Source organism: Sarcophilus harrisii, chromosome 2, assembly GCF_902635505.1.
Source record: "Sarcophilus harrisii chromosome 2, mSarHar1.11, whole genome shotgun sequence".
NCBI classification, from domain to species: domain Eukaryota; kingdom Metazoa; phylum Chordata; class Mammalia; order Dasyuromorphia; family Dasyuridae; genus Sarcophilus; species Sarcophilus harrisii.
Genome location: NC_045427.1, coordinates 284,494,070 through 284,782,427, shown reverse-complemented (window position 1 = coordinate 284,782,427; position 288,358 = coordinate 284,494,070). Strand labels below are relative to the sequence as shown.

The following is a 288,358-nucleotide window of genomic DNA, read 5'->3' as shown; positions in this document are numbered from 1 at the left end:
TATAAGGGAATTTCCAAATTTTCAAAAATGGAAGTAGCATATGTGTGAATGAAAGAAAGATTAAAAGTATTACCTTATTTGTGGTTGAGGTGGAGTAAGACAGTAGCTCATGAAAAGTGAGTATATTGAATAAATATGTTGAAGTATTAGGGAAAGAATTGGGGAGGAGAAAAAAATTGGAAGCCAGGCTTCAAATTCATTGAGAAAGGAAGAAAAGTGACTAGGATTGTGTAGAAAACAGTTACAAAGATTTTAATTGGGTGGTGGATATAAAAAGTATAACCTCAAAGGAAAAGTTCCTTCATGGAAGTGGGGGGAGAACCTAGAACTGGCAATGGGAGCAAGTATCCAACACCCTCTCTTCAACTAGTGAGCTAAGGAGAATGAGTGAAGGTGCAACAGATACTAGAAAGAATTGTCAAGGGAGGTTAGGTCAAGGAAGAAGCCAGGTTTCAGTAAGAGCTAGTAGATCGAAGTAGCGGGGTAGAATAGATTTATAATGAAGATTTGTGATGAAATTGCTTCCTGTGGAACAGGCATTTCGGAGGACAAGGTGCAAGAGCTGATGGAGTTAGAATGAAACTTTAGGGTGGAAGGGTTGGAGGGATGGGAGTAAGATAGTGGGTGTGGAATAGAGTTTGAATAATGATCTATAGAAATTCAGAATCGCTGGGACATGAAGATAATGATTAAGTGTGAAAATGTTCAACACTGAGTGGAAAACATCACTCTTCTAGCCTCAAAAGACTAGTGAATAGGAGATGAGAGGTTTGAAGTTTAAGAAATTCCTTTTCTTTGCCCATTTAAACTACGTGGTAGAAATCAATTAAAATCCAAATTTATTTAGATAAGTCACTTTCTACCTTCAAAAAGTATTTAGTATTATTTCCATGATAGTAAGTCAAATCAGTAAGTATTTTTTAAATGCATATTACATTATAGGCATTGTACTAATACAAATAAAAAGGAAGGAATACAAAGGAAGGCAAAAACCAAACCAATGTAAACAAATTAAAAAGTCTCTGTCTCAAGGAACTCACAGTGTGAAGGGGAAAAATATGCAAACTATAAACAAATAAAATATATCTAGGATAAATTGAAGATAGCTTTCTTGTAAAAGTTGGATTTTTAGCTGAGACTTGAAAGAAGCCAGGTGGTAGACCTGAGGGAGAAAATTCCAGGCATGAGATGGCAGCCAATAAAAATGTATAAAGAAAGGAGATGGGATTGTGTATGTGAGGCAGAGCAAGGAGACTAACGTCATTATATTGTTGATTACACATATGAGAGTAAGTTGCAAGAACTTCTACAAAGCATTCTCAAAGAAAGTGCTATAACCATACTTAGCTGAAATGCAAAAATATTACTTAACCTAATGTTGGACTGTATCAATGGAATCTTTAATGCCTACCCTTATAAGTTAAGAAAAAGTGAACATCTATCTCTAAAATGTTTACTTATTAAAAATAACATATACATAGTATAATAATCTGGTACTAAAAGCAATCCACCAAAAATTTCTCAAATCATCTTCTTCAGAAACCCATAAAAACTTATTTTCTATTCATAAATATATCAATAATTTAAAATATATATACAATACTCACTTCATCAGCAAGGAACTCCTTACTTAGACCAAAATCTGTCAGTACTACATGGCCATTATTATCAAGTAGAATATTCTCCAGTTTAATGTCACGGTATATAATGCCCAACTGTAGAAGGGGGGAAGCAAATAAGCATTTATTTAAAACAACAATTTCTTTAAGTAACAATAAAAATTCTTAAATGTCATTTAAAAAAATCATGTCATTCCACATCCTCAAGAATCCACAGTAGTTTCCTATCACTAGTCAGAATGATTCAAAGTTCTTAGGAAAGTCTATCATGATAGTCCTCTATCAGTTTCCTTTTATCTAATGTAATTTCTCAGTATTTCATATTGTTTTATTTCAATCTAGTAAGGTCAATGTTCTTACTTTATCATCTTACAACATATTTGCCCCTGCTTTAATGTATTTGCTCCCCATCTGGAAAAAACTCCACTCACTTTCAAGTGAGATCTTCCTTGAATATACTCTTCTAAGAAGCCTTTCCTGATTAAGTAGCCCACAAAATTCATTTTTTAACTTAATGTTTCACACCATTTATATATGATTTGTACCACATTTATCTGTAAATCACAGCTCCTTTAAGTTTTTCCTGTATGTTTTCTGACAGTTTTAGTTAGTCCTTAGAGTTTAAACAGCTAAAAAAAAATTAATTTAATATTTTATAACAATTTCATTCTGTGTACAATCACTGATCAAAAAAATAAATAACTGCCTCATCTCTTCCAGAAGCTATATTATTGCCAGTTCAGTTTCTCAGTATTGTCTGACATTCCAGCTTAAGATGAATTCTTGATAAAATAAATGTTCTAAACAAAGAAAATGTATTTTTTTTTTTTACCAATATCAAGGCTATGAAATTTTTGATAACAAATTTAAATATAGGAAATACAAGACAATTGTTTCCAATAAGCCACCTTTTTTGCTTGATAATGTATGATATTTATCAATCAATTTGATTTATATGCCTAAGTCCTAGAATGCCATTCAAAGAAAAAGTATGGCACTTAAAGATAACTGAGAGAGAAATAAAATATATATACTTTAATATTAGAATGAGATAAAAATTTCTAGATTATCTAATTATTTTACTGAACACTAGAAAATGCACTTAGTGATAAGCATCATCTCCCTTCTATTCCTCCCCAAATGTCTGTTTGGGACTAGGGAATTCAAAAACAACACAACAGAGAAAAGGGCTTTTCTCCCATGATGGATTTATATCTTTTCATATATAAATTATTTACCCTAGAGTCCAATGATATATATAATTCTTTATTTGCTTAGACCTAAGGACTAGAAATACTTTATATTCAATATTTAAAATTTAGAATCATGTTGATTTGGTAATCACTTAGCAATCATCTTTGCATACATGGCATTTATTAGACACTCTAAGAGGCAGCTAGGTAGATCAAAGGATAGAATGCTAGACCTGGATTCAGCAAGACCTGAGCTCAAATCTGTCCTCAGATACTACTTAGCTGTATGACCCATGGAGAAAGGAAGAAGAGGGAGAGAAACAGGAAGGGAGAGAGGGAGAAAGGGAGAGGGAAGAAGGGAGACAGAGGGAGAGGGAGGGAAAGAGAGAGGGAGAAAATGAACAGATTTGTTTGTATATTGTTATCACCTATTAGAATTTGAACTCTTTGAAAGTAGGAACCTTGTTTTAAGCTTTTTTCTTTTGCATACCTAGAACTTAGTATCTGGTACATAGTAAGAGCTTAATGATACTTAATGCTTTTGCTGCTATTGCTGTTTATTGATGATGATATTTATTATCATGTGATATTCAAAAGAGGTTTACAGATGTTTAATGTTATATTTTTGTCTTCCTGTCTCTTCAAATGTCTCAATTTTGCCTAATTATGAATTGGTCAGTCAAAAATCACTTATTAAGCTTTTACTATGTGTCAGATAGTAAGTACTGAAGATAAAAAGAAAGGTAAAATATAGTCTTTGACCTCAAGGGGCTCATATTCTAATGGGGGAGACATATGCCATGTGTGTGCATATTTGTGTGTGTGTATATATGCAAAGGGAAGGTACTCAGAGGAAAAGCAGAGGATATAAAATAAAAAGGCTGTTACAGATTGTGGGACATGACTTGAGACTTATATTAAGTCAGAGAAGGCAGAAGGTAAAGGTAAGGAGGGAAGAATCTTCTGAGTGAATAAAAAGCATAGAATCCAGATAGGGAGCGTTTTGTGCAAGGAATAGTGAGAACAATGACAGTGGATTGTAGAATACATGAATAGAGAATAATAGGATGGAAAGGAAGGAAGAAACCAATTTATGAAGAGCTTTAAATATCAAACAAAACAGTAAATATTTGAATTATATGGTTGGACCTGCACTTTAGGAAAATCAATTTGGCAACTGAGGGAAGTATGAATTGGAATGGGGAGAAAATTAAGACAAAGGAGATCAATGAGTAGGCTTTATACTAATCCAGGGATGAGGTGATAACAGCCTGTACCAATATGGTAGTTGTATAAGTGATAAAAATAGTACAGAACATATAGAAGAGAAGTCACCAAGGCAAAAATGATAAGACTTAGCAATAGAGAGAAATTGGGTAACAAGTGCAAGAAAGAAGTATAAGATAACATCAATGTTGCAAACCTGAGGGACTGGGAGGATGACAATATCCTTAACAATTAAAAGGAAATAATAATTTATTAAGTGACTACTATGTATAAGGCATATGTATATGTATGTGTGATATATATACACAAATAACACTTATACAAATATGTACATAAATATACAAACACAATCTTGTACCTGTAATTTTACCCATAATTTTCCAGGACAACCTACTGATTATAGACTACATATTACTGAACACATTAAATGAAATTATAGTCTGAGCAGACTTTTTGGTCACATAATTGATTTTGACTACAAGCTCCTCAGTAACACCTGAATGACATTGTTTCTCACTGATAAAGATAGTAGAGTCATTATTGTAAGTATATATTTATATATTTTTTCTTTCATAAAGTGAATTAATTTTTTTCATGTTAAGTAGTAAATACTAAATTCTAATATATTTCAAAAGGTGATTTCATTGTGGTTTACAGAAAACAAAAGATCATAATTTGTGTTTCTGCACTTGAAGCATTTGACATTTCTTTTAATTGGCTCCTGAGTCTAATTCTGTTAGTATATGGCAGTGTCTTAAAATTATAAGCAAGGAGAATAGAATTAAGCACTACTATAAAATGGACAGTCTTAATATTCATGTTTTTATGTGGCAAGTTTTATTTTTAACTTATGCCTCTCATAAATTATGCTGTTTATTCTTATAGGTAGATCTTTTGATAATTTTAATACATCCTGTTACAACTAAGGTCCTTTAATAATATAATTCCCACATATGATACCAATTCAATAGGTCACAAACACTTCTTAAATCCAAATCAGAAATATGAATATTGTAACTAAAATTTCTTAAATCTAGATAAATAATATTTTAAAAACATAAAAAAGACCTTTTTCCAATTTTTGCAGCATGAATTACAAAGCTGTGAGCAAATCTTGAATATTTTGTTTTAATAGCTGAGATTAATTTACATAGAGGTGGGAAAAGGAAACAAAAAAAGGTTCAAACACTAAAAAAGTAGATGGAAACAGAGGAAATGAAAATAGGGGATTCTCAACCAATAAGAAAAAAGGAATTCTTATTCCTTAGACCAATTAGTGTTTGTTCAGATATAAAAGGTTCAGTTTGGAAAATACACAATAGGAATTATGGTTCTATATTAAATAGGATGTTTTCTATGGTAAACTTCTTGTATTCTTTACTGAAAAATAAAAACCTATAGTGCTATTCTTTTTTTTCAATTTCGATTGAGGTAGGGAGGGAAAGGAGGTAGAAGTTAAAAAAAAACCATTGTTTTTAGCTCCTTAGTAAAATAGAAAATATAATGTCCAGGTTAGCTCTCGGGAGGACCTCAGGATCAGAGTCCGGATCAATCAAAGTCCTTGATCTTTAGGGGGAGAAGTGGAGGCAGGCAACCTGCCATGCAGCTTGCCAAAGATGTATCCTGGCATCTGGAGTCCAGAATCTCCAGTCTCTTTCCTCCTTGTCCTACAGCCATGTGACCCTGACCTCTCTCCCTCAGCCCTCCAATCCTTGCCCATGATTATCTTACTACCAAACATTCAGTAAGCACCAATCATGAGGAGAGCCATCATATTACCATATCAACTAAGTATATGCTTATAGAGTCATTATCTCACATCCAAAAAATAATCAGCCTTAAGTGCTCTGCTATCTGATTCAATCACACCTTTTCAGAGTTTCAGCCCTCTACATCTCTCGCTTTCTTTTGTTTTAGAACACAGGTAGTCACGCCACCCCTGACTTCTCAGGGAGGTGAGAACCCCAAAAGGAGGTGATCACACCCTCCCTGACTTCTCAGGAAAGGAGGTGAAAACACCAAAAAGAAGGTAATCACGTCCCCCGTCCCTGCAACTTCTCAGGAAGGGAGATGAAAAGCACCAAAGGGAAATGGGGAGTCAAGCCAGATATTGTTAGTGGATTTCTGGGCTGAAGGGTATTACTAGAAACAGATATGCACAAACCCATCAGCTTGGGAGGTATTACACAAGCACATAGCAATAAAGTACAGGCTAGCAATGATGACTCTCCCCACAGCTGATACAGGCTCAATGTGGTGTAACAAACATGAATTGTAAATGCAAGTAGTGATATAACAAACAATATAAATCAACATGGAGGTGTAAAAGATTTTTAGAAGTCCTAGAAGGAGGGTATGTAAACAACAATCACACATACGCCTCCTTCAGCAGCCAAGAGATAGTCCAAAACCAATCTATTGTCCATTGCTTCACGTGTCAGGGAATCCAATGATTCCCCCCAAGTTTTTGAAGTCCTACAACAGTGTCTTATGTGTCAGGGAATCCAATGATTTCTGCAGATTTTGAAGTCCTACAACAGTCTTATCATGTCTCAGGGAATGCAATGATTCCTGAGGATTTTGAAGTTCTGCATCAGTTTCATTTCACAATTTCTGATGTCCATGAATCAGTTGCCATAACTTCAATGCTCTCTCAGTGGTGAGCACAATCAGTACTGGAACCACTTGATGTTTCTTGGATCTTCTCCTTCGTTTCAAGGGTCTGCTCCATCTCTCTCCAATGGACAAGGTGAATATGGCTCTTTAGCACCCAGCTGATTCCTTCTCCATCTGTAGAGATACAAGCAAACCCTCTCCCCCAAGCAGTTAACCTATCTGGTTCCTTCCATTCACCACTTTCTGGGTCTCTCCACATCACCTGGCAATTATCTAAAGATAGTGGAGCTGCTTGCACTGGACACTGCCCTTTTAGTGGGTTATAAAACTTGTTTGCTGGAGCCAGTGCATCTTTATCAAAAATCAATAAGTTAATTGTATAAAGAGCTAAATTTAGAAGTTCTCTAGGGTTACCTGTGGCTCCCCCTTTCTTTTGTTTTTGGAGGAGTATCCTGTAGTCTGTTTCTCCTCTCTACTAATCCTTGTGGATTAAAAGGTATGCCAGTAGTGTGCACAAAAGTGTGCAAAATGTTTAGAAGTATATGCAGGTCCATTATCTGTTTTTATTGTTTTTGGCACACCTATAATTGCAAATGCTTATATAAGGAATTCAGTGACCACTCGGGCTGTCTCTTTTGCTGCTTGTATTGCAAAAGTAAATCCTGAAAAGGTATCTACCACAACATGGATAAAAGACAGACGACCAAAAGATTTATAATGAGCCACATCCATTTGCCAAATTTCATTGGGTCTCAAACCATGAGGGTTCTTCCCTGGAGGGAGTGTAAGAGCATGGAAAGGAAAGCAAGTTGTACGGGCTTTTACTATGCTCTTAGCTTCCTCTTTTGTTATCCCAAATTGCAAACATAAAGCTTGAGCAGCCTGATGATATTTAGAATGAGATTGTTGGGCTGCCTGAAATAAAGGCATATTGGCTAACATGGTTAGAAGATAATCTACTTTTGAATTACTATCAAAAATAGGACCTGGAAGTCCACTATGAGAGTGGACATGCAAGATATAAATCTTACCTGGATGCTTTCTCACTTGCTCTTGAAATTCCTTAAAGAGCTGATAGATATTAGAAGTTACAAATTTTACTTTGGGCTGTGGCAATTCTTTGTATCACACCTACCAAATAGGCTGAATCAGATATTATATTTACATCTCCTGGATAATAAGTAAGAGGTAGAATGACTGCATACAATTCATTCTGCTGAGTGGACTGAAAAGGAGTTCTGACTACTCTCTTTATAGCTAAGTCACGAGAGTATACAACACAAATATTATGTTTGGATGCATTTGTAAATATAGTTGGTCCTTTAAGAGGAACCTAAGAAACCTTTTCTTCAAGAATCCATGACAATTATGTAATAGGCAGGTTATCTTTAATGGAGACCCATGTGTAAAATTTGGAGCTGTGGCCAATAAAATTTGCCACTCTGGGATGGTTTCACAGCACACATTAATTTGTGCCTTGGTATAAAAGGTGTATATCTTGTCAGGCCTTATCCCAGATAATTGTACTACTCACTTAATAGCCTTTTTTTTTTTTTTTAATAACTTTTTATTGACAGAACCCATACCAGGGTAATTTTTTACAACATTATCCCTTGCACTCACTTCTGTTCCGATTTTTCCCCTCCCTCCCTCCACCCCCTCCCCCAGATGCAAGCAGTCCTATACATGTTAAATAGGTAACAGTAGATCTTGAATACAATATGTGTGCAGAACAGAACAGTTCTCTTGTTGCTCAGGGAGAATTGGATTTAGGAGGTATAAATAACCTGGGAAAAAGAACAAAAATGCAAGCTTACTTAATAGCCTTTAACAAAATTCTAGCCACAAGCACTGGGTAAGGAGTAAGGCTTTGTTCTGGTTGTGCTGGGAGGTTCACCCACTCTATCACACCATCTCTTTGATGAAGGACTGCTGAGTGCCTCTTTTGTAGCAAAAATTGCTATTTCCAAAGGTTTTGAGTGACTCTTTCAACCACATTGGATAAAGCCAGTTCAATTTCTCTCAAAGACTCTTGAGCTTCTTTTTTAAGCTGGCGTGGTGAGTTTAAAGCACTGTCTCCCCTTAAAATGTCATATAATGGTTGCAATTGATAGGTAGCCAAATCTAACACTGGATGCATCCATTGGATATCTCCTATCAATTTCTGAAAGTCATTTAAGGTCTCTGTTCTTAAGGAAAGTTTTTGTACTGTAAGCAACTTAGGGTATACTTCATATCCTAAATATTGAAAAAGAGCATGTATTTGAATTTTTTTCTGGAGCTATATGCAATTTGTAGTTCCTTAGTATTTCTATGGTCTTTTGTAGATATGCTTTTAACATTTGCTCCTCAGGTGCATATCTCATATATCATCCATGTAATGCAACAACATAACTTTTAAAAATGCTTTTCTTACTGGAGTAAAAGCAGCAGCAACATACATTTGATACATACTAGGGCTATTTTTCATTCCCTGTGGCAAAACTCTCCATTCATATCTTTTATAAGCCATATCTTTTATAAGTCTCAGCTAAGTTAACGCTGGTCACTAAAAAGGCAAATCTTTTCCTATCCTCCTTATCTAGAGTGATAGAATAGAAACAATCCTAGAGGCATTCTCTAGGAAACTGAGTAGGAGATGGAAGTCCAGGCTGAAGAGTTCCCATAGTTTCCATCTGTACATTTACTTTTCTTAAATCAGTCAACATCCTCCATTTTTCAGATTTCTTTTTTTACAACAAATACAAGGGAATTCCAAGGACTTAGAGAAGGTTGTAAGTGTTCTTGGTCAAGTTGTCCTATACTAGATCTAATATGGCCTGAATTTTTTTCACTAGCTAAGGGCCACTCTTCTATCCACACTTGTGTACCAGTTTTCCATTGAATAGGAACAGGTGAGAGTGTCAGCAGGCCTTTGACAGCAGCCCTGCCTAAAAAACCGAAGTACTCAAGTGTAATCCTAACTGTTGTAAGATGTCTCTTCCCCACAGATTGATAGGGATTTTTTCAACTATAAAAAGAATAAAAACTCCTGTTTCACCTTCAAATGTCCATCTCATAGAGGCAGCACTAACTTCAGCTGCTATTGATCCTCCTATGCCAGATATATAGATGTCTGCCTTAATCTTTGGCCAGTGACTGGGCTAGTTGGCACCTCTAATGACTGTATGATATACCTTCCTGTGTCTACAAATCCTTCTCATGGTATGCCATTTATATAGATAGTGAGCATAGGATGGTTATCTGTAATTGTTGCAGTTTAGAATATTCCTGGATTCTGTTGCTTGGAGTCAGAATCTGAGCAGCTATCACCAGATTGCCTATTAGGAGTCTGCATCAGTAAACCTGATGCTACTACTTCTGGTTAATAAGTCACGCATTGTCTACCTGTCTTAGTGACTGGGATATTATCTACACATTCCTTAGTTTCCCACCTCAGTGTATGGATGAACACTGTTTTGTAAGTACTCTCAGGAGGTGAAATGGTCAAGCCTTCTGTGCCTGGAAGTAAGGGATCCATAGGCTGGAGAGAAACAGATTTCACCTCTCCAGGGGGCATCTCAGTAGCCCCTGCTGTCTACAGCTCTGTTCTCCCCAATTGTAATCACTTTCTCCCATCAGGTTGCTTCCTGGCTGATTGATTATGTAATCCCTTTCTCCATCAGATTGCTTCTTGGCTGACTGGTCATGTCTGAGTACTGAACTTTTAAAGACTCTCTGGGTGTAGCATGGGCTGCCATCATGCCCCAAGTATTTTTTGTTTTGGGCCCTGGGGCTGGGCCCCTCATCCCATTTCCCTGAATCACTCTACCTTCTGAGGCCCAGTGGAAGCCTCTGTTGCATTTTAGACATGGGGTTTTGGGTCTTGTTCTCTCACCTTGTCTTCTCGCTCTATCTCTATGCCAACACTGAGCTTTCAAATGCCCCACTTTACCACACTGAAAGCATTGATGAGTCTCTGTGGAAGTCCCTTGACAAAAGGGAACCTGTTTTCCCATGTTCAGATCTTGGGAAGTCTGCATCATAGCCTGGCTATAAAAAATATTTGTGCCCACTGTGGCACAGCATCTTATGATCTCCTCTAAAGGACCATCCTTGCGTAGTCCCAGTATAATTCTTCTATAAACCTCATCAGCATTTTCTTTAGCAAATTGCCTTATCATAATTTCTGTTACTGCATTTTCACCAATAGTCCATATGACAGCTGTCTGCAAATGTCCCACAAAATCAGCAAAGGGTTCGTTTGGACCTTGCTCTATTTTTGAAGACTTCTGCTCTGTCTTGCTTTCCTGGGTGGAAGCCCCATGATAGCAGCCAAAGCAATTTGCTCATATGCTGTTATGGGGTAATTAATCTGTGCTGAAGTGTCTGCATAAGGACCTAAACCTTCTAGTTGATGAAAGGTGACTGGTATATTAACTCCAGATTGCCTATTTCATTGGATTTTTATCCTTCAGAGTTCACTATATTTACAAAGCTACAACAAGTTTTGTCTAGGTTCTAAACATGTCCTTGCTATAGATTTGCAATCAGTAGGGGTTAAAATTTCATAAACCAAATTCTCTAATAACATCTTAACATAAAATGATGTAGACCCATAAAGAGTGGAAGCCTTTTTCAGGTCTTTGATTATTTCTAGATCAAAAAGAGTGTATATTCTTTTTTCTTGACCTGAAGAGTTAAGCTGTTAAATCACAAGATAAGTTTTTATTCTCAAATCAGTTGTATTTTGCCCTTCCTCTTTGGCTTTAAGTAGTGCCTTTTGTAATAGAGTCATGGGGGAGTTGCTAGTGGTATCACTGTCCTTCCCACTCCTCCTCCCTCTACCCAGGAAGGTGAAGTTGATGGGGGAGGGTCAAGAGCCTGCTCAGGCACAGGCAGAGGTGAAGCTGAACTGTGAGAGTCAGAATCACCATACCCTTTAAATTTACTCAACTCCCCATGCTTTTCAGCCAATTTTTCATCATCCTCTCTCTTCTCTTCCTCCTTCTCCTCAAGCTTCCTTGTCTGGCTATTCTCCTTAAAACTTTTTTTTTTTTTTTTTTTTTTTTTTTTTTTTAGAAATTGTGGTATTCTTTAAGGACAAATGTATTATGCTGTATATATAGAATGTTTCCTGTTTCCTTAGAAATTGAATCAGGACCATTATCATTGTAATATTCACTTAGTTGCTCTCCTACTAGTTTCCAATTATCTGCCTCTATTTCATCTTCCTTGGAGAACCAAGGGGACATGCATTCTAATATTTCTAAGAGTTCATCAATCTGCTCCTAAGTTATAAGCAAACCTTACCTCTTTATTAACCTAAGTACGCCTTCTATAGAGCTCCTTTGGGATGGGGGTGAGTGGAGGTAGGTGAGGTAGGCTCTTTTCCTAGTATTTGCCCCATTTAACCCCTTAACAAAGTTTCCTGCTTGTCTATTTTAATACTCATCCTATTTTCTGGTCACAAGGACGTCTTCACTGAAATTAGGGTTCTTTGTCCATGTTATCACCAATATATAATATCCAAGCTAGCTCTCTGGAGGGCCTCAGGATCAGTCAGAGTCCAGATCAATCAAAATCCTTGATCTTCAGGGGGAGAAGTGAAGGAAGCAGGCAAGTTGCCATGTGGCTTGCCAAAGATGTATCCTGGATTCTGGAGTCTGGAGTCTCCAGCCTCTCTCTTCTTTGTCCTGCAGCCAAGTGACTCTGATCTCTCTCTCTCAGCCCTCCAATCCTTGCCTACAATTACCTCACCACTAAACATTCAGTAAATGTCAATCATGAGGAGAGCCATCACATTTCCATAATATCTAAGTATATGGTTATAGAGCCATTATCTCACATCTAATAGATAATTAGCCTTAAGAGCTCTGCTGTCTGATTCAAGCACACCTTTTCAGAGTTTCAGCCCTCTACAAGAAAAGTTACTTGGAACATACTTCTTAATTTTGTGCAGAGGTTATACACCAGGAAAGAGAATGCAATTAATGAAACCAGAAATACTCTAAGAAATACACTCAACCTATGTGTCTAAACATAGAAACAATATAAGGGTTACCTTGAAAAAGAAGTTAGGGAAGTTAAGTAGCTTGCTTACCTTATGGAGATGTTCAAGGGCGAGCACAATTTCCCCAATGTATATCTGTACTTCATTTTCCGTGAAACGTTCTCTTTGAGAAAGATGAGTAAAAAGTTCTCCACCATTTATGTAATCTAAAAACAAAATATATGTATTTTTTTGAACTCATGATCAAAAAGTAAAGGGAATGTTCCTTTTTTGTTACTCTTAAGGACACTGTAGAAACGGTACTTGCTTATTCCTACATTTCAATTTTTTTTATATTTGAAATTACTATGCTGTAAGCATATTCATACAACAAAGTAAATCTGAATAACTTAAATGGGAAGCTTTGATAAGAATTACTACCCCTACGGCAGAAAATAGTATTTGTCAAATAAGTAGGGATCAACTTTTTTTTAATTAGACATTTCAATTTGAACTATTAAGTAAAACTACATACGTTTATTTTTATATTTTCCCTAGTAAATTTATTTATTTTTAAAATATATTACTTTATGACTCATGTTGGAAGAGAAAAATCAGAGCAAAAGGGAAAAAACTTTTGAGAGATAAAATGAGAGAGATAAAAAGAAAAACAGGGAAAAGAAGTGAACATAGCATGTGTTGATTTACATTCAGTCTCCTTAGTTCTTCTTTTCTGGATTCAGATGGCATTTTCTGTCCAAAACCTGTTGAAATTGCTTTGAATCACTGAGCCACCAAGTCTGTTACAGCTGATCATCACACATTCTTACTGTTATTGTGTAAGATGTGTTCTGGGTTCTGCCTGTTTTGCTCAGCCTCAGTTCATATAAATCTTTCCAAGTTTTTCTAAAATCAGCTTGTTCATCATTTTTTATAGAACAATAATATTGCATTATCTTCATATAACACAACTTGCACAGGCATTCCCCAATTGATGGGCATCTCTATTCATTTTCCAATTCTTTGCTACCACAAAAAGACCTGCTATAAACATTTTTTCACATGTAGATCCTTTTCCCTACTTTATGATTTCCTTGGTACATAGGCCCAGTAATGGTACTGCTGGGTCAAAGGGTATGCACAGTTTAATACCCTTTGGACATAGTTCCATATTGCTCTCCAGAATGATCACATTCCACCAACAATGCATTTGTGTTTCAGTTTTCCCACTTCCCCTCCAACCCTTATCATTATCTTTTTCTGTCTTCACCAATCTGAGAGTTATGCGGTAGAACCGCAAAGTTGTCCTAATTTTCATTTCTCTAATCAACAGTGATTGAGCATTTTTTCATATGACTACAGATGGCTTTAATTTTGTTATTTGAAAATTCTCTATTCATATCCTTTGAAAATATTTATAAATGACAGGCTGGTATGGTGGACAGTAAACTGATCTTAGAGTCAGAAAGATAAGGATTCAAACCTCACTTCTCAAACACACTGGCTGTGTTGACCCCGAGCAAGTTATTCAACCTTCAAGCCACAGGCAACTAAGACTATTCTTTGAAAGAAGGTGTCAACTTGTACTGATAGAGGAGTTCCTTCAATGAGATCCAGGAAAACAAACAAAAAAAAATCCTATGAGCTCACATTTATTAATATTATTCCCCAAAGGACATAAAAATGCACTGTAGTTAATGTGCAGAAGCGCAAAGCTCACTGAAGAGTACAAAAATATCATTACAATAATGATAAGAAGATACTGTTTCTTCTTGAATGACAGTAGTCATGGTATTGTTTTTAATAATCCTTAAACTGATTTTTCCTTCCTTCCCTCCCTCCTTCTCCTTCCTCTTTTCTTTTTCTTTCAAAACATATATATATGTAATTATCTATTCATATATAAACATATTTAGCTATTTAGTTACTTCAGGGTCTTAGTGCAGTTTTAACCTCTAAAAGTATGTTTTTTTGTTTGTTTTTTTTTAAGGAACACCCTATATGTGTGCACACATATATATTCCACAGAAGGAATTAAGGACATATTATATAATCAATAAAGAAAATAGGTTTCTCTGGAAGAGGACCAGTTACTTAGTTCAGAAAAGTTACTCTGTAACAGCATTTTTATAGAGCAGTAGTTTGCCTGAAATTGCTAGATTTAGTTTCACCTCTAGTGTTCCCTTGGATCATATCACAAGGCAAAAATGTAATGAAGTAAAAGCATCCTTCCACTCCACTCAATGTCCCCTATCCCCACACCCTAATAAAACACTAGAGTAAAAAGAAATAAGCCAGTTTGTTTTCAAAGATAAAGAAAATTAGACATAAAATGCATTTATTCTCCCACAACTTCCTGCCAGGCATAGGGAATCTGGCATAATGAACAAAGGACTGTCCTTGGATTTTTGAAGGCCTGAATTTAAGCCATACAGCTGAAACAAATAGGCTCCATGTCGTTGTCTGGTGAGTCACCTAGCTTCTCAATATATTGGCAAATTCTATAAATTGCATTTCCTGCCTTGTATTCCTATACCAAGGAACAGATCCAGACCAAGAATAATCCCAAGCTCCTAATGCCCTCAATACACCTAAAAACAATGTAGTATTTCTGAATAAATGACATCCAAAATGAGGCATTAGTGATTTGTAAAAATTTATAAAAAAATAACTAAAATAAATATTTGGAATATAATACAATTTAAATTTTCTTTTTTAAGAAGTCTAGTTAGAAAACAGTCAGCAATAAGTAGTTACAAAACTTTTCATGTAAAAATATACATATTAGTGTTTCTGCTACATGGTTTAATATGATATATACTTCCACATTCTGGATAAAGACAAGAATAAGATTTCACAACTAAGAGAGAACTTAAAGATCAACAAATTCTTTGCATTTTACAGATGAAAAAAACAAAAACAAACTCAAGACCTAGAGAGATAGACAACTTGTTCAACAGACAGGTCATTGTTGTCAATGACAGAAGTAGGATCAGAACCATGTCTTTCAGAACACCTTAAATAGTATAGAATGTTTTGTTCTTTAAATGTTTATTGAGGTTTTTTCCTAGTAACAAATTTATTAGGAAAAAAATTTACTGAAACAGGTTTTTTTTTTATTTTATATTTCAATTGGAAACTACTTTATATTTTGAAGATAGTCATTTTTTAAAACTTTTTCAGTTCTATTGCCATATAATTGGGCACAATAGTTTCCAATAATTTTCTTTATTTCCTCTTCATTTTTAAGGAAATGCCTACTTTTCACTTTTAAGTTATGGTAATTTGGCTTTCCTCTCTCTCTTCGGGGAAATTAAATTAGATAATATTTTATTGATTTTGTTAGTCTTATAATAACACAAACTTTAAATCATTCATCAGAACTATCTTTTTGTTTTCAATTTTAACTATTTCCTCTGATTTTTAAAATTTAGACTTTTATTCTAGAAGGTTGTTGGCTTTCTCATTTTTACATTACATGTTAAATAATCTTTTCTCTATTTTTAGATAATTTTCTTCCAAGATTTCATTTATTAACAAAAATTCTAGTGTGTTATCTCACTATTACCCTTCTTCCTATAATTATCTGTTTCAATGATTTGTTCTTTGATCTAACTTAATATAATCAAAATTATCTATTCTGTAATCAATAATGATCTCTAGGTCTTCTTTGGTCACAAATTCCTTCCTCCTCCATAGGTCTGAGAGGTATACTATCCTATCTTCTTCTAATTTATTTATAATCTAATTCTTTATGTCTAGGTCATGAATCCATTTCGACCTTATCTTGGTGTACGGTGTTAAGTGTGGGTCAATGCCAAGTTTCTGCCATACTAGTTTCCAATTTTCCCAGCCGTTTTTGTCAAATAATGAATTCTTATGCCCAAAGCTAGAGTCTTTGGGTTTGTCAAACATTAGATTGTTAAAGTTATTGACTATTTTTTCCTGTAAACTTAACCTATTCCACTGATCAACTGTTCTATTTCTTAGCCAGTACCAAATGGTTTTGATGACTGCTGCTTTATAATATAGTTTTAGATCTGGTACAGTTAGGCTACCTTCATTTGATTTTTTTTTTTATTAGTTCCCTTGAAATTCTTGACCTTTGTTCTTTCAGATGAATTTTGTTGTTATTTTTTCTAGGTCAGTAAAATAGTTTCTTTGGAGTTTGATTGATATAGCACTAAATAAATAGATTAGTTTAGGAAGTATTGTCATCTTTATTATATATGCTTGACCTATCCAAGAGCACTTGATATTTTTTCCAATTATTTAAATCTGACTTTATTTGTATGGAAAGTATTTTGTAGTTTTGCTCATATAGTTCCTGACTTTCCCTTGGCAGATAGATTCCCAAATATTTTATACTACTGACAATTATTTTAAATGGAATTTCTCTTTGTATCTCTTGCTGTTGGATTTGTTAGTGATGTATAAAAATGTTGATGATTTATGTAGATTTATTTTGTATCCTGCAACTTTGCTAAAATTGTGGATTATTTCTAATAGCCTTTTGGTACATTCTCTGGAGTTCTCTAAGTATACCATCATATCATCTGCAAAAAGTTATAATTTATTTTACTCATTATCTATTCTAATTCCTTTAATCTCTTTTTCATCTCTTATTAATAGGCATCCTTTCAATTTCCAACTAGGATACTCCACAAAAAGAGCTGCTATTGTTCTGTACAAATATGATTTTACTTTAAAAAAAACTCTTTGGGATATACAACCTAGCAGTGGTATTGTTAGATCAGAGGTAAGCACAGTTTTATAGCCTATTGCATAATTCCAAATTTTCTCCAGAATAATTGGATCAGTTCACAACACCAATCATGCATTAGTATTTCAGTTTCTCCACATTTCTTCTAACATTTATCATTTTATTTTCTGTCATATTAGATTTGATAGATATGAGATGGTACCTCAGAGTTGCCTTAATTTATATTTTTTCTAACCAATAGTAGACAACTGAATTTTTCTTTCTTTTTTTTTTTAAGAATAAAATCATACTTTATTATGTATAGGGACTGGCATAAAAGGTTTTTAAAACTAGCTCTTTATGCACAAAATTAAATTACAATTGAGACTTTCTAAAGATTTTTGAGAAAGAAAGCTCTTGATGAATGGTTAGACTTGGTTCTTGGGAAGATTCTTTTGGAAGTTAAATAAGAAATCAATTAGTAAGAGAAGAATATGGGGAAAAGGAAACTAATTAGGAGCCTGTAAATATAAAATGGTAAGAGTCTTGCAGGTCCTCCTAACTTCAGGGCTGGTGTTCTATCCACTGTACCATATAGCTGCCCCTGTACTGACTATTCTTACAGCTATTTAAGCTGTTCTTTATTTCTTTAAGGAGTACTTTGTAACTGAACCTATTGCAATGAATCTTTCAATCATTTGATTCAAAGTGTGCTTTGGTAAGTCAATTCTCAGATATTATATGTATTTTGTTATTTAGTGTGGGATTTTCCTTTCTATTATTGCTTTTTGTGTTTTGCATTTTTTTGTGGAAATATGGTTTATTTTTGAAGGTTTATTTTTCAGACCATAATCTGGCTGAAACAATTATCTTAATTAGGATCTTTGCTGATTCCCTAGCATTTTTCAACTAAATGTTATCAATAAATAGGGATATTTGTCCTTTCTGTACCTATTTTTATGCCTCTAATTTCATTCTCTTGTCATTGCTATTTGCTAGCTATAAAGGAAATAATAGTAAGTAGAGTGGGTATCCTTGCTTCACTTCTATATTTATTGGAAAAAAATTCTAGAGTATCCCTATTTCAAATGATGTTTTAGATGCTTTTTATGATATTAAAAAAGTCCCTATGTGTCAATATTTTACAAGGATTTTTTGCATAAGAATGCTATATTTTGTCAAAGGCTTTTTCTACATCTATTGAGATAGGGATGTAGTTATGCATATTTTGATTTTTAATGCTTAATTGTGTTGATTTTTAAAAAAAACAATGAATTACCATTGCATCTCTGGTATGAGTCCTACTTGGTCATAATGGATGATTTTTTTGGATAAATCGCTGTAGTCTATTTGATAGGGTTTTGTTTAAAATTTTTAAGTCAATGTCCATTAGTGATATTGACCTACAGCTTTCTATCTTTGTTTAGTTTTTTTTTTATACTACTATTCTTCTAAGGTGTCTATCACTTCTTAATATTTGTATTCTAAAGCTACTGTTCTCTTTTTTTATCTCTTCGATGAAACTGGTCATTGCACATTCCTATTTTTATATTTTGTCTATTATTTTTATTATATAGGCCATAAACTCAGCCCTCAAAATTTGCATTTCTATTTTGAACAACTCTGGAATAGTATTCAGGTTTCATGTTTTCCTCATATTCCATAGACTCTTCTATTTCAAACAGTGTTGGATTATTTTCCTTTGTTTTGTAATATTTATTGAGAGATGCCTGAACTCATTTACTAGACCTAAAGACCCTCCCTTTTGTTAATGTTTTCTCTGTTGATTTATCCATTTATGTACAAGATCTTTAAATTTTCTTCTTTCTAAGATAATTTGATAATTTGTTTTCTCTCCCTTCTTCTGTTATTTTCCCTCTATTTAATATATCTTCTCTGATGATAGTTTTATTAGAGGCTGGATCTTGAAGTATCTCAGCTTCTTACTACTCCAGGAGATGCATGATTCATCAGTCTAGATTTCTGCTCCTAAACTGATTTTTGGATAGTCAGAACTGATGATGAGAATTCGTCCATAAATTAAAAGGAGTGCTTCACAGCACCTCTCAGACATAGATCCTGTTTTGATAATCTGTCCTACTTCCTGTTTCTTAGTTCTCTGGCGCAGCACATGTAGTTCAGAGAGCTCATATTGGTGCTCTTAGATTGTCCACTCTGGTTCTAGCTGTTCAGAGTTTTTTCTTACTGGTGCTATGAGGTTGCAGTCTCCAAAAGTCTTCAAAAGAAGGCTTTTGCTCCCCAAAACATATGGCATGGCAAACTTTCATAAACCTAAGTTAGGACTTCAAAGTACTTGGAAAGTGGGAAGGGTAAGGGATATGAGTTTGGATTTTGTTGGCCCATGTTTTCAATCCTTTAGTCTAATAGTGTATCCTTGATGCTGATAATGTAGGAGATTGGGAAGGGTACTGAGAGGGAAGTTGGGTCATCTTAAGGGTCAATGAGCATGAGTTCATGGTTATTTTGAACTCTTCTTTTGGATCTGGGTGTCAAAGTGCTTTTCTCTTTGACACATAGTTTATGTTTTGCAGAGGTCTGAGTGATTGTGGGATAAAAAAAATGTCTAGCTCCCTATCTTGTAACTCAGGAGGCCTGAAAGTATTTTATCATTAAAAAAAAAAAAAAAAAAAAAAGCTTTTCTAGTACGGAGGTGTTTTGTTCTTTAAATGATACAATTTGGTTGTAAATCCATTTGGACCTGGGTTTTTCCTTTGGGAGTTCATTGACAACTTGTTCAATTTCTTTTTTTTTTTTCCTGAGAATAAGTTAAATCGTTAATTTATTATTATGTTAACCTGAACATTTTATATTTTTGTAAATATTCTTACATTTTATGTAGATTGCCAGTTTTACTGGTATATAGTTGGGCAAAACAGTTTCTAACAATTTCTTTTTACTCTTGATTGTGATTTAATTTTTCCTCCATTTTGCTATAATTTGGTTTCTTAAAAATCAAATTACCTAATAGTTTATCTACTTTATTGTTTTCCTCTTTTAAAAAAACTACTTTTAGGTCAATTTTTTTAAGCTTTTGATTTTGTTAATCTCTGTCCAATAATACTTCTTTTTTCCTATACTTACTTGTAGAGGTTTTTATACTTTAACATATGGTTAATTTTTGTATAAGTGCCAAGCACAGTTGATAAATATAAATATAATACTCCTTTTTCTTCCCATCTAATAATCTCCAGAGGTCTATTATAACTAACTTTTCTGAAATTTTATTCAGGTCAATTCCTTTTTTTGATTAATTTTATTTAGGTCTGAGAAAGCCAGTCCTGGTGTTCTAGTTTTTGTACAATCTACTTCTGCTCTACTATTCCTTTTTATTTTATTATTTTTAACTCACTCAAAACTCAATCTCAGGTTCTTATTCTTTGTTTCTTTTTTCTTATCCCAGATCTATATTCCTTACAGAATTAGTTTAACATCCTTCTCCCATATCTTCCTGTTGAATGCAATATATTTCTATAACTATGTATGTGTGTGTGTGTGTGTGTGTATGTGTGTGTCTGTGTGTGAAGAAGTGTGTATTCTTCACTCCTTTGAATAGTTTATATGAGAGTGAGGTTCAAGTGTCCTGTGATTCCCCTGTTCACTTCCTCATTGTTTGTATTGTCTTCTATTCAGGCACCTCAATTATGAGAGATAATTCTTTCATTCTTCTTTTCTTTCCTCCCCTACTGCATTGTTTTTAGTTCATTACTGATTGCTTACTCATATTTATCTTGTGTTTCTTTTGACTTTTACATTTATATTTAAAGTTTCTACCTCACGCTGGCGTTTTCATTAAGAATGCTTAAAAGTTCTCTGTTTTATTAAAAATCCATTTTACCCTACAGAATTTTATTTTATTTTGCTGGGTACATTATTTTTGGTTGTAAACCAAAAGTTATCTTTTGCCTTCTAGAATACCATTTTCCAAACTCACTCTCTTTTTGTGATGACTGCTAAATATTGTATTATATTGATTATGGCTCCTTGGTCCTTGAATCTCTTCTTTCTGGAAGCTTACAAGATTATTTCTTTGGTTCAAAGACAGATTTGGACTGTAATGTTTCTGGAAATTTTTATTTGGGAACTTCTTTTAGGAGGTGACTGATGAATTTCTTCTTTTTGTACTTTGCCCTCTTTTAAAGACAGTTTTCTTTTATGATTTTTACAAACATAATGCCCAGCTACTTCTTTTTTCATGGATTTCAAATTGTCCATTGATTTTTTTCATCTATTTTATTTTTTATTTTTTTTATTTTTTGACAGTTGCAAATCCTTTTGTTCCAACTTTTTCCCTTTTTCCTCCCACCAATTCCCCAAGATGGCAGGTTGACCAACACATGTTAAATATGTTAAAGTATAAGTTAAATAAAATATATGTATATGTACAAACAGTTATTTTGCTGTATAAAAAGAGTCGGACTTTGAAATAGTGTACAATTAGCCTGTGAAGGAAATCAAAAATGCAGGTGGACAAAAATAGAGGGATTGAGAATTCTATGTAGTGGTTCATAGTCATCTTCCAGAGTTCTTTCACTGGGTGTAGCTGGTTCAATTCATCACTGCTCTATTGGAGCTTATTTGGTTCATCTCATTGTTGGAGATGGCCACATCCATCAGAACTGGTCATCATCTAGTATTGTTGTTGAAGTATATAATGATCTCCTGGTCCTGCTCATTTCACTCAGCATCAGTTCGTATAGGTCTCTCCAGGCCTTTCTGAAATCATCCTGTTGGCCATTTCTTACCAAACAATACTATTCCATAATATTCATATACCACAATTTATTCAGCCATTCTCCAATTGATGGGCTTCCTCTCAGTTTCCAGTTTCTGGACACTACAAAGAGGGCTGCCAGGAACATTCTTGCACATATAGGTCCTTTTCCCTTTTTAAAAATCTCTTTGTGATATAAGCCCATTAGTAACACTGCTGGGTCAAAGGGTGTCCAATGATTTTTAAACTATTCCCTGATCTGTTTGTAGGTCAGTTGTTTTTGACATGAGATTCCTTATATTTTCTTCAATTTATTTCAGTATTTTGATTTTATTTTCATATTTCTCACAGAACTATTAACTTCTATTTGGTTCTATTTTCAGAAAGTTTGCTTTTGTGTAGGGTTTTATGCCTCTTCTGCCAACATGTTATTTTTCTTTCCATTTTTTTCCTTTATAACTCTCATTTCCAATTTCTTCCTCTATTGCTCTCATTTCACTTATAAAAATCACCTTAAACTTTCTTTTCTTTAAAGTTTTCATGCCTATCTTCTAGAAATTCTAGTTGAATGTGTTTCCAACCTTTAAAGCTTTCATCATAGATCTTTCTGGGTCATTTTCTTCTGGGTTTGTATCTTAAGCAAACTTGTCATGATAACTCATGAAGGTAAAATTTTTATTTTGCTAATCTTTTGGACAACTTCCTGACCACTGATTATGCTAGGGCTGGGTTCTCTGTACATCTAAAGAGAATGCTTGTGCTGAGTTTTTGTCCTTTTGGGTCTTGTTATTTCTTGTTTTGTTTTGAGGACTTTTTTTTGGTGGCTATTTGTGATGACCACATTAGCACCCTGGATACTTTAGAATCAGCCAGAGTCAGGATCAGCAAAAGTCCTTAATCTTTATTCTTTGTGGACATGAACAGAATGGCAATAAGAAGTGAGAGGAATCGTGACAGGAATCTGCCAGGAGTGATTCTGGCTTTCTCCCTCCACCCTCTAAATCCTCCACCCAATCTCCTACACAACAGATCAAGCCTGCCCAGAGTAGTGGGCAGGGCCATTCTTTCTCCAAGCATATGCTAATAGAGTATTGTCCAATTGGTAATTAGCCTTAAGTGCTCAGACCTGGGTGCATCAACTCAGTTTCAGCCCATTGCAGCTATTGTCATATATTTCAGGAACAGTTTACACTGGGAATCTGCAAGTTTTTAGGGCTTCTAAAGTAGTTTGATCTAGGCTAAAGTCTGAGCACTGTCTTTATAGTCTGAACTTTTAAGGTTCCTGACTCAGATTGGGTCTGAACAACATAATTGCGGACTAGCCCTACAATGGAGTTCCAGGAGACTGCTGGCAAAGTGAAAAGCTTTCCTGGTTCACAGTGACAGAACTGTAAACTCCCATATGGCCTGGATTCATGCATTTAGTTATTCCACTACCAGATTCATAGTCAGAGCCAAACAATGGCTACTTCCTTATGAAACCATTGCTCTTCACTAAGTAAGTTCTCAGAGCTTAGGACCAACACAGCTGTTAAACCAGGAATGTCTCTCTTGGGCACAAGTCCCTTTCCCAAAGGGACTTAGTTTGAGAACTAAGTACTGAATGATAAATCTGCTAGCTGGTTTCAGCATCATGCACAAAGGAGGTCCCTCTGTGATCTCGTATTTCTGTTGTAAGAAGTAGTACTCAGCTCTCTGAGTTCCTGTGCTAGAATGTTCCAAAAAGTCATACTTAGCTAGACCCCATTTCCACTGAATGTAGATTTCTCTGTCATATCCTAACACAGGCAGCAAAAACTACTCTGATTTTTTCCCCTTAGATTTCCAAATTAGGACTCAGACAACTTTATTTTCTTATATCTTTTTGGAGAAGTTATAGGAGATGGCTTGGTTGTAATTTTTCCTATTCTTTCTCATATCAATACATTATTCTTTTAAAAATCATACCTAAGTACTTATAGGTGTTTGGAGAATTGAATGAGATATTGGATCAAATGCAATGCTTTAAAAGCTAGATAAATTTTATCAAACTATCCTCATCTCAGGGCCAAGAGATCATTATATACTTCAACAACAATACTATATGATGACCAGTTCTGATGGACCTGGCCATCCTCAGCAATGAGATGAACCAAATCAGTTCCAATGGAACAGTAATGAACTGAACCAGCTATGCCCAGCGAAAGAACTCTGGGAGATGACTAAGAACCATTACATTGAATTCCCAATCCCTATATTTTTGCACACCTGCATTTTGGATTTCCTTCATAGGCTAATTGTACAACATTTCAGAGTCTGATTCTTTTTGTACAGCAAAATAACAGTTTGGTCATGTATACTTATTGTGTATCTAATTTATATTTTAATATATTTAACATCTACTGGTCATCCTGCTATCTGGGGGAGGAGGTGGGGAGAAGAAGGGGAAAAATTGGAACAAGAGATTTGGCAATTGTCAATGCTGTAAAGTTACCCATACATATAACCTGTAAATAAAAGGCTATTAAATAAAAAAAAAAAAAAAATTAAGATTTAAAAAAAAAGTCAATGTTGAAAAAAAAAAAAACAAACTATCCTCATCTACCAGTTTAGCGCCCTGCTTTAAAAAAAAAAAAAAAAAAAAAGGAATTAAGTATTCTCTGATATTGGTGAAAACAAGCAGGCTTTGTCACTTCTTTCTTTTCTGCATATTTATCAGCAGTTTTTAATGATCCATTCTAGAATTTCCCTAGAATCTAAGTCAGGTTCACTGACCTATGGTTTCTCCTTTCTTTGAAAACCAAGACATCTGCCCTTCCCCAAATTTAAAAAAAAAAAAAAAAATCTGTCTGTTTTCTACACGCTTTAAAGTGGTTCTTCAGTTCGTTTAGTACTTGGAATGTGGTTCATCTGGGTCAGATGATTTGAAAAAATCTAGAACAATGAAGTGCTCTCTTATTTTTGCACTTATCTTGGGTATCCACCATGGAGTTAGAAGACCATTTTTCAAATCCTACCTTTGATACTTATTGTCTTTGTTCTTTGTGAAGAATTATTGTTCTAGTCTTTGTATTTATATTTCTAATGCCTAGAACAGAACCTGCTACAGCATAGGGATATAATGCTAAATGACTAATTTGTGACATTAGACAAATTATTTAATCTCTTTGTGCCTCAGTTTCCTAATCTATGAGAGATCAGACTAGATGGCATCTGAGGTTCCATCCAGCTCTAGATCCTATCTAAGCCATTTCTGTTCCATTATTTTATCACACTTCCATATTTATCGAATTATCTGGAAAAAGGAAGCAGCACAGCTAAATGTTGCTGGATTAACAGAATATTGATTTACCTATGGTATATATAAAACCAAAAAAATTTCAAGAATAAATTTTTGCCAGGTATCTTAAGTCTTCAGTGATAATGTACTAAAGAGCAGATAGCTATTTCCATGCACATACAATAAATTTGTTCCACACCTCCAGTATTGTGGTACAGGTCACTGTTTTATAATCAAAATCCCTTAAGTACAGTTGTTCAAAGGGATTCAAATATACCAAAGTGTATTATTATACAACACATATCTTTCTGATTAGGATATTGTGGGAGACTTTCAAATATCTTTTTAAAATTAAGTAAACTCGACAAGCTTTTATTAAGCACAGGGGAAAGACCTGAAGTACACAAATAACAATGTTCTGGAAAAGTATGGAGAAAAATCCAAATAAAGTAAATTTAAGAAGTAAAACATCACTTTTATCTGGAGTAATCCAAGAATGCTTCATGGAGGGAATATCATTTGAGATGAATATTGAGATGAGAGAAAAGCAAGGATTTAAAGAGATGGACATTATTAAGGGTAGTGAGGAAATGGGGCTAGAAAGAGAAGGGAAAATAAGGGGATAATTTACATCAAACTTAGAGAACGATGTGAACAATGTAGATTGGAAAGAGCTGAATGAACAGAGGACAAAGTAAAGTGTAGAATATGAGCAATGGATGGGAAACTAAATAAGGGTTTATGAACTGAAAGGGTATTGAGCAAAAAGAGGTTGCTAATGCAGACATAATATTGTCACATGGTTTATCTAGATTTTTAAAAAAGCATTTGGTAGGCTATACAATAGAACAATTAAGTAGATGGAAATTTTAAAATAAAAGAGGGCAATTTTCAATTATTCACTAACAACTGTCTAAACTAATATAGCCCTATATGAGTTTTGAATTCATGGAATCCAACTTCTCCAGGTTTTAACATCAGTAAGAAGATAAAGAGCTATATTCAAATACTAGCCTTATGATAGAGACTGTACTTGAAAGAGGTGAAGGCACTGACAAGAAAAGATATATCAGTTATTTGTATGTTGTCTTCCCCAATAAAATGTGAATTCTTTTAGAGAAAAGACCATGTTTATGCCTTTCTTTGTATCCCCAGTGTTTAGCACACTACCTGGAGGACAGTAAATGTCTGACAAAAGTTGTTAACTAGTAGTCAGAAGGATCTCCTATCAAATTTAAGTGACAGAGAACCCAGAACTACTGACCCCTTTCTCAGTCTATAGAGCAACTCTCAGTTTTTTCTCCAATGGAAGAGTTAGTAAGGACTTTTTATGTTTAGGAATTAACCAGTATTCTGGACTTACTGGCAGAAAACATCAAAGCAAAAAAGCATTAACCCCTTCTTTGGTCAACTACCAAAATCAAATTACTTTAGACTCGAGAGGAATAAAACTAGTAATACTGTGTTTTTTCAAGTTTCTTTAAAATATTTTAGTACTTTAATTTTCTTTTGAAAGCAACATACTGGATTTTAAATCTACAGCACTACAATGCCAAGTTTTCTTGAGTTCTCTTTAAATAAACATTTTTTCTCTTATTTACCAAGAATATTCAATTCCAAAGAGATATCAATTCTTTTAATATGCTATGTTATTATGCTACTGGGGATGTAATTTTACATTTCATTTCAAGATGGCCTAATTTTATAACTATTTCATTTTTTAAATGATACAACTTTTCTGTATAAACTATACCTAGCTAATGTGTGTGTTTGAGGGGGTGATGGTTAGAGAAGACTTATTCTTTACAAGTTCATTCTGAAATAACTGTGGAAACTTGACCAGAATGTCTTCACAAACTTATTGATTTCTCCAAACCCCAGAGAACACATCTGAACTTAGAACTAAGATCTTTGTAAGGAGGTAGTATGTTCTGATTACAAAGTCTCATTCTTATACCTCATTATGTATGACGTGTAGTAAATCTGAGTTCTCAAAGATCAAAATTTAAGTTTTAGGAGGATATATCATGATAGAAACAGTCTAAATTTATCTTCTAAGAACTAAGTCAGCTAAAAGTGGAGAGGCACACATCATTAGTATGCTGACCACTTGGTGCTCAATTTTTTTTTTCCCACAGCAACTCATCCATGAAAAAAAAAAGAAAAAATAATCCTCATTTTTGTGCAGTAATTTTCTGTTTCTGCTTTCACAGTATCAGAGTGGCAGGAAGATAGGTAGAAATTGTTAAGAACCATACAGTTTTTAGACTTAGTAAATTTTAATTTGACTACCTCTATTCTGAGAGCTTTCTCCAATATTTCTGGACATATTTCTGGAAATGCTAAATCATAACAATAACCTTTGACATTCTTGCTATAAAGAAGACCTGAAGAAAGAAATAAGTTGCAGCTAAATGAAAAGATGATTCATAGGTACTTCTGGGAGAAGCACAGAAAGAAGTTAGTAGAGTAGGTTTTATCATTTACTCAAAGTCAACAAAAAATTAATTAATGGGATATTTGGTCATCAGGTAATGCAGTTCTAATAATAAGATTTTTTAAAAGACCACCATAAAAATAACTGTATTATGTACATGAGTACCAGTGACTGAAGATGAAATGATTGAGAAATTTTAAAAAAGAACTTTAAGAAACAGAACATATTAAATCAATATATACTTTGACACTTGGTGACTTCAATATAAAAGTAGCAAAAAATAAAGATGGGAAAGCATGCTTCAGGAAAAAGTATAGAGAAAAAACAAAAACTTGTAGATTATAGGTAAGCTTCTCACACTTACATATATATATATATACATATATATATATGTATATATATATATATATATATATATATATATTTAAAATTAGTGTATGCTAAACATGGCAAGCAGCAAATAATTCTGCAAAGAGCAAAAAGGATTATGTTAAAAGACAGGAAAGACTTGTTATTGATGTGGGAGTTATCCTTGAATATGCTGTTTATGCTGTGGAAGAGGAAGGAATTTATGACCAAAGAAGAACTTGAGATCATTACTGATCACAAAATAGAAAATTTTGATTATACCAAAATGAAAAGTTTTTGTACAAACAAAACTAATGCAGACAAGATTAGAAGGGAAGCAATAAACTGGGAAAATATTTTTACAATCAAAAGTTCTGATAAAGGACTCATTTCCAAAATATATAGAGAATTAATTCTAATTTATAAGAAATCAAGCCATTCTCCAATTGATAAATGGTCAAAGGATATGAACAGACAATTCTCAGATGAAGAAATTGAAACTATTTCTAGCCATATGAAAAGATGCTCTAAGTCATTATTCATCAGAGAAATGCAAATTAAGACAACTCTGAGATACCACCACACACCTGTCAGACTGGCTAGAATGACAGGGAAATATAATGCGGAATATTGGAAGGGATGTGGGAAAACAGGAACACTGATACATTGTTAGTGGAATTGTGAATACATCCAACCATTCTGGAGAGCAATTTGGAACTATGCTCAAAAAGTTATCAAACTGTGCACAGCCTTTGATCCAGCAGTGTTACTACTAGGATTATATCCCAAAGAGATCATAAAGAAAGAAAAGGGACCTGTATGTGCGCGAATGTTTGTGGCAGCCCTCTTTGTAGTGGCCAGAAACTGGAAACTGAGGGATGCCCATCGATTACAGAATGACTGAATAAATTGTGGTATATGAATATTATGGAATATTATTGTTTGGTAAGAAATGACCAACAGGATGATTTCAGAAAGGCCTGGAGAGACTTTACACGAACTGATACTGAGTGAAACGAGCAGGGCCAGGAGATCATTATATACTTCAACAACAATACTATATGATGACCAATTCTGATGGACCTGGCCATCCTCAGCAATGAGATGAACCAAATCAGTTCAAATGGAGCAGTAATAAACTGAACCAGCTACGCCCAATGAAAGAACTCTGGGAGATGACTAAGAACTATTACATTGAATTCCTAATCCCTATATTTTTGCCCACCTGCATTTTGGATTTCCTTCACAGGCTAATTGTACAATATTTCAGAGTCCGATTCTTTTTGTACAGCAAAATAATTGTTAAGACATGTATGCTTATATTGTATTTAATTTATACTTTAGCATATTTAACATGTATTGATCATCCTGCCATCTGGGGGAGGGTTTGAGGGAAGGAGGGGAAAAAATTGGAACAAGAGATTTGGCAATTGTCAATGCTGTAAAGTTACCCGTACATATAACCTGTAAAGGCCTGGAGAGACTTACACGAACTGATGCTGAGTGAAATGAGCAGGACCAGGAGATCATTATATACTTCAACAACAATACTATATGATGACCAGTTCTGATGGACCAGGCCATCCTCAGCAACGAGATCAACTAAATCATTTCCAATGGAGCAGTAATGAACTGAACCAGCTATGCCTAGAAAAAGAACTCTGGGAGATGACTAAAAACCATTACATTGAATTCCCAATCCCTATATTTATGCACACCTGCATTTTTGATTTCCTTCACAAGCTATTGTACAATATTTCAGAGTCTGATTCTTTTTGTACAGCAAAATAACGTTTTGGTCATGTATACTTATTGTGTATCTAATTTATATTTTAATATATTTAACATCTACTGGTCATCCTGCCATCTAGGGGAGGGGGTGGGGGGGTAAGAGGTGAAAAATTGGAACAAGAGGTTTGGCAATTGTTAATGCTCTAAAGTTACCCATGCATATATCCTGTAAATAAAAGGCTATTAAAACAAACAAACAAACAAACAAAAAACATATAACCTGTAAAAAAAGGCTATTAAAAAAAAAAAGAATATGCTATCTATATACAGTGTAAAGTTACTGATGTATTTCAGTTAAAAATTAGAAAAAAAGGGGGGGGGGGAGGTTACCTAAGAAATAAAAATGAGAAAAAGATATTCTGTATAATTCAAATAACTTAAACATAAAAATAGGAAATGAAAAAGAGAAAATACATCCACACAGACTAGAATGTTAATTGACATATTTAAGCAATATAAATTAACTGCCATCACAAGATACCAAAAAATATCTCAGTCAACAAACATTCAACCTATATACCAAACAGAAAGGGAAGACTGCTGAAAGTAAACTCATTTGAAAAATCTTATGTAGAAGAGTGCTAGATGAAGATAAGCAGAATTGTCTTACAAAGCAGAAACATTGAAAAGTAAAAAAAGTTTTAAAAAAGCTTGACAAATTTTCAAACTAAAAAAAATCATCAAAAGTGAACTCAAGGATGAAAATGGAAAAACTACTACAAAGGAAAAATAGAAAAATTTTGCAAAAATCATTATAACAATACTCTTTTCTACATCAAAAGAAAGAGTAACTGCTGCATCAGAGTCTTGGATTGGAATATAGAAAAGGTATAAATAGTTCTTAAGAAGACAAAGATGAGAAAAACAAGCTACTAGGACCAAATATATATAAAGATTTTGCTGGGGTGACAAAATTGTGGAGGCATTGAAGAGGCATTCAATATGTGAAAGAAGACACAAAAGGCATGTATAATAAATTCAGATATTATTAAGAAAAAGGGAGAAATTATCAATAACCATCTATATGTCTAATTTTATTTTTTCCCAAATTTATTTTATTTGAAGAAACAGAAAAAGAAAAAAGAAAAACTAACAAGCAATATAAAACAAAATGAAACAAAACAAAACAAAAGAGAACATTATCATGTACCCAGCAGAACATCAGGGAGGATTCAAAATATATGACAACAAATACCAATTTAAGAAAGTATGTATATTAGTAGAGGAAATTATATTCATGAGTGTCCATCTTTTCTTTACTTCCATGTAAACTGTTCTTTTGTTCTCTGCCTTGCACCTTATTTCTTTATTCTTTTCTCCTGTTTCATTCCCCTTACCACACCCAAGCAAGCTACAGTTAAGAAAGGATATTTATATATACGTATGTAGATATATACATATACACACCCACAGCCACCTAGCCTAGATACAAACATGTCTTTCCTATTGCTGCTGACTCATTAAATTCTGCTTCATAGCCTGGTTAATTATTACTTAACCTCCCCCCACTCATGGATTCCCCTCCCTTGTCTTCTTCAATCATGCTTTGTTTCCCCATCTGCCCATCCTTCCCTCCTTATTTCTTTATAGATTTTGGAGGGTGCTATAACCTTCATAGTATATGATTAATGTTGCCTACTGAACCCAGTCCTGATGTGAGTAGGTTTTCAGAACTCCGAGCCCTCCTCTTTCCTCTAATGCCTCTGTGTCTGTTCTTTCTCTGCATCTCATTTATATAATAACAATTACTATTTTTATTTTTCCTTTTGACCTTGCCTATTGTTGAAGGAAATCTTAAACGTAGTATACATTTCCCATGTAAAAAAACATAAACAATTTGTCCATATTTAAATTCTGTCCATGCTGAGTTCCTTAAAATTGTTCTTTGATTGGCTCTTATGTTAAATTTTCTGTTAAGTTTGGGTTTAGTTGATAGAAAGTTCTGAAAATCTGCAAGTTGGTTGAATGTCCATTTTTTCTCATAGAAAACTGTAGATAATTTTGTTGGCTATGATCTTTTTGGCCACAGGCCTAGTTCTTTTGTTTGTCTGTAGATATGATTCCAAGACCTGTGGTCTATTATTATAACTGCTGACAAATCTTGTACAATTCTAAATGTAGCTCCAGTATATTTGAAAATTTTTTTCTTGTTGTAAAATTTTCTCTTTGATTTGGGGGTTTCAAAATTTGACAATAATATTCCTATGTGTTTTCCACAAAGGATCTCTTTGTATTTCTACTTTCTCTTCATGTTCTACCCTCCAGGACAATTTTCTAGGATTATTTTCTACATTATTGTGTCAAAGTTCTCTTTTTGGTCACAACTTTCTGGCAGTCCAATTATTCTTATATTTTCTCTTCTTGATCTGTTCTCCAGATCTGTTGTTTTTATTATGAGATATTTCACATTCTGTTCTATTTTCTCATTCTTTATAATGTTTTGTTACTTCTTCGTCTTTCAAAGCTTCACTGGCTTCCTCTTGCCCAATTCTAATTTTTAAAGAATTACTTTCACCTTTAAGACTCCTTTTCTAATTGGTTAACTTTTTTTCCCCATAATTTTCTTGTTTTTCTTGAATGGTTTTTCCTCAGTGTCGTTCATATGATTTTTGAATTCTTCTTTGCGTTTTTTAATTAAATTCTCTCTGGGTAGGGAGCCATTTCATGTTACTCTTTGGGGTAAAAGCTTTTTTTTTGTCGTTTTTTTTAAACTAAAGTGTCCTCTGAAGATGAATCAAAGTCTTCCCTGTTCCCACACTATGTTTCAATGGTGGAGTTCTTTTTTCTTTGCCAATTCATTTTTTAAAAAATAAGATGTATTCATGTAAGCCCTTGTAATTGTGGGGTAGGGGGATGATGCTTTAAGCTTCCCTTCAGCTTTCCACTCTCACCAGGATCCCCAAAACAAAAGCTCCACCCTTCTACAAGTGCCCATAGCCAGGAGTGTCTCTGCCTCACTGACTCTGCACTCAAGAAGTGCTGGCTCCTTCTCACCCAAGACTATGTCTAGCAGCACAACTGGGCCTGGTGTTCCCAATCAGTTGAGGTTCACTCTTCCCAGATTCAAATATCCACTTGACAAATAGTCCCTGAGGTGAAAGTATTTATGGGTCTTGCCAAGGCTTCAACCACACTCAGTTAACCCAAGGGATCCCCACTGGAATTTTCTGAAGAGTTAGCTTGGAAGTGTTTGAACTTCAGACAGGTTAATCCCAGCCCAGGGTCTTTCTTCAGATCTTGTTGAATTGTATCAGGAGTTCCCCTGTTCTGCCTTAAGTCATCTTGGTTTTTCACCAGTCTATGTTCACTCTGATTCATCTATACACAAATCAAATGAACTTTATCAAGGAGATTACTGGAGAATAAAAATTTTCATGTTATACTTAATAAAAAAACATATATTTACTATTTATTATTTTATGGCTCACTGATAATAAAAACATCAAGTGAGACTTCAAATAGGAAAGTGTATTCACCAAAGTTCATCATTATAAGGACAAAATCTGGAAGAGAATTCAAATAAAAGAAAAGAACCTGTTAAAGTCTTCCATATGCTCCTATTTGAGAATGAATGACATTATATTGATCAAATCAAACTCCAGAACACTGCACAGTTTTGGGAAGAGATTTGTGAATTACTCTCAAAGGAGTGCTTTTCTTTAAACCCACAAAGGAAATTCCAAGTGCATGAAAAATATTTATTATCCTGATTTCAATATGTCTTAGGATGAATAATTTATAGAGTTTGTCCATCAGTATGTGTATCTGGGACAGACTATCAAGAGAGACAAGTTGAACCCTAAGTTGAATAGAAGCAATAAGGAGGATTGCCTTAAGGAAATTAGAAAATTCTTATGATGATCCCTTAGCTTCCCATGAAAATAAAGGCCCACCTTTTGAGTAATTTTATTAGTCCTGCTATAGGGTCCAAGCCATGGAATACAATTGTCTCTGATGAACTAAAATTGAAAATCATACAAAGTGCAATGGAAAGCAGCATGGTAAATGCAAATATGATGCATTATAGCATTAGTGAGAAATTCTGAAGAACATGAGTAAAAGATGTAATCAAGAAATATTAAAGATAGGAAAAAGAGATGGGTTGGTCTTATAGCAAGAATGAGGAATCAAAGGTGGACAATCCGTATGCTCTGGTAACACCTTTAAAATGTCAAAACAAAGTAAGGAAGGTCTCCAATATGGATAGATATGGACAAAAATTTCTCAAGATGGGCAGACATGGAAGAAATGAAATCTGCACACTTATAAGATTATAACTCCCTAATGGGTGAGATCACAAATCCTTTCAAGTAAAAATATTTACTCATTTTCAGTAAGATTATGTATATTTTTCTAAGAGCTAGTGTAGTCTAATTTGGTTAAGAATATTTCAAAGTCAGATGGTTGGGAATTTGTTGGCTATTCAATGTACGCATCTACATCCTTTATTGACACTGATAAAAATATCTCTGCAACTTAGTAATTATACTGGAATATAATTAATAAATTGTAACAAAATAAGTCTATCATTATTTCAGAGCTATCTTAAATTGCTCACACTTTTTACAATATTTCTCTGCTCTTCTCCACTGTTTATTCTGTTCAATACTGAAGAAGCTGATACAGTGGGGATATTGACTATGGTAAGCTCTAAGATATCACAGAAAATTAGAGGAATTATTTTTTTCTGGGTTATTTTCCTGGAGTCAGGAGAATGGGAGTTCAAATCCAGCTTCAGACACTTGACCTGACAAGTCACTTAATCTTGACTGGCTTGCAAAAACCAAACCAAAACAAAACAAAACAAAAAAAGAGCAGACAAATATTAGTAAAAAGTCCTTCGTGATATCTGGTTTTTTGTTCTTTTTAATTATTCAATTTGTTCAATTCAAGCATATATTTAAACTTCCAGGTGGCAAGAATTGTGCTGGTGAGGATGATTCAAAGGTAAAAAGTAATCCCTTTTTCTTCAAAACTTAGAAAACTAAAGAGGGAGAATTAAGACCTGCATATAGGGTAGGCATTAAACAAAGTAGAATATAAGTATAAGATAAAGGCAAAAGAGAGGACAAAGTACTTGATGAAATTTGAGGAGAAAGAGATCACTTTTCACAAGGGACAGGAATATAGGTGACATGAGAATCAAGGAAGTTTATCTGGAGATAGTAGCACTAAAAGGGAAATTGAAGGAAAAGAAGAATTTCAACAAAAATATGGAAGAATTGTATTCCAGGCATGGTAGACTATAGGCAAAATTATACAGAAGTAGGAGAGAGCAGAATGGAATCAGGGATCACATAAGAATTCAGCTTGGCTAAAGAATAGTAATGATTGAAGTAGTGAAGGGAATAAAATGAACTACATAGGAGGGTACTAGATTGTAAAACAGACAGAATAATAAATTTATCTTAGAGGCATTAGGAAACCCTGAAGGTTTCTGAGCATGGAACCAATATCGTCAAATCTATATATTTATATAGCATTTTCTCTCCCAGCTACTACAACAAGGCCTGGCTCATCTATGGAACTGAATAAATATTTTCTGTTTGACTAACTGGTTTTCATGGATGTTTAAATACATAGCAATTCTATTAACTAAATAATATTTTTTATTGTTCAGTCATTTTTCAATCATGTCTGACTCTTCATGAGCCTATTTGGAGTTTTCTTGGCAAAGATAATGATTTGCAATTTCCTTCTTTAGCTCATTTTACAGATGAGGAAACTGAGGCAAACAAGATAAGTGACTTGCCCAAGTTATATAATTAGTAAGCCCAAATTTGAACTTAGAAAGATAAATCTTTCTGACTCCAGGCCTAGCACTCTCTCCACTGTGCCACCTACCTGCTCCAGCTAAATAACACAGCTCCTCTTAAATTAAGAGAAAATGTTCAACCTTTGATTCACTTATGGCTATAATACAACTAAGGATATGTTAATGTTCCTTTCATTCTCCCTTATCTTTTTTTTTTTTTTTTTTTGGAGAGGGAGCAGAGAGATAATCAAACTTCCCAAGGATTTGGCCTTTATTTTGGTCTGTTCTATAGTTATGATTTCATTGATACAGAGACTTCCTGGTGGGGAAACTTTGTCTACCAAATCAGATCGGCAACTGTTGCATGTATTTCCCTGAGGTCACACAGCCACTATATATCAGAAATGGGACTTGAGCTCAGGTATTCCTAACTCAAAGACTGGATCACTGCCTCTTTTGACCTTTTTACTGCAATTTATCAATATCTCATTTTTCAGAATTTCCCTTCTTCTCCTTCTCTCTCTCTCTACCTCTTGTCAAATTTCTAATTGTTAAAGATTTCCCTATTTTTCATTGCATTTTGACCAAAACAGAGGCATCATGATTTAGCAGGAAAAAATATTGCAATTGGAGTTAGCAATCTGGCTCTAAACTTGCTACAAAACAATTTTGAATGTGCTTCATTTCACCTCTTTTGGTATCAATTTATAATGTGTGCAATGATTAGTTTGGATCACCATTCAATATTTAGGGTCCTTTCCAGCTCTGAACATTCTATGAAGGCCCTATTTGGAAGAAGAAAAGGAATTAAGATAGGCATAAAAAAGAACAAATTATAAATTTCCTTTATTCCTGCAGAAATGTCTCACTTATCTTTAACACCCACCCATTTCTCTGCTTATTTCTACCTACACACTCCCTCCCTCGCATCCACCTAAATCTTTCTGTTATTCCCTCGTGTTCTTCTCCTGCAACCTTTTTTTATGATGTTTTTTAATACCATGCCTTAAGCTGATCTTTCTAATAGTCACCTTGTAAAAAAATGTATCTGAGCTACAGAAAAGGTAGTTTCAAAGCATTATCTGTATACTTTAAAAATTAAGCTTCTTTAACCACTTTAAGCACTGGTTTTGCCTTTGTTTTGAGAAACTGTCTCCTAGAAAATATTATGAATTTTTATAACACTGTAATGATCTTAGCAAGTGTCTTTAATATTATAATAATTTAGCTTAAATTACTACTACCAAATGAGGCTTTAATGTCTTAAAACTTAGTTGCTTTTTAACTCACATGGAGAAGATGACTCATGACTGAACTTTCTAAAAGGCTGGGGTGGCATTCATTACTGAGACTATTCATTGGCAATACCTTTGTGATTTGTTTCTTTAGCATGATAAATTCCACTGATTAATCTGACAGTTTATATAGTCTTATTTCTCCTGTTATTTTAAATAGAGACAATCACCACTAACAAAGAACAAATAATATTAAAAAAATTTCCTAACCCAAGTTATTTCCATGTGGAATTCTCTCTCACATGACAGTTGAAGTGAACAATAATGCATTTAAACTAGATCAGAGCGTTTACACGTCATTTTTATTGTAGCAATCAAAAGTTGTACAAAAGTATATAAAAGATCTATCTATATGCTATAAAATCTGGGATTTGAAAGGAATATGTAAAAACTACACTAATAAGGAAAACTGATAGCTCTACTACATTGTCTCAACAATTTAAATGAAATCAAAGATTCATTTACAGATAAACAAATCCTACTAGTGTATTCTAAGAATCAGCCAAAAAGGTAGTGATTTTTCTCTTTGATTAGTATCATCACATATTATTAAACAAATCATAAGTAAGACAATAGAAACTATTATCATTAATTTTATCTTGAAGAAAATAATTTACAATTAGGAATATTTCCTTCTTATAGAAAGTTCGGAAAAGTCTAAAATTGATCACTCAAATAAAAGAATCATTTGGAGCTGAATAGCTTAGAAATACTACTAATGTAAATTAGGGCTGGAAACATAAGCACATATAATTAAAGTGAGTTTTTTCAGTGTTTTTTTTTTTTTAAAGAATCAAGTAGCTAGTATGTAGGACCACTGCTAATGTGGATTTTAGAGTTTTTATGCAAATAAATTTTGCCACAAAAATAACTTGTATAATAATCTTGCTTTCCCAGTTTCTGGAAAATGTTCCTCATTCTTAAATTTCCAAATCTGATTTCAACATAAGAAAAATAAACAGTAACCATGCATATATATCCATTCAAAAACATACAAATTTAAAAAGAAGGGAAAACAGAATATTGACAAGATGTGCTCTTTCCAACTATTTTGGCATAGGGAATTGTGTGTGTGTGTGTGTGTGTGTGTGTGTGTGTGTGTGTATGTGTGTATGTGTGTGTGTGTATTTGAAACCAATTTTGGACAACTAAAGGGCCAGGAAAACTTAAAAATCTAAGAAAACAAAATTATTACAAGTGATAAAACTCAGTTTTATCATTAAACAGTTGCTTTTTATTTTTATGTTTTAAACTAGTTTGGCAGACAGGTAGCTCAGCGAGTAGGACAATAGACTAGGAGCCAGGAAGACTTGAGTTCAGAATCAGCCTCAAAATAGCTAGCTATGTGACCCTGATAAGTCACTTAAATAATGTCTGCCTAATTTTTTTTTCCTCCATCTCTAAAAGTTTTTTTTGACTCAGATCTGATGTTGAGCCATTGAGCCATCCAGCTGCTAAACTAGGTTAAAAGAAAAAAGTAAAAAGCAATTGAATTTAGGGAGAATTTTATGTGTGTAGGGTGTGTGTAGGGTGTGTGTGTGTGTGTGTGTGTGTGTGTGTGTGTATGTGTGTGTGTGTGTGTGTGTGTGTGTGTGTGTATATGTGTGTTTTTCTAGACAGATATATATATATATATATATATACACATCAATCTGGATTCTGAATCCATTCCTTCCCTACTAGGAGGTTTGGAACATGCTTCATCATTGATCCTCCGAAATAATCAATAGTTATCAAATTTATTAGAGTTTTCATAGCCTTTCTATATTATCTGGTTGTTTTTTGTTTTACAATTTTGTTGGTTTTGTAGCATATGGTATAGTATAAATTATTTTGCTTCTGCTCAATTTGCTATGCATTAGCTTATAAAAGTCCATGTCTTTTAGAAATTGCTTATGTACTCACTTTTTATTGCACATTGGTATTCTTTTAAATTCATAAAAAAACAATTTATTTAGCCATTCCTCCATTATTGAGCAAATGTATTTCTGTTTCTTCATGCCACTTTCTTCTTCTCCTCCTCCTCCATCTCGTCCTCCTCCTACTTCTTCTTTCTTTCTTTTTTTTTTGGCAGAGGCAATTGGAATTAAGTGACTTGCCCAGGGTCACACAGCTAGGAAGTGTTAAGTGTCTTAGACCGGATTTGAACTCAGGTCTCTTGACTTCAGGGCTGGTGCTCTATCTACTGCATCATCTAGCTGCTCCCTTCATGCCACTTCTTTAGGAAAAATCATTGTCAACAATATGATGCAGCCTACTTACATCCACTATGTGTCCTTTCAATGCCCTTTGGATCATTTGCATTTCTGAATTTTCAGAAACTGTATCATGTGACTCATATCCAGGTGAAGTAGTGTTTAAAAATTGATTTTGCAGTACTGAATAGGTTAGGATCATGGAAATTGAAATTTGATGTAACTTTCCTGGTATTATGGAATTCTGGTCTCAGCTCATTATCCTGTCAAAGATATATGTACTAATGGATTAGATCAATAAGATTATCATCCAGTTGAATATAATAACTTTTAAAATATTAATTCTTTATCTATTTGGCTTTTCCTGGGTGAATTTTGAATGACCATGCATCTTCCTAAGATGTCTGTGTAGTGTACCAAGGTTCAGTGTAAGGAAAATAATATCATCTATAAACAGGAGTATCTGCATAATCTTATGTGTAAAGGAATTCCATTTAAATTTTGGAGCAGGACATCCTCAATGCCATAGGTAGTCAGTGTTGGCAAATAAATCTTTCTGTTTTATACTCTGCAGCTATTGCCTCTCAGAAGATTAGTGAAAAAAGTTCCCAATGTGGTTACATCTATCATGCACACTTTATGATTTTGATATATATATATATATCTTTGGGCTTATTTACAGGGAAACTAAGACTTGATTTTTACCCATCAAACTGAATAACTTTAGGAAGATTCCTGGACTAAGAATGATGAAAATTAAATTCTAGTCCTCACTTTGACATAAACTAATTCTGGGACATTAGGCAAATCACTTTACTTTTCAAAGCCTTAATTCTCTTAACTATAAAACGAGAGGTTTATATTAGAAGATTTCTACTAGCTCTAAAATTTTGTAATCAATGTGAAATAAAAGTCTTTTATGTCTTAAAATATGTAACAGTTGTACTGTGCTTAATAACTACAATCAACTAAAATCCAACAAAGAATTCTAAAATATATATGTATTTTAGAAAAAGAGTAATAGTGTGTGTCTGTGAGGTAAAAGGAAGGTAGAGCCTAAGAGGAAAGGATAAAGAGAGAAGAAAAGGGTTAACAGGGAGGGGGGGGGAAGATACCCATGGTATACAGTTTTTCAGTGAAAGGAGTTAAGTATTCTCTAGAAGTAGAGGTCAAAGTTTATATTCACTTGGCTGCCAGTGGATGTTATGACTTTACCCCTTATTAATAGTTGTATGCTAAATTCATACTTTGACATGCCTCATGCTAAAAGTAAATAATGAAAGTACTTTCTAGGCTATCAGTTGTAATAAGAAATGATAACTCAGAGAACAGTGGTTTGATATCCTTAACTATCTATTTTATAATTTTTATCTGAGATAACAAATTGTTTGCATTTCCTTGTTCTAGTGACCCTCATTGATGATGGGAATTCAAGGGCAGATTTTAGAAGTAAAACCTATAAAACCTATTGAAAAAGCAGTATTTATTTATGTCTTTTGCTGTATTCTTCAGATATTAAGTAGGATGTATATATGCACTGTAGGAATAAAAGCTTAAAGCTTGCTTTGCTACTCTATAAGTTCTAAAGCAATCCTGACCATATCTATAGATAAAGGTATATTTTTAACAATTCATAATAATTATAACAATAGTTCATATTTACTTAAGGCTTTATAGTTTATAAAATATATATCTCATCCGGAATTATAAAAACTTGTGAGGTAATTAAGGATAAATAATATTTGCCCCATTTCATAAATATTTAGCTTGCCCAAGATCACCCAGAAATAGAGAGTTAAATATATTGGTTTATTGCTGTCCAGGGGAGGAGGTAGGAGGAAGGTGGGAAAAAAATTGAGAACACAAGATTTTGTAAAGGTAAATGTTGAAAATTATCCATTTTGAAAAGTATACATTTTTAAGATACAAAATTTTAATAAAAAAAAAAATAGTGATTTAGTGACCAAAGTGGGTCTTAAATCTTTTATGTGACTCTAAATTATGCTTCTTCCAGATAAAATATCAGATGGCTAGCAAATCATCTAAATATTGTCACTTTTCAGATCAGAAGCTGTGTTCTAGATAAGGAAATCAAGGAACAGGAAAGGGAAGGACAGAGACCAGACCTGTAATTTCATTAATATAAAGAATTTCATACTGATGAAATTCCTTTTACCTATGCAGGTAATTTATAATTTTACAGAGTTGTCTAGATCACTTTGAGGTTAAATGATTTGTACAAGTCATAGGTAAGTATGCATCAGAAAAATTTCTGGCTTTGAGATCAATTCTTTATCCACTATATCCATGTTGCTTTTTAAAAAATCAATAATCTTATTCTTCCCAAATTTTTAACTTCTGCTACCTATAAAAGTCACCTTTTAAAAATGCCACAGATCAATAAATCACTACAATTATGCTTTTTTTTCAGCTTAGAAAGTCACATACTCAAAATCCTAAAGAATTATTGTGCTCCATGTTTAATCTATATCAGATTGCTTGCTGTCTTGGGAAGGTGGGAGAGGAATGAGAGAGAGAAAAATTTGGAATACAAGGTTTTACAAAGGTGAATTCTGAACATTACTTTTGCATATATTTGGAAAAATAAAATACTATTTACAAAAGAGTAACAGTGCTCAAGAGAGACTCGCCAAGAAGACAGCAATGAATGATAAAGGGTCAACAAAATTTCTTCTAATTCAAACTTATAAAGTTACTTTACACTTCACTAAATGACACCAAAAATTTACAAAGTGTTTTCTGAAAAGAAAGAAAATGTTGTTTCCATAGGAAGGTTGAAACTGCTAATACTCACCTAGAATGAGATGCAGCTTTGTCTCTGTCTGGAAAGCGTAATGCAATGTAACCAAAAAGGGTGATAACCTAATGTGCTCCAGCACCTGCCGTTCTGTCTTTGTGTGCTCTGCTGTCTTGGCTTTCTGAACAATTGTGGCTTTCTTCAGAACTTTCATAGCATACAGCTTTCCAGCATCATGACCACTTATTTTACGAACCAGGAATACTTTTCCATAGGCTGAAATCAAGGAGAGGTAAAATGGAAATAAAAATTCAACATAAAATATAAGTCAATTGCTGGGAAAATACAATCATTATCATATATGTATTCTTTATAGATGTGTCAAAAATTAATTTCAATACTTTTTGGAACAAAGTTCTTTAATAACTTCCTTCAACCAGACAATGGATCTGTTTCTAACTAGAATTTTCAGTGTTAACACATTTAGCTACAGTTGACAGGAAGCGTTAATGCTGGCACTCTTCTTTGTTATTCTCACCAATTTTAGCTAGAGGAAAACAGCCACAGTTGTTATGATGAACTAACCACAACTCATTCCTGAAACTTGGACACTTTAGAATCCCATAAAATCTCAAGGCATCTCTATATATCACCAGTAAAGAACAGATGGTGAAATATATGACCTTCTGAAGAAGTTACATATACTGGAGACGTTACCAAATATTACTGATCTTGATTTAACATTATGAGGAATAGCCTGTGAGTAAATCACTCAATTCAGGATCATATATACATAAATAACCTTTGTCCTCTTTTAATGAGGACAATGAGCTCTCTTTAAAAAGAAAGCAGAAGATGTAAAGGAATAGGAAATATATATCTATATATATTTCATTCTGTTATCTTTCTTCTTTTTTTATCATTAGTACTGGTATAATATTTATGGAATTTCTGCATTCAAATAATTACTAAATGATTTTTCATAAAACTAAGAATATTATAAGAAATATTAATAATATATAGGGAATATTCTGAGAAATTGGGAAAAAAGTTAATGAAAGGTTGGCATTTTACTTGGCCAAAATATTATTACTGACTTTGTACATAAGACAAGTATAAGTTGAAATATTCAAAAATTACAAGTGAATTAGAAAAATGAAAAGCATAAAAATCAATATCTTGATCCCAATTGATGAAAAAAAATGTATTTATAAACATTATCCAAAAGTGTCATAATGAAGTTAAGAATATATCACAATGTAATAGAATACATGTTCAATATCCAGTAGGGTGATTTAGAAATGTAATAACAAATATGACATATAGAGAGTATAAGACTAATATTAAATTTTGTGGAATAAATTAAATTATTCATCACGTAGACTCTCAGATATTACTGCATAAACCCTATAGATATCGTGACCTAATGCTGGCCTGGCAGCTATTTCTTTTAAAGTTCTTATGTTTATTGGAGATCTAATGAACATATATACAAAAAGTATAAAGTGATAAAAAGTAAGACCAGTAGAACCAGAATTGTATATATGTGACTGAAACTGATAAAGAAAACATAGCTAAAGATAGTAGAACTTCAGTCTTATACTGGGTAAGAGAGCACATTCTTTTTTGTTTACTGTTAATTTGAGTTTCTTATTAAATACCAATATTATAAAAATTTTTATTGTTTACCTGTTTATTTGTCCTTATTGGTAAAAATCAAATTTATGACAATTTTTTTAAATTTTAGAAAAAAATGTGTGTCATTGGCTGATTCCTTTTCCAGTTATATGTGAAAGAAAGTATGCTATAGTATGCTATAGGACTAAAAGAATAGGAAGGGGTATGAAAAGCATCAAAAGTAATGACAGTGCATTTCATATTTGATCCTAGGGTAAAGGAAAGCAGTGAGATGATTCATTATTGAAGAAGGAATGATGTAGTCATACCTGTATTTAGGAAGATTAGTTTAACACATAAAAGGATGAACTGGAATAGGGAGAGAGTTGAAGCAGGGAGATCAATTAGAAGGACTACTGTGGTCCAAATGTGAGATAATGAGGTGGCAGTGCCAGAAGAAAGGAGGTGTGTGAGAGATGTTATGAAGATATAAGATATGAAAAGATGAGAGAAACTGATAAGTTGAGGATGAAGGAAAAGTATAAATTGTAGAAATCCTTCTCAAGTAGTTTAGCAACAAAAGAGAGAGACAAACACCAGTAGCTAATGAGGAAAGACAGGTCAATTGAGAGGTTTTTGAGTATGGGGGAGCTATGGGCATATTAGACACTAGGGAAGTAGTCAACAGACAGGAAGACATTGAAGATTAATGAGAGATTAGGAATGACAGAAAGGACATGAAATGCAACAGGGATCACTTACACATGCAGACACAGGAGTTTGCCTTGGGAAAGAGAAGGAATACTTCCACTTCATCTAAGACAAGGGTGAAAGGGGATAGGTCTTCATATTAAGGAAGATATCTCAGAGCAGTATGAATTTGAAGAGAAAGAAAAAAAAAATGGAAGAAGAATAAGTAGTTTAGAAGAGAAAGCAGTAAACCAGGGGTTCTCAAACTGCGGCCCGCTGGGCTATGGCAAAATCAGACCGGAAGTGACGTTCGAGGTAAACTCGCATTAGCAACGCACACTTCCGGCACTGGGCTGAGGCAGCGGAGACAGATTGTGAGGCGATACTGAGGTGAAGTGAGTTCCCAGGCCAGGGTATGTGGTGTGGGGAAGGGAGAGAGATGCAGAAGACGAAGAACTGATGGCCCGTGGCCTTGTAACAGTAATGGCAGCCACTACAACAGACAGGCGATGTTCAGTGCACGCTGCACATGTCACGGCCGCTGCAGGGGGAATTCACTGCAGCAGTGAAGGTCAGAAGTGGGAGCATGGAGAGCGGGAGAGAGAGTGTGGGAAACAGGCATCACAGTGCAGAGGCAGCTTGGAGGAAGTTGGGCATTGTAGTCTGTATGTCTCTGTGGGGGCAAAGTTATTTCTGGTATATTATTTTTTTAGTGCTGTATATATATATATATATATATATATATATATATATATATATATATATATATATGTATTTTACTAATAACAATTTGGAATCCCTAGGAAATAATGATGTCAAGAAAAAGAAAAATTGACTCGGAGTGTAGGATATTCAAAGAACAGTGGACTTATGATTACTTTTTCATGCAGTACAAGGAAAGAGCTGTATGTCTGATATGCCAGACACTATATTCTGTGTTCAAAGAATATAATTTGCATCGACACTATGAAACTCAACATAAAGATAAATATGATTGTTTGGTTAGAGAAGTAAGAAAAGATATAATATTAAAACTGAAAAATACATTGACAACTCAGCAAAATACTTTTGTGAAGCAGAATCAACTAAATATTTCATCACTGTGAGCAAGTTTTTAAGTTGCCAAGCTAATAGCACACACCGGCAGACCATTTGTGGAGGGAGAATTTGTTAAAGAATGACTTCTTTCTGTTGCCAAAGAGATGTTGCCGATTTATTTAGTACAGTGAGTCTTTCAGTACCTACAATTACATGGAAGATTGAAGAAATGGGAGACAAACTGCATCAGCATTTACAAAACTCCATAAAAAAAATTTCATATTTTTCCTTGGCACTCGACAAAAGCAATGATGTTCGTGATTCTGCACAACTTCTAATTTTTATTTGTGGGACAAATTATTATTTTGAAGTCATAGAAGAGCTTGCTACACTGCAAAGCATCAAAGGAACAACTACAGGAGAGGATATCTATGAAAAGGTTTGCCAAATTATGAATGGTTTGGAGCTGGACTGGGCTAAATTAGCCAGCATGACAACTGATGGTGCTCCTAGCATGGTGGGGTCTAAGAAAGGAGTAATTGCTCTCATTAACCAAGAGATGGACAAACATAACACCAACAAGCGCTGTGTAGTAAATCACTGAAGTGAGACTCTGTTATGAAAATTGTGGTATCTTGTGTTAACTTCATTAGAGCTAATGCACTAAATCACAGACAATTTTAGAAATTTCTGTCTGAGCTAAATGTTGAGTATGAAGATGTTCTATATCACGCAGAAGTCCATTGGCTGAGTCAAGGGAGAGTTTTGCAACGTTTCTATGACTTACTTCCACAGATTACAACTTTTCTGCTTTCAAAAAACAAAAGTACCAGAGCTCAATGATGCAAAATGGAAATGGCACCTTGCCTTTCTGACAGATCTAACAGAGCTACTAAACAATTTCAATATGCAACTTCAAGGAAAGGGGAAGCTCATCTGTGATATGCAATCACATGTCAAAGCATTTGAAGTAAAATTAGACCTCCTCATCAAACAAGTGAAAGAGGAAAACTTCTGCCATCTCCCCACAACTCAAAATCTGTTAGCGGAAAAACCGCTGATTGCATTCCCAAAGAAAACATGTGTGGATTCACTGGAAAAATTGCAAAAGGAGTTCCAATTTAGATTTTAAAGAACTTCATCTTCATGAACAAGACGTACAGCTTTTCCATAACCCATTTTCTATTGACACTGAAAATGTGGATACAATTTACCAAATGGAACTGGATGAACTGCAGAATTGTGACTCTCTGAAAGACGCATTCAAGTCAAGCAGCCTTCATAATTTCTATGCATCTCTCCCCTCTGAGACACATCCTCATATCAGGACCCATGCACTCAAAATGGCAATCATCTTTGGCAGCACTTATGTCTGTGAACAGACTTTTTCTAGAATGAAACATTTGAAATCTCCAACCAGATCAGGACTAACGGATGCACACTTGCATTACTTATTACGACTAGGAGTGACAAATATGGAACCAGACATTGACCATCTCATTAGCCAAAAGCAGGCCCATAGTTCCCATTGAAATACTGGTAAGTTTGTTGATTTAACTTTACTTAATTTTAAATATTGTATTTTTTCCTGTTTTGTTTCTTCACTTCAAAATAAGATATATGCAGTGTGCATAGGAATTTGTTCATAGTTTTTGTTTTTACTTTAGTCCGGCTCTCCAACAGTCTGAGGGAAAGTGAACTGTCCCCCTATTTAAAAGTTTGAGGACCCCCCGTTGTAAACCTTTCCTCATGTTCTCACTAGCTGCATTCTCTCTTTGACTCCACCATCATCTTATTCCCCTTCCTCTCTAGTTCCTTCTCCACTGGAAAAGGTCATCACAGGAAACTCAGTATCATGGAAATTGATCAGCTTTGGCCTTCCTATCTCATCAGTATACTCTGCTGTCTCTACCCCTTCAACTGATGGGCTGGGAGGCAGAGAAAAAAAATTCCTCCCAATGCCTCCATTTAAAGTTGTCAGCCAGGCAGACAACTTCTTTTCCCATGAACTAAATAAGCTCTTTAGATTTAACTGCACTACCATCACCCTGATACAGTATACCTGCCATTTCCCCCTCCCCTTTCACAATTTCCTTTTGTGTGTTATCTTTCCTCATTAAATTATAAGCTCCTTAAGGGCTAGGACCAAATTTTTCTTTATTTTATGAGTGCTTTGCACAGTGCTTAACACACAGTAGGTAGTTTAATAAATGTTTATCGGAATTTCTGAAATGTGAATGGGAACCCACAAAGGAATCTCTGAAAACTAGTGTAAATCAAATAAAAACCTAAATTTTCCAAGTGAGAGAAAGAAATACCAGTATAGAATTAAGACTAAAAAAATAAAGAATTCTAACATATACAATATAAAAAATAAGTTGACCTAAAGTTTTAGAAGATATAATTTAAGAACTATTGGACTTCCTGAAAAACATTCACTTGAAGTTTCAAAAACCAAATAAAACTGACTAGATTTTTTTAGAAACAGAAGGTAATGATAACAGAAGCAGCCAGGCTAAAAACAGGAATGTTCTATTATGGAAGGGAAGGAGAGAAAGAATTTACTAATTTTCATAATTAATGTATGTGAGACTACAAAATATAGAGGATGTGTGGGGGAGAGGGGGTCAAGAGTGGGTACCAGATGAATTTAATTCTTATCTGAAATGAGCAAAGGAGTGAACATACACAGTAACAGATGTTATAGATATATATTAAACTCAATAAGGAAACAAAAGGTAAAAAAGAGGGAAGTGTTGGAGAGGAAAGAGTTGCAAATAACACAGAGTTCATAATCTTGAAGGGAAGACTAAAAACAAAAGAAAGGAAGAAAAGAGAAAAAGAAAGGGAAGGAAAGCAAAGCAAAGAAAAAAGTCTCCATATAGCCATTAAATGTGAATTAAATCCAGATATATGTGATATAACATTTTCAATTGTTTTTAATTATTATTTTAATAATTATTTTCATTATCCCATATCCTCATAAATATTACAAGCTACTATTTTACCAATTTTATTAGTTCAACATTAATTGCCTATTACATCAAAGGGAAAAAAAAATATTCCCTTAGTAGTTTTCATTCTATTTGGTGAGAAGGGGGAATAAGCTTTATTAAGTGCCTACTCTATGCTGGGCACTATGCTAAGTAAGTGTTTTACAAATATGATCTTATTTGATCAGAAAAAAGAACAAGCATAAAAAGAATAAATTAAAGATAATTTAGGAGAAAGCACTGACAAGTGGGTTTTAAATGCCAGAAATTTAAATTTTATTATATAATCAACATAAGAGTCCCATAAGATTCTTGAGCAGGAGAGTGGCATTGCGAGAATTCAAAGCCTCAGGTTTGCAACCAAAATCTTCTGCTTGACTCTTTACTGTTTTTTATTTAGCATATCCAATTGGTGACCAGATTTTGAAGACTCAACATCTATATCTCACATACAATTATTTCTCTAGGCACATCAGCACCACAATTGAGGCCTTATTACCTCTCATACATATTTCTGAAGTTGGGCCCTGATTAGTCTTTTCCCCCTCTACTTTATTTTCCATATAACTACTAATATGACATTCCTAAAACATTACATAAATCATACTCAATTGGCTCCAGTGATTCCTAATTGCCTTTAGGATCAAAAATAAATATATCTGTCTGGAATTTGAAGTTTTTCAAAATATGGCTCCAATTTTCCAGCTATGTTATATATCCCTTCTAACTTTGGTCGAGGCAACTTGGTCTTTCACTTACCTTTCCCTTTTTCCTTATCTTTTTAAATTACTAATTTCTTCCAAAGCTCAGCTTTGAGTACCACTTTCTATAAAGAGAGATCCCCCTCTCTTCTAGATGTTAGTGGCTTCCCCTAATATTCCTTTGTTTTTATTTTGTATGTTTTCTGTACCTACTTAAATACACAAGTGCTGTTTACCCCAATAGAATGTACAGTCCTTGCACATATGAGTTATTTCACTTTTGACTATACCTGGATATCTAGTATAACACTAAGGAACATAGTAGACACAATAAATTTTTGTTGATTACTGGTCAGACACAGTGAATAGTCTCAAGTTTCTTTCCTTTTTTTTTTTTTTTGGCGCTGAGGCAATTGGAGTTAAGTAACTTGCCCAGGGTCACACAGCTAGGAAGTGTTATGTTAAGTATTTGAAGCCAGATTTAAACTCAGATCCTCCTGACTTCAGGGATGGTGGTCTATCAACTATGACACCTAGCTGCCCCCATGATCTTGAGTTTCTTAGTGAACTAGAAGGCAAAGTTTTTTGCTGAGAAGGAAAGGAAAATGGAGTGGTTTAAGTGAACTGAGAAGAGAAAATTTGGAATAGGTGCTGCAGGAAGTATGATAAGAGCACAGGATCATACATTTAGATCTGGAAGTTATATCAGAGATCATTTGGTTCAAATTTTTCATTTAATAAATGAGGAAACTTAAATTCAGGAGATTAAGTCATTTTTCCAAGGTCAAAGAGGTATTAAGTTATATAAAATTTTAATGACAGTAAACATGTTTCTAGAACTTGCAAAATTGTTTTAAAACAATAGAATCAAAGATTTCATAAACTTTGCAATTTACAGGTTGCAAATGCCCAAACTTTAAAATGTTTTATTTGATTAATTCCTAATTAAAATTATTAATTTAAATAAAAATTTGGTTTAATTAATTATTCAAAACAAATATAAAACAACATTTCTATAATCCAAGCTTGAATAGCCTGCTTTAGAAATCCTTCAGAATGTCTGATATTTTGGCAGAACTACTGGCAGAAAAATATTAAGAACAAGACCAGAATCAAGAACCAAGTGCATGTTGAGACAAGTTCACAGTCTAAACATAAGATAGAAAGCAAAAAACTAAAGTACTAAAAAGGATTAAACAACAATAACAATGACAACAAAAGAGGCACTCAAGCTTTGTGTACCATATCCTGTGTTGCTATTATTATTTTTTTTTTTAGTAGCATTGGACAGTGATCAGATCACACAATAAAAATAACACGTTTTGGTAGGTGGGGGGCAAGTTATCTACAGAGGATCCAAAGAATGAATCAGAATAGCCATAACATCCATTCCTGGCCATAGGAGAGGGCCAGCAAGAACAGACAGTTAAGGTAAGAGGCTTTCGAAAAGTGCTACATAACTGTTGCAGGAGTTGTGAATTGATCTAACCATTCTGGGAGAGCAATTTAGAACTATGTTCAAAGGGCTATAAAATATCCATATCCTTTGATCTAGCTGTGTCTCTACATGTACAAAAATATTTGTAGCAGACCTTTTTACAAAGACAAGAAACTGGAAATTGAATGGATGTCTATCAGTTGGGAAATGATTCAATAAGTTATGGTAGATAAATGTAATGGAATATATCGTTCTGTAAGAAAAGATGAGCAGACTGATTTCAGAAAAGCCTGGAAAGACCTACATGAACTGATGCTAAGCGAAGTGAATGAATCCAGGAGAACACAGCAACAATAAAATTAAGTGATGATCAACTGTGATGGACTTGGCTCTTTTCAACAATGAGGTGATTTAAAAGAATTCCAATAGACTTATATTGGAAAGAGCCATCTGCATCTAGAGAGAAAACTGTAGAGACTAAATGTGGATCAAAGCATAATATTTTCACCTTTTTTGGTGATATTATTTCTTTGTTTGTTTTTTTTTTTTTCTCCTCATGGTTTTTTTCCCTTTTTGAGCTGATTTTTCTTGTACAACATGACAAATATGGAAAACTGTTTAGAAGAATTGCACATGTTTAATTTATAAGGGATTGCTTGCTATAGAGGAGAGGGGAAAGGAAAAGAGAAAGAAAAAGCTAGAACACAAGGTTTTGCAAAGATGAATATTGAAAATTATCTTTGTATTAGGAAAAAATTTAAAAAACTATTTATATATATGAAAACAAAATACCTCCTCTAAAAAATAACTTCAATAATTTAAAAAGTGCTGTTAAAAATCTGATACTCTTTATATATCAAATAAGATTAAAATTTAATTTCCTTCATGACCCTTGAGAGTCCTCTCAAGGAGAAAGAAAAGTATCATATATATAATATATATATATGCACACAAAATGCTATATTAAGAATAAATACATGCCAGCTTCAATGTATGAGTCATAAAAATCAAAGAACTGGGATACAAGAGAAAAGTAATATAAAAAATGAAGAAAATGGTAGAAGAGCAAGCACCAGATGAACTTCACTTATCTGAAATACATAAGAAAGCACTGAAAACAATTATTTTAGAAATATATTTACCACAGCAATGAAATAAAGAAGAATGGATATAGAGGTTGAGGGAGGTTAATAGGGAAGAAACACTCATAAAATAAATATCTTGATCCTAAAGTAGGGGAAAAGAAAAGTAAATAAAACTGAAGGGCGTGTCCATCAATTGGGGAATACATGAATAAGTTAGGAGATGTGAATCTAATAGAATATTAAGTCACATGAATGACAAAAAATATTACCGAGGAAGGATCTTAGGTAGTATGAATTAATGTAAAGTGAAAAGACCAGAATCAGGAAGATAATTTATATAAGGATAAAAAAGTTATAAAGAAAAACAACTTTGAAAGAGTCTTAACTCTCACCAATGCAGTGACCATATCTCTAGAAAATCTATAATGAAGCACATAACCTACCTAGTAGAGAGATCAGGAAGGCAAGATCTAGAAAGAATCATATATTTTTGTATACGGCAACTTACTGTACGAATTTGCTTTGCTCAACTGTGTTATTATAAAGGTTTTCTTTTCTTTCTCTCTTTCTCTTTCTCTTTAGTAGACAGAGGAAAAGTTAGCAATACTGATAAAAACAACAAAAGAAGGCCACTGACATTAAAAATTCACAGAAGAGAATATAAAGATTAGAAACAACGATAAGCAAGACATTTTTAAAAGTAACATATGGAAATTATTATATGCCTTAAAAATAAACAATATGAAATGGAAATTCACCATTTTCTTTCCATGTTATACTATGTATAAGTGCTCTTTTTTTGGATATTTAAGGTAAAAACATTTTTTTAAACCTTATAGTTTTGTGTACATGCTTTAAATATTCCTCATTATCCCTGAAATTCCTATACTTAAAAAATTTAGATTAAAAAAACTATACACATTGAGATCCAGGAAAACTGTCCTACAACAATACTCCATATTTCATGTCTCCATCTATGCCTTTGCACTGGTCATCTGCCATGACACCTTCCTTAATGAATATTTCTCTCCCTTCAAGACTCAAGGTTAAGCACAATCTATCTACCCTCATCCCCAACAATTGCCAGTACCCTCTTTAAAGATTATTTTGTATTTATTTGCATTTATTTATATTTATTCTACATATACTTTTATATGTATTTCTTGCTCCTCTGTTTCAGTGTAAGCTTCTTTACAGCAGGAATTATTTCTTTTTTTTTTTATATTGATAGTCCCAGTGACTAGCAAAGTCTCTGGCATATATTAGAAACTTCATAAATATCTATTCATTGATAACTTTGTTATAAGTGTAATGAATGAAAAATAATTATGAATAAATATTATTCTGAAAATGCAACCTAAAATCTTACCTCCTGTTCCTAGAACCTTCAGAAGTTCAAAATTTTCAATTCCCACTTTCTCCGTGTGTCCTGTTAAATTAGCTAAAAAAAAAATAAATAAATAAGTTAAAAATATCGATTTAGCAAATTGAATATCTAATACTATCAGATATCAAAAGTCTGCTAACATAAATATACAAAAATATTTGTAAAATAAAATAAATTTACTTTTACCTGGTATCTTTTAAATATTTTTAAAATGTCATTTTAACATAGGGGCTAGTACAAAAATAAGATAATGTACCATGATCCTATATTCATAGGATTAGCAGCAGTTTTACTACTAATACGCTGTGCAACTTAATTTGTATCGCTTAAGTTAATTATGGCACGTCACTCATGGGGTTTTCTTTCTTTATTTGGAAAATGATGCCAGAATTGGACTATGTAATCTCTAAGATGCTTTTCATTTTTAAAATTCTATGAAAATAGGTACTAAAGAATATTTTTAAAAATAAGCTATATGTACTCACAAAAATTATTCTTTTGCATAAATCCTTTTAAAATATTCATCATGCTGATGTTTCTAATTGAGGCATGGCTTTGAGGAGGCGTTAAACTCTGTTAATACTTAAGTATTATATTGGTTTCTCAAAGACGTTTGCATTATATGCGACCAGTTTTCAAAATATTTTAGGGTCGACATCTCTAGCACAATAGGGCATGAAGCTGTGGTTAGAGCCACAAATCTCTGAACATTGGCCAAAATAAACTCCAGGGCGAGTGGAGGTTAGAGTGGCTTGATTTAATCGTCCAGGGACAGCATCTGCTTTTAGCCCTAGAGAAGGTACTGCTCATGCGTGAAGTACATCCTCTGATGAAATTAACATTCGAATTGGAAGTTCTATAGGAAGAACTACTCGATTGTCAACCTCTATCACAGATTGCTCAAAAGTTTCCTATGACTATTAATAATTATTTTCATAAAAATTTGAGCCTAAGATGTTAAAATATTCTCAAAATTGTGTATTTCAAGATAAACTAGTTCTTAAGTTCCATGTAGTTCAACTAATATATGCTCGTGAAGCAAAAAATAAGTACTATTTATAGAGAATGCATTATGTGCAGACCACTTAGTTCCTGGTCTAGGGATTTATAGGATCATAGATTTAAAACTGAATAAAGACCTCAGAGGTTACTGGACATCAAGATAATTCTAAAATGAGGGCTAGAGTAATCATAATTCTGTTTTAAAAAACACTACCACCCTTTATGTTTCCAAGTCTAAAGCATTTTTTTAAACTACCAGTTAGCTCACACAAATTAATGAGAAGTATATTTTTTGTATCTGAAGCTCCATTCTAAAATAAGTCTAAAGCATTTTTTAAACTACCAGTGAGCTCACACAAATTAATGAGCAGTATATTTTTTGTATCTGAAGTTCCATTCTAAAATAATGACATCCATTTCTAACTAAATTTGTTTAGTCATTTTAGTGACTTTTTGACTGTGAATTCATTCTGGATTTTTTTTCTTTTTTTTTCTCAATAATGTTTTCTTTTTCCAAATACATGTAAAAATAGTTTTCAACATTTATTTATGTAAGACTTTGTGTTCCAAACTCTTCTTCCTCCTTTCCTTACTTCCCCTCTCCTCAAGATATCAAGCAATCTGATAAATGTGTACAATGATTTTAAACAATCAAGAAAAATCAGACTAAAAGGAAAAAAACCATGAGAAAGAAAAGGTGAAAATAGTATGTTTCCATCCACATTCAGTGACCATAGTTCTCTCTCTGAATGTGGACAGCATTTTCCATCCCAAATATATTAGAATTGTTTTGGATCACTGCATTGCTGGGAAGAGGTGATCATTATATAATTTTGCTGTTACTGTGTACAACATTCTTCTGGTTTTGCTCACTTCATTCCAGCATCAGTTCATGTAAGTCTTTTCAGGCTTTTCTGAAACCAGCATGCTCATTATTTCTTATAGAATGATAATATTCCAGTACATTCATATAACTTATTCAGCCATTGTCCAATTGAAGGGCATTCATTCAATTTCCAGTTTCTTGCCACTGCAAAAAAGGGCTTCTATAAACATCCGTGAATGTGGGTCCTTTTTCTTTTAAGATCTTTTTGGAATACAAGCCCAGTAGAGACAATGTTGGATCAAAGGGTATGCACAGTTTGAGAGCCCTTTGGGCACAGTTCCAAGTTGCTCTCTAGAATGGTTGGATCAGTTCACAATTCCACCAAGAATGTATTAGTGCCCCAGTTTTTCCACATCCCCTCCAACATTGATCATTATCTTTTCCTGTCATCTTAGCCAATCTGAGAGGTGTAAAGTACACATCTCTAATCATTTGAGGTTTTCTTTGGTAAAGATACTGAGTGACTTGCCATTTTATTCTCTGGTTCAATTTACATATGTGGAAATTGAGGCCAACAGGGTTAAATGATTTGCCTAGAGTCACATAGTAAGTGTCTGAGGCTAGATTCGAACTCAGAAAGATGGGTCTTCTTAAATGCAGGCCTTATACTCTATCTAGTGTATTACTGCATTGTGCTTTCCTAAATAATCTATATTATCTATTATGTCTAAAAATATAAATTAAAACATATTTAGGGACATCTGTTTACACATGACAAAGATTAATATTCACTTTTTTTCCTCCAATACCAATATTTTAATCATGGAATGGGAACTAACAAATACAAATTTCTAAAATTATTTGTGTACCCTAAAATTACCCATAACTCCTCAATCCCTGGACCTGACTTATCTTGGAGAATGGAAGTAAACTTTCCATTATAATGTAAACAACTAATACTTTTTAAATTAATAATAATGATGTCCATAAAATGGTTTTTAACCATAAAGTTCAGTGAAAACATGGACTACTTTTTAGTATATAATGGGTTATTCACATATTTTATAATTATTTACTATCACAATGAAGTGATTCTGTATGATTTTTAAATAATATGTAGTCCAAAGGCCATTGGTCACCTAAAAAGGTCTTCCTGATGGCCTCTGGATTGGCCTCTCATCCTGTTTATGGTATAGTTATATATCTTTGTTTATAACAGGAATTAATAACTTCCTCTCTGTTTCTTTGGTTCAGACCTATGATTTCATTGGTGTAGGGAATTTGGAGAAGAGACTGCCATAATTTAGGCTGACTGGCAACAGTTCTACAACGTAAGCACTGTTTAGGGGCACTGAGAAGTTAAGGAGCTTGTCCAGCATCACGAAGTCAGTACATCAGAAATAGCACTTGAACCCAGTTTTTCCTGGTTCTGACACCTGACAGCAAAGCTGTTTCTCTCATTTTCATATGATATTAAAAAACCCTCTATTTCATTAGATTTGCATCAAAAGTAGTAATATTCATTCTTTAAATTGTTTAAATTTTAATTTTGCTTTGTGGAGATAGAAATTACAGTGGATACAGGCAGATAGTCTTTTGTCTTGTTAAAAAATTAATAGACTGGGGCAGCTGGGTGGCACAGTGGATAGAGCACCAGCCCTGAAGTCAGGAGGACTTGAGTTCAAATCTGACTTCAAATACTTAACATTTCCTGGCTGTGTGACCCTGAGCAAGTTACTTAACCTCATTTGCCTCAGCAAAAAAGAAAAAGAAACAAAAAGAATTGGAAAATCATTTGGTCTACAGAAAAATGGATGCCACACTAAAAAGTTAACTAAAATAACCACTAGATATAGCAATTTAACTGATAGGGGGAAGGGGGCAGAGGTATAAATAGATGTAATTTTAATTTACATGGTGTTGGATTTCTAGGTAAGATAGCAATTAAAAATCTCAGGTCTCCTGAAGGTAGAGTCATGAAATGAATAGTGCCAAACAAAACTGATTTCATCTTTAGAAAATGAATATAAAGAGGAAGACAAAAGGGATTAAAAGAAGAGGGAAAAAAGCATAAGAACCAAGATCAAAGGCTGAACTAGTGAAAAGAGCAAGAGCTAAGGAATGGAAGAAAGCCTTTTCAATTATAAGAAAAAATTCTGCAAGCTACCAGACAAAAATTATTCAGGATTACCCAGGATTTGACAGCTTCTATAATAAAGTATCTGAGGGCCTAGAATACCATATTCCAGAAGGCAAAATTGGACCAAGACTTTTCAGATGCCCTATATAATGGGTCTCTGTTGCTTTTCAAAGGGAACAAAAAGCAGCATTCATATTTTTCATCTGCCCAGGTCACCTTCAGACACAAAAAATGCCAACTGTATTTGGGTATAAAAATAAATTCAAACAAATGAAGAAAATTAGAAATGTTAAATATATTCTTTGTCAATCCCACTACAATAAATATTATACTCAATTTAGAGTATTTGTAGAAAGAATTAAAATTTAAACAGATTAAATAATTTCATCTTAAAAATGAGAGGGTTAAATTACATACACATAACTATATACATACATATAAATATACACACACATATACACATATATCTGTAGTCTTAAATTACTGAAATGTTTTAGGTGTCCATGATAACATACAATGGTAACTAGAAAACTCTAGACAGCCAACAACAAAATATTAAACTGTGGTAATTAATTACTTCAGAAAATTTGTAAAAATAAATTTTATGTAGACATAAAATATATTCACAAAAAATCTGCATATAGATATTACCACTCATACCTATGAAGAACATATGGAAATAACAATGGCAAATATATTAGCTATATTGGTATCAACAAAGACATGTACACCTCAGTTTCTTATTTTTTTGCCACCACATACAAAAAAAAAGCTATTATAAATATTTTTGTATACATGGGTCCTTTACTTTTTAATTTCTTTGGGGGTATAAACCTAGTGGCAGTATTACTGGGTCAAAAATGCATAGTTTAATAGTTTGGGGAACACAGTTCAAATTACTTTTCATAATGATTGGACTAGTTTATAGTTCTACCAATAGTGGTTTAGTGTTTTCCCTTAGCCCTCCATGTAGTAATTTTCTATATTTGTAAATATTAGCAAGCTGATTTTTTTTCTTTGGTCAATTAGTTATGTCTGACATTTTGTGACCCCATTTTGGGTTTTCTTGACAAAAATACTAGTATGATTTTCAATTTCCTTCTCCAGCTCATTTTACAGATGAGGAAATTGAGGCAAACAGAGCTAAATAACTTGTCTAGGGTTACAAAGCTAGAAAGCTGAGCCTGGATTTGAACTCAGGTCCTCCTGACTCTAAGCAGCTAGGAGTCTGTAAGAGTGGGAATTTCCCTTTGGTAATATTGGGTGAGTCCTCCACCAAAGAGCACAGGATACTGTGAACCAAGGAACTTAAGGTAGTTGGCTCTAAAAACTAATCTAGTGTCCCAGAAGATAGTCCTTAGGAAGCAAGGATTGTTGGCCTAGACAATATCTTTGGAGTTTGCAGTCCCAGGAGATGGGGTGCTTAATAAGTCCTGAAAAGAATAGAGTGGGAAGGATCTTATCAGATGTTACTGATTATCAAGACTGCTGTCCATAGGTTGAGAAAGGAATGGACTTATTATGCTAGGATTAAAGGACCTGTGGAAGAACCTCAAGAATGGATTGTTAAAGACAATTTATAACTTCTAAAATTGATTTTGCAGTTAGGAATGTTTTGGCGGGAGGCAAAATTAATTGCACTTAGAGAAATTTTAACAATATTGGTGTTGTACCTTTTATTTATATTCCAGAAAAATTTATAGGGCCTCCTCAATTAGATGAAGTTAAAGTAACATTTTTTAGGATGAAGAAATTATTAATGCTAATTCTGATAGGGTAAATTTAAAGCAAAATTAGGACAGTATATTCTGTTTTCTATGTGAATTTTAATTGGTTGTACTGAATTATCTTAAAGCTGTTCTCATTGTTTAGGGGGATTCAGAGAACAGTGGTCTATGTCTTTGTCCCTTTGAATACGGTTAAAACCTGAACATGTTTTGCTATAGATTGGTTATTGAGCATCTAGAAGTAAAGTTATTTGTGTAATATTCAATTTAAAACCATCTACTTAGATATGAAGATAAGCTGTGAACTTTCTAGAATGAATCTCTTACAATTATCAATGTAAGATGATAGTCAATATTTATTTAGGATATGTGATTCTTGAGAACTAAATTCACCTGAAACTTTGATTAATGAGACTTTCTATTGGAGATAAAATCTCTTGGGACTATAGCTAATTTGGAGTTTTGAATTCAGGTATGATTTTCTGATGGATCATCAAGTCAGTAACCCACTGCCACAAGCTATTCAGAGAAATGTGATCCTGAATTGTTACAGGTGGAGATTAGTATCAGGGCAAGAGTTGGGAAAATAAACTTGGCCTTTGCTTAAGATGGGATCTTTCTGACTCAGTTTCCAAGTGGTGTTCCTTTGAATAAGAATTCACATGATTATTCTTGAGTCTGGCTATAAAGTGGAATTGTTACTACAAGATTGCTTATCAACTGTGAAACAGAACTAAGGATGCTTTATCCTGTCATGTATGGGCTCTCAGGCTAAGGGCTGAAGGACCAGTTTTGATATTATTATAATCATGTCCCTGCTTTTTCCTCTTATAATAAAGAGAAAGTGGCCAGTAGAAACCATGATCATAATTCAAGTATGTTAAGATCTTACAGTTTTCAATCTGAAAATATGTAGTCATTATATCCTAAATAAGTAGGTGAGTATTTGGACTAGTCATTTATCTGTTGCTAGATGCATGTGCCTATTATTTTTAACATTTTTATTGTTTCTGACTTTTGTGATAGACATCTTTATTTGTGAAGGATTACCTACTCCAATTACTGGAGATGCAAATGGTAGGGGTGATAGATGGCCCCCAAATGGAAGTTGGGGATACAGAATCCCAATTTATATGATGAATAGATTCATTAGACTCCAGGTTGTGGTCAAAATAATTACTAACCAGATGACAAAAGCACTGGATTTGTTAGCAGACCAGACCACTCTGACTAAAGAGCAGTACTCCAGAAGAGATTGATGTTAGAATACTTGTTGACTAAAGAAGGTGAAGTTTGGGGAAAATTAAGTCTATCCACTTGCTGTATGAAAATCAATGATGATGGACAAGTAATGAAGGAAATCACCAAAGACATCAGAAAATGGGTCTATGCCCCATTCCAGATCTGATTCTTACCATTTAATACCTCTTGGTAGTCTTGATCTGGAGGCAGATGGAGGAAACGGGTTCTTGGTTCCTGCTGATAGCTTTAAGTAGAGTAATACTACTTCCTATCTGCCTTCCCTGGATGATACAGATGGATAAGGGTAGTACAGACATCACTAGCCAGGATGGTTTTAAAGACTGAACAACCTGGAAGGGGAGGTCCAGTTGAATTTAAGAGTATTAAAAAGATAAGGATGGATCTCAGTAGAGCAAGGGTTAAGGTCTATATAATCCTGTTTTTGCAGCTTGTGCTTTTTATTCCTCTACTGATGATATCTTGTCTGTTGAGAATTGCCCATTCTTGTGGGATTGTAATAAATCTTTTTTGCTTTTTTAATCTTGAGAGTCTCTGACTTTAATTTGGATAAAGGTCACTGCCCCACAAAAAGGTAATGAATCATCATTATAGTTCATTGAGTAAGGTAATGCTACAATGAAACCCAGACTCTAGGAAAGTCCTTTTAAGGTAATGTGTGCCAATGTGTGCCAAAGCATGTAAAAGATTACATTGTTTAGAAGACTGATTGGGGTGAGGATAAAAGAGAAATTAATGAAAAAATTTAAATAAAAAGTAATAAAGACCTGAATTAGGGTGGTGGCTATACTGGAAGGAGAAATTTGTAGGAGATACTGTGATGAGAAACAAGAATTGACACCTAAAAGGATATTTAAGGTGAGTGAGAATGAAGAAATAAGTATGACACCAAAACTTGCAAATCTAGGATCACTGGAAGGATGGTTAGATTCTTGATAACAAAAGGGAATTTTGGAAGATAAATGGGTTTGAAGGAGTAAATAATAAATTTTGTCTTAGAAATGTTGAAATTGAGATGTCTATAGAAATATAGTTCAACATGTCCAATGGATAATTGGTGATATATGGTCTTACATGTAAATCAGAATGCATCTATAATTAACAGTCTGACAGATTAGATTGATTCTGAAATTAAAACACAGAAAAGAGATAATAATGGGATAGTGAACAAAAGGCCATTCTTGGAGTCGCGAAGACTTCAACTCAAGTCCCAGTCTCTGACACACAACAGTTGCATGACACTAATCAAGTCTCTAAAATTGAGTACATAACTCTCTAGAACTAAAAATTACAAGTGATCTTCACCAGTGACAGGTCCTTACCCAATCATAGGCCCCTTGATCAATGAAATCACAGGTCCAGAACAAAAAAAAAAAAAAAATGTTTTTAATTTTTAAAAGCCATTATTGGCAAGGCAAAGGTGTTATAGGTGTTCAAGAAAAATCACACATTTAATAAAGGTTCAAAATTTTAAATAGAATACATGAAAAAATCAAAAGTAACATTCTGAGTATCAAATTGAGCTTAATGTGAAAAAAATAAAGTTTTGTTTTTCCTAAGGCACTAGCTTCATTTTTTCACCTGAAAAATCTACTGTTACCTCTACACTTATTTTGAGAATGTAGTTGTTCTTCTTTTTTATTTTTTAAATACGTTACATTGCCAGTTTGGTTTTTATTATCACAAACAAAGTTTTTTATGATAACTTGTTTTTTCTGGCTGCAAACTTTTTGACAAGGTCATAGAATCTAAAAGTTAGAAGCAAAGTGAGAAATCATAGTTTGCCCTCTAGCTAAGTAACTACACTATATAAACACTATATTAACAAGTAGCATTATAGCTATTGCTTTTCTATTAAGAAAAAACCTCAATATTACTTATAGTGACCTATTTTATCTTTGGCTAGATCCAACTGTTCAAAAGCTGTTCCAAATATTTAGTACAATTTGACTTCCCAGAAATTCTACACTTCTCTGTAAGGTTAAGTTAAACAAGTGCAAGCCCTCTTCCATACAAGCTCTTAAATATTTGAAAATAAATGTCATCTCAACTCTGAGATACTACTACACACCTCACAGATTGGCTAAGAAAAAGATAATGATGAATGTTGGGGAGGATGTGGGAAAACTGGGACACTGATACATTGTTGGTAGAACTGTGAATGGATCCAACCATTCTGGAGAGCAACTTGGAACGATACTCAAAAAGTTATCAAACTTGTGCATATCCTTTGATCCAGCAGTGTTTCTACTGGGATTAAAGAGATCTGAAAGGAGGGAAAGGGACCCACATGTGCAAAAATGTTTGTGGCAGCCATTTTTGTAGTGACTAGAAACTGGAAACTGAGTGGATGCCCATCAATTGGAGAATGGCTGAGTAAATTGTGGTATATGAATGTTATGGAATATTATTGTTCTGTAAGAAATGACCAACAGGATGATTTCAGAGAGGCCTGGAGAGACTTCTATGAACTGATGCTAAGTAAAATGAGTAAAACCAGGAGATCATTATACACTTCAACAACAATACTATATGATGACTAATTCTGATGGACATGGCTCTCTTCAACAAGGAGATGATCCAAATGAGTTCCAATTGTTCAGTAATGAAGAAAAACAGCTACACTCAGTGAAAGAATTATGGGAAATGAATGTGGACCACAACATAGCATTTCCACTCCTGTTATTGTCTGCTTGAATTTTTTTTCTTCTCAGGTTATTTTTACCTTCTTTCTAAATCCGATTTTTCTTGTGCAGCAAGACAACTGTATAAATATGTATACATATATTATATTTAACATATACTTTAACATATTTAACATGTATTAGATTACCTATCATCTGGGGGGAAGGGGGAGGGGAAAAGTTGGAACAGAAGGTTTTGCAAGAGTCAGTGTTGAAAAATTACCTATGCATATGCTTTTTAAATAAAAAGCTATAATAATAATAATAATAATAACCAAGTGCCTGACACATAGTAAGCATGTCATAAATGCTTTTTAGGGAAAAATAAAAAGATATGTTGATGATGGAAAAAAAGAAAATAAATGTCATTTCCCAGCTTCTTCTCAACTTCCCCACCATTCTACTTTTATTCAGGCTAAATATTCCTAATTACTTTAATCAATTCCTTTTTTATGACATAATCTCAAGGTTCCATCATTATGATTGACTTCCTCTAGATAGTCAATGTGCTTCCTAAACTTAGGCAGCCAGACCTGAAAACAATACTCCTTATGTAGTCTGATCAAGGTTGAAGATAGTAGAACTATCTTTTTATTCTTGGATCCTATGCTTCTCTTACTCAGCTTGAGATCTGTCCAATATTATTGTCCAATAATAGTTTTCCCAACTTATCTTGTGAAATTGATGTTTTGAACCCACATAAGACTTTACATTTATCTTAAGATAAAAAAGATGAAAATCACAACATTCTCAGGTTTCTAATATGATTCACTACCTTAAGTGTTCATTGTGGACATTCTATACCTTTATTTAATAATTTATAAAAATGTTATGCAGCACAAGGCCAAGAAAATGTGCTGTGGCATTTACTAGACAATTTCTTCCAAACATACATTAAATCATTAATGCCTAAATAGGCATGTGGAGCTCTGCTATTCAACTAGTTCTGAATTACCTAACTGGATTATCTTCTTATTCATATCTCTTAATTACAGTTTTCCTGTCCAGACTTGCAGAGGGAAAATATCTAGAAGACTAGGTTCACTTTGTACCTGTTTCCTCCAAATTTTCTATCCACTAGGATTACATGAAAGGGACTATCAAATGCATTACTATTGATAAAAAGCTCAGTATATCTTGAAAGTGAAAAGAACATAGTACAGTCTTGTACTACCCTCCCCATTTTTCCCAATATGAATCATATTCTCTTCACTGATATGTATCCTATCAACAAAGAACTTTAGGTTTTAGAGAAAAAGAAAAGGAAGGGAACAAGTACACTGTAAGGATTCACAGCTACTCAAGAAATAGGAACAACCACCACCATTGTTCCCCTTGTCCTTCCTCACCTCAAATAATAATTATAGAAACCTCCCCCTCCAAGATTAAGTTAGTAAGGTCAATACCTACACTTTCTTAGAATAGCACCTATGGTTTTGTCATCATTCCTCCCATTTATTTAGGTATCAAGTTTGCACAAAAATGGCTCACTTCCAAAATTACAGGACTTGAGCATTCAACTTATATTATAAAATAATGCTAGGAAGCCAGACTAAAATTCTTTAATGCTATTCAGTTACTGTTTTACTTAGTAATTTACTGGAAACCAAGACGAGTTCACAGTTTCCTAAAAACATCTATTTTCCAAGGAAAAGGTTTTTCAAAAAAAGAAAAATAGCATCACATTGTTACTATAAGGTCTGTATGTGAAACAACACTCATTAAGCAAATAGGGAAGAGTAAAGTAAAGAAAGGGTTAAGTATAATATACATTCAAAGGTATAGCATAGTAGGTCCCCAATATATAAAGAATTTGGACAGTATTTTAATATGTATACATTGCCTCCTCCAAAAGAATATAAGTTTCTTGAACAGGGACTATTTTATTTACTTCATTAGATCCCTAGTACCTAACATAGTGCTTGACATAGTAAGTTCTTAATAAATGTTTCTTGATTGACATTAAGCACCTTATCCCTAGACCACTAAGGCAAAAACACTTCTTGTAATGTTCTCTCTAAAATGTAATGTTCTCTGTTGAGGTTTTCTTGGGGTCTCTGGGAGCAGCCTTCGTTTAAGTTCAGTGTAATCACTACAAGTGCAGCTAGGTATTAAAGTCCTTTATTATCTCTTTCAAAGTTCCATCTCCTTCACTTGGGGCTTCGCTAATTTTCTTAGAGGTCTTCCGGAGTCTTGGTTTCAGTGGGGAAACAAAGGAGGAGAGCCTGCCACCAAGGTGTTGTGAGATGGGATAAATCTGCCTGAGTCCAAGGGCTTGTGCTCTAGTCTTCAACCTCCAGCCTTCTGTCTACTTCAATCTCCCTGGCTGAGGCTTCTAGCTTATATGCTACACACTGAGTACAAACCAATCATTATATCACTAGGAAACCATTATTTGTTGTAGGATTTAATCAATGCTAAACTAGATTTAACCATTGTCTCCTCAATTCCACTTAGTATCTTATTTCAAGTTCTGGCCCATAATATCTCCTTGTAGGATTAAATCAATCATACTGAACCATGCTAAATTAGATAACTATTCTCTCTATCAATTCCACTAACTTAGTACCTTGTAGGAATCCTTTGTTTCAAGTTCAGAGTTCTGGCCCATAACAACTACTATTTCTCAAAACATAAATAACCTAAAAACCTTCAGTTACAAACTCTTTGCCATGAAGTGGAACATTTACAACTTTCTTTCTGAAGGTTCAACATGTTCAGTTATATGATTAATATTAAGCATGGATTAAAGAGGCATTAGAAATAAGTTCTCTTAAAAATTTAATTCCCTTTATATGAATAATACATTTGTTGCAAATACTTGGAAAAGAATCACAATGGATCTTGATTTAATACATTGTATTTCCATAGGGAAAAAACACTCATTTTCTTAGAAATTATTTTAGTAAATATAAGATAAGCTAAGTACAAGAATTTAATAAGCAAAATAATTCAAATCAACAAATGTTAAGTGCCCATTATGTGCAAGGTATTGTTTTAGGTATTAATGATACAAAGATGAAAATTCTATAGCTATTTTCCTCAAGCTGCTTGTAATTGAATTGAATTAAAAAATCAGACAGATACACAAATAACTATAATACCACTTAGAAAAAGGGAAAAGAAAGACTTTTTAGAATAAGTGGTACCTGAAAGGATCTTCATGAAGACTTAAGATAGGAGGGGGGGAAGAGTCTATTCCTGCTATGAGAAACAACATTCACAAGCAGAAAAGAGCACAATGAAAAGGAAACAGCAAGCAAAACAGTTTAGCTGACTGATGTATTGGTTATATAAAGAAAAGCACTGAGAAATTTACCCTGAATACAAGGGTAAGGTATTTCAATAGGTAGGGAAAACAGAGAATACTGAGAATTAATAGCATTAAAGGACAAATTCTTCAATTAACAAGCATTATTAAGCCCTTGCTATACAAAAGGATAACACCAAGCACCATGGAATACAATGGAATTTCCAAGAGTAAATAGTGGAAAGAAAAGTATTTAGAGACCTAAGGACAGATGGAAGAAGAGGAAAATTAGAGAATAAAACATTAAACTAGTGGTGAACAGTAAAGTATAGCTGATATCTCAAGCTATAAATCTGCAGACAGAACAAGAATTAACTAGTTAATCCCTGGGCTATAATTGATGTCTCAGATTGTTTTTGCAGATTTTAGCTAGTTATATGACTTGTTCCCATTCTAAGTAAATTATGGCAATAAAATTGAACTAGAAATGTCAACACAAAAACGGCAAAAACAAAAAACCAATCCATTGTCTTTAAAGAGCTTTTATTCTAATGGAACAGATTACATGAAAATAACTATGAACAGATACACACACACACACACACACACACACACATTCTCTCTCTCTCTCTCTCTCTCTCTCTCTCTCTCTCTCTCTCTATTTGAGAAAGGATTTGAAAGATAGAAGGTCTTGAGGTAAGTCAAGGAAATGAAGAATCAAGAGTGGTAGAGTACTTCAGGCATGAGGGACAACTAATGAAAAGGTACAGAAACAGAAGATAGAACATCTTGTTTAAAGAACTGCAAGTTGGCCAATGTTGCTGGATCATACAATGAATGGAGGGAGTAAAATATAAGACATAAGACAACGGGGATCAATTAAAAATCCAATGCAATACTTTAGGCCAGCTGTCATACTCAAATAAAAACAGATCCTGTTGCCTTAGATTGACTTAGAAAACCACTAATTAATATCATCTAGGCTGACCTGTATTTTTATTTTGTCAAACATTTCTCAATTATACTTTAATCTGGCAGGGCAAAAGTTGCTTGCCCAGGGTGAGTCTGATACCCTTGCTCTAGACAAGAAGTGATGAGGGCCTCAATATGGAGATCAAGGGGAGAGGCAAGAAGAAAAGACAAGAGATTGATGGTGTTCTAGTGGCAGTCAGAAAGTTGTGGAAATCCCCTTTTGGTTGATGCAGGCCCTTCGTGAAAGAATTCACGAACCAGAAGAGTTTTAGTTGGCAAAATGAAAGGTTATTGTTGGATGAGAAGTCAGTTTTGCTAGAAAAACTGACTACTTCAGTGACAAAGTCCTATTAGGGAAATGGAAGCTGGCACTGAGAAGAGAATGGCTTCTCAGCAGGCAGGGTCCTTGTAACTATACCAAAGAGGCAGAGCATGCTACTTTTGACCTGCAAAGAAATGAGTAAACAGAAACCTATTATATGAGCAGATCTTGGCAGGGGCTGGGGCAGTTTGAGCTGATCAGACCAGGATCTCCTAAATGAAATTGCTTTGAAGCCTTTTTCATCCTGAATTTGAATGGAATTCTGGCTATCAATGGAGGTGATTTGCCTTAGAAATGGCCCACCCAGGAGGATATGCTCTCAGACTCTTGGGAGTATGGGGGGGGGGGGGGGGACAGAATTTCAGAGTGCTAATCTTATAGATCAAAAGGAAATAATTTCATACCTCCATCAAAATGATGTGGAAATTCAACAGATTGGATATGTAGGAAGAAAGTGAGGAATTAGGGATGATACTGAGGTTCCAGACTTGTTACACTGAGAAGATAACAGAAACTTCAACAGTAATAAGTGATTTTGAAGATGGAGAGACTTGATGGGAAAGATAATTAATTTTATTTTGAATGTGAAATACCTATGGCATGGCACAATGGAGAGTGTGTGGACTTGACATCAGGAAAACTTGAGTACAAATCTTATACCAGATGCTGAGTGACTTTGGGCAAGTGCTTTAACCTCTTTCAGCCTTAGTTTCCTCATTTGAAAATTGGGGACAAGAACAACAGCTATTGTTACTAAGATAAAACATACTGCATAAGAATTATTATATACAGTTAGTAGGACTTTTAATTGAAGATGCTCTCATAGACTCTTGGGAGTATGGGGGGGAGGAGACAGAATTTCAAAGTGCTAATCTTATAGATCAAAAGGAAATAGTTTCATACCCCCAGAAAAATGATGTGGAAATTCAACAGACTGGATATGTAGGGTTCTTAAAAACTAAGACAAAGGAGCCCAACCCCTAACAGTTCCAACCCCATGCTGGAAAGGTATCCAACAATGGATTATGTACATACATAATCCATTGTTGGATACCTTTCCAAGAAAAAATTAGCTCAGTTCTAAGACTATAATTATTAGATACCTTTCTACCAGTTGTTTTTTTTTTTTTTTTCAGGAACAAAAACTTGTAATGATCACCTCCTGAGGCATAAAGCAATTTCATTCCATATTAGTTGAGGGAGTACTCAGACCTATTCAATTCAACATATTTATTTACTAAGCAACTTATTAATTAAGCAATTTGCCAGACTACAGTTACCTATTAGGCAATTCAAATGACATGTTTCAGAAACATCTTAAATTCAACACATTCAAAACTTTACTCCCAAACTCTTCTTTCTTCCTAACTTCCCTATTTCTGTTCAAAGTATAACCTCCTTTCCAAAGTCTTTCCAACTTAGCATTATTTCCTCACCTCACATATCCAACCAGTTTCTATATAGAAATATTTCCATTTCTATTTCTAAAATATCTCTTCCATTTCTAGAATAAAAAGTGAATTCTTTTTTAAGTTTTTTTTTTTAATTAAAGCTTTTTATTTATAAAGCATATGCATGGGTAATTTCTCCAACATTGATCCTTGCAAAAGCTTTTGCTCCAAATTTTCCCCTCCTTCCCCGTATCCCTTCCCCTAGAATCAGGTAGTCCAACACATGTTAAATATGTTGAAATACATGTTAGATCCTATACACACACACACACACACACACACATACACACATATTAATACAGTTATCTTGTGGCACAAGAAAAATCAGATCAAGGAGGAAGAAAAAAAAACTGAGAAAGAAAACAAAATGCAAGCAAATAACAGAAAGAGTAAGAATTCTATGTTGTTGTCCACACTCAGTTCCCACAGTCCTCTCTCTGGTGTAGATGGCTCTCTTCATTACTGAACAACGGGAACTGGTTTGAATCATGTCATTGTTGAAGAGAGACATGTCCATCAGAACTGGTCATCATATAGTGTTGGTGTTCTTTTTCCAAAACACAGCCAGGTGATAAAAGTTCAGATCTTTTATTGTGTCCTTCAATATAGCCCGGTTAGCTCAGAGACCTATCTCTCTGCTTGAGCTCTTGCAGCTTTGTCCTTGGCTTCTGCCTCTGCTTTCTTCGGCCTCCAGCCAGCACCAAGTTGGAAGATGCAATGAATCTCTTGCCTTGAAGATAGGGCTTGTGGGCTTCCTCCCAGAGTGCTCTGTCTCCGGCCCCAGTCAATGTTCCCAAGAAACTCTCTCAAGCTCTAAGAGCTTCCTGTATATATATGATCTCCCAAAGGTTAACTCCTCCTTCTGGAGAGAGAGGGATTCTGGGTTATCTCCCAGAGTGCTCTCTGGCCCTAAGGGAGGTGTGAATTCGGATATCTCATACTAAGCCATACTAAGCCCTGAAATCTCCCAAACATGTGAACTCCATTGAGTACATAGATACTTATGAGCTCTCTAAAGGTGTGAACACAAGCATCATTTCTATCAGTTGTACTTAGTACCTTGTTTCAAGTTCTGGCCCAAAATATCTCCTTCTAAGATCAAAACAATCATATTGAACCATGCTAAATTAGATAATTATTGTCTCTATCAACTCTAATGGCTTAACACTTTGTAAAGATTCCAACAATATAGTCCTGTTGTTGCCAGGTATAATGATCTCCTGGTTTTGCTCATTTCACTTAGCATCAATTAATGTAGGTCTCTCCAAGTCTCTCTGAAATCATCCTGCTGCTCGTTTCTTTTTTTTTTTTATTTTTTTTTATTTTTTTTTAATAGCCTTTTATTTACAGGATATATACATGGGTAACTTTACAGCATTAACAATTGCCAAACCTCTTGTTCCAATTTTCCACCGCTTACCCCCCCCACCCCCTCCCCTAGATGGCAGGATGACCAGTAGATGTTAAATATATTAAAATATAAATTAGATACACAATAAGTATACCTGACCAAAACGTTATTTTGCTGTAGAAAAAGAATCAGACTCTGAAATATTGTACAATTAGCTTGTGAAGGAAATCAAAAATGCAGGTGGGCATAAATATAGGGATTGGGAATTCAATGTAATGGTTTTTAGTCATCTCCCAGAGTTCTTTTTCTGGGCATAGCTAGTTCAGTTCATTACTGCTCCATTAGAAATGATTTGGTTGATCTCGTTGCTGAGGATGGCCTGATCCATCAGAACTGGTCATCAATATAGTATTGTTGTTGAAGTATATAATGATCTCCTGGTCCTGCTCATTTCACTCAGCATCAGTTCGTGTAAGTCTCTCCAGGCCTTTCTGAAATCATCCTGTTGGTCATTTCTTACAGAACAGTAATATTCCATAATTTTCATATACCACAATTTATTCAGCCATTCTCCAACTGATGGACATCCATTCAGTTTCCAGTTTCTAGCCACTACAAAAAGGGCTGCCACAAAACATTCGTGCACATACAGGTCCCTTTCCCTTCTTTATAATCTCTTTGGGATTATAATCCCAGTAGTAACACTGCTGGATCAAAGGGTATGCACAGTTTGATAACTTTTTGCTGCTGCTCGTTTCTTACATAACAATTAGTATTCCATAGCATTCATCTACCATAATTTATTCAGCCATTCAGTTTCCAGTTTCTTGCCATTACAAAGAGGACTGCCACAAAGATTTTTGTACATATGGGTCTCTTTCCCTCCTTTAAGATCTCTTTAAATCCCAGTCGAAACACTGCTGGATCAAAAGGTATGCACAATTTGATAACTTTTTGAGCATAGTTCTAAATTGTCCTCCAGAATGGTTGGATCTGTTCATAGTTCTACCACTGATGTATCAGTGTCCCAATTTTCCCACATCCCCTCCAACATTCGTCATTATCTTTTCCTGTTATTTTAGCCAATCTGACAGGTGTGTAGTGTTATCTCAGAGTTGCCTTAATCTGATCAATTGTGATTGGGAGTACCTTTTCATGTAGCTATAAATAATTTCAATTTCTTCATCTGAAAATTGTCTGTTCGTATTCTTTCGCCATTTATCAATTAGAGAATGGCTTGAACTATTATAAATTTGAGTCAATTTTCTATAGTTAGAAATGAGGCCTTTATTAGATCCTTTGGATGTAAAAATGTTTTCTCAGTTTATTGCTCCCCTTCTAATCTTGTCTACATTAGTTTTGTTTGTACAAAAACTTTTTAACTTAATATAATCAAAATTATCTATCTTGTGATCAATAATGATCTCTAGTTCTTCTTTGGTCACAAATTCCTTCCTCCTCCATAGGTCTGAGAAGTAAACTATCCCATGTTCTTCTAATCTGTTTATAATATTCTTTATATCTAAATCATGAACCCATTTCGACTTTATCTTCATATACTGTGTTAGATGGATCTATACCTACTTTCTGCCATACTAGTTTCCAATTTTCCTAGCAGTTTTTGTCAAATAGTGAATTCTTATCCCAAAAGCTGGAGTCTTTGGATTTGTCAAACATTAGATTGTTATAGTTATTGACTATTTTGTCCTGTGAACCTAACTTATTCTATTGATCAACTAGTCTATTTCTTAACCAGTACCAAATGGCTGTGATGACTACTGCTTTATTATATAGTTTTGGATCTGGTACAGCTAGGCCACCTAATTTTTTTTCCCATTAGTTCCCTTGAAATTCTTGACCTTTTGTTCTTTCAGATGAATTTTGTCATTTTTTCTAAGTCAGTAAAATAGTTTCTTGGGAGTTTGATTGGTATAGCACTAAATAAATAGATTAGTTTAGGAAGTATTGTCATCTTTATTATATATGCTTGACCTATCCAAGTGCACTTGATATTTTTCCAATTATTTAAATATGACTTTATTTGTATGGAAAGTATTTTGTAATTTTGCTCATATAGTTCCTGACTTTCACTTAGCAGATAGATTCCCAAATATTTTATACTACTGACAATTATTTTAAATGGAATTTCTCTTTGTATCTCTTGCTGTTGGGTTTGTTAGTAATGTATAAAAATGTTGATGATTTATGTAGATTTATTTTGTATCCTGCAACTTTGCTAAAGTTGTGGATTATTTCTAATAGCTTTTTGGTACATTCTCTGGAGGTCTCTAAGTATACCATCATATCATCTACAACAAGTGATAATTTGGTTTCCTCATTATCTACTCTAATTCCTTTAATCTCTTTTTCATCTCTTATTGCCAAAGCTAGCATTTCTAATACAATATTGAATATATTGGTGATAGTGGGCAACCTTGTTTCACCTCTGATCTTACTGGGAATGGTTCTAGTTTATCTTCATTACATATGATACTTGCTGATGGTTTCAAATAGATGCTCCTGACTTTTAAGGAAAAGTCCATTTATTCCTATATTCTCTAATGTTTTTATTAGGAATGGGTGTTGGATTTTATCAAATGCTTTTTTTGCATCTATTGAGTATGGTTTTTGTTAATTTGATTATTGATATAGTCAATTATGCCAATATTGATATAGTCAATTTTAGTTTTCCTAATATTGAACCATTCTTGCATTCCTAGTATAAATTCTACTTGGTCATGGTGTATAATCTTGGGGATGATTTTTTATAACCTCTCTGCTAAAATTTTATTTAGGATTTTTGCATCAATACTCATTAGGGAGATTGGTCTATAATTTTCTTTCTCTGTTTTCATCCTACCTGGTTTAGAAATCGGTATTATGTCTATGGCATAAAAGGAATTTGGTAGGAATCTTTCATTCCCTATTTTCTCAAATAGTTTATATAGTATTAGAGTTAATTGTTCTTTAAATATTTGGTAGAATTCACATGTAAATCCATCTAGTCCTGGGGATTTTTTCTTAGGGAGCTGATTAATAGCTTGTTCTATTTCTTTTTCTGAAATGGGACTATTTAAGTAATTTATTTCCTCTTCTGTTAATTTGGGCAATCTATATTTTTGTAGGTGTTCTTCCATTTCACTTAGGTTGTCAAATTTGTTGGCATAAAGTTGGGCAAAATAACTCCTAATAATTGCTCTAGTTTCTTCTTCATTGGTGGATAGTTCTCCCTTTTCATTTTTGAGACTAACAATTTGATTTTCCTCTTTCCTTTTTCTAATCAAATTAACTAAAGGTTTATCTATGTTGTTGAAACTATATATTGCTAAAGCTAAAGGGTACAATAGATAATGAGGCAATATCAATATTAAACATGTGCACTAAGTGGTATAGCATCTAAATTCTTAAAAGAGAAGTTAAGAGGGTTGCAAGAAGAAATAGACAGCAAAACTATAATAGTGGGAGATCTCAACCTTGCTCTCTTAGAACTAGATAAATCAAACCACAAAATAAATAAGAAAGAAGTTAAAGAGTTAAACTAGAAAAAAAAAAACTAGAAAAACTAGATATGATAGATCTTTGGAGAAAATTGAATGGAGACAGAAAGGAGTACATTTTCTTCTCAGCAGTTCATGGAACCTATGCAAAAACTGACCATATATTAGGACACAAAGACCTCAAAATCAAATGCATAAAGGCAGAATTAGTAAATGCATAAAATATGAATTCTTTTGTTGAGTTTTTAAAGCTCTAAATAATGTGGCCCCAATCTATCTTTTCAGATTCAATGGACATTAACTCTCTCTCTTAAACTCTACACACCTGTTAAACTGGCCTCTCAGTCTCTCAAACTTCTATTAATAGGTTGTCTACCACATTTGGAACACATTCTTCCTTAGTTCTAGTGTTTTGAGAAGTTGTTCTCTTCTTTTAAGACATGGCTTAAGCATCACTTTCTATATCACTCTAATTGCTAGTCCTTACTTCCAAATACCATGTATTTAATAGATGTGTATTTAATTATTTTGATATATTTCTGTGATTATACACTACTATATATTATCATTTTTCTGTGATATATTTATGCAATATATATATTAATTATATTATATTATATAAATATATTATACATATATATTAACTAAAATGTTAAGATACTTAAAAATAGGGAGTTTCACTTTTTGTTTTTCTATTCTCAGTTACTAAACATGGTGCCCGGCACACAGGAGGCTCTTGAATATTTGTAGACTGATTGATAATTTGCTATGTACCATGCATATAAAGATAAAAATAAAAACTGTTCTAGTCCAAAGGAATTTATGTTCTATTAGATCTGTATGAGCAAAGGTACAAATTCATGGAAACCTATATAATAGAATAGTTAATTGCATGATCAAAATTTAAGACTTACAGGAGGCTCACTCAGAAATTAGATGTTCACACTTCTGCCTCTTATTATTTACCAAGTCTTTCTTTAGTTTAAATAGTTTATGGGCAGGATTATGGAAAGATGGTGGAGAAGGTCAATAAATTTTAAACTCTCCAGACTGTCCCCACAAACAGAACAAATTCGTGCTTCAGGGCAAACATGGACTGGTAAAAAATCAAGAAGACTTGGGGTAGAACAGGGGTAGAACCCAAGAATATCTGGAGAAAGGCCCTAGGCCGGGGATTAACCAGTATGAAGAGCAAACATCTCCAGACTAGCTCAACAGAAGCACTAAGGGGAGAATTCTAGGATTAGTTGGGTTTGACTGAAGCCTCAATAGGAACCACAGAAACTTTGCTGAGAGGTCAGGGATCTGAGTCTGGGAAGAGTGATGGAACCTCAGCTGATTAAGAATGCCACAGAAGTTCCTGGTGTGCTACAAAGAAGCAGCCCTATGGGAGAAGGAACCAGCATTCCAGATGAGTGCACAAGCAGTAGGGCAGGGATGCTGCTGGCTGTGGGCACTTATAGGAGGGTGGAGCTCTTGTTTTGCAGTTCCAGTCAGAGGAGAGAGCTGAAGTGAAGCTAGAAGCACCATCCCACCACCTCAATATGTAGAGATGCTTATACTAATATTTCTCATTTAAAAAAAAAAAAAGATGAACTGGCAAAAAAGAAATAACCAACCACAGAACCTTCTTATGGGAATAGGGAAGACTGGGGCTTATCTTCAGAGAAAGACACTGAAGTAAAAGAAATTTCTTCTATCCCAAAGAAGAATGTTAAATTGCTCCCTGCTTAGAGAGAATTTATAGAAGAATGGGGGAAAAAAGAATTTTAAAATCAAATGAGAGACATCAAGCAAAATCTCAAATAAACAAATAAATCAAAAAGCAGGTAAATAAATAAATAAATAAAAACATCCAAGAAAATTCGAAGATTATGAAAAAAAGTTAACCAACTAAAAAAGGAGATACAGAGTCTTAAAAACAAAAATAACCCTTTAAAAATTAGAATTGGGCAAGGAAAAGCCAGTGAAGTTATGAGACAAGAAATAATAAAACAGAATGTGAAACATCTTATGAGGAAAACAACAGATCAGGAGAACAAATCAAGAAGAGAATATATAAGAATAATTGGACTAACTGAAAGCTGGAACCTAATTCTATCAAGTTTGACAGAATAACGCAAAAAAAAAAAAATCCAAGAAAATTGTCCTGAGTGATTGAACATGAAGAGAAAATAGAAATAAGAAAAATCCACTGATCACAATCTCAAAGAGATCCTTTGTGGAAAATGCACAGGAATATTATTGCCAAATTTCAAATCCCCCAGAGCAAAGAGAAAATTATGCAAGAAAGAAGAAAAAAATTGCACAGGAGTTAGCAGCAGCCATAATAAAAAAATCAAAACAACTCAGTCTGCAGTCAAAATTATCCATAATATCGAATGGAAAAAAATGGACATTTGATGGAGTTGTACATTTTTAGGACTTTATTTCAACCAACTTAAACTCAATAGAAAATTTAATGTATGAGACCCAATATCAAAGATTGATTTCAAGGAACTTAACCTGAATAAATTGTTTATATTTTTACATGGAAATGTATATCATATGTTTAAGACTGACATCTGCAATTGGCTAGCTCAAAAGAAAGATTGGGAAGAGTTAAGGTAAAAATAGTAATAATATTATACAAATGAGGTGCAGAGTAAGAGTAGGCCCAGAGACAGGGAGGAAAAGGGCTCATGGTTCTGAAAACCCACTCATAATCGGAATGGGTTTAATAGGCAACACTACATATCTACCATGAAGGGTATAGCATCCTCCAAAATAAGAAGGGAGGGATGAGTGGAGGGGAAAGCAAATGGGAGAAGACAAGTGAAAGATCTATAGGTAGGGGAAAGTAAAGAATAGGAAAGCAAGTTAAGGAGCAGAATCAAAGCAAAGAGTTAGTAAAGATAGGAAAGATATGTATGGCTGTATGGGGGGGTGGGCAGAGAAGTATGTTATGTATGTATGTGTGTGTGTGTGTGTGTATATATATATATATATATATATATATATATATATATATATATTTATGTATACATAAATATATCCCTGCTTAACTATAGCCTGCTTGGGGAAAGGAGAGGAAATGAAAGGGGAAAAAAAAATAATAAAAGAAAAGAAATGGGCAGCAGAGAACCAAAAAAAAACTACAAGGAAATAAAAATGGACACTCATGAATATAATGTTTTCTACTATTATATATCCTTTCTTGAATTGATAATTTATTGTTATATATTTTGAATCCTCCTGGATGTTCTGCTGGATACATGACAATGTTCCATTTTATTTTGTTTTCTTTTTCTGTTTTTTTTTTAATAAAATACTTTTTTTTAAAAAGAAAAAAATTAATTTATCAATATTTCAGGAAAAAGTTTACAACTTTAAATTTGCTGTTCCAGATCCCAGAGGAAAAAATATGTGAGAAAAATTCCATTCTGCAGTCTAATACTACAGATAATTCAGTGGGAAAATATTCTACCTCAAATTTTCTAATTATGTAAACATTTTATTCATTTGTTATGAAATGATGGAGGTATTCATGAAAGGCAGTGTGGTATAAATGAATAATAAGTGGATTAAGAGGTAAGAGATTTAGATTCTAATTATACCCAAAAAACTAAAGAGGTGAGATCTTGAAAAAACATCAACTTACCTCTCTGCATTTCAATTGCATCATCAGAAAAATGAAAGGTTTGGACTAGATGATCTTCAAAGTCCTTTCCTACTCTAGTATTCTGTGATTTTGTGACATATTAACTTTTTTTGTCCCATAGATGTTTCTGAAAATGAAACATCCTACAAATAATCCAGCCACAGAATTTAGGAACAGATAGTTTTGAGATGAGTCAATGTACCTCCATTTCTAAGCTGCAGAGTACAAGAGCAGTTAAATGATCTGCTCCAGATCATAAAGTAGTAAATGACATTGCTGTGACCTAAATCCAGCTTGCATTTATTTAATGTGTAAAGATTTACAAAATGCATTCCTCCCAAAAATCTTTTGAAATAAATATTGCAAGAATTATCATTCCCATTTTATAGATGAGGTAGTCAAGGCTTGGAGAAGTTAAATGACTTGCCCTGAATTACATAGTACTGACAGACACAAACCCAATTCTAACATCAGGACTAGAGCTCTTTCTACTGTGCCATGCTGCCCTTAAGTTTTGAAGTACACATTAGTAGTATGTGTGTTTTTTATAAACTTATGAGAAAAAACACTTGAATAATGTGGCTTCCAAATTTTAGGTAGTAACATGTCCTCCTTTTTCAAACAAAATACTTGGCTCCATATAATTTTACAAAATAACATATACAATTAATGTTAAAAGCACATGGTTTATTCAAATAAAATTAATATCATAATTTTATTACAAAGTTTTAAACAGTCAACAAAATACCAAAGTATTAGAAATTTTTCCCCTTTGTAATAGCAACAACAGAAAATCCCATTTCACACAAATAAGTCGTTACAAAAATCATGAGATTTCTGTTATTTTGATAAACCAGGTAATTCTTTATTTACCTGTGGTGAAATGGAAATGTTCAAGCTTAAATGCTTCATTCAACCTAACATTAGAAGTTAAGTCTATAAATCACTTTTGATCAGACTCATCAATACCAAATGACAATATTTATCCTTGGTAAATGAGTTTCTTATCTATTCACATTTAGAAACTCCTAGGCCTTCAAAAGTAAAAGTGAAAACTGCTATTGCAGGCCATTTAAGTAAATAACAGACATTTCTTTAAATTTATTTTTGCAAGGCAAATTTTTAAAAATCAAAAGACAAATAAAATGTTAAATTAATTTGTTATCCAAAGCTTTTAACTTTTTCAGAAATACAATTATGTGTATTGCTTTACTTACTACTTAGTTTTTCAAAATTATGCAACAAACTTCATCTTTACCATCACCCACCAAAAAAATGGCAATTTCTATTTTTAGCACAAATATCCTTTGATAGGAGAAAGCATATTTGAAAATGCTAGACAAATGCTCTGAGCTTTGCCTCCTCTCTGTCACACAATTTTTCTAAGATCCTTTCTTATAACGGATTTTTTTTTAATAAAGCTGACTACTATTATAATACAACTTGGAAAAATATATGTAACTCCTTACTCACATTTCTTTATATAAGTGACTGTTAGACATGCAAATATCCAGACTGTATGAAAAGTATATTGTTATCTAGTGTTTGTAAACATGTGTTTAGTTCTGACATTAAAAAGTTCCATTGATACACTTTATTTATATTATATAATTTTCACCAAATTTAAATAACACTGCTATCAATAAATTTATAAATAAATCTTCACAAATGTGTGCACATAATTAAGTGACTGTCTTTTAAATGATATCTACAGTTAGTCTGTTTGCAATTCAGGTATTAGAACACAAAGAGCACAGGCTCTGGAGTCCAAAGACTTGGATCCACATTCCTCCTCTGACCTTTAATACTTGAGTATAACCCATAATCTTGTTAGGCCTCAATTTCTTCATCTATAAAGTGAGAGGATTGCATTGGATACACTCTGAATTACTAAGATCTGGAATCTTTATTTTTCTAAACATTCATCTTATTTATTTTTTAAATTTAAATTTTTATTTTATTTTTAATGTTTTTATTTAAAACAAATTAAAAAAAAAACAGAAAAAGAAAAAAGAAAACAAAACAGCAACAAAAAAAAAGCACCAAACTTATCATGTGCCCAGCAGAACATTGGGAAGGATTCAAAATATGTAAGAATAAATTTCCATTCCATAAAAGCATATGTAATAATAGAAAATATTGTATTAATAACTGTCCATCTTTTCTTTATTGCTTTGGAGATTTTCTTTTGTTCTCTGCTGTGCACTTTTTATTTTACTCTTTTTTCCTCCTTTCCTCTCCCCAACCTCCTCCAAGCAGGCTGTAGTTAAGCATAGATATATTTATGTGTATGTGTGTGTTTAATACACATATATAATAGACATGTGTATATTACATATACACACATATATGTATGTATATATGTATGTATTTGTTCCCTCTTTAACCCATTCCCTTTGTGAGTAGGTTTTCATAACTACTAGCCCTCCTCCCCCATCTAATTCCTCTGTGTTGATTCTTGCTATCACACTTATTTATATAGTATTAATTACTATTTTCACCTTTTTCTAGATGGTTTTCCTTTTAAGAATCCTAATGTACATGAACAGACAATTTTCAGATGAAGAAACTGAAACCATTTCTAGTCATGAAAAGGTGGTCCCTGCATTTTTGATTTCCTTCACAAACTAATTGTACACTATTTCAAACTCCGATTCTTTTTGTACAGCAAAATAACTGTTTGGACATGTATACATATGTTGTATTTAACTTATACTTTAACATATTTAACATGTATTGGTCAACCTGACATCTGGGGGAAGGGGTGGGAGGAAGAAGGGGAAAAGTTGGAACAAAAGGTTTGGCAGCTGTCAATGCTGTAAAATTACCCATGCATATAACTTGTAAATAACAATTTTTCTACTCAGCTCTGATCTTTTTATCACAAATGATTGAAAATCCTCTATTTCATTGAATTCCTCCTTTCCCCTAAAGGATTATATTCAGTTTTGCTGGGTCAGTGATTCTTGGCTGTGAGTCTAGATCCATTACTCTCCAAAATATTATATTCTAAGCCCTCTAGGCCTTTAATGTAGAAGCTGCTAAATCTTGTGTTATTCTGACTGTGGCTCCACTATACTTGAATTGTTTCTTTCTAGTTGCAACATTTTTCTTCTTGACCTGGGAATTCCAGAATTTGGCTATAATTTATCTGGAAGTTTTCATTTTGGAATCTCTTTCAGGAGGTGATTGGTGGATTCTTTCAATTTCTATTTTACCCTCTGAATTTGTAATATCAGGTCAGTTTTTCTTGATAATTTCTTAAAAGATGATGTCCCGGCTCTCTTTTTTTTTTTTCATCATGACTTTTAGGTAGACCAATAATTTTAAAATTATCTATCCTGAGATTTGGACTTAAGAAGGATGATGTTATCCATTTTTAGAGAAACCATGGACAAACAAATGTATACAATATACATGTGTATATATATATATATATGACTATATATCCATATATATTATACAAATATATATATATATATATACTTATATACATATGCATGTGTATATATGGATGTACATACACACACATAAACACATACACACACATATATCTGCACTTAACTGTTGTCTACTTGGGGACGGGATGAGGGAAAGGGAATAAAAGGAATGAAGAGTACATAGCAGAAAACAAAAGAAAACCTAAAAAAAAGCAAAGAAAAGATGGACAATTCTGAATACAATGTATAGTGTTTATTATATATGCTTTCTTGAAATGGAAATATATTGTTTCATATTTTGAATGTTCTCAATATGTTCTACTGTGCACATGACAATTTTTTTCCTTTTCAGTTTTTCTTTATCTACTTTGCATTTCAGTTGTAAGTAAATGAATACATTAAAAAAAGAAAAACAAATAAGATAATAAATTGTCTCTCTTGGATCTATTTTCCAAGTCAGTTGTTTTTCCAATGAGATAGTTCATATTTTTTCTTATTTCTTTTGTTATTTTGGTTTTTCTTTATTGTATCTTTTTTTCCCATGCAGTCTTTAGCTTCCATTTGCTCCATTCTAATTTTTAAGGAATTATTTTCCTCTGAGCTTTTGTACCCCCTTTCCCAATTAGTGAATTTTGCTTTTCAAGTATTCTCATGAACTTTTTGTATTTCCTTTTACAACTTTCTCAACTCTTTTCCCAATTTTCCTCATCTCTCTTACTTGATTTTCAAAATCCCTTTTGAGCTCTTCCATGGTCTAAGCCCAATTTTTATTTTTCTTGAAGGCTTTGGATGTAGGAACTTTGACTTTGTTATTTTCTTCTGAGTGCTGTGTTTTGATCATCCTTGTAACCATAGTAACTTTCGATGGTCAAAAACTTTTTTGTTGTCTACTCATTTTTAAAACCTTTGAATTCCACATTCTTTCCCTTATCCCTACTTCTAAACCTCATTAAGAAACTTTTAATTTTAAAGTAAGGTTCTGTTTCCAGGGTGGAGAATGCACTGTGCCAAGCTTCAGGGATTTTGTGCAATTGTTTTAAGAAATCCTTCTAGGAACCTGATCACAAATAGTCTTTTTCTGCATTGGAATGGTCAAGAGTGTCCCTTCCCCACTATAACTATAAGATCTAGAATGCTAAAGCAACAGAGTCCTGCTTTGCTGGTCCTGGGGCTGGGGTTGCACTGAGATTGTGCACTGGATTCCCACCTGTTACCATAAATCTTTTCTGCTGCCCTTCTGTAGAGGGCCATAGATAGTGGGGAAACTCTGGTAAGGTATAAGACCCTTGAGCCCAGAGAGAACCTGCTGACAAGGTTTGATTTGGCTCCCCTTTTCCTTTGGTGCTCTCACCCTTCTTGAGAAGGCAAAGAGGACGTGACCACCTGTGTTTTATTTGAAGCAAGGGATTCTTACAGTAAGAGGCATTTACATATCAATGGCAAGATGCTTATAGTTAATTTTTCTGCAGTGTTCTGTGGTGATGTAATGCTACTATAATTAGCACATGCTCAGTGTGCTATAGTGATGTAATCATGCTAAGGTATTTAAGGGTTGAGAGGACTTAAAAGTAAAAGGACTCCATCTCTGACCAGCCTCAAACTACTTTTGCGGAGGGATTGGAGCCTCTTATTGGCTTTCCACTATGTAATCAAAGGTGTTGCCAGTTTTTCAATTATGTTGGGTTGGCCTGGTCTAGTCCTTTTTGCTGTGCAGGTAGCTAGAGTTTGGGGCTCCCAATTTGTCTTCCACAGTTGAGATGAAGGTTTCACAGCTGGTCTGCCAAGCCAGTGCCCACCAAGCTAGGATAGAAGGACTTCAACTGCTAGTCTCTGCTGTGGCTTAGAGCTGAACGAGATGAGGTGAAATCTCTCAGGACAGTTGTAAAAACTGAGTAAGGCTTTATTTACTTCAGAATTGGAGTGGGCCTGAAGGTCCTTGAGCATTAACTCAACGGCAGACTTAAGTCCCCTTCCTGCTATCTTCCCATGACATCATTTTCTCCCTACTTCAATCAAATATGGGAATTATGTACTTATAGGTCAAGTTAGTTTCTTGGGTAGTTCCTGCCTTTAAAATGTAAGACCCTCAACCAATAAGGATGATGGTCAGTGGTGGGAGGGTTGTTTGTGTTAGGAACTATTTAAAGTATAAAACCTGTCCCAGAAGGTGGTTCTTCCCTTTGATTGCCTGCTAGAAGGGTGGGGTACCCAATTCTCATGAAAATGTACAACAAATTTTTGCTTTGCTCCTAGAGATCTCTCCAGCTTTTTATTAAATGGAGACCCCTCACCATTCTGAGTCACACAGAGCCTTCCTCTACATTCCCTGCAGGCAGGGCCACATTCCCTTTTTACCAAAATGAGACAGACTTTTCTTGAAGTCCTTCCAAAATATCTTAAAATGGAAAATTATTTCACTCTGAATTTTTGTGGGTTCTGTCATTCTAGAATTTATTTAGAGATTTGATTTACTGTGGTTTCCAAGGGAAATTGGGAAGAGCTTAAGCAACTTCCTGGCTTTTCTCCGCCATCTTGGCTCTACCCCACTCTGGATAGCATTTCTTGTGCAGAATATCTGCACAGTGGGAATTTTTTTTAACCACTGAAGATACCAGAAAAATATTGTACTTGTACTTTTCAAGACTGGTGAATATTTTACTATACAAACTATGGTTATTGTTTTAAAATTTTAAAAGTTGTGCATTTTAAAAATATAATTGTATTTGGCAAATATTTTTCAGACCTAATTTACTGACCATGATATTTTCCTTTACATTAATTTCTGCTAATAACCTGATTCTGATTGGCATTTCCTATCTTCATTACAAACTATCTCTGACCAGATTCTTTCAGTGGGTATAGTAATATTATAGTTTTCCATTGCTCAAGTTAGAACTTGCCCTTAGGTTGAGGTTACTTTAATCAGCAAATGTAAAAATACTTATTCACCTAAAGTAGAATGAATATGTCAAATAACAACAATAACAACAGCTTGCTTTCATGTAGTGCTTTAAGGTTTGCAAAGTGCTTTACAAATATTTCCATTTTATGCTTACAACTACCCTGGAAAGTAGGTGCTGTTGTTATACAGAATAAGAAACTGTGACCAGCAGAGGTTAAGTGATTTGCCAGTATGACACAGCAAGTGCCTGAAGGAAAGACAGGAACTCAGGTCTTTCTTGATTTCAGGTAACATAGGTGAACCTAAGCTGTTTATCTTTACTTCTTTGGGGAGACAATATGCAATACTGGAAATAACAGTGGATTTGGAATTTCTTGATGTGAATCCTGAATCTGCTATCTCTGAGCCAATTGTCTACACTTTATGGAAAAGAAATTTCCTCAGTTATAAAGTGACTGAGTTAGTCTAAATAACCTCTGAGGTCATTTTTTATCTCTTATGAAATATCTCTCTTAAATCTTTGAAAAATCCCAAGATAGTAAAAGCTGGATAAACAAAAGAAAACATTTTTTTTCCTACCTATACCCTCTCCATAAAAGGAAGCTTTTTTTTTTTCTGACAGAAAGGATAGCAGATAGCACCCATCATGTTTTTAAGAGATACAATCTTACACATAGAACAACACTAATTTGACTAAACTGATAGAACTTATTTATTCTCTAACAGAAAATGTGAGATCGAAACATAACATTGAGGATAAGTGAACTCAATAAAGAGAAAATGCTTTCACACCAATATCAAATGAAACTATAAGTAGTAAAGATCTCTTTTTTGGTCTTTGTGCAGGAAAATATCCATGTTAATGTTTATCAAATTCATGATAATTATTAAGAAGAGATTTTTAAAAATATATCAAATGAATTTCTAAATTGTTTGTATTTATCACAGAAGTATTTCATGGCTTTTTTAAAATACATGGATCCTATCTCTTTTCAAAAATTGCTTAAGTTTTTTTATCTTATTACAATACAAAAATCAAACCTAAAAGTTAAGACTTAAACTATAGGCATGTAATAGAGTAATTAGGTAAATTAAATACACTATGTCAAATCTAAAGAACAAATAACATTCTTAAATACATAAATATGTACAGTTAAAGTATCATTACACAAATTGCCTATTTCATCTGGTTTCATAACCATAAAGACATGAAATGTACAAAAACAGAAAAAAAAAACAACTCAGAATTCTTCAAAAAAAAATTTTTTTAAAGATAATATGTTCCAAATAAACAAAACAATAGAAATGATGAAAGTCTTCCTCCTTTTAAAATTCTATAACCATCAACAATCAGATGCCTCTCTTTATTCTGGGTCCTTGCAGAGATTTATACCCAGGGCTTTTTTCACATTATCATATGCAAAATGCTGACAAGTTTTGTTTCCTGGAGTTCATCTTCTGAATAATCACCTACATATGTGAATCAGTCAAGGATAGCTTCAACATGGCAAAATAATGAGTATAATCTAAAGCATTGTAGTTTTGAAACTACAACAGGGATCTAAACATTAAAAAATTAATGCAATATCAAATTCTAAACATCAAAAGTTTGCAATACTAATGCCTAATGCTGTGCCTTGCCTATTTGCTTAACAAATGTATATTGTCTGACTAAAAAGTGAGCAATTTTATTTTAAAAGTCCCCTGTATTATGAAAAACAAATTTACTATATACTTTTCTTTCAACATGGGGCAATTCAATTTTACTATTTTAGACACTTTTAGGCAATTCACTCTTTTAGACATAAGGAAACTGATGCTTAGAGGTGAAATACCCAAGATCACACAAGCTTTAAGTGGTTAAGTCAGAAAGGCATATTCTCCCCATTCCCAGTCTAATGTGTCACACTAAAGCAGGTGGCTCTTAGAATGCAATATTAGAAATTTAAGAGAAATATAATCTTTAAATATAATTTTTCTTAATTTTTTTTTTTTTTTACTTTAATGACCTGGATCCTGGGGAATGTAAAAAAAAAAAAAAAAAAAAAAAAAAATCCTTTATAAAGCAAAATAGCCATCACTGAAAATATCTGATTTATATTTGAATTTTTCATGCATTGAAATAAAAAGAAAAAGAGACATCCTTATTTTCAAACACTTTATTCTAAAACTAGTTACAGAAAAGCAGAGATGTGACATCTTCAGGACACTAAAAAGCAAAATTACTATCTAGCATAAGTACACATGAAACCAATCACCTGATTGCAAAACCTATAGAATTGTGAATTAAAGAGTACTTTGTAATGTACATAGTTGGAATTTTATCTACATAAAAGGTAAGGCAAAGTAGGGAATGAGTTTTTAATACAGCAGTAAAGGAAGTTCCATTAAAAATTCAATTGCATACTTAACTTCCTCATTTAAAAACTGTATTTTACAAGGCCTTTTCACAGCCAAGTGAAATAGGAAAAAATCATGATTCAATCCAATATTCTGGAGTTAAGATTATCCAATAATATAAGAAACCTGATATATAAATGTAGAATTCAAATTTTAAAATTTTAACAAAAATGAAAAAATTTAAATATAAATATATATAATTAAATTTTTTAAAGTTCTTCAACTTATAAGACGAGGAGAAATGACCTTTAATCCTTTTGATGAAAACTTAATTACTATTCAAAAATCAAATTTACTTAATACTACTGGAAGAAAGCTAAATAAAACATAGAATTAGTATAGCTCACTAAGACTCACCAAAAAATTCAAATTGATTCAGAGCAGATGATGCAAATACCAATTAAATGCAAATCTTGTAAAAATATATTCATCTTTAAGGAACTGGTCACAATTATTTTTATTCAGCATGCTTTTCTCCCTCAAAACTCTAACCTAGGAATATGTGGTTAGCATTTCATTTACTGGAACTAACCTAATCATTAAAGTTATAAAATAACTTTTCTCATAAAACCTTGCCTTTTACTTGACTTTTTAAAATATAAACTTCTTGAACTAATTTAGATACAGTCAGAAGGTGAAAATTATGTGGTATGAGAGAAAAAAAATACCTTTTCCAAGTTTTTGAAAAATTTCATCAAAATTTTTTGTGTGGTTCTCTTTTCTCTATAAATCCACTTATGTGACATGCTCTCAATGAGGTCTTCATTCCAAGCCCAGAGTCAAGAACAAATTCCTTATTCTGCAGGACTGGGAAAAAAGAATGATTTCAATTTTAGTTAGGTTGAGTTTTAAGTACAAGTGGGGCATCTGAATGATAGTATTCACAGACAATTGAAAATAGTATTTGAAGCTTGGGGAAAATATTGAAACCCAACCCTGAAATATAATCATGAAAGTGATAGCTGAAACTGTGGTGGGGACAGAACTCACCAATTTCGAAGTATAGAGAAGGAAGACTAACAATGGGATCAAACTAGAAGATAATATACTACATGCAATTATTAGGACTCCAACCTAACCTATTCAGATAAAGTACTGAAGTTGAAAAACAGGAAGTGGGGGGAAGAGGGGGAGAGAAAAACACATTGGGTAAGAAATTATGAAAATCTATTTCAAAGTAAAATAATCACCATAACAGGGAGGCCAAGGACCCCAAAACTGCTTCAGCCTGAAAATACATGTTAAGCAGAGAGGTATATGTCAGTCAACAGAAACTCTGGTTTAGAACATGAATATGTTTACAGAGTTCTATAGAAGGATAATAAAAATAACAAAGAATATCACCTAACAAAATAATGAAAAATAGTAGAAAATAAGTCTACAAGAATTGGTTCTATCTAAGCCAGACTATGCCAAGAATGCATGATGAAACTGGAAAATGTGTAGTAAGAAAAAATAAAACAAATTTAATTGTAAGGCTATTTTCATTATTGATCATAGGGGAATACACATTTTAACTCTAAAACCTTAGAATCTAATTGTACTTAAGAAAATTATGTCAGGTAGAACACACTTGGACTAGATCAAGCACAGAGCAAATATGTGCAGGCAGCAATGAAATCTTTAACGTATGAATTTTCAAATTACGTGAAAGAGAAGAATACATTGTAATGAGAATATCATTGGTATAAAAAACAAATAGATTTGGGGCAAAACGACCTGGTGACCTATCATCATCACCACAAAATAACAAGACATCAATTATTGTAAAATAAGAAACCAAAGGAAAAGGATAACAATGTATCACAAGGAAAACCTGACAAAGATACTATAAAGAAAAAAATAAAGTTAAAAGCCAAAAATAAATTTAATACAATGAATGAATGTTATAGAATAAAAGAAAGTGATGCAAATGCCCCAGGGACAGGGATATAAAGGAGCTGTGGTTTCTTTGATAAAGGGACCAGCCAGGTGAAGAAACCTGCTAGCTAATTTATAATCTTTGAAAGCTGTATAAAATATTTGCCCTAGCTCACTTAGCTAGTGTATGTCAGAAGAAGGGCTTGAATCCAGGTCTTCTGGACTTTAGGGTAAATTCTCAGTCCACTATCCCAGTCTTCCAGAGAGGGAAAATACTGCAATGGCAACTAGGCCCTCAGAAATTATAATGGAACAAGAATTTCCAAAATGTTTTAGAGCAAAGCTGTCAAACTTCAAGTTAGTCAGCTGAGGAAGAACTATATAAAATGTAACTGGGAAATGTTTAACAAAATTAAAACACAATACAATACAAATAATGTTAATTTATGCTTTTATAAGTCAATATGCTCCCCCAGGATCTCTTTCTATTTGAGTTTCTATTTGCCAATGGTTTAGATGATCAATTAAAATCCATGTATGAAGGTACCCAGGCAACTGAGGCTGGTGGATTCTTGGAGTTTAGGAGTTCTGAGCTCATGTAGATTAAACTGATTAAGTCTCTGTTTTAAGTCCACCATTATTAATATGATGAATCCTCAGGAGCAAGATCCTACCCAAGTTGTCCAGGGAAAGATGAAACAGGCCCAGATCAGAAATAGCAATTCAAGGCTTCTATGTTGGTCAGAGTGAGACCAGTTATGAAAATTGCCTTATTCTTCTAGCCTGGGCAAAATAACAAGTGCCAGTTTCTTTAAAAAAAAGAAAAGAAAAGAAGCAATAAGAAAGAAAAAGGAGAACAGATATTTGAGATCTCAAAAAATAATTGAAATATACAAATAAAAACAATAGCTCAAAGAACATAGTTAAAGATTTCTTTAAAACTGAATTGTGTGTGGGGGTGGGGGAAGAATGACATAAGAAACTGAACTATATAGAGATAGAAGAAAAATATGAAAAAAAGTTATTTAGCAAGGATGGAAAGAAAATGTGAATTTTCTTTAAGCCAGAGAAACTGATCTTGAAGACAAAGTATGGTGAACAAATCTGAGAATTATTGCTCTTCCAGAAAAATGCAATGAAATGAAAAGTCTAAATAGATTACTTCAGGAAATCATACAATAAAACTGTCCCAAAGTGTAGGGAACAAAGGGAAAAGGGCAGCTTTATAGTATTCATAGATTCTAGACTGAAACTCTATGTTCAACTCTCCTTGAAATAGACTCAAGTCCCAAAATTCCAAAGTTAAAACAACAAATCTTCCAAGCACCAAGATCTACTACTTATCTTGTTGGGGTGTAGGTTAGTAAAACTGAAAGGTTTTTTTTCCCCTTAATCTAGTTTTTCCCTAAAAGGATGATGAAACTGTCATCCTGATTTAATTGATTCATGGGGCTAGCATCAATGTTTGCCTAAGGCTGATATGCCAATTTTTTTTTTAATTGCACTCCTAATATATGTATACTTACTTACTTTTAAAATAACATACATGTACTATTCTCCTAATAATATGCCCATTATAAAACACAAAAATATGAGTTAAAAATTAGAAGGTGGCTATATGGAAGCTTAATAAGAACAATGTGACTGAATATGTTTCATTATTTTAAAAAATCTTTATTTAACATTTTGTGATTCAATGATGTGTAAGTTTGATTCTGAGGTTAGTTTATTTCAGTGACTTACTTTATTGGCTATCTTAGTTGGGAGAAAAAAAGAGCTCACAAAGAAATATTGACCAAAATGGAAGAAGCTCATTGTTGGCTTGATTTAATAAATCATAGTATTTATTATTTTTAATTCCACCCACCAGTTATGTGAATTTTTAAATTTAAATTCAACTAGTAAATTTCCTTCTTCCCCAATATTCTTGCAAACTAATTGGAAGGTGTTAAATTTTTATATTTTTAGCAAATAATTTGAAAATCCACTGAAACCATTTAGACTTTAATTTAACAGATTAGAAAATTCTATTTCCAAGTTTTTTCCTCAAGTATGAATATATGAGAATTCTGTTAAGTAGCACACATTCTCTCTTCTGTAGATTACTTTAAGGATTCAGGAAGGAAGAATGACCAATAGTGTCAAAAGCTTTTATTAGAGAGGACAAGAAGCATGAAGAAAAAGAAATGGCCATCACATTTGGCAATTAAGAAATCACTGGAAACTTTGAAAGCAGTTTCAATTGAGTAGTCAAGGATAATAAAGAGGATGAGAATTTGGGAGACTAGGATGCTGATATCTTTGGTGGAAACAGTGAAGTTATGGAAAAGGGCAGATTTGACAAAAAAGGTAATATAATAAGATTTGCAATGCAAATTGTAACTATGCTATTCACTCTTTTGTGCTGTAAAATGAAGTGTATATAAGGTGTGTGTGTGTGTGCACATATGCCCATATATGTTTGGAAGTGGGGGGTATCTTACAAGATATGGTAAAGGAGCATGGAGAAGGCAGAATGTAATTTTGCCTTCATACCATCTAGAAGTACCTCAGTGAGTGCCTTAACACAGTGCTTGGTACATAGTGGGCTCTAATGAATGTTTATTGACTGGCTGACTGACTGGTTACTGCTCTGAGAAGTCTCTATCTAGAATAGCCACAGGAAACCAATGGTATGAAGAAGTAGATTGCAGGATATTGAGTAAAAAAGAATGAAAGGGGTACTAAAATTATGTTGGAGACAAGTGCCTGATTAGCTAACAAGGCAAGAGCCAAATGTGATCCACTTTTTAAAAAAATAGCTTTTTATTTTTCAAAATACATGCAAAGATAGTTTTCGACATTCACCCCTGCAAAACTTTGTTTACCAATTTTTTCTTCCTTTCTCCCTTAGACAACAAGTAATCCAATATTAAACATGTGCAATTCTTTTAAACATATTTTCATATTTATCATGTTGCAGAAGAAAAATGTGATCCATTTTCCTATCATTCAACTGGCTAACACACAATTTTTGGTATTATGCCATAGACTCCTTTTGGAGACTCTGGAGACTTTTTAATGCAAAAAAAGTCAAAATGCATAAGTTGTTGGCATTCCTCAAGCTTAATAGTCTTCCAACTGCCAGATAAGTTAACATATTCTTTTGAGAAGGTATAGCACTATGGTAAATATCAAGACAGAGGGAACTGAAGCCAGTGAATTAATGTTATGTTTTTGCTAAATACTTTTTGAAAACTATTTTTGAGTCAATTGAAATAAGGGGGGCACAGCTAAATGACACAGTGGAGAAAGTTCCAACCCTGAAGTGGGAGGATGTGAGTTAAAATCTGGCCTCAGACATATGTCCTAACTGTGTGACCCAGGGCAAGTCACTTAATCCCAATTGCCTCAATCTGCCTAAATAGATAGATAGATAAAGAAAAGTAATAAAGAAGATAAGTATCTCATTTCATTTCAATTAACCTGAACCAAAGGAAAATCTGAGTTGGCTTAACTAAGAACAGCAATCAAAATAAGTCCAAAAGATTTAGTGCTGACTTGAGAGAAATATTTTAATATAAGAGAATTTGATTAAAGAAAACTCACATTTAATAATTATAACCACCAAACACTTTCCATGAAATAAATACTGTTTAAATCAAAGAAAAATCAGTGAAATCAGTATAAGTTGAAGAAAATAACAAACTGATAGCCCTAATCGATATAGATTTTTGTAAATGCATAATGTTCCTATGAAACCTTATAATCATAATACAAAAATAGTAATAAATAAACTTAAATTATGGCCAAGCAATACTATCTTAAATAACAAGTGATTGCAAGTACAAACCTGAGAAACAAAAAAATTTACTTTTTTTTTTTTTTTTTTTTTTTGCTGAGACAATTGGGGTTAACTAACTTGCCCAGAGTCACACAGCTAGGAAGTATTAAGTGTCTGAAGCCAGATTTGAACTCAAGTCCTCCTGACTTCAAGGCTGGTGCTCTACCCATTGCAACACCTAACTGCCTCCAAAATTTACCATTTTAAAGAAAATTATGACAATAAAACAATGCACTAAAATATATGAAATATAATCAAATAATTTTCAGGGAAAACTTCTCTTTCTGAAAACATATAAATAAAAAAGAATAAAGACAACAAAATATAGTGAATAGAAAATTATCAATCTGGTTCTCGAAGACCTGGACTTTGGTTTAAGTCTTGACATTGATATGCACTGGCTAAGAGACCATAAGTACAAGTCATTTCATTTCTCAGAGTCACCAGGTAATTTATATTTAGTTCTTAAAAGAATTTTTCCCCAATTATCTGTAAAGATAGTTTCCAACATTAATTTTTTATAAGATTTTGAGTTCCAAATTTTTCTCCTTCCCTCTCCTCAGAGGGCAAGCAATCTGATTATGGCTTCTATATGTACAATCATGTTAAACATATTTCCACATTAGTCATGTTGTTTGAAAGAAGAAACAGAACAAAAAGGGGAAACCACAAACAAATAAACAATAAAACAACAAAAAAGTGAAAATAGTATGCTTTAGTCTATATTTAGACTCCATGGTTCTTTCTCTAAATGTAGATAGCACTTTGCATGCTGAAAAGAGCTAAGTCTCGCAGTTAATCATCACATAATCTTATACTGTGCTCAATGTTCTCCTAGTTCTAGTCCCCTCATTCAGTGCCAATTCATGTAAGTCTTGCCAGTTTTTCTGAAATATGCCTGCTCATCATTTCTTATACTACAATAGTATATCATTCCTTTCTTATATCACAATTTGTTCAATCATTCCCAACTGATAGGTATTTCTTCAATTTCCTTTTCTTTAAGGCAGCTTTTAAATAATAAGTCATAGAATGGTCATCTGTCTGTTTTCAGTAAGAGTTTCAGTATAGGCAATGTGGAAAATGTTATATTTATGTCTTTTTATATCATTCATTCCTATCCCCAGACATTAAAAAAAGAGAAGTAAAAGGTTTCCAATGTGTTAGTTTGGTTCTTTGTGGATGATAAAGCTATTTTATTAAAAAAAAAAAAAACACATTCAAGTATTGTACAGGATGGAAAGTCATAGAATGCCTATACTAATAAAATTGTAAATTTGTCAAAGAATCAAATACATATATAAAAAGACATTTATTACTTAAAGATTTTACTCATTAGAAGTTTATGATTTAAAAGTAAAAATACAATAACACCTAGTTCTATCATTTCCAAATTTAAAATATATATCTTAAAAATGAACATCTTTAATTTTACAGAGAAAGTGTCATTATCTGTGGCAAATGTTACAAGTATCTTTTAACAATTTCACCAATTAGACTAGAATACAATGTATCCTCTTTTGCCTTTAACCATTCATAGACACTATCCATTTTCAATCTTATAAACACACATGCAAATAATCTTCAAAATTTTCCCCAAATTATGCCAGAAGGGCTTTAAACTATGCATATCCTTTGGTCCAGCAATGCCACACTACTGGGTCTATATCCCAAAGAGATGATAATAGATGGAAAAGGACCCACAGGTGCAAAAATGTTTGTAGCAGTTCTTTTTGTGGTGGCAAAGAATATTTATATATTTATATTTATGTCACAATCAGATTGCTTGCTGTCTTAAGGACAGGGGAAGGAAGGGAGAATGGTAGAAAAAAAAATTGGAACTCAAAATCTTGTAAAAATGAATGTTAAAAACTATCTTTATTGTAACGTCCGGACTAGCTCCCTGGAGGGCCTCAGAATCAGTCAGAGTCAGGATTACTCAAAGTTCTTGGTCTTTAGAGAGAAGTGAAGGAAGCAAGCAAGCTGCCATATAGGTTGCCAAAGATGTATCCTGGATTCTGGAGTCCGTAGCCTCCAAACTGTCTCCTCCTCATCCTGCAGCCAAGTGGCTCTGACTTCTCTCCCCCAGCCCTCCAATCTTTGCCTACGATTATCTTACCACCAAAACATTCAGCAAGCACCAATGGTGAGGAGAGCCATCCCATCACCATCTCATCTAAATATGTATATAGAGCCATTATCTCGCATCGAATAGGTAATTAGCCTTAAGTGTTCTGCTGTCTGATTCAACTTTTTAAAGTTTCAGCCCTCTACACTTTACATGCAATTAAAAAAAATAAAATACCAGTGGGAGGGGAAAAGATAACATCCCCAAAATTGTACATTAAATTAGCTACCAAATGAAATTCCAAAAATGGTACCCTCTGATTTATGCATCAAATATCCAAAGATATAGAATCACAAAAAAACAAATTTGCTTTTATTATTTTATTTTAAGTATATTTCATTTTTCTGCGTTTTAAGGTTAAGTAATATAAAGAAAGAGGAACTTAGGATCCTTGAGAGAAAAAATTCAAGCTCAGAAGAAAACTGTATGGCTATTAGAATAAAGAAATAATCTTAGCTATCTCAAAGGATCTATCATTGAGAGAAATTTTAGATATTAACTACTCCAACTTAGTCATTTTGTGGGTGAGAAAACTAAGGCCTCCACAGAAATTTAATGATTTGTCTCAGGACATAAATATAGGAGTCAGCAGCAGACCCAGAATTCAAACACAGTTACTCTGACTCTAAATCTAGGGCTCTTTCTATTTTTTCACATTATATTTAAAATGTGATTTTTATTCTAGTTCACAGATTCTTATATCCATTCTTATCTCTTCCCTCACACAGTCAAAACTCTCAATACCTTTTGCCTAAACTACTGCAACAGCATTCTAATTAGTTTCCCTACTATTAGTCTCTTCCTTCTCCAATCTTACATCTGTTCATACAACAATGATATTCCTAAACCACAGATCTGACCACATTACTCTCCTGCTCAAGAAACTATTGCCTTTGGAATTAAATACAAACTGTGCTATGGAACATTGAAAGTCTTTCATAATCAGGCCCTGGTCTTTTTTCCAATAAACATTAAGTGCCTACTATGCACCAGGAACTGTGCTAAACTGAAGATGTAATTAAAAAGGATAGTCCTAGCTCTCAAGGAATTTATAATCTAAAGAGAGAAACAACACACAAAAAGAGGCAGGAAAGGTGGAGAGAAAGGAGATATCAGGGAGCATATAGCATAGGGCATATTGTTCTATGTAGTTGAATCCAGGCAGAGCAGAAGATACAAAGTTCTCTAAAGGATTCCATTGGGAGGAATTTGTCCATTCTTTCTAGGCCTTCAAACAGAAAAGAGGGAAGGTTGAGGGTGTCAACCAAGGCTTGAATTAGCAGAATAGTGAGTTGTTTAGAAGGGATCAACTTATCTTGGGAGGGGCTTCATGATGTATGGAGCTGAAACCAGACAGGTCAACAGATGTAAAGTGGAGGCTTTCTAAGTTTAATTGCCCATCACTGTCTTGCACAAATCTATATTGCAGATAATGTGGTCTAAATGTTATTCTCCATACAGGGCATTTCAAGCCTATGTCAATGTGTTTCTGTAAGTTGTTCCCCCTATTTGAAATGCACCTACTTCTCACCTTGGAAAATCCCTAATTTCCGTTACAGCATAGCTCAAGTGTTATTTCCTATGTTAGAAGCCTATCTTAGTTCCCACAGTTTTTAATGTTATCTCTTCAGGAACTTATTCTGCATATGTCTGATATTTACTTCTCTGTGTACTTGCTGATTCTCTCAAAAAGAATGTAAGCTCTAGGAGGGCAGTTAGTTTCTTTTTTTTTTTTCTTTTTACCTAGAGTCTAATATACAATAAACATTTAAATATATGCTTGCTGAATAATTATTAAAGGAATGGGAAGGAAAAGTATGGTGCAGAGGAAAGACGGATTTTGAGACAAAGAATTCAAGTTATTGTTCTTGTCATTTAGTAACTGTGTCTTTGAGCAACTCATTTAATCTCTGTGGACCCCAACTTCCTCATCTATAAAATAAGATAACTTTAGATAGCCTCTAAGGTTTCTATTAGTTCTAAAATTAAAGATTTTTCTAAATTAAAAGCTCAAGTCAATAAAATTTTATTAAGCATTTACTATGTTCCAGGCATTCAGAGATAAAAATTAAAGCAGTTCTTGTCCTTGTAACATTTTAGTGAGGGAAGGCAACATAAAAAGAAGTAAGACAATAAACAACACACACACATAACACAAAAAAATTTCACCAGGAAGCGAAGTACCAACAATGGAGGGAGGAGGATATTAGGAAAGGCTTTTCTTACTGGAGGAAGCCCTTGAGCTGGGTTCCAAGAACTAGATGTGAAGGTGGAGAACATTTCAGGAATGGAGGACTTGTGTCTTTGAGAAAAGGTTGAGACACAGAATACCATGTAAAGGAAAACACAAAAATAGGCCAGTTTGGTTAAAATACGTACTAAATGAAGAGAAGTGCTATGAAAACAATATGAAAAGACAAATTACTGTCAGTGAAAAGTTTTAAACGCCACCCCAGTTGATTCTGGAGACAATATGGAACTATTAAAGCTTTTCAAGTTGAACAGGGAAATGATGTAGTTCAGATATAACAATTATATGGAAGATGGATTACTGTTTTGAGTCTGGAGGCAAAGAGATTAGAAGGCTCCAATACTTTCTCTCATAAAGGTCCCTTTTCCTTTTTCTTTTAATTAAATAGTATTTTATTTTTTCAATCACATGTAAAGACAGTTTTTAACATGTATTTTTGTAAGATTTTGATTTCCAATTTTTTCTTCCCTCCCTCATTTGTCCCCCTTCCTCAAGACAGTAAACAATGTGATATAAGTTATACATGTACAATCAGTTAAACATATTTCCTTATTTGTCATATTATAGAAGAAATAAAAGGAAAAACCATGAGAAAGAAAAAGCAAGCAAATAAATAGACAAAAAAGGTGAAATAGTATGCTTTGATCCACATTCAGCCACCATAGTTCTTTCTTTGGATGCAGATAATATTTTCCATCCCGAGTTAAAAGTCTCATTTTCAAGATATTCCAAAGAACTGATTCAAATTTATAAGTCATATAAGTCCCCCAAGTCATAAATAGTCAAAAGATATGTACACAAAATTTTCAAAGGATTACATTCCTGTAAACAAGTCATATGAGAAAAAAAAAGTCTCAAATTACTAATAATTAGAGCAATGAAAAGTAAAGATTCTTTGAGGTTACAATTTATACCCATCAGATTGGCAAAGATGACCCAAAACAGGCATAATGATATGGGTGAAACTATAATGAATGGGTGAAACTATAAATTGGTTCACTCACTGTGGAAAGCAATTTGGAACTATGAACAAAAAAAAAAAATTAATAAAATGTGCATAGTTTTTGACAAAGTGAAACCTCTAATAAGTTTATACCTCGAAGTAATGAAAAAAAGACTCAAATGTATAGAAATATTTCTAGTAGCTTTTTTTTATAATGACAAAGAACTAGAAACTAAGGATATGCCCAGCAACTGCAAAATGGCTGAGTAAAATATGGTGTATGAATGTAGTGTAATAATACTGTACTATAAGAAATGACAAAAGGGTTAGATTGGATTCAGAAAAATCTAGGAAGATGAAGACCAATGAAGAATAAAGCTAGCAGAATCAGGAGACAAACAACTTTGAAAGAGTCTATCTTTCAACTCAACTGTGATTCCAGATGAATTATGTAATAATGAACTATAAAAATGAACTACCCACCTACTGACAGAGAGATAACAGTTAAGACTCAGAATGTCATGTATACTGGACATGGACAGTGTGGAAATTTGCAGCAACTGACTATATTTATTTGCCAAAGGTCTTATTTTTTTTTATTTTTTCTTTTAAATTGAAATAGAAGTAGGAAGGAGAGAAAATAAATGTTTTAATTTTTTTCTTTTAATAGTCTTCAGTGACTCCTCCTACTATCTCTCCCCTCAAAAAAGAAACTCATGGTAATTCAGTTAAGTGGTAATAAGGGATTACAACTGATAAATTGTAGAAACTGATTAAATTTGAGGCCTAGATAGACACTGAAAAGTTTAACATTGCCCTGAGGTTACGAGCCTGGGCAGCTAGAAGAGTTAGATAGAAACATGGAAGCTGAGAAGAAAAGTGGGTCTAGAGGAAACAATGAGTTCTAGCAGTCAAGAGGGTAAAGTACCAGAAAGAAATAGTCAAGTTCTACCTCATAAATCATCCAAAAAGATATTAGTCTGGTGCATTTTATATCACACCAAGACCTGAATGAGAAATTCGAGGGGGAAAAAAGTCAGCATGAATTGTTTTTTCAAACCAGGTCAGCAAAGTAGATAGACATACAGGTCCACTGACACAGAGTGTAAGAATTGCCAACAATGGTAGTGAGAGGCATTTCAATACAGGGAAAAACTGCATCAGGGCAAGAAGAGGTCCCAGTCCAGACAGAGATGCCTAAACTTGTTCAGGGAACAGGAAGAGATGCCAACTTACAGCTCTGTCACTCATATGATGGCTGGATATGGATGGATGGTATCATGTACATAGTCAATAATTGAATCTATGGGAACTATTGAGATGACAGACATCATAGAAGATGAAGAGGGCCCAGGGCAGAGTTCTAATATATATTTGTACAAATAAGAGAGGAAGTAGAAGATGAACCACCAAAGAAGACTGAAAAGAATTAACACAAATAGGAAGAAAACTAGGAGAGAGCAATGCTATGAAAATGCAAGATTTTATAAAGAGGTAAGGGAATCTACTTCCTTTTATATAAACACATACTGGTAATAATCATCTCTCTCACTCAACATTTTTTAGGGTTCACTCACCTCACTGGCAAGTCAAATCTCTAGAGTGTAAGTTATTATTTCTAGGATTCTAAGGGTAATCTTATAAAGTGGCTATCATTGTAAATACTAATGCACAAGTTCCCCACCAGGGTACTTAACCTTAATTAGCCAGTTGACTCTATTAGTTCTTTAATAAAGTCATTCATTCAAATGGCATGGCAAAGAGATAAATTACAAAGCAGAGTTCACCAGGGGTTCACTCTTCCATAAAGATACACAGAACCCAAAAGGGGGTGGAATGGACACTAATTTTAAGTATAATGGTAGGGAGGTAGGGGATTTTGTTCAGTCATTTTTCAGTTGCATAAGACTCTGTGATCACATTTGGGGTTTTCTTGACAAAGATACTGGAGTGGTTTGTTATTTCCTTATAAAACTCATCCCTAACTAAGATGAGGAAACTGAAACAAATGAGGTTAAATGACTTGCCCAGGATCAGACAGCTAGTAAATAACTAAAACCAGATTTGAACTCAGGAAGATAAGTCTTCCTGACCCCAGGCCTAGCACTCTATCTAATGTGCTACCTAGCTGCTCCAACATAGGGACACATGGCCCAAAAGAACTTAAGTTTTAAACTACAGAGAGTTGATGAACTTGGAATCCTCACAAAGTACACTTTAAGAGTGTCTACTTTTCAGCTGAGTTGGCTGTTAGACATGGTTTTGTTAGACATGGTGTCTCCATTACAGGAGTGGCTCAGTTGTGCTTATTCTTTCTAAAATTAATTGTAATAGTGAAAAGAGCCAATCTGCTGTCCAGCTGGATGGTACTGCTGTTCACTAGTCTCTACTGTTTCTGGACTAGAGAAGTTGATCTGCTGGTCTCTTGGGCTCCCTCTTCAGCAGATAATTGCAGTCTTCCCCCCCCCCCCCCCCCCCAGTTTCAACTGACTGCTCTGGGAGGCAGAACATGGTATGGCTTTTTTTTCCCCTCAAGTACTTAGAATAATGCCTGGCATGTTCAAGGCACTTAATAAATACTTGTTTCTGATTCATTTCACTCCCATTTGTTGTGTCCTATTCTTTGTGACCTCATTTGAGATTTTCTTGGCAAAGATACTGGAGTGATTTGCCATTTCCTTCTTCAGCTCATTTTACAGAAAAGTAAACTGAAGCAAACAGGGTTCAGTGACTTGTCCACAGCTTACAGTGTCTGAGGACAATTTGACTCCAAACTCAGTGCTCTATCTGCATTACCTAGCTGCCCTTTCCCTCCCATAGCACCTAATACATTGTGCTCAGTACCAAGTAAAGGATCATGAAATGTAAACAAATACCATACCATTGACATATCTACATTAAAGAGGGCAGGGTCCACATTTAACTGAATTACTCTAGTGAAGCCAGAGTACCTTTCTGTGTCATGAGCCCCTTTGGGCATCTGGTAAATTTCAATTATAGGAAAGTGAAAATAGGTAATTTTTTTCTCTACTATCCAAGTTCTCTCCTCCCCTGAAATCTATCCATGAATCTATTGGAATCTAAGAACTCCTGCTGTAGAATCTTTTACAATACCATAGACTAAAGATGAATAATTCTTGGATGTTAGATTTCAGTAGTGGGTTTTTTTTTAAACTACATTATCTGACCAGTTGTCTTTTCAACCAGAACCCAAGATGAATGCTCATTTCCTTTCACAGTTAATAGAATTAATGAGTTCGTTATAATTTACACTATCAGTCTACAATGTAAAATTGGGGTAATGATTCATATGCTGCTAGTAAGGCAAAAAAGAAGTAGTCTTCATTTTCTACAAAATTAACATTGCAAAAAAGAAAACTGAGCAATTTCTTGAATAACACTAAATGAGTTATTCTTTAGTCATCTGGCAGAAAACTCTTTGCTGACTTTTGCCATGGTAAATATCTAATAATCTTACTCAAGTAACATTTGCAGCATACCATCTCTGTTTCATATAAAATATTGAAGGATTAAAATATTGAAAGATAAAATCGATATACTTTTTTAAAACTACAGTAGCTTTTTTGAAATACCATTTGTATTCATACAATGGAACTGATAAATACACTATTCATATGTTAAAACTGATTAATAAATAGAACAAGAATTAAGATTAAATATAGGTTCACATTAAAACTCAAAAGATCAGCGTAATTAATTCAAGAAACATCCTAATCTAATAGTGACTACCAAAAATTGCAATGAAAAATAACATAATTGGACTTCAATGGAAATTAGGTGATGAAAATGAAAAATATATAGGCATCATTCTGTTACTACACCTAGTAGTAAGTGGAATACTGACCCAAACACCTTGAACAAAGTGTCATAAAAGGAATAAGAAACTAACCAACAGGAAGATAAAGCTAACTCTCTGACCTGTTGGAAAAAATTGAAATAATATGCTTATATTGTTTATTGTGATCTGTCAAAAACCTATAGCATAGCTTCTGCAGCTATATAAAAAACAGCCCAGTGTGCCAGATGGAGAACTCCATAGGCACAATAAACACTCAAAAAACTCAATAAACACCACTAATAAATATCCTAATAAAAATTACTGGTCACAATTATTTTGTGTTTCTACAATCTGAATAGAGATTTAACTTTGAACTCATAAATCCAAACTGCCTCTATTTTAATAATTGTTCCACTCCAGTGTTTCTAAAAATGGAGATTCTCGTCAGCTAAGAAAATCCAGAAGCCAGGACAAATCCTAGAGTAATCACTGCCATATATAAGTTTTAAACAAGAAGCTTAATGGCATCTATCTTGAATTGCTTTACACAGCTTTTATAATTTACAGAAGCTTAAAAGTCTTAATGAAATACTCAAAATCTAAATATAGGGTTTTATTTTAATCATAAACAAAATCAGGTCACTCCTAGATACTAGTGTTTCTCTGCCTTATTAAAATTAGGGGGAGGAGGAGGAAGGAAAGAGTACCCATCTTCGATTCCGTGGACCACACTACCTCGTGGTAGTTAACCACAAACACCCACGAACTGTTTTTGAAGAGCCGCACTAAAATGTTACGCGACAATTTAACTGTAGTTATTTTTTTAACAAGTCCCTTTCACCCCAGAAAAGATACTATGAAATAAAGTGTCACCAGAGAGTGAATATTATAAGGAGCTCCAACACATGCTCTCAACTACGGAAAACAAACATGCAGAAAGAGCGGAAGATAAGACATTTAAGACACTTTGAGGGCGTTTTAACCAGAGAATGCTCCCCAAAACTTCCACCAACGCACCTGATCCCAAATCCCCACAGCCCCTCCCCAAGCAAATTTTTGCAGCCTTCGACCCCATTCTCCGCTCCTCCACCAATCTCCTGCGGGGCTCCGCCCTAGGCCCCGCCCCTCTGGCATCCCCCGCCCCCTCTCCTCCTCTCTCCTCCTACTCCTCCCGACCGGCTCTCCGAACCCGCCGGGGCTCTCTCTATCCCTTTGCTGCCCTCCCCCTCCCCGCCCCGCCCGGACCGAATGGTCGCCCTCCGAGCTGTGCTGCATAGCTCTGCTCCGCCGCCTCTGCCTCCCTCCCCCTCTCTTTCTCCTTCTCTCCTCCCGGCCCAGTGTCGCGCGGCACCTCATTCCCCCTGCCGCCCCACAACAAGAGCCCCCGCCCCCCTTGCCTCCCCACTGCGCCCGAGCCGGCTGAGGGCGGGGTCACTCACCGGTTCGCAGCTCGTGTTTGACAGTTAAGAGCTGGTCCCCTGCGTCCGCGCTGGTCCCCGCAGCGATGGCGATGGTGCTGACACCGCCACCGCCGTCGCTGCAGCTACTGCTGCCGCCGCCACCCTCCTCCATTTTCTCTTTCTCGATCTCACGGGGACGTTTACGTGGGGAAGCTCGGGTGACACGGAACGCTCAGAAAGCTGACAGCTCCGGCAGACTTCGCGTGTCAGCTCCAGAACTCGAACGGAGAGACCGGGCTCTTCCCGCTCTGTCCCTTCGACTCCCTCCTCTGCCTCCTCCCCCTACCGAGGGCTCTACGAGTACGGCGCAACCAAACTCATCCCGTCCCCTCCGCCTCCTCCCTCAAAACCCAGTCTTCAGCTTCTTTCTCCCCTCCCCCTCAGCCAGCAAGGTAGGGAAGCCATTGGAACCACGTCGCCCATTGGACTCAGGGCGCGCGCGTCCGCCAAGGCGAGCCCGCATTGGACCATCACATCAGACGCCCCGCCCTGCTCCTCCAATTGTTGTTCCTTCGCGGGGAGGCGAAGGAGGGAGGGGCTCTGCCACTTGGATAAACTAGCAGCGAGATTCCGCCCCATTCTCGACCCAGCCTCCTTTCCCCTGGTGCGCAGGCGTACCTACCTCTGCCCATCATCCCTCCCAGGCCACACCTCTCCACTTCCCGCACCAGGTTCTGTTAGTAAACATTCTCTCGGACTGCAATCTCGAGGTGTTCGGGTTTTGTGATTGGTCTTCTCCTAGGGAGGGGCGGTGAAAACTGATTGGAAGGTATGATCTGTCAATCATTATAAGGCGGGAAGGACTCTCAAAAAACCCAGCATCTCTGGTCCATGTGTGTGTCCTTTTAGCATAAAGTATCAAGTTCATATCCCCTAACTTCACTGCTGGAAGATGTTTCAGTGCTGAAAAATGATAACTTCTTTTAAAGCAAACAAAGGGAAAAAGATTAAGCAGTGTAAACGAATTAGCTTTGGTTGTTATAGCTAGAAACAATTGATCTTTTTTTTTTTTTTTTTCACCTTTAAAAGAGGTATTTTTATTATAGTAACTTTTTATTGGCAGAATCCATGCCAGGGTAATTTTTTTTATAACATTATCCCTTGCACTCACTTCTGTTCCGATTTTTCCCTCCCACCCTCCACCCCCTCCCCTAGATGGCAAGCAGTCCTATATATGTTGAATATGTCCTAGTATATCCTAGATACAATGTATGTGTGCAGATCCAAACAGTTGTCTTGTTGCACAGGAAGAATTGGATTCAGAAGGTAAAAATAACCCGGGAAGAAAAAACAAAATGCAAACAGTTTACATTCATTTCCTAGTGTTCTTTCTTTTTGCTGTAGCTGCTTCTGTCCATCATTGATCAATTGAAACTGAATTAGGTCTCTTTATCAAAGAAATCCACTTCCATCAGATTACATCTTCATACAGTATAGTTGTTGACGTATATAATGATCTCTTGGTTCTGCTCATTTCACTTAGCATCAGTTCATGTAATTCTCTCCAAGCCTCTCTGTATTCATCCTGCTGGTCATTTCTTACAGAACATTAATATTCCATAATATTCATATACCACAATTTATTCAGCCATTCTCCAACTGATGGGCATCCACTCAGTTTCCAGCTTCTAGCCACTACAAACAGGGCTGCCACAAACATTTTGGCACATACTGGTCCCTTTCCCTTCTTTAGTATCTCCTTGGGGTATAAGCCCAGTAGAAACACTGCTGGATCAAAGGGTATGCACAGTTTGATAACTTTTGGGGCATAATTCCAGATTGCTCTGCAGAATGGTTGGATTCGTTCACAACTCCACCAACAATGTATCAGTGTCCCAGTTTTCCCGCATCTCCTCCAACAATCATCATTATTTTTTCCTGCCATCTCAGCCAATCTGACAGGTATGTAGTGGTATCTCAGAGTTGTCTTAATTTGCATTTCTCTGATTAATAATTATTTGGAACACTCTTTCATATGAGTGGTAACAATTTCAATTTCATCATCTGAAAATTGTCTGTTCATATCCTTTGACCATTTGTCAATTGGAGAATTGGAAACAACTAATCTTTGACCTGAAGTCAACTCAAAAATTGACTAAATTGACAACAGACTAAAAGAGAATAATATGAATACTAAAAAAAAGTTAAGTATATACCCATCTTTTGTGAGTTTATTCAGAATCACTAACTTTCTGGCTGAAATCCAAGATTTGTGCATATGTTCAAATTGATCCAAAGAACACTTTGACTATATAAAATATTAGGAATTTTATATTTTATTTCACTATATGCTTATTTCTACTGCTTTAGGTAGGAGATATGACTTACACTAAAGCTCACAAATAAGTAATTTAGTAGACAAAAACCCAAATTGTACAAAGAAGTAGCACACAAAGTTGTTTAACAAGTCACCTCATATATGTGACCCAATCCAGAATGCTATCTATTTTGTAACTTACAGTTTTGTCTCTTTTGGTCTATCAGTGCTGGTTCCTATGTGGCTAAAGTTTGATTTCTCTTCATTGCCCAAAGAGAAGTGACAGGGTTCATATATTCCAGTAGGATATGTATTAAATTAAGTTTTTATATAATGACTTTTCACTAATATATTAACAAGAGGCTCTTAAGTATTTGAAAACAATGAAAATAAAAAGAATTAATAAAAATTTTAAAAATTAAGTTTGGGGCCCCAAAATTGGAAACATCATTGGAAGTTAGTACACAATTGGTTAGATAAGAAAGACTCCAAAGAGCTGGTATCAAAAAAGCAATTCTCATTGTCAATGTTCCAAAATTCCTTAAGATATTGACAAATTAAGTGCCTAAAACGCTTTAAGTGGACTAGTTTCTCTTCTCAGGAAACCTTAATTTTATTTGGAAAGAGATAAAGGTAACAAACTATAGAAACTTATCTCATAGCCTACTGATCAAGTAAACATGAAAATTATAGAACATCAGATGACTATCAAACACTACATACATGTTTGGTCATCTCTGCTTCTTCTTGGTCACTCTGCCCCAGCCCTCCCATTCCCATATCCAATCAGTTGTCAACCCATTTCCTAACTAAGTGCCTTGCACATAATAAGTAAACAAATGTGAGAATCAAAGGAGACAGTTTATTTAAAATTATTTAGGTAGAACTTAAAGTATTTCATGGCAGTTATTATTTGTTGAATGAATGAACATTATTGCTTAATGATTATAGAATGGATTGTAGAGCAGTCAAAGTTTCTGTCTATGAGATTTGAATCCATTTATCTGTCTCATTTCAGAAATGTCACTCAATTATACTTACACTAAATCACCATCAATGATGATATTGGATACAACATTCTAACAGTTCCACTGGCAAGACCTGTTTTAAAGATGGACTCTTAACTCGTTGCTATAAGGGAAATTGAAGTGAAACAACTAAGCCAGTGAGCAGAACAAATGGATGAAACCACTGTAAAGCCCAGCTTCAAATAATATGGCAGATTAGATGGAATGCTAGAAGAAAATGGGTAGTGGTTATTAGGAAGATTAGGATAGGTTTCATATAGGAAGTGGCATTTGTGTTAATCTTTAAAGAAAACTAGGAATTCTCTGAAACAGAGATGGGTAGGGAGAAGGGAGGCAATCCAAGTTTGGGAGACTTCTGGGGTAAAGACAGATCCATATGGAAATATTATGCCTGATAAATAGAAAGCAGGCAATTTTCTCTGGAACATAATGTGCATGAAGAACAATGACATGGAATAATCCTCAAAGTAAGGCTCAAGCCAGATTGTGAAAGGTTTTAAACGCCAAACAAAATAATTTCCTTTTTGTACTTGGGGCAAGAGAGAGCCACCAAAATTTCTTGAACAAGAGAGCAATGTGATAAGAATTTTGATTTAGGATTATCAGTTTAACAGCTGTTGAAGAATGAATTGTTGAATTGAAAGAATGAGGGTCAGAAGACAAATTAGAAAGTTATTGTAATAGCCCTGGAGAATAGTTATATGAGATTAAACTAGGTTGTGGCTACATGAGTGGAGAGAAAGGAACCTATGTGAAATCTAATGTGAAAGAAAAATTAACAAGACTTGGTAAGTTGGATGTGAGGGGGTGAAGATGAGGGAAGAATCTGGGATAAAGTCTGTGTTTGCATACCTATGTGACTAAAAATATGGTGATACCTTCCAAAGAAATAGAGAAGTTAGAAGGATGTGTTTTGGGGTCACAGTATTGAATTCTCCTTTGGACTTCTCAAATTTGAGATAAATTAATTTAAAATTATTTACTAACTGCTATGCAAGGCATTGTAGATATAAATACAAACAAGTTGGGCAGTCTCAGGCCTCAAGAAGCCTCTATTCTAATGGGGGAAAACATCATAAAGGGAAGTTAGAAATAGAATAAGATTGAATATGGCCAAGAAGTAGAAAGATGGCCTGGATTCTAGAAGACAAAGTGAAAGTTCTATTCAAATAGACCAGAATCCCAGAGACAAGAGTCCAAGCCCTGGTGAATGGGAATAAGTGGATAGGGTGGTCAGAGTGCAAGTGACATGATTTGTCAAACAAAATGAATCTACATAAGGAACCATAAGCAAAAATGTATATTTCTTCATCTTGGGAACATGATCTCTCTATCAAGAGATGTTTCATCATAGGTCCAGCAAAGTCATAGTTGATCATTGCTTTGATCAGTTGTTTTTCTTGACCATGATGTTGTCCCATTATAAACTATTCTTCTGGATTGATTCATTTCACTTTGCTTTAGTTCCCACTGCCCAGGATATTTTGAAATCATCTCTTGTCCTTTCTTATGGCTCAATAATATTCCATTATGTTCATGTACTATATTTCTTCAATTGTTTACTGATTGTCTAAGGGTCCATGTAAGAACTCCCTTTAGATTTTCTGTTCTTCTAAAACTCCTTTGTCCATTTTAGATAAGAGTGAAGTTGATTTGGAACTCCCTCCCTCCAACTATTTCTATATATTTGTATATTCTTCTCACATACTCCAATTATGAGAAATAGCAAATTTCACTTTTTTCTTCTTCCTTTCTATCCTGTGTTCCTCCTTTTACCTTTCCTTCTCTTTTTTCTCTTCAAACCCTCAGAAAAGAAACAACTTACCCCCAGGACCTCTGGTTTTGTTATTTAACTTCCTCAATTCTATTTGAAGACATTAGTGTTCTAAAGGAACATTTGTTCTTCTTTCTCTATTAGAATGTTAGTTATAGATCACCATACGATTCTTCCTAATTGCTAAACTAAATTTATATTCTATGTTTCTCTGGACTCTTGTATTTGTATTTTACAATTCATACTCAACTCTGGCATTTATATAAGGAATGCTTGAAATTCCACTGTTCCATCAAAGACTGATTTTTATCCTTGTAGAATGATGCTCAGTTTTCCATTGTACATTGCTCTTGGTTGTAAACTAATATGTTTTGCCTTTTAGAATATTGTATTCAAAACCTTTCTTTGTATGTTTTATTTACATTTTTTTTACATCAAGATTTATTAAGAAAATCGGTCTATAGTTTTCTTCCTCTGATTGTCCTCTTCTTGTTTTAGGCATTAAAACAATATTTGCTATTGAAGGAATTTGGTAGGTATTTCTTTACCTATTTTTGTTGGAATATATCTGAGTCTGGATATTGTTTTTTCCTTAGGAAGCTCATTTATATCTTGTTCAATTTCTCTTTTGAAGATATGGTTATTTAAATATTCTATTCCCTCTTCTGTTCATCTGGGCAATATTCATCCATGTCATTTAGAGTGACAGTTTTATTAGCATTTAGTGAGGCAAAATATCCTAATAATAGCTCTAATTTCTTCTTCATTGGCTGTGCATTCATGCTTTTCATGTTTAAGATTGGTAATTTGGTTTTCTTTCTTTTAAAAAATTAAGTAAGCCAATGATTTAGCTGTTCTATAGTGTTTTTTATAAAACTAGTTCCTAGTTTTATTTGTTCATTTTTTAACATAATTTTATTAACATTCCCTTTGATTTTTAGGATTTTTGATTTGACTTGCTACTGGGGAATTTTAATTTGTTCTTTTTCTAGTTTTTTTTTTTTTAAGTTTAATTCATTGGTTTGTTATTTTTGTCTTTTATTTACATAAGCATTTAGAGTTTTAAATTTTCCCCTTAAACATGGCTTTGGTTGCATCCTACAAATTTTGGTATCTTGTCTCATTGTTATCATTTTCATTAATGAAATTATTGATTGTTTCTATGAGTTGTTCTTTAATCCACTCATTCTTTAGAATTAGATTATTTAGTTTCTCATTACTATTTAATCTGTGCATCAAAGGCCCTTTATTAAATGTAATTTTAATGCATTTAATATTATCATTTTGAATATTTCTACTTTTCTACATTTGTTCATAAGATCTTTTGTGCCCTAATACCAAGTCAGTTTTTGTGAAGTTGCCATACACAGCTGAGAATTTTCTCCAGAGATTTATCACATCTATCTAATTTCTGAAATTCTACTCATTACTTTAACTTCTTTCTTGTTTATTTTAAGGCTAAATTTATCTAGACCTGAAAGAGATATCCCTAACTAATATAGTTTTATTATCTCTCTCCTTCTAGAAGTTATTTAACTTTTCCTTAAAAAATTTGGATGTTATGCCATTTGGTGCATTTCTTTTCAGTACTGATATTACTTCATTGTCTATGACAAAGTTTTTTTAAACATGGGTCATGGCCCCTTATGGGGTCATATAACTGAATGTGAGGGTCACAAAATTATGATTTATTATAAGTAAATGTTTGATTTGTATACCTATATACCCAGGGTCATAAAAAAATTCCTCAGATGAAAAGGGGTCATGAGTAGAAAAAGTTTAAGAAATCTTAATCTTTGGTACCTTTTAATAAAATGTAGTTTCCCTGAATATTTTTTTAAAATTTGATCTATTCTTGCTCTTGCAAAATATGTTTGCTTTTGTTTGCAGTCATGATTCCTACCTGGACTTTTTTTTTTTTTTTTTTTTTACTACAGTTAAAGCATAATAGATTCTGCTCCAGGCCCTTAAAAATCTGTGTGTATAAACAACATATTGTTAGATTCTGGTTTCCAATCTATTCTGCTATTCACTTCCATTTTATGGATGAATCCATCCAATTTACATTCATAGTGATAACTGTTAATTGTGTATTTTCCTCTAAACTATTGTCTTTTATTTATCATTCTCTTTTTTGTTAACCCTGCCCCCTCCTCAAAAATATATTTAGCTTTTCATCACAGCCTGATTTTAATCTATCCTCCTTTTAATCTCTCTTCTTCCCCTTAGTTTCTTACATTTCTACTTCCTTGTGGTTACGATAAGATGAATTTCTATACCCAACTTTATGTTTATTTCCCTCTTTGAAGCAGTTCATATGAAATTGAAGCTCAAGCATTGTTAATGCCTCCTCTTCATTTTCCTCTCCATTGTAAAAACTCTTCCTTGTACGTCTTTTTTTATGTGAGATAATTTTCCCCATTTGAGTTTTAAAATCTCTCTCTCTCTCTCTCTCTCTCTCTCTCTCTCTCTCTCTCTCTCTCTCTCTCTCTCTTAAAAACTCTTGTTGGACATATAGCTTCTCTGCATTTTTCTCTGAGGCTTTGCTTGTTGATGTTTTCAGATCATTGTCTTCTTCAGAGTTTGTTTTCAGCTTCCTTTTGTCCATAAAAGTTTTTTATGGTAATGCTTTTTGCATTTTCCCCACCTGTTTCTTGACCTTGGACTTTATGTTACAATTGAGTTATGCTCATCTCTGGGGAAAAGGGTGTGAGGATGGTCTGGTCTGTGGTCAGATCTGGAACAATGTAGATTTTCAGTGCTTCTAAGGTGGTGTGATCTTAGGATAGTTCTGGTCACTATATTTATAGTCTGCACTATAGCCCTTATCCAGATAGGGTCTCTGTCCCTTTGTGACAGACTTCTTTTTTTCTGGAACTATGATTGAATAAAGGAGCTACCAAGTGTTACCTAGTCCTGTGCATAATGCTAGTACAGGGAGCCTTTGTCACCTTACTATCCTTAAGTGCTGAGTACTCTTGATGTTTCTGCTGCTGCTGCTGCTTCCCCCATGAATGTTGCCACCGTCAACATGCTGGATTCAGACAGCTCCCACCCCAATATCTTCAGATTGACCTCTTTCTTTCAGTCCTTCTAATCAGTACTGAATGGACAACTAGGATGACCCAATAGATGGACTGTAGGACCTGAAGTCAGGAAGACTCATCTTCCAGTTCAAATATGGATTCAGACACTTACTATTTAGCCCTGGGCAAGTTCCTTACTTGTATTTGTCTCAATGTTTCATCTATAAAATGAGAAAAAAAAAAATATATATATATATAAAATTCGTGCTGAAAAAGAAAATGTCAAACCACTCCAGTACCTTTGCCAAGAAAACCCCAAATGGGGTCACGAAGAGTCAGAAATGACTGACATGATTCAACAACAATGATGTCCTAGTCCTTGACTAGAAAAAAGAGAGCGATTATGCCTTTTTTTTTGTTTTCTCAGAATTTTATTGGAGGCATTTTTTAAAAAGTTATTTTAGAGAATTAAGTTGGGAGAATTCAGCAAAAATGCTTAATTTCTCATGCCATCTTTGCTCTACCACCTCCTTTTCATTTTTAATAGAAGCTGACAAGTTTTGTATGATATTGACTGTTCCTTGACCTGGTTCATCGCTTCTGTAAACACACACACACACACACACACACACACAACTGTAGCATTTTTTCTAAACTGAATTCTCTCTTTTTTCTTGAATACTCTCTCTTCTCTAGGTTTTCACAGTTCTTCTTTCTCTTGGTATTCTTCCTGACTACATGACCATTTCTTAGTATTGTTTTTTTTTTTTTTCTGGATTCACATTATATCTACTAACAAAGGATATTGTCCATTATCAATTAGATTTTGGACTTCTCTTCTTTCCCTGTATTATTATTTTGCTTAATGATCTCATCTGCTTTCATACATTCAATTATCATGTCTATGTAGATAATTCTCAGATAAAAAGGACAACATCTCTAATTTATACCCCCTTCTGCCCTTATTACCTCAGACTTAGGCTGTTGCAGTAACTTGCTAGTTGTTTCCTTGCCTCATCTGTTTCCATTCAAATCCATCTTCAATTCACCTTCCAGAGTGATCTTCCTAAAGCTCAGATCAGATTAATTCCCTAATCAGTAAACTCTAGCAGTTCTCTATCACTTCCAAGATCAAATAAAATATCTATTTTTTTTTTTTTACTTTTAAAAGACCTTCACAGACTAATCCCTTTCTACTTTTCCAGACTTCTTATTGATTATTCTCTCCATTGATTCTCTGATCTCTTTGCTGTTCCTCACATATAGCACTCCACTTTCAGATATGGTGACTTTTCACTGACTTTCCCCGAAACTAGAATGAAATCCCGTCCTTGGACTCCTCAGTTGTTTTCCTTCAAAATTGAGCTTAAATCCCTTTACAAAAAGTCTTTCTTGTCCTGACCCTCATCTCTTACTGCTAATTCCTTTTCTCTGAGATTATTTCTAGTTTACCTTGCATATATATATATATATATATATATATATATTTATTTATTTATCATAGTCCATAGTTGTTTTCATGTTGTCTCCCCAGTTGGAATGTTAACTTTAAGCGCATTTTGTTTTGTTTTGTTTTACTTTTCTTTGTATCTTTAATGGGTTGTTGTGTGTGTGTATGTGTTTTTTTTTTTTTAATTAGGTAAAAGAGACCATTCTCTGCCTTAATTCTTACCTAACCTTAATCACTGAATGGTCATTGCCTCAGTCAAACTGAGACTTATCAAAGACCTTAGCTTAAAAAGGTTAACATCTTCCACTGAATACAGAATCATCTCCAGTCATCCTGATCTATTTCTTGCTACTAGACTCAGATGGCTGTGGAAGAGAAATTGAGACTCATGACTTTGCACAGTCCTTACTCACTTAAATCCAATTCACTTGCATGTCATGCTATCACCTCCCTGATGTTATGGTCTTCTTTGAGAACAAAACTGCAACAATAGCAACAGTGCTTAGCACAATACTTACCACACACACTATGATTGACTGGCATGAAAAGTGTGGATTTTGGCTGTTAACACTCTTGAGACTTTTCCTTTTAAAGTTCCTTTTAGGAGATATAGATGTGTTCTTTCTGTCTTCACTTTGCCTTCTCAAATTAACATTTAATAAACATTTATTAAGTGCCTATTATATGTCTCTAGTTCTAATGGTTTTCATTTATGATTTTTAAAAATATAGTAAAATACTATTAAAAATAGTAAAAAATATAGTAAAAAAAATTTTTTAATATCATGGTTTTAAAGAACTATAGTGATTCTCAAGTTATCTCTCCTTGATCTGTTTCCCAGGTAAGAGTTTTTGTTTTTTTTTTTTCAAATATCCTTCATTTTTTCTATTTTTCAGTATTTTGATTTTGTTCTAATATTTTTGTCTCATAGAGTCATGGGTTTCTGCTGGCATAATCCAGTTTTCAGGTATTCTATTTTTAAATAAGATTTGCTACTTTCTCTTCTAAACTCCTCATTCTTCTATCATTTTGTTTCTTCGGGGCTTTTTATTTCATTAAAAAAAAAAAAACCTTTTACTTCATTTCTTTTAAGTATTCTTAAGTATGTAGGAAATATAAAGTATTCTAAGTATTTGTGGAAAATCCAATTTTCCCTTTGTATCTTTACCTGCAGGTTTTTTAAAGTTAGATGATCTTTTTTTGGTTACTGTTTTCAAGTTACTTAAATCTCTGATTTTAGATCCTGATTTGAGATTTTGTGCTAGGGACAAAGTTCACTCTTTGATGCACTTTTGGGTAGGGTAGTTACCCTTATATATATTTACTCTTGGTCTTCAGGATTCATGTGCTGACCTCTCTCGCTTGTGGGGTTAGGTTCTCTTGGATCTTTGAAATACAGACTTCAGGACCTACTTTGATGTCTCAGGATAGCACTGTTAGAGATCTCAGAGCCAACTTGGCCTTGATTTTTCTGATGTAAGGCACCATAGTAAAAACTGCTGGCTTCTGCTGTCTGGGACTTCCAATATCGCCAAAAACTTTGCAATCTATACATTATCAATTTCTGGTCATGTTGATTGACTTTTTGGTTCAGTTCTATGGTGGAAATTGTTACTTATCTTGATCTTATCTTATTGGATTTCTCAATTATTCAGTTTGGTTCAATTTCAGTATTTTGATGGAGTAAATGTGAGAGAGTCAGGCAGTCTGTTTCTAATGCAAGCACCCATCTTGGCAGAAAATATCATAAGGCTATTTAGTTTATCCAGTTCACTGCTTTTTTTGGGGGGGGGGGGAGGAAGGAAACATTAATCAATAAACAATAGCACAAAATCTGTTTTTTACAATTCATTATGAGATGGTAAATATATGATACCTGGTTGATTATCACTTGAGAAAGCTTAATTATTTCCTACCATTACCATCATCAAGGATGCTCTCAGTTCATGTATAGATGACTCTGATAAAGATTTTATCTAGTTAAAAGAGTAAGCACACTGGTCAAAGTTATTGGTTATTTCTTGATCACCTCTTTCAAGAATCAATAAGGCCAAAATTTTTTCTATGCCTTTGATATCTTCCTTCCTTTTCATACATTATAAATTTGTTCCTTATTCCCCTTACAAATCTCTTCTCTATAGACTTAATTCAATCCAGCTGTTTTATCTATCTTTATTCTTTTTAGCACCATTTCTCCTCCCTCTGTAAACACCTCAGGGACCATAATGAAAGGTCCAAATGCTCTACTCTAATTTTTGCAGACTTTCCATTTTTTTTCTGTTTGTGTTCCTCTTTTTATTTTCGTCCTTGAATGCTCTTGGGATAATTTTGCTTAGTTGAATCTCACACTAAACTTTTTTTAGACAATTTTTTTGCTTCTCTATGCTTTATGAGACAATACAGCTGTAATTGTTCATCAGTGTTCTTCATATGATTTCACAAATGAGTTTATATTCTAACCTGCCTTTGGAAGCCATCTCTCCCCATTTGGCAAGTAAGTCAAATATTTATTGGCACTTTCTGGACTCTTGATCTTCTTGTTGTAGGAAGAGATTTATATTAGCTAAACTTCTGTATATAACTATTTGATATTTATTTTCCATTTTGTAGTGTTGATGATTTATTTAAATAGTCCAGGATAGAGCTATTTTCAATTGTGTGTATGTCATATCTTGTCCTAGTGATTATGCTTTCTTTTGTTTTTTGTTAATTTTGTTCTTTGCCTTGACAAGTTCATAGTTTAACACTATAAATCCCATTTCAATAACACATCTTTTTCCCATTTGTTAAAAGGGATCTATTTCTCTTTTTTCTTACAGCATTGTTTGTTGCTTGCTATGTCCAGATCTTACTAGCTATTTTCTTAAAGAGTATTCATGATTTAAAGGCATTAAACTTCTATGTAGTTTTCTTCTTTTACTTCTTTCTCTTGAACTACCATGTATTTGCACATACTTATTTTTCCCCCAGTTTCCACTGAAATCATTTTGTGTCAGTTTATGTTGATTTAGTTTTGAAGGTCTTATAGAATTCCTCATAGAGCTTTTCATGCAACTCATGGTATTGCATATGCTTTAATTATTTTCATGGAAGAAAATGAGGCATAGGATGCTAAGAATCTCAGTTTTAATTGTGTGTATATATACTGACTCTTAGTACTCTAAATATGAGATCCTTATTTAGTGACCACCAAGAGGACTGATTCTTAGAGGAGCTATATCATATTTGCCTTGATACTCTTGTATAAGGTATTAGAAGCTAAATGGAAAGATGGGTCATAGACTCTTAGGTTAAAAAAAAGGAATTTGTACAATTGGTTTTATCATTCATACAAAGGCAACAAAAAACAAAATTTCATGGACTATCTTTTTTTATTGCTTGTTTATTTTTTCTGAGGCAATTGGAGTTAAATGGCTTGCCCAAGATCACACAGCTAGTAAGTGTTAATTGCCTGAGGTCAAATTTGAACTCAGGTCCCCCTGACTTCTGGGCTGGTACTTTATCCACTGTGCCACCTCACTGCCCTATCTGGTTGTTTTTTTTTTTTTTTTATTGCCCTACTTTTTTTCCCCCCCCCAAAAAAAGGCAGTTGTGTTTTTTTTTTCACATTAAAGGATTTGGGATTAGGAAATTCTTTTGGAAGTCCATTGTTAGGAAGACTACAAGTATTTTAAAAATTGACCACCCAAAGGCATATTGTTCCACTGTTAGGAAGACTACAAGTAGTTTAAAAGCTGACTATTCAAAGGCAAACTCTGGAGAAAATCATTGTGAACTGGAGTGCTATGGGATGAAATCTGACAGTGAATAAAGTCATGCCTGGAGAGGAGAAGCTAAACCCAGATAATCTAATTCTTGCCCTTACGGGGATTACAGAAGACAGTTGATCAAAAAAGAAAAAGGATTTTGGAAAATTGGAGAAAGTTGGTACTAGGCCAGAAGAGGTTAGCTGTACTTCAATATTTCTAGGTATGGTCATACCAGGACCATTTAGTCCTATGATTTTGATTTGGTGGCCTTGGTCATTTGGCCTCTTGTTGCAAGCTGAAATAGTATCCTCTTGAAATCATGTCAAATCACTTCCCTTGAATTGGGTTTACAAAAGTCAATGCAAGAACATTGCTTGCAACACACTCATAAATATTCCAACTTTGTAGGAATCCAATTTCCAGGTTGAGTGAAATGGGAAACTGAGGATTTCTCAGAATAATCACTTGATAATTCCAGATTTAGCACTAAGGATCTGTTAATCATTAGGTTCGGAGAAGAAGAACAAAGACTTTCCTAGAGAAAATATCTAAGAGATAACTGCTTAGAGAAGAATCTGACTATTTAATGGCCTGGAGAGATTCCATTAGTCTGCAAACTGGCTAGTCTCTGTTGATTGAGAAAAGCTTGAGGTAAAACCAAGTCTCCCTAAACTATTTTAATTGATTGTTAACCTTAGAAACAGAACAGACTGTTTCTTTCTTTTGAAACAAGCCTTGTATAACCAAGACCCTCTTGCCCCAAAAGCCCACCTATATTCCAGAGACAAATAAAGAAATAAAGGTTGAGTTTGCCAATGATTTTAGGAGGATTAACAGGAATGGATGGGTGAATAGTTTCTGTAATTTTTTTTTCTCTCACTAACCATTTAAATTCTCTCACAGCCTTTGTGAGACCAGCCCTCCTCCCTCTGGGACTCCAGTGAGAGGATTGTCCGTTTCTCTGAGATTCTAATAAAGCTTCTGTTCTTCATTTTGAAATATCTTTGAGTATTTTTGAATTGGTGTTTGCTATCCCACAGAAGATCATCTTATGGGAGGCTCAACAAGCCACTAAGAGTTCAAACGAAATAACAAGGTAGAAGTAGCAGAATATATTCCTTGAGGTTAGCAACCATCACTTTTGTATTTATATTCATAGTACCTGAAATATAGTTATCGATGTTATTGTTCAGTCTTTTCAGTGTCTTCATCAATCCATGACCCCATTTGGGGTTTTCTTGGAAAAGGATACTGTAGTGGTTTGCCATTTCCTTCTCCAGTTAATTTTATGGATGAGGAAACTGAGGCAAACGGATTAGTTTCTTGTCCAGGGTCACAACTAGTACGTGTCTGAGGCCAGATTTTAAGTCATTAAGATGAGTCTTTTTGCCTCCATGCTGGTCACCTAACTGAAATATAGTAGACCTTTAGTAAATGCTTCTAAATTAATTGATTTGTTGATGGATTGAACAGACTTGATTGCTTTGAGCAACTTAGATCTTTCTGACTAAACTTTATACAGAGGATGGGAGAACTTTCAGTGATAAGCTCTATTGAGACTTCTATTACAATGGTAAAGCCCACAGGAAAAAGAGTATAGAAAGTATTCTGATATCACTGAGAATATCTTGGAAAGAACTTTGAAGAATAGCTCTTTGCATAAATTTAATCTTCAAAGAACATGAAGGTAGGGCCAATTGGGTGGCAGTAGATGGAGTACCTGCATTGGAATCAGGAGTACCTCAATTTAAATGTGGCCTCAGGGACTTACTAGCTGTGTGACTCCAGGCAAATAATTTCACCTGGTTTGCTCCAAAAAAAAAAAAAAAAAAAAAAAAGATGATTCAATAAGAGCTGGCACTATATATATGGTAGAGATAACTGGAAAATATTGTATATCTTTAGTTGAGATATAATGCAGGGTAGTGGGAAAGCTCTAAACTTGGAGCCTCGGGCTCCACTTTACCTTCTGGCATTTACTAGTTGTGTGATCTTAGCTAAATCATTTAACTTCTCTCAGTATTAGTTTTCTTATCTGTCTATGGGGATAATATGGGGATAATAATGTTAGCAATACTTACCCTACCAGGGTTGGTATGAGGATCAAATAAGGTAGGATTTCTTAACCTTTTTTTTTTTTTTTTTTTTTTTTTTTTAGAGTCATAGACCTGTAGTAGGACCACTGTTTCCCAGACTCCCACATGGAGAGGCTTTACTTAAAAAAACAAAGCTACCTCAGAACTTCATTTGCTTCCTAGATTGGCCTGGCTTCCCTGAATAGATTTCTTTATCCACTTCCTCTCTGCCCCAACCAACATGGGGTAGGCCTACAACAAAGTTGCCCCTGGGACTTGATTGCTTCTAGCTTCCTTGATGCAACTTCCCCTTTATCTAAGGGGACAAAAAGTCTCAGTTCTATGGATCAAGATCCTTCAGACTTTTTTTTTTAATGGCGTTTTATTTACAAAAATATGCATGGGTAATTTTTCAGCATTGACAATTGCAAAACATTTTGTTCCAATTTTTCCCCTCCTTCCCCCAGATGGCAGGTTGACCAATACATATTAAATATGTTGACATATAAGTTAAATACAATATATGTATACATGTCCATACAGTTATTTTGCTGTACAAAAATATCGAACTTTGAAATAGTGTACAATTAGCCTGTGAGGGAAATCAAAAATGCAGGTGGACAAAAATAGAGGGATTGGGAATTCTTTGTAATGATTCATAGTCATCTCCCAGAGTTCTTTTGCTGGGTGTAACTGGTTCAATTCATTACTGCTCTATTGGAACTGATTTGGTTTATCTCATTGTTGAAGAAGGCCAAGTCCATCAGAATTGAACTAGATCCTTCAAATGGCCAAGTCCATCAGAATTGAACTAGATCCTTCAGATCTTGTAGGATTTCTGAAACCTACACCAGTCACCTTACTGCTATCCAAATAGAGATGAGGCAGAGGGGAGGAAGAGAGAGAAGATGTTCATAGTATCTAAGCATCACAGTCTATTTGTTATGTATCTTTGCTGTGAGGCCTAAGTAAAGCTCATCTTCAATGACTTGTCCCAACCTCTAACCTGAAATTAGAAGGTCGATGTTAAGAGACAAGCCTTCAATTGGACCCCTTTGGCAACCCCATCTTAAATTAATTTTTTTAAAGGCATAAGGATTATAAAGGAAACCAATTACATTGAAATAGTTATCAATGCATTTTTCATAAAATAAGTTCACAGATGCCAGATTAGGTATACCTGAAATAAGGTCATATCTACAAACCATTATTTGCTTGCTTTTTTCCCTTAACTTCCCCATTATTCTTCCAATCAATCAGGTTCAGAACCATACAGTTATCTTTGACTCTCTCTTTTCTACTCAACCATATCCAATCAGTTGCCAAGTTTTATTCAGTCCATTTGCACAACACCTCTTATATTCCTGTATTTGTTTCCCATATGGCCACATCCCAATTTCAGGTCACTATAACCTTTTGCCTGAACCATTGCAATTGTCTCTGTCCAAATTCATTTTGCTACCAGCTACTTCCTTCTCCAATCCATGTCTCCCTTATATTAAAATGTTATTCTTTTTTCTCCTTTTAAAAATAAATTCTACTGGTTTTTTTGTCTTTATGTTACCATATATTCCCCCCCCCAATACTACAAAGGAATCATTATAACAAAGAATTTTATAAAAAGTGGAAAAAGAAGTCCAGTAGTTAGTCCAAATTAGCCAACACATCAAAAAAGCCTGGCCTTACCTTCAGTGTTCCATACTTATTGTCTCCTTGCACAGAAGGGAGTGGAAGTGCCTTTTGACATCTATTCTTTGGGGCTAAATTAGGTCATTATAATTTCAAAGCATTCAATTTCTATTGTTTTATTGTTGCTTTTCTTTCCATTTACCTTGTTGAAGTCCTTGCATTTTCCTGGTTTCATTTATTGTACACTACATTGGCTCATATAAGTTTTTCTTTGCTTCTTTACATTCATCATATTTCAGTGATGAAATTCCATTAATGGATACACCACAACTTGTTTGGCCATTCTCCAGTTGGTAAGCATTGTTAGAAGTATGCTACAAAGATAAAAAGGACTCAGAAATATATGAAGTAAGTTGGTGTATTTATGGTTCTTGAAAGAAACAGGTAATTCACCTGGGCAGTGGTAATAGCTGAATAAGTTATGGTATATGAATGTTATGGAATATTATTGCTTTATAAGAAACCATCAGCAGAATTTCAGAAAGGACTGGCGAGACTTATGTAACAGATACTAACTGAATTGAATAGAACCAAAAGAACATTGTAACAGCAGCAACAAGATTATTTGATGATCAACTGTGATGGACTTGGCTCTTTTCAACAAGGAGGTGATTCAGGCCAATTGCAGTAGACTTGTGATGGAAAGACAGCCATCTGTGTCCAGAGAGAGACTGTGGGGACTGAATGTGGATCACAACATAGTATTTTCACCTTTGTTGTTGTTATTTGCTTACTTCTTGTTTTCTTTCTCATTTTCTTTCCTTTTTGATCTGATCTGTCTTGTTTAGCATGATAATTTGGAAAGAAGTGCACATGTTTAACCTATATAGGAGTACTTGGTGTTCTCTAATGGAAGGGGGATAGGAGGAAGGAAGGAAGAAAAATTTGGAACACAAAGTTTTGCAAGGGCGGATGCTGAAAACTATCTTTGCATGTATTTTGAAAATAAAAAATGCAGTTGATTATCTTATAATCTTAGTGCTGCTATGTACAATGTTCTTTTGGTTCTACTCACTCCATTTAGCATCAGTTCATATAAGTCTCTCCAGGGCTTTCTGAAATCAGCCTGCTGATCATTTCTTATAGAACAATAATATTCCATTACATTCATACACCATAACTTATTCAGCCATTCCCCAGTTGAGGAGCATTCACTTTGTTTCCACTGGAGACACTGCTGGGTCACAGGATATACACAGTTTGATAGCCCTTTGGGCAAAGTTCCAAATTGCTCTCCAGAATGGATGGATCACTTCATGACTCCCCCAACAATGTATTAATGTCCCAGTTTTCTTACATCTCCTCCAGTATTTATCATTATCTTTTCCTGTCATTTTAGCCAATCTGAGAGTTGTGCAATGATACCTCGGAGTTGTCTTAATTTATATTTCTCTAATCAATAGTGATTTAGAGCATTTTTCATAAAGCCACTAGAAGTGGCTTTAATTTCTTCATCTGGAAATTGTTTGTTTATATCCTGTTATGGGCCAGAACTTGAAACAAGGTGTTAACTCACTAGAGTTGATAGAAACAATGCTTATGTTTACACCTTTGAGAATTCACACATTAGCTCACAAGTTTGGGAGATTCACAAGTTTACACCTCCCACAATCCCACTCTCTCAGAGGAGGAGTCAACCTTTGGGCTCACACCTTTAAGAGATCATATATAAGAAGCTCTTAGAGTCAGTGAAGGAGACTTGAAGAGATTGAGAAAGCAGGAGTCAGTTGAGGAGATTGAGAAGCTAGAAACTGCAGTCGGGCAGAACTGGGGATTTGGAAGAGGAGAGGCTGAAGCAGGCAGAAGCAGAGGCAAAGGACTAGCAACAAGAGCTGTTGGAACCAAAGAAAGCTTACTGGGCTATTTTGGAAGAGACAATAAAAGACTATACTGTAATCCCTGGCTACATTTGAGGTGATTATTGATGTGAACCTAAATTAAAGCTGCCTCCAGAAGCTCCCCGAGAAACCTGCTCCCAGAGAACCATCATATTTTAGAAAAAAGAAGAACACTCAATATCCCATGACCATCTCACAATTAGAGAATGGTGTGTATTCTTATAAATTTGAGTCAATTCTCTATATAATTTAGAAATGAGGTCTTTATCAGAGGCCTTGGATGTAAAATTTCTCTCCCAGTTTTTTGCTTCCTTCTAATCTTGGCTGCATATAAAACCTTTTTAATTTAATGTAATCAAAATTATCCATTTTGCATTTCAAAATGTTCTATAGTTTTGGCCACAAATTCCTTCCTTCTCCACAGATCTGAGAGCTAAACTATCCCTTGTTCTCCTTATTTGCTTATAGCATCATTCTTTCTGTCTAAATCATGAACCCATTTTGACCTTATCTTGGTATAGAGTGTTAAGTGTTAGTCAGTGTCTAGTTTCTCCCATACTATTTTCCAAAATTGCCCGCAATTTTTGTTAAATAGGGAGTTCTTATATTAGAAACTGGGTCTTTGTTTTATCATAGATTACTATAGTCATTGACTAACTGTATTTTGTCTTGTGGATCTAACCTATTCTACCAGTGCGTATTCTTAAACACAGGTATAATTCTTTGTTCAAGAAACTTCATGGGCTCCTGTTAAAATGCTTACAAAGTGTTAACTCACTGGAATTGATAGAAACAATGCTTATGTAATTGGTTCACACCTTTGGAGTTTTCTCCCCAATGTATTTTATTTATTTGTTTGTTGGCTTGCTTGTTTGCTCATTTCTTTCTTCATTTATTCATTCATTTATTTTATGAATTTTTAATTACATGCAAAAATATTTGACATTCATTTAAAAATATTCAAATTAAGCATTTTAAAATATTGAGGTGAGAGATTTGACACATGAAACATGTAAAATCAAGAAAAACATATATATTAGTCATGTTGCAAAAGAAGACAAATCAAAACAAGAGGAAAAAAGTTTTAAAAATATGCTTTGATCTGCATTCGGATTCCATCAGCTATTTTTCTGGAAGTAGATATCATTTTCCATCATAAATTCTTTGGAATTTTTTGGATCATTGTATTGATCGGAATAGCTAAGTCATTCATAGGTAATTATCTTTACAATATTGCTATTACTCTGTACAATGAGCTCCTGGCTTTATTCCCTTTATTTTCTATCAGTTTATATGTTTTTTCAGGTTTTCCTGAAATCATTTCTTATAGCACAATAGTATTCCATCACAATCACATTTTACAACTTGTTCAGATATTCCACAGTTGATAGGCATTTCTTTGCCACCATAAAAAGTTTCCTGTTTTCCCTCTAATTTTGGCAAAATCAATTTTCTTTGTGCAAAATCTTTTTAATTTAATGTAATCACAATTATCTATTTCATACCCCTGTTGTTCTCTTTTTCTTGTTTGGTTATAAATTCTTCCCTTATCCATAGATCTGATAACATTTTCCATATTTCCCTAATTTTCTTATCATTTCTTCTTTTTTTGTCTAAATCATATGCCCATTTTGACATTTTTGGCACATAATATGAGTCGATACCTAGTTTCTGTCAAAGTGTTTTTCAGTTTTCCCAGCAACATTTGTCAAATAATGAGTTTTCATCCTAAAACCTTGGATTTTTTTGTTTATCACATATACTAGATTACTAAGGTCATTTACTACTAGTCCTTCACTTCACTTCTTAGTCAGTACCAGATTGTTTTGACGATTACCACTTTATAGTATCAGTTTGAAATCTGATGGCTAGGCCATCTTCCTTCACGGTTTGTTTGTTTTTTCAATGATTTCCTTGCTATTCTTGACTTTGTGTTTTTTAGATGACTTTTATTATTTCTCTAGCTCTATAAAATATTTTTTCATAGTTTAGTATGATACTGAATAAATAAATTAATTTAGGTAGAATTGTGATCTTTATTATATTGTCTTAATCTACGCTTGAACAATTAATATTTCTCCAATTGTTTAGATTTAACTTTATTTTTTGTTTTGTTTTGTAATTGTATTCATATAGTTCCTGGGTTTGTCATGGAAGGTAAATTCCCAGATATATGTAATTTGCAGATATCTTAAATAGAATTTCTCATTCCATCTCTTTCTTCAGGACTTTTTGTCCTAATGATTTATGTGGATTTATTTTATATTGTGCAACTTTGCTAAAGTTATTAATTCTTTCCTCTATTTTTAGCTGATTCTCTAGGATTCTCTAAGTATACCATCATATCATCATCTCCAAAGATTCCTCACGGTCTATTCTAATTACTTCAATTTCTTTTTCTTTTCTTGTTGCTATAGTTAGCACTTCCAGTGCACAAGTAGTGATACTAGGCATCCATCATTATCAGATGCTTCACATTTGATCTTATTGGGAAGTCTTCTAGCTTTTCCCCATTTACAGATAATGCTTTCTGTTAGTTTTAGATAAATACTACTTATCATTTTAAGGAAATCTCCATTTATTCCTATGCCTTCAAGTGTTTTTTAATAGAAGTGAGTGTTATATTTTGTCAAAAGCTCCTCCTGAATTTACTGATATAATCATATGATTTTTGTTGTTTTTTTCTTGATATAGTCATTTGTTTTATATACATATACCCACACCTCACACATACACACCTTAATACCGAAGCAGCCCTGCATTCCTAGTACAAATCCCACCTGATTATAATCTTTGATTTTTGAGATATGTTCCTGTAATTTCCTTGATTCTGCTTTATGAAAAAATTTTTGTATCAATAGTCATTAGAGAAATTGGTCTTCCTTTTTTTCAATATCAGCACCATATGTGTCATAAAAGAAATTTGTTGAGACTCCTTCTTTGCATATTTCCCCAAATAGTTTATATAGAATTAGAATTAACTATTCTTTAAAATTCTGATAAAATTCATTTATGAATACATCTGGTCCTGGGAATTTTTTCTTAGAGAGTTCATGTATGGCTTATTCAATTTCTTTTTCTAAGGTAGGATTATTTTAGTATTCTATTTTTTCTTCTATTAGTCTGGGTAACATATTTTTGTAAATATAGATTATAAAATTTATTGGCATATACTTGGGCAAAATTAGCTCTTAATAATTGTATTAATTTCATTTTCATTGATTGTGAATTCACCCTTTTTATTTTTGATACTGGCAATTTGGTTTTCTTCTTCTTTTTAGTCAATTTAACTGATGGCTCATCTATTTTATTGTTTTATTTCTTATAACACCAGCTCCTATTCTGATTTTTCTACCTCTATTTTATTATTTTTTCAATTTTATTAATTTCTCATTTAATTTTCAAGATTTACATTTTGTTTCTTGAATGGGAATTTTAATTTATTCTTTTCTAGTTTTTTTTAATTACATACCTAATTTCTTCATCTGTTCTTTCTCTATTTTATTTATGTAAGCATTTAGACACATAAATTGTCCCCTGAGCATGGCTTTGGTTATATCCTATGAATTTTGGTATGTTGTCTCATTGTTATTCTCTTTAATGAAATTATTGTTTCTATGATTTGTTCTTTGAACCATTCATTCTTTAGGATTAGATTAGTTTCCAATTAATTTTTAATCTATATCAAATATAATTTTTATTGCATTGTGGTCTAAAAAGGATGTACATAATATTTCTGCTTTTCTGCATTTGGTTGTGATGATTTATGCCCTAATATGAGGTCAATTTTGTCATGTACAACTGAGAAAAGTGTATTCCTTTTTTTGTTATTGTTTCCATTCAGTTTTGTTTTTTTTTTTTTATAGAGGTCTAGCCTATCTAACTTTTCTAAAATTCTTTTCATCTCCTTAATTTCTTTCTTGCTTATTTTATGGTTAGATATCTATCTCTGAGACAGGAAAGTCAAGCTCCCCTACTAATATATTTTTACAGTCTATTTCCTTTTACAACTCATTTAACTTTTTCTTTAAGAGTTTAGATGCTACATGATTAACTTATATTGGATTACTTGCTAATTAGGGGGAAGGGAGAGGTAGGAATAGAGGGAGAAAAATATGGAATATAAGGTTTTGTAAGAGTGAATGCTGAAAACTATCTTTGGATATATTTTGAAAAATAAAAAAACTATTACTAAAAAGAATTTAGATGGTATACAATTTGGCAAATATATGTTTAGTATTGATATTACTTTATTGTCCATGGCATCATTTAGCAAAATGTAGTTTTTCCACTTATCTCTTTTAATTAGGTCTATTTTTTGTTTTTTCTTTATCTGAGACCATTTCTAGCCCTGCTTTTTTTTTTTAAACCATAGCTGAGGATAATAGATTCTGCTCCAGCCTCCTTATTTTTTATACTATTTATGTGTCTGTTTCAAATATATTTTTTTGTAAACAACACATTGTTGTGTTCTGGTTTTTAATTTATTCTTCTAGCTGCTTCTGTTTTATGGGTGAGTTCATCCCATTCACATTCACAGTTATGATTAGTAGCTATTTATTTCCCTCCATCCTAATTTTTCCTTGTTTATGATTTTCTCTCTTTCTTTTTATCTTGTTCTTCCTCAAAAGTCTATTCTGCTTTTTACTACCACCTCCTTTAATCCATCCTCTCTTCTGTGTCCATCCCCTTTCTTCTAGTCTTCCCTTCCTACTTTCTGTGGGCTAAAATAAATTTCTATATTCAAAAGTGTTTGTTATTTCCTCTTTAAGTGAATTCTCTTGAGAGTAATAAAATTTGATTTTTTTATAGCTTTCTTCCCCTTTTGGGTTGATTTTCTCTATAGCATTTTTAAGACATAGGATTCCACCTATCCTTTCTCTGAACCCTTTGATAGATGTACATCTGTACCGGCCTCTCTGCAGCATTTTATACTATTGACCATCTTCTCCCAGATCTTTTCTTTAGTAGTTTTAATAGCTTTAAACAGCATTAAGACTTTTGGGATACTTTGAATACGGTTGGTGTAAATAGGCTATAGGACATTACCAACAATAGCATACAGAATAACTGGAAGAAAATTCTATGCCCAAAAGTTCTCCCTTCTCAACTCCAATTCCTGGTTTCCCTGGCTTCTTTCAAATTTCAACTAAAGTCTCATCCTCCCAGAGATCCCCAAACTACGGCCCTCAGGCCACATGCAGCAGCTGAGGACGATTATCCCCCTCACCCAGGGCTATGAAGTTTCTTTATATAAAGGCCCACAAAAAAAAAAAAAAGTTTTTGTTTTTACTATAGTCTGGCCCTCCAACAGTCTGAGGAACAGTGAACTGGCCCCCTATTTAAAAAGTTTGAGGACCCATAAGAATACTTTCCCAAACTCTCAATTCTACTGCTTTCCCTCTTTTAATTATTTCCTATCTTTTCTGTATATAATTTCTTTGTACATATTTGTCTTCTTTTTGTCTCCTTTATTATTTTTTGAGCTCCTTGAGGGTAGGGAGTATCTTTTGCATTTTTTAGTAACTACAACACTTTGCATAGTGCATGGTACACAGTAGGCACTTAAATGTTTATTAACTGACAAATAGAATAAAAGGAAGGTCTTCTGCATATTGTGTATATCCTTTATGGAGAATTTATAGGCAGGTAGGATAAGAATCACAGTAAATATATAGATGAGTTATAATTTTGTCAAGGGAATGAAATAAGCACCTATAATGTGCCAGGCACTGTATTAAACACTTTGCATAGATTATCTCATTTGATCCTAAGAACATTCTTGTAAATAAATGCCCTTATCCCCATTTTACAATTGAAGCAACTGAAGTGAATAGGGGTTGAGTGATTTGCACAAGGTCACATTTGAACTCAGATCTTTCTGCCTTCATGGTCCTACAGGCAATATCCATTGCACCACTTATTTGCCTACATTCAAAAAATCATGAATTCGTTGAAGTATCAAAGCAGTTCTAGCTCTGAATATAGTATCTCGAATGGCAAAAAGTTTGTTGAATTATTGTGTGTACCCCAAGGAAAAATCTTTGAAGAATAAAAGATCAGTCAAAGAGTAGTGAAGAGTTATGTGACATGTATAAATAGGCTGCAGCATGTCACCCATAGTAAAGTGCATGAAATATGTAATGAAAAAGAGAAAAGGAGTGGATCAAAAATGAAACAAGAACAAGAAGGAACAGATGGATAGCCAGCATGATGCACCTACAGTATCTTTGTAATATTGAGACCTAGGCACTATATAAATGAAACTGATGATGACAATATATCTTGTCTCCCCTACAGGAAGAAACTCCTTGAGGCAAGGAACTATATCTAGTTTTTTTCTAGCCCCCATAGTGCCTAGTACAGTGCTGGGTATGTGATACATGCAACAAAATGGAAACACTGTTTTCAACATTCACCTGAACATTTTTCTTTTGCTCTCATTATATTTTAGTATATTTGTGGACTTGGTCTAGCACTGGACTTGACTCAGTAAAAATTCTAGTATTCCCTCTCTCTGTTTTTTGATTCCAGTTCAAGGCAGGCAGGCATTGAAGATGTGTTGCAAAGCCGATTGTTGGTCATGAAGGTAAAAGGAGGGGGCAGCTTGAACCTATAAACCAATTGTAGAGGAGGAGGCAGAGGCAGAGAGTTTAATTCAGGATAGGTGTGACTGCAACTAATGAGTCACCCTGCTTTTGCTGACCTCTGAGAGCAGAACTAAGACAGACTTAATTTTTTTAGTTCTGTGTCCTGCAGGAAACCAAGGATTAAGTGCCTCACATTGCTTATTTTGAGCTGTTGAATTTGGAGGCATAAACTATCTCCAGCTGTCCATTAACTACTCAAACATATTTATCAGCACAGCAACCCAAGATAGTTTCTTTTTCAAAAAATTATTAAATTTTCTTTTTCTGTTACAAAGGTTTTGTTTTTCTTTTTTCCCCCAAGCTAGTTTTTTTTTTTTTTAATAATTCTTTTCTCACATCTGCACTTTGCCCAGATAAGATAAAAAATGTAAGAAATGGTTCTTTTGGAGAAGGCCAATTAATTTTGCCCCTAAAGCTGACCATTTATATCAATTGATTATTTCTTCTTCTCAGCAGTCATGCTGTTATTATTCAATCTATCTTTTCCTTCTAGAACTGCTTGATGGAACAGCATTATCTAGAAGTTATTTCTAAGAAATTAATCAAACTCTACTAAAACATGTTAAAGGAAGTGGTGGATCTGGTCAGGAAATAGATATTTCATGGTGGGGTGGGGCTAAAAAGGACAGACCCAAAAGGCATATAAAAGTTGTGGCTTTGTTACTGGTCTCATATATGTATATATTTATACAATATGTTTGTAATATAAAATATGCATAATATAAATGTCTGCTTCATTATAAATACATATATCATATAATTAGCATCTAATAACATAAATGTAGCCAGCAACATATATATAATAAAACTAGCCAGCAAATATATTATATATATAACATACATATTCACATAAACATATAATTCATGTATGTGTGTACATGTCTCTCTGTGTATGTGTATGCATTTATGTACAATCAGGCAGGAGGAAGAAAGTAACCTTGTTCCTAGGGCTTAATTTTGTTCTTATGATTTTTTCCCTTTTCAGTCATTTGCATGAAAAATCAATATTCTGTGTGTGTGTGTATGTGTGTTTGCCTGTCTCTCTGTCTCTCTCTGTCTCCATATATGTGGATATCAAATAGCCAGAGACATATACAGCTACTCAGCAAATGTATGCTATGTGTGTATAATATATGTGTATTTAGTTTGTGTGTCTATACACATGGCAAGAATGCAACCAAGCAGGAAGAAGACAATAACCTCATTCCTAGGGCTTAGGTTTCTTCTTGTGCCTTTTCTCCTTCCCATTCTTTGCATGGAAAATCAAAATAAATTTAGAGTTGAAGAAATATGGTGGCAAAAGGTTTGAATCCAGAGAGCCCTAGGAAATTTTTTGGAAGCAAGGACTCTAAATTCATGATCAACATGTGCAAATTAGCAGTTGGACAGTAAGCAAGAAGCTATGAGGAATTTCTAACCTTAAGTCAGAGTGAAGAGGCTGTAGTAGATTGAGATCAGGTCTGTCTCAAGACAACTGTTGGTTATGATACTAGGCAACTTGCTTGAACTTTTCAGTTGCCTCAGATAACTCATTAGAAGTGTAAGTTGCAATATAGTTTCATATGCACATGAAATAAAAGATCCAGGCTCTACCAAACAGAAACCAGAGTGAGTCCTGATAGAAACTAAAATAGATTTAATCCTACAGGCACCCGTTAGCTAGGACTGATCTATATTCCAAAAAATCTCAAAAATCATCTATATAGTCAAGTAGTTCAAAAGAAAGATATTTTTACAGAATATCTCATCACTGGGTATGTGAGGAAGGACTCCACTTTTTAAAAGAGTCACATCAAGAGGCGTTTGAACTTCAAGCCAAAATGAGGCACAAAGCTGTATCCATTATTCCTCTTAGGAAGGTGGAGGTATCTCAGTTAAAGACTATTTGAAGTCAGGATCTGGGAGCAAAGAGAATTTCTAAAACCTTGTGCCCAGTCCTACTAGAAGTCTTTCCCGGGAGCATCTGGCAATGACCTCAAGACCAATGGAACACCATCAGTGGCCACATGAGGCCAGCAGAGAACAACTGACCAAGTCTACATGCCATATGTCATATAGAAACTATACCCTATCCAGAAGGGCTTATATAAAGATCATGAGGATAAGGACATTATCAGAATAACTTATGGCACCATAACATCAAGGATATGAATTAGCTCATGCTATACATGTTCTATCACATGTTTTTTTCCTATGTGTATGTAAGTAACACACATGTGTTACTTATCTAAGTTCATTCTTTCTCCTATGGAAGAATATGAGAAACCTTGTTTGAGTCCTAGCAATATTAAGAAACAATATCTATGGTCTTAAAAAAAAAAAAAAACTTTTCAGACTTCCCTAGGTAAAACTGACATAGGCTGAGAATAAAAGGATTTTCTCAGGAAAATAGATCAAAGTTGGTAATCAAAACTTTGATTAATGATTACCTTATTCATCCTTAAAGTGTTTGACCTAAGTCTCCTCCTTGCCTTAAACCTCTTCCCACTGTAATTTATTTTCCACACAACTGCTAGTTGTCAATTGTCAACCAGTCAATTAATCTGTCAACAAGCATTTATTAAGTGCTTACTATGTACCAGGAGCTGCACTAAGTACTAAGGATACAAAGAAAGACAAAAGCATAGTCTATGTTTTCAATGAGCCCATTTTCTTTTTTTCCTTTAATACTATTTTTATTATATGTAAAAATAGTTTTCAACATTCTTTTTTGTAAAATTTTGAGTTCCAGATCTTTTTTTCTCCCTCCCTTTTTTACTTCCTTCTTCCCCAAGACAGCAAGCAATCTGATATAGATTATACATGTACAATCTTTTTTTTTAAAAACAAATTTCCATATGAGTCATATTGAGAAAGAAAAATCAGAACAAAAGGGAAAAAATAGTATGCTTTGTTCCACATTCAGTCTCCATAGCTCTCTCTCTGGACACAGATGGCATTTTTTCCATCCCAAATCTATTGAAATTGTCTTGGATCACTACATTGCTGAGAAGAGCTAAGTCTATCATGATTCATCATCATACAATTTTGCTGTTACTGTGTACATGTTCTACTGGTTCTGCTAATTTCACTCAACATTAGTTCATGTAAGTCTTTCCAAAAGGCTTTTCGAAATCAGCCTGCTCACCATTTCTTATAGAATAATAATATTTCACTACATTCATATACCATAACTTATTCAGTCATTCACCAAATGATGGACATCTACTCAATTTTGAGTTCCTTGCTACAACAAAGAGAGCACATGTGGATCCTTTCCCCTTTTTTAATAATCTCTTTGGGATATAGACCTAGTAATGGTATTGCTGGATCAAAGAGTATGCACAGTTTTATAGCCCTTTGGGTATAGTTCCAAATTGCTCCCCAGAATAATTGGATCAGTTCACCACTCCATTAACAATGTATTAGTCTTCAAATTTTCTCACATTCTTTCCAACATATATCCTTTTTCTCCTCTGTCATATTAGTCAATCTGAGAGGTGTGAGGTGGTACCTCAGAATTGCTTTAATTTGTATTTCTCTAATCAATAGTGATTTAGAGCATGTTTTCATGTAACTATAGATGATTTAATTTTGTCATCTGAAAATTGTCCATATCCTTTGATCATTTATCAATTGGGAAATGACTTGTATTCTATATATTTTAGAAATGGGCCTTTATCTGAAACACTGGTTATAAAAATTGTTTCCCAAATTTCTGCTTCCCTTCTAATCTTGGCTATTTTGGGGTTTTTTTTTTTTTTGAATGTACAAAAAAATCTTAATTTAAAGTACTCAAACTTAACCATTCTGCATCATTAGTTCAATTATCAATAACATTAGTTCAATATCTCCTATTTGGTCATAAATTTCTCCTTTCTCCAAAGATCTGACAAATAAACTATGCCTTGCTCTCCTAATTTGCTTATAGTATCACCTTTTATGTCTAAATCATGAACTTATTTCAACTTTATCTTGGTATAAGGTATGAGATGTTGGTCTATGCTTAGTCTGACACACTATTTTCTAGTTTTTCCAGTAATTTTTGTCAAATAGCAAGTTGTTATCCCAGAAGCTGGAGTTTTGGATTCTATCAAAAAGGAGATTATTATAGTCATTAACTATTGTGTTGTGTGCACCTAACCTATTTCACCAATCCACCACACTATTTTTTAGCCAGTGCCAGATAGTTTTGATGACTACTACTTTATAATACATTTTTAAGTCTGGTATGGCTAAGTTACTTTCCTTTGCATTTTTTTCTTAATTTCTCTTGATATTCTTGAATTTTTGTTTTTCCAAATTAATTTTGTTATTATTTTTCCTATCTTTATAAATTTTTTTTGGCAATTTGATTGGTATAGCATTGAATAAATAAACTAATTTAGGTAGAATTGTCATTTTTTGCCTCTAAAACACTATTGAATAGAGAAATGCAAATTAAAACAACTCTGAGGTACCACTTCACATCTCTCAGATTGGCTGAGATGACAGGAAAAGATAATAATAAAGGATGTAGGATGTAAGGGATGTAGGAAAACTGGGACATTATATTGTTGATGGAGTTGTGAACTGATCAACTATTCTGGAGAGCAATTTAGACCTATGCCCAAAGCTATAAACTATACATACCCTTTAATCCAGCAGTATCTCTACTGGGCCTGTATTCCAAAGGAATCATTAAAAAGGGAAAAGGATTCACATGTGCAAAAATGTTTGTAGCAGCTCTTTTTGTAGTAGCAAGGAATTGAAAGCTCAGTTGAGGAATGGTTAAAGAAGTTATATGAATGATATAGAATAACGATCAGCAGATCTTTCACAAAGAGAAGATTTAATTTAGTTCCAATTGATCAATGATGGACAGAATCAGCTACACCCAGAGAAAAAACACTGGGAAATGAGTGTAATCTGTTTGCATTTTTGTTTTTCTTCCCAGGTTATTTTTACCTTCTGAATCCAATTCTTCTTGTGCAACAAGAGAACTGTATGGTTCTGCACACATATATTGTATCTAGGATATACTATAACATATTTAACATGTATAAGACTGCCTGCCATCTAGGGGAGGGGATGGAGGGAGGGAAGGGAAAAGTCAGAACAGAAGTGAGTGCAAGGGATAATGTTGTAAAAAATTACCCATGCATATTCTGTCAATAAAAAGTTATAATAATAATAATAGAAATGATCAGCAGGCTAATTTGGAGACACTTATACGAACTGATGCTAAGTGAAGTAAGTAGAATCAAGAGAAAATGTACACAGTAACAACAACATTATGGGATGATCAACTGTGATTGACTTGGTTCTTTTCAACAATGAGGTGATTCAAAAAAAATCCCAAAAGACTTGTGATAGAAAGAGTCATCTGCATCCAGAGAGAGAACTATGAAGACTAAATGTGGATCAAAGTATAGTATTTTCACCTTTTTTTTGGTGAATTTTTTTGCTTGTATTTTTTTCTCTTTCTTGTGTTTCTTTTCCCTTTTTGATCTGATTTTTCTTGTACTAGTTGATGAATATGGAAATATTTAGAAGAATTGCACATATTTAACCTATACTGGATTGCTTGTTGCCTAGGGGATATGAGGGAAGGAAGGAAGAAAACATTGGAAAACAGTTTTTCAGGGGTCAATGTTGAAAACTATCTTTGCATATATGTTGAAAAATAAAAGGCTATTATTATATAAAAAGAATTGCCATTTTTATTATATTAGTTGGGCTTATTCATGAGTGATTGATGCCTTTCCAATTGTTTAAATCTAACTTTATTTGTGTGAAAAGTGTTTTGTAATTGCATTCATGTAGTTCCTGGGTTTGTCTTGGCTGGTAGACTCCCAACATTTTATATTGTCTACCCTTACTTTAAGTGGAATTTCTCTTTCTATCTCTTGCTGCTGTCCTTAATTAGAAACACTGATGATTTATGTGGATTTATTTTATCTCCTGCAACTGTGCTAAAGTTGTTAATTGTTTCAAGTGGTTTTTTAGTTGATTCTCTAGACTCTCTAGATATACTATCATAAGAGATCCTGCTTTCTAATAAGAGAGATAGCATTCAAGTTACTATGTGTATATATATATATATATATATATATATATATATATATATGCTGATAAATGGTGATACCTATGAGACAGATAGATGACTGATGTATAGATTGATTAATAGATAAAACCACACAGAAAGTAATCTTAAAAGGAAAGTACTAATAAGGAGAAGGAGGAAGAAGGAACCAGGAAAGATATATAATGGATTATTCTCCTAAGTTCTTACCTACATGATGTAAATCTACACTGTGTTTTAATTCACCAATTACCTGTGAGCACCTAGTCTCTTTAATCAGTGTGTCAGAAGGTATTAAGAATACAGAGATGAGTGACTTTAAGAAACTCCCATATGAACACACCCAATGAAGATCCCCCAAATATCTGTAAATAAGTTCTAGGGGGCTGCCCGAGGTATACAGTGGTTGAATGTTTTACCTAGAGTCATAGTCATCATAAATGTAAGAGGTGGAATTTGAAGTCAGGTCTTTATAACTCCTAGGCCAACTTCTTTCACTAGATATGCTGTCTATAGGGACTTGAATTATAATAAAAGGTAGAATGCAATGTGTCATAAGAGAGAGATAACATACTTTGGAAGTTCAGAGTAGGGAGGAATCACTTCTGGCAGGAGGAGGTCCAAAGAGAATGGTAGTGTTTTTTGACATGAGTGCTCCTTTAGACCTTCATTTTGCAGATACCATATGCATTTTAATAGCAGTATGTATTGTCATACTAAGAGGAGCTTATAGTGTAGTGGACAGACCGCTTTTTCCAATTCCACTTATTCCCTTAATGACTGTGACCTTGGGCAATTTATTTAACTTTTCAGTATTCCATACAATCTTACTAAAAGAGATTTGTAGAAAAGGTACTTATCTGTACAAGTAAAATTTTCACTGTCTTGCCTATACTAATGAAAACACAATTCTAGTTTTAAAAAAAGACAAACTCTAGAGAGATACTCAGTAGAGTGATGGTGACTTTATGTGATGTGATAGGCCTATAGAAAATGAAAGATTCATAGCTTGCCAAAGTTGAAAAGGATCTTAGAACCCATCTAGTCCAATTCCAGCATTTTACAGAGAAGGAAAATGAACCTCAGAGAAGTTGCTTATCTGTGATTACACAGTAAGTGCTAGAGCCAGGTCTTTCACTTCTAAGTGTAGTATACTTTTTCAATTAATCTCACTGATACTTGGGGAGTAGGTGGATTCTTGTCATGTCTTTCAAATTAGAACACCTATATAGATAATCACCTACATACAGCACCTCTTCATAAGCTGAGTATTGTTGATTTTGTATGAAAAGAAAGAAGATATGGCAGTTGAAAGGGGAAAATTTCCATCACTGACATAACCATACAAGAAAAGAAGTTCAGAGTGTTCAACTCCTTAAACCATTTTCAGTAGGACACTGAGAACAGAAGCCAGAGTAGATCGAACTAAAGTGTTAGTGGCTGATGAGGAAGAGAAAGTGTGGTGTTCTCTTCTTTTTTAAAATATATGCTGGTTCTCTGTGGGAGCAGGTTTCTTGGGGAGATTTTCTGGAGGCAGCCTTAGTTTTGGTTCAGATCAATAATCACTTCAAATGCAGCCAGGTGTTAAAATAGTTCTTTATTGTTTCTTCCAAAATAGCCCAGTTAGCTTTCTTTGGTTTCCAGAGCTCTTGTTGCTAGCTTCACCCTCTCTCTGAATCTTGGTTCTGCCCCATTGTAAATTAGCTTCTCAATCTCCTGAACTGAACTCACACTGTCAATCTTCTGAAGTGACTTCTGGCTCTAGCTCAACTCTGACTCGGGGCTTTTTCTGAACTGACTCTGACTGATTCACTGAAGCTCTTTTTATGCTCAGTGTAAAAGGTTGACTCCTCCTCTGAGAGTGGGATTATGGGAGGTGTGAATTCACAAAGTTACAAAGTTAACTTTGTGAATCTCCCATACTTGTGAACTCCAATGTGTGACCTCTAATGTGCAACCTCTAATGTGTAAACTCTTAAAGGTGCAAACCCAAGGACACAAGCATTGCTTCCATCAATTCCACTTAGTACCTTGTTTCAAATTCTGGTCCATAACATCTCCTTGTAGGATCAGATCAATCATACTGAACCATGCTAAATTAAATAATTATTGTTTCTATCAATTCTAATGACTTAACACTTTGTAAGGATTCCAACAGGAAATATGAAAAGGGAAAGAAATAGCAAGGTGCAAACAATGCTATTTTTAAGACAAGAAGAATCTAAGTGTAATTGTAGGAAAAAGAAAAAGAGATGGTGGGAAGGGAGAAATTGAAGATGAAGGAGAAAAATGGAAGAGGCCTGGTATATCAGATGTTAAAAAAGAATGGGGAAAAGTCACAAATGGAGAGGTAAACCTTGAAAAAGAAGAGGGATACTTCTTTTTCCACCTTCCCCAAGAAATTCCTTTGTTTTTACTTTTCTATAATTTCTTGAGCAATTTAACCAGCTCCTTATTTTCCCTTTGAAATATCTTTCTATAATATTTGTATTGATATTACTGATATTATATATTGATATAATTGATATTAAAGAGATATTAAAATCTTTTGCTATTATTGTATTACTCTCTGTCTTGTAATTCAGTTAATTTTTTCTTTGTGAATTGAGATACTAAGGGATTTGGAGTATACAAATTAGCCATTGATATTGTTTTATTATCTATGATTCTTCTCAACATAGTTTCTTGTTTATCTTTTTATGTTAAATGTTTGTTTATGCTTTGTCTAATGGCATGATTACAACTCTTGTTTTTTTGGATTTTGCCCCTCATTTTCCTTCTGTGCATGTCTTTGTTTTTCAGGTATGTTTCTTGTAAGCAACAGATTGTAGAGTTTTGTTTTTTTTATATAATTTGTCACTCTTTTTCACTTTATCGCATTGGTTACCTCATTCACATATAAAGTCATGAGATTAGGTTTGTATTTTCTTTCATTTATTTCTAAAAATGTTTTTATGAATAAGGATTTTTTTCTCCTTTTGTGTGTAAAGGCAATACTTTGAGGGGTTTTTTTTTTCAGTTATTTTCACTTAACCTACTTTTAAAGAAATGCTTTTTCTTAATCCACTTATTTATTCCTTCTTGTTTCTGTATTTCTCATGGGATTAAGAGTTCCTAAGGCATCTATTTTGTATCCCTTCTTCTAAACAATGTCTACTTTATTGTCTTATGGATCTTACCCCCCTCCTCTTTTTTCTATTTTGCCTCACTCTTAGAAATACATACAATAGAAGTATTGCCTCATGGTGGGAATTTTCCTGTATCTCAGATTTCAAACTACCTCTTCCTTTCCTAATGATATTATTTTCCATAAATCTCTCTGGGGTCATGACCTCCCACTCTTCTGGATATTAGTTGCCCCTAGGAGTTCTAATTTTCCTTTTCCCTAGTTAAGATGCTGTTCGTGGAAGTGAAATATTCTCTCAGAAGTTTCGGTTTCTCTAAGGATCAAATCATGCAGATGATATTCTTGTAAAATTCTCATCCCCCACTGTAGGAACATCATGGGCACATTCTTTAATGGGCTCCCTTCCTACCACTAAATCAAGATTTTCTTCTTCTCTTTTCCATTTCAATCCCTTCTTTGCCCCCTTATTCATTCTCCCATAGGCTCTCTTCTTCCTGAGATAAGACAGGATTTGTTTTCCCTTCATTGTTCACCATGCACTTGATTAGAGTACTTCACACATTCCTTGCTATCTTCCTCCTCCCTTCCCTTTTATTTATTTATTTATTATATTTACCTTTCCATTCTGTAACTTAGGCACACACACACATTGATTCACTTGTGAGGTTTAATCTATAATGTTTTTTTGCCACTATTTCTTTCATTTGCCCACTTTCACTCTTACCTCCTTGTGTACTTTCAGAAGGAAAACTCTTAATACCTCTTTGTTTGTTGTTTCTAACTCCAGGAATGTCTTTCTCTTTCTGCTTCATTTCCCTTCCTCTCTCTACCTCCCCACCCCAACCCTGCCTTGTTTCTGGTGTACTTTATTTTCTATCTGTGCTTTCCCTGGTTGTTATACCTGTTTACTTATCTCATGTTTCTGGTGTCTGAGGTGTTTTCAAAGCAAACAATCTGCTCTGTCTGGTTGTTGTTTTTGGTAGGATTATCTATCTTTTTAATTGGTGATTAGACTCTGATTTACAATGTATCTCACTTTGGGTTGCATTTTAAATTCTTTGCCTTTTCCTAACACATAATTCCTTTCCCTCCTGCAGATTCTCCATAAGGTTCTCATGTCTTAAATCACAGAGATAGCTAAAATTTATCACTTGCGCATAATTCCTAGAGTTTTGAGAAGCTGTAAGAATAGAGCAGAAATGATTTGTCTGTTTTGTTAGTTATATGATATGAAAGAATCAGCATTTATATATTTGTTCTCATTATTATTTCTACCCCTACTGGAATATAAGATCCTTGAGGAGAGGGATTGTTTTCATTTATTTATTTATATTTTTGCAGCCTTAGCAACTAGTGCAATGCCTGGCTCATAGTAGGCATTTAATAAAAACTTGATGAAATGAATTGAAGACAAAAGTCTTGAGTTGTAAAGGAAGCTCATCTTGTATGCCCTCATTTCAGTGAAGAAGACTGACAGGTGTCAAATGAGGTTGCAGGGTTAGAGGAGAACAGATGAAAAAATGAAAACCTAGAAAAGTTGTAGGTTTTGTCCAGTTTCATATGGAAAAATCCACAGAGCTGGGACTAAAACATAAGCCTCCATTCCTAGTCCAGTGTAGTTTTTATTGTCACATTTCTTCTCATTTCTTCACGGTAATGGTGATGGAGGTCCCACTACTTACAGCTTTAACCACAGAAATTTGTTTATTGATTTGTTTCTTTTTTTCAGTAAAAAGTATATAGGAACCACTACTTATTTCTTTGTGATAGGGCAATTGGTACAAGCAAAATGGTACACAGAGTATATTCAAGGGTCAAGAAGACCTGAGTTCAAATACAGCTTCAGACTCTTCAGTAGCTATATAACTCTGGGAAAGTTGCTTAACCCTGCGTCCCTCAGTTTCCTTATATGTAAGGGAAATAACAAAAGTACCTCCCTCCTACAGTTCTTGTGAGCATCAAATGAGATAATAATTGTAAAGCACATAGTACCGGATATATACTAAGTGCTTTATAAATGTTAGTTATTATTGTTTTCTGTTCTTAAAATATTCCGACTCTACATTCCTATTATTACTATATATGAGTAGGTGCACTTTTACTGACTTGGTTCTCTACATTTTTTCCTCATGAAGAATTCAAGTTATTCTACCTGAGGGTAAGCTCTCATTACTGACTTTTGCTAACATACATGAACTCTTTCTTCCTGACCCATCAAAATCAGATCAGCACATCTCACCTGAGTTAGGGGAAGGAGGCTCAGTGAATCTCAGGATAGGATTTCACTACCATCACTCTGAGTAAATTCAATAAATTATTAGTGACCTGAAGTGTGATAACTAGGAAACTATTCCAAAATCTACCTTACATGCTTATGGTTTCTACATTTGTAATTTTGTAAATGTCATTATCTATCTTGATGAATACATTTAGCCATTACAACTATCAGTAGGCCTGGATTGTGCCTTCCCCATCTACCTCAGCTTCTTTAAAAAATCCCACCCATCCTTCAATTGTCTATGGTAGGAGTTTTCTCATTTATTTTTCTCTGTATCTCTAGAATCTAGAATGCTTGTCACATACATAGAGATCCTTAACAAATGTTTTTCAATTTATTTATTGATTTGATTAAGACCCAGATCAAATATAATTAGATGGACAATAAAAAAAAAGGAAAAAAAGAAAGATGTCCCTTGTGTTATAATGTAGAAAAAACAAAGAACATAGGCGTCAATAGACTTGGATACAAGTTGCATTTCTATTTCTATTATTTTTCTCTCCTCTCCTCTCTTTCTTCATATTTGAATTGAGAGGCATGGACTATATGACTTTTAAAGGTCTGTTCCAGTTTTTTTTTTATTTTATAATTGAATATATAAATGTATAATTTATAATTATAAAGTGATAAAAATCTATAAGCTAAGGACAAAAAAATCTCAATTCTATTCTATCTGTATTGTATAAAACATTAAAAAAAATCAGTTTGCATTTGAATTCTGTGTTGCAGAGAGAGGGACAGACAGGTAGAAAAAAGAAAATGGAGAGCAAAGTAAAAGAGAACTTTTAAGAAACAGGTACAGCATAAGACCTCCCCGCCAAAAAAACCCCAAACAAACAAACAACTCCCAAAACTAATCTTGCCATCCATCCTCCCAAATATAATCATGTTTCTCTCTGACCTAGATTTTAAAGGTAATGTATTTAAAATATTGTAACTTTTGAAAGTGATCAGCATATTCTTCACATAAATATGTCATCCCAGGCAGCACCTTGTTAAATACTTTTGCTGGTGGGTGTCAGGGCTTTTTTTGTCTTCTGGCAGAATGGAAGATAGATTTTTGGTGGAGGACAGGTAGTGATTTGTCTGTGTATAACAAATGTGTGTGTGTGTATGTGTGTGTGTTTACCCTTTCTAAAAAGTAACTTCAGTACCTCTTCTGGGAAGACTTTATGAAGGGTCTTACATACTCAGTAGGAAGTCTAAACACTTGCTAGTTTTAAGATACATGAAAGATTCTTAGTCCTTGTCCTCTATATCCCAACACTGAGTCTATATATAGCCTCATTGTGACATGGATCACAGGATTTAGTGCTGGAAGAGATCTCAGAGAACATTTAGTCCAACCTTCCTAATCCAATGTTCCTTCCAGTGTTGCTAATTGTAACCCATTCATTTCTGCCTGTCCATCTGGTATAATTCTGTTCCACATCTTTCCAAAAGTTTTCCATCGAGTGTTTACCTATATACTAGAACTTCTCTTTGTTTTCTTCAGACATGGGAAGGATTTCTGGCTGTCTAGCTATCTTTTCTTGTTCTTGCCTTGTGACCAGCATGTCTTCAATAGGAAGGAATAAAAGGAAAAAGTAAGCGAATGGCCTGGGTACTTCCTGAAGATTACATTCTATTGGGGTAATATAATATGCATCCAACTAAGTAAACACAAAGTTAAATTAGCTTGCTGAAGAGGGTAAAGTGACCATGGGTGGCCCTCATAAATCATTTGTTCTAATGAGACAATATAACATGCATCTAAATAAATTAATACTAATAAATACAAAGTGTGGAGTCAAGAAAACTCATCTTCCTGAGTTCAAATTTGGCCAAACACTTATTAGCTGTGTGACCCTAAATAAGTCACTTAATCCTATTTTTCTCAGTTTTCTCTTCTGTAAAATGAGCCAAAGAAGGAAATGGCAAATTACATCAGTATCTTTTCTAAGAAAACCAAGACACTGCTTTGACAAGAGTCAGACAAGACTGAAACAACTCTACAATAAGATACAAAGTATAAACATTGAAATATCAAATAATTTCAGGAGTAAAAGAATATTAACAATTGGAAGGGTGAGGAAAAGATTTATGTAAGAAATAGCTCCTTAGCTATGCTTTTAAAGAATCTGAGGGTCTTTCTGGGATGGGGTAGGAGGAGTGCATTGCAGACACAGGGAAACCACTTATGCAAAGACACAAAGATGAGAGAGGGAATGTTATGCATAGGAAACAGCTACAGGTGGTTTAGAACAGAGTAGAAAGAGAAGTAAGAGGAAAATTACACTAGAAATATAAGTAGATAGAAGTTACTTTTTAGAAAGGCTTTAAATAATAATCTAGAAATTTTGTATTTCATTCTTGGATGTCATTGAAGAATTTTGAAGGAAAGTGTTTTCTGTTACTATCTTTAAAAGACTTATCTTTATTTTAGGAATATCAGATTGGTAGATTGCAAAGGAGAGAAGCAAAAGACAGAGACCAATCAGGAGAGTACCCTAAATTTAGCAAGGCAGCACCGTCAACATAAATAGGAAAGTTTAGGTGAAGGATGGTATTGGGGAGAAACATTTAATACTCTTTTTGAACGTGTTGAATTTGACATACCTAGGAGACATCTAAGTGGAGAAGTCCAACATGTATTTGGTAATATGGGGCTTGAGTTTAGTACAGAAAATATGGCTAAACAAACACATTTCAGAGATAAACAGATTAGGAGATACAGAGAAATAATCACAGAACTGATGAGATCATCAAAAAAGAGAATCTTAAGAGACCAGAGAACACTAAGACAGAACACTAAGACAAGATACCCACATTTAGTTAGTGGATGGGAAGAGAAGGATGATCTAACAAAAAACACTGAAAAGCCACCATCAGAAGAACAGGAGAAAGTAGGATGCTTTCAGAACAATCAAGAAAGATTTACATGAATTAATGCAGAGTGAAATGAGTAGAACCAGGAGAACATTGTACACAGTAATAGCAATATTGTACCATAATCAACTGTGAATGACTCAGCTATTCTTAGCAACACAGTGACCTAAACAATTCCAAAGGATTAATGATGAAAAATTCTATCCATCTCCAGAGAAAGAACTGATGGTATCTGAATGTAAATTGAAGAATACTTTTTCTTTTTTTGTGTGTGGTTGGGTTTTTTTTTGGGGGGGGGTCTTTTTTTTCTTTCACAATATGACTGATATGAAAACATTTTGCAGGTTTGCACATGTATAAACTATATCAAATTGCTTTCCATGTTAGGGCAGGGGAGAAAGTTGAAACTCATTTTTTAAATGTGAAAGTTTAAAACTGTTTTTACATGTAACTGGAAAAATATTATTTAAAAAGGGGGACAGGAGAGTCAAGAGAAGAAAATAAAGCAAAATTCAAGGGAAAAAAAGTGTGCAGGAGACCAGATAGTGGGGAGCAGAGGAAGTTGGATTTAATAAACAATTGTTATTGTGGAGAGAGAACAATTTGAGTTAAATGATGAAGTCCAAAGTCAGATGGCAAGGGACTGAGGAATGAATTGGAATTGAGGAAATGGAGACAATGCACCCAAAAGCAGGAAAGAAAAGAATGAAAGCTTGAGAAAATGGCCACGGAAAGGATTTTAAAGAATAATGACCTAGGTATGTTTGTGTATAGTGGAAGAAGAATGAGTGGATAAGAAGAGATTGACAACCAGCATGGGCTGGGCAAAAGAATAATAGAAGGGACAAACTCCACAAGAGATAGAAGAGCACAACTGAAGGAGTTTACCTTGCTAAAAAGAAGATTTACTATTTTATCAGTATAGGATGAGAAAGGTTGAAGCACAAAGAGATGGTAAGAAATAAGAGATTGTAGTCAGAGAATATTTATTTCAAAATTCTAGATCATGAAGATAGAATAATTATAGTTGGTAGTCCACTTGAGGTTGAACAACCACTATAAATGACTGAGATGGAGTAAAAATTGAGATTATAAAGTTTAGGCTCCTGATGAACAGAGATGTGAGGATTCAAAGGGGCATTGCCAATATGCTGAATCCTCAAATATGAGGGCAGGGATTGGGCTGGACAGGAAGAATATGATACAAATAGAAGACTTCTTGAGAAAGAAGGAAGAATGAGTGATCTCAAGGTTGGTAAATGTCAGTGATGGCATATTAGATGGAGTGATAAGGATGGATGGAGAGAATCTCAGGGGAAGAATCTCAAGTAATTGAGACAAAAAGACAATATGGAAATGAAAATTAGGATCATTTATTACTTCTGGTATTTTAGTGGAACAGGCAAAAAGGAACAACCAATTACTTGAGAGAGTAGTAACCAAGGAAATAAGGCCTTTTGGTCACTCAAATCAGTACTGCTTGTGGGTATCCTTGTAATATCACTGAATAAAAGTGAAACCATGGCTATATAGATATGTGTGTTGTGTTGTTTCCATTCTAAGGAGATCATAATATCTTATTAGGGTGTGAATTATAAAAGTTTGAAGTAGTAATCAGCCCTAGACAGCTATCCAAAGTACTTTTATTAGGAATTAAATTTTTACCATTTCTAAATAGAATTTACATCCTAATTTGAGAGACAATATGAAGATATAAGAGATAAATCATGTAATGGTCCTTTCAACTCCCATTAGCACCTTCTATCACCACCACTATGCAAATTTTCTTGAAGCTTTAATAAGGTCCACAAGGCATCAAAAACAATTGTGGGAAGGTTACAAATTGATGCCTTTTGCTGTCTTTCCTGATGTCATGGCTAAATCATTGTCAGTGAAGATTTTAAATAGGGAAGTAATAAAAATAAAGCACTGCTTTTAGAAGATTACTTAGAAAATTTAACATGGCATACAGAGTAACGAAATCCAGGCTTCATTAAAGCCATTTCTAGTCAAATGGAAAAGTGCTCTAAATCACTATTGAGTAGACAAATGCAAATTAAGACAACTCTGAGGTACCACTACATACTCTCAGATTAGCTAAAATGACTAGAAAAAATAATGATAAATGTTGGAGGGGATGTGGGAAAACTGGGACACTAATATTGTTGGTAAAGTTGTGAAGTGATCCAACTATTCTAGAAAGCAATTTAGACTTATATCCAAAGGGTTTATCAACTATGCATATCCTTTGATCCAGCAGTGTTTCTACTGGGTCTGTATCTCAAAGAGACCGACATATGCAAAAATGTTTGCGGCAGCCCTTTTTGTAGCGGCAAGGAAGTAGAAACTAAATAGATGCTCATCAGTTGGAAAATGGATGAATAAGTTATGGTTATATGAATGTTATGGAATATTATTGTTCTATAAGAAATGATCAGCAGGATGATTTCAGAGAGGCCTGGAGAGACTTATATAAAGTGATGCTAAATGAAGTAAGTAGAACCAAGAGAACATTGTACACAACAAGATTATGGGATGATCATCTGTGATGTACTTGTCTTGAATCACCTCATTGTTGAAAAGAACCAATTCCAATAGACTTGTGATGGAGAGTGCCATCTACATCCAGAAAGAAGATTGTGAGAACTGAATGTGGATCATAACATAGGATTTTCGTTTTTGTTGTTGTTGTTTTCTTTTTTCTTTCTTATTTTTTCATTTTTGGTCTGATTTTTCATGATAATTGTGGAAATATGTTTAGAAGAATTGCACGTTTAAACTATATTGTATCACTTGCTGTTTGGGAGGTATAAGGAGAAGGGAGGGAAAGAAATTTGGAATACAAGGTTTTGCAGAGATGAATGTTGAAAACTATCTCTGCATGTATTTTGAAAAAAGCTATTATCAAAATAAAAAATAGATATCTCTATCTCTTTTTATATCTTTATATCTATATCTATCTATATATCTAACATCAGGCTTAGAAACAGAATGATACAGAACATACTAAATGTGTGATCATGAGTCTATCACTTATCCTCTCAATATCCCAAACCAGCTCTCTAAGACTATTTGTGTTACCTACAAGTGATTGCTCTGCATCAATGAAAGAAATCTTTGCATGGGGAATAGCCTACAAGATGAAGTCACAAATGCAGATCAAAGACTCTAAACAGAATTATGTAGGTTGGATTGGCATAGGGATGGGAGGGTATCTAAAGTGTGTGATAGATAAAAGAGACTAGAGAAAAAGATTTGTCTTAGAGACTACAGCAATAGGACAGACTTGAGGTGATGAAAACCTGGACTAGTTGGGTGACTATGAGGAATGAGAAAGAAAGAATAGCTATTTTTATATCTTATATTTCTGGCTGCTTTTAAACCAACTTTAGAATTGTTTTTTCCCTTCCTAAATAGCTGATTATACTTATTGTATGCCAGTTCCTTGCCCTTTTTTTTTCCTGTTTTTAATATGGTTGGTTTTTTTAAACAGGAAGTGCTACCATGACAATGATATTATTCGTGGTTAAGAAGTGTACTTTTAAAAAACTGCAAGCCCTCAGTTCCTCATTCAGAGAGAGTCTCAGTCTCTGCTTGGTGGGTGCCTTGTTTCAGTAAGTGTCTTTATCTTTATAGATTGTTCAGAAATACTACCAACAAAAGAGATTCCATAATTTCCATTCCTTCATTCCAAGGATAGTAGAAAAGATTCTCCAAATCTCATGATCTAGGCTTTTAAGGGAAAGGAAGCTATCCCCATGTCAGCCCCATGTTTGGCAGAAGACCTTGGATGGCTGCATTGTGAGCTAAGAAGTTGTTTCTGGCATAATGATTCACAAATGAGGTGACAGGATAAATTCCTCTGGGCTTTGGTACCAAATTAGCCTTTTCCATTATCGACTGGCTATTGGAATTTCCTATTTTATGGGACAGGTATTTATCTATCTATCTATCTATCTAGGCTTCATCCTTGTCCTAGATGTGGTATATGAAAAGCCTAAATATTGCCCATTCTTACCTTCTTAGTATATAAAAAACACATTTATAAATACATCCAAAAATGTAATGAGAGTTGAATCAGTTGACCAAACAATAAACATTATCGCCTCTTATGTGCAAAGCATTCTTTAAATGTTGGAGATACAATGACAAAAATCAAATTATCTTCATACTCAGGTAGCTGACATTCTATTAGTAGAGTCAATATGTACACATATAAGTTTATTTGAAATAAATATAAAATAAAGAAGACACAAGCAAGCGGCTATGGTATAAAGTATATCAAGGAATAGATCATTACATTCTGTTTTGCGAGTTAAAGAAAGAAGAGATGAATTCCAGCTGGAGCTGATTAGGTGAAATTTCATGGAAGAGATGGAATTGGAAATGAGTCTTAAAATAGAGGCAGTGATAGATCATTCTTTTTTGTGAGCAGAAAAAACTGGGAAAAAGAGGGTATTCCAGACAAAGCAAAGACATGGAAGTATGAAAACATTAGTTGTTTTTTATCAAAAGTAAACAGTTCAGTTTGGCTGCAACATATATATGTATGCACAGATGGAATGGTAGATGAGGCTAGAAAGGTAGGGTAGAAACAGATAGTGGGAGTGGGGCTTCAATACTTCAATGTGATTGGATTTTATTTGGAAGGTAGATGGGAGGGAGGAGCATTGGACATTGTGTGTGTGTGTGTGTGTGTGTGTGTGTGTGTGTGAAATCATATTGATGTGTTAGGGAGATCAATCTGACCTAATTATGTTGGATGGATTGGTGGCAGGGAGAAGAGTTAGGAGACTGTTACAATGATCTAAATCAAAAGGTGTAATAAGAACTTGAAATTAGGGCTTATTCATTAATGGTATTTGAGAATTAGACAGTCTTTATGGAAAAAAAATATGAATCAATAGAATGCCACTCCTAATTCTAGTTACAGAAAGAAAAATGATTTAAAAAATGAAGAGGAAAGAAAGAAAGGAAGGAAGGAAGGAAGGAAGGAAGGAAGGAAGGAAGAAAGAAAGAAAGAGGAAGAAAGAAAGGAAGAAAGAAAGAAAGAAAGAAAGAAAGAAAGAAAGAAAGAAAGAAAGAAAGAAAGAAAGAAAGAGAGGAAGAAAGAAAGGAAGGAAGGAAAGAAGGAAGGAAGGAAGGAAGGAAGGAAGGAAGGAAGGAAGGAAGGAAGGAAGGAAGGAAGGGAAAGAGGCAGGGAGGGAGGAAGGAAGGGAGGAAGGAAGGGAAGGAGGGAGGAAGAAATATAAGATAATAAGGAGAAAGAGGGGATGGCAGCTAGGATTAAGAAAGGCCTCATGTTGGCTATGATATTTGAGCGCAAATTTTGAAGGAAACTTGAAATTCTAAAAGGTCAAGGTAAGACATGAGTGCATGGGGGATAGCCTGCACAAAGTCATGGTGATGGGAAATGAACTTCTAGAACCTCTTCTTGAAGAGATTAGTAATGACAAAAATAGAACGAAAATTTTTAAAAATTTGAAACAATCTTTTCACAGGGGACCAGTATGGTATAGTGCAGTGATTCCAGTCTACTGTAGAAACCAGGAGAGACCTGGATTAACTAGTTGTAAGGAGTTAGTTATTCCTCATGGGCACCAAGAATGGGAATCACTGGTTTTTATAATGACTAATATTTTTTAGAACTGGAAAAAATGAATGTTTTCCTCCCTGTTTTTTTTGAATGATGTCCCCTTGTGTGATATCTCTCATGGAGTAAATCACCCAAGAATTTACTTTTGTATTTCACAAAATATCCAATGAATAAAATAAAAATTCATTTATAAATATTACTGAATTTGTACTAGCTGTTTTTCTCATGTATAAATTCAATCAATGGATATTAGTAGTATAAATATAATCACAGAACATGGGTAGAACCTTCAACTTGTTGTTAGAATACTTAATTTCAAATCCTGCTTCTGATCTTGATAACTTAAGTCAGAGAAAGTAATTTATTTTTTCTGTGCCTTAGTTTCTATTATCTATAAAGTTAAGATGGTAGCTAGGTGGCACAGCAGATACAGCATTGGACTAGGAATCAGTAAGACTAACATTCCTGAGTTTAAATGCATCCTCAGATACTTAGTTATGAAACGTTGGGCAAGTCATTTAACTCTGTTTGTTTCAGTTCCTCATTTGTCAAATAAGCTGGAGAAGGAAATGTTAAATTATTCCAGTATTTCTGCCAATAAAACCACACCCCCCAAAAAATGGAGTCATAGAGACACATTATAACCAAGTCAAAGTAATAACTGGACTGTTTGCAAAACATTATGTAAACCTGGATATGGTATGTGTCTGTCTTATACATGTTAATTGGATATAACTATTTACAATGTATACATCTATATCTATATCAAAGAGCAAATATAGTGGCTTATATTTGGGAACAGTTATTAAATTTACTAAAACAAAGATCAAGCCATAATTTTCAGGATATTTGGTGCTGTTGTGAAATAAACTAGTACTTTCAGCAGCCAATTAAAAATACCAATTGTAAATTTCTAGTTTATTTTTTGGTTGAATCAGAAGTTTTGAGTTAAATCAACTCTGGTGCGCACTATATTGAAATTCTTAATTTTTTTTTTTTTTTTTTTGTATTTGGCAACCAGGTAAGGCCTATCTGTCCCTTCTCAGAATAATGCTTATAAATTTATAATATAAAATACATAGATTTGCAAAGGAAATCAATCATATTGAAAAAAGCCTCAGATTAAGAACCCATATTCAATATGTAATTATATTCTGTACAGTCATTAAGAAACAAAACAAAAACAAAAATTGAACTTCTTTTGATGTCTTTTGACAACAAGAAAAAACTTTTAACTACAGTTGTCACTTCTAGAACAAACAACTGCACAAGTTTTAATTTCAAGCCCTCAAGAAAACATATCAGAAAGGGATTTCTTACTATTAAAAAGTTAAATAATTCTATATTGGAAAAGTACCTTCTTTTTATGGGACTTCTTATTTTGGAAGAGATTGACAGGTCGGGTATTGACAGCCAGGTATTGTATAGTCTTTAAGAGTCAGAACCACAATTACACCTTAGCATGCAGGAATTAGAAAACTCTGGGTCAGAATCCTCCACTTGATTTTCATTTGTCTCACCCACACCACTCTGTGGTATAATAAAAAGAACAATGAATTTAAATCTGGAGGCCATGGCTACATCTACATCTGTTTTTTAATACCTGTGTGACTGAGTCAGTCAGTCATCTCTCTGAGCTTCAGGTTTTTTAATCTGCTTAGCTGATGATTACTCAAAAGATATTGATCAATCCATTTCTTTTATCCTGAATAGAGCCTTAGTTTGAATTCTGGGAGAATTAAAAACATGTCCAAGTAGAAATCCTGTAAGCAGTTAAACTACTGGAGAATGAGTTTCACTGGCTCCATCCAGAAGAATCAAACCAGAGTGGTCTCTTATGTTGATGGTATGTATGTATGTAACTGATATATAACTTGGAGGGTCTGGCAAATATCTAGGCAGTTAAAAGTAAGAGGTTTACCTGGTCAGGTTCATCCCATTACTTGAGTGAGCAGATATTACATATAATTCCACTGGGTAGGGTCAGACAAGTCCCTTCTGAAGCTGGAAACTAGGAGATATTTCTTGGTCATTGTCTTTCCACATAAAGTCTTCTTCAAATTCCTTGTCTTTTACCCCCACCCCTGAGCAAAAGGGCTTGTGATAGATTTCTATTTGCTTAGGAGGGAATTTTGGGGGTGAGTGTCCACATATACAAAGCAGTTTAGTGGCAATATTAGAAGTGACTTTTTGACAAGCTGGAGACCTCAATAGACTTTTGTATTTTTGTATTGTCAATTTTGTTTGTGAATTGTAAAGTGGCCTCTAATCTTGGGTCAGCAGGATGTTTCTTTAGAAGTGATCAACATCTATACATGATCTCAGCAGCTTCCTAGATCTTTGGATAACCAGAAGAGAGGGACATAAGTTCACAGATGCTAATTAAGTTCCCCTTTCATAAGTGACCCTTGCAGCACATCCTGCTTAAATTTGGATGAAACTTTAAAGAATTAAATTAGGGGGATTCCTTTTACACATATCATCCTTGTGTATGCTACCTATCATGTCTTGTAGAATTCTAGCTCTTTATAGATAAGAGAATTCATTTGGCCAAGTTCATGCTACCATCTGCTTGGACAGGGGTTGCACATGATTCCACTGCAAGAATTTTCAGTCATAGAGGGTCTGGTCAATGGACTTTACATTTCAAAAGACAGATTATTTAATTGAAATTGATGGCTTCATATATAATTATCCTTGTTATCTGCTGTGAATAGAAAAATATTTTCTTCCCTTTTTGGTGCTTAAATTCAGAATTTAAAATGCTTTTAGAAAGAAATAAAAGAAAAATGTATTCAATATAACATTTTAGTAAGACAATTGCTCTGTGTCCTTTTCTGAACTTCTGTTTGTTTTCTTCTATATGTCTTTGTTTTTATCAGTCTTCTTCCTTTCTTTCCTTTATTCTTCCTTCCATCTTTTTCTCTCTCCTTCCTTCTTTCTTTCTTCATTTCTTCTTTACATCTCTATCCCTTCTCATAACTTACTTCCTTCTCCCTTCAGTAGAAAGCCTTCCTTGTAACATAAAAGAAGTCTTGTTAGACAAATTACCACAATTATTGATGTCCCCTTTGCCTTAAAGATCTTGGAGCCAAGCTATTTCCAGTTCTTTCCTTGGAATGAAGAAATTTTGTGTTCCTTTTGCTGGTGGAACCTATTAATCAGAGGAACAGATAGAACAGGGAAATAATTTCAGACAGAATAATAAAGAAAAGATATTGTCACTGTTAGTACTATTCATTCTCATGTTTGTTCACAATGCCTAAAATACAGGATGTATAAGAAGCAACTTCAAACCAGATGGCACGATCTCTCTCAGTCTTCTTTGTCATCTTTCTTTCTTTGCTGCTCAGCAGATAGGAAATCAAATTTTTGACCTAGCATGCACTACCCAGCTTGTCAGCACAGTTATATGCTGTCACAGAAACGAGAAAAAAAAAGAGACCCAATAAATGGTGGCAGATATCTGATTGTTGTTTCTCAGTTTTGTCTACAGCAGCTTAGTGAAAAGGATATATATGCTGGCAAATTGTGAAGTGAGAAATGGATTTTGATTTGTCCTTAGCATACAGGGCATAGAAATGCCCTTCAAAGGAAGAGGCCAAAATGGCTCAGTTTGATTTAGTAGCTCCCAACCTTGACCAGATCAAGAATGGCAAAAAAGAGACCTAGGAAAGACCATGTGGATTTTAATCTCAGCTTGACCCTTACTGTCTGTGTAAACTTGAGCAAGTCACTGGAACAAATCTTTCTGTACCTCAGTTTCCCTATCTGTAAAATAAAGCTGTTGGTCTAGATCAGAAGTTCTTAATTTTTTTTTAATGTCACAAATATCTTTGGCAAAGTCTATAGACACTTTCTCAAAGTACTTTTTTTTTTATTAAATCAGGAAATGCTAAATATTTGTTACAGGTTATTTAAAATAAAGAAGCATTGGTTTATTTTCCATGGTTTATTTTCTCAGTTTAAAAACAACTGGACTAGATAGCCTCTAGGGTGCCTTCTAGCTGTTGATCTGAAGATCCTATAAGATTTTAGCAGAGCCTTAACTAGAACAAGGCCTAGAAAACTTACCCAGAGCATTCACATTCAGGGGAGGAGTACTTCCTCCTAAGAGGGCATACTTCCTCCCTGCACTATCTGAAGATCACTCTCCAACCTTCTGACATTGTTATGCCATAGTTCTCTTTAACTGCTCTGACTTGGTTTCCCTGAACTAGTTTCCTTTGTCTCAGTTTCCTTAACTGTTCTGTCAAATCCCCTTAGTCGTAAAAACCCACTCTGGTCCGTTAAGATTGGAAACCGTTTACTCTAAGGTTATAAATTGCTAGCAAGATAAACAAGAAGAGCAGACCTCCTGTTCTCAAGAATTTACAATATCCCTCTAAAATATTCCAAGATACCTCACTGACATCTTTATCTCTGGGTATTCAGACATCCTGTCTCTGGGCTTTTAGGATTTATGGTCTCCCCTCATCCTGACAGAAGCCTTCCCACCTTCTTGGTTCTTTGTTTCTAAAGAGTATTTAAGAAGCTGGTTGTCTCCTATTGATTGGTGGATTCTTTGAGATGACAGTCTCCCCAGCCCAGGGACCAACATGGATTCCTTGGTCCCAGTATATCTTTATCTGACTGGATAAATTTGAGACGAGAGTCCTGTCCAGTCAATTATACTCTCCAATTAATAAAATATTGAAAACTCTCTAATCTCTCTCCTGCCTCAGTTTCTCTGGCATTACAACATAAAGGATGATCATGGTTATTCACCCTCCTCTCTTCCTCTTTCTCCCAACCCCAGGGTTCTGTATGAACCTAAAGAAATCCCTTCTTCCCTTCTCAACCTCTATAATAAGAGTTTTTTACATAGGGATCCATGACTTTTCTCATTTCCCAAGAAAAGTCTGTGAACTCTGATATGAAAAAAAAAATCTTTATTTCAATATAATTGTTTTTCTTTTAATCCTATATGTTTTGTGTATTTACAAACATTATTTTAACACGGGATCCATAGTTTCAGCATAGGTTTCAGCAGACCCAAAAGGGTCTATATCTCAAAAAAAAAAAAAAGGTTAGGAACATCTCTTCTACAAGTATCTATAGGGAATGCTCTGGCTATTCTCCCTAACTACAAGGCACTTTCTCTCACTTTGATCTCATGGAATCCCTCATTTCCTTAAAGTGATGAAGCATTAGCTTTTCTACAAGAAGCCTTTGCTGATCAGCACCAATTGATCCCCATTCTCTTTACCTTGAATTTATTTTTCTTTATATAAAGGTTGTTTTCCCCCAACACAATGCAAACTCTTTGAGAGTAGGGCTGTTTCTTTTTTTCTTTTTTTTTTTTTTTTTTGCCTTTATATCCTCAATACTTGGTACATAGTAGGCATTTAATAATAAATGATTGCCAATTGATTGATACATGTCCTTTTCTTCCTGGTACAATTATGCCCAAGACTGGATTGAAATCTGAGCTGTAGTTGCCTCTTTCATTGCACTATCTTCTTCATCACTGCCACTCCCCACCCCAAACTCCATTGAAAGGCTCTTACTTATGGCTTTTGAATTTGTGTAAGTCTGTGATACTTTTGTTAGAAATGGGTACTTTGAATTTAGATCATAGGCTCCCAGGAATTGAAGTCTTTGACATCTTGGAATCCAACTCCTTCTTTTTATAGATAAGGAAAATGAATCCCAGAATTGTAAAGTGTTTTGCCAAAGGTCTTAATTACTTACTGACTCTTCTTTTTTAACTTTTTAAATAGCTGTGATTATCCAGCTTACAATAGCTATCCAGGTTTCATTTTTTATTTTTTAGCTGCACTCAGTTTAGCTAAGTGAATACAAGTAATGACATGATTATGCTTTTAAATACTCATGATGTAATTGCAGGTAATTGCTTCTCTCAAAGCATGTACCAAAGTCAGCTCAAAACTGTAATGTTTCTTCTCCCTGTTTACTTAGTAATTTTGCCCCAGTCTCAGCCACTGAAAAAAACCAAAAGAATATTTTGCATTCCTTGGAATTCTGTTCATCTGCAGATCTTTTCTTTTCAGGGCTCCACATTGAAGCTTTAAGCCCCCAAGGAAATATCAGAGAGAAAAGCCAGAGAACATTTTGGAAAGAAGGGGAAAGTTCAGGACTGTACATGAAGTGTTGCTTAACATACCAAGCCCACTAAGATTTGCAAAATTGGGACACTGCCATGCTTTTGGGTTCTGTCGATATTTATAAAAATTGTTAAAGCAAATTCTTTACAATAAAAACACAATGTGTAGATCTCACCATTAACATAAAATTTATATTGCCCTGTTACTAAATGATTGTTGTTCAGTCATGCTCAACTCATGGGGTTTTCTTGGCAAAGATACTGAAGTGTTTTGCCATTTTCTTCTCTATTTTATTAAGGCAAAAAGGGTTGAGTGATTTGCTCAGAGTCACACAGCTGGAAGTGTCTGAGGGCGGATTTGAACTCAGATCTTCCACATGCCCAGTGCTCTAAACACTGAGTCACCTAGCTGTCTCCAGCCATGTAGGGCCTGTTTCTAAATAACGCCCTCTAAAATACTTTTTTTCCTTTTTGGTCAGGACTTACAATTATAAGAAACCCCAGTGTAGAAACACCTTTCATTGATTCAGATATTTTATATAAACTGACAACTAAGATAAAATCATTTTCTAAGCCTATGAGGTAGTACTTGAATCTAGGTCATCTTAACTCCAAAACCACTTCTTCAGCCATCATGCCCCAGCTATCTCTTTCAAATAGCAACAAGGATTGGATCAGTGATTTCCTTGATGTAAAAAATGCCTCAATGAGGTACTTGCAAATCAGCCCCTTCTCTGCAATCTTGTAACCTTAAAGAGTGCTGAGAGATTTATTTGCTTCCAATTTGCATCAATGGATAGAACTTAAACCCAAGCCTTCTAAGCTTTGAGACTGGCTTTCTAATCATTATACCAAACTGCTTCTCTTCTCTCAGGAAAAATAATGCTGGAAATGTGCAGAAATAATGATAAAATCTATCAACAACTTTCTGTTCTATTTGTGTTTTTCTTGAAGCAATTCAATTCAGGAAGCATTTGTTAAGTGTCCAGAATGTGTCAGACACTGCCCCAGGAACTGGAAATGAAAAAGCAAAAATCCTTAATGGTCTCTGTCTTAAGAGAGGGGATTATTTTGTTCATTATATTTGTATCCTCAGTGCCTACCAAGTACTTGACATACAGTGGAGATTTAATAAAAGCTTAATGATTGATTAGCCAATGGACCTGATTTTTGTCTAGCCACTGGATTTTGATGACTGAAGGAGAGAGTAAGGCTGTCAATTCTGCCTCACTTATATTCAATTCATGAACAAGGATATATTGTTATATCATTGGTCCTCTTTCAGAACAAAGGTTGAGCAACAAACACTGATTGATTATTGGGGGAAATCAGCTTGTGTATTAAGTTTTTAAATATGTACTATATACAATGCAAATTCAAAGTTATTTGAGAACTGATAGAAGATCACTAACATCTGAGAAACAAATTTCTCTGGTTAAGAAGTAATATCTTATAACTGGTGCATATCTTATAACTTATAGATGATTTTCCATCAAATATGCTAATTGGTGTCAATTAAATACCAATTAAATTTACACACTGTAATATATGCAATCACATTGGTTAATCATTATGTAAAAATAATATGAATATCATCCCTTCTAAGAACAAAACAACAATTTACTTCTGAGAGGTCTGGTAAAAGATAGTATATGGTAGTAAGTAGGAGCTGTGCTCCTAAAATCTCTTTGCTCAGTTGGAGGTTGTATGAGTCTCTCTGAGACTGATGACCAGCAAATCTTCATCAATAAGCATTGTCCTCAGGGAAAAAAACAGGGTACTCAAGTTACAGGTTTGAGGAAAGGCAGGAAAGAGCCTGTCTCAGTAGCAACCCAGGAGCAGGTTAATAGCTGCCGGGGGCGGTTCCCGAATAGTTCTGGCCATGGATGTTCCTAATTTGTTTACCACATAATTTGATTGATAATTCATTAAATAACCAACTGATAAAATTATTCATATTTTTTCACTGGTGGTCTGTTCTGTTAGAGGAGCCACTTATGTTTATCAATTATTTACAAACATAACACAGGTTGTTTAGTAGGTCATACTATTTAAGTGTTTATCTTATTGAAAAACAATTTCTAAAAAAACAATTTAGTCAAAACAATTTTATTCCAAAATGGAGGTCTAAAATAAAATGGAGTTAGTGATGCTAAGTTTACAAACTTATTCCTATCATTTTATTGAAGTCATAAAATGTATTCTCACTACAGGCCAGAACTGTCTTTCCCCTCAGGACCTTCTCCAGCTAGACTCAAGCAGCTGGTGTTTGTTCCTTAGACCAAACATGGCCACCCAGAACTATTCCAGCATGACTGCCCATAGATAACATCTCAATGCTCTCCACACACATGCACACTTCTCTGAATGGACTGAGGTCCTTCTCTCCTTCATCAGATCCTGATATTCATCTCCTGACTCATTTTTGCTTGGATCCTACTATCCCTTGCTAGTGATTGTCCTATATCTGAGGCTCATACTTCCTACCAGTGGCCACCTAACTTGGCTCCCCTTATTACCTAAAGGGCCATAGACGTACATTTCACTCCTGGTTAACTCAGTTCCTGAATTCACCACATTCTCACTAATTGTCTCGCCCCTAGAGAAAGCAACTTTTCCTACTTTCCCCTCCTTTCTTTTTTTATTTTATTTTTATTATTATAGCTTTTTATTTACAAAACATGCATGGGTAATTTTTCAACATTGACTCTTTTATATTTTCCCCTCCTTCCAAGCTCTCCTTTATTTGCTATCTCCCCTTATCCTCCCCCAAGTAGAATGTAGGCTCCAAGAGAGTAGAAGACTATTTATAACTAATAGCCTTTTGGATATCTCAAACTCCTATCTTGTTATTAAGTTGTATTAGACTGTCTGTGACCCTATTTTAGGGTTTTCTTGGCAGAGATACTGAAGTATCTCATTTTATACATAGAGAACTGAAGCAAAAAGGATTAAACGATTTGCCCAGATTCAGACAGCTAATACGTGACTGAGACTTTTAAATTCATGAAGTTGAGTCTTCCTGATTACAAGCCCGGTGCTCTATCCACTGTGCCATCTAGATGCCCATCAAGACCTCTCCCATCCAGCAGTAAGAGAACTCATTATCTTTCTCCTTCCCCTTTTTCTAAACTTCCCTGTTATTGTCAAGAGCATTACAATATTCTCAGTCACCTGGGTTCAACTCCTCAATATATAATTCATTTCCAAACCTTCACAGTGGCATATATCCCCTTCTCTTTACTCACAAAGTTACCAGACTTTTATCACGTCTCACTCAGACTAAAAAAATAGCTTTCTAATTCATTTATTTGCCTCAAGTTGCTTCCCATTCCAAAATATTTTCCTTTCTGATGCCAAAAAAAGGGGTTTTCTCTAAAGTGTAGTTATGGGTACTCCATACTCAGACTCCCTATTACCTCCAGGACTAAATATAAAATCCTCTTTTTTGGCATTTAAAGCCCATCCCAAGCTTTACACTCCTCTTGTACCTTACATCTGCTTCTCCATGCACTCTGTAATCCAGCCACACTAGCTTACTTGCTGTTCCATTCACAACATACTCCATCTGCTGACTCTGTGATTTTCCTTATGCCTGAGATGTTCTCCCACTTCGCCTTAGTGTAGCACTTTCCCTTGACTTACTTCTTTCTAGACTCAATGCAAATTCCACCTTTAACAGGAGGCTTTTCTAAATATCCCCAGTTTCTAGTGCCTTCAGTTCTGTGACTCATTGCACTAATTCTGTCCTTTTTTCTTTTTAAGTTTTGTTAATTGGCAATAATGCCCAATTTTTCATGACCCCATTTGGAGTTCTCATGACAGATACTGGACTGATTTGCCATTTCTTTCTTATTGTATAGCTCATTTTACAGAGGAGGAAACTGAGGCAGAAGGAAATGATTTGAACAAAGTCACACAGTTAATAAATGTCTGAGGTCAGATTTGCTCTCAGGAAGATGGACCTTCCTAACTTCAGACCTGTTGTTCTACTTAGCTGCCCCTTTCTTTTATGTGTTTGATTATTTACATATTATTATTAGAATTTGAATTCCTTGAGGGAAGCGACTATTTTTGCTTTTCTTTGTATCACCTGAACTTAGCTCAGTGATTGGCACAAAGTAAAAGTTTAATAGAAGCTTGTTGATTGACTGATTGCTTGATTTATTGATAGGAATTTGGAGTTTCACAAAAGCAGAGCTAAGAAGGCAATAGGGAATAGCTATGTCACATGACATAGAATATCTGTTATGGAACAGAAATCACATGATTTTTTTTTTTTATTAGAAGATAGTTAGAATTTAGCCTAGAAATGTAGGTTGGAGCCAGATTGTGAAGTGCTTAAAATGTCAATCAGAGTATTTTATCCAAAAGCACTGATGCTTCTAGAGAGGGAAGTGATATAATGTTTTGGGAATATAATTTGGTACTCTGTAAGGAAGATGGATTAGGGAGGGAGAAACTAAGGGCAGGGTGACCAGTTAGGAGACTATCACAGCAATCAAGTGCTAAGAACCTGAACTAAGGCATTGACAATGGGGGTAGGAAGAAGTATTCGAAGAACACTTTGTTTGATAAGACAATAACTTTATAAGGACAAACAGATTGAAACATTTAAGAAATATGCTCAGTTTGGTGACTCAGCTGTCACCTCTGTTGACATCTGGAATCACATAATTCCAGAGGGTAGTGATGAAGCATGTTATCTACCTCCTGACAAGTGATGGACATAAAATGCAGAATGAGAAATACATTTTGGGGCATGACCAATGTGGAGATTTGTTTTGCTTGGCTGCCTATTTATTACAAGTTTTTTGGGTTTTTTCCCATCGGAGACAAAAGAGATGGAAAAGAGAGAAAATAAATTCTTGTTAACTGAAAAATATAAGTCCTCTCCCCACAAATCCCAACTCTAATATTCTAAAACTCTGGCAAATTTGTCTTTTTCTTAGCCATTTGTCTTTTTAAAAATCTGCCTTTTAAAAACAAAATGGAAATTCCTTCTGTAAATCAATCAATTAATTGCTAAAAAGGTTATTCTTTCCTTTTATTTGCAAGATTATTTTAATTGAAGAAATGTGTAAAATAATTTATAAATTTATAACTATTTTTTTCACAAATAAAGTCACTATATTTCTGGCTCAGATTATGGATTTTAATGTTTTACACTAGTTTATTTAGTATATGCAGTTTTTCACATTTATTTGCTAAATTTTTCCAATAGAGCAAATTTGCTACATCTTTATTATTATCATTAAGAAAACAGCTATTTCTTCTTTTAGTTCAAACATCATTTGAAGTACTTTGGCAAAAAAAAAAAAAAAAAAAAAAAGATGAACATGTTTTGCAATAACATATATAAAAAAACCCCTAAGTTCTGCCCCCATACTGTCACAAAGTTCTTCAAGGAGCCTTTCTTTCAGTGTATTGTTTCTGATAAAGTTGATTAGTCTTACTCCTATGAAGTTGATTGCTCTTAAATCTACTTACCTTCTAACTCACACTTCTAATACAAGAGGTGACCTAAAAAGCATACAATATTTCTAAATTGTACAAAGGACCAATTTTAGACCTGTTTTCCAGCTGGAAATTATTTGAGCTCCAACAGAGTAGAGTACAATAAACATTATATCATTTTAATTTTTAAAATCAAATTTTATTGATATAATCTCATCAGTAATAGCTTCCCAAAACCACAAATCTTCTCTACCATCAATTTCAATACTTCCACAGTATCTGGTACACATACAATCAAGTGAGCAACTATTTTTTTGGATTTATTTTATTATAGCTTTTTATTTACAAAACATATGCATGGGTAAAATTTCAACATTGACTGTTGCAAAACTTTCTGTTCCAAATTTTCCCCTCCTTCTCCTCATCCCCTCCCCTAGATGGCAGGTAGTCCAATACAGGTTAAATATGTTAAAAAAAAAAAATATATATATATATATGTTAAATCCGATATATGTGTACATATTTATACAGTTATCTTGCTGCACAAGAAAAATCAGATCTATTTTTTTTATTTATTATAATAACTTTTTATTGACAGAACCCATGCCAGAGTAATTTTTTACAACATTATCCCTTGCATTCATTTCTGTTCCGATTTTTCCCCACTCTCCCTCCACCCCCTCCCCTAGATGGCTAGCAGTCCTATATATGTTAAATATATAGCAGTATATCCTAGATACAATATATGTGTGCAGAACCAGTTTTCTTGTTGCACAGGAAGAATTGGATTTAGAAGGTAAAAATAACATGGGAAGAAAAACAAAAATGCAAACAGTTTACATTCATTTCCCAGTGTTCTTTCTTTGGCTGTAGCTGCTTCTGTCCATCATTGATCAATTGAAACTGAGTTAGGTCTGTTTGTCAAAGAAATCCACTTCCATCAGAATACATCTTCATACAGTATCGTTGTTGAAGTATATAATGATCTCTTGGTTCTGCTCATTTCCCTTAGCATCAGTTCATGTAAGTCTCTACAAGCCTCTCTGTATTCATCCTGCTGGTCATTTCTTACAGAACAATAATATTCCATAACATTCATATACCACAATTTACCCAACCATTCTCCAATTGATGGGCATCCATTCATTTTCCAGTTTCTAGCCACCACAAACAGGGCTGCCACAAATATTTTGGCACATACAGGTCCTTTTCCCTTCTTTAGTATCTCTTTGGGGTATAAGCCCAGTAGTAGCGCTGCTGGATCAAAGGGTATGCACAGTTTGATAACTTTCTAAGCATAGTTCCAAATTGCTCTCCAGAATGGTTGGATCCGTTCACAGCTCCACCAACAATATATCAGTGTCCCAGTTTTCCCGCATCCCCTTCAATATTCATCATTATCTTTTCCTGTCATTTTAATTAATCTGACAGGTGTGTAGTGGTATCTCAGAGTTATCTTAATTTGCATTTCTCTGATCAATAGTGATTTGGAACATCTTTTCATATGACTAGAATAGTTTCAGTGTCTTCATCTGAAAATTGTTCATATCTTTTGACTATTTATCAATTAGAGAATGGCTTGATTTCTTATAAATTTGAGTCAATTCTCTATATATTTTAGAAATGAGGACTTTATCAGAACCTTTGAATGTAAAAATATTTTCCCAGTTTATTGCTACTCTTCTAATCTTGTCTGCATTAGTTTTGTTTGTACAAAAACTTTTTAACTTAATATAATCAAAATTATCTATTTTGTAATAAATAATTATCTCTAGTTCTTCCTTGGTCACAAATTCCTTCCTCCTCCACAGGTCTGAGAGGTAAACTATCCTATGTTCTTCTAATTTATTTATAATCTCATTCTTTATGTCTAGATCATGGACCCATTTTGATCTTATCTTGGTATATGGTGTTAGGTGTGGGTCAATGTCTAGTTTCTGTCATATTGGTTTCCAATTTTCCTAGCAGTTTTTGTCAAATAGTGAATTCTTATACCCAAAGATGGGGTCTTTAGATTTGTCAAACACTAGATTTCTAAGTAGGAAGAGTTTAATTTCTCATTTAATTGATTGCAAAGGTTTTGACACATATGAGCAGTTCTCCTTCCCACCATATCATCTTTAAATGGAACCATTTGAAGCTACTTTGTATCTGATTTCACCACGTGGTTCTAGGTACCATCAGTGTTTCTCTTTTTGAATGAGAATTTTTTACACTTAGATATCATGTAATTTGTATATATAAATATATCTGTGCTTAACTGTAGTCTGCTTGGGGGAGAGGGAGGATGAAAGGGGAAAAAAAGAATAAAGCAAAAAGTGCACAGCACAGAAAAAAAAATAACCTACAAGGAAGCAAAGAAAAGATGAAATGATCATGAAGAATATCATTTCACTTGTTATTTTATATGCTTTCTTGAAATGGAAATTTGTTGATAAATATTTTTAATCCTCCTTGATGTTCTGCTGGGCACATGACAATGTTCTGTTTTGTCTTTTTTTTTTCTTTTCTGTCTTTCTTTTTCTATTTTTTCTTATTTTTTTAGTTCAATTAAAAAAACAGTAATGGGAAAAATCATATAAGCAACTTTGCATTGTGCAAGCAATGATTGTGATGCCACAGACAAGACTTTTTTTAAAATTTTGGTTTTGTTTATTAAAAACATCTAGTTTTTCTAGAAAAATCCTCTTGCCTTCCAATGTATCAACTAAATTGTTTCATGCTATTTGACTTACAACGAGTTTTCGTTTCTGTTAATAATAATACATACAGATGTTAATGATAAATATAGGGGATAATATTTTCTGAATTTGAACTTTTTGTTGCATATTTCTATATTTCTGCTACCTAAACCAGTTCTATTGTCCGTGCTTGACGTAATTTTACCTACTTCAGTGAATTTTTCTCTTCAAATTGATTACATATTCATGTATACATTGTAAAGGGATACTGTTTTACTTTTTTAAAATTGGAGATAAAATCTTTATTATTAATATAATTTTGTTAGAAATTTCAAGTGAATATTCTAGAATTATTTCAATTTTTAAAAATAAATTTGTTTATAATATTATACTAAAGCTAATGATGCTAAAAATATAACTAATATGTGGTCCTTTTAACTGCTACAAAAAGATTTGAATTTAAACACTTCATGTTCAAATACAGCAAGCAGCATGATAACAAAAGACATTAGATATGGACAGTGTGGTGGCAGATGGAACCTTTACTGATAACATGGAACAACTCAAATTTAATCTTATTTGTGCAAATAGTCACTGTAATGCACACATCACTTGAAGCACATTTTCTTTCTTAGTCCTGTTTTTGTAACCTTTCATTTTAACTTAAAAAAAATACAATTGTGTTTCTTCACAACTTACATTCAAATATATCTTATAATTCTGGCTATTTGTACCTCCATTTTAGGGGTTCTTTACCTTTTTTTGTATCATGGAATCCTTTGACTGTTGTTCAATCATTTCCAGGTCTTCATGAACCCATTTGGGATTTTCTTGGCAAAATTACTGGAATGACTTGCCATTTCTTTCTCTAGCTCATTTTATAGAGTAGGAAACCGAGGTAAACAGAATGAAGTGATTTGGCCAAATTCACACAGCTGGAAAGTGTCTGAGGCCAGATTTTAACTCTGGAAAATGAGTCTTCCTGACTCCAGGTCTGGCACTGCCATTCCAAGTATAGGCTATAGAAAATTCAAAAGTTTAGTGACTGTATCTTGAGTATTGTGTGTGAAAAATAGTCACCAGGCCAATTAGAATGTATAATAGAGATGTATTTAAAGATTACAATTTTTTCAAGTGGGATTAAGCTAGTTGCTGAGAGATACCTGGCATTCCCCTACTTGGGAAATCCCATATGCCAAGTAAAATGGGGTGTCTGGTAACTGTCTGGTAACTGAAGTAAAAGGGATTGTGAGGTGTCCAGGAAGTGGGGCAGATGATTTCTACTCATCATAAAATCACTAGGAACCATAGACCCTAACATTTATTACAAATTTGTCAAACATTAAAAAACAACACACAGCAAAAGAGAAAGAGCACTGGGATCTGTTGTCAGGACCCCTCACTTCACATCTCATCTCTGAGACCTTGAGCAAATCAATTCATCTCTCCAAATCTGTTCCCTTATTTTAAATGAGGGAGCTCAACCAGGTAATAATAGCTAATATTTATATAGCCCATTAATACAAAGTTATACATATGTATATTTGTGTGTGTACACCCATATGTATAAATATAAAATCTCATTTGATTCTTATGGTACTCCTCTGAAGGAGGTACTATTATTATCCCCATTTTACAGACAAGGAAATTGAGGCTGAGAGTTAAGTGAACTAGTAAATAAATGTCTGAGGTAGAATTAGAACTCAGTTCTTTTTTCTATCTTAAAATTCAAGTTTTTTTAATTGTATTAATTTTTTTCTGAATTCAATAATTTTCCAATTATATGTAAAGATAGTTTTCAACATTCAGTTTTAAGATTTTGACCCAATTTTTTTTCCTTTTCTCTCTTACCTCTCCTCTTCCCAAGACAGCAAGCAATCTGATATAGGTTATATATGTATAATCATTTTAAATGTATTTCCATATTAGTCATTTTGTGAAAGAAAAATCAGAACAAAAGGGAAAAACCCCAAGAAAGAAAAAGCAAACAAACATACAAAAAGGCAAAAATAGTATATTTCAATCTGCATTCATTCTCCATAATTCTCTCTCTGGATGCAGATGGCATTTTCCATCCTAAGTCTGTTGAAATTGTCTTGGATCACTGCATTGCTGAGAAGAGCTAAGTGTGTTAGAGTTGATCATCCCATGATCTTGCTGTTACTGTATACAATATTCTCCCAAGAACTCAGTTGTTCTTGACTCCAGATGTAACACCTCAATCATTAGACCACCTGTCTCTTCCTAGATGACTTCTAAAGTGTTTTCTAACATGAAATCTATGATCCTATGATAAATGATTGGATCACAAGGTCATCAATTTTGGCATTCAGTGGAAATGTTCCAAACAGGTCTAAGGAGATGAGCTGAATGAAATGGAAAGGTAATTAGCACGGAATGTCAGTTATAGCATGTCCCTGGAAAAATCTGACAACATTGTTAATTTTTAATTTGAAAAAGTAGTGCTTATGGTCTTGAAATGCCTCTGGGCAACATGTAAAAAACTGTTAGTGAGGAACTCAGGAAAGGGCAGAGATTTCTTTCTGAGAAATAGGAATCTTTGGACATGTCTATATTAGAAATATGAGGGATATAAGTATTTGTTAATTGCCTTATGTGTACCAGGCACTGTACTAAGTACTTTACAAATATCATCTCATTTGGCCCTCATAATAATGCTGTGAGGTAGATGTTATTATTATCCACATTTACAAATTTACAGATAAAGAAACTGAGGCTGACAGAGATGAAATGATTAGCATCTAAGGCTAAACTTGAATTCAGATCTTTCTGATACCAGGCACAGGACCCTATCTACTGTCCCATCTAGCTGCTAGAAGGGTCCAGTGTGTGTGTAGTGGAAAGACTACTGGATTAGGAGATCATTATAATCTGACATTTGTATAGCGCTTACAATGTGCCAGGTACTGTGCAAAGCATTTAATAATTATTATCTCATTTGATCCTCATAATAATAATAATAGGAACTACATGGGAGAATTGTTATCTTCATTTTACAGATGAGAAAACTGAGATGAACAGAGTAAGTGATTTGCCCAGAGTCTCATAGCTAGTAAGTGTTTGAGGCCACATTTTGAACTCAAGTCTTTCTGTTTCAAGCCCTGGAACTCTACACAGCTTTATAATAGTGACACTTACACATACACACACACACACACGTATGCATATATATGTTTATATGGAGAAAGACAGAGAAACTGAGAGAGGGTGTTTTGAGATTCACTTTCCAAATTTTTTCTTGCTTGATCCTCACAATAATCCTGGGAGGAAGGTGCTAAACTATTAGATTTTCTGTAAATCCCTTTATTCCCTTTGAATCTCAAGTGTCCTTACCTCTAAAAATGGGGATGATGATAATATTTGCACTGCCTCTACTTCACAGTGTTGTGAGAAAACCTCTTTCTGAACCAGAAGGTGTTACATAAATGTGAGTTATTATTCATCAAAGCATTATTCAGTTCTCTGTGGATAAAGGTATTCATCTCCATGGGCCTCCTCCTGAATCACAGGGAGCCAAGCACTAAATTAAAACCCCCTTTTTTCAGAAAGCACCAAGAAGAAAACCAGCTGAAGATGCAGTTTCTCTTTAGATAATGTCAGGGTACCAAGCTTTGAATCTTGTTGTGACCTTGAAGAAGTTAATTACTTCACTTCTCTGTGTATCTTTATCTAAATCTATAAAATCATAGAGGTGGATCAGAACTAGGGAAAACAATCAAGTTCTGGATTTGGACACAGGGAAGACCTGTGTCTGAGCCATTCCCTTAACCTTTGTTTGCCTCAGTTTCCTCAACTGCAAAACATGTTGTTATAAAAATTTGTGGAGCCCTTAGCACAGTGCATGAAACATAGTACAAGCTTAATAAATTATTATTGGAAAAAATGTAAAAATATATTTTAAAAGGTATATTCCAATTCAAAATCCATGATCCTGTGATAGATTAGAGGTGATGTTGGTGGCTTATGATAGCTTTTATTTATGCAGACCTTTCGGGTTTGCAAAGTTCTTTTCATAATTGTCCTCATTTATGCAAACCTATAGGTACTATTAATATCCCATTTTATATATTAAGAAACAGAGGCAATAGTAATTTGTCCATCTAGTATTATTGTCAGCTAGATCTTCCTGGTTTCCAGTATGGCAGTCTGAAGTTGGTTAGTCAACAAACATTTATTAAGTACCCATTATATATGTCAGGGAATGTGACAAGATTGAGAATGGAAGAAAGTGACAGATAAACCCTGCCTGCAAGAAACTTTCAGTCTAATGGGAAAAGACAACATATGAAAAAGTATTAAAAAGAGAAAAAGAGGGAGAAAGGGGGGGAGAGGAAGAGAAGAGGGGAAATAAGAAGAGAAGGGAGAAGAGAGAGGGAGAAAAGGAGGAAAGAGAGAGAGAGGGAGGGGAGGGAAGGAAGGAAGGGCAAGAGGAAGGGAGGGAGGAGAAGGGGATAGGGAACAGAAAGAAAGAGAGGGAGAGGGAAGAAGAAGAAGAAGAAGAAGAAGAAGAAGAAGAAGAAGAAGAAGAAGAAGAAGGAGGAGGAGGAGGGGAGGAGGAGGAGGAGGAGGAGAGGAGGAGGAGGAGGAGGAGGAGGAGGAGGAGGAGAAGGACAGAGAGAAGGGGAGAGGACAGAAAGAGAGAAGGGGGGAGAGGGAAGGAAGAGAGAGAGAGAAGGAAAGGAGGGAGGGAGGGCACACACACATGGGGGGACAGAGAGAGAAGGAAGAAGGGACAGAAAAAAGAATGAGAGGGAAACACACACACAAATAATCAGACAGACACACAGACAGACACAGATAGAGAGACAGAAGGAAACACCGTGACAGAGGGAGACACAGAGACAGAGACACAGAGAAAGATAGAGAGGAGTAGAGAGAGAGAAGGAGGGAGGGAGGGAGGCTGTGAGAGACAGAAACAGACAGACAGACAGAAACAGAGAGAGAGACAGAGAGGGAAGGAGACAGACAGACAGACAGAGAGACAGAGAAAGAAAGACACAGTGAGAGAGAGAAACAGACAGACAGAGACAGAGAGACACAGGGAGAGAGACAGAGACAGAGACACCAAGAAAGACAAAGAGGGGTAGAAAGAGAGAAGGAGGGAGGGAGGGAGAGAGGGAAATACACACAGAGGGGACGACATAGAGAAAGAAAAAAAAAAAAAAGAAATAGAGAGAGACAGAGAAAGAGAAAAAGAGAAGGGGAGAGAGGAGAAAGAAGATAGGACAACTGCCAGTAAATGATAGTAGAACCTGGCCACAAAAATAGCGGTGGTTCTCAGCTACTGAGTGTTCCTTTAAGAACGCAGTCCAGCCGATTACAAGACGGAGGGAGGCCTGTCTCCAAGTCACGAGACCAGAAAAACCTCTTGCTTAATGAAGGAAGCCTTTGTAGGCTGCTGCAGTCAGGGGCCGGTCTTCCCTCTTGTTGCATTGTAATGCTATATAACACACAGATGGGTCAGGCCATCAGAAGAAAAAGGACTCTTATTCCTTTCTGAGTGGACTGGGCATTCTGCAAGACCCCGGAACAAAGAGGGGACCTGTTCCCGAGCCCTAGCCCGGCTGTACCAAACAAACAGTAAGTCAGAAGGGCAGCCAACTGCCCAGCTCGGCCTCCGTGCTCTAAAGAAACGTCCAGGGCTCTGAGGTTCCCTGGGGGCCTGAAAAGCAGAGAGGATCACGGGAGATCGTGTCCCTTTGGGTTAGCAGGCTCAGGCTGGATTTCAGTGACTCATCGTTCTTTCAGTCTCTCCAAATTTAGGCCACATCTTGTATTACAGCTCGGTGTTGAAGGATTGAGACAGTTAAAACATTTCCCTGGGAGTCAGGATCGTCTGAGCACTTGTTGGTTCAGGATGTGGCAAAGTGGACTAGACAAGATGATCTCCATCATTCTCTGGAGACTTTGGATTCTCCTCCTCCTCCCCTCTTCCCCTCCTCCCCTCCATCCTTGCACTGGGGCCGATTCATGGCCCTTGCCAGGGCAAGAAGGAAGGTCACAAGCAAAAGAAAGTGAAATGTGTATCTGACAGCAGACACTTGCCATGTTCTTGTCATAGGTCCCCAATTAGCATTTTACATTGTTGACTGAGCTGAGTGAGTTACTTAGCCCCTCTGTGTCCTTGCAGAGGGAGAGATTCCAAGTGAATGGCTAAAAGCAGAGCAGTCACCTTTGCTGGGGATTTACCTTCAACTGGTAGCCGAGATGAAGTTGAAGGGGAGCCTGATGTGGGGCCAGGAAGTCTCCCTGCTGCTCCACCTCTGTCCTGAGATCTCAGGTGCAGCCAAGAATCCATCAGAAAGTATTTGCTGACATATCCCCCGTGATACTTAGACCCTGCCCAAGGGAGACCTGAACTTACAGTATAAATGGGAGACAATTTAGGGAAATTATATAGCTGATGCTTGATAATGTACTATTATTATCCATGGCTCCCACACACGCACACTTGTAAGCAGGGTCCAGAACATAGTCAAGGCTGGGCATATACAGCTGGTAATTATGACAATGATGATGGTAACAGCAACAATAATAACTGATATTTATATAGTGCAAAGCACTTTACCTACTTAATTTTTTTAAGCCTTAGAACAACTTTGTGAAGCAGGTGCCATTGGTATTATTATCCCCATTTTACTAATGAGGAAATTGAGACAACTATTAAGCTCCTTGCCCAGCTAGGTAAGTGAAAGAGAAGCAATATTTGAAAACCAATCAACTTAGCTACTCTACCTACCACTTCATGCAATATCTTAATATTGATCTGAATCTCTGAGTAAAGTGTCCTATAATTCCAAAATAAAAGTGATTTTTCTATTACTTGACAGGTGGTTCAGAAAATGACTCCCACATCAGTAGTTTCCAGCTTGTCATTTTCCTTTTTCCCTTCTCCCTTTCCTTTCCCTTTTTTGAGGGGGTGGTGGTGGTACAGGATCATATTAAGTATTTGTCATATTTAGGAACTTTTAAAGAAAATATTCATAATATGTTATGTAGCTTTTAGATAGACTAAGCATATGTCTTCTCTCTCTTAATCTGGATCCTTATTTCCAACATATATTTCCTCTGTCTGCTTACTTTTCAGTTGGAGTTACCAAATATGAAAGTTTATGTTGTCTATGGGAAGTATCATTGAGTTATTCATAGAATTTCTCTTCATCTACAAGAGAGGCTAGTTTATAAATTAGTTATCCCTGTGATAGTCTTTTTGCTTATGCTTAACTTGAAGACTTCAAAGCAACAGGCAACATGACTGAATACCCTTTAAAGTAAAGTTTTGTGTTGCCTTTGAATGTATAAAAAAAAAAAAACCCCAAATGACAAGCATTCATTAAACACCTACAGTGTGCCAGGCATACACATTAGCATACATTAGCACTGGCAATACAAAGACAAAAGTGAAAGTCTCATTAATGATGAACCAATTCTGCCTATCTGTTTATTAAACAAATGAAAGAAAGAATGCAAAGTGCTTTGAAAACCTTACAGTTTTCTATAAATGTCAGCTTTCCTCCTCCTCCACTTCCTCCTCATTATTATTATTATTATTATTGCCTCTCCAAGGAAACCCATTTGCTTTCCATTAGCTTTGATATGGTTTATTTCTTCCAAGTTCATTAATTCATTGGTCACTGGACAAGAGTCTCAGATTTAGACTCTAAACAGTTAATGTTTACTGACAGTCTAAGATATGTAATTTTTCTGCCACTTTTCTCCTCTTCCACTGCAAAAATGAAGAGGGTCTGCATAGCACTCAGGGCAATTTTGTATTTTTCTAAGTTTTTGTGTTTTCTTGGCCAATGAATCTGTTACTTAGTGGTTCTCCTCCTGGAGATATGCTTCTCCCTACACTTTGGACAATGGATTCAGTCTGTTTCAAGCACCATACTTGAAGCTTTTCTATCATGGTTGAGACTCCTGAAGTTTATATTCTCCTGGAGTAGCCTCCACAGGGTCATCTCCATGCCAGGATAACCAATCAGAGTAAGATTTTGTGGGGTCATTTCTGAGTCAGCTATCTGTGGAGTCACATTACCATGTCAGATCAAAGATCAAAGCTGGCTAAAAAGGAAGGTGAAAGGGGAGAGGACACTGTATGCAGTTTCTAACAGCTTCAATCTGACCTTTTTACCAAAAAACTCCAAAATAGGCAGTTATGTAGCAATAGATATCATCTTGGCCTTAGAGATAAACCCTATTTTATCAACAACAGAATTTATTAAGTGATTACAATGTAGCAGACACTATGTTAAGTGCTAGGAATACAAAGTAGAGTCCCTGCTTTCAAAAAGCTTTCATTCTAAGGGGGAAGACATATGTATGTAAAGTGCATCATTCTACTGTGATGATAATGATGATTATGGTGATGGTTATGATACAGGTATGTAACCAACAGGTGTCACTGTCTGGAAAGGTTTGGAAGTTTAAGATGGAAAGCAGGACAGGGGCATACCCTCATTTCTCTGGCTCCCACCTTTGGAATTTTGGGATATAACTGCTCTTCCCAAAATAACTGCTTTTTCTACTGGATGCTACTGCTCTGCAAGCCACTGGATGTGCTCCAGGAAAAAAAAAATGGGGATTGAGGGGGAGGAGAGTGTAGCTCTCATGTAACTCTCCCCCTCACCAGACCATCATGGCTATCTGGTTTATGGTGTTTTAAGTCTGAGGAACAGAAAAAAATTTCATATATACTTTAAATTCTCTTTTTGAGTTTATTAAAATTATTAAATTTATTATCAAAAGCTATTAATACTCAAACCCATAAAACTCTATTGTTGATTGTTGTTTAGTCATTCAGCACATCAGGCCCTTCTATCCTCTATTATGTCTTAAAGTCTGTCTAAATTCATGTTTGTTGTTTTCCATGACACTATCCATATCATTCTCAGCCATCCCCTTTTCTTTTTACTTTTAGTTTTTCCCAACATCAGGGACTTTTCTAATGTGTCCTGTCTTCTCATTATATGGCCAACATATTTAAGCTTCAACTTTATATTTGATCTTCCTGTGAACAAACAACCTGAATTAATTTCTTTAAGTATCAACTGATTTGATTTCCTTCTTGTCCAAGGGACTCTCCAGCACCATTCCAAAGTGTAGATTCTGTGGTATTAAGCTTTCCGTATAGGCCAGTTCTCACAGCTATACTTTGGTATTGGAAAAACCCTATCTTGGACTCCACAAACCTTTGTCAGCTTTTTAATTTGCTGTCCAGATTTGCTGTAGCTTTCCTTCCACGCAGTCTTTTAATTTTAGGGCTGCAGTCACCATCTGCAGTGATATTTGAGCCCAAGAACATAAAATCTGACACTGCTTCCATTTCTTTTCCTTCTATTTATTAGGAAGTGAAAGGACTTGTTGCCAAGATCTTAGCTGTTGTTGTTTAAGCTTCAAGCCAGCTTTTGCTCTCTCCTCTTTCACTCTCATCAAGAGGCCTCTTCATTCTTCTTCACTTTCTATCATCAGAGTGAATCAGATATTCAACAGTATCTAAAATTGTTTATATTTCTCCCAGCAAACTCAATTCTGACTAACCCTAACCCTAATTAACCCTAACCCTAAACCTATGGTATTTCACATGATGTATTTGTATATGAGTTAAATAAATTAGGTGACAATATACAGTCTTGTCATATTCTTTTTCCATCTTAAATGGTGGCTCAGTTCATCAGCTCTATTGTTGAACAAGGTCTCCAAAGTATCTATTTTATTTTATTATTATTAAATTTTTCTAGACAATTGGGGTTATGTGACTTACCCAGGATCACACAGCTAGGAAGTGTTGAGTGTCTGAGGTCAGTTTGAACTCAGGTCCTCCTGACTTCAGGGCTGGTACTCTATTGACTAATAGATGATAATCTATCTAATAGATCACCTAACTGCCCCCAAAGTACCTATTTTAGACAAAGGGGTCAGATCTCTGTCTTCCTCTCTCTAGTCTAAGCCATGCTATACACTGGTCCTTTTCACTACACTACCCTATTTACAATCAAGAATATATAGATCACTTGAAATTTATGATTGATGGTAGCTTTATTAAAACTAAAACACCAGGAATTAGGAACAGCTTAAAGAAATAAGAGAAATCAAGTAGAAAAATGCCTGCCAGCAGAGAGGCAGAAGGAAGAAAATTAAACATTTCCTATCCTTCTCTAATTCAAGTTCTGCTCTGTTCTAGCCACACCCTACTCTTAGGCAGTTATAGAAACAAAATTGTGGTAAACTGAGACAAAGAATTCAAGCTGCCTCACACATGGAGGCTGAGTTCTCATTGAAAACTCTTGCTGAAATGTTTTTATCTCCCCAACCACAGTCTGCCCCTGTGCTGATGCTGTTCCTCCCTCTGAATCTGCTACCCAGTAAGGATCTTGGTTCATCAGTTTGCTCAGGAGTTCCAGCCCTCATTTTGACAATGGCAGATCCAAAAGGTTCCATTCTGACCCATCAAATTTCAACTCCCATCATGCATTTCTCTGTGTTTCAAAGGCTTTCTGTCTGTAAGTACAAGTCACATACAACATAGATATAGAGTAACGTTGGAGGAGAAAGTTAACTGGAAGATCTAGAGAAAAAGCTGAGTTTTAGAGATTTTAAGAGATTGAGCTAAGAAGAGAGCATTCTAGACATGGGATGCAGAGATGGACTGTTATGTGGGAGGAACATTGTTCAGTTTTTTCAGTCATGTCCAATTCTTTGTGACCCCATTTATGGTTTTCTTGGCAAGAATCTGGAGTATAGGTCACTATATTTGTTCTCTGGAAGGAAATTCTCTATATAGATATAGATTTTTGTAAACAGTTACATCAAATTATCCATGTATGATTTGTGACAATCTCATACCATATTTGGGTCTTCAAAGTGTTTTGTAAATGGTGCAATTATTATCCTGATTTTGTTGTTTTCAGTTGTGTCTAATGCTTCATGATCTTTATTTTTTGGGGGGCTGTTTCTTGGCAGAGATACTGGAATACTTTGCCATTTCCTTCTCCAGATCATTTTACAGATGAGAAACTGAAGCAAATAAAGCAAATAGGGTTAAGCCAGTAAGTGTCTGAGGCTAGATTTGAATCATTGAACCACCTGTCTACCCCAAGATGAATGTATAAGATTGCAATATGTAAAATAATTATTTCTCTGTGTGATGATATAATGTTGCATATAAGAAGTCTTGTCAGAATCCTCATGATTGTTCTGAGGCCTGAACCCATGCCTGAGGAAAATAATGAAACTTAGGTTTTTACTTCCATAATTTCTGCATTGTGGTTAATATAAATTTAGCAGCAGTTACCCACTATATGAATTCAGAAAGGAGAATTTCTCGCATAAGGTCAGTATGGTAGAACCACAGAGTGAAGACAGGAATAAAAAGATAATAAAGATAACCTGGCAAGATAATAAGGAACCAAGTTTATATTATAATGTGGGAAATGATACACACATACACGCATAAGTATATGAAAAAATACAACACATACAAACCATATGTACACATACATATGCATATGTATACCTGTGCATACAAATGTCCATAGTATATGCATATATTTTGTTTATTAATGTCATGTGCAATATTTGTTAAATATTTTTATTGAATGTTTATTATTATAATTTTATATATTAATAAATATAAAAAAGAAAGTGCCTTCAGAACTTGCTTGCCTGGTCCATCTATATAAATCAAGGTCCTTATATTCACTTTCCTTATAAGTATTCTCTCCTGAATGGAGAATAAATTGTCACTTTGCTTATGAAAAGGAGGAAACGGAAGAATACTAATAAATATAATATGATCCAGAAAAGTACAAAAAAAAAAGGGAGGGGAACCAAGTTCAAGTGAAACTCTTTAAATGCAAACAAATAAAAACAAAAAACTAAAACCCAAGCCCCACAAAAGTATTTGATTCTAGAAATTATGACGAGCTACTAGATTACTATTTATGGGGTAAATGGGTGTCATTTTTTTATATACTCTAAAATTCCAAAATTTTGTGACCTCACCTTTTTATAATGCTTTAAGATTTACATTCTTATTTTATTCCAACTCTTCATTCTCTCAACCCCCCCCCCACATTCAATCTGTTGCCAGTTTTACCTTACAGTTGCAAGTCCCTCAAGTTGCCCCCTTCTTTCCTGGTTCTGCCTCCCACCACTCTGGTACAGATCCTCATCACAGCATATATGGACTATTGCTATGACTTTCTGGTGGGTCTGCCTGCCACAAATCTTTCTCCACTTTAACCCAATCAGCTACCAATGATTTTCCTAAAGTTAGTTTAACTAACCATGTCATTGTTTTCCTGACCAGTAAACTCTAATTACTCCTTATTCCATGATGAAATACAAATAAAATATTCTATTTGGCATTCAAAACCCTTCATAACCTAGTCCCCTCTTAAATTTCCAGGTTTTTTTCACTTTATTCCCTTCCACATACTTTTTGATCCAAAGAAATTAGCTTCTTGCTGATCTAGCAACAAGATACTCCATTTTTCTTGGTTGTGGGTATTTTCTCTGACTGTTCCCCATGCCTGTAATTTTCTCTTTCCTCAGCTGTACCTACTGACTTCTCTGGTTTTCTTTATATGTTGTGTTAAAGAAATTGGGATTAAATGACTTGCCTAGGGTCATACATCTAGGAAGTGGTTTAGGGTGGATTTGAACTCAGGTCTTCTTAACACTATGGCAGGTGTTACATTCCCCCACACCACCTAACATTCCCCCACACCACCTAGCTGCCCTTCCTGGCTTCCTTTCAGTTCCAATGAAAATCTCATCTTTTGCTAAAAGTCTGGCGCATAGTAGGGCTTTGATAAATCTTTAAAAATTTCATTCTGAGTGTTTAAATTGATGAGATTCTGGGTCACTGAGGTTGGCAGAGAAAACCTGAAGTACTGCTGAGATTACTCCCAGAGGCAATCAGGGAAGGGCACTGATGGGGATCAGCTCAACCTTACAGTCCCATCCCCAGTGGTGGTCTTGGGTAACCCTACCTTACAGTATCCAGTCAGTCAGTCAAGTTAGGTCAAACCCCTGAAGTTAAATTTCCCCTATAAATCTCACTCCTCCCCCATGCGTCATGGTGTATTTCTCTTACTTATAGCTAACTTATTCTTATAGGGTGCTAAAATTCTCTATGGAGTTAGCCTCCCAGTTAATGGCATACTCCCACCTCATGGTATATTCCCTTTCTTCTGGTTAATTTTGAGTTTCACCAGAGAACTTGTCTTTTCCATTGTTAATTGTTAAAAACCCCTTCCTTTTTGTCAAAAAGAATGGCCATTGGGAATTCTTCATATGACCAAACCCCTAATATTTGGTCCCAGTCGCTCTCGGCAATCCTACCATTTAGTGCCAAACCTCAACCTCAATATTTAATGTCTACATCAATCTAATCAAAATGATTTGTCAAGAGTCATAAAAGTAGTCAACATTAAGACCAAAACTTGAACCCAGTACTAAGGATATGAATCCCAGAACTATCAAGTGAAAGGAACTATAATGAATGTATAGTAAAATAGAAAAAAGGAGATACTATTGGATACAGCTTTACTATAACCATCCCTTCTCTTACTGCTCAGATCTTTCCTGTGTACTCTTTGAATTTGGGATTCCTTTGCGAATTCAGGTAAATTATTTTTTTTTCTGGCAGGGGTTATTAGGAGGGGATTTGCAGGATAATTGCTCCTTTCTTGACAGCAGGACAGAAAAGCAACTAAGAACTCCAATCTCTCTCAAGCATATAATCAGAATTGCTTGAAGTTCTTGTTAAGTGGTTATTCATGGAACAAAGATTAATTAAGAACCTATTATGCACTAGGCATTGTGCTAGGAGCTTGAGAGGGATACAAAAGAATTTTTCCGAAGTTTGGGGGTTGAAATTCTGGGAGACCCCTGGAGTTAATGTCTTCTCCAAACTCAAGATACTTCTTAAAGCTTAGTCTTTTTTTAATTATAGGGCTTGTGCATGCCCTACTCCTGGTAGGTACTAATGACAGTTTGGAGGGGTCTGCCCCAGTCTCATTTTTCTAGGTCACAGACAGTCTTATGGAGAGATTCCATATATGGACCTGTGTGATTCTACAACCTTTAAAACCTCTGGGGGGAGCTACCTACATGTAAGAAATAACTTAAATTTCAGTTTTAAAGTGCAAAAGTGCTATCAGGTCATTCAGAAACCCCTCCCTCCCATTTTTTCCCTTAAAAATGGAGCCAAGTTATTGCTCGGGCTACTTAGATCTGGAAATATTTGTTATTTGAAAGACAAATCTACTATGGAAAATGTTTTGGTACCTATCATCTAAATCAAAGCTTCTTAAATTGTGGGTTGTGTTATGTAACTGAATATGGAGGTCATGAAAAATTTGACAACAGTAAAAGCTCTTAAATATTTCACCAAGATTTCTTTATGTAAAAATAAATAAACATATTCATCTCATTAATATGCACATTTGCTTTCATCTTTAATAAATGGCAAATATATATATTTCTTTTACCCCTACATATGTATGCATGTATATATATGTGTGTGTGTGTGTGTGTGTGTGTGTGTGTGTATACATGGGGTTAATCCACCATGGTATTCTATTTGTGGTGTCCTCCTCTGCCCCATCCCACCCCCATGCTTCATGGTGTCTTTTTCTTTCTTATAGCTAACTCTTTTAGGGTGCTAAATTCCTTTATGGATTTAGCCTTCCAGTTAAAGGCAAATTCCCACCTCTTATTATATTTTCTTTTTCCTGTTTAATTGTGAGTCCCACTGGAGGACTTGTCTTTTCCATTATTAATTATTAAAAGAATTGGGATTTTTTCCCCTCTTTTTTATACCCCAAGCAGATTTTCTTTGTTCTCCTCTTTTTTCTACCCCTAAGTAGATTTTCTTTTTTTTCCTCTTTTTTCCTACTCCTAAGTAGATTTTCCCCCCAAAAGAATTATTTTATAAGAAATTTCTTTATGTTTTATTATCAGTGAATGTTTGATTTGTATACTTATTTTATATACCTATATATCTGGGGTCACTTAAAATTTCTCAGGCAAGAAGACCGTAAGTGGAAAAAATTTAAGAAAGCCTATCCACACCCCCTGTACCATAGAATGGGTACATCATTTTACTTCAAAAGAAGGGTCTAAGACTCTATGGTTTTCCAGTAATGGTAAAGAAAGTTACTCTTAGCAGGTAGCATGGTGGAAGCTTCTCCTAGTTTGGTTGACAAACATGTTTTTACCATCCTCCTTTTTGAGCTTCTCCGGAGCTCTGGGTAGCAAGGGCAAGAAAGATCAAGAAAGATCCCTACAACGGATAGCAAATAGGTCACTGTTCTGCTTCCCCAAAGAAGGGAGAAAATTGTCACTTCCTCCTTGAGGTAAATGAGTGTTTGTCCACTTCAAGCATTATCAGCCTGGGCATTTGAGAAGACACTGGGCAAGTCCTTATCACTTAGATGCCCACAGTCTATGAGGTGGTAACCCCCTTTGAGAGGAGGGACTAAATCATACCTATCTTTGTATCTCCAGGAGGTGCTGGTAAGAGCCTGGAATTTAGAGCTAGAAGGGACCTTGGCGATAATTAATTCCTCATCTAGATAGCACAGTGAATAAAGGATTGAACATGGAAATAAGACCAGAGTTTTTAACCTCCTTCCCACTCTCCCTGCACTAATAAATAGCCATGTGACCCTCAAATCACTTAGCACCTCTCAACTTTAGTTTCCTCATCTGTAGCATGGAGATAATAATAGCAACCTATCTCACAGGCGTTTTGTGAGGATCAAATAAGGTGACATATATAACATTTTTTTTCAAACCTTAAAAGCTTTATATAAATGCTACTTATATAAGAAAACCGAGGCCCTAAGAAGAAGGCAAGTGATTATAGTATAGCATCAGAGGGCAGATTACAATCCAGGTTTGCTTGATTCCAAATACAGTGCCCTTTCTTCTTTGCCAAGGTCACAAAAGTATAAGTAAAAGAGCTGGTATACCAACCCAGGGCTTCTCATTAGGACTCTTTCCATTTAGTTAATATATGTTTATCATGGGTAGTCAGGTGGTGGAGTAGAATCAGGAAGATTCTTCATAAATTCAAATCTGACTTTAGACACTTCTAGCTGTACGACCATGGGCAAGTACCTTCACTCTATTTGCCTCAATTTCCCCTTCTTTAAAAATGATCTGGAGAAGGAAATGGCAAACCCCTCCAGTGTCTTTGCCAAGAAAACCCCAAATGGGGTCACAAAGAATCAGACACGACTTAACAACAACAACAAAATGTTGATTGAATGAATGAATGCCTAAAGAAAAATACTGAAGTCCAGAATCGAAATCAGTTAAGTGACTTAAGTGGGGAATCTTTGACATTCTTCAGAACTTCGGTCATTTATAAAACAGATTGGAGTGTTCCTCAGTCAGTCAAGAGTGCTTGCTGTGTAGGGGCAGCTAGAAGGCACTTTGGATAGAGCTCAGGTCCTGGAGTCTTGAGGATCTGAGTTCAATGTAGTCTCAGGCACTTAACACTTCCTAGTTGTGTGACCCTGGGCAAGTCACTTAACCACAGTTGCCACAATTGCTGCAAAAAAAAAAAAAAAGTACTTGATGTGTACCCATTGAAGAGGAAGCAAAAAAGAAAACAATATCCTTGTTCTTGAGAATCTCTCAGTCTAGTTAGGAAAGTTCAGCATTTCCACATGAGATAATAATAGTTTACATTTCTATGGTGCATTAAGATTATAATAACCCTGATAAGTAGGCGCTGTTATTATTATAATTCCTATTTTAAGCATGAGGAAATTGAGGCTTTAAATGTTTTTATGACACGTTCAAGCTCACCTAATAGGTATCATAGATTGTACAGATCTGGGGTCTGGAAGACTCATCTTCCTGAGTTCAAATCCAGCCTCAGATACTTTCTACCTCTGTACTTCCTGCCCTGGACAAAGCCTTTATCCTGTTTGCCTCAGTTTTCTCACCTATGAATTGAATAGGAGAAGGAAATCTCAAACCACTCCAGTATCTTTGCTAAGAAAAACCCAAATGGTGCCAGGAAGAGTTGGACAAAATTGAAACAAGTAGACAGCAAGATGTTAGCATCAGAGCTGAGTTTTGGAGCCAGATCTGACACTCTACATTGTAAAACACAGATTAAACTTTGTGACTTAGAAAACAGAAAGCTTGGGTTCCAAGCTGGACTCGACTCCCACTGAACAATTAATTACTTAACCTCTCTATCTATAAGTAACAATACTCTGCTCCTAAGAAATCTCTCTCCTCAGACTCAGAAGGGGGAAAAACTTTTAGAAAGACGTGCCCATTAGTAAAAAATGTCAAGTATGCCTTGCACAATAGAAGCTTGTTTTTTGCAATAACATCATTAAGCTTTTGTAACTAAACTCTCCAGTAATATTTAGGGGTGAAACCAGGTGGGGTTTTGAGGCCCCCCTACTTCTTAACTCTACCAAACATCTTGATTTACTATTGCCATGATCCTTTCTGTATTGTTATTTTGGAAGTAACTTCCACTTGTAATGTTATTTCACTATTTTTGTGGAAATTAATTAATTAATAGTTTCAAGTGGACTGTGTCTGTAATAAAGTACAATTTATATTCATTAAGTGTTGAAGGGACTAAGAGAAGAGCAGGTAAGAGAATTGGTGGGCTTTGTTTCTTTGGGGGGTTTTTAGTGTTAATGTTGCTCTACTTTTTCAGTCACCTCACATAAATCCCTTAATTTCATCCTCTTCTATTAAATTCTCTCTTGAAACAAAGAAAAAAAATGTAAGCAAAATAAACAAATTTACCAATCCAAAGTACATTATGTAAGTTTTTAAAGCATACAGATACAGGAATGATCCTAAGGATAATTAGTTTAGAGTTGGAAGAGATCTTAGAGGTCATTTCATTCACTTACTTCATTTGGCCAACTCACTTCTGACTCCAAATCCATTTTTCCTCCTACTGTATCACTATCCTTGGGGCAGCTAGGTGGGGCTGTAGATAGAATTTGGAGCTTGGAGGCAGGAACACTCATCTTCCTGAGTTCAAATCCAGTCTCAGAGACTAACTAGCAGCGTGACCCAGGGCAAGTCACTTCTCCCTGTTTGCCTCAATTTCCTCATCTGTAAAATGAGCTGGAGAAGGAAGTGGTAAACCACTGCAATGGCTTTGCCAAGAAAAGCCCAAGTGGGATCATGAAAAAGAACAACATCATCACCCAAGGAACAGAATGCTGTACCACTGCTTTTTCTATTGGGTTACAATGCCTCCCGGTGGCAACTGGGTAGAGCAGTGGACAAAATGTGGGACCTGGCATCAGAAAGACCCAAGTTCAAGTATAACCTCACATCCTTCTTAGCTGGGCAAGTCATTTAACTGCTGCCTACTTCAGTTTCTTCAAACAGAAAATGGGGATAATAACTTGTGAAGACCAAATGGGATAATATCACTTAAGAAGGACTTAGCACAGTGTTTAGTATATAGTTGTTGAGACATTTTAGTCTTATCCAATTATTTGTGACCCCTTTAGGGATTGGCAAAGATTCTAGAGAATGGGTTTGCCATTTTCTTCTCCAGCTCATTAAAGATGAGAAAACTTAGGCAAGACAAGGTTAAGTGACTTGCCCAGGGTCACACCTCTAGTAAGTGTCTGAGGCTGGATTTGAATTTAGGTTCATCTAATATCTTTCATTCTGTTTCTTCATCTGTAAAAATAGGCTTCATAATATCTCCCAGAGTTGTTGCAAGGTTTGAATGAAATAATACTTGTAAATTTTAAAGCACTACAGTGTCAACTATTATTATTAATAATAATCAATTGATGATGAAAAAAGGGAATTGGGAGAGGGTCTTAAAAGTCAATCTGAGAAATTTAGATAGTTATCTCCCATTGCAGCTGTGTGCTTCTTGGAATGTATTGGAATTCTGGGAAGACCTGAGAACTAACTTGCAGTGTCATGTATCCTCTTGGTCAAAGACTATCTGGGAATGGCCTGAAGATCTTGGGACAGTTCCAGATAAGATCTAGGCCCCAGGAGCTGGCCTGAACCCTGAGGCTTCAGCTGTAGGATGAACTAAGGAGAGCCTATTCATGGTAATTTTCATTCCTCTCTTTAACATTCTAAATCTAGGAAATGGAGTCCTCCTTACTTCTGCATTCTAAAGGCTGATCTCTTATTAAGTTAGTTGAGCTTCCTCAATTAAATATGCTCAGTGCTGGTGAGGAAGGCACAATGTTTAAATTTTCACTTAGAAAGCACTAAGGTTCAACCAACACTTCATAGTGAGACCTACAGTCAAAACATAATTTTTCATAAATTTGTGCTATAGCTAAAATCCAAATTCTGGTTAATGGGAGTAGCAGGGAAGAAAAATCAGTTAGACGATGAGTCAATGTTCTGTTTGTGTTTATCACAGCAGGACAAGTAGGCATTTTTGGAACACAGTTATAGATCCAGTAGCTATAACTGAAGGAACCCAGACAAAAATGGGGAATTAAGGCCAGGTGTAGGAGTAGATTTGCCCCGAGATCAAGACAAGGTCAGAAATTAGGCAAGAAATCAGAAGCTAAAAATCATTAAAGAATAATAATAATAACAATGATAATTGGCACTCATATAACACTTTTAGGTTTGCAAAACACTTAAGAAATATGATTCATTTTATCCCCATTATAACCCTGAGAGGCAGGTAGAATTGTTATTCACATTTTACAGATGAGGAAAATGAGGCAGACAGAAGTTAAGTGACTTATTTGCCCAAGGTCATAAAGCTGGTAAGCATAAGAAATGTCTGAGGCTGCATTTAAACTCAATTCTTCCCGAATCTAGCTCCAGAGTTCTAAGTACTGCATGGACCTAACTAAGCAAAGTGTGAAGGACTGAGCCATGGAAGAGATAAGTAGGCAATTGAGACTGTATATAGGAAGCATTAGTACCAAGAAGCCAATTTTGGGTGTCAGCTTACTTAGGGCTTGCAGGTGGGGGTCACATAAACCATTAAGAATCCTGGCTCCAGAATTTACTTGTTAGGTGACCCTGGCCTAGTTAATTCATTTTTCTGAACCTCACTATCTTAGTTTCCATATCTGTGAAATGGGACTAATAATATTTTCATGACCTCCCTCACAGTGTTATATAAATTTGAATTGCCTTTATTATTGGAGATGGTAGGAGGTTGTGAGGAGGCAGTTAAATGGTTCAGTGGATAGAATGCTGGGTCTGGAGTCAGGAGAACTGAAGTTTAAATCTGGCCCCAGACAAAATGAGACCAAAAATTTATTGCAGCAGAAAAATGTATTATCTTTCCTATATATGCAAATTCTGGGGTGTGGAGGTTTTATTTGTATGTAGAGCTACAGTGCATATAGCCCCTCCTTTTCCCATTCTTCTGACCCCCAGTGTGTTTAAAACAAATTAGAAGGAAAGGAATTGTGGTGTACATTCTCTGCAGAGAATTACACAGATTTCTTAGAATCTCTGCACACATGAGTGTCTTAGGTCCTCAGACCAGATAAAAAATGATGAGATCTCAATAATAAGCAGATCTTTTATCTTTTTAATTTTAGGATTAAGAATAAAACACATTGGAAAAGAATATAGAACCTGGAATCTGAAAAGGTAAGTAAGAACCATACTCAACTACAATAACAGCTGTAAAAGGAGAAAGGGAACTAAGGAAAAGTGATATCTCCCCACTCCTTTTCTTTTATGTTCTGTTTTTAGCCTATGTTTTTCAGAGTAGGTACCATGGTGATAGGTGCCATAGAAATAGATAGCACAGTTTAACTGCAAAAACTGAGCTGATGTGGCGTTCCCATGGAGATGCATTGACAGAGGGTTGGAAGAGGCTCAGGGACATTGCCTTTTCTCCCTGACAGTAAAGTATGTCAGAAAGCTCTCTGAATGGCTGATTTGGAAACGTGAACCTGTAAGGAAATTGCATATGAGAAGCAGTATGCTGTCGAGGTCAAAATGTTGAACTTGGATTATATTCCTACCAACGACACTCACTATCTCTTTGTGACTCTGGGCAAGTCAATTAACTTGAGCCTCAGTTTCCTTCCTCATCTACAAAATATAATAAGACTTATAATATTCACCTTGTAGAGTTGCTGTTGATGAGGTTTAGATTTTGGAGTTCTAGGAACAAAAATATGATGAAGTCTAGATTTGGGTGGTCAGGGAACCAAATAATGAAATTAGGGTTACTGGTGGTCAGGGAGTTAAATGATAAAGCCTAGTGGCAGGTTCAGGATTCAGGGAATCAAATGGAGAGGTTTGGCTCCCCTGCACCCCTTGGGATTCAGCACAAGGGGAGGGAATTTTGGGGACTCTCTTCTGGCGGTGCAGAGATTCTTCATAAAGGAATTTACAAACCCGAAAACCTAGATTGATAAAAAGAAGTTTATTATAGGCATTGGGAAGTAAAGTTTAGAGAAATCCCAACAGAAAAGCATAAAGTCTCACTAGGGAAATAGGTAAGGGAGATAAAGAGAGGGTAGTGCTGGAAGAGAATATTATTCCAGTGGGCAGAGGTTTCCTTGGCATAACATAACATAGTATGGCATGGCATGGCATGTTAGGACCTCTGCAAAGAGAAGGTTTTAGATTAGCTCTTTTATAAGCCTTGGCTAGCTGGGGGTTGCTCTTGATGAGGCTGGGTACAACTTGAGCTGGATTGAATAGAAAATCTTCAGCTGAATAGGGTTGGAATTATTTAGATTGGAACTCAACCAGCCCCACCTAGATAACCCACTTTATCTGATTCCCTGGGGCGGTCTCTTACTGAGGCAGGGTTGAAGGAGATTTTCTCCTTCAAGGAGCTTCAAGTGCTTTATCTCATGGCTCATTCCCAAAGTCAGAGAGAGAAAGAGAAAGAGTTTGGGGGCTCCTGTCCTCAGTATGAAGATTAAATGAGAGAATTCATGTAAATGCTTACAAAACTTTGAAGCATCATAGAAATCATTTTTGTAGTTCAATTGTGTCTGACTCTTTGTGACCCTATTTATGGTTTTCTTGGCAAAGATACTGGAGTGGTTTGCCTTTTCTTTCTTTAGCTTATTTTACAGATGAGAAACCCTATTTGGACAAATAGGATTAAGTGACTTGCCCAGGGTCATACAATTAAGTCAGGTCTTCTTGATTCCATTCTTGGCACATTATTCAGTGTAACTTAGCTACCAAAACAAGAGATGGAAGCCCATTAGAAGCTCTCAGAGCCTCAGCCAGGATTCAGTCAAAGAGATTCACAAAGCCAGAGAAGGCAGCTTAAGTTCTCAGAACCAAGGAGAGAGATAGGCTTCTATTAAAGCTAACCGGGCCCCAGGAAAAGAGATAAGATTTTGGTGGAGACAATAAAGGATTTGGACTTTAATGCCTGGCTGCATTTGGGGTGATTACACTGAACTGAAACGAAGGCTGCCTCCAGAAGCCCCTCAAGAAACCTGTTCCCAGAGAAGATTACACTTTAGCAAAGAACATTACACTACCCTACCTTACCTTATCCTAATTTATCTTACCCTACCCTATCCTATCCTATCCTTTCTTGTCTCTGTCTCTGTCTCTCTGTAATCTTGATCTTTGTTTTTCACTGGACTTTGATGACTCTGGAGGAGAGAGTAAGGCAAACAATTTTGCGCTACTCTGCCTCACTCCTGTCCCTTGACTTGCATGGGCAAGTCAAGACCTCACTCTCATGATATCATTGGTCCTCTTCAAAACTGAGTCTTTAGGGATCTAAGGATTCCACAAAAGAGGCAGACTGACTTTTGATGCTTAAAGTAAGAAGCTGGTGTGTTTTAACTCACACAAAAAAGGGCTTATGACTTACCTTGAGACATGCGTGCATAAAGGGTCACTGGGAGAAGGAGGAAGGATAAATTCAGATCATAGTAACTAAAGAGACAAAGGTACAACCAGATCTCTGAAGAGGACAGGACACATGTGCATTTATGTCCTGAAATCATGTATCTGTGATAACATATAAGATAGCACAGGTTAATTTGGACTTCAAACAAGGTAATCTGCTATAGTGGGAAGAAGCATTGATCAATGATTCTGTGAGAGGAAGTCTTCTTAGCCTAGGGCCTCCATTATTCCAAGTTCTGGCAGTTTTCCAATTATACCACACAATAGAATTGCTCAACAATGCAGATGAGGACTGGGTGTTTTATGGAAAGGAGGTCAAGGGCTTGCTCAGGAGTGTCTGATTTTTTTTTTTCCTATCTCTGATGTTACAACTGGGTAATGCAACCTAGACAATATAAGTTTCTAGCATAGAGGATTTAAGGTATCAATAATTTCAGAAATTCCAGGCAGGATGAGGGGGTACACCTAGAGCAGAGATAGCCTATTGCACACAGGACTAGGAATCTCAAAGAGACCCTTCCAAAAGAGAGATTTTTGAGCAATCACAAAGACTTAAGACAAAAATTTGATCTAATATACAGAAGAAGTGTTGTTAGTTCAGTCTCTGTTGTTCAGTGGTATTCAGTTCTCCTGATTCATTGGGAGTAGTTTGCAATTTTCTTCTCGAGCTCATTTTACAGATGAGGAAATGGAGGCAAACAGAATTGTCTGACACGGCTAGTAAATATCTAAGGCTAGATTTGCAATCAGGTCTTCCTGACTCTAGTGCTGGTATTCTGTCCATCATGAAACTTCATTACCCTTAGTCTTTCAACATTGTATTTTTAAATAGTATTTTATTTTTCCAAATACATATAAATATAGCTTTCAACATTAATTTTTGTAAAACTTTGTGTACTAAATTTTTCTCCCTTACTTCTCCCTTCTCCCCAAGACAGCAAGCAATCTGCTATAGTTTATATATCCCCCCTTTTATTAATTGCTTTTTTCTGATTATACGTGTATATTAATTTTTTAAATATACTTTTTTATAAGGTATGTTGGAAGAGAAAAAATCAGAACAAAAGGGAAAAAAAAAACAAGAAAACAAACAAAAAAGTGAAAATAGTATGTTTCCAACCACATTCAGTCTCCATAGTTCTTTTTCTGGATGTAATTGGCATTTTCTATCCCAAAGTCTATTGGAATTGCCTTGAATCACCGCATTTCATCATTAGTTTTAAAACATTTCAATTATAAATATATATGTACATTCACATATATTTCCTCTTGTCTTTTTTTTCATTTGCTTTCTCAGATTATGGTTCCTGAAAGGCAGGGATTCAATTTTTGGTATAATTTCCCATGGTAACAAAAATTTAGTTCTCTGGGCGCAATTCATGCCATGTCAGCATCATCTAAACTACACAACTGAACACAACCTTGGGTTTTAGATAAGAATTATTCAATGCCAGAGCTAGAAGGAACCTTTGAGCTCCTCTGGTGCTTCTCTTTCATTTTACAGATGAGGAAGCTGAAATCTAGAGAAACTATCTTATTCTAGGTTACTCAGTGAGTTAATGAAAGGTCTAGAACCACATCTCCTTACTTCTTTTAGCCCAGTGCTCTTATTCTTTGTACTAGTGGCAAGTTGTTGTTAAGTTGTTTCAGTCATGTCCAGCTTTCTCTAACCCCATGTGGATTTCTTGGCAAAGATACTGAAGTGGTTTGCCATTTCCTTCTTCAACATTTTACAGATTAGGAAACTGAGGGAAACAGAGTAAAGTCACTTGCCCAGGGTCACTCAGCTAGGAAATGTCTGAAGCTGGATTTGAATTCATATCTTCCTGACTTTAATCCTGGTACTCTATTCACTGAGTCACCAGATGCCCACACTGGCAAATGGGAATGAGCATCCTCAATCCTTTGTAAATATATGTATATTTGCTAGTCAACTTTCCCCAACTGCCTCTGACCCTAGGACAGGGTTTTAAGTTACTTCCTGAATGTTCTGTCACATCAGATGCCCTAAAAGGATCCCTATAGTTAATTGGTGAATCTGTCTATGTAATTCCTGGGATGTGCATGAAAAAGACAACTGAGTGCTTCTATCTTTACATCACACATAATTTTTTTTGGGGGGGAGACTAAAAAGCATCCCTCTATCCCACCTTTAGTCTGACTCTTCCCTTGAGACAAATAAAAACAATCAATCTAGAAATCATTGGGAATGCTAAAGTTCTAGTGTGAAAGCTAGAAAGAGGAGATTTTGAAGAAAAAAGTGATGAATTAATTCAGTTTTTAACATGTTGAATGTGAGGTGTTTGGGAGTGATATGTACATGGAGCTCTCCTAAAAACAGTTGGAAATTCAAATCTGGGGCGCAGGCAAGAGTTTGGGGGCAGAGATATAAGTTTGGGAGAATTAGAGAGGGATGACTTTTATATTTCTGTTCATTGTTATTTCTCATCTCTAAGCTTTTATCTTTTGCAATTATTTTTCTCCCTTTGTGACAACCTGTCATTTTCTTTAAGACTTAGATTATAAGTTCATCAGGAAATTTTCCCTTCTCATTCCTTTACTATTTTGATCCCAAATAACACCTTAGAAACTATGTTTTCCCCCATAATTATAGTTAATGTATTTTATACATAAAAATTAATTTTTATCTTTCCAACTAGATTATGGACTTCTCAAGGTCAGGAATCCCCTTTATTTATTTTGACTCACTCCAAATACTTAGTACAATGCCCTGAAATAGGTTTCTCCTAGTGCTTGTCTTCTAAATAGGTTTCCAGTGTTTTCCATCACCCTCATCCTGTCATTTCATTTCCTTCTTGAGTCCAGACCCTCCCTACATGCAAAACACTCACAAGGAAGGATTCAATGCCTATCACTGAATTAAATTATTTATAAATATCACAATAATCCTGAGATTTAGTTGCTATTATTATCTCCATTCCAGAGTTGAGGAAACTGAGGAAGTCAGAATTTAAATGATTAACCCAAGGCCATATGGCTAGAAAGTATTTGAGGCCCCATTTGGCTGAATTTTCTATCCACTGGCTACTTAGCTACTTCTAAGCAACATTAATTCAAATTACAAAGAGTATGAAAGCTACTTTAAAAGTCAGGAAAAACAACAAAACAATGAAAACCAAAATGTGGGTTCTTTTTCATCAAACAGATGAACCTTTTTACTTTTATTAAAATGAATTTGAGTAATTCAAGGTGGAAGGTGATTCACTTACAGAGAGACTGTATTTAATCATATAATTAAGAATATGTCCTAAGTATTAATTATAACACTTAGATAAGTTCCAAGCGGGGGAAATGCTAATGGCCAGCTGTCTATTTATGAAGGATTCAGCCATTCTTGGTGTTATTAATTTAGAGGATATGTAGATGCTTGCTCTGTTAAATAATAATTTATGTAGAGCTAGGAGGGTCAGTCATAGAAATATACAAAAGGGCAAGATGAATATTCCTGGGTAGTCATTAGTGTATTCATTCTTCTCCTTTGTCCCTCAGTTTTTGTTCAGTTGTTTTAGTCATGTACAACTCTTTATGACCCCATTTGTGGTTTTATTGGCAAAGACACTGAAGTGATTTGCCATTTTCTTCTCCAGCTTGTTATAGATGAGAAAACTGAGGCAAACAGCGTTAAGGGACTTGTCCAGGATCATACAGTTAGTAAGTGTCTAAGGCCTGGATTTGACCTGAGGTCTTCCTGACTTCAGACTCTCTATCCATTGTGCTCCCCCCAAATTCTCCCCCCCCAAATAAGCATCTTCAGAAGAAAAGAGGTACCATGGTTTAGTGGAGTAAGAAGCTCTGCCTTCAAACCACAGAGTTATGATTCAAGCAAATGTAGCTGATTAAAAAACATCTTTTCCTTGAATAATCCCTCTCATTTTTTTCTCTCCTTGAAAAGTCACCATGTTGCCAGCAGAACTTTTTCAAACCTGTTATCTTTTCCTGGGCAGGAAAAATAGCTTTTGCATTAAGATATACTTTTCAGGAAAATAAAGTTTTGTTGAAGGATGGTGAAATTTTAAAATTTCAGTTCCAAGAAATTTTCTGACCCATCAACTTCAATTCATTAGGAAGAAATAGTACAGAGATAAATGAAAGTTTCAAAAAATTGTAGAGACTATAACCTAATCAATCATCAATTTATTCAATACTTATTTTATGCTAACCAATCAGTGAAGAGCTTGGAGCAAAAGACAAAAAAAAAAAAGAATATATATATATATATATATATATATATATATATATATATATGTAATATTCTTCTCTAAAATATAATGTTTTCTGGGAGCAAGTTTCTTGGGGGGCTTCTGAAGGCAGCCTTCCTTTCAGTTCAGTGTAATCATCCTGAGTGTAGCCAGAAGTTAAAATCAAAATACTTTATTGTTTCTTTCCAAGTCTTGTCTCTTTCCTGGGGCCCGGTTAGCTTTAATAGAGGTCTATCTCTCCTTGCTTCTAAGAGCTCCAAGTTTATAGAAAAATATATAAAAGGAGGTAATATATATACATATACATATAAGTATACAGAAAATATATGTAAAAGAAGGTTAACATGTAAGTATATATTTTCTGTATATATATATATAAAAGAAGGTAACATGTATATATATAGAAATACAAGAAAATATATAAAACAAGACTACATTTACATATTATAAGTATACAGAATATATATACATAAAAGAAGGTAATATGTATATATTTAAGTATACAGAAATATATATAAAAGATAACATTTATATATATAAATATACAGAAATATACATAAAAGGAGATAACATAGATATAACTGTGTACAGAAAAATATCAAAGAAGGTGACATACATATATAAGTGTACAAAAATATATAAAACAAGGTAACATTTACATATATAGGTATATAGAATATATATATGATACATATATATATATATACAAAAGGACACATGTATATATATATAGGTATACAGAAATATATATATGAAGGTAACATGTACATATGTAAAAATACAGAAAACATGTATAAAATGAACGTAAATTTTTTGGGGGTAGCTCTAACAGCTGTGGGGATCAGGAAGGGCCTCACACATGAGCTGTGTTTTGAAGGAAACTAATGAGTTAGAAGAGAAGCTAAGAAGGTAATGCATTTCAGGGACTGAGAATAGCCAGGGTAAAGGCACAGAAAAAAGAGATCCAATTATTATTGTGTTGTTTCTGTCTGACTCTCCATGACTCTATTTGGGGTTTTCTTTTTCTTTTTTCTTTATTAAAGCTATTTATTTTCAAAACATAGGCATGGATCATTTTTCAACACTGACACAAAACCTTGTGTTCCAAATTTTCCCCTCCCCAGATGGCAAATAATCCAATATATGTTATGCATATTAAAAATATATTAAATCCAATATATATACATATTTATACAATTATCATGCTGCACAAGAAAAATCAGATCAAAAAGGAAAAAAATAAGAAAGAAAACAAAATGCAAGCAAACAATGACAGAAAGAGTGAGAATGTTATGTTGTGGTCCACATTCTGTTCCCACAGTCCTCTCTTTGGGTGTAGCTGATTTTCTTCATCACTGAACAATTGGAACTGATTTGGTTCATCTCATTGTCGAAGAGAGCCACTTCCATCTGAATTAATTGTCCTTTAGTCTTGTTGTTTCTGTGTATAATGATCTCCTGTTCCTGCTCATTTCACTTAGCATCAGTTCATTTAAGTCTTTCCAAACTTCTCTGTATTCATCCTGTTGGTCATTTCTTACAGAACAATAATATTCCATAATATTCATATACCACAATTTATTCAGCCATTCTCCAGTTGATGGGCATCCACTCAGTTTCCAGTTTCTGGTCACTACAAAGAGACCTGCCACAAATATTCTTGCACATACAGGCCCCTTTCCTTCCTTTAAGATTTCTTTGGGGTATAAGCCCAGTAGTAACACTGCTGGATCAAAGGGTATGCACAGTTTGATAATTTTTTGGGCATAGTTCCAAATTGTTCTCCAGAATGGTTGGATGTGTTCACAATTCCACCAAAATGTATCAGTGTCCCTGTTTTCCCACATCCCCTCCAACATTTCGCATTATCTTTCTCTGTCATTCTAGCCAATCTGACAGGTGTGTAGTGGTATCTCAGAGTTGTCTTAATTTTCACTTCTCTGATTAATAATGACTTGGAGAACCTTCTCATATGACTACAAGTGGTTTTAATTTCTTCATCTGAAAATTGCCTGTTCCTATCCTGTGAGCTTTGGGCCTTTCTTGGCAAAGCCCCTGAAGTGGTTCTCCATTTCCTTCTCCAGCTCATTTGACAGCTGAGGAAGCTAACACAGGGTTAGGTGACTTGCCCAGGATCACACATCTAGGAACCATCTGAGGCCAGGTTTGTACTTGGACTCCTAACTCCAGGGCCAGCGCTCTGGCCACTTGCCGGCTAGCTGAGATCCAGGGAGACAAATAAGCCCACCTCCCTCCCTCATGTTAGGGGGAGTATCATGTGAATAACTTCCTTAATGCGGAATGCTGATCTGTGCCCTGCTCAGACAGTTGAGGGTGACAGAAAGGGCTCTCACAGTGCGGGCTGCCAGACAGTTCAATTTAGTTCAGTTCCTTTTTGTAGACATTTATTACCAGCCCAGAACAGCAGCAAAGCACCATCACTTTCAAATCTCTCCTTGGGAAGCAAGTTGTGTGCAGCTCTGTTTCCAGACTGAATCCAAACCCAGCACTTTATGGGAAGAGTGTCCTATTGAGGTCATTGCCCTGGGTAAACCTGGGGGGAGAAATCAGGCTCCCCGACCTGCTGACCATCCATCCACCTGGAGGGGCCCGGCAGCTGCTGGGTGCTCCAGCGAGCAGAGACCTGGAGCTGGGGTCAGAGCAGAGGAGGGATCGGGAGGTGTTGCTGACTGTGCTACTGACGTCTAACCCACCTAGCCTTCACACGCAGTTATATTTACACCAACGTGCTAACTCCTTGCCAACCAGCCCGTGTTAAAATCAAAAGTCAAAAGATGACAAGGAGGGGGGATTTTCTTTTTTTAGTTTCTTTCTCTACCTAATGCTGCTTAGTTACTCTAATCTGGCAGAAGGTGGGGTACAAGGAGGGGGGAAAGAGGAGGCAAGGGGGAACATAAACATACACACGATGTACATTCAGAAATGCTGCTGTTTTCTCCAGACTGTATTCCTCTATCATTAAAATTCATGAATCCTACACTAAAGCAGCTTCTGTATAACTTCACTTCTCTTAATCATTTTGCAGTGAGCACAGAATGATTTGCATACCAGCTCCATTCCTCTCTGATACCATGCTGGGGCCCAGCAGGTACTGTGTGTTCTGAAAAGAGTAGTCAGTCAATTAATAGCATTTGGGAGGCTTAAGTCTCCTGTGTTAGGGAAGGTGCATAAGACCATTTGCTGCTTTCAAGGGGCTTCTTCTACAGTCTGGCAAGACAAATATAAGTGCAGGATATGGTAATTATCAGGTGAATAGTACAGAAAGAAGCTGTGTTTTAGATTTTGATTCCAATTAATTTTTCTACTAATTAACTTCAATTCATTCTAATGAATAGTGCAGAGATAAATGAAAGTTACAAAAGATTGTGAGAACCACAACTCTATCAGTGATTAATTAATTAAGCACCTATTCGCTGCTATCCAATCAGTGAAGAGCTTGGAACAAAAATACAAAAATGAAGGTTCCTGTTCTCAGGAACCTGAGAGGCAAGTCTTCCAACCTCTCTGTACCTCCATTTCCTCAGCTGTAAAATGAACAAATGAAAATGCATTTATTAAGCATTGTGGGCCAAGCACTATGCTGTGTTAGAAATACAAATAGAAAAAATAAGAATGTCTTTGCTCTCAATGAGCTTACACTATTTGAGTGAGACAGCACATCCAAAAAAGTAAGGCCAAAAGGCACATGAGAAGACTAACAGTATATATATAAATAAAGCTATATGGCAGATGACAAGACTAGAAAGGTCTTATCAGAGCAATGTGAGGATAGATGACAAGACCCCATATAAAGGTAACAACACTAGTACTATCCACTTCCCAGGATGTGTGAAATGAGATAATGTATATGAAATATTTTTACCAATTTTATACAATGTCAATTATTATTACTGAAGGTCAAAAGCTGGAGAAATCATGGTGGGCTAGTGTGATCATGGGAAGTTTTATGGAAGAAGTAGGATTCAGTAGACTTTGAAGACTGAAAAATATTTATCTTAAGTTTTTAGAGTAGGAAGAGACCCTTGGAGATAATTTAGATGAAATCTGTTTTTCTATAGACAAAGAAACTGAGGCCTAGAAAGTAAATTGACTGGCCAAAGAGTACAGGGTGATCAAATTCTAAACCCAGTTCTTTCCCCAGTCTATAACATTAAGGTAATCAGAGAAGAAGGGCAAAGTATTCCAGAAAAGGGGCTCAGGACAGTTATCCTAAACACTGTTTTTAGGAGGCAATCATTGGATTACTTCAGTTAGATCACAGATTCTTAACCCATTTTATGTGATGAATCCTTTTACCAGTGTGGTGATGCCTATAGAATACTCCTTGGAATAATATTATTTTCAAAAATAATATTTCATTATTTCCTCCAGTTACATGTCAAGAAAGATTTTAGGATTTATTTTTACAAGATTTTGCATTCCAAAGTTTTCTTCCTCCTTCTTTCTCCTCCCTTCTTTCAAAGATGGCAGGCAGTTTGATGTAGTTTATAGATGCTCAACATAATATTATTGAATGCATAAAACTAAACACATAATAACAAAGCAAACTAATTCTATTGAAATCGTTATTTTAAAAGGTTATGGAGAAAATTCTCTAAATAACTATTGGTCAGAGAAATACAAACCAAGACAGCTCTGAGACACCACTACACACTTCTCAGATTGGCTAAGATGACAGGAAAAGATAATGACAAATGTTGGAGGGGATGTAGGAAAACTGGGACACTGATGCATCGTTGGTGAAATTGTCAACTGATCCAACCATTGTGGGAGAGCGATTTGGAACTATGCTCAAAAGGCAATCAAACTGTGTATACTTAGCAATGCCTCTAGTGGGCCTGTATTCCAAAGAGATCATGTTTGTGGCAGTCCTTTTTGTAATGGCCAGAAACTGGAAGCTGAGTGGATGCCCATCAATTGGAGAATGGCTGAATAAATTGTGGTATATGAATGTTATGGAATATTATTGTTCTATAAAAAAATGACCAGCAGGTGATTTCAGAGAGACCTGGGGAGATTTACAGGAACTGATGCTGAGTGAAGTGAGTAGAACCAAGAGAACACTGAACAGCAAGATTATGTGATAATCAATTGTGATGGACTTGGCTCTTTCCAACAATGAGATGATTCAGGCCAATTTCAATAGTCTTATGATGGAAAAAGCCATCTGCATCCAGAGAGAGGACTATAGGGACTGATTGTGAATCACAACATAGTACTTTTGATTTTGTTGTTGTTTACTTTTTTCTTTCTCATTTTTTTCCCTTTTGATCTGATTTTTCTTATGAAGCATGATAAATATGGAAATATGTCTAGAAGAATTGCACATGGTTAAGCTATATTGGATTACTTGCTGTCTAGGAGAGAGGAGAGGTGGGGGAAAAAGGGAACAATATAGAACACAAGGTCTTGCAAGGGTGAATGTTAAAAACTATTTGTGCATGTATTTTGAAAAATAAAAAGCTATTATAAAAAAGATTATGTGATGATTAACTGTGATAAATCTGACTCTTCTAAAAAAAATGTGGTGTATCAAGGCAATTCCTATAAATTTGTGATGTAAAATTCCAATCACATCCAGAGAGAGAACTATGGAGACTGAATGTGAATAGAAGCATAGAATTTTCACCTTTGCGGATTTTTTTTCTTATTTTTTTCCTCCCTTTTGGTCTGATTTTTTCTTGCATAACCTGACAAATATGGAAATGGATTGCACATTTTAAAAAAGGAATCAATAAAAAAAGAACCACAGCTCCTGTGTTTGGCATATTAAATATTTTAAGGCATCAATTCTCTGATTTTTGCTAAGTACCAGCCTCAGATCTACACAACAGTTATGTTTTTGGCCAAGTCATTTAATTAGTTTCTTCATCTGTAAAATGGGTATAATAGCACCAACTTCACTTGATTATTGTAAGGATCAAATGAGATAATATTTGTAAAGCCCTTTGCTTAGTGCCTGATGCATAATGGATGCTCAATAAATGCTTATTCCCTTCCTCTGGCTCCTTCTCCAATATATCAATAAAGTGAATATTAAACTTTAAAAGTTTAAAAAGCACTTTTTTCAAAATAACCTTTTGAGATGGGGAAACTAAGTCTCAGAGACTTGGGGAATGGCTTAACTGCCAGAGTCAGAATACAAAGCCACATCTCCTGAGGGTGAAATTCTGTTTTCACTTTACCATGCTACTTTACCAAACATACTACAGTCCTGACATTAGCATGAGGAGCTTTCAGAGTTCTTTGACAATGGCAGGGAAAAGATGACCTTAAAGTGGTTGCCTGACAAGTTCATCCTTACTTGGACCAGAAGTGTTCAATTCTGCGCCAGCAGGCATATGTGCACTTGGCTTCAAACACCCATAGCAGCTGTTTGAAGCTGCTGAACATGTTTACATGTTATATGGGATTCATCTGAGGAGTTATTTACCCAGGAACTTAGTAAGCTGAATTTGGCCATCACTGCACCAGCGATGTTTTTGTTTGTTTGTAGAAAATCGGTGTCGTCTCCAGCTACTCATTTGAATGGCCCCGGAGTTTGCATGTTATTCTCCCATGAGGTTAAGGTTAAGGTTGAAAAATTTGAATTTCTCTTTGGATAGTAAAAGCAGGGGCACTGTGCTGAACGAGGTCAGAGGTTTGATCAGGGAGAAAGCCTGTCCTTTATTTTGCCTCTGCACAAATGCAGGCATTTTTGGCTTGCTGGCCAGATCCTCAGATAAAAGACCAAGAACGAGGCTAGGCAGATTAATGGGGGTTCTGGCACACATGCTCAAACCATCAGGGAAGATGACATCATCCACCTGGAAGATGCTAGGAAAATGTGGAAGCAGATGCTAGGCTCTGCTCCCTGTCACCTTCCACGTGGACGTTGCCACGTTAGCAGACTGATGTGGTCTGTACCTGTGCCAGGCCCCCATTACTGGGTAAAGGAGAATGTGACCTTGCTTCTTGGACTTAGCTTTGTCTCTCTTACTTTCTTTGCAATCTTCACTCATTTACATGGAAAAGGGGGGAAAGACTTGGAGATATTTTAAAACAAATCTGAGGATCTCTTCAGAACTGTTTGTTCGTTAGAGTATGGCCCTTTTATGAATAATGATCAGGTCCAGCCTAACTAGCTTTAGAAGTTAAGTTCTGGGAGTATATTGTATTTATCATGAAGGACAGTGAAATCTCCAGCAGAGATATGAGCTGCAGAACCAGAAAACTGAGTGGAATCAAAAGGCCAACCTGAACCTAATAGTACCAGCTTCATGTAATTTGGCTCCCTTTTCCTAAAGAACATAGCGTCCTCCAATTGAGATCTCCTATGGGAAATCATGGGACCATAAATCTAGAGTAGGATAAAAGCTCAGAAGCCACTTAAAAATGAGAAAATTGAGGCCCATGGAAATTAAGTGACTTGCCCAAAATCACAAAGGTAGTTAGGCTCAGATATGAGATTTGAACCCAGATCTTGTGATTCTGGATTCAATCCTTTCCCACTGTATCATACTGCATCCATAGCAGTTAGAATAGTTCATTGCATAAGAGGGAGAAAAAGCTGAGAAGGTTCCTCTTTATCCCTTGGGTAAGGTTTTTGGCTGATCTTAGCTGTGGTGGTCATTTTCCTAAAAGACCCATTTAAAAATATTTCCCTAGTATTTTCCAAATACATGTAAAGATAGTTTTCAACATTCAATTTTGCATTTCAAAATTTTCTCCCTCTTCCCTCCCAAAGACAGTAGCAAGTAATCTGATATAGGTTAAATATGTGCAATTCTTAAACACCTATTTTTAAAAGTCTCCAACTTTTTAATTAAAAGAGTACATAGAACCTTTTCTTCTCATAAAATAGTGATATATTAGGGACACTAAGTAGTGCCATAATGATGCACAGAGTGCTGGGCTTGAAGTCAAGACTCATGTTCGGGAGTTCAAATCTAGTCTCAGACACTTATTAGCTATATGACTCTGGGCATATGTTTGGAAGGGCACACACAGTTGGCAGTGAGATGGCAGAGTGGAATCTGGCCTCATTATACTTGCTAGCTGTTTGACAGGAAAAGTCACTTAACTCTGTTTGCCTCAGTTTCCTTATCTGTAAAGTGAACTGGAGAAGAAAATGGTGAACCACTCCAGTACCTCTGCCAAGAAATCCCAAATGGGATTATGAAAAGTAGGACATGTCTGAAATAACTGAACAACCATAATATAGCCAAGGACCTCAGTATTAAACCAGCTACCCATACAGCCAAATGGGTTGAGTCTGCAGCAGATAGGAAAGTTTAGCAGAGACTGTGTCCAGTAGAACTCACCTGTCTAAAAAGAGTAGCCAGTGAATTTTAGACATCCTGCAAAGACTCCCAGAGTGTGCTATAATACCACCCGTGGGGGGACTTCAGTGATCTTGCAATGTCAGGGGCTTGAGTTGCCTCTCTGCCCTTGGGCAACATATATTCCCTATGCATGTTGTTGAGTTGTTTTCAGTTGGTTGACCCCATCTGGAGTTTTCTTGGCAAGGATTTTTGAGTGGTTGGCTATTTCCTTCTCTAGCTCATTGTACAGATGAACAAACTGAGGCAAACAGGGTTAAATGACTTGCCGAGTCACACAGCTAGTGAGTGTATGAGGTCGGTTTCCACAATACCATCTGGCTGCCTTCCCAACATATTCCCTAATCCCATTTATTCCCTACATGTGCACCTCTCTATGAATGTTCTCTCTGTATTCCCACTCTTCCCACAGATGATGGATATTTGTGGGATGATATGCCCCAGATATATGGGCAAATGCCACACGATCTCTTTTCTAACTCTGGAATTGTGTCCTCTGGCAGAAACGCATTAATGGGGATTTATGAGATAAGGTTTTATTGGACATGTACTTTCAGAGTACCTTGAACCGTGGTCTGTCATCTCTGGGTGGTACTGATTCTGTGATACGAATTCTTAACCTGGGATTCACAGATGTTCCTCTCCAAAAAGGAGCCTCTGTGTAGGTTTCAGGGGGTTTGGAAAGTTGGATGGGAAAAAATTAAATTTTTATTTTCACTGACTTCTAACTGAAATTTAGCATTTCCTTCGGTTATGAATGTAGGCAACAAACATTATTCTGAGAAGAGGCCCTCACTGCAAAGGCTACAAAGGTGTCTATAATACACCTCCCCCCCCCCCCAAATACACACAGAATTAAGAATCCCATCTCTATGAAAATATTACTTGCCACGGCAATAATTCTCAGGAAAGCAGGAGCTGGAGAGGTGGAGAAAGAATGGCTTCCTGAAGGAGGCAGGGCTTGGCAAAATGGGGAGGAGTGAATGGATAATGTTTGACTAGGACTGGGAGCAGGGCTTTCAGGGCCTTGCAAAACAGTGGAAGGAAGCTGAGATCGTCTGAAGTGGTACGACTTTCTGATCTGAAACTGAGGTCTAGCTCCCTAGGGGCCTTATTTACCATAATCAGATAGATGGTGGAGTGGATGGAGTGCCAGCCTTCAGTCAGGAAAATCTGAATTCAGCTCCAGGTTCAGAGTAGCCATGTGTCCCTAAGTAAGTCATTTAAACTCTGTTTGCCTGAATTTCCTCATCTATAAAATCAGGATAGTCATAGTTCCAACCTCTCAGAGTTGTTGCAAAGATCAAATAAGATAATAATTGTAAAACATTTAGTATAGTGTCTGCTACATAGTAGATGCTATATAACTGTTACCTGTTGTCATTATTATTAATCCAGGAGCAGGGCTGGGAATCTGTGAAAGAATAATTGCCTAGACTCAGGAATTTTGAGAATGAAGTTAGGTGCATCTGATATTTCAGGGAGTATTTTCATCTCTTCCTCTTACCTCTTATTCTGCTTACCCAAATTGTCCTTGTCTCATTCCAGGAGAGAGAAATGATTTTCATCACCTATCTAAGGAGTCGCCTTCCTCCTACAATCAGAAATCTGACTCTTCAGAAGAAATTCAACTCTAGAAAAATGTCTGGCATGTCAGAGGGTAAGTGTTGATGGGTAAAATAAGAAAAGCTAGATAGCACTGGACCTGAAGTCAGAAATATACAAATTCAAATCTGCCTCCGATACTCGCTCGCTGTGTCACTTAACTGTCTGCCTCAATTTTTTCATCTGAAGAAGGAAATGACAAACCAATCTTTGCCAAAAAAAACTTCAATGGGGTCACCAAGAGTTGTACACTACTGAAATAACTGAACAATGACTACCACCACCTCTGGTTAGAACTTGTTCCTTGAGTTTCAGTTCAATCCAATCCAACATTTATTACGTACCTATTGTATAGAAGGCACTTTGCCAAATGCTAGAAATGCAAAGACAAGACAAAAATCAGTCTGTGCCCTTCAGGAATTTATATTCTATGGAAGAAAGAAGGGAATATGTAATCAGACAATATAATAAATGAGAAGAGAGGAGATTATTAAAGACCAGAGGGATCAGGAGCAGCTAGGTGGCTGAGTACATAGAGCATCTGCTCCAGAGTCAGGAAGACCTATGGGTAAATCTGGTTTCAGACACATACCTTCTCCCCCCCCCCAAAAAAAAAAATTTAGAGGGATCAGGAAAGAGTTTCCAATAGGAAGTGAGATGACCCTTGGATGAAGTTAAAGATTCTCAGAGGTGGAAGTGAGGAGGTCGCACATTCCCAGCCTAGAGCACAGCCCATGCAAAAGCACGGAGATGGGGAATGCAATGTCAGGTATGGAGGATGGCTAGTTGCAGGAGCAATAAATAGGCCAGTCTAGCTGGAAACCCAAACGTATAAAGGGAAGTAATGAGAAATGTAAATTCAAGCCAATTCAGTTCTTCTCTGCATGGAACTAGGTCTCGGAGAGATAAAGACCAAAAAAAAAAAGCAGTTTTTACACTCAAAGTGCAGCTTTGAAGAGAATTACAAAGTCTTCTACTTGTGGTATAATGAGTGGGAGTGAATAATAATGAAATGATGCTTGCAGCAGGCAAACACTAACATCCCTTCCCAGAGAAATAATAGCTGATAATTATGTTTTAGAGCTTACACACATTCCACCTATGTTATTTCAGTTAATCCTCATTTCAATTTTGACTTTTCCATGGTCATAGTTCTATAAGTAGTGAAGATCAGAGGCAGAATTCGAACTTAGGTCTCTCCTGTCTCCTATCTTTAGTCTTTCTGGTGAATACATCATTTCCTAAAATCATGTTATTTAAGAAGTTAGACGTTATCCCCTACCCTAGCTACAAGAGCCTCCCTCCCCAAATTACCTTCTATTTTCTAGGTATGTGCCATCTCTGTGATAGAATGTAGTCTCTTACATTTCATTTTTTTGTCTGATGCATACTAGACTTATAATACAAAAGGCCTGTTAGTTGATTGATTGACCCTAGAGAGCAGAGCTAAGGCTCTTGGACAAGAACTGCAGAGAGGAAAATTGTGGCTCAGAACAAGGAAGAACTTTTTAAATAGGTCTTGTTGAGATCATCAGTTCTGGAAGTGTTCCAGAGAAATTTAAATAAACTGCTTGTTAGGGATATTGTAGCAGGGAATCACGCCTAAAGAGGTTGGACAAGATTCTCATTCTAAAATGCAATGACTCTATGACTTGAGACACAGAAACTTCATATGAAAGAAGTAGCACGCCCAGAGAAAGAACTCTGGGAGATGACTAAAAACCATTACATTGAATTCCCAATCCCTAGATTTTTGCCCACCTGTATTTTTGATTTCCTTCACAAGCTAATTGTACAATATTTCAGAGTCTGATTCTTTTTATACAGCAAAATAACGTTTTGGTCATGTATACTTATTGTGTATCTAATTTATATTTTAATATATTTAACATCTACTGGTCATCCTGCCATCTAGGGGAGGGGTGGGGGGAGGTAAGAGGTGAAAAATTGGAACAAGAGGTTTGGCAATTGTTAACGCTGTAAAGTTACCCATGCATATAACCTGTAAATAAAAGGCTATTAAATAAAAAAAAAAAAGAAAGAAAGAAAGAAGTAGCAGCATTAGGTTAAGTGAAGTACATGTAATTTGGATAAATATAATCACCATAATGATGAAATTATAAAACCATGACTTTTTTTTCTTCTGGGGAAAAAGTGATCTCAAATTGTTATACATAGTGCAAGTCTGATCTGTGACGCCAGATGAGTTACCTTAACATCACCAACCCCACCTCCAACAAATTATCCTATTTCATAGATAGCCTCCCTTAAAGGCTCAGGGACCCTAAGAAGGAAAAAAAGAAAAAGATCCATCAAGATTTGGTAACGAGAATTTTCTTTTCTTATGATGATGACTCTACTTAAGGAAAAATAAATGAGCATTTTAGGTGAAGTGGAGATAATAAGGCAGATCCAGTCAGACTTACCTTTGTTGGTACTGAACTTTTGTAATTTAAGATACAACACAGAAGTACCATTACTTTCAGTAACTCACGTGAATTTCTCTAAGATCTAAAGTTCTATTTACCTCATCCATGAACATTACTAGTTTGTCTCCCAAGTTTATATAGCACTGGAATGCCCACTATGAATACTCTGAGAAGAAGTTATCCCAGGTTTCAGGCAGTGATTACTACCTGTTCACAAGCATCCTTACAGGTTTCTCTATGTTGACTTTTGCCAGCCAACCACAGGACATATTTGTTCAGCATGTGAGCAAGCAACATAAGAAATAAAGGGACAAATAAGATTTTTCATCTTTCCCCCAATGCATATATTTGTATACATACATCTACACATATACAGCACAATATGCATATATCACATGCATGTGTGTGCATGTACATATATGTATAGATGTGTGGGTATACATACAATAGATATACATGCTGCATATGTATGTTGTGAAATACATTGTGTAGGTTTATGTACACATGTGAAATAACATAAACATTTATATATTTATTTATTTATTTGTTCCTCCAACAGTGGGGAGGGCACACATGCAGAAAATACACGTGACCAGAGAGCATGCTTGGAGGGCAGAGAACTGGAAAATATTTTGAAAGGCGCAGATGCCATGGATAGAGCATCACATGGAAGCGCACATATGTGCATGCATGTGTGTGGATGACTGAGCCAATTCTGATACTGCAGGAATGCAGGGCCATCTCTTCTGAGGTTAGGCTGGAAGGAACTTTGAGATCATTTAGTCCAATCCCTTAGCTTTATAGATGAGAAAATTAAGCTCTAGGGGTTTTTATGTGCTAGGCCGAGGAGTTTGAACTTTGTTCAGTAAGGAGTAGGGAACTGCCTGTAGACTTTGATCAGAGGAAGGGCATTGATCAGATTTGGGCATGAGAACAATTAGTCTGACAGCAGTAAAAGGATAGATTGGAAGTGAAGGAGTGTGGAGCTGGAAGGACTTTTGAGAAGGTTGTTAGCCAGACAAGTGTTGATAAAGGCTTGTATGGAGCATGTCAGGAAATGAATGCTGGACTTGGAGTCCGAGGCCTTGGGTTCAAATTTCTGCTCTGTTACAACTTGTGTGACCCTGTGTGCCTCAGTTGCCTCATCTGCAAAAAAGGGAGTTATTCTTGGCACAAAAGAAGGATTATGGAGTATCATTGCCTCTGGTCTTAAATTGTATATAAAAAAGTAGATTAGAGAAATGCAAATTAAAGCAACTTCATACCCATCAGATTGGCCAAGATGAGCAAAAAGGAAAGTGACAAATGTGAAGGGACTATGGGAAAACAGGTACACTGTTGTACTGTTGGTGAAACTGTGATCGATCACAGCAATTCTGGAAAGTACTGGAATTATGCTCAAATAGTTATTAAACTGGACCTATTCTTTGACCTAGTGATATGCTATATCCCAAAGAGATCAAAGACAGAGGAAAAGGACCCATATGTACCAAAAATATGTATAGTAGCTCTTTGTGATAACAAAGAATTGGAAACTGAGGGAATGCCCATCAATTGGGAAATAGCCGAACAATTTATGCTATGTGAATGTGATGGAATACTGTTGTGCTGTTAGAAATGATGAAGAGGATGGTTTCAGAAAAGACTTCTATGTACTGATGCAAAATGAAGTAAGCAGAACCGAGAAAAATTTATGTAATAACAGCAATACTGAAACGATAAGTGTGAAAAACCAAGTAATTCCCATCAAAACAGTGACCAACTATAATTCCAAAGGACTCCTGACGAAACATATTGCCTGCTTCCAGAAAACTTACTAGCATTTGGCATAGTTCCTGGCACATAGAAGGTACTTAATAAATGGTTTTGATTATTGATTGATGGCCTCAACTTGAACCCTTTTTTCTTCCCCTTTTCTTTATTATTTTTTGGACATGGCTAATTTGCATTGCATGATTGTTCATGTTTGTAATTAGTTTTGTTTTTCTTGCCTTCTCAGTGTGTGGAAGAGGGGAGGAAGAAGTGAAAGAATTAAAAATTTAAAATAAATTTGAATTTTAAAAAATATTTAAAAATCATTAGATCAGGCTTTCTCATTTTGTTTCCCTTTACTCCTTGCACCTAAATGTGTACTTCAAGCTATAAGGACCATAGAATTCATTTAGTCAAACTCTTCATTGTTCAGCTAAGGAATTTGAGGAGAGGATAAGAAGAGAGAAGAAATGGGAGAAGATGGGGGAAAGGAGAAAGGGAGGAGACCTCTTATCTGTACAAGGACTTAGAGAGATTATCTCAGTTTTTTCACTATCTCCTTAAAGCCCAAGAGATTCAGCTTACCCATTAATGTGTGAATAATATTAGAAAATAAGTACACTTAGCTCTCAGATGTTCCTCCTTGAGTCTCAAAAGCAGCACAATTTAAGGCCTTTATTTACTTTATTTTTTATTACTAACATCAGGAGCCTGACTTAGACACTGTCCATTACTATCAAAGGAGACTTACAAATAGAAGGGATGGTGGGGAAAGTATATTTTGTTTAATTAGAAAAGAAATAACGAAAAAGCTTTTCGTACATAGCAATCCCTGATTTATGGTTTTAAAAATCATATTTGCTCCTACAATAGGCCTCTGATTTTAGTTGTTCTGGTGTTGTTCTTATTTTCTAGCCTGGGAATATATGAAGAAGGAAAAACCAGAGTGACTTTCATTTTAGTGCATACCAAATTATTTTCGGAGTCATGCCAGCCAGGCTTGTTCTGAACATTCAGTAAACTTCCTTAAGCTAAATAATGGAGACGGTCTCATCTGTCCTCATTTTGAAAATATGTTATGTAACATTGGTTGGGAAAGCTGCAGATTGAAGATAATGAATTCCATATACTGAGCTGGCCCAAGAGATGGGGACTGGCCTAAACTTCCCAGACAGATGGGGGCCTATGCAAGCATCCAGGATGTCCACAGAAGGAAATTCGTAGCTTCTTTCTGCAATCCAGAAAAATGTTTCACAGCCTTTTGGGATTTATTTCTGAAAAGTTAGGGGCTAAATTGCAAGTCAGCCTAGAAAGCACCTCTGGCTGAAGTCAAGGAGCATAGCAAGCTGGCTTAGCAGAGAGAGTGCTAAACATGGAGTTAGGAAAACCTGGAATCAAACCTGTCTTGGACACTTAATAGCGAGCAGGGTGATACCAAACAAGTCTCTTAAGCTTTGTTTGCCTCAGTTTCCTCATTTGTAAAATGGGGATAATAATATCTATCTCAGAGAGTTTCTGTTAGGATCAAACATGTAAAGTGACATGGGAAGTGCTTTATAAATCTTGAAATACTTCATAATCCTTAAAGAGTCAAATGTATGGGACTTCATCTCATTGGTGGAGAAGGGGTATTGAGGATAAACTAGAGATATCTATTTTTGTTTCTCTGTGAACCACATCTAGAAAGACCCATGTGGACACACATAGTGCACACAGAGTAAAAACAAAGCAACATGCATAAGCTAACCCATTACTATGTAAATGCTTGCTCTCATCATCATTATCATCACCATCATCATTTCCTCCTGGATGCCTCATTATGGCCTGAAGTTGATTCTGGTACTTAAAGGTTCATGGTAATAAATCATATTGATATCCTTTGGGAGGTATAAGCTCAGTAATAGAATTTTTGAATAAAAGGTATGGAAATTTAATAACATTATTTGCATAAGTCCAAATTGATTATCAAAATAATGGTACTGATTCATAGCTCTGCTAACAATATACCAATATGTCTATCTTCCTCCAGCATTGATTATTCTCATCTTGTCATCTTTGCCAATTTGTAAGGCATGAAGTGAAATCTCAGGGTCATTTTGATGAGTATTTCTCTTATTAGTGATTCAGAGCATTCTTTCAAGTTGTTATTAAGTTTAAATTTGCAATTTTTTCTTTTGTGAATTGTTTGTTCAAATCTTTTGACCATTTATCTATTGGAGAAGGCTTTTGGTTACATATTTTGTATATATATGTGTGTATATATGTGAGTATGTGTGTGTGTGTGTATACACATACATACTTATGTATAATTACATATCTTGGATACAAATTCTTATCAGAGAAATTGAATACTAAGATTTTTTTCCCCATTCAACTGCTTCTCTTTTATTCTGTAGCCATTAATTTTGTCCGTGTAGAATCTTTTCAATGTTGTATAATTAAAGTCATCCTACTTTATCTTTTGTAATTATCTCTATCTCTTGTTTGGTTAAGAATATATTCACTACCCACAGTTGTGAGAAGTAGATGATCTGATTTTTTATAATATGATCTTTAATATGAAGGTCACATTTAGAATATGTTATTAAATGTGGTATAAAATGTTGGTGTAAGCCTAATTTCAGTTTTACCAAGCAGTTTTTATTAAATAGGAAGTTTAAAAAGAAAGTAATTAATGATTTTTGTGTCTAGGCCAACATTGGCAGTTTGGTGAAGGCTATGGATCAATTCTTAGACTTTTGAAAAACGTATTTCTTTATTCTGGGGGTAGACTTCTGTTTTTTAATCCTCTATGCTATTTGTTTCCATTTAATGGCAGAGTTCATCCCATTCCCATTCACAGTTATGATTATCAGTTCTTATTTCCCTCTATCCTGTTTTCTCCCCTGAATTATACTTTTGTTTTCTTCTTCCACCCTGTCCTTAGTCGTGTTTTTTTAACCTACTCCATCTACTACCTTATCTTCTATCACCTCTTTCCCCTTCCCTTATCTTTTTCCCTAGAGTTTCTGCCCTTCCTTCTATCCTGCCCCTCCCTCTTCTTTCTTCTTTTTCCTCCTGCTTCCTCCTGATTAAATAAATTTCTATACCCAATTGAATGATTAAATTATTCTCTCTTAAAACCAAAACTGTTGAGATCAAGCTTTAGACAATGCTCATCCCCCTGCCTTTTTTCTCTCAAATGTAATAGATCTTTTAAGCCTCTTAGTATGAACTAATTGTTCCATTATACCTCTCTTTTCCTCTTTTTCCAGTACAGTTTTTTTTTCACTTCTTAATGTCTTTTTCTTTGATGTCATTAGACAAGAGACCATTCACAATGACACCCTTAGTCCATGTGATGCCCCATCTCTGTCCCAGTGACAGATATAGTTCTCAAGAGTTACAGATACCATTTTCCCACCTGGGATATAAATATTTTAACATTTAAATAATATATATATTTCCCCATTTATCTTTCTGTGCTTCTCTTGAGCCCTGTGTTTGTAGATTAAATTTTCTGTGTTGTTTTCAATAGAAATGATTGGAAATCTCTTACTTCATTGAAGCTTCATCACTTCCCCTGAAAGATGATGCTGAATCTTGCTGAGTAGTTAATTCTTGGTTGTAATCCCAGGTCCTTTGCCTTCCAGAATATGGTATTACAGGCCCTCCGATCCTGGGTGCCAGATCCTGGGTAATCCTGACTGTTGCTCCTTGATATTTGAATTGTTTTTGGCTGGCAGCTTACAGTATTTTTGATTTGAGGTTGTATTTCTGGAGTTTTGCAACAATGATTCTTGGGGTTTTCCTTGTAGGATTTCTTTCCAGAGGTGATCAATGGATTCTTCCAATGCCTCTGTTTCTAGGATATTAGGGCAGTTGTCCTTAATGATCTCTTGTAGAATGCTATCCAGGCTCTTATTTTGGTCGTGGCCTTCAGGTAGGCCAATAGTTTTTAAATTGTCTCTTCTGGATCTATTTTCCAGATTGGCTATTTTTTCAATGAGGTGTTTCACATTTTCTTCCATTTTTTCATTCTTTTTAGTTTGTTTGACTGATTCTTGCTCTCTCACAAAGTCATCAACTTCCATCTACCCTGTTCTAGTTTTTAATGGGTGATTTTCTTCAATTAGCCTTAGTATCTCTTTTTCATTTGGCTAATTCTACTGTTTAAGGGGTTATTTTTTTCCAGACAATTTTTTCCTTCCTTTTCCAAGCTTTGACTCTCTTATGCACACCTCTCATTTCCTTTCCCATTTTTTCTTCTCTCTCTCATTTGCCTTTTGGAATCATTTATGAGCACTTCCAAGAAGCCTCTTTGGGACACAGACCCATTTATCTCACTCTTTGAGATCTTTGAGGACATTCTATCCTTATCTGAGTTTGTATTTTGCTCTGCCCTGTCACCATAGAAGCTTTCTATGCTCAATGTCCTTTTCTGTTTCTCACTCTTTTTCTTTCCTTTTCTTTTGCTAGTTCCTCTTTTTTTTTTTTTTTTTTCACTTTTAAGGTGGAGCTCTGCTCCTGGGGTACAGCGTGCACTGTCCCAAGCTTCCTGTGTAGTTCTAAGCCTTGCTTGTGAGCACAGCAGCCCTTTTTAGGAAGTAGCTTTGCCTGCTCTGTTCCTGGTTCCCCATCCTGGTTTCCCAGTTTGCCTTCTGAGCTGGGACTGAAAGCTCCTGTGCTCCCCCGCTGAGCCAGGACTGAGGGGCTGTTTTTCTGTGATTAAGACCCTCTCGCTGGCTTTCCCAGGTCTCTCTGAGCTGGGCTGAGCACCCCTTTCACCCCAGGGATACTGACCTTTCCTGAAGTCCTTCCAGTCTGTCTTGAGCAGGAGAGGGATTTCCTTCCCTCAGACTCTGTTCAGAGGCTTTGTGCTTTCCCAGGGGAAGTGGGAGAGCTCAAGCAGCTTCCTGGCTTAACTTCATTATTTTGGCTCCCCTTTTAAAAAATTTATAAAATAAAACACAGACTTAAATAAGAAATCAATTATTAAATAGCTACCTATTTTTTAAAAATGGACTCCAGGCTGATAGCTCCTGCTTATAACTAGTATCTTTGCCAAGGAAACCCCAAATGGGTCCCAAAGAATCAGACTGAAATGACAATCATTGTGGTTGCACAGAAGTGTAGGCTGCCCCATGGAGGCAGCATGGGATGGGAGGACCGAGTCATAGGATCATCACTTCAGAGCTGGAGAAGACCTGTGACACCATCTAATCTGCACTGGTAGTGGGAACTTCTTCTCCAGGAGTTCCCTTTATCCGGTGCCATGGTAGATCCAGTTTTCCTCCTCATTCTACTCAAGGAAATTTTATATTTTAGATATACTTTTCTTAAAACTCATTTAATCACATTTGGAATCAGTCCATTTCCCCTAGTGTTTGTGTTATACTTTTAGGACTCTTTTGGGAGATCTGATACAAACAATGGCATTTGAATGTGGATGTTTTTTTTTTCCCTGTTCTTCAAAAAAACAACCACAGGACCTAAACAGGCGAGTGTGGTGGTCTTGCCCAAATCCTTTGCTGAGGACTTTGAAAAGTTCTGCCAGGCCAACAGTGGTCCTCTGCCCCTGCTCTATAGAAGCAAACCTGGCGAATGGAAGGGGCCCGCTCTGAGTGTCGGCTTGGACATCAGGTGAGGGGCTTTGGTGAGGTGGGAAAACAGAATTGTATTTAGACACTGCAGCTAAGGCTGGCCTTCTGTGTCATGTCATTTGGGATGATACAGTTGGCCCTGGATGCTGCATGTTGTAGAGACCTGTAGCAGAAGGACTGGAAAGAACTTGGAGTTAGGAACAAGTAAATTCAAATCCAAGCTAAATAGCTAGGTGACTTTGGGCAAGTCATTGTGTGCCTCAGTTTCTTCAACTGTAAAATGGCCATAATTATAGCACCTACAACCCTTGTTGTAAGGATAAAATGAAATTATGTTTATAAAACACCTGGCAAATCTTAAAGTGAAAAACAAATGCTAGTTATCATTATTGCTAATATTATTATATTATGTTATTTCCCAAGGCCTAAGGACCTTAATGGTTTATTTAAGATCACACAGGTAGTAAGTAGTAGAGGCAGATGTGAACCCAGGCCCTCTGACTCCAAAATAAGAACATTTCCCACTGGACTAGATGATCTCTATGGTCCTTTCTATTTTTAATATCTTGTGAGTCTCAATTGAAGAAAGATTTCTTTTGGCTCAATAGAATAAAGAAGAATCTAATGTCATTCAGTGGTCTGCCAGATGAGGTTCCTCAGCATTGATCTGATAGATGAAAATTAGTCAGGACTTATCTTTACTACAGGAGGAATCCCCACATCAACAGGGTAAGAGCAAGGTGGCTCTTATGCTCTCAACCCATTCTAAATTCTAGGATCAATTCAGTTCTGTAAATATTTCATGAATACTTGTTGTATGCTGGTCCTGTGCTAGGTTTGAGATACATCTTAGGTAAGTCAATTTTCCTGTTTTCATGGAACTTACAGGTTAGTGATGGGATATGACACGAGCACAAATGCTGTAATATCAATTCCCATGGGTTTCATTATCATCTTTATTCAGATGATTCCCAGATCTCTCCATCCAACCCTTGTCTCACTTCTGAGCTTTAGTACCAAATGACAAATTGCTGATTGGAATATTCAAATTGCATATCTGAGACACATTTAAAACTCAGTCTATCCAAAACCGAACTCATTATGTTTTTCCAAAACCTTCCATTCTTCCTAACTTTGCTCTTACTGTTAAAAGCACTATTCACCATCCTCCCATTCATTGACCAAAGTGTCATCCTGCACTCCCCACTCTCAGTTACCCCACATATCTGGTCATTTCTAATTTCACTGTATCTCCTATATCACCATTCACCTAGCTACACCTTTAGTATAGACCCTCATCATTTCTCCCCTGGCCTACTGTAATAACCTTTTAATTGGACTCCCTCCTCCTCTTCCCATTTCAATCTATCTTCTGTTCTGTTGCCAAAGTAAATTTTCTAAAGCACAGGTCTAACTATTCCAGCCCCCTGCTCAGTAACCTCCAGGGGCTCTCTTACTTCTAGGACTAAACATGAACTCATCTCCTTGGTGTATATCACATTTCATAACCTCTCCTCTTCTATTCAGTTTTCTTATGCTTGATTCTCCCTTCTTTAACACTGTATGTATAGTCCAGCCTTCCTGGTCTAATTGCTGTTCTTCATACACCATACTCCTTCTCCCATCTTTCTGCCTTTGCACCGGCTGTCTGATCATACCTGGGATGATTTCTTGCCTCACATCCACTCCTCAGTTTCCCTAGATTCCTTTAAGATTTAGATCAATCCCATCTTTTACAAAAGGCCTTATCTGGTCTTCTTAGATCCTCTGAGATTACCTTCCACTTATTTTGTGCATATGTATATACAAAGTTATTTGCATATTGTTTTCCCCATTAGAATCTAAGCACATTGAGGAGAAGGACTAATTCTTCCTTTCTTTGAATGCCCAGAATGTTTAAATAAGTTAAATTCCTTAATAAATATAGACCATATCAAATATTCTCTTTAAAGCTGAACATCCAACAACTAAATTCTCAGATACATAATAAATATTTGATATTTGCTTATTAATTGGCTGAGTGCATGAGAGAAGCAAGAAGAGGATTTTGTGATTTCTGCAGGTCAAGGATTATTTCCAAATGAAGGGGAGAATCAAGATTTCATGGAGGAGGCTTCAAAGTATGGTTAGGCCAAGATAATTCCAAAAGATTCATGGTGGAAAATGCTACCCACATGCAGAGAAAGAATTGTGGAGTCTGAATACAGATTGAAGCATACAATTTTCACGTGTGTGTGTGTGTGTGTGTGTGTGTGTGTGTGTGTAATTTTTACCTTTTGTTCTGTTTCTTTCACAATACAACTAATGTGGAAATATGTTTATTATTGCACATATATACCCTATGTCAGATTGCTTGCCATCTTGAGGAGGGAAGAAAATTTGGAACTGAAAATCTTATTAAAATGAATGTTGAAAACTATCTACGTAATTAGAAAAAAATATAAGAGTTACTCTTTACTGTTTATTCTTACTCTTACAATAAAAAAAAAAAAAGTATGAGTAGAAATGCAATTGACAAAGATCTGAGTAAGGGTAGGAAATTCAAGGGCTAATAAACAATATTATAGAACAATTATCGAAGTAGGCATGATTGGGGTTTAGTGGTAAGTAGTCCAGTTTTGCAGGACCATACAGCTAGTCTATTTTCGATTCAAATTCTAGAGCTGGATGTAGTATATTTATTACAAAGGTCTTATTGTTTCTTTTTCAATTGGTGGGGGGAGAGAGGTAAGTTAGAATTTAATTCATTGAAAAGAAATTTTTAAAAGAAAAAAAAGATATAATCAATGGAAGCCTATATTCCACTCTTAAGGGTAGTATTTTTGGCAAAATGTAGGCCTTGAAAAAGTATTAACAGCTTCCTGTTTGTATTCTAACTTCTTGTCTGATCACACCCAATAAGCCAAGGAGCTTAGGAGCATTTGGCCATTACAGACATGAGAAATACTGGAATTAGGTTGGAAGTCCCTGGAGAGAAATTTCTGGTTAGTTTGTTGTGCTTCATACACACTATATTTCATCCATCTATCTCAGAATAAAGGTGGAAATATCTGTGTCTTCATTCAGCAATCATTTATTGAGTATCTTTTTTTTGTGTGTGTAGGGGACTAAGCAAGTGATTTAGGTTACACTAAGACTTTTGGAACACCCTATAAAAAGATGAGTAAAATGTAATTCCTGCCTTCATGATAATTCATTTCTTTTTTTTTTTTTTTTTTTTAATTTAATAGCCTTTTATTTACAGGATATATACATGGGTAACTTTACAGCATTAACAATTGCCAAACCTCTTGTTCCAGTTTTTCACCTCTTACCCCCCCCACCCCCTCCCCTAGATGGCAGGATGACCAGTAGATGTTAAATATATTAAAATATAACTTAGATACACAATAAGTATACATGACCAAAAAGTTATTTTGCTGTACAAAAATAATCAGACTCTGAAATAGATAATTCATTGCTTAAAAAAAAAAAAAGCTTCAAAAAGTTAGCAGAGGCTATGAGTAACTGGGGAAAGGAATTATAAGTAACAAAATAGTATGAGTCTTATTGTTCATGAAAATCTCCTCTAACCACTGATAGGGTTCTCCAACCACTGATAGAGTCCTTTAATCACTGATAGGATCCTTTAGCCACTAGAGCCTTTTAAGTACTGATAGCCAGGGTCCTCCAGTCCCCAACAAAGACTTGGCTTAGAGAAGAAAGGGTTGACAAAAATACAGCTGTTTCAAACATGTGTCTTATCACCAGCCAGGCCTTTGGTTTTCAGGCAGCTTAGGAGCACAGTCCAACACTCCCGTGGGACACACACGTGTCATAGGAATAACTCACAGTGACCAGAAATGTTCGTGTTCTATAACCATAGCCCTCTAAGATGATAAAACCTACCTGCATCCTCCCTTTCTTTCCCTGAAATACTATTATCACAAAACCAGGGCACCAGATAGTAGTAGCTATTGTCAGTTGCTACAAATAAATGTCCTGCTTCTTTCCTACTCAAATATTGCTTAAAGACAATATGTTAAAAGAGAAATAGAGTGCAAGCTAGTAAACCCTGAACTGGACCTTAATCTATGGTTATAAAGCTTATTTTGTTGAAAAGAGGAAGAGTGAGGCAGCCAGTTATGACTTCTTTCTTACAGAACTGGGCCAGAAAACTGTTTCATGCCTGAGTATCTTTCCCTGGGTGTCTCTATGGTTCCCTGCGGTATATGGATTTGGAGCTCTACAGACAGAATACCCTGAAGGGCTAGGCTAGAATTCTAGACTATTCATTCCAAGGTCCGCAACAGTTGTGTTTGTGACACAAGAACCCTTTTCTGTTCTATTGTGTATGCTGGTATCAAATGTGAGACCCCATCAGTTAATAAGATTTTGCACAGCACTATCATGAAAGCTCATCTCAAATATTCACAGTGAGAGAAGCCTTATAGATGCTGAATACAGACTGTGCCAGAATGGAAGACAGACTAATACCCTCTTTTGGGCTACGGGGAACAGTACTTCCTTGCCACCTTCACAATTCGGTTGTCCAGCCTTAATTCCTGGGTTAACAATTATTTTAAAATATTCTTGACTCGGTCAGAACTAATAACTGGATTCAGGATTTGAATTAATGCCTAGGACAAAGATAGAGTAAAAAATATAGATAAGATGGCCAATGGGAGAAAGGAAGGAAAAGTTAAATCTTTTCATGCTTCATTTAAATTTATACCTTTAGTTCCTCTGTTAGTCTGTTCATTCTTTCATGCCTTCATTCAACAAATATTCAGAATCATAGAAGTTAAGGACTGTGTGTTAGATTCAGGACTTCAGGGATTAGAGACATAAACCAGGCCCCCCTTCAATTAACTAAAGAGTTTATTAAGTAATATACAAACTAAATTACATTACAATACATACAATGAATTCAGTCAGAATTCAGTAAAGAATACAAGGAGATAGATGTGTGTTCTTTAGTTGGCTTCACTGCCACCTAGTGGGCATCCATTTTTATTCAGCTGATTGAAAAGAAGCTATCTAGATAATTGCTCCCAGAAGGTCAGTTCTATTTAGATAATAATAGTTTAGCTAATCCATAGTTCTTTTTTAAAAATTTAAAGCATTTTCATTTTTTAAATTCTTACAATTATATTTATTCATTAAATATTTCCCGATTATGTGTAAAAAAATTTAATACCCATTTTAAAACATTTTTGAGTTCCAATTTTTCTTCTTCCTTCCTGCTCCAACCTCTCTTTGCCCTATTTGAGAAGGCAAGCAATTTGCTGTCAGTTATACATGTGAAGTCATATTAATCACATTTCTATATTAGCCATGTTGAGAAAGAAAATACGAATGAAATAAAACAATAAAAATAAACAAAGTTGTGTTTTGGGGAGTTTTTTGTGTTTTTCTTTTTCAGTATGCTTCACTCTGCCTGTAGAATTCATCAGTTCTCCTTCTGGAGGTGGATAGCATCTTTTATCCTGGGTCCTTAGGTATATCATTGAATAAGTAAATCAACAGAGGCAAAACTGTCACTTTCATTATATTGTTTCTGCCTACAAATGATCAATTAATATTTCTCCAATTATTTAGACCTGTCTCTATTTGTGTGGAAAAGTGTTTTGTAATTATGGTCAGGTAAACCTTTGGTTTATTTTGACAGGGAGACTCCCTGCCTCAGGATGACCTGAAGGCCATACTGAGGTTGACAAATCTCACAAATGTACCAAGCTAGAGTTAAGTAGATAAGTCTAAATTGCTGATAAAACTCCTTTGGAGTCAGGTCTTGTACTTGTGGCTATTCACCAGTCATTCCAAATAGAATCAATTTTATAAGCATGTTATCCCTCCAACAACCCTGAGAGAGCCTTATCTAATTTGTCCAAGCATATTGGAAGACATTTTTCAAGATTTTATCCAGTCTGGAGGTTCTTAACTTTAAGTCCTTGGACCCCTTCCAAGGTGAATGGATCTATTCTAGAGGGTCCATGAACTTGGAAGGAATTTTTTCTTTTTTTTTATGTATTAATTTATTTTGGGAAGGCAATCATGGTTAAATGACTTGCCTAGAGTCACGTAGTTAGTAACTGTCAAGTGTCAGGCTGGATTAGAATTTAGGTCCTTCTGATTCCAGGGCTAATGCTATATATACTGCACTACCTAGCTGCTCCTGTATCTTCATGGAGTAGAACTGACTTCCTTTGAAATCCTATATATTTCATTTTATGCATTTATTCTGAAAAGGGGTTCACAGATTTCACCAGAATGCCCAAGGGATCTATATCACCCACAAAAATCTAGTCAAACTCATTTTATAGATGAGGAAAATGAGGTACAATATAATATTCGACTTCTAGTTTTAAGGAAGAGAGTCACAGACCATAGTTACAAAGAATTTAGAAAGCTGTATTGTTTTTTGAGGAATACGCTGCCAGCTTGTAACAAAGCCTCCCATGTCCCTTTTGTCCCATTAAACATTAAAAACCTGTGTGAGATATGAATGGGAACTAGTTAGCTCCACTAGGACTATAAGTTGACTTGAGTGGAATTGAGGTTAATAATATTTTATTCTTAGAAGTAAACAAATGGAACCAGGGCCTTTTACAAATCCATTCTAAGGTAAGTAGGCCCTGGGAACTTTGAACACCAATAATAAGAAAGATAAATAAGAGGGAGGAAGAACAAGTGCTAATTAAGCACTGTGCTATGCACTTTACAAATATTCTTATTTTTAAATATTATACTTATAATTTTAAAACAAATACTTATATGGACAAATATGAATATTTATATTTATAAATATAAATAAGCACTTTATAAAGATTATCTCATTTAATCCTTACAACAACCCTGAAAGGTAGGTACTATTATTATCATTATTTTATAGTTGAAGAAACTGAGATATAGGGTAAGTGGCTTCCTTAGGGTTACATGATAAGTATCTGAGGCAGGATGTGAATTCAGTTCTTCTTGACTCAGGCCTAGTCTTTTATCCCCTGTACTACCTAGCATTGACCCAGGGTCCTTGGCTACAATTCTTTTGGTGCTCAGTACTTACCCCTATACACTGGTCAGTCATTTGAGATGAGTTTATGTATCTTCTGTCTTCCTTCTGGAGGAAGGGTCCTAGTCTTAACTAGCTTGCTTCATCCCAAGAGAGGCTCATGAAAAGTAGAACACTACTGAAATATTTTTTAAAATGGCAGCCAGGTGGTATAGTGGAGAGAGTGACAGGCCTGGAGTTGGGAAGACTCATCTTCATGTGTTCAAAACTGATCTCAGATGCTTCCTAGCTGTATGATTCTGGGCAACACTTAAGCTGATTTGCCTCAGTTTCTTCATCTATAAAATGAGCTGGAGAAAGAAATGGCAAACTACATCAGTATCTTTGCCAAGAAAACTCCAAATGAAGTCATGAAGAGTCACCCATGACTGAAAACGATTCAACCACAACAGCAAACAAAAAGCCACATAGCTAATTAATTGCAGGAGTAGAATTAGAAACTAATTCTTCCATTTCTCATTCCAGAGTTTCTGTCTCATGCTGATTTACTGGGTATCTACTGATTAATTATCAGAGAATTTGGGTTCAAATCCCAGCTCATCCACTTACTATCTGGCAATAAACTTGAATAATTCACTCAGTCATTCAATTTCTTATCTGTAAATGGAGAGGGGCAGATTAAATGGTCTTTCAGGCTTCCTTAAAGCTCTAAATCTATGGTTCTAATCTTTGAGAAGTTCTGAGATGCTATATGAGATAATGAATGGAGGACCTACTTTGGAGTCAGGAAGAATTGAGTCAAAGACACATATTAGCCATGTAACCATGGGCAAACCATTTGATCTTTAAATACTCCAGCCTATTTTCTGAATTACAAGTTATAAAGGATTTATTGATATACTTTGACAAGGAGAGTTTTTACACCAGGAGTTCCTGGAGGCAATGAAATAACAGAATAAAAAAAAAAAAAATCTTTTTTTTTTTCAAAGAGATAAAAGAAAAAAAGTGATTTTACCTTGTGTGAGTCAAATTTTCCATATCTGGGGACAAAGAAAAAAAAAAAGAATTAGACACTGCCAGTTGTAGAAAAGTCCATGACCACAATTGTCTAATGGTTTTATCAGAAACAATGGCCTGCGGTACAAGAAATATGAGTTTGGTTCCTGTACTGACAACCTGACAAGCCTGGAAGGTTATTCGGAACAGCTTAAAGACATGGTCACATTCTACTTGGACTGCAGCATTTCACCTAAAGAAGCCATGAAGAAGGTTGGGATTCCAGTAAGAAGTAAAGAAAGTCATGAAAATGTGAGCATATACAAGGTAGGGTCTGGGTAGAAAAGTGGCAAAACTGGTTTAAAAATTTATCTTGCTTTCATTTTTGTGTTTTAACTAATTAACTTTACTTTAATCGATTTATTTTAATTTACTACTTATTGATTTTACTTTACTTTTTTATTTTACAGCCATTTTTAAAAAATCAGTTGTGTTCTACTCTTTATGAATCTTTCTTGGGATGAAGCAATATAGTTAGACTAGAGTCCTTCCTCCAGAGGGAAGAGAGAGGATACATAAACACAATAGCTTGAATGACTGACCAACACATATAAGCATAAGTATTGGACACCAAAAGAACTGTAGCAATGTACCCTGGGTCAGTGCTAGGCAGCACAGTGGATAGAAGAATAGACCTGAGTCAAGAATATAATTGATTAGTAAAGTAAATTTGATTAAAGTAAAATTGTTTGGTCTGGCATTTAAAATTCCTCCTAATATGCTTCCTTGTTATCACCTCCAGTCTTCTCCAGACTGTAAGTTCCCTGAGGGTAGGGCAAGGTCTGTCTTTTGCCTCTTTTTGTTTCCCCAATTTGTATCCCATAGCATCTGTCACACAGTAAGTACTTCTTGCTTAACTACAAATATGCTCATTATTGATTCTTATACTTTGCTCTCCTCCACATACTAATCCAGCTATCTTAAACCATTTGCTATTCCTGACACCATGTTGTTCCATCTCGCATCTCTTACTTTGGATCAATGATGTTTCTTGCCTGGACCATTCCATCCCCTTTCCCATTCCATGCCCTCCGTCCCATTAGATTGCAAGCTCCTTGAGGACAGGGAATACTTTTCTTTTTATTAATTATACCCTTGGCACTTTCCTGGTGCCTGGTATATATTAAGTGTTTAATAAATGTATACTGGATTAGATTAGAGGCCTTTTCTGGTCCCCACAGCTGTTAGTCACTTCCCCTTTGAGATGACCTTTCTCCTCTTATTTATACCTTCTATATACCTAGTTATTTACTGGGAAAGGTAGGTGGCAAAATAAGCACTAGGCCTGGAGTCAAGAGAATCAATTTTCCTGAATTCAACTCATATGATGCTGGGCAAGCCAGTTAACCCTATTTGCTTCAGTTCCTCATCTGTAAAATAAACAGGAGAAGATAATGGCAAACCACTCCAGTTATCTTTGCCAAGAAATGCCCAAATGGCGTCACTGAAGAGTCAGATATGACTGAACACACACAAAATGTGATTTATCTGCTGTTTTCCTCACAGGAATGTGAGATCCTAGACCATAGGGACCATTTTTGCATTGTCATATACTTGATAAATGCTTTTTGATTGGTTAATTACAGCTATGTGAATTAAGACTCTTGGCAATTTTTTTCTTCTTAAGGCTTTGGGCATCTCTATGAATTTTTTTAATTAAAGCTTTTTATTTACAAAACATATGCATGGGTAATTTTTCCAACATTGGCCCTTGCAAAACCTTTTGTTCCTCATTTTCCTTCCTTCCTCCCCTCCCCTTCCCCTAGCTGGCAGGTAGTCCAATAAATGTTAAAATATGTTAAAATACATGTTAAATCCAATATATGTATACATATTTATACAATTATCTTGCTGCTCAAGAAAAATCAGATCAAAAAGGAAGAAAAAGAAAAACTGAGAAAGAAAACAAAAGGGCATCTCTATAAATTTAAAACAAAAAGTATATTTCATTCTAGGTTCAGGGCACAGAATCCCTAATGATAATGAATCTGAATAAGTAAACATCTCAGAATTATGATAAAAAGGCTACTAGGCCTTTAGCCACTGTTTTAGACACTGTCAGGAAGTCTGTATCAAGTTCTTGGCTTTGTAATATATAGTCTTTGAGTGACTGTAATCCCTATGGGCTTACTTGCAGTCTCTGAATACTACATTATGGACACAGGATTTTATTCAACCTTTGATTTTTCAAGATAGCCTAACTTATCCCTTTCCCCAACATATTAAAATATCTCTTTTAAGTCACAAATCTTAGAGCTTCTTAAGAGTTCTAAGTGGTAATCGACTGCTTTAATTTAGAAAGTACTTACTAAGCATTTACTAGAGCCAACAGAAGATTCTGGGGCCTAAGGCCCCAGACAAAAGGGCCAAAGACAAAATGAATCTGTCCCTGATTTCAGGGAGCTAACATTAGGCAACACTTACTGTGGTAAGCTAAAATAACACTAGCTTGTCCAAGGCAATCCCAATAAATTTTGGATAGAAAACACCATCTGCATCCAGAAAAAGAATTATGGAGATTGAATGTAAATCAACACATGCTATGTTCACTGCTTTTTTTCTGTTTTTTTTTTTTTTTTCCTCTCCCATAGTTTTTCTCTTTTGTTCTGATTTTTCTCTCCCAACATAATTCATAAAGCAACGTGTATTTTTAAAAAAATTAAATTAAAACAAAATAAATTAAAAAAAAGAACAATCACAATAAAAAAGAACATTAGCCTGAGAATCAAGGAATACAAGTTTAAGTCCCATCTGCTACTGGCAGGATTTATGTAACCTTAGATGAATGATTTCTCTTCTCATCCATAAAAAGGAGGATTGGATAACAAAGTCTTTAAGGATAACACCCCACGTTTGTAGTTCAGCTGTTTTCACTCACATTTTGGGGGGGATTTTGTGAGGTAATTGGGGTTAAGTGATCATTTGAACTCAGGAAGAAGAATCTTCTTAACTCCCAGGAGCAGCACTCTATCCATTGTGCTGCCTAGCTGCCCCAATAATACCCTAGGCAAACAAAAACCCTAAATGCTTACTTAAATTAGTAAAGAGGGAACTATATTGTGCATGGCTTTGCATGTATAATTGATATCATATTGCTTGCCTTCTCAAGGGGGAAGAGAGGAGAGATAGAGAATTTAGAACTCCAAATTTAAAAAACAATGAATGTTAATGATTGCACATGCATAATCTATATTGGATTGCTTACTATCTCAGGGAGGAGAAAGGGGAGGAAAAGAAGGAAAGATAGAATTATTTGGAACTCAAACCTTTTTTTTTTAAAGTTAAAAAAAATTGTTTTTAACATGTAGTTGGGAAAAATAAAAATTTTATTTAAAAAATATTTTTAAAATTTACATGTAATTGGGAAATATTTAATGAATTAAATAAAAAATATGTTGAATTGATAAAGAGAAATTTCTCATTTAAGAGCTCCTTTTTATCCCTGAAATCGCAGGTCCATCCCCTATGCTTTTACTTCCAATATTTGAGAGGTTATCTTATAACCTCACAACCTTTTAAATTGCATTACCTTGAATTTTAAAAGAATCTTGCTTGATTATAATTGTTTGTTATTTTTAAAAAGGCTTTTTAGGGGAGGAAATGAAGTGGGTGGGTAATGATAGTGGTGCAAAAAAGAAAAAAAGTCGGGAGTTTCAACTAATTTCATGTTCGTGTGGTCTACTTTTCTAGACAACTGTTCCTTGTTCCACTGTTGGCAGCTTTTGTTGCCCTCTAGTGGTCACTATGGCTCCCATTCCCGAGGACAAATTGGAAGCTGTTCTACATGACATTTACCTAACAAGAGGTGTACCAGGAGAGCCCATTCACATTGGCTGCCCAGGTCAGTGACCACATATGTCTTCACTGTCCAAGTATTCTGCTGCCCCAGTTTGAGATTGCTCAGAAGAAGCACATGGCTCAAAAGCATCCCATTGAACTCAGTGCACTTTTGTGGTAAGGAAGTCAAAGTCAGCTTAGAGCTCTCCCTAACTTCTCCTGGCTCCTTCAAGTCTCACCTAAAATCTTACTTCAGTGTGGAAATATGTTTAGAAAAATTGCACATGTTTAACCTATATCGAATTGCTTGCTATCTAGAGGAGGGGGGGAGGAAGGGCAGAGGGGGAGAAAAATTCGGAACACAAGGTTTTGCAAAAGTGGATGTAGAAAACTATCTTTGCATGGAAAAATAAAATACCATTAAAAATAAAACAAAATAGTTCTATTTAGATATTCAATTTCCTCTTCTGCTAATCTAGGCAATTTATATATATATATATATATATATATATATTTGTAAATATTCTCCATTATCAAATTTGTTGGCATATAATTAGGCAAAATGACTCCTTATCATTTCATCTTTGTTAATGGTATACTCATATTTTATTTTTGATACTAGTGATTTGGTTTTCTTTTCTCTTTTTTATGTAAAATTAACCAATTGATTATTTCATTTGTTTTTTTTTCATAAAACCAACTCATAGTTTTATTAATTAATTTAATGGTTTGGGGGATTTTTAATTTGTTCTTCTTATAGATTTTTTAAATTGCATACTCAATTCACTGGTCTGCTCTTTATTTTATTGATAAAAGCACTTAGAAATATAAATTTCCCTGTAATGTATTTGCTGTAGCCATAGGTTTTGATATATTGTCTCATCATTTTCATTCTCTTTCATGAAATTACTTCTTTGATTTGTTCTTTAGCCCACTCATTTTAAATATTATTTTATTTTCCAATTAATTTTTAATCTGTTTTAATTGTTAATTTAATCTGTTCCTTATTAAATATATTTTTATTACAAAAAAACACAATCCTGCTTCAGCAAGAAGACTTTCCTGATTCTCCACCTTGAGACTAGTGCCTTTCCTCTGCTGATTCTCTCCAGTTTATCTTATCTCCATATGGCACAGTGTTGGACTTGGAGTGCTGGACTTGGAGCACAAATGTGGCCGCAAACACTGGGGCAATTCAAATTATTTTTTTACCTTAGTTTCCTAATCTGTAAAACAAACTGGAGAAGGAAATGGCAAACTCCTTCCGTCTTTTCCAAGAAAACCCCAAATGGGGTCACAAAGGGACTGAAAGGAATAAACAGCAACCAAATGATTCTGAATCCTCATGAAAAGACAGACACAAATGAAAAATGATTGAACTGCAAAGGAAACTGAACAAGAACAGTATCTTGTTAGCAAGAGCAGGAATTGTCTTTTGCTTTTCTTGGTATTCCTAGTACCTCATTTGCATATGGCATCACCTTCCAGATGGTTTGATCCTCACAACAGAACCTAACCTAAGGCCTGGCTCAGAATAAGCACTTAGTAAAATGTATCTTGCTGCTTGCTTGACAAAGGTATCTGAACGATGCTTGCAGAATTTGGCATGGGATCTTATTCTTTTTGCAGGCAGGCTGGTGTCCTGTTAGCTAAGTCTGTGCTGTCCATGACCCATTTCCCATCAACCTCTTTGGAAAATCAGAGCACCAACATCAAGATAAGAACCCTCTCTGTGGCCCTGACAAGTGATCATCTGGTCTCTATTTGAAGACCCCCCCCACACACACACACACACACTGATAGGAGCCTACTGCTCTCAGTTCTAATTGTTAAGCTTTTCTTTCTATCAAGCTCAAATCTGTCCTTCTGCAACTCCTACTCATTCATTATTCTTAATTCTACAAGTCTAATCCTTCTTCTAACATGACAACCCTTCAAATCCTTTAAGAATTACCCCTTCCCCCTCCCACATCCCTCCTCAAAGTTTTCTCAAATCCAGGCTAAACATCCCCATTTCTTTCAGCCCCTCCTCATCCAGCATAATTTTAGACTCATCAATCTGTAATTTTTCCTTTGCACTTCAATCAATCAATCAACCAAGCAGGCAGGCAGGCAAACATTAAATGCCTGCTAGATGCCAAGCATTGTGCTAGAGGCTATGGGATATTTTTTAAAAAAGACTAAAACCAAAAAGAAACTATTTCAGTTCTCATGGGTTTGAAATGAAACAATTCAGTGCTCTTATATTTGGAAGCAACATTTGCATAAAGTTGCTACAGAATAAAAATATATAGAAAAATACAAAAGAGTTGAACACAAGGTGGTATTGAGGGAGGGAGGGAAAGATGGAGAAAAGGTGATAGAATTTGGGGGCGGGAGAGGGTTTAAGAAAGGATTTCTCCAGCTTGTCAATGTCCTTTCCAAAATGTGGTGTCCAGAAAAGGACACAGTATCTTAAAGGTCGTCCCAATAGAGCAGAATACCATCAATTCCCTTATTCTGGACATTTAACACAGTCCAAGATCATGAGTGGGAATGGTGATATTTTGTAGATATAAAGTTCCTATTAAATTCAAATGAAAAAGATAGATCCTGAATGTAGGATATTCCCAGTATAATTTAGTTTGCCTAATGACACAATTCTGCAAAGGAAGTTAAATAAAGTTCCATTGAAAACAAATTTTGAGGTGGAGATAAAAGGGTTGATTTCTGTGACTTCTCTGTTGTAGGAGAGTCTTGGTGGCAAAATTACCTCCTCCAATGTAAATAAGCAACTCATCTATAACTTACAGTCTTAGTTATTGGGGAGCCACTTGCTCATGGTCCTATAACTAGTAAGTGCCATATGCAGGAATCTTTCTGTTGTCAAGCATAAATCTCTGACCACCAGACCATGCTGCCTTTACATTTTGTGAAAAAACACAAACAATAACATGCTATCTTTATGCAAAACTGATGACTCTGGCACATATCAACAGAACATTCACTAAGTCCTGTTTGTACAAATGGAAATGGGTGTACATAGAGTGATTCACACTCTGGCCCTGTCTTTTTACCTAATGAATTTTCTCTATCAGGCAACCAGTCAGGGCCCAGAAATAAAGTCTGTAGCTAGGAAGAAGTTTGATTTATACTATTAACAGGTCAGTATGAGAACTGATTTTGTAGCCTGGGCTTTGCTAATCATATGTTCTAACCAAAGGAGCAAATTAGAGATAATAGATCTCTTATATGGAAATTATTGTCACAGTGGATTAAATGCTAGGCTTGGGTTCAAGAAGATTTGAATTCAAATTTGGTCTTAGATAATCAATCAATAGATATTTATTAAGCACTTTCTATGTTCCAGATACTGTGTAAAGTATAGGGAATATAAAAAGAGGCAAAAGGCCACCTCTGCCCTTAAGGAGCTTATAATTCAATAGAAATTTCAAAGCAAGCTTCAGGAACAAACAGGAAATAATTAACAAAGGAAAGAAAGGCACTAGAATTAAGAGGAGTTAGGAAAAATGGGATTTTAGTTTGGAAAAAGTCAGGGAAATAAATAGGCAAAGATGAGGAGAAGGAACATTCCAGGAATGGGGAGCAGCAAGAGAAAGTGCTGAGAGCTCAGAGTGTAGTTTGTGGAATAGCCAGGAGGTCACTGTCACGGAATGGAAGATTATGGGTAGGAGAAAAGGTATAAGAAGACTTGGAAAGTTGGCGGTGGTGGGTTATGAAGGGATCTAAATGCCAAATAGAGCATTTTTTATTTGATCCTGGATGTATTAGAGAGTCCCTGGAGTTTACTGGGTGGGGGGGGGGGGGACAGTCAGATTTGCACTTTGGTGGCTGAATGGAGCTCAATTTGGAGTGGGGAGAGACTGGAGGCAGGCTAATTACCTGCAGGTTATTATAATAATGTAGGTGTGACATGGGGTCTGCACCTGAGTGATGGAAGTGTCAGAGGAGAAATGCTACAAAGGTGACATACTTCGGTGACAACTCAGCTATGGTTCTTGGGCTAAAGTCGGGGGTTTGAGAGGAAATGATGGGTCCTGGATGACTCTAAGCTTGTAAGTCTGAGGGACTGGGAGGATGGTGTTGTCCACTACAATAACAGGGAAGGTGAGAGGTGGGTAGGTTTAGGGGGAAAGATAAGGGGTTCTGTTTTAGACTTATTAGCTATGTGACAGTAGCACTCACTAGTCGTGTGATCCTAACAAGTCCCTTAACCTCAGTCTGCTTTGGTTAAGGAGAGTAACTATTAAACTTATCTCTCAAGCTTGTTTTGAAGATTAATTTTAAATTGTAATGCTCTTTTCTTTTTTTCCTTCCTCTTTTCCTCCTTTCCTCCTTCAATCCCTCCCTTCTTCCTGCCCTTCCTTCTTTCATTCCTTTCTTTTTTCTTTCCTTTGCATCTTCCTTTCTTTATTACTTTCTTCCTTCTCTTTCCTTTTTATTCCTTATTTCTTCCTTTTTTATTTCCTCCCTCCTTCCCTTCCTTCCTCTTCCGTCTTCCTTCCTTCCTTTCTTCATCTTTCCTTTCATTTCAAGAGTTTTTAAAAAAATAACTATCACTGTATGTCAAAAGCTTCTGGTTTGGGGGGTGGGGAGAGAGATTCCTCATTCTTTTGATATATCTGTCTATATGTACATGTTTCTCTATTTCAGTTGCACCAGCTCAGAGGTACCTGTGTCTGTATGACATATCAGCTTTCTCCATCTTCCCTTTCTAGAGCTATTGGGAATTGAAGATCTTTCCAAACCAGACTATGGGGAACCTGTGATACTTAAGCCAGGAGATGTCCCAGTGTTTTGGGCCTCAGAGGTGACAAGCCTGGAAGCTGTTAGCAGCTGCAGTAAGTATAACCTCATTATGACTTCTTTCCCAGAAAAGGTGATATGATCTGGCTGAATTAATGGCCATGATCTTTGTTAGGTTTTCCACTCCTAATTTTTATTATATCATCATATTAAAGTCAATTTATAACTATACCTTCTATTCCTTCTAACTGCCCTGACAAAGGTAAAGTTCTCAAGAGTTACATATATCATCTTCCCATGTAGAGATGTATACATTCTGACCTTTAAAAAAAGTTTTTTCCTTCCCTTTTTACCTTTTTATGTTTCTCCTGAGTCTTGTATTTGAAGATGAGATTTTTTTGTTCATCAAAAATGATTGAAAACACTCTATTTCATTGAATATCCATCTTTTCCCTTGAAAGATAATGCTTAGGTTTACTGAGTAGTTGATTCTTTGCTGTAATCCAAGCTCCTTTGTCCTCTGGAATATCATATTCCATGCTCTTTGATCCTTCAATGTGGAAGTTACTAGGTTCTGGGTAATTCTGATTGTGGCTTCTTGATATTTGTTTCTTTCTGCTTGCAAGAATTCTTGCAGTATTCTCTTTGATATGACAATACTGAACTTGAATTACAATACTCCTTGAAGTTTTCATTTTAGGATCTCTTTCAGGAGATGATTGGTGCATTATTTCAATGACTATTTTACCCTCTGGTTCTAGGATGTCAGGGCAGTTTTCCTTCATGATTTCTTGAAAAATGTTATCCAGGCTCTTTTTTCACACAGCTTTCAAATAGTCTAGTAATTCTTAGATTTTCTCTCCTGGATCTATTTTCCAGGTCAGTTGTTTTTCCAATGAAGTATTTTACATTTTCTTATATATTTTTTCTTTTGGGGGGGCTTTGTTTGACTAATTCTTGATTTCTCATTGAGTCATTCACTTCCATTTGTCCAATTCTATTTCTTAGTGAATTATTTTCTTTTGTATTTGGCCAATTGTACTTTTAAAGGAGTTGTTTTGTTCAGTGGATTTTTTCCCATTTCACCAATATTTCAAGGAGTTGTTTTTTTTTTTCCATTTTGCCAAATTTATTTTTTAAGTTGTTTTCTTCAATGTGTTTCTTTTCAAAAGTATTGACTCTTTTCCCCACACTTTCATACTTCTCCTACATAGCACTTGTTTCTTTTCCTCCATTTTTCTTCTGTCTCTTTTAAGATCTTTTTATGAACTCTTTCAAAAGAGTATTTTGAACTGTAGGCCAGCTCCCATTCCCCTTTGAAGCTTCACCTGAAGGCATTTTATCTTTGATGTCCTCTTCAGGGTTTGTGTTCTGATCTTCTCTGCCTCCACAGTAGCTTTCTATAGGCAGAATTCTTTTTGCCTTTTTGTTCATTTTTAAAAGTTGAGCTCTGTTCCTAGGGCAGAAGAGAAATTACTCCTTGGTTTCTGGGTGACAGATATAGGAGCTCCTTAGCTTCTGGCAGGAAAAGAGTTGGCTTGGAAAATTTGGATGAACAATCCTTCCTCCTCCTACCTTCCTCCCTATGATGCAAGATCCGTCAAGAGTCTTCATCATTATAAAACCACATTTCCATACCAGGTTTGAGATTTGTCTCCCAAACTCATTACCTTATTGCTCCTTCGGTCCAGTGATCTGTAGTATATAAATTGTTTAGTTCTTAAGTCATATTGGAGTTTTCATGACTTCATAGACTATATCATGCCAGTATTGTTAATATTTCTACCATGGAGTGCTCACTCAATGCTTTTCCTTTAAGTTTATGGATCTCATATGAATCTATCTCTTTAACATACAAAGCTAATACAAAGCTAAATTTGAATAAGATATATATTCTTTTAGAGTCAAATTTCTATTGAAAAGTCCCATTTTTTTTTTTTTTTTTACCAAAGTTCTATGACACTTAAAGTTTTCTTCCTTGTTGCTAATTTACCTTATTTCTTACCATATCTGATACCTTTGTAAGTAGACATCAGAGACTGGATTTTTATTGTTGGTTCTCTTCTTTCTGTATCTCTTCTGTTCTTTCATATGCATGGGTAAATATTGGACTTTTCTTCCACTATTTTTTGTGTGTTGAAACTGCTAAACTTTATGATATCAGGCTTGTCAAATCTATGGAGGTTCCTTCTGCTTTCGCTTCTTCCCTTTCCAGTTTAAATCCCTCCTAGTTAGATTCACAAGCCATAAAGAAAATGTTTTTACTGGACTTTTAATTTTTATTTTATTATTAAAGAGTATTTTTATTTTTTATTTTTCCCCCAGTTACACATCAAGGAAAATTTTAACATTCATTTTTACAAGATTTTGAGTTCCAAATTTTTCTCCTTCCCTCCTTTTTCTCCCCTCTTCTGAAGATGGTAGGCAGTTTGATATGGTTTATTCATATGATATCATGTAAAACATATTTCCATATTACACAGTTGTGAAAGAAACATCAAAAGGGTAAGAAAGACATGAAAAAGGAAAAAGTAAGTGAAAAATATGCTTTGATCTGCATTCAGAGTCCATCAATTCATTATCTGGATATGCATACCATTTTTCTTTGTGAATCCTTTGTACTCATCTTAGATCACTATTGCTGAGAATGGCTTTACTAGCTGTTTTTTAAAAACTTTCTTGCCAAAAGCCCCATAAGTCTTGACTTAAATGATGAACAAATTCATGAAACCTGTTCTTCTGTTTTCACTTTAGTTCCAATGCAAAATGTTAATTTGCTTAAATTACATTTTGTGTCTTTACTAGAGCTTTTTCTGTATTAAAGTGTTGAATGAACTTGGCTCCTATAAGGCCTATGAAATTCAAATATGCTTATGAAATCTAGCAGAAAAGACACTACATTGGGAATAAAGAGATCTGAGTTCTAGTTTTAGCTCTCCCAAAGATATTTGTGTGAATTAGAGTAAGTTCTATCACTTTTCTAGTCTCCCTATTCTGTAAAAAGAGTAGGTTAGATTAAATGTTCTCTTCCTCAAAGAACTTCCAGTTCTTAACATTTTATATTATAATTTTATGAATGAATCAAACAAGAGAATTCAGACATCATCTTCCATTTCTCCCTTATATTTCTCCCAAATTGGTACTGAGTTTTGGGATTCCCTTAACTTGAAGGGCAGATCCTCCAGAAGTAACTACTCTAAGTTCATGGTTTTCTGTGAGGGTATACTCCATGGGAGAACAGACACCTTTAAATGGCAAAAAAACAAAAAATAAACAAAAAAAAACATTTCCTTTATATAAACCTGGAACTCACTGTCCCACAATTAGTATATCAACAGCAGAGAAAAGGGATAGGGAATTTGCTTGGGACCACAGGGAACACGTGGTCAGGGCAGTAACTCATGTGTCTGGTGTTGCAGGACTGATGATGTCTTCTGGTAGTAGCATCCTGTTACTCCCAAAGGCTTGCTCCCCATTTGTTTTCTCTGGACACATAGTCTTCACTGTCTCAGCTGGACTCTCCTTTTACCAGATGCTGCTTTAACAGCATAAAATGTCCTTGAGATGATTCTTGTTGGACACAGCTTCCAGAATTTGAGGATCAGCTAAAATTCTCAGCTGTTTCTTCTTTTTGAGATAATAGGAACTGTCATGTTTATTTGTTGTTGTTATTCCATCATGTCTGATTCTTCATGACCCCATTTGGGATTTTCTTGGCAAAGATACTGGAGTGGTTTGCCATTTTGTTCCCTAGCTCATTTTATAGATGAGGAAAGTGAGGCAAACAGGGTCACACAACTAATAAGTGGTCTGAGGCAGGATTTGAATTCAGGTCCTGTCTCCAGGCCCAGTACTCTATCCACTGAGCCATATAGCTGACCCTCCTTAGTTCATAGGTATGTTTTTTAGTTGTTGTTGTTAAACTATTATTTTTGAAAAGCAGAAATCTGCTTTGGACCAGCAGTATTCTTTGGAGAAAAGGGAAGAAAAACTTGACTTTTTTTCTTCCTTTTGTGAAATCACCTATTTTGTTCTCCTGCAAAACTCTCTCATGTCCAAAAGGCTATTCAAACCTTCAAGTCTCTAGCTCTCTAGAACAGATTTTGAGCAATTTCATTCTATCCCATAGTGAGAGTCCTTTATATCTGCTGATTTTAATCTCCTTAACCTAGACTATAAACCATATAATGACTATTTGTTCAGGAACTAACAATCTATAATATCAACCAATAAACATTTATCAAGTACCTATTATATGCCAGATATTGTGCTAAGCATTGGGGTACCAAAAAAAAGGGCAAAATATAGTTCTTGCTTTCAAGGAGTTTACAATCTAATGGAAGAGACAACATGCAAACAGATATATACAAAACTAGTTATATATAAAATAAATAAGAAATATTTAACACAGGAAAATTACTAAAATTAAGGTGGGCTGGGAAAAGCTTTCTGTAAAAGATGGGATTTTAATGGGGATTTAAAGGAAGCCAAGGAATCAATAGGCAGAGGTGAGAAGAGAAAGTATTCTAGGAATGAGGAGATGGCCAGTGAAAATGCCCAGAGTCAAGAAGTGTCTTGTTCACAAAAGAACCAAGAAACCAGTGTTACATGAAAAGTACATATTGGGGAATAAGGTGTAAGAAAACTGGAAAAGTAGGAGGGGCCTGGATTTGAATGACAAACAGAGCACTTTGTATTTGATCTTTTAGGGAACCACTGGGATTTAATGAATAAGGAGTAACATGGTTGGGTATCATTTTGATGGCTCTGAGATTCAGGATTCTGAAGTTTTGAACTCTTTATCTCTTCTGTTCTTTCATATGCATGGGTAGAAAGCATCACCTGCAAAAAGCTAAGTCCAAGTGGCAAGGTCATAGACTCATTTGTCTGTCAATATACTAACTTTTCACGTTCAGATATAGCCACCCAAAGTCTAGATGACCTTTTAGACTTACTCTTACCCTTGTTTGATAAGGCTCATTTTCCCCTCTCATTTAAAAGTATTCCTTTTCTTCCTTCAACAGAATGCAAGCAACTAGAATGTAAGAATGATTTCATTCTTGTTTTTTATTCCCATTACTTTACACACTACTTTGTATACAGTAGGTACCTAATTAATGTGTACTGAATTGAAATCCCTCTTGTCCCAAGTAGTGAATGGAAATACTTTCAGCTCTTGTCTATTCCAGGGTCACCGCTGGCTTTTACTAGTTCTCCTGGGTATGCGGTTGTTATTGACCAGAAGGATAAAAGGATTCAAGTGAGTCATCCTGGGGAAGTCCTAGCGGTCCAGTGCATTTCCCAAAATCCTCTGCAATACAGTATTACTTCATCTTCCACTGTACAGAAAATTAGAGAACTAGAGAACATAATTGCCAGAGATCCAGGTAAGAAAAACAAACACTCCCTTTCCTCCCTCCAAAAAAAAAAAAAAAAAAAAAAAGAAACTTCCTGAGATCAAGAAGGTGTTTATTACCCTAGAAAACTAAAACTGAAAATAAAAGTTATACTTAGTGTATATATGACTTTTTTATATTAAACATCTGGCTAGGTTGTTGCTAACTTTGTTTCCCACTAAATGGTATTCTGGTGGATCCTTATATAGGAGGTAGGGAAGATGAGCTGGTGGCAAGGACATGTCACATCTCCCAACCAACCATAGCCAGCCATAGCAAATATAATTTGCTGCTGCATTGTCATGGTGAGCCTTAAATGGTTTACTGTGAAGAGTTCCAGAATAGGAATTTACTTAAATCACTTAATTTTACTAGGTCTCGGTTTTCTTGCCTTCAATAATAAGGAATTAAACATAGTGAGAGTGCTAGATTTATAGTTGAAAGATTTTTAATCTTGCTATGAATCTCAACTCTGTCAGTGACTATGTGACCCTGAACCTCAGTTTCCTTCCCTGAAAATAAGCGATTTATTACAGCAATAGAGGCAAACACAACTTTTCATAAAATCCATTCTTTGTTCACGGCAAAAAATGCTAAAAAGAATAAATATAGAAAGTTTCTACTTCAAAACAATAAGCCAAGAGTCAACATAATATATAATTACTATTGTTGAGTCATAGTCAAGTCTGGCTCTTTGTGATCCCATTTGGATTAAGTGACTTGCTCAGGATGATGCAGCTAATAAGTGCCTTCGTCTGGATTTGAACTTCCTGTTCCTGTCCTGCTATCTATTCACCCAACCACCTAGCTGCTTCTATAATTGGAAACATTCCCAATAAAAAAAAGTACAAAGTGAAGATGCCCATTCTCATGATTTTAATATTTTCATTCTGACAGTATTAGAAAATTTCAAGATCATTATAGTATAGGAAAAAGGTATTAAAGGGATTGACATTACAGATGAAGAAGTCAAAATACAATTATTTGGATATGACATGACAATGTATGTAGAAAATTTGACTTCCTCTACAAAAAAGAATAGATTTAAGCCAAATTTAGAATATAAAGTTAACTCACAATCATTCCTAAGTAATAGTAGAAAAAAGATTTTTTTTAAAAAGGGAAACTCATTTTAATGTAACTCTAGAAATTATAAAATATTTAGGAATTTACCTCTCTAGTCATACCAAAAAAAAAAAAATCTGCATAAGAACAACTATAAAAATTATAATGGCCTTGCACTTCCTTATATATAGGACTATATAGGGGATTGGATTAAATGGAGTTCTGGGACTCTACTTGGTATTTAAGAACTGTGGATCTTTTGAAACTTTTTAATGCAGATCCTGGGGAAGGCGATTGAAAAGACAGTTTTTGAGCTACCTCATGCCTCTAGAGAACTCCCACTGAGGAAATTCCTTCTATCAATATAGATTGGTACCTTCTTTACACCTCAGAGGTGCCTGGAACATTGAAAGGAAGTGACTTGCTCTGGTTCACATAGCCAGCATGTGTCATAGACAGGGCCTGAACCAAAGATTTCCTGATTAAGAGAAATACTTTTCCCCACTTAATGTATTTTATTTTTTTCTAATTACATATAAAGAAAGTTTTCAAATTTACTGTAATAAGATTTTGAGTTCCAATTTTTTCTCCCTTCCTCCATTGCCTTCCCAAGATGGCAAACAATATGATATAGGTTTTATACGTATAGTCATATTAAACATAATTCCACATTAGTCATATTGCAAAAAAAAAAAAGAATCAGAATGAAAGCAAAAAATCACAACAAAGAAAAAAACAAATAAAAAGGAAAATATTATACTTTGATCTGCATTTAGACTTCATAGTTCCTTTTCTAGGTGTGGATAGCATTTTCCATCATGAGTCTTTTAGAATTGTCTTAGATCGTTGGATTGCTGAGAAGAGTTAAGTAAATCAAAGTTGATTATTGTACAATGTTGTTGTTCCCATGTATGATGTTCTTCTGGTTCTCCTCACTTCACTCAGTATCAGTTTATGTAAGTCCATCCAGGATTTTCTGAAATCCACCTCCTCAAAGCCACATTTTTAATCATTATCCCATACTGCCTCTCTGAGACTTTTCAGACCCCTGGGCATTGGGGTAAGGATAGATTTAGCTTAGGATGGATTGGAAGTTGAGGCAGACCATTCTTCCTCTCCTTGCTCAGCACCTCTTTCTTTACTCCCAGATCAGATAAATTGTATATATATATGTATGTACATGTTATATATATATATTATACATTATATGTTATGTATTATTGAATATAATATGTTACATATTATTATTATGTATTATTTATATTATTATGTATATATTGTACACATATTATATATATTATGTATTATGTATATAATATTACATATTATTATTACATATAATTATGTTACATATTATACATATAATATATTATTATATATTTTTTATCTTACCCGCCCAAGTTTCCACTAAACCCCTGAAACTAAAACCTGCACTCCATCCCATTCGGAAACTGCAGAACAACTAACAATTACCTTGGTCGGATTGCTATGATTGTGCCAGCCACCATCTTTGTAGCCACATGCTGGTGCCTAAGAGTGAGCAAACTTAGACTACTTCAAGATATTCAGGGGGGCCTTCTTGGGGCTTCAGACGAGGGTTCCTCGGATGGTTATGTTTGTTACTTGTTTGAGAACGGTCACAGAGAGAGGCCTGCAAGAGGCTCAACTCTCAGAGGAACTTCATATAATCAGTCCTTTTCTACATCTTAAATTAAAATCACCTGTGACCAGCAGAGGGAGCTAAGTACGTTCAATATACTTATTCCATGAGGAATTTAGAACCTATAATACTACCACATCTGGGAAGGAAGTTAGAGACCATGTAGTTCAGGGGTGTTTAACTTTCTCTGAACTTGTAAAAAAAACTGATGAACATATTTCAATATAATTGGTTTCCTTTGTGTATTTTGTTTTATGAATTTAAAAACATTCTGAAAAAGGGTCAAAGGGCTTCATCAAATCACCAGAGGGGTCTGTGACACAAAAAAACTTTAAAATTCCTGATCTATCCTAAACTTTTCATTTTATATATGAAGAAGCTGAAGTTGGTTGGAGGGGAGGAATTAAAGGTATTTATTGTATCTTCACTGTAGCATTAGTATCCAGGGGTCCTCAAACTTTTTAAATAGGGGCCAGTTCACTGTCCCTCAGACTGTTGGAGGGCCGGACTATAGTAAAAACAAAAACTTTGCTTTGTGGGCCTTTAAATAAAGAAACTTCATAGCCCTGGGTGAGGGGGATAATCGTCCTCAGCTGCCGCATCTGGCCTGTGGGCGTAGTTTGAGGACCCCTGGGACATGGGAAGGAAATTAGAGTCCATATAGTTCGGGCTGCTTAATTTTATAGTCTGTGAACTTTTTAAAAAATTGATTAACATATTTCAATATAGCTGGTTTCCTTTAAGTTTTTAAAATTAATTAACATTTCAATATCATTGATTTTCTTTGTATATTTTGTTTTATGAATTTAAAAATATACTGAAAGAGGGTTGAAGGACTTCATCAAATCACCAAAAGGGTCCATGACACAAAAAAGTTAACAATGCTTGATCTATTCCATTCTTTTCATTTTATATATGAAGAAGCTGAAGATGGAGGGAAGGGAGGAATTAAAGTACTTATTGTATTTTTACTGCAGTAATAGTGTAGACAAGTGACTTAAGAGTTTTTATTGGATAGAAAAAAACAGACTTCTGGATTTGGAAACAGACATTCTGGATTTAGATCCTAGATGTTACTATTTGTGTGAACTTGGCCAGAAATGTGCTATAGTCAGCTGTAATCAGCAGAACTGATTTTTAAATTTTTGGTGTAAGCATTTACACATCTGAAATCCTCAAAGTTACAAAATAGTGATTTGGGGTTTTTTGTTGTTGTTGATTGACTTAAGTGATGGAGAAAATGTTAATAGTTCAGGTTAAACTTAAAAATGTATATTGCATTCATTTGTTTTTTATTCCTTTTGGCTTTCTGTAGTTTCCTTATCTGTAAAGTAAGAAGTTTGTACTAAATCTCTTTCAGCTTTAAATCCAATCCTGAAAGTAGCAGTTCTGGATTTGTAGGCAACAGACTGCATTAGTGTCTCAGTCTTACCATCTCTATGGCCTCCGGCACAGCATAGTCTCTAAGCTCCATTTTTAGCGTCTATCTGGGACTTCTGGTGCTTAGATCTCGGTGTGAGGAAGGAATCCTCTGAAGCCCTCTCGAATTCCCCTCCAAACAAATAGAAAAAATGCCTCAAGGAGCAGGGAAACAACCTACCCGCCTGACAGTAAAGGTCTGTCTCAGTGGGACCCGAGGGCACTGACGTCCAGCCTCAGCAGGGGTCTGCAGCAAGGCACCAATCTTCCGCAATCCACCAGCAAGATTCCATCTGCCTGCAAACCAGCAGCCCCCCAGGCAACTGAGCAATCTGTACAGCCCAGCAAGGCCCCACCCCACTGACCCCACCACCTCCAACAAGCCACCAGCAAGGTTGGAACCCATTGCTGACCAGTAGTGAAGTCCCTCCCTGGGGCTAGCCAACAGTGCAATCCTGCTCCTGGGGCCTACCGGCAGAGACCCTGTTTCCATAACAATATAGCAGCAGGACTCCAGCTCTTAGTCAGGTCAGCAATAAAATTACTTCTCCAGGGCTTGCTAGTAGAGCCGATCTGTTTCCATAGCAACCCAGGAGCAGGGTCCCATCTCTGGGGCAGACCAGCAACAAGATCCCTCCAGGGCCAACCAGAAAGATTTTGTTACCATAGCAACCCAACAGCAAGTCACAGCCTCTGGAGCAGGGCAACATAATCTGACCCCCCCAGGGGAGGCCCTCAAGGAGGCCTTTCCCCCTCCCCCAAAGAAGCCAGAGGGGGAGTCTTTCCTCCAGAGAAAGTAAATTGCTAAAGCCTGAAGGCCAGTGAAACCCAGTAGTAAAACCCAGATCCCTAGCACAAAAGGCCTGGGACAATGCAGGACCAGAATTCAACTTTCACATAAAAATACTATGTGTTTCACATAAAAATATCAAGTCACTAAAAATGGCAGAAAAAAGAGCAAAAAACAAACAAAAAAAGAGCTTCATTATAGAAGGTTACTGTGATGAGAGGGAGGATCAAAGCATAAACTTAGAAAAGGACAATAGTACCAGAATGACTACATGGAAAGCATCAAAGAAAAGTGTATTTTGGTCCCAGACCAAAAAAGAATTCCTGGAATAGCTTAAAAGGGACTTTTAAAAGCAATTAGAGAAGTAGAAGAAAAATTGGGGAAAGAAATGAGAATAATGCAAGAGAATCATGAAAAAAGCAGTCTAAAGCATGGGAAAAGATATACAAAAATTTACTAAGGAAAATAGCTCCCTGAAAAATTGAATTGACCAAATGGAAAAGAAAACACAAAAGCTCACTGAAGAAAATAATTCCCTAAAAATTAGAATTGAACAAGTGGAAACTAATGATTCTGTGAAGCATAAAGATATAATAAAACAAGATCAAAAAGTTAAAAAAGAAAATGTATAATTTCTCAGTGGATAAATAACTGGTTTAGAAAATACATCTAGGAGAGACAATAAGAATTATTGTACAATCCAAAAGCCATGATTTAAAAAAAAAAACCTGGAAAACATCTTTCAGGAAATTATTTTAAAAAACTGCCCTGATATATTAAAAACAAAAGGTAAAAAAGAAATTGAAAGAATCACTATCTGAAAAAGATTCCAAAATGAAAACTTCCAGGAATATCATAGCTAAATCTCAGAGTTTACAGATCAAGGAGAAAGTATTAGAAGCAACAACAACAACAACAACAACAACAACAAAATTCAAATATCAAGGAGCTATAGTCAGGATTACACAGGATTTGGCAGCTTCCATATTAAAGAACTGAATGGCTTGGAATATGGTAAACCAGAAGGCAAAGGTATTAGGATTACAACCAAGAATCACCTATCCAGCAAAAAATATAATCTTCTGGGAAAGGAATAAATATTTAATGAAATAGAGGACTTTCAAGCATTTCTAATTTAAGAACCAGTGCTGAATTAAAAAAAAATTAACCTCCAAATACAAGACTCTAGGGAAACATAAAAAGATTAAAAAAAAAACCTAGAAAAAAGAAAACATAAGAAATTCAATAAGGTTAAACTATTTATATTTCTATATGGCAAAGTAATATGTATAACTGTTAATAACATTATTAATCCAAGAGAAATAAGAAGGAGTATACAGGGACAAAGGATGTGGATATAATGTGATTTTTATGGAATAATATCCCAAAAATAAAATAAAGGGATGAGAAAAAATTACATTGGAAGAAGAAGGGGGAGGGAGATTGAATGGGATAAGTTATCCGACATAAAGAGCTATTATAATTCAAGGGAAGAGAAGGGGATAACAGGGAAAGCTTAAAACCTTAATCTCATCAAAATTGGCTCAGAGAGAATAATATACTCATTCAGTTGGATATAAAAATCTATTTTTATAAGGAAATAAAAAGGGACAGGGAAAATAAAAGGAGGAGGAAGAATTGGTAAAAGGAAAGATATAGTGGGGAAGGTAGTGATCATAAGTTGGGGATAAGAAAGGATCGGTTAAACAAGCAAAAAAATAGCACGAAGGGAAATAGTTACAAATATAAATGTGAATGGAATGAACTCACCCATAAAACAAGTAGATATCAGAATAGATTAAAAAACAGATTCCTACAATATGTTGTTCTCAAGAAACACATTTACACAAAATCTAATTATGCTTTAATTGAAGCAAAGAAAGCAGGGATAGCAATCATGATCTCAGACAAAGCAAAAGCAAAAATAGATCTAATTTTAAAAGATGAAGAAGGAAACTATCTTGCTCATAGACAATGAAGTCATACCAATACTAAATATATATGCCAAATGGTATAGCATCTAAATTTTTGAAGGAGAGGTTGAATGAGTTATGGGAAGAAATAGATAATGAAACTATAGTAATGGAGTACCTCAATTTTCCTCAATTTATATCTCAATTTAGATAAATCTAACCAAATTTAAACCAATCTAACCATGAAATAAGAAGTAAATAAAATTCTAGAAAAGTTAAATATAATGGATTTCTGGAGAAAATTGAATAGAAATAGAAATAAATATTTTTCATATTAGTATATAGCACCTGCACAAAAATTGACTTGTATTAGAACAGAAAATCTTACAAGTGCTGAATAGCAGAAATAGTCAATTATTCTTTTTAGATCATACAATAATGATTAATTCAATAAAATTTCAATCAATAATGTACAATGGAAAGAGAGACTAAAATTAATTGGAAATTAAATAATCTAAGCCTAAAAACTCAATGGGTCAAAGAACAAATCATAGAATTGTTCATTTCATTAAAAAAGAAAATAACAGTAATGATACAACATACCAACATTTATGAGATGCAACCAAAGAGGAAATTGGGAAACACACATACACATACACATACACACACACAAAAATATATGTGTGTGTGTGTTTATATCAATAAAGTAAAATCAATGAATTGGGCAATGCAAACTAAAAAAATCAATGAATTGGGAATGCAAACTAAAAAAAAAACTAGAAAAAGAAAATTTAAAATCCTCAATTAAACACAAAATTAGAAATCTTTTTTAATTCAATAGTATTTAATTTTTCCAATCACATGTAAAAATAAGTTTCAACATTCATTTTTGTAAGATTTTGAGTTCCAAATTTTTTTTCTCTCAACCTCCCTTATTTCCTCCCTTCTCTCTGATATAGGTAGTACATGTATAATAATTTTAAACATATTTCCATATTAATTATTTTTGTGAAAGAAAAATTAGAACAAAAGGGAAAAACTACGAGAAAGAAAAAGCAAATAAACAAAAAAGTGAAAATAGCATGCAGTTTTCAGACAAAGAAATCAAAATTATCTACAATCATAAAAAAATTTAAAAGTTAAATTACTATTGATCAGAGAAATGTAAATTAAAACAACTCATACCTATCACAGAGGCTTATAGGACAAAAAGGAAAATGTATTTTGGAGGACATGTGGGAAAACAGAATCAGGAGAACATTGTATACACAGCAATTTTGTTCAATGAAGAATTGTGAATGACTTAGCTTTTCTCAGCAACACAATGATCCAACCAATTCCAAGAAACTAATGATGTAACATGTCATCTGCCTCCAAAGAAAGAACTAATATTGATTGAATACAGACTGAAGAATGACATTTTTCACTTTCTTCAATTTTTTTCTTTTTTCGAGTCATCTTGTAAAAAATAATTAATATGGAGATGTTTTACATAATTGCACATGTATAACCTATATCTGATTGCTTACCATCTCAGGGAAAGTGAGGGGAGGGATAGAATTTGAACTCCAAAATTTAAATAAAAATGTTACAAAATCAGAGAAAAAAAACACATTTATATGTAAGATATACTTGTGCCAGTGTTGTCTAAATATAAAGAAAGTCAAATCACATGTATCTAATTTGGTCTCTAGCCTCCCCCCTCCCCAAGTATGACTGTGATTTCTGCCTTAGAGGGGAGGAAGAAGATGACTGTGGCTAATCACTCACTCCTTCCCTTGATTTATCTCCAAGAAGGATATCAATATCTGACCAGAATTATATTTTTTATCTTTAAGTCTAGATGTACAGTCATGTACAGTCGGCTCAGAATAAAAATGAGAGTCTCTGGGGTTGAAAGTACTAGAAGTCAAGGGACATATTAGGGAGGCGGACAGCTTCCTCTACCTGTAAGTGGTTCTGGACACCCTTACAGGTATTTAAAAGCTGTCTTTGACATCTTGAAACTGATTTTCTTGGACTTCTCCATTTTCAGTCTGCCATCAACTTTTCTTCATAATCTCAGTGTCTTGGACTCTGAGGTCACTCAGTCAACTGGGAGCTGAGTCTCCTTACATGTATTACATCAAGTATGGGGTTGAGTATTAATTATAAAATGAGGTATTACATGATCTCTGAAGTCCTTTCTAGTTCCAAACTCTAGAATCCTGATAGAATCCTAAGATCTATAAAAATATAGAGCCAAAACTAGAAACCAAGAGCCTTATTTTCCAGAATATTTTTTTCATTATAACACACTAATAATCATATAAAAGAGAAAGGACTGATCGAACAAAAATTTATCTCATTCTAGATCATATTCATTTACTCTGGCTTCTGTATTTTATCTTTGTGGCCAATTTTGACCAGTAGCTACCTTACATACTTTCCATCCATCCGTCAACAAGTATTTAAGGAACGAGTGAAGCTCATGATTTCCTATGGTTCCATCTTTCTGAAAGTAGAGAGAGGACTGAACTTCCCAGAAGTACTAATAGATCATAGATTAGAATGTGGCTGACCATAAATCTTATCATAGTAAATAAAGAACTGGGCTTGAATACAGAAAGACCTGGACTCAAGTTCTGTACTAGGGTTAGCAGTTATGTAATCCTACAGCAAATTCATGATTTTTTCCAGATCTCCGTTTCCTCATTTTTAAAATGAGGATAATAAAAACACCTATTTCACAGGGTTGTTATGAGACTTGAATAAGATGATGTACATAAAATATTTTTCAAACTTTAAAAAGCATTCTTACATGTGGACTATGATGATGGTGATGGAGTAGCTTATAAAGCTAGCATTGCTTCTACAGTTTAAAGTTTATGGTAGAATGAGCTCTCCATGAATGAAGGACTTCCCAAGGCTAAGAGTTATAATCTAATGGATAGTGCTTTCCTAGTTAGTCCCCACCATCAATGCAAAGGAAGGATAAAGGTAGCAGAGTCCAACCATGGTGGAGATGGTTGAGTTATCTGCATTACCTTAAAATAAAACATCTTTGGATTTTCTGTGCCAGCAGTGATGGCTGGATGTACAGTCACAAACTAGCCTCCTGCCAAATCACAGGACATTGCTCTTAGACTTAAAAACAATTTGGAGATCTGAGACCTCTATATATTCACAAAGAGTTTTAGAGCTAGTCATGTATGTGTGTGTATATTTGTGTGTATACACATATATAAAGTGGCTTGTACAAATAGTTGAAATGTTCTCAATTACCTACTGGTAATTCTTTCTCCTCATGTGTGTGTGTGATAAGAGACAAGGACCACTAATGTTAACATTGGCTCACATACAAGGCTGCTGGATAGGAAAGTGTTATATAATACTTTCCAAACAGAAAACATTTGGGTATGGACCACATCCTTGCTTTTCTCTCCTATTGCAGATAAAAAACAGGTGACTGGATAGTATCATCTTGTCAGTCTGAAACATAAAGCTTTGGAAAAATAGGATTATAAATAAACTTGGGAAACAAAGTGATACTTTTTGCTGGAGGGCCTCTTTAATTCTAGAAAATAGCAAGTCCTTTAAATTTCATATGATTTTAAGTAAGCTGTTATTAGAAAAATGGATATTGAACATTAAAAGTAATAGCAATAGTACCAGTAACTGGCATATATATGTATGTGTGTGTGTGTGTGTATATATATATATATATATATATATATATATATATATATAGTGCTTTAAGGTTTGAAAAGGGCTTTATATATATTATCTCATTTGAGTGTTACTATTGAAACCTTGTGGGAAAAGTGCTACAGATATTATCTATATTTTACAGATTCTGAAGCTGGTAGCTTAATTCACTTGTCCAGGGTCACAGAACTAGTTTCTAATTGAAACGCAGGACTTCTTGTCTCAAAATTCAGCACTAAATCCACTATGCTTTAATGATTCAGTGTTTATATTTGGGTCTCAAATATAGAGTCTGGTTTTATAGAAAGAGATGTAGCTTATTTGCATACTAGCTATATATGAGTCTTACTTTTAGCTTCAGTTTTTTCATCTATAAAACATGATACTCTCTGAAAGTCTGAATTGTAGATCTGGTGCTGACCCATGCTGGATGAGGGAATTCCTCAGCAAGAGCTCCCTCTACAAATAAAATCAGAAATTAACCCCCAAAATCAATAAACCATGTCTCAAAGCCTCCAGTTTCCTAATCTGTAAAGTGAAATACCATAGCTAGTACTATCTATATCCTGTTTTTTAATGAGAAAATACAGTATAAATCTTAAAAGTGCTACATACAATGATCAATTATTATTATTGTTGTTATTGTCATTATTCCTTGCTTTGCATGGAGATTTGCTTTACATTTGCATCACCTTTTCCATAAAGATGAAAGTTTTACTAGGAGAAGATTGAATTCAGACTAAACAACCCTGGCAATTTAGTAAGAGTCTTAGGAGGATGTGATTCCAGCTGTGAATAACTTCAACTCATCAGCGCCATTGTCTTTCCTTCTGATATTGTTCTTCTTTGATATTTATGCCAAAAATAATTTTAAAGCAAAGAAAAATAATATTCAACACACATAAGCAATTAACCCTTTTTTCTATCTTTTAAAAATATTTGTAAGAGAAAGCTTTTGTAATTTTAGGGAACCGAGGAATAAAGCATCTGTTCAACAAAGATGAACTGCTGAAGGCTTCTCTGTCCCTGTCCCATGCTCATTCAGTGCTCATCACCACTGGGTTCCCCACCCATTTCACTCACGATCCACCTGAAGAGACTGATGGTCCTCCGGGAGCCATTGCAATGGCTGCCATTTTGCAAGCTTTAGGAAAGGAGGTTGCCATTGTTGTTGATGAGAGAGCCATGAACCTGCATAGAAAGATTATTGAAGACTCCGTCGATCAAGGTGAGTTGAGCCAAATGAGAAGCATGTATCCATGAATTACATACTTTTTCTCTAGTAATAGTCTCAGCTCTCTAGATTAGCATTAGGCTGTAGAAGAGTTCTGAATTCAATTTTGTTCAAAACTATAAACCTTATTAAGTGGCTTCTAATTGCTAGACAATCCCTGTCTCCCAGCTCTGCCCTTTTGGTGGGTCGTTGTTCTGTCATTAAGTTTTGTCTGACTCTTCATGACCTTATGGCCTGTAGCCCACCAATGCTGTCCATGGAGTCACTAAGAGTCTGGCACAACTGAAAAATATTGGAGTGGTTTACCATTCCCTCCTCCAGTTCATTTTACAAATGTGGAAACTGAGGCAAACAGGTTAAGTGACCTGCCCAGGGTCACTAGACACTAACAGTGTCTAGACTAGATTTAAACTCAGGTTTTCCTGCCTCCAGACCCAGCTCTCTATCCATTGAGTCATCTAACTGCCTCTTTTGGGCATCTTGAGCTGGAGTGGGGATGCTTATTGGTTTATTAAAGCATCTAGAAATAGGTAAATATGTTGTCCGCTTGAGGTCACTCCCCATGTCTACCTCATTACCTCCTGATTCCCAGTGGTGTTCAAGGGAAGAGAATAAGTATTCTAATCTTTTTTTTCCCATAACCTGCTTCTTTAGCCTTTCTGTCCCCAACAATTTACACTCTCAAAGAAGTTTTTATATTTTTACTCTAATAATAAAAAGGCCTTAGTCCCACAAAGTTATTGGTTTAAAATCACTGAGACACTAGAGAAGCAACATCAGCACATAGATTTGTTATACAGAACATGCAACTTAAAGGAACTTGAGAGGTCATTGAGTCCAGTCTTTTTATGTTCCAGATAAAGAAACTGAGGCAGACAGAGGTTCGGTGTCAGACAGCAGTCTTACACTCTATTCAAACCATTTTATGTCAGCTTCTGCCAGCTATACCACTGACTCAAGGTCAAAGCCAATCACTGTACCACTTTGGTACTAGGTTTCCTTCTCCATGAAATCATTTGATCTTAATAGATTCTTCCATATTTGAAGTATGGTGACTTTCCTATTAGGCTCGTAGATTTAGGAAGTAAGCAAAAAAGGTTTTGACTCCAATTCTTACAGCTGCCTTGATTGATTATTATTATTATTAATTTATTTTTTGCTGACCAAGTTCCTAGCGTCACCTTGATTCACTGTACTCAATCTCTTGAATCTCAAGCTGTGGACTCCCACTGTACATAAATTCTGATCCCCATCTAGCCCAGTTTGTGACTTGAATGGATGATTTGATATAGTGCATTTTGGAAAGCTTTCATTAAATTTGGCAAGAAAAGATGTCTTTCAAAAGACTGTGACTTGAATATAAATAACTTTCAATTATCTGGGGAAAATCTAGATTGTGAGGTAGTGCTGAACAAAAATTCCATCTGGATGAGAATGAGGGTATTCACCCACTTATTATAATCCCCACTCAAGATAAATTTTGGTTGATTATATAATCTGGATACTTATTGCTGTTCTGTAATTTTACTCTTATTGACTGTCACTCATTTTCCAGAATTCCTCTTCTCATTGTCTGGAGCACTCCTTCACCCTCAAGCTTAATGGTATAGCTTCCTTAATTGAAAAAATTGAAGGCATTCTAAGAGAATTCCCTCAACATTCTTCAGTATCACTATCCATCCTCATCTCTCTCCATCCATCCTGTCTCAGAAGAAGAAATGATCTTCTCCTTGTTATGATTATATTCACCTTTGATTCATCACCTTCTGCCTTCCTGAAGACCTTGCAATATCCCTTCTCTTACATTTATTTTCATTTTCTCCCTTTTCAATGCTTACTTCCTCTTCTGGGCTTAGCCTAGATCAGGCTAGTTCACATAAGTATGAAATTAGAGTGGCATGAAACACTCATAGGCCATAATATTCAGTAAAGTAAATTTATTTATAATAAAATGTTTTAAAATATATGATTATTAATTCAAATGGATGATAGTCTCCTGTGGCCTTTTGCCATAGAAATATTGGTTGGAAAGACATCCTTTAAGGTTGTGAGTATTCCAATAAACTACCACATACCAACTCTTCATAAGGAAATCCTTCCAGTGGTCCCTTAAACAAACTAAACCCCAAGGTTGGCCTTGTTGGCCCATAAAGAAAAACCAGCCCAACTTATGTAAAAGATGCTGCCCATACCTCTGCTACCAAACTCCCCAACTGTCTTCAGACAGGCCCAGGTCTCCCTTGACCAAAAAACATCTGTTCCTGGGGTCTTAACTATTTGATGCCCACCTGATGGGCATCTACTCATTTTCCAATTCTTTGCCACCACAAAAAGAGCTGCTTCAAATATTTGTACACATGTGGGTTCTTCCCCCTTTTTTATGATCTCTCTGGGATATAGACTCAATAATGACATTCTGAATCAAGGAGTTTGCACAGGTTTATAGTCCTTTGGGCTTAGTGTCAAATTGCTGTCCAGAATGGTTGGATCAGTTCACAACTTCACCAACAATGCATTAATGCCCCAGTTTTCCTGCATCCCCTCCAACATTTACATTGTCTTTTCCTATCATTTTAGGTAATCTGAGAGGTGGGCGGGGCCACTTTCTCTTAATGGAAGAAAATTAATGGGGATTTTCTCCCTTGACTTCCGAAATAACATATTCCTGATTCTCTAACTATTGCTCTAATCAACTTTTCTTTGTGACTCTTGTTTTCTTCCCATTCTCTTTAAGATGAGTATTTCCTAAAGTTATATCTTTCAAATTTTCTCTTTTTATTCTTTGTTCTTGGTAATCTTTATGGTTTCAATAATGACTTACATGTAGATAAGTCATATATATGCATAAATACATGCTCACATATATGTATGTATGTATATGTGCATATATATAGTAAAAGAGGAGAAAGGGGAGGAACAGAGGGAGAGAGGTTGCTGGACAAGGAATCAGGAAAACCTGACTGACTTCAGATACTTCTTAACTAACTTCATGAACAAGTTTGGGCAAGTCACTTAATGTTTATTTCAATTTACTCATCTATAAAATAAGGATAATAATACTCCCCATCTCCTTGGATTATTGTGACATAAAATGAGATAATGTTTGTAAATGACTTTGGAAAACTTAAAACACTATATAAATGCTAGATATCAGTATTATTCTTGTTATTATTATCATCTATATGTCCAGTGTTTCCATCTCCAGAGTTCTGTTCCCATATCTTCAATTGCCTATAGAATGTCTACAGCTGAATGCCCCACTTAAAACCCGCAGTTTTAGTCCAAACCAAAGTTACTATCTTGACTTCTCAACTTACTTCTCTTGGTGCCATCATTCCAGTTATTATCACTACCATTCACCCAGTCTTCAAAATTTTCATGTTTTTGATGCTTCCTTTTCTCTCTTATCATGTCAAACCAGTTACCAAGTCATATCAACTTTATAATATCTCTGGGATCTCTTCTTCCCCTCTGCTCCCCCGACCCTATCCTAATATAGGTCTTTATTACTACCCTCTTGTGATTGCAATAATTTCCTAATGGCTTTTCTCTTTCCTCTTTTCTCCCTCCTCCAAACCATCCTTTACTCTGCTGTCAGGCTAATCTCCTTTATTTAATTATCAGGGAGTGCTACTGGCCAAGTGCCTGACTGTTTTCCGTCTCATGGGCCAAGTGCTGGTTCTCCAGCCCGACCCAGAGGGTACTCAGAGGTAACACTATGTTCCCTACGTTCTTAAGAGAGCTAGCTAGCTACCTCTGTTTCCCAGCATTGCCCTTTTTGTGGGTAGCAACACTCATCTGATGAGTCTCAAAGTGTGATACAAGTGGATTTACGTAACTGACTCTTATGGCTTGTGGCGTCCACACCCTTGGGATATTCTGCTGGCCTTGCTTCATTGTTGTGTTTTAGGACTTTAAACACCAAAGTATGCATGATGAAATTGATTATATAATCATGGCTTACCTGTACATAGTTCTTTACACTTAACCAGGAAAAGACTAAAGGTATTTAATCAACTATCTCATGCCTGGATTCCTACAGCTTTTCCCATGCCCAAGCATTCTCAGACCTTCTAAGTCTCTAGGCAAGTCCCTCTACTTGGGAGGAAAAACAATCTACATTCTATGTTTTAATAAGTATTGTTTCTAATGCTTTCAAGTTTGCAAATTATTTTTTCATATCTTATCTCATTTTATCCTTGTAATAACAACCTTGTAAGAGCTATATTAAATTTATTTTAGGGATGAGGAAACAGAGGCTGAAGGAGGTTGTTATTTGTTCACACAACTAATCAATACTTTGGAAGCAGGAATGAAACTCAGATCTTTGTGAGTCAAAGTCTATCACCCTATTCACTAGGTTACCTAGTTACCTTTTAACTAAAATCTGCTAGGGACATAACTTATTAATATACAAACATTCTTGCCTTGACAGAAATTGCATTAAACAGAACTATTTTTGCTTATCAGAAAAGCCCTCTGACCCAAGCAATTTCTAACACATCTATTTAGTAATAATGAAACACAAGATGAATAAATTTCCCAAAGACAAAGAAATTCAAGAACAATTTTTAAAAGTATACAGGTTTCAGTTAGTTTTTAATTATTTGCCAAAATGAATGATAAAAATATTAATGTTGGTACTCATCCTTTTGGGGAAGTCCTATCATCTCAGAAAACTAATCTGATCAAAGGCATATCTCACTGTTGAGTTTCTCTATGATAAATAAAGGAAATTTCCCTCTATAGATTTAGTCACAAATTCTGAATTTTGGGGTTGAAGTGGATTCAGTATATTTCCTGTTTTGATAAGGTTTTTAATTCAAGAGAGATAAAGGAAGAAAAAAATCAGGCCATGGAGATTATTATTACATAGATTCTTTTTTCCTCTTCCTTTTCCATCTAAGTTGCTTATGATATCACCCTTTATGTCTAAATATTTTACCCATTTTGATATTATTTTTAGTATATGGTGTGAAATGTTGATCTATGGAGAGTTTCTACCAAACTATTTTCTAGTTTTCTCAGTAATTTTTGGTGAGTTTTATCTTGGGTTTATTAAAAATTAGATTATCATGATTGTTTACTACTCTTTTTTAAACTGCCTTTTTACTACTAAGAATAATTTAGGACTAGTAGTAGTTTACTACTAATCTATTCCACTGAGTTGCTACTTAGTGCAGATTGTTTTGATAATTACTGTTTTGTAATGTAGTTTGAAAATCTTGCCTTTTCCCCAGAATTTAAAGAACAAAAACAAAACCCTTATAACAAATATGCATAGTCATGAAGAACAAATGTCCACATTGGTTATGTCCAGAAATATATGCCTCATTCTGAACTTTTAGTCCCTGACCTTTCTGTCAGGAGTTGAGTAGCATACTTAATCATCAGTCTTCTGGAATTGTGATTGATAATTGCATTGATCAGAGTTCTTAAGCCTTTCCAAGTCACATGAATTCTTAACTTTCGTAAAATAGTGAAGGCATCAGTGATGTGGGCTTCACTAACCAGAAGCTTAAGAGACACAGTTCATATTGTAAGATTTTAAACCTCCTACTCCTGCTGCTGCTGTAGAAAGGCCTTTAGAATCATCCACTGAGTCCTGAGCTTCATTTTCTGAGGATTAGTTCTTCATATTCAGCCCCTTGTTGCAGTTTGTCTGCTCACAGTTACTTACACTTGTAAGTGCACTGGATTTGGATTTGGATCTCCAAAGGTCACATCCAGTCCTCATTTTTCATTTCCATCCAGTGGATAGATAAAAGGGAAGATACAAATGCATCCTAAGAACCTCCTCTCTCCCCATTACTTCTTTCTAAATGTGTGCCCCAGCTTTATCCTAAATCACTTCCTATAAAAGGCTGAACCCAATTCTCCCCCCTGCTTTTTTTAGCTCCACCCATAGTCTTAACTATTGACTGCTTTTCTATGGATCTTGAGCAATTAGCTCAGTGTCTGGGACATAGTAAGTACATAGTAAGTAAGTGATTGATTTTCCAAAGCTTTATGTAAAGGGCCAACTCAAAGCACAGGACCAATGGTTCTTTCCCTCCTGTGAGTCCACCAAAGCAGTTAGAAGGGTTTCTCCTAAACATTGATCAGGCCATCATTTTTGTCTTTAGGAAATCAGTTGATTTTTCCTTCTTTGCCTACCAAATGAAATCCATTCTGTTATGCTGTCATTCTGGACTTTCTATATTCTGGGGTCATCCTGGTCTCCAACTTCACCCTATATGAATATTCTGGACCAATTCTTCCAGTCTAAATGGATTAGTTTCATCATCTCCTATAAATAATAGTGTATTTAATAATTAATATAAAGCTTTAATGTTTGTCAAATGCTTTACAGATAGTAAATACTTTTATTCTCACAACTACCTTGTGATGAAAGTATTGTTATTATTATTATCATTTTACAATTGAGGAAACTGAAGCAAACAGAGATTAAGAGACTTGACCCATGATCACAAACAGCTAGTCAGTGAGGCAGAATTTGAATTCAGATCTTCCTGACTCTAATTCCAGTCCTCTATCCACTGAGCCACAAAGGGGTCTCTAATTATTACTTTTGCTTTCATTCAGATTATTACCTATGCAAAGAATGACTTCTGAAAGTAACCGGAAAAGGTTTGAGATTCAGGTTTCAAAAATCAAACCTTTCAGCTAAATAAAAGCATGATTATTAATTTCTGTGGGATCCACAAGGTAGTGGATCATTCCTATCCATCCTTTTAACTGAAGGCTTTCTTAATTTCCCTAGATAGAGATGACTATTCTTCCTCTGACCTCTGACACTGCTAGGACTTCCTCAATTCACTTACCATTTTGCTGGTCATTTGCATACATATTATATATTCTTAGAGTCTGTTAACTCCATGAAAGAAGAGACAATGTCTTAGCTAAATTTTGTATCATCCAGTATTTGCTACAACTTTACAATCCAATCAATACTCAATAAATGTTTTTGAATTAAATTTTCTTGAAACAACATTAGATTTTTAAAAAGATCTTTTAAAAAAAAATCCAACAGCAATATAGCACAAAGGTCAATCTTATTTTGAGCCATACCACTAAAAACATCTCTCTTTGAAACTGAGGACTACAATTTATAATCTCTACAAAGTATTAATAAATCCTTGTTGATTTACTTGACTTGATTTGACATAACTTTGTGGATAGGGTCATCTTGAGACTTTTGTAAGCTTCATTGTAAAATGTAAGCTTTGTAAAAATGTAAACTTTCCAAATTGCTGAAGACATAGAGATAATATATTCTGTCTCCTCAAATCAATTTAACAGAAAAGATACGGAAAAATATAGGAAAATATATCATCTCCACAATTTAATACAACAAACATTTATTGACATTATACTGATCTCCTGGGACAAAAAGTGAATAAGACACAGTCCCTACTATCAGGAGTTTACATTGTAATAGAAAACATAAGATAAATTCACAAATATCGCTATATTTGAACTCTCAAATCTTCCAGTATCACATCTCCAATTAAAATTACCTGCCTCATGATATGGTTGCCCCTTTGGTATATTAAATTTGACATATCCCAATAAGACTAAGTTTGAATGTAATTTCCAGTAAAATACAGAATGAGAAAAAGTGACATAAGCAAATGGGATAAAGAAGGAAAGGTTAGTTCCAATTGGGGGTTTTGAAGTGGGACCAAAAGGTCAGAAAAGCCTCATGGAAGAGTGGCAAACTGGATCTTGAACAGAAAAGATTTTCATAGTCAAAGATGAGAAGAAGGGGTTGTAAGCAGAAGAAATGGCATTAGCATGGCTGAGATGCCTAAAACATTTGTCATAATCAGTGAAAGTGAATCTCCCAACTAGCCTTCCTATCATAGAGTAAAGAAATCAATTTTCTTTTCCAATATAGCCTACTTACATATTAGTTCACCTAGTCTTGAGTCTTACTTCTAAGCTGCTACATGTGTATATTGATGATGATTATGATGGTGATTTCCAAGGTTGTAGTTCGAGACACAGTGGATAGAGCACTAGCCCTGGAGTTAGGAAAACCTGAGTTCGAACTCAGCATGGGTCACCTATTAGCTGTGTGAACTTGGGCAAGCCACTTAATCTCTGTTTATCTCAGTTTCTTCAACTGTAAAATGAAGATCATAATAACACCTATCTCACATGGATGTTATGGGAATGAAATGATATTTCTAAAAGCACTTAGCACAATGCCTGGCACATAGTATGTGTTATAAAAATGATTCTTTTCTTCCCAGATGCAATTCTGGAAGATAGTCCCATCTGTTTTTTTTTTTTTTTAGGTGTTCTGAAGACAACAGTACCTCTGTTAAATTACCAAGGTGGGGAAGCAGGATCAGCTCTCATGTTCTTGTGTAAGGATGGGGATCCCAAGTCACCAAGGTATGTCTTGTCCTACAGTATCATGTTGAAAAGTTCAGAGTTCTATGTCTATTTCCCCCCAAGGTGAAATAATATCCTACCTGCTCATTCATTCATTAAAATATTCACTTGAATATTTGTTAAAATATATTATGTTATAAACCCAAAGATACAAGCTTTTAAAACAAAAATTCATTATTTGACAAACTTCTGGGAAAATTAGAAAACAGTATAACAGGAAATAGATATACAACATCTCACATCAAATACCAAGATAAGGTCAAAATGCATACATGATATACACATAAAGGTAGTACCATAATCAAATTAGGAGAGCGTGGAATAGTTTATCCCACAGGTCTATAGATAAGGGAAGAATTTAGGACTAAAAAGATATAGAGAGCATTAGGAAATGTAAAATTAATAATTCTAATTATGTAAAATTTTAAAAGTTTATGCACATATAAAACCAATGTAACCAAAATTAGAAGAAAAGTGAAAAAGTGGGGGAAAAATTTATGCCAAGTATGTCTAATAAAGGCCTTATTTTTCAAATATATAGAACACCTTATAAGAACTTATAAGAATAAAAATCATTCCCCAACTGATAAAGTTAAAGGATGTGAATAGGAAGTTTTCAGACAAAGAAATCAGAGCTATCCATAGTCATATGAATAAAATACTCCAAGTTACTATTGATTTGGGAAATGCAAATTAAAACAACTCTGAAGTACCAGCTCATACCCAAAAGACTGGCTAATATGTCAGAATGTGGGAAAACTGGAACACTAATACACTGTTGATAGAGTTGTAAACTGATCCAACCATTCTGGAGAGCAGTTTGGAACAATGTCCAAAGTTCTATAAAACTATGCATAGTACCACTCATAACTACTATGTCTATTTATGCAAAATATTTATAGCAGCTCTCTTTGTGGCAAAAAATTAGAAATTGGCTGAACAAGTTGTGGCATATGATTGTCATGTAATATAACAAGAAATAAGTAATAATATACATAAATGATGAACAGAGTAGTTTCCAAAAAACTTGGAAAGACTTACATGAACTGATACAAAGTGAAGTGAGCCAAACCAGGAGAACATTATAGACAGTAATAGCAATATTATATGATGCACAACTATGACTGACTTCTCAGCAATACAATGATCCAAAGCAATCCCAAAGGACCCATGATGAAAAATGCTATCAATCTCCAGAGAAAGAACTGATATTATCTGAATACAAATCAAAGCATACTATTTCTCTTTATTTCCTGTTATCTTCCTTCCTTCTCTTCCTCCCTCCTTTCCCCTCTCTCTCTCTTTTCCTCTCTGAAAGAGACAGACAGAGACAGACAGAGAGACAGAGACAGAGACAGAGACAGAGAGAGAGAGAGAGAAAGAGAGAGAGAGAAATATTCTGGAGGAAGATTCAGAAAAGTATGGATTGGAGGAGAATGAGAAAAGATTGCTGTCAGGAAGGAGCGTTGTAGCTAGCTTAAAGAGACAGCAGGATTAACTAAAGATTGGGATGTGGAGATCTGAGTATATTTATGGGCATCAGGAAAGGAACCACTGTATAAAGAAAGAAAGATGATTAAATATACTTCCTTAGCTTTATCTCAGAGTCTATTTCAGATGTAGATCAAATACCATCTTCTGTATGAAAGTCTTTTCTGATCTCCCCAAATACTAGTGTCCCCTCTTCAAAACCACCTTGTATTTATTTTCATTAGTATTTAGACTATTTATATTTATTTTGCATATACTTACAAATGTCCTTTTTTCTCTATTTGAATGTTTCTTTTAAGAAGAGAGCATTTCCTTCTTTATATTTCTAGTGCCTAGCACATAGTAGGTGATTTATAAGGAAACACTTTTTGATTGAATAGGCAAGATATGTGAAAACATGATAAGATTTTGAGTTGTCAGAAGGGAAGATGGGGAGGCTCATTAAAGTCATCTTCAATCTTATCGGTAAGGAACAAAGCTAGGTCTTCTATTTTTTGATCTGGCAGACTAATGGCAACCTCATTCTTTAGGAATAGAGACTACAGAGTAGGGGGAATAGGGAGATAGACTGGATCTGTGAATTTATTAGTATCAAGAATTCCCACATGAGGAAAAAGCATTCTACTAGTGCATACTAGCACCCTTATAGAAGAACTTATTTTGGTTTAGAATGTGAGCAGAATCTAATCTAGGTGAATTCCAGCCCCAAAGCAACACATCTAGCACTCCATTAGAGTGCTCATGAAGGTGAAAACCATCCAGTCTGTGTAGAGATAGATTCCTCTGTCCAGAGTGCTGGAGGCAGCTGAATCACATGATCAAGCCCTGTTCTCAGCAGGAGGAGCTGAAAACTTAGCCCACCTGTCCATTAATATGCCCATCCTTCCATTAATTGTTTACACACTCAAACATACACACCACACATGTGTATATATGTATTTTAGCCATATACATATATGTATGTGTACATTTGTATCATGCATTGAGGTGTATGAGTGGGTGTTTGTGTGTATACGTATGTATTCTTAATATGACTGATTATTTGGTTCCTTAGTCCCACATAAGATGAGTGAATTCTTGGTGGAAGTGGGAGAGCGAATACCATTAAAAGCAAGAATGAGAATTGTAGGGAAAAGTGATAGCTGACAATCTGACTAAAAGGAAGGAAACAACAGAAATATAAAAATCACAGCAAGTCAGGGGCCTTTCAGTGTAAGGCAAACAGCCTTATGTAATTCAGTACCCTAAAGAGCATTATTGAGAAGAGCCTAATTCTGTGTGTTTCTTACAAATGACCCAGAATGATTAGAAGGTTACACTATGATCTATAACTTCTGTTTAATATGAAAGATAAGTATATAGTACATTTTAGAAAAAATTTTCAGCTGCATAGTTCAGTTATTGGAAAATTCTTTATTCCCCAACAAAACCAGAAAAAAGGCGTTTCTGTATTTGGTAAGGAAAGGGTAGCAGGTCACACTCTGTAATGGCAAAAGAGTGAATTGCTTTCTTTGGGAAAATGCATTAATTTTTCCAGACCAGAAGGTACCAATTAGTTAATTGCTTCTTTCCATAGCTAAGTGTACCCTTCTGGCCTGAAAAATCAATACACCTCTGCACAGTATGTAATTTAATTCTTCTTCTGTGGGAAGGTTCAGACACAGGGAACAGTACTGTGTATTCCTTCAGGAAGGGAAGGACTTATTGATCTGAATGGGGATTCTTATTTTAAATTCATTTCTCATTTTAAACACAATAAGACCCAGGGGGAAACAAAAAGCCAGGTGAAAACTGCCACTTGCTTCTACTCAGTTTAACAAAACATAAATGGAAGTACTTGTTACCTTTATATTAAACATCCCTGCATAATATAAAGTCTCCTGAGCCCTTGAATACTCATTTCAAGCAATATTTGGTGCTATAAAATTCCAGCTCATCAAAAGAACATGGATCTTCCCCTTGACACTTATTGCAACAGAACTGGACAGGTGGAAACATTTTGAGTCAAAGTCTTTAAAGATGGCTTCTATTCTTTGTTTTATTTAATTTTGTAAAAATTAAGTTTCATAGGAGATAACAAATAAAATTATTTTTTAAAAAGGGTTTTGGCCTGGTCTTTTTTATCTGAGCCATCTCATATTCTACTTCAGAGCTTTTCAAGTTTTCTTCAGCTTGCTTCTTATTGGCACAAGCCATAGGGATGTTAGAACCATGGGATTCTAGATTTGGAGCAGGAAGGGATCTTTTAAGCAATCTCATCTACCTGCCATTTTATAGATAGGATCACTGAGGCCAATAGTTTAGGAGATTTTCCGAATCTCATAATAAGTAGCAGAGCTGAGAAGGCAATTCATGATGAGATCACAGGTTATAAATCTAGAGATGGGAGGCCTCAGATGTGGTCTGAATCAATCTTTTCATTTTACAATTGAGAAAATTGAAAACCAACGAAATTAAGTGATCTGTCATGATCTGAACTCAGGTATACTGACTCTAAATCCAGAATTTCTACCACCATCCTATTCATTGTCTATCTCTTCTGCCTTACAGCTTTCTATTCACCCATACCTATACTCTGAAGCCACATGTTATGTATATAAATACATGGATTCCGCCCCTACTCACAACACATCTTCCTTTTTCTCTCTACTATGGCCATCAAGTCTTCAATCCTCCAGATTAAGAATTGGCAAAGGAGAGTGAAAGGATCTAATATTTTGCAACAAGTCATAAGCACCTTTCCTACTTAACAGATAATCCCTCTGTCCTGTTCAGTCCTATAAAAGTAAAAGAAGGCAGCTAGAGGTACAGAATGCAGGTGCAGAATGTTGAGCCTGGAGTCAGGAAGACATATTTTCTGAATTCAAATCTGGCCCCAGATATTTACTAATTTTGTGATTCTGGGAAAGTTACTTAACTCTGTTTTGCCTTAATTTTTTAATCTGTAAAATGAAGGAGAAGGAAAAAGGCAAGCCATTTCAGTATCTCCTGCCAAGAAAAACCCAAATGGTGTCATGAAGAATCATAAACAACTAAAAAATGACTGAAAATCAATGATAGAAATAAAAATCATTTTAGGTTTTGTCTGCTTGTGTCCTATAAAGTGGGGGGCGGTTAATGAATAAAAGTATCCTTCAAAGGAAGATTAAATCAGATCTAAAGTAGAAAAGGCAATAGGACTGCTTAGATTTATACCACCTTAGAGAGTATCAGCATCCTAGCTAGGTGAGAGCACAAATAGAGGACCCCAAATGGTCATTATTGCTGAAATTGGAAGAGTGCAGAACCACATGAGATTTAATTACACTATCACATGTTTTTAATGTTACTGTTCAATTGTGTCCCACTCTTTGTGACCCCGTTTGGGATTTTCTTGGCAAAGATACTGGAGTAGTTTGCCATTTCCTTCTCTAGCCCATTTGACAGAAACTGAGGAACAGAGGTTATGCGTCTTGCTTGGGGTTACACTGCTAGAACGTGTCTGAGGCTGAATTTAAATTCCTGAATCCAGACCTATGCTCTACCCACTGAGCTATCTAGCTGTCTCTGTGTCATTAACAATGAGGGGTAAATATCTGGCACAATTCTGGGGGCAGAGAGCACAAGGAGGAATGAGCCCAAAAAGGCAGTGGCCGTCCCCTGGCATGAAGCCACAATGAATGAGAAATTGCAGTCAGAGTCAGGACTAAAGCAGAACTTCTGTGGACTGATTTTGGGTCTCTAATGTACTTCTATTGATTAAATGGGATCACCCTCCCACTCATTGTATAACTTTGAACAAGTCACTTCCATCTATGAACCTTATTTCCTTATCTAAAAAATGGGTTTAATAATAGCACCTACCCCTCAAGGTTGTCATGAAGTTCAAATGAGATGATAATTGTAAAGAGTTTAGCACAATGCCTGGCACATAGTAAGTACTATATAAATGTTGGCTATTATTATTCTTGTTTTTGCCATCATTATTGTCAATATTCTATAATTCGAAATGATTTGTATTTAAAAACAACTTCATACATACATATATAAACACATACATATTTACATTTATTTACATACATGACATATACCTGTGCATGTGTATGTCAGTGTGCTAGAGTAGAAAGACAGCAGGTTTGATGGATTGGAATTAGAAAGACGGTTCATGTCCAATCTCACACATGCTGGTTATATGACCTTAGACAAATCAATGCCCCACACAATTCTCTAAGGTTATAAATTACACAGAAAGTGCTGACCTACATTGTTCCAAAGAGTTTCCTTATTCATTGGTTCCTAATACTTAATGAAATCATAGCACCATTCTCTATCCCTATGTATTTATACTAGCAACTTGTTTCCTGAAGGATATTGCCCATAATCTGCTTCTTTTCTTTTCTTTCTCCAGATTTGATCACTTGGTGGCTATAGAGCGCTCAGGGAGGGCAGCTGATGGCAATTACTACAATGCTCGAAAAATTAATATTAAGCATCTAGTTGATCCCATTGATGATCTCTTCCTTGCTGCACAGAAGATCCCTGGAATCTCATCAACTGGTAAGAAAGCGTGAAAAACTAGGATTAGGAGGACAGGGTCTCAGCATGGAAGATTGCCGATTATGTGCTCAACCAAAATTTGTTGCTGTTCTGTGGTATCTGACCCATTATGACCCATGGACTTTATCGATGAGATTTTCTTGGGAAAGATAACAGAGTGATTTGCTATTTCCTGTTCTTATGTGTCTCCATGTTAAGGATGAGCAGCTAAGGTAAAAAGGTGTTAAGTGATTTACCCAGGATTATACAGCTAAGTTAGTACCTGAAGCCAGAATTAGACTCAAAACTTCCTGACCACAGGCCTAGTGCTTATCCACTATACCAATTAGTTGCCCCAAATCAAAATTTGGATTTTAGTAATAGATTACTTCTCTAAAGATTTATTGTTTACAAAGTGTCAGCCTATATATCAGAGTTCTTAATCTTTTTTGTGTCATGGTCCCTTTCTCAGAATAGTTTTTTTTCCTAAATGCATATAACAAAATATGGAGGATTATTCAAAGAAATCAACTATATTTAAATAGTTATATATGTATATACATATATATATATATATTTAAAGCTAAGTTAATAGATCCCAGGTTAAGAATTCCTATAATATATATCACATTTTATCTTTATATAACATGTGAGATAGGTAGGGCAGGTGTAATTCTTATTGTGCACATAAGGAAATATACTCTGAGATGAAAAGTGATTTCCTGAGATTACACAGATATTTAGTGTCAGAGCCCAGATTAGAACCGAAGTCAGGAAAATAACTACCTCAGAGTGGGAAAAATCAACAAAATAGGACAATATATTGAAGTCTGAAAATATGAACAATGTACAACACTCATATTCCTCCCATCTCTGCAGTGGGTGAATAGGAATGTCTTCTATCTCTTCTTTCAGGTCATACTTATTCTTTGTAATTTTACTACATTCACTTGAGATTTTTGTGTGTATTTTTTCTTTCAATTTATATTATTGTAATCTTTGTGTATATTATATTCTTGACTGTTTATTTTACCTTTTTCTTGCTTTTCTGTATTCATAATATTTGTCATTTAACACAGCACCATAATATTGTTAAGTTTATATACCATGTTTTGTTTGTTTTTAAAAGGAACATCTCAGGAATGTGGGATCATGGTAATCTCTGTATTGTTCCAATGTGCTTACATGTGCTTCCAAATTGAATATGTGCTTCCAACAAAACCATCTTTCTAAATGATATCCACAAGCATTCAAAAGAGTTTAATCTAACTAAGCATAAAGGAAAACCAAGTAGATGATGGATACCTCTTGTTCAGGCTATGATATAGGATAAACTGACACCTAATACTGCCACTCCATGAGTACTCTGGACAGATCCTACAGGTGAACAATGAGCCAAATTAAATAGGAGAAAGAAGAGAAGACTGGATTGTATTTGGAGAATTATTTGGTGCTTTGATGGCTGCAAGCTTCTCTCCTCACCTCAATTCATCAAACATTTAATGAGCTATTTTGTTCAAGGGAATATAAACAAATAAGCAAAAAAATAAATATTCCCTGATTGCAAGATGTTGCCATCCTAATGTGTACAGCATTTAGATAAATAAATAAGTACAAAGTATATACAAAATCATGCAATAAAACCTCATCTTTCAAATACCAATATTCTTCTAATGATATTATATGATTATAAAACATGAAATAAATACTAGTCTCCACAGAATCAAAACACTGCTCACCCAAAGGCAAGATAGGGATAATTAGACTAGGGCATATTTTTAAAAACTCAAAAATTTTACTGATATCTTTTAGTGTTTTTATGCCATTGTAATTTCTGATATGCCTATTTTGTGTATTTTTCCTTTGTAACACAGAAAATAGTTAAATAGTAAAAATAATAACAATAACTAGCTTTAAGATATATAAAGCCTTTTTCATTTTTTTAGCTCATTTGATCTTTACAAAACCCTGAGAATTAGATATTATCATCCCCATTTTATAGGTGAAGAAACTAAGGCTGATAGATGCTAAATGATTTACTTTAACACAACTAGTTAGTATATGAGACAGAATTTGAAATCAGGTTTTCCTAACTGTAACTTTAACACTTTATTGTACCACCTATCTATACAATCAACAGTATATGGCATTCTGCACTTGAATTTACCCATCTTTCTAATGAGAGATGAGAAATTGGTCTCATAATCTGCATACTGGAACCAACATTGATTATTGCATTTCATCTGAATTCTTGTGACTTTTTGTATCATTTTCTTTAAATTGTAGTAGCATATACTTTTCCTTCTAATGCTTTCTCTACTTTATATCAATTATCTCATAAAAGTATGGCCATGTTTCCCTGAATTCCTCATGTTTGTTGTTTTCTCATGCTCCAATGCTGGTTGGCACCTTCTCTGTAATTTACACAATGTTGAAGAATTGCTTTAGAGCACTGAAAAGTATAAGGTATAATTACCTTACCTACAATTAGTCAATGACTCAGAAGCAAGACTTAAATTCAGAACTTCCTGGTTTAGAGGATTGCTTCCACTATGACTAGGACTAGAGCTACTACTACAACTTCTCCTCCTCATCTACTGCTACACTATTTCTCCCACTTCTACTATGCTTCTACTACTATAACACTACTACTCTATAGTAGTTACTACTATAACAATTTCTCTACTACTACTACTACACCACCACTATTAGTACTACCATATTATTGATACTACTATAAATTCTCTACTACTATTACTATTACTACAACGTCTCTATTACTATACTACTACTATCATTATTGGAATTTCTCTACTACTACTATTACTGCTGCTGCTGCTGCTATTGCTACTACTACTACTACTACTATATTTATTACTGCTCTTGCTACTACTACTATTACTACAATTTCTCTACTACTATATTACTACTATTACTATTAGAATTTCTCTACTACACATCTACTACATCTGTTGCTACTACTACTACTAATACTAATACTACTAATTAATACTGCAATAGCAGTAATAGATATTACTAATATATTATTACTATCACTATTAGAATTTCTCTACTATGACTACTATATCTACTACTGCTGTTGCTACTACTATTACTACTACTTTACTACATTATTACTACTACTGCTATTCTCTGTCTCCATTTGTTCTCTCCGTTCTCTTAATTCTCTCTTCTTCATTCTCTTTTTCTCTCTGTCCCATTCTTCTCTTCCCTTCCCTCCTCTCCTCAAATTTTCCCTTCGCTTCTCTGCTCTCTTCTCCCTTCTCTTCAGCTTTTTTCGTACTCTTTCCTCACTCCTCTCCTTTCCCTCCTCTTCTCTGCCCCCTTCTTCCTTCTCTTCTCTTCTCTCTCCTCTCCCATCCCCTCCTTACTCCTCTGCTTTCCTCTCTTTTTTCTCCTCTCCTCTCCTCCTTTTCTTCCATTTCTACTGTTTCTCTCTAAACTATTTATTGATTTTTTCCCAAATGGTAAACTAATTCAAAGCTCCATGACTGGTTTAGTTTATTCTAGATTATTAAAGAAGAATTATACACAAGGAATTATACACAAGGTACAAAACCTATCATTTAGGAAATGTATGACTAGAAAAGTATTCAGGCACTCAGACATTATATTACCCTAAGTATTCCTTTGGTCTCCATATGATATTAAGAGGCTCATAGATATAGAACTGGAAGGAAGACATCTAGTTTGACCTCTTCATTTTACAGAAAAGGAAACTGAATTCCATAGAAGTTGTGTGGCCCAAGGGCACAAAGCTAATAAGTGGCTAAGGAATTTGAACATAGGTCCTCTGATTTGAAATCAGTATTTGTTCCACTGTACTATGCTAATCATGGAGGATCATAGAATTATAGATTCTCTGTGTAGAATTTAGGTGGAAACAAGGACGAGGGTCATATAGGAAAAGAAAAAATGGATGAGAAAGAATAGTAGCCATATTCATAGATCTGCTATTAAGAACAATGTACGTTATCCTATCATCATACTGTGTCTAATTAAATGAACATGTATTAAGCACTTACTGTGCACAGAATACTGAACCTGGCATTGGGGAAGGTTCAAAGATGAAACACAATCTCTACCCTCAATGAGCTTACAATCTAATAAGGAGAGATGAAAGATCCATGAGCACATACAGATGACAAGAACATTGGATTTGTGGTGGAAAGACCTGGCCTCTAGTCTTGACTTTGCCACTAAGTTGTTTTGTGATGTTATACAGGCCATTAAGCATCTCTGTGATTTTGTAACCTTGTGACTTTAGAGATTTATATATAGGATGGTAATAGGGACTGAATCAGTTTCATTGGTATAGGGAATTATACCAGTGAAAGTACATCTTTCTGGTTCTCCTGTAAAGTAAGGGTTATACCAAATGGTCATTATTGTCTTTTCAAGGACCTAGCACTGTGATCCTGCAGTAAACTAGATAAAAGAGGTTCCAACTGCTTGATCATTCTTGGTCATACTAATAATATAGCATTGGTCATTTTAGTGTGACTATATAGTATTGGGGGAAATATTGACAGCTTCCACAATTGCCTATCTAGTAGTAAATTAGTAAAATTAATAAAGTGGCTTAATGGATAGAGTCCTGGGCCTGGAATCAATCAGGAAGACTATTATAGTGATAGAGGGGTAGTAGAAGTAGGAGTAATAGCAGTAGTGTAGTGTTGACATTTACTAGCTATGTGACTCTAGCCACTTACCCTCTATTTGCCTTAATCCTCTGGAGAAGGAAATGACAAATTCTCCAGTACCTTTGCCAAGAAAACCCCATGGACAGCAGGTTCTGTGGGGTCATGGAAAGTCAGTCACGACTGAATAACAACAATAGTAACTTAGATTCTCTGGAAGACATTCTCAGTGTTAATAAATAACTGGGTTAAGTTTGAAAGGGTTAATACAAATCCCAAAGAGACAGTCTCTTGGCGCAATGGGAAAATTAGGCTCATCTTCTTATATTCATTTACAACTCCGTCTGAAGACTCCAAAGCATTTCCCAGACTCATTAGTCCTCTCAGCTGCCTCTGAGGTTTCAATGAGACAATTAGATGCCTCTGAGATGATTAGACAATAACTGCAAATTGCTTTTGAAGTTCCCAGAAAGGCTGCTCCAGAAATAGAGGGCAGCATTCCCTTCTCATAATTGCTTCTTCCTCTCCAGCACCTGGCCTCCTGAGCTGGAGGACATTTGTGTTTCCAGGGTTGGGTAAGGTGATTGGCACCTAGGATGGTGGCTAAGTAATCAAGTGTGGTGTGGGAGGAGAAGGCTAAGTGGCATCATAGCCACAGAGAACCTGCTCCAGACTCACCCTCCTGAGGTCAAATCTGGCCTCAGACACTCACTAGCTGTGTGACCCTGAGCAGGTCATTTAATCCCATTTGCCTCAGTTTGCTCATCTGTAAAATGAGTTGGAAAAAGGAAATGGCAAGCCAATCTTTGCCGAGAAAACCCTAAATGGGCTTCTGAAAAGTTAGATGTAACTTAAACAACTTAAGAACAACAACAAAAGTGGCCTAGAAAAGAGCTCTACAATTGGATTTAGAGACCTGAGTCTGAATTCTTTCATTATTCGACATGTGACCTTGTAAAGGTTTCCTCACTATAAGAACAAAAAAGCAGCATGGTGTAGTGCCTATGAGTGGTTCACAACCCCTTTGTGGTCCATAACAATGATCCAAGGGTTCCATGCTAAAGTTCTAGGCAAGCATCAGCTTCTGTAAAAAATTGATTATTGACTTATTGATAATACCTGGGTTATCTAATTTTCAGGATTATTGTGAGGAAAATACTTTATAAAATATTATGAAAACTGGTGCTAAGCAAGAGCTTTACAATTTTTATCTCACTTGACACTCAGAATGACTCATGTTGTAGGTATTATTATTATTTTATAGATAAGGAAACTGAGGCAAATAAAGGTTAAGAACTTGCCTAGTATCACACTGCTAGTAAATGTCTGAAGTCAAATTGGAACTCAGGGCTTCTTGATTCCAGGCCCAGCACCCTGCCCATTGCACCAAAACAACTGTCAGCATTTGTGTAGTGCTATCAGATTTGCACAGTGCTTTACAAATATTATTCATTTTATTCCCACAATGGCACTGGGAAGTAAATGCTATTATTATCCCTATTCTATAGTTGGGACAGACAAAGTTTAAATTATTTGCTCAGAATCACAGTGATTAATAAATATTTGAGGCAAGATTTGAGACTCCAGACCCAGTGTGCAATTCATTAGATCACTTAGCTGAAAAGACTGGGATTTAAAGGGATCACTCAATCAACAAGCCTTTTTACATCAGTGAAGAAAACAATATATATTCAAGTAGAGATAAAAGACTGAATCGTGGTTTCAGTGAGTGAGAAACTCCCAGAAAAAGAAACTACCAATGTAGTTTCTTCTATCTCTGGGTCACTTAAGCTTCTCCTAAATACCTCATTTACCACAACTGACAGGCATAATATTGTTGTTTTTATTGTTTTATACAAGAAATGACCTTCCTTCTTTCTCTCATGAAACTGGTCTGCTTATCCATTTCCCCTTCTAATGTAGGTATTGGTGATGGAGGGAATGAACTTGGGATGGGAAAAGTCAAAACATCTGTGAAGAAGTACATCAAGAATGGGGATGTCATAGCCTGTGATGTGGAAGCTGATTTTGCTGTCATAGCTGGTAAGATGCCCACAGAATCAGTCGATGATAAGCATTCATTAAGCACCTACTAAATACTAGGCATTGGGCTAAATGCTAGGGATATGAAGACAAGCAGTCCCTTCCCTCAAGGAGCTTATAATTTTAATGAGAGAAACAATGTCAAAAAATACATAAAAACAAATTATATAATCAGTCAACTAGTAAACATTTGAAGCACCCACCATGTTTCAGGAACTATGTCAAATGCTAGGAATACAAAGAATGCAAAAGATAATCCCTGCCCTTGAGGAGTTTATAATCTAATGAACAATTTCAAAAAATGTACAAATTAATATAGTCAATCAATCAATCAAGCAATCATCAAGCTTTTATTAAATACCTACTGTTGTGCCAGGCACTGTGCTAAGCACCAAAGATATAAAAAAGGTAAAAGGATATATAGGAGAAATTAGAAACAATTAGCAGTGGGAAGGCACTAGAATCAAGAGGAGTTAAGGAAGGCTTCCTATAGGATGTGGATTTTTATTTGGAATTTAAAGGAAGCTGGGAGGTCAACAGTCTAAGTAGAGGAAGGAGGGAATTCCAGGCCTCCCTGGAGAAAGAGGAAAGGCAAAGAAAATGTCCTGAGCTGAGAGAGGGAGCATTTTGGGTTTAGTTTTGCTTTGTTTTTTGGCAAGGAAATCAGTTAAGTGACTTGCCTGGGGTCATACAGCTAGTTAGTGTCAAGTATCTGAAGCTTGATTTGAATTCAGGTCCTCCTGATTCCAGGGCCAGTGCACTACCCACTGCACCACTCAACTACCTCAAGTTTGTTCACAGAATAGACAGAAATCCAGTGTCACTAGATGAAAGAATGAGGTACAATGGTTTACCCTAATGATTATATCATATAATAATTAATATTCTATATAATTATTATATAATAAGTACATTTAATAGACATTTTATTAGTTGAATAAATTAAATATATAATTATGTTGTTTTAATGTAATATTATATATAACAATAATTTTGTGCTATATGTAATATAATTTTTCTTATATGATCATATATAACTGCTATACATAATTATTTAATGATATATTCACATTTATATGAAGCTTCATGGTTTAAAAGCACTGACTCCTGTATTCCTAACACTCCTGTAAGATAGATAATATAGATCTATTATCCTATTTTACAGAAGAAGGGCTGCAGGGTAAGAAGGGTGAAATGATTTGTCCAATTTAACCCAATTAGTAAGTGACTGAGTTAGAACACAAAATCTTTTGTCATCAAGTCTAATACCCTTTCTACTTTAAAGTTAGTCAAAAGGGATGTTGTGAAATCCCTCCTTCTGGAGCTCAGTAACAAGATTGAACCTCTTCTTTCTGGATGGTTTAGGGGTGATTCTTCCTAAAAACAAGGAAATGAAACAAGCCCTCTAGTTTTTTTTTGGTGTTTGTAATTTAGCATGTGTTTTCTATTTCAGGCGTTTCTAATTGGGGAGGCTATGCTCTGGCCTGTGCACTGTATTTACTGAATATGAACAACATACATAGGCGCTACCTACAGAAAGCTGTTGGGTTACCTACTACCTCATCAAAAGCACCAGCCTGGGCTCAGGCTCTCCCATCTGTCATAAAGGTAATGGACTACCTAATGCTCAAATGGAGGGGAAGGAGGGGAAAGTTCTTTTTCATTTAGTTCACCTCTCCAGTAATAGAGATTATAATACTTCCATGTGGATCCAAACTTGGAGACTTTTGAACTTTATGAAAGGACATTTCATAAAGTTACCACATGGGGTCCCCTCAACTTGCCTTAATCCCATTCTCTTGATATCCCAAGGATATCATGGCAGATTCTGGCTGTCCATTTTGTCATCCCTCTCTCTCTGAGCCTATCTCCTCTTCCTGTCATACTGCTCCTAAATTTCCAGTTCCTCTTTGAGATTTCTGGTCACAACCACCATATATATACTCCCCTCCATCACCTTGTGGAGATTTCCTTACAGTTTTTTGTATAATAGAATATTGGCATTGAAAAAATGAACCTTTGTTTCCAAAGTGAAGCTTAGGATCATTAAAGATACTTGGCAATTTCCTGAAGACAATTTATCCTAATTTTCTCCTCATTCAACTCTGGGTCCAATACAATGTTCATATGCACTGTCTTCTACACATTCCAAATACTCATAATCTCTACACTATGTATAATGAAAAGCTTAATGAAATCAAAACCATGGGGGAATAAGATGAGGCATATATTATCCACATCATCCTATCTGCTACTGGAATTGTCCCAAAGAACCTTTCAGTGAGTTTATAGAAGATGAACTTACATCATAATACTTTTATTAAATTACAAAAAGCAATTATTTTATCCACCTATGCAATATAGTCTCCAAAACATTAAATGTAAAAGAATAATAGCAGAATGTCAGAAATGCTTTTGTCTGAGCACCATTGAAAAGATGAAAATGACATTATTAATAATAACAATAATTCACTGATCCATGATCTCACTGTTGGGAATATTCTCTGTATTGATACAAATAGCAGTCCATCCATAACTTTTCAATCTGGGTTATTTTTGTCCCTGTCCTTTGATAAATCATCTATATTGGAGCCACCCATATAATCTGGAGATATTCTTTTATGTCTCCTGATGGTATGTATTAAAACTGTGGAATGAAAACTAACACAACAAATAATGAAAGGTGAACACAAAACAAATATTAAGATGTGTAGGGATGACAGTAAGTTCTTTAGCAAAAAAGATAAAGGAGAAAGCAGTGTAAGCTAGCTTCATAAGGGAAAGTTTTACAAACCTTTGAGCTGAGTCTTAAAAGATGAACAAAAGAGAAGAGAGAAGGACATTTCTACCCAGAGCAAAAATCCAAATCCAAATTTCAAAGTAGAAATTGTAAAGAGTATGGGGTAGGGAGGTACTTATGTAACTACACAGGATAGACAGAGGAGTTAGGAGAACATGGTAGAGGGTTTGTTGTGAAGATTTTGTTTAAAAGGATGATGGAACAAATTATAGAGAACCTGGAAATGAGGAGTTTTAACTTGATTTGATGGAAAAGAAAGAGAGCTATTGTGGGTTTTTAAGCAAAGGGGATACTATCACGAGTTGATCTCTTCTTTTCTTAATCACTATAGATAGTATTTAGAGGGCATCATTGTGTTATTGGCATTACACATTAGGAGGAATATTGACCAACTGGCACATATGCAAAGCAGGGCCTGGAAGTCAAGTTATATAATAAATGGGAGAGGAAATGAGGGATGGAGAAGTAAAGACATTGGAGGACTAGAAAAGTTGTCTTCAAGTATTGTCATTTGGTAACAGGAGTATTATTATTAATATTCATAAAAATTAAATTTATTGTTAATGATAGTGATAACTGGCAATTATATTACACTTTAAGATTTATGAAGCACTTTATGTATATCATCTCATTTGATCCTCATAACAATCCTATGAAGTAGGTACTATTTTTTATCCTCATTTTATAGATGAGAAAACTGAGGCTGAGAGAGTTTAAATGACTTATCCAGAATCACAAATATAAGTAAGAATCTGACTGTTGGGCAGCTAGGTGGATAGAGCAGAGGGCCTAGAGTAGAAAAATCTGAGTTAAAATTCAGCCTCACTTATTGGTTGTGTGACTTTTGGGTGGAAGTTCAGAATAAAATCTATCAATCGTTACTTGATTGATTGATAGATGTATCTACTACTTAGACTCAAGATGGCAGAATAAAGGCAGCAAAAGTTTACTTGAGTTCTCCCCCAAACCCCTCCAAATACTTTGAATAATGGCTCTAAACAATTTTTAGAGTTTCAGGACCCACAGAAAGATGGAATTGAACAATTTTCCAGCTGAAGATAATTTAGAAGGTCAGCAGGAAATGCTGGTGGAAGGGCAGCATAACCCTGGCCTCAGCAAATCATGAGCAGGTCTTGGAAGTTACTGAATTGGCAAAGGCAGCTGCAGCAGCTCTTAGAAATCTCAGCTCACAGACAGTAAGGGTTGAACAGCTGAAAAGAGGAGGTCTCTTTATTGTCACTGAAGCAGGATTCTGTTGCTTTACCCGTATAGAGATCCAGGACACAAAATCACAGTTCCAGGGCAGAAAAGAATGCTTGTAGTCATTCACAGAATAGAATTTAGTTCAATGGAGCAGTAAACACACTTCTTGGATCATACTACCTTGGAAGGACTAAAAGCTTACAAGTCTAGAAGGGTCTCTGAAAACAGCTGCACAAATTCCATGAAGCTTGGGACAGTACACTCTCCACTTAAGAAACAGAGCCCTACTTTAACAGATTGGAGAAATGAGCAAACAACAGAAAAAGATTCTGATGATAGATGGGGACAAGGAAGGTGAAAATATATACTCAAAAGAAGATAACAAAGCCAAAGCTCCTACATCCAAAAATCCCAGAAAAATAAAAATTGGTCTTAGGACATGGAAGATCTCAAAAGGGTTTCTGAAAATCAAGTAAAAGGTGGACAAAAATTGGGAAGAGAAATGAGCATGATGCAAAAGAAAGTACAAAAAACTAATGAGAAGAATTCCTTAAAAAGCAAAATGGGCCAAATGGAAAAGGAGAGACAAAAGCCCACTGAGGAAAATAATTCCTTAAAAATTAGATTTGAGCAAATGAAAGCTAATGACTTTATGAGAAATCACACAATAAAAGAAAACCAAAATAGAAAAACAATGTGATATATTTCATTGGAAAAACAACTGATTTGGAAAATAGATCCAGGAGAGATAATTTAGAAATTAGTGGTGTATCTGAAAGCCATGAACAAAAAAAGAATCTAGATATCATCTTTCAAGAAATTATCAAGGAAAACTGTTCATTACAGATATTCTAGAATCAGTGGGTAAAATAGAAATTGTAAAAATTTATCAATTAACTCCTGAAAGAGATCCCAAGATGAAAACTCCCAGGAAAATTGTAGTCAAATTCTGAAACTCCCAGGTCAAGGATAAAATATTGCAAGCATACAGAAAAGAAAGAATTCAAGTATAGTGGAGCCATTGTCACAAGATTTAGCAGCTTCTACATTAAAGAATTGGAGGGCTTAGAATATGATATTACAGAGAGCAGTGGAGCTAAGATTACAACCAAGAATATCTGCCCTGCAAAAATGAGTATAATCCTTCAAGGGAAAAGGTAAACATTCAAGCATTTGTGAAAACTGAATAGAAAATTTGACTTTCAAATACAAGTCTCAAAAGAAGCATAAGGGGTTAATTAAGAATGGGAAATCATAAAGGACTTAATAAGATTAATTTGTTTATATTCCTCATGGGAGTAAGATATTTGTAACTCATAACTTTCTCATTATTAGGGTAATAAGAAGTAATATACATAGAGGATGACTTTGATGGGATGTACTTTGAGGAATATACTGAAAAAAAAAGGAAAAAGTAGAATGGCATAAATTATCTGCCATATAAGAGGCAAGAAAAAGCTTTTAAAGTTGAGGGGAAGAAGAAAGGGGAAGGGAGGGTGGGAGTGAAGCTTACTCTCATCATTATTGGCTCAAAGAAGAAATGGTACATTCAGCATGGGTATAGAAATCTATCTTACCCTGCAGGAAAGTAGGAGAGAAAAGGGATACAAGGGCGGTGAGAGTTATAGAAAAGAGGTTATATTGGAGGAGAGATTGGAAGCAATACACTTTTGAGGAAGGATAGGATGAAAAGAGAGGTAGAATAGAATTAAATGGATGGAAATTCAGTTAGCAATAGTAATTATAAGAATTTTGAAGCAAGTTTCTCTGATGATATAATGCTGGAGAAACTGAGGCAAGATAGAGATTAGAGAGTATTTAATAATTTATTTAAAAGGGAAAGATTTACTGGGACCAAATGGATCCATGGTTTGGTCCCAGGGCTGAATGAGACTATTATCTCCAAGAATCCAGCAATAATGTGAGTTCTCAGTGACATATATATGCTTGGCTTAGATACAGGGGGTAAACAGAGGCAGGGGTGGAGTCAGAGTGCAAAGAGCAGGAACGGGACTCTGACAGGGTGGGAGGAGGCACTGGACATTCTGGGATTGGGAGAGGCTTTCTGATAAGTAGGGAAGTGCTGGGGTCATGATGTCTAAGATAGAAGATCTTTTATCCTTATCAAATATATTTTGATGTTTAGGAGGGAGGGGTAGTGTTGCAGGATTGACCAGAACAATTAGGAACTGAAGCAGGATAATTTAGGGAAACTGAGTCAGGATAATTAGAGAAACTGAGTCAGGATAATAAAAGAGAACTGTGATACAACATGAAAGCCTAATCTCTCAAGTGTATAGGGAACTGAGTCAAATTCATATATATATATATATATATATATATATATCATTCCCAATTGATCAAAAGATAATTTATGCCCAAAGGGCTATAAAATCATATGTACTCTTTGACCTAATAATATCAATACTAGTGATATATCCCAAAAGATTTTTTTAAGAGGAAAAAGACCATATGTGCAAAAATATTTATAGCAGCTCTTTTCTCAGGGCAAAGAGGTAGAAATTGAGGAGATATTCATCAATTGGGGAATGTCTAAATAAATTGTGGTATGTGACTATGATGGAATACTATCGTTCTATACGAAATAATGAGCAGAGTGCTCTCAGAAAAACCTGGAAAGTCCTCCATGAACTCAAGCAAAATGAAATATACTGTATACAAAAGGATGGTCAATTATGAATGACTTTGCTATTTTTATTAAAACAATGATCCACAACTATTTTGAAGGATTTATTATGAAAAAATCCTATCTATACCCAGAGAAAGAACTGATTGTATCTGAATATAGATTGAAGCATACTTTTTTAAAACTTTATTTCTTAAGGGTTTTTTGGGGGGGAGGAGAATCTATGTTTTCTATTGTAATATGACTTCTATGGAAATATTTGCATAACTTCACATGATTTTTTCTTTTCCAAGATGAACACAATCAATGTTACATGTGTCACTAAGCTAATAGCTATTTTGCAAGTTTTTCAGCTTGTATTAACCAACTATTAAACATCTTGAATTAAAAAATAGCATACAATTCTTAGTTACTGTTTTGTCTATGTTGCATCTGACTTTTTGTGACCGCATTTGGAGCTTTCTCTGCAAAGATACTGGAGCAGTTTGCCATTTCCTTCTCTAGCTCATTTTATAGATGAGGAAACTGAGGCAAACAAGATTAAGTGACTTTGTCCAGGATCACATAGCTAATAAGTGTTGAAAGCCATATTTGAACTCAGGTCTTCCAGATTCCAGGCCACCTACCTATCTACAAAGTTCCTAGTAGGAAGTTAATTTGGAGACTATCCTCAAAGGTGAAATATATTTTTGAATATAGATAGGATCATAAAATTGAAAATACAGTGGGAATTTAGAGACCATCTAGGTTGCTAGGCCAGGGATTCTTAATGTTTTTGCCCCTTTCTTTTCATTTTTTTGATGCCAGGAACACTTTTGGCAGTCTAGTGAAACCTTTCTGTATGACTCTGGGAAAGTCACTTAACCATGTTTGCTCAATTTCCACATCTGTAAAAAAAAAAAGATAATCCAGCATCTTTGCCAAGAAAAAGCCAAATGGGGAGTCAGACAGGAGTGAAATGACTAAACAACATGATCTCCTTTTTTAAAAAATATGTAATGAAAGGAAATGTTAAATTTCACTTAGAGATTAATGAAAATATTTTTCCCATCTAAGTTCACTGACCCTCTGAAATTTACCCTTACACGGTTCCGTGAATCCCAAGTTAAGAACTCATGTATATCAAATGATCTCTCTTTTTTCTTATAACTCTTTTTATTTATTTAATATTGTCCCCCAGTTACATTTAAAACAATATTTTATATTTGTTTTTAAATTTTTTGAGTTTCAGATTTTCTCCCTTGTCCCCACCCCCAACCCCATTAAGAAACCACATGTGAAATTACTCAGAACATTTCCATAAAAATCATGTCATGAAAGAAAACAGATCTCCCACTCTAAAAAACAAAAAAATTCTCAAGAAAAAGAGAAAAAAAGAAAGAGAGAGTATACTTCAATCTTTATTCAGACACAATCAGTTCCTTCTCTGAGTATGGTAAGTCCTTCATAGTAGTTGTGGATCATTGTACTGCTGAGAATAGAAAAGACATTTACAACTGATGATCTCTAATTCTAAAGAGAAGAACACTGAGGTTAAGAGAGACAATGTGGCCTGGCCAGGACCACATAGGGAATAAGTGTAAGAACTGGAATTCTTACCCAAATTCTGTGGCTTCAAATTTAGTGTAATCTTGCCACTCTACTTCAAACTTCCTGGCTGTGGGGAGTTGGGGTGGGGAAATGTTTGGGGCTTTTTTGAATATGATTTCTGACTCACAGAAGAAAGAATTAATCAGAGCAAGGAAATACCCTAGTCTGATTTTAACCAGTCAAGAATGGAAAATTCACCATTATGGTTTTCCATCCGGTCCCCTAGCTCCCTGCTTTTCTCTTTGTGCAGAAATGGGTTTCCCCTTCTGTTTTGGGAAATTATGTGTTATTGTTCATGAATGTTTTCAGATTTTTTTGATATTATCTAGCTGGGACCCCTGGGAACAGGCGAAGAGGAGGGAAGTATAAAGGAAAGGAGTTGATCTTTGAAGTAGTGTATGGAATATCAAAGAAAATCTGGGGAAGTTGGTGGAACTGATCACCTGAGCCAAGAAAGGCTAGACCAGTCATTGGGCATAAGGAATGTCAGTCACCTCTATTCTTCAAATACACTAAGAACTGAGGGTTAAGAGGGGGGAAAAAAGAACTTTGTAGGTATGTCAGAAAGGAGCTTGATCTTTAAAAGAAGAAGCAATCAAGCTTCTGATTTTACAGTAGGGAGCTGATAATAACTAGGGAAGTGTATTGCTTACTAAGAGATCATAAATAAAACTTTATTGTTGTTCTTGAGTCATTTCAGTCATGTCCAGCTTTTTGGGACTCCATTTTGGGGTTTTCTTGGCAAAGATACTAGAATGGTTTTCCATTTCCTTCTCCAGTCCATTTTACAGATGGAATTGAGGCAAACGGGGTTAAGTAACTTGCTCAGGTCACTAAATGTCTGAGGCCAGTTTTGATGAGTCTTCCTAATTCCAAGCCTAATTCCAAGCTCTATCCACCCACAAATGAGATTTGGCTGAAATAAAACAGAAAACACTGAACTTTACTAAAGTATAGAACTAGGCTTAGGGTCTGGTTAAGGTCAGAAGAACAGAGAGAAGTCAACAATTCTAGTCAACAAACATTTATTAAGCAGCTATCATGGGCCAGGTGATGTGCTAAACACTGGCTGTTCTTTGCTCTCAGAGGACCAAAATGGCATCTCTATATTGGAGTGAAGGTGTAGTGTGTCTGACTGGCTGTTCAGACCAATCCAAGCTAGGAAGGCTCTACCACAGGGGACGAATGGCATGTGTGAACATTTGAAGGGAAGATGTCTAAATCTGCACACTCCTCATTTCTTTCGAGCCACCACAATTCTGTTTCACGCATCCAGCACACAGCTCTTTCTTTGATGCTGGCCTGCCATGTTGGGCAGCCCTGTGCCAGCGTCTCCCATGGCTCACAGCTGATTCCAAAATTACTGGACACTGGGCTCTGTTCTCAAGCTAAACTGCCAAGTATTCAAATTCTACTGCAGAGAGCAAACTCTGAGGAGCTGGCCCCATTATTCAAATGCCAAATGTACATTTGCCTAAAAGACTATTTTTACCAAAAACTGGTACAAAGCAGGCGCATGGTTGTCAGAAGAAGTTAAATACTAGAGATACAAGGGAGACAAAAATATCTGTGGGGAAGATGACATGCAAAAAATCCATATACAAATAGGATATATATATATATATATATATATATATGTACACTATTTACAAGATATATTTGGACTAGAATCTCAGAGCAAAGGCACTAAGATTAAGGAAGACTGGGAAAGGGTTCTTTTTAAAGGTAGGACTTTCACTAAGACTTAAATGAAACAGTCAGGGAAGCCAAGAGAAAGAGATGAAGAGAGAGTTCAGATATGGAGGAAAATCACTTAATATGTAGAGTTGAGAGATCATGTTTTGGTTAAACAATAGCAAAAAGACCAGTATCACTGGATGTAATGTTCTCTCTAAAATGTAATATTCTCTGTTGAGGTTTTCTTGGAGTCTCTATGAGCAGCCTTTGTTTCAGCTCAGTAATCACCACAAGTACAGCCAGGTGTTAAAGTCCAAATCCTTTATTGTCTCTTTCCAAGTCTTGTCTCCTTTTCTGGGCCGGGTTAGCTTTCTTATAGTCCAGATCCTTTATTATCTCCTTCCTGAGGCTGGGCAGCTTTCTGGAAAGCCTTTCAGCCTGGCCTTGGTTTTAGCCGGGGAAGTGCAGGAGGCCAGGCCAGCCACTAGGAAGATCAAAGATCTAATTGAATTTCTCCCCTTGATTCTGAGAGCTTAAGCTCCTGCCGCCAGTTCTTTGCCTTCTCTCCGAATGTCTGAATCTCCCTGGCTGAGGCTTCTAGCTTATATATGTTCCACACTGAGTACAAACCAATTATTATATATCACTAGGAAACCATTATTTGTTGTAGGATTTAATCAATGCTAAACTAGATTTAACCATTGTCTCCTCAATTCCATTTAGTATCTTGTTTTAAGTTCTGGCCCATAAATAACATCTCCTTGTAGGATTAAATTAATCATACTGAACCATGCTAAATTAGATAACTATTGTCTCCCATGAATTCCACTGACTTAATATCTTGTAAGAATCCTTTGTTTCAAGTTCAGAGTTCTGGCCCATAACAACTGGATCTCAGAGTATATGGAGGGGAGTAAAATGTAAGGCAAATTAATTCAACAAGTATGTAGTTAGTGTCTACTATGTATAAAACACTATGCTAAACATTTGGGGAGAAATAGCTTAATTAAGAAATGACTGTGTCCAATGATCCTAGAATTTATAGCCTGGAAGGGGGATAAAACACCAACACAGGTTACTATAGTAAAAAATATTACATAATAAATGCATTGATGAGGTGAATCTTCTAGGTACAAGAGATAAGATTGTTATTGACCAAGTCATCTTTGTTTTTTAAAGCTTCAGGGAAGAATTGGACCAATGAGAAGATTGGGGTCCAGTGAGTTAGAACCAAGAGAACATTGTATACAGTAATAGCAAGATTATGCAGTGATCAGTTCTGATGAATGTGGCTCTTTTCAAAAATGAGGTTATTCAAGGCAATTCCAATAGACTCATGCTGATGAGAACCATCTGCACCCAGAGAGGGGACTGTGGGGATTAAGTGTGGATCATAACATATTTTCACCTTTTTGTTGTTTTTTTGCTTGCATTTTGTTTTCATTTTCATTTTCTTTCTCTTTTTTGATCTGATTTTTCTTATACAAAATGATAAATGTAGAAATAAGTATAGCAGGGGCAGCTAGTTGGTACAGTGGATAGAGCACCAACCCTAAAGTCCGGAGGACCTGACTTTAAATTTGGTCTCAGACACTCAGACAGCATTCTAGCTGTGTGACCCTGGGCAAGTCACTTAAACCCAATTGCCCCAGCAAAAAAAAGAAAGAAAAGAAATAGGTATAGCAGAATTGCACTTGTTTATTATACATTTGATTATTTACTGTGGGGAGGAGGTAGGGGGAAGGAAGGGAGAAAAATTTGGAATATAAGGATTTGCAAAGGTAAATGCTGAAAACTATCTTTGCATGTATTTTGAAAATAAAAAACTATTATTAGGAAAAAAAAAAAAAAAAGGAATGAGGGCTGGGCTTAGAGTGAAAAGACCTGACTTTGACTCTCTGCCCTGTCACGAAGGGGACGGGCTCTATGGCCTCTTCTGCCTTTATTGCCCCACAATCAGGCACCTACAGGGTGACTCTGGCACTGCTCTCCAAATATTCATCTGATTATCGATCTTCCCCTGGCTTTCCACTGCCCACCCAACAAACTATTCCCTCTGTCTGGCTCTCACCTACCACTTTAGAGCCTCGTCTCCTCTTCTTGACTTTACACCCTACACAGCTGTTCGTTCCCCCCATCTTTCACAGCCTGTTGGATGTGTTTGTCAGTGGATTTCAGAGTGGACAGTGATGCCCCAGGGTGAGGTCCTGACTCGCACCTGCCTTGGATTTCAGTCAGGGAGAGTTGCACAAGTTCATAGACTCTCTCTTCCTGAATCATCCAAGTCCAGGGGCTAGACAAAAGTCAAGGTGACAGGGGATGGCCTGGCATGGGGTGGATGGTCTTGCCATCTCCAGTCTGACCAAGCTCTAAGCACTCAGCCACCTTCATGGCCATTGGAACAAATTGTTCTCGGCTGTCCATTCCGCCAGGGCACGTTTTCTGTGGTTGGGGTAGACGTCTTGCTAACTCACCAGCAGATTTGAAACCTGCTCGTTACTCTCAACTTGGTTTAGGAGCCTGAGAGAGTATCTGGTCCAACTTCTATCTAAACAGAAATCTCTTTTATAACATTTCTGACAAGAGATTCCTTAGTGTCCAACTTGAGAACCTTCTGTAAAAAGTAGAATCTGGGGACAGATAACCCAGGAACTCCTGAGTGACCCCCCCCCCACTAATGGAGAGTAATAACTAATACGTTTCCCCTTATATTGAATTTGAATTTGTCCCTCTGAAATTTCATTTCCAATGTTGAGTCTTCTTCCTCAATCAATTCCCACATTTGTCCTTAGGCTTACCCTATTAGGTTCTTTCTTTTGTTTTTATAAAAGCTTTTTTATTTTCAAAACATATGCATGGATAATTTTCAACATTTACTGCAAAACCTTGTGTTCCAAATATTTTTCTCCACCCCTTCCCCCAACTCCATTCCCTAAATGGCAAGTAATCTAATATATGATAAACACGTGCAATTCTTCTATACATATTTCCACAATTATCATGCTGCACAAGAAGAATCAGATCAAAAAGAAAAAATGAGAAAGAAAACAAAATGCAAGCAAACAGCAACAAAAAGTGAATATGCTTTGTTGCGTGTGGTCCACACTCAGCTCCCACAGCTCTCTCTCTGGGTGTAGATGGCTCTTTTCATCACAAGACCATTGGAACTGCTCTGAATCATCTCATTGTTGAAGAGAGCCACGCCCATCAGAAAATCACGTAATCTTACTATTTCTATGTACAATGTTCTCCTGGTTCTACTCACTTCACTCAGCAAATGATATTCTTTCTTGAAAATGAAGATACTGGAGGCAGCGAGGTGACACAGTGGATAAGCACCACACTTAACACTTCCTAGCTGTGTGACCCTGGGCAAGTCACTTAACCCCAATTGCCTCAGCAAAAAAAAAAAAAAAAAGAAAGAAAATGAAGATGATTAACTTATTTTTGCTCCCACTCTATACCCTGTTTCACACCTTCCCAGATTCCTGAGTACTGTCCATGGGTGAAGTTTGTATGTGGGGGGGGGGAAGGGGGAGATAGTTTGCCTACTGAACTCTGGAGAGGAGGTCTCTTCCACGCCATCCACCTCCCATCTGCATCATACCCCCCAAACCTTGTTGCTTGTAGGCTATTCCTGGTCTCTGCAAAGGAGTCATTGCAAAGGAATGGGGGGAGGAGGAGGGAGAAGATTTGTTACAAGTTGCAGGGGGAAAAAGACTATTTGGAAGCCTAACTTTCTGTAAACAACCTGGAACATTTCATGAACTTCCCTCATCTCAACCCATTAGTTTAAAAAAAAAAACCAGGAAGGACGGCAAGGCACTGTTTGTAACACTGATGAAGGGCCTTCCCTTCCTGCCCTGCCCCCTTCCCACCAGTTGCAGCTATGGGGAGTACTGTGGCCGGAGTCCCAGCCAACATTTACTGACTGCACTTCCCACCTGGCACATTCTGACAGAGACAATTCCGCTATGTGGGAATAAGACTATCTAGATAAAAGTGTATTTACAGCAAGGCTGGACGCTCCCAAATAGAGCCACATCCCCCCAACTCCCCAGCCCAGCCATCACTTTGATCAGTATCTCTACCAAGACAGAACTACTCCCAGCTGTGGGACCTCAGTAAAATCATTTCCCCCCTCTGTACCTTAGTTTCTAGTTTTGTCAACTATGAAGAGACTTGGGTGTGTTCTCCGTTAGCAAGGAGTTATTGAAGACCACCATGTGCCAAGTACTGTGCGAAACACCAGAGATAGGAAGGTAAAGACAGTCCCTGTGCCCAGAGAGTCCACTGCTTAACGATGGGAGACAACAAGCAACAGAGAGAAGGCATAGAATTCAGGGGCCTAAGAAAGGCTTCCTGAGTAACTCCTAAGCTTATTTCCATCCCTAACTCTCCATGTTGTAAAGGTCCATTTCAGCTTTAACATTGTATGTACTAATGTTCCATGTTCCGAGGTCCTTTCCATGTTTAACTGAGAGGCAGCTGCTAAGGAATCTAGATTTTAAGTTAGGAGACTTGGGTTCAAATCCCATCTCTTCTATTTAATACCTGGGTAATTTTAAGTAATTAGCTCCATTCTTTGGGTCTCAGTTTTCTCATCTGTGAAACACAGGAGTTAGACAATCTCTGTGCTACCTTATTTGATCCCTAAGTTATCTGAACCTGTGATCTTAGAAATAATTTGCATTTCAACTATTTATGGTGAATCATTAAGCTACCAATTGTTCCTTGAGAACTCCATGGCACATCATGGGGTATTTCAGGGCCATGTCGGATGTGTCCCACAAAGGAAGGCAAAGAATTGGTAAGGAATTTGCTCTGTTGTTACAAAAGTGTTTTCTAATTAAAAAGAAAAAAGATGTGACGCAATTGAAAATAAAGGGTAGAAATTAAAACAATGAACAGGAAACAGATTCTAGCCAAGTCCCCAACTGTGGGAAGTAGCTGAGATGGTCGGGGTACCACATCCTTTGAAAGTTTCACAGAAACAATAATAGAGACTCATCATGGACCTTCTTGAGCCAACTTTCTCATACATTGGTCACGAAAAACTAATGAAAAGCCAGAGGGTTAGTTGATTGTGAGTTGGAGACAATTCAGCAAATAATTGTCTTCTGAGTTCAGTGTACTATAGGGCACTGTTGTTCAGCCATCTTAGTCGTGATTGATTCTTTGTGACCCCATTTGGGGTTTTCTTGGCAAAGACAGTGGAACATTTGCCATTTCTTTCTCCAGCTCATCTTATAGATGAGCAAACTGAGGCAAATAGAGTTATATGACTTGTCCAGGGTCAAACAGTAAGTGTCTGGGGACAGATTTGAATTCAGGAAGATGGGTCATCCTGATTCCAGAGCAGGCACTCTATCTACTCTAGGGATAAAAAACTTTAGACAAGACCTCATGGAATATATAATCTGGGAGGGGAAAAGACACCTCCATTGGTAATTAAAAAAGAAAATAATATATGATTATTATCTTAGAAAGGTGCAAAACAGTGTGCTATATAGTTAAGACTTGAGGATGATGGTTTTCATGGAAGGCTTCCAGAAGATCATTTTAGAATTTTATTGTACAGATTTGTATTTTTACAGATGAGAAAACTAAGGCACATGGAGGTCAGTTACCTCACTCAATGTCACATAGATAATAAGTATCAGAGGCAAGATTCGAACTAACTAGAGAACCAGTTTTCTTTGAATTCTAAAGAGTAAGAAGGAATTCAAAAGGTAGGGGGATAGGAGATGTGAGAGTATGTTGTATATGTGGAACATCTTGGGCAAAAGCCCAGAGGTCAGAAATTACAAGAGACTGAGTAGTTTAGATTGGCTAGATTATAGCAAACATCAGAGGAAATAAGTAGAATAATAGATATAGAGGTAGAATAAGATCTATTAGAGGTGCTGTGTTGAAAATTAGTTTGAGAGCCTGGACACCAGGTTTGAGTCCTGATTGTGCTTTTTACTAATTATGTGATCAAGGATAAGTCATTTTAATTCTCTGATCTGGTTATCTCATCCACCAAGTGAACCTGAACAATTATTTCTCTTTTTTTAATAGCATTTTATTTTTCCAAATACACATAAAGATATTTTTCAACATTCACCTTTGCAAAACCTTGTGTTCTAAATTTTTTCCCTCTCTCCCTTCCTTCCTCCTCCCCAAGACAGTAATCAATTAGATATAAGTAATAATTCTTAATAATGCATAATTCTTTTAAACTTTTCCATATTTGTCATGCTGCTCAAGAAAAATGAGACCAAAAGGGAAAAAAACAAGCAAACACCAGCAAAAAGATGAAAACACTATGCTTTGATCCACATTCACTCTGTAGTTCTCTCTGGATGCAGATGGTTCTCTCCATCACAAGTCTATTAGCTTTGACCTACATCACCTCATTGGGTTTTTTTTCTTTCCTTTTTACTTTATTTTTTTATCCTTTTTTATTATAGCTTTTTATTTACAAGTTATATGCATGGGTAATTTTATAGCATTGACAATTGCCAAATCTTTTGTTCCAATTTTTCCGCTCCTTCCTCCCTCCCCCCCTCCATGGCAGGTTGACCAATACATGTTAAATATGTTAAAGTATAAATAAATACAATATAAGAATACATGTCCAAACAGTTATTTTTCTGTACAAAAAGAATCGGATTTTGAAATAGTGTACAATTAGCCTGTGAAGGAAATAAAAATTCCAGGCAGACAAAAATAGAGGGATTGGGAATTCTATGTAATGGTTCATAGTCATCTCCCAGAGTTCTTTCGCTGGGTGTAGCTGGTTCAGTTCATTACTGCTCTATTGGAAATGATTTGGTTCATCTCATTGTTGAAGAGAGTCACGTCCATCAGAATTGATCATCATATAGTATTGTTGTTGAAGTGTATAATGATCTCCTGGTCCTACTCACTTCACTCAGCATCAGTTCATATAAGTCTCTCCAGGCTTTTCTGAAATCAGCCAGCTCATTATCTGAACCAATTATTTCCTAGACTTGAGAAAGTCATTTTATAAACTTTTAAATGCTTTATACAAGCTTCCCATGCCACCTCTCTCCTACCATAAGACCCTGGATTTAGGGCTGATCAGGATTGTGAAGCCATCTAGTCCACCTCCTCATTTAAAAATGAAGAAACTAAAAAAACAAACAAACAAACAAACAAACAAAAAAACAATGAAGAAATTAGGGCCAGAGAGGGTAAAGGTCCAGAGTCATTCATCTGCAAGTGGTAGAACTGGGATTTGAATCTACAACTTTTTAGTATAAGACTCCTACTTGAGTGAAAAAATAAAGGCATCTCTTAAATGAAAGAAAGTGAAGTGAAAAGAACCAGGAGGATAATTTTCATGACAGCCACAATCATGGAAAGGACCTTAACACTGAAAAACTTCTGAATTCTCATCAAAGTGGTTTCCAAAGTAATCATGACTTCAGAAGATAGATGATGATAAAAGACGCCTCCTACTTTATCAGAAAATGATAAAAGTATAGGTACAAAATGAGATATACATTTTCAGAGATGATTAATATATTGATTAATTTTGCTCAACTGTATGTATAAATATACATAAACTTAAGTATATTTATAAGTATATATCAATGATTAACTTATTATTATAAATTATAATAATATTATTCTATTAGGGTGGGTGTCATTAGGAAATGACACTGTGGTTAAAAATGAGCATCAAAAAAACTTTAAAAAAAAGAAAATAGAACCATCTATCACAAGCTCCCTTTTCTCCTCTTTTTTATATCTCAGAATCCCTTAACATTATTCTTCATTCCCTCCTTTTTTTTAGTCTAGTCTTTGATTAATATGTGGTTCTTCTTAACAAGGGAGCATCTCTGTGGGTACCTTTGTTCCTATACCATTCTTTTTTATATCCTGTCCTCATAATTACCTTCATTTCTTCACCTCTCATTTACTTCTCAACCTCCTCCTCTTGTCTTCCAAACTCATTACTGAACTGAAACTGTTGTCTCCTAAGTTACCAGTGAGCTCTTAATTGCCAGAATTTTTTTTTAGTCCTCATCCTTCTTAACCTCTCTGAAAAATATGATGCCATTTATGACTACCCCTTTGTCCTGAATACTCTCCTCCCTGGGTTTTCATTACTCTCTTGTTTTTTTTCCCCCTTCTCCCCTTGTTTCTTTTGTTGGCTCATTATCTGTGTTCTACCCTCCCCAACCATGGGTGGTCCCCAAGGTGCTCTCCTGGGTCGACTTTCTCTCTTTACCACCTCTGACTCAGTGACCTCACTAAATTCTCATCTCTATGCAGATGAATCTTAGATCTACATATCCAGCTCCATTCTTTGTCCTGAATCACATATTCCTTACTGCAAAGTCCTATACACATCTCAAACTCACTATGCCCAAAACAGAACTCACCATCTGTCCTCTCAGAACCATTCTAACTTGCCTATTTTCTGCCATAACCCTAGCAATAATGTCCAACTTTGCATTTTCCCTCAACGCCCAAGTAACTTGGCCTTATCATTTTCCCACCATAACCACTTTCCCAATTGTCATTTCTTCTCTATTCATACAGTCACCAATTTTGTTCAGTCTATCATCATCCCTCACCCAGATTCTCCTTTTGGCATAATTCCAAATTGCTTTCCAGAATGGTTAGACCAATTAAAAATTCATCACTAGTATATCAGTGTGCTTGTCTCCCCTCAGACCCTCCAATATGGATGATTTTCATCTTTTATCATCTTTGCTAACTTGCTGCTTATGAGATGAAACCTCAGAATTATTTGCAGTTACATTTCTTTTATTATCAATGAGTTTATTCATATGGTTGTTAACAGTTTTCAATTCGTATTTTGAGAACTTTGTTCATATTCTTTAACCAATTATCTTTTGTGGAATCTCAGAAACATATATATATATATGCACATAAATAAAATGTATACTTATATTTATATTTGCATAAATTTTGGATATCATACACTTTTCAGAGGTAGTTAATACAAAAGTTCTTTTCCCAATCATTGCATTGATTTTGTTCATGCAAAAGCATTTCAATTATTTTTAGTCTTAATTGACAGTTATTAGTTGTCTGAACATATATGAATAATTTAATTCCTCTGAATTTAATATTCTTCATCTGTAAAATGAGGAGAACATTTCTACTACCAATATCATAAGATTATAATAAAGAAAAATTCTTCTAAGCTTTAAAATACTATGTAAATATGGCTGATTATCAAATTATTGTTTAAAAAAATTTCTCTACCCTCCATTTTTTCCAGGAAGAAAAAATGATGAAAATCCTGGTACAACACCAAGTCCGGAGTGGAGTAACTGGCAATGTGGGAATGGAAGTGGATGGTCTGCCCTTTCATGGCACTCATGCTGAAATGATCCAAGAGCTTATTGATGTTACCACCATGTAACTCTCTCTCTCTCTCTCTCTCTCTCTCTCTCTCTCTCTCTCTCACACACACACACACATTTTCTATAAGCTATTGCTCTTTCTAGTTTTCCACTTTCCCATATATATATATATATATTATATATATATATATATATATATGTATATATATATACATATATACCCTACCCTGGGATGCATTTTTGTGCCAAGTCAGGGAAATTGGAAGATTGTAAGAGAGCCTGAAAAGGAATCCAACATATAGAGATGAATTAATGCAATTTCAAAGGTAACTGAAAAGAATTGGAAAGGAGGCAATCACCTTCCATTTGTCTGGGAAGTCACACCAATGAAGATAGAGAGAAAATCCCTTGTACACTAGCTTTGAAAATTTACTAGTGGTAAAAAAAAAAAAAAAAAAAAAAAAAAAAAAAAAAAAAACAAAAAAAAAGGCACAAATTATGTATGATAGTGCCTTGTGACTTAGTAATGGTTAAAGTGAAGTCTTTGATTTTGACCTAAAGAACCAAAAATTAAATCTGTATCACTCAGTGACCATGTCACAATTTTTCTGAGCCTCTTTTTCTTCGCTAACAAAATGAGGAGGTTAGACTGGATAACTTCTAAAAGCTCTTCTGATCTAAATCTTTGATCCTTTGATCAAATAAATCATTTCCAGCGAATCAAATAATTTCTGCATTAATTTTTTATAAATATATTGAACTACTTTTCATCCTTTAAAAAAATCAATATTCTTTAATGAGATAACAGAATTTATTTTAAAAGATTTTTTTAATTGTATGTAATTTCATTTATAAAGTACTTACCATATTCCAACTACTATGCTAGGTACTGGATATACAAAGACAAAAATGACACAGTCCCTGTTTTTAAGAAGCTTACATTCTATTGAGGAAGACAGCATTGCAATTCTAAGAACACGCAAAATTTTGTACAATGAAATGGGATGGAGGGAGGAAAAACACCAGTATCCAAGAAGAGCACAGCATCCACAGGTCACGTGGGAGATAAGCATTTGAACTAAACTTAGAAGGAAACTTTCTGAGATGTAGAGGTGAGGAGGGAATATCTTCCAGAAAAGTTCTGCAATTTCTATCCTTTAGCCAGTATATGCTTCATAACAATTATGATAATGGCTTTTCTGATGGCATCAATGAAATGATTCATAAAATTGGCATAACACTACTGTGATTATTTTAGAAGTGAAAAGTTCATTTTACTAAGTGCTAGTAAAATACACAAGGTGACCCAAATTCCTTCATATGTACTAAGATAATATGTGTTCCTGAGAGGGTAAAATCATAGGGACCCACTGCCCAGCCAAATGAGACGTTTCCTTACACTAGTTATTGACATGACTTTGGTATATAAGAAAAACCAAAGTGATTTCTAAGATGTAGCCATTCACTTTAGCCGGCATCTTCATCCCAGCCTTATGGGCAGACCTGATGATCAGCATTTCCTTTTGCCCAGTCTGTTGTTGGAGGTACATGAGCAATGAACACATTAAACCAAGCAGCCAAATAAGGAAGAATGAAAGCAGTAAAGGATATAGATACATGATGGATACATGAGAATTACTCATTTGTACTGTTATCTTCCTCCCCCCAAAAAAACCTTCCAAACTTCTCTATTACTGTTGACCACCTTCCTTGCAGATCTCCAGGCTCATCATCTAGATGCCATCATGGACTCCTCACTATCTGTCACTTTCCCCATATTGAATTCATTGCCAAAGCTATTGATTTCACCTTTGTAGAATATACTTTGGTGACAACCTATTACTTCTAAGAGCAAATATAAAATCTTCTCTTTGACAGTTAAAGCCTTTCACAATCTAGTCTCAACCCACTTTTCCTGTTTTATCATAAATGATTCACCTTCCTGTACTGTATAAGTCAACCAAATAGCCTTTATTGTTTTCTTTCCATTCATTTTACAAAAACACAAATAATTTAAATATGAATATGAAATTAAACCACAATACCACCCATGAATTAGAATCCCATAAAGAAAGGGAACAAATTCATACTGAAAACCATCTGTGGAATGAAACCTAAGACAATTGCTTTATTTTTGCATTGTATGTGGTATCTACCCACAAGCATAATACCTACTGAAAGCTGCTTTGCTCACTGACATGACCAATTATTTGATCGTTGAATTGTTTATCTTTTGATAATAAAATACCTAAAAATGAACAGATTCACCTGCTTGACTAAGTACATTGATAAAATTAACTTAATTGCTAACAATTACTATTTGTGACTATATAATTCTTATAATATTAATGTATATTGGATTATTATATTACATAATATTAGGTGAAATAAAACTATGTTGTAAGAAAAATCAGGATTTTTTCAAAAAATTGTGAAGCACTTACTAAGACATATAAGAAATATATAAATAAAACTAAAAATTAAACTAAAACAACAAAAAAACTAGAAACAGAAGACAACTGGAGAAATATTAATTGCTCATGGGTGGGTTATCCTAGTATAATAATAATAGCAATATTACTGAAGCAAATTTATAAATTTCATGTCATTCATGACAGTCAAACTATCAAAGGATTTTATAGAACTAAACAAAATAATAATGAAGGTCATTTGAAGGAACAAAAGCTAAAGATTATCAATGTAAATAATGTAAAAAGTGGGAAAATAGTAGACCTACATTGTCACATCACAAAATACATCCCTAAGCAGAATTCATCCAAATTGGTTTTAAAAAATAGAAAAGTTGATTAATGGACAGATTAAGTATGCAAGACTCAGAAACACTAATAGCATAGTGTTTGATAAATCCAAGAACTCCGACTACTGAAGTAAGGACTCACTATTTGAAAGAAACTGCTGAGAAAACTAGAATAGTCTAGAGTAAATTAAGTTCAGATGAATATCTCTCATATTATGTTACAATAAGCTTCAAATGGGTATATGACATATAAAAGTCATAATCAATCAAAAAGCATATTAAGTCTTATGATGTACCAGGCACTGTGCTAAACAATGGGGCTATAAATATGAAATATAATTCCTGCCCTACTCTAATGGGGGAAGGCAAGAAGGAAGGTGAAAGTGGGGGAGGAGTGGGAGATGGAGGTACCTAACACAGAAGGACCTACCAAGGCAGTGCAACCAAATGAAAAATGAGGTGTCTAGAGTGAAGTTTCTCCTTAAATTGAAGTTTGGAGTTCACAGCCCCACCTCCAATTTGAGATTAGACGGCTTTAATGAGTTGGAGTAGTAAGGCTGATGAGATCTTATAGGATGAAGAGGTTATCTCAATAATGAACCTCCTGGGGCATGGTGGAGAATTCAGTCAGCAAAGAACTAAGGTAGTGCAGCCAGGTGAGAGGCAAATCAGAAAGGAGCTACTTCTCATAATAATGTAAAGAAGAGTTCTTGACTGAGCAAAGAATGCTTCTTGAAGTAGAGAATCAACAGAGAGAAAATGGGCAATTTTGTTTACATAAAATTAATAGAAAAGTTCTCGTACAAGCTCAATTAATGTAGATAGAAGCAGAGAGTAAATAATGAATTAGGAAAATCTCTGAAGCAAATTTCTCTGATAAAGATGTAATATCAAATACACAGGGAACTCTAAGTTCATTTCCTCTAAAGCAGAATTATTAAACATGGCAGGAACTCACAACACTTTGAGTGTCGCTTGAACCAGATTAAATGCAATTTCTATATGATTTTAAGATGTTGATGTATTAATAAAAAAAGAACTATATAAACAGGTGTAGTTTTCTAAGTCGATATGCAGCCTTCAGGGGCTCTTGTTTCTATTCCCACTTCTATTTCAGTTTGACATCGTTGCTCTAAGATGGGGTCCTCAAACTTTTTTAGGGGGCCAGTTCACTGTCCCTCAGACTGTTGGAGGGCCGGACTATAGTAAAAACAAAAACTTTGTTTTGTGGGCCTTTAAATAAAGAAACTTCATAGCCCTGGGTGAAGGGGATAATCGTCCTCAGCTGCTGCATCTGGCCCGCAGCCGTAGTTTGAGGACCCCTGCTCTAAGACCTCTGAGACAAGGTCTCTTCCAGATCTAAATCTATAATCCTATGGATTCTATGAACCCTAGGAAGGAATGTCAAATATAGGAATAAGGTAATATGTGGTCCTGAGAGGACCACCTGAGACCACCACCACCCTGAGAGGGTGAAATCATACAGACCCACTGTCCAGCCAAATAATCCCATCTTTCACCCAATTCCTACCTGTGGCTCCAAGGAGCTATAGCTTGTGCAGTGGCCACCCCCTGGTAAAAATGTCTTGGCAGATGGGCTAAACTATGACAAGAAGGTGGTTAAATGACACAGCCAGCATGTGTTCTTGGCTTTAGGCCGGTCCTTTATCCACATTTCTACTGAATAACATAATGACAATGAGTAATGTAAGACAGAAGAGAAGGAGAAATGCAAGGAAAACATCAAAGAGCCAGAAGAAATTTGAGGAGGGAAAGATCTCTCCTCAGCTCAGGGAATTAAGGAAAGCCTCATAGAGGAAGCCAGACCTGAGCTGGGTCTTAAAGAGAGAAAAGGAGAATGTAAGGGACTTTACTGTAGAAGTAGTCATCCTCTTAACAATATAATCATCCTGTGACAAGAGTTGGAAAATTAGTAGATGCCCATCAAGTGGGGAATGGCTGAACAGGTTATGGTAGAAGAAGATAATGGAATATTATTGTTCTATAAAAAAATGAACAAGCTGATTTTAGAAAGGCCCAGAAAGATTTACATGAACTGATGCTGAGTAAAACAAACAGAACCAGGAATATATCGCACACAGCAACAGCAAGATTATGCAGTGATCAACGATGACAGACTTGGTTCTTCTTGGAGTTCAGTGATCCAAAGCAATCCCAAGACTTTGGACAGAAAATGCCATCTGCATCCAGAAAAAGGACTATGGAGATTGAATGTAAATCAATACAGGCTATGTTCACTTTGTTTTTCTGTTTTGTTTTCCTCTCCCATGGTTTTTCCCTTTTGTTCTGATTTTTCTCTCCCAACTTGATTCATAAAGCAATGTGTATTAATATATATATATATATATATATATATATATATATATATATACTATTTTTAAAATAGTATAACCATTGTGGAAAATAAATCCTGCTCTTCTAAATCCAAATCCCATGGTTTACTATGGCACATTGGGTCATTTTCAGACTGATTTTCAGCAAGTTACACATTGAAGCCCACTTTCTTCTCGACACAGACTTTATTCAAATCTTTGAAATCTGTTTGCCTCAAATAACAGGATTATCTTCCTCGTCTTTCCTTCAAGGCTTTTTCCAAAGATGATTTCCACTACTGAATGTCACAGGGCTGCTCATTTTGAGAATCAGTTTCTAGGAAGATATTTTAAGGCAAAAGGCACAAGATTTTAGTTTCTCTGTGTTCATTAGAGTCAGAAAAATTCAGAAGACAAGGAGGAGGATTTTTTGTTCACATTCTTTTTTTTTTTTTTTAATTTAATAGCCTTTTATTTACAGGATATATGCATGGGTAACTTTACAGCATTAACAATTGCCAAACCTCTTGTTCCAATTTTTCACCTCTTACCCCCCCTAGATGGCAGGATGACCAGTAGATGTTAAATATATTAAAATATAAATTAGATACACAATAAGTATACATGACCAAAATGTTATTTTGCTGTACAAAAAGAATCAGACTCTGAAAT

At 35.2% G+C, this 288,358-nt stretch overlaps 2 protein-coding genes across 8 annotated transcripts in view; one reads left to right on the top strand and one right to left on the bottom strand.

The window, feature by feature from the left end:
* RPS6KA5 (ribosomal protein S6 kinase A5) overlaps positions 1-102,264 on the bottom strand; it is a 178,923-nt gene extending 76,659 nt beyond the window's left edge. The window contains exons 1-5 of the mRNA XM_012547365.3: positions 101,955-102,264; positions 52,830-52,901; positions 41,956-42,174; positions 12,738-12,853; positions 1,608-1,715 (exon numbers count right to left, since the gene is read on the bottom strand). Of these exons, the coding sequence (XP_012402819.2) occupies positions 1,608-1,715; positions 12,738-12,853; positions 41,956-42,174; positions 52,830-52,901; positions 101,955-102,087 (648 nt within the window). The 5' untranslated portion in view covers positions 102,088-102,264. The remainder of the gene's footprint in view (positions 1-1,607; positions 1,716-12,737; positions 12,854-41,955; positions 42,175-52,829; positions 52,902-101,954) is intronic.
* An 11,721-nt stretch (positions 102,265-113,985) lies between these two features.
* DGLUCY (D-glutamate cyclase) lies at positions 113,986-285,027 on the top strand. Of its 7 annotated transcripts, XM_023501475.2 has the most exons (16): positions 166,916-167,268; positions 172,007-172,190; positions 180,576-180,773; positions 182,247-182,298; positions 198,659-198,770; positions 208,365-208,518; positions 216,594-216,792; positions 220,216-220,366; positions 225,021-225,143; positions 230,238-230,435; positions 241,946-242,206; positions 250,516-250,615; positions 256,494-256,642; positions 263,206-263,325; positions 264,779-264,933; positions 282,511-285,026. In XM_023501475.2, exons 5-16 carry the CDS (start codon positions 198,668-198,670, stop codon positions 282,652-282,654), a joined length of 1,857 nt encoding a protein of 618 aa, XP_023357243.2. In that variant the 5' UTR covers positions 166,916-167,268; positions 172,007-172,190; positions 180,576-180,773; positions 182,247-182,298; positions 198,659-198,667; the 3' UTR covers positions 282,655-285,026. The 7 variants fall into 7 exon arrangements, with proteins under 7 accessions (XP_031808209.1, XP_023357248.2, XP_023357243.2 ...); XM_031952349.1 differs by lacking the exons at positions 166,916-167,268; positions 180,576-180,773 and adding an exon at positions 113,986-114,004; XM_023501480.2 differs by lacking the exon at positions 180,576-180,773 and having other exon boundaries at positions 166,915-167,268; positions 216,594-216,777; positions 282,511-285,027.
* The last annotated feature ends 3,331 nt before the right edge of the window (positions 285,028-288,358 follow it).

Coding starts and splice junctions, on each gene's coding strand:
- DGLUCY (XM_031952349.1), top strand. CDS start 198,668: ATGATTTTCATCACCTATCTAAGGAGTCGCCTTCCTCCTACAATCAGA. Junction 198,771..208,364: donor AATGTCTGGCATGTCAGAGG/GTAAGTGTTGAT, acceptor AAACAACCACAG/GACCTAAACAGGCGAGTGTG. Junction 256,643..263,205: donor CCCTGGAATCTCATCAACTG/GTAAGAAAGCGT, acceptor CTTCTAATGTAG/GTATTGGTGATGGAGGGAAT.